This window comes from Carettochelys insculpta, chromosome 31 (genome assembly GCF_033958435.1).
Source record: "Carettochelys insculpta isolate YL-2023 chromosome 31, ASM3395843v1, whole genome shotgun sequence".
NCBI lineage: Eukaryota > Metazoa > Chordata > Testudines > Carettochelyidae > Carettochelys > Carettochelys insculpta.
The window spans coordinates 2,310,648-2,599,005 of NC_134167.1; the positions used below are offsets into that span (position 1 = coordinate 2,310,648).

The following is a 288,358-nucleotide window of genomic DNA, read 5'->3' on the forward strand; positions in this document are numbered from 1 at the left end:
CCACATCCTGGGCCAGAGGATTTTACAAGACAGCACCTGGTACAAATGCTGGGCACTGCTGATTCCTGATTCATGATCTGGAGTTCACCTTCCAATGTGGCCTAGTGAAGAGAACACTGGACTGGGACTGGGACACCTGGCTTCTATTCTGGGCTCTTCCACTGGCCTGCTGGGTAAGTTTGGACAAATGACTTCACTGCCATACCTCAGTTTCCTGCCTCTGTTTCCCCACCACTGAAATGACAATAATGGTTCTTTAGATTTACAGATGAATAGTCCTGTGTAAAGACTAGGTGCTGTGATTACTATTTTAAAGCAGTTCACTTGACTAAATATCAATGTATTCAAATGTGACAATGGCTATCACAGGTAGTAAATAGTGCTAATAGACTCATGAAAGACTCACTAACAAGGAAGATTATGTAGCACACACTGACCAGTGCATTACACAGAGAGAACAGGGCTTTCAGGTCCGTCTTTTCCCTTATATCATACAGCATTACCAGAGTATGGTTATTTCAAACAAGAATTTTTTTTAACTGTCCCCCCGTGATGCAGTAAATATAGCTATGAGTTAAAGGCACTACAAGGAGAGGAACAAGTAACATTTACATGCCCCCCTCAATTTTAAACACTTTAGTGAGAGTTGTTTGCTTTTGGTAGAGCAGTAGAGAAAAAAAATGTACTCCGTGAGGCAACTTTTTTCTATATACCCTATTGTGTAGCCCTGGGTGTGTGTGGTCCCCAAAAGAGGAGGCTGAGAGGGGACGTAATTTGTCAGACATGTAAAATGTTGCAAAGAGGGTCTTGAGGAATTGTTTACCATGCTCAGGAAGAGTAGAACATGGTGATATCAGCTCAGTTTGCAGCAAAGGTGGTTTAGGTAGATACGAGCTGATCCCTTCTAAGTAATAGGACTGGCGGGCACTGGAACAGGCAAGCTAGGGAATTTGTAGAACCCTGTCTGTGGAGGTTTTTGAGGTTGGACAAACACCTCTTGGGGATGGACTAGGGATATTTCATCCTGTCTCAGTGCTGGCGGCTGGACTAAGTTACCTCTTGAGGTCCCTCCAGCCCTGTGCTTCTGTCTCTCACTTGTACTTGGCTATGTGAGAACAGTCATTCTGGCTCAGGCCAGGCATCCCTCTTGTCCTGTGCTCTGGGCTTAGAGCTGCCAACAGCTAGGGTGCAAAGGGGGCATCTGTACCCAGGCCTGACAATTCAAAAGGGCCTGGGGCCCCTGCCCACCAGTGCTACTGCAGCAGTGGCGGTAGCCGGAGTCCTGGCCAGATAAGTAGCTGCCATTGCCCTGGGCAGCACACTCCAGACAGCCCTGAGGTTCGACGTACGTGCATGTGCCCACAAGTCTGGTGTTGAGGGCTGGCTGCTCCCGCCGAGCCCCTTCTAACTGGGCAAGTCTTTCAGCTCCCTGGGCTGGCTGCACTGAAAACCCTGACGCAATTATGGCCCCCAGCAGCATCAAACATCTATCCCCTGCAGCCACACCAGCTGACCCCTGCTGTAGACCATACTGAGCTGATCCAGCCACTAGCTCTTGCGGGGGTGGGTTAACTACAGTGACAGAAGAAACCCCTCCCAGAGCTGTAGTGTGTGTCTAACTCGAAGGCCTGACGCCAGAGGCACTGACCGCCGTCCTGGGCCAAGGTGTGGACGGGGCACTCTGGCTACGTCTACACGTGAAGCCAACATCGAAATAGGCTATTTCGATGAGTAACGTCTACACGTCCTCCAGGGCTGGCAACGTCGATGTTCAACTTCGACGTTGCGCGGCACCACATCGAAATAGGCGCTGCGAGGGTACGTCTACACGCCAAAGTAGCACACATCGAAATAAGGGTGCCAGGAACAGCTGCAGACAGGGTCACAGGGCGGACTCAACAGCAAGCCGCTCCCTTAAAGGGCCCCTCCCAGACACAGTTGCACTAAACAACACAAGATCCACAGAGCCGACAACTGGTTGCAGACCCTGTGCCTGCAGCATGGATCCCCAGCTGCCGCAGCAGCAGCCAGAAGCCCTGGGCTAAGGGCTGCTGCCCACGGTGACCATAGAGTCCCGCAGGGGCTGGAGAGAGAGCATCTCTCAACCCCCCAGCTGATGGCCGCCATGGAGGACCTGGCAATTTCGACGTTGCGGGACGCGGATCGTCTACACGGTCCCTACTTCGACGTTGAACGTCAAAGTAGGGCGCTATTCCGGTCCCCTCATGAGGTTAGCGACTTCGACGTCTTGCAGCCTAACGTCGAAGTTAACTTTGAAATAGCGCCCGACGCGTGTAGCCGCGACGGGCGCTATTTCGAAGTTAGTGCCGCTACTTCGAAGTAGCGTGCACGTGTAGACACAGCTTCTGTGTCCCTGGAAGGGATGTGGCCAAAAGCAGAAGTGGCAGCAGCCAGGAGCCCGTTTTGTCCTCCCTCGGCCCCTCCAGGCCTGCCTGCTGCAGCACTGCAGAAGAGTTTTAAGAGTACACAAAGCCTAGGAGTGGCCAGCCCCAGGGATTTCAGAGGAAAGTGCAATAAACCCTGCACGTGCTGTAAGCTCTTGAGAGGAAATGCAGGGTAATAACTACTTGGCCCGAGCTGTCCTTAACTGTTGATGCTGCTGCATGGCTACCAGCTAATTACATTGGAATCACAAGCTTAGTTGAAAGAAGGCAGTCTCCCTACCTTTCACTGACACATACTGAGGTATTTGAAGCAACTTCTTGTCTCTGGAGAAGTATTCCCAAGGCTACTGCATTAGTCAGAAATGCTGTGAGTGCTGGCTAGGTCTCCACTGTCCTTTAGAACATAAGGGTTTGACTCAAATAGCCGTTTCACGCACAAATGTACACACCCCATTTTTTACTGAGGGGGAGTCGCTGTTCAAAGCAAGTAAATCGTAATACATGGGATTCTGTTCAAGCTAAAGATTTCCTGCCTCATGCTACTGGTGGTAGCACCTGTGCTCCTCTGTCACAAAGCAGGGACTGCCTGAGCATGGTGCAGCTGGCATTTCCTGCCTCAGTTTCCCTCACCCATATTAGGTCTTTCTACCCTGGTTTGTGTAGGAGATGGAGCTTTGCCGCTCAGCCATCTGCCAACTGTGACTCTTTCTGGGACAGCGAAAAGTCACAGAGGGGTAGCTGTGTTAGTCTGAAATTTAAAAACAACAAGCAGTCCTGTGGCACCTTAGAGTCTAACAAATGTATTAGGTCCTGAGCTTTCCTGAGTAAAACCTACTTCCTCAGATGAGCTGGAGTGGAAATACAGGATCGGGGGTATATTATGGACATTACCATAGTACAGATAATAGATTTTAAAGTTTGAAGAAACCATTATGATCACTTGGTCTGATCTCATGCAGAGCCTGAGATTTCACCTGGTGATTCTGGAATCGGGTCTGTAATTCCAGTTGAGCTGGAGCATATTTAGAGATGAGTTCAAGTGTCAGGCATTTTAGGGTGTGGAAAAGATGAACAAACAGGGAAGCAGCCTCCAGAGGTATTTCCCTGCCTGTGCCAGCCTGCCCCACAGCTGAGCCAGGGACATGTTTCTTCACATTGGCTGCTGGGAATGCGGGGGCACTGGCATGAGGCATCAGGTGATCTGTCCTGATGCAGCAGGTTCCTGTACTGTGCAGCACTGATTAAAAAGAAACAGAGGGCTGGAGGCTAATTAAGGCTCCCATGGCTCTGAATCACACGTGTCTCTCACTGAATTGGGTGAAGCAGCTCTCCAAAGAAAAGGGTTGTATGCAGCCTACTCTGCTGGGGCAGACTGGGTTAGAAAGCAGCACCCTGAGCACTAAAAGAACAGGCTTGTATTGCATGCACTAAAGAAATAAATCCTCTAACCAGAACCCGCTGTGGATTAGAGGGTAGACATAAGAAACACACTGAATACAGACATCATAAGCTGTACTTATAAAGAAGTGCAGTGTTCTTCTTAGCCCTACAAGAAGGGATGGGCAACCTTGAATAGTGTGTGGGCTGCAGGACTGGGCCTCAGCAGCTCACTGGTTTCCATCTGTGTCCCCCTCTCATTCACTGGGGCACCAGAGCCCAGCACTTCCTACTTCTCCCTGTCCCTCCCAGCACTTTTGCAGTAGTCAGCCCCCCTGATTTGTGCTCCATTTCCCCCCCGCCCCACAGAGTTGGAATGCTGCAAACAGCTGATATGCAGCATTCCAGCCATAGGAGGGAGCGGGAGAGGTGTGAATGGAGCAGTGATCAGGTGGTTCACGTGCTCCAAAAGGGCTGGGAGGAAGGGGAGGAGTAGGAAGTGTGGGGCTCTGGTGCACAAGAGCCACGTGGGAAAGGGGACTTGGTCATGCTGTTGGTATGTAAATCAGGTGTTCCTGCTGCTGGTTGCTGAATTGGGCTCTGGTTTCCACAATGCCTGTCTCCATAGCTGCGTCTACACGTGCACGCTACTTCGAAGTAGCGGCACTAACTTCGAAATAGCGCCCGTCGCGGCTACACGCGTTGGGCGCTATTTCGAAGTTAACTTCGACGTTAGGCGGCGAGACGTCGAAGTCGCTAACCTCATGAGGGGATCGGAATAGCGCCCTACTTTGACGTTCAATGTCAAAGTAGGGACCGTGTAGACGATCCGCGTCCCGCAACGTCGAAATTGTGGGGTCCTCCATGGCAGCCATCAGCTGGGGGGTTGAGAGACGCTGTCTCTCCAGCCCGTGCGGGGCTCTATGGTCACCGTGTGCAGCAGCCCTTAGCCCAGGGCTTCTGGCTGCTGCTGCTGCAGCGGGGGATCCATGCTGCAGGCACAGGGTCTGCAACTCGTTGTCAGCTCTGTGTATCTTGTGCTGTTTAGTGCAAGTGTGTCTGGGAGGGGCCCTTTAAGGGAGCGGCTTGCTGTTGAGTCCGCCCTGTGACCCTGTCTGCAGCTGTGCCTGGCACCCTTATTTCGATGTGTGCTACAGTGGCGTGTAGACGTTCCCTCGCTGCGCCTATTTCGATGTGGTGCCGCGCAATGTCGAAGTTGAACATCGACGTTGCCAGCCCTGGAGGACGTGTAGACATTATTCATCGAAATAGCCTATTTCGATGTCGCCACATCGAAATAGGCTACTTCGATGTAGGTTTCACGTGTAGACGTAGCCCATGTGTGGTATTGTGTGCAGTTGCTGCATAGGGTTTAAACCAAACTGACATCAGTGTGAGCCCACTGCATGAGGGGGTTAAAAAACTCCTCATCTTCAGCCGCAGAACCGATACTCCCAAAAAGGAGAGCTGATGGAAAACACAGGAGGCCAAAATAGCCAAAGGTGCATTGCCCAGACTGGAAAGGCTTTGAAGACAGATGAAACAGGAGTTCATCAGATACCCTCCCCAACCCAAGGGATGTTCATTTCACAGACTGGGGGCCCTGGACTGGATAGCTCTGTCCTTAGCCCAACTCCCTTAGAACTATGGCTGGCGAGTAAGTTTACATGGCAGACTGTAACCCACTAAGGATGGATGCAAGGAAAGAAGGTTGCAGAAATGTCTGGGAAATGGATTACTCAATATTCCATTGGTTAAAATGATTTGGCTTATTAGCAGCCAGTGTATGTTATGATGAAGTGGCTGTTCATGCTGTACCAAGGAGACACACTTTGCAGTGCCTCCATGTCTGGAGCAGCTGAGAGCTTGCCAGGAGCAGCGATCTCATCAGTGTGCCTGCAGCCACTTAAGGCCTGCTGGCGTTTGTTTAAAAGGCCTCTCTGCAGGGAGGGCAGGAGTGAAGAGGTGCACTGGGTGAGAGCTGAGGCTTTCAAGCAAGCCAAGGTACTGTGGTAGTGCAGGATGGACCTGCCAGGTACCAGAGGAAAGGTACTGGGAGGGATAGCTTGGGGAGGTGGCCCAGGGCGTAACATGGAACACTGGGAGTAGGGGAAGCCCTGTCTGTTGCTGATGTCTTAGGACCCCGTGGAACTCTGGTGTAGAGGGTGAGCAGGGGGTTCCCCCAAATCCCCTGCCCCACACACCACAGCAGCATCTTCCCCCTGAGAGGGGGACAGCAGGACTATGGAGCATTTTTACCCCAAACTGAACTAGCCGATGATGAGGATGGCTCAGTCGGCTGCGACCTGGCCTCTGGCAAAGGGAAAAAGGCTGTGTGGCAAATGCCATCTGCCAGAAGTGCAGGACCTTGGGGCAGAGCCTGAGCTTGGCCACGCTATCTATAAAATAGGGAGAGTGATCCGAGTGCTGAGGCTGAATGCTGAGATCTTCCACTGGAAACCAGTGCACATTTGTGTCACCATTCAGGAAAGCAGGGCTGTGTTCTCAACACATCATTAGATTCTATAATGAGGGTAATAATCTAGTGTTGAGAACCTTAACTTGCTGATTATCAGTGCCTAGATTCTACCAGGAGCACTGCTGTATCAATGTGCAGTAGCAGCTCGCTCTCCTGCTATTGACCTCAGGATGCTACAGTGAGTGATGGAACAGAACAGCTTTGCATCATGGTCCACTGCTCTGGTACCTAATGAGGCCTGAAGCTGGTATATCTGCATCTCTTAGTTTTGCATGAGGACAATACCTTCAGTTTTGAAGCCAAAGCTATTAGGTGTGGGTGTTTTTTAATTTTTATATCATACTTAACACTTCCACATGTCATTACAGGAATGTAAGTCCAGAAGAAAACCTGGTCGGGGCTTTTAAAGTGATCTGTATAAATAATAGTCTTCAGAAAGGTATACAAGTAGCAAGAGAGCTCAAGACATGTACGGCCTTAGTGATGCTGAATTAGCTAGAATAGTATTCCATAAACCTCCTATTTCTGACAGTTGCAGCAGTTATAAATCAGATTTAATAGTTTCAATGGTGATTTTTTTTTACAGTAGAGCCTACCAAGGATTGGAACCCTTTTGTGGTAGGTGCTGCACAAATATTGGAAGAAATTCAGGGTCTAAAATCTAGGTTGCTTGACTAGATGCAGCAGGTGAATAAGACAAACACATTGGTGCATGTTGGAGAAGGGCAGGACAACAGGCTGTCATTTTTGAAGGAGTCTAAGGTAGTGGGGCACTCAAATCCCATGATAACTCAGCTTTTGGGACTATCTGCACAGGGAAATTGCCCAGAATAGCTATTGCATGATAAGATGTTCTGGAATCGCTCTTGATGTAGAAATATTTCTCTGGAATAAGAGTGTCTTTTTCCTGATTTGGCTTAATCGGAAAAAGGCAGCCTTATTCTAGAATAAGAGTTTGCACGGGGGAGGCTATTCCAGAGTGGTTTATTCTGCAGTAGCTATTCTAGTCAATTTCTCTTTATAGACATGCCCTTTATGCTAGCAAAATGGACAATATTACTCACTCTTTGCGTACTGGTTATCACTATACTGTAGTCATCACAGGACTTAAAGAAGGATAAAGAAGTGGCTTTACATTATTTGGTTGTAGGATTTTGCTAGCAGTGAGAGGAAAAGCACTGAGAATTTAATCTGTCCATGTGCCCAGGTCATTAGCAGACTATGGGCTGAATTCAGTAGTGTTGGTGCAAGATAATTGAGAAAACAGGTGTAAAAGAGGCAAAGTAACTTATCTGGCACCAATTTCACAGGAAGGGCTTGCACAGAGTACAATTGTATTATAGTTTAGCCACACATCCACCTTATGGAAAGTTTATTCTTTGCCATAGTGTTACTGGAGTACAGTTCTGCACCCCCATACTTGCAGGATAAATCACTGCCCAGAGCTCGCCTTTGCTAATGTCCTGTAAGGCAGCCCAGGTTTAGATCATGCAGGATGTCTTGTAGCAAATGCAGTCCCCCCCACCCCACACACATCTGTTTTCTGCAACCTTTCCTACTTGGAGTAATGCTGAGCATAGCAATTGCCACTCACTGTCCTCCAACATGACCAAATATAAGGCATTGCCTTGATGTAATATTGCTGCTATTTTGCAACCATCTTGCACCTTTCACCAGGGACTATTAGATCATATTACTGGTGTGCAATAGCCCCATTTCACAGAGGGGGTGGGGAAACTGAGGCATGGAATGATTGTAAGCCAGCCCAGGTTACACCGCAATTCAGTGGTGAAGCCAGGAATAGAACCCAGGTGTCCTGATCACCTGTCCCACACTCTAACCACCAACAGCAATTCTTTGTGCCTGTATAGGAGCAGTTTATCCATCCCATCAATGTTGTAACCTAGTCACTTTCACCTTGAAAATGACATTACAGTGTGTGATCCAATGGCACTTTACTTTCAGTGCAGAGCCTTGTTCCTTGTAAGAAAGGGTTGATACAAATAATCTTGGCTTTCAAGCACTTCTTGTGTCTGCCAATAAGAAGTGCCAAAGGATATTTTCTAAAATCAACAAGGCAAGGATGACATTTAATACATAGCTACTGCTTGAGAATGTCACCATTTGACTGTAAAATTTATAGCAAGTCACAGTCAAAGGGTGCAGCTCAAAGTGCTTCCAGCATGTGGTTGCTGACTAACGGTGGTGCTAATACGCTGCATGGATTGCAAAGCCTGCTGTAAGTTGCCGTTGCTTTCAGTTTGCTGCTGTTTTCATGGTTATGGTATTTGGCTTCCCAGTGCAGTATACAGCTTCTGTGCATCTGTGTTCTCAACTGGCCCTCTACTCGCTGTTCACCCTCCCGTAATTGCATCTGATCCCTGAAAATAACACATGAACGGGTGCAAACTTAGAAGAAAGAGGATAGAAAAAGCTAGGAAAAAAGATTTTTGTCTCCTCTCTTCACTACACAGACATTGCCAGCACAGGGGAGGGCAGCGAAATCTCACTCAATGAACTTATAACAGAAACAGGAATCTCAGCTGGCCTTCCACCTGCTGTTCCCTGTGTTTTTAGGGGTCAAAGCATGAAGAAAGAGCAAAGCACTGGGGAGCATTGTGGGTTACATACGGGACAACTCTGGAGGATAATACGTTAGATTTTTTTAAGATGTGGTGCTTCTACCCTGGTCTTTAATTGAACTCTTGAATTCGAGCTTGACACTACACCCATCAGGTACCAACGACATTATTATATTAGTGCTGCCTAAATTGAGCTCATGGTATTTACAGTGAAGACAGTCACATGGTAATATCGAGCTAACTGCTTTAAATTCGAATTTATCTCATAGTGTAGATGCAGCCTAAGTACAAAAGCCAAGGGCAAGTCAAGCACTGTAGCCATCAATGATGCCAGACAAAATAACATTTAAGGCAAAAAGGCTTTTGGTCGGTTAGTCCTGCATGGTGAACCCAAAGGCTAAGCAAACAAACTGTCTTCCCAAAAGGGGTCCTCGTTACTTGAGGAGCAGAAAAGGTTTTGGTTGATTTTATCATTCAGGCATTGCCTCACATTTCCCTGATGTGTAGTAGTCTGGCAAATAAAACTCTGATGGGGAGAGAGCCTACGGAAACCTGATACAGCTCACCGGATGTTTGCACGTCCTTCCTTGCCAGGGGAATGATACTGCTGGAGTCTACATTTGGAGAGATGGGTGACTGGGAGAGATCAAAAGTTAGTCATGGCTTTTATCTGATTTTCATCCTTTGAGCACAGGTCTCAACTTCATGTTAACATGATATGTTAACAGTAACAAGTCATTAAATACCATCGGTGTCCTTTCCTGTATGCACCACACAAGTACAAAGTGATTCAGTTTACTTATGGATTAAACCCCTGCAAAGCTGTTTCCTTTATATGAAACCACTTAATTGCAAGCAGCCTGATTTATTATTAAAGAAGTCATTCATTATATTTTATGTGGTACTTTGAACGTGGTGGCCACAAGGTGGTACCATTGCACAGACAAATGGTGCATGCAAGTCCTTGGTGATAATTACTATGCAAGATGTAAATTTCAGATTGAAGTATATTAGCCAGCTCAGCTGGATGGGGGCGGGGTGGGGTGGGGCGGAGGAAGAACAGGACAGCAGAAGTTGAATAGTTTATAATACAGCTAGCCAAGGGTGTTAAATCACTTGTGTAAAGGAAGTAACATGAAGTACTCTTTAAAATGTTGTTTCCTTTTATTTAATTGCAAGTATATCCTCCTTACACAAACCTCCTGAGGCTGTTTGTGTAGTAATTCATTAGTGCTGAGTTGTGCAGAAGGCACAGGGCTGGGAATCAGGAGATGAGGGATCAGTTGCTGGCTCTGCCACAGACTCTGAGTGGGTCTTTGGGCAAGTCACCTAATTTCTACAGCCCTCAATCCCAATACGTAAAATGGGATTATCTGATATTCCCTTCTCCAGCCCCTTGTCTCAACAAAAAGACCTCACCCACTAAATAGACGTCTTTTGTGCTTAGGACACTTGGCACAATGGGGTGCCTGTGTCAGTTGTGGTGTTTGTGCATTGCTGTCATCGCTTTGAAATCCTCATTGGGAGGATGCTATAATGTTACAAAGCTTTACGGGTCCTTGGTAAATAGAGCAAGGGCTACACAATGAGGAAGTTGGGGGGGAAGTCATTGGAGTCCTGTGGAAGCACAGGGGTTCACCAGCATGGATACCGTACTATGATTGTTGTTAGATTTAACCTGGCCTCCCTCAAACACCTGCACCCTTCCTTCCATGCCCTTTGATGGCAACTGGTGTGGAGGTTTCCAGGGGAGACACCAGCTCCATGCCCTCCACCTGCTCTGTCCCCATCCACATCCTTCCTCTGGATGGATGCACTGCACACCTTATGGTGAGTGTGGGAGAGGTCCTGCCCTCCTCCCGGAGTGGTGGAGCCCGAGAGCATCCTGAGCTAGGGATTCCTCTTTAAAACTCACTCAGGCCATGAAATCACCTGAACTCTTTAAATCGAGATGGGATGTCTTTGCCTAAAAGAGATACTCTACCACAACCAGAAACGTGGTGCTTTGTGAAGGAACTGTTGAGTGAGATTCTAGTTAGGCACAGAATCACAACAAACTATCAATTGCTTCATTTTGGTCTTATACGTGACAAAACTAGGTGTAACTTCTTTGTTAAATGTTAAGACCTGTGAACTATTTTCCTCATTATGCAGGGTGAGCCTCTCTAGTCTGGCATCCTCTGGACCTGACTGGTGCTGGATGAGAGAATTTGCCTGACCACAGGAGGTCAATATTGTCTAGCAGCATTACCAGCATTTCCACTGCTTACTGGGCTCTTAGAAGACATTTAGGGGGTAAATTACAGCTATATAACAGCACAGAACACAGAGAGCCAGAACTGGTGGCTGGAAACCAATTATCTGGGACCACGGGAAACTTGGCCACAACCGTGATAAGTGGTCATCCAGCTAACTAAACTCATGCTGGATTATGGACGTTGCCGGATGAGAGTGTTACGGATTAGAGAGGTTCCCCCTGTTAAAATAAAGTACAGAAATGGAAACGTTTGACTCTGAAATAACACTGTGCTATTACATAAAATGACACTTCTCAACATTGGAAAAGTTTTTTCCTAGTGGCAAGTCAAATGTATATAATTTTGTATGTTATAAATGTGCATGAGTTCATGTGTACTGTATGCATAATGAAAGTATCGTCGACGTGTGTAAAGATTCAAAGACCAGAACTTGTGAGTCCTGGTTCCCACTTCCATGCTCTGTTAGCAGACAGTGCTGCCTCCCCGCTCATCTATGTCCCCAAGCCTCAAATTGGTGCCTGTGTGGTGCCTGCTATGTAACATACCTCGTGTACGCAAAGCTTTTCTGAGGTGAGAGCCATCGACGTTTGATGAGTTCTCAGTTGGACGTGGCCAATAGAGCTAATGATCATGAGGTGTGTGAACAGGGGAGTGGTGAGTAGGAGTAGGGAGGTTATTTTCCCTCTCTGTCTGGCACTGGTGCAACTGCTGCTGGAATCCTGTGTCCACTTCTGGTGCCAACAAGTCAGAAGGATATGGATAACTGGAGAAACGACAAGAAGTCCTGTGGCACCCACAGCGTGTCTGTGCCCATGAAAGCTTATGCTCCAAAATATTTGTTAGTCTATAAGGTGCCACAGGACTTCCTGTTATTTTTGAAGATACAGACTAACTCAGCTACCTCTCTGATACTGATAATTGGAGCGGGGTCAGAGAAGAGCCACATGAATCCTGCCTGGATTAAAAAACATGCCTTTTCAGGTTAGACTCAAGGAGCTCAATCTATTTAGCATCACAAAGAGAAGGTTAAGGGGTAACTTGATTGCAGTCTATAAGTAGCCCTATGGGGAGCAAATATTTAATACATGTGTCTTCAATTTGGCAGAGGAAGATAGAACCAGTTTGTATGTCTGGAAGTTAAAGACAGACACATTCAGAATGGAGATATTGTGTAAACTTGTAATGGGGAGAGTAATTAATCAGAGGGAGAATTTACCAAGGGTTGTGGTCAGAGGCACTGACTCCATGCTTGCCGTGGGGCTGGAGCACCCCTGGGGAAGAATTACTGGGTGCTGAACAACCTAGCAGCCAAGTTCCTGCTTCTGCTGTCTGGGGGTGCTGAGAACCATTGAAGCAAACTGCAAACTGTGTATATAATGAAAACCATGTCAAGCCAGGGGGTGCTACAGGCTCCCCTCTCGACTTCCAGCACCTTTGCCTGCTGTGCCACTCGTGTGCTGGCAGCTTTGCTGACCTACCCCTCTCCCCTCCCCCAGCACTTGTGGAGTGCCACAAACAGCTCATTCATGGCATTCAGGAAGCTCTGGGTGGGAGGCAGAGGTATGGGGATGGGGACGTGCTGGAGGGAGGAGGCAGTTCAGAGGCTTGGGGGAATAGATGGAGTGAGGGTGGGACCTGGCAGGCTGAGCACCACCGACTTCCCCCTCCCGCTCGGTGCCTGTAGTTGTGGTGGGTTCTGCGTTCCTGACAATTCTTAAATCCATATTGGACATTCTTTGGAGGGACCTGCTATAGGAATTACTGGGAACCCATTCTAGCTCCTGCATTACACAGGAGGTCAGGCTGAGTGCAATATTGGTATGTTCCTGCCTGGCCCTGGAATCTGTGACAAAGGGAGATGCAATTATGATCCATTCAGAGCAAGACACCCTTCACCTTTCCACTCAAATATTGGTTCAACATGATCATTTTGATTTACCGCAGTGTGCAATGATCACTGTGAAATAGCAATAGAACATGGTGGATTCCAGCTCTGACGCTACCGTAAAAATAACAACCATGCAGGTTGTGAGTTAATGCCACCATGTCGCTTCCCAGCCCAGCCCCGTGGTTCTGCAGTTTGTGGGATGTGTGCTTTGGTGGCTGGGAGCTAACATTTCTTACTTGGTTACTCGGGATTACGTATTAACACCCAATGGCAGGAGTACCTGAAATACAGATCTCCTCCCCTCAATCTGTTTGTAGGTCACTGAGTTACAATACACTTTCTCGCAGCTTGTCACAGTAGGGCCAGGAAATTACTGAGTGGACAGTGACCCTGGCAGTGGAGGAGCTGATGGGCTGGCTTTTGCAGGGGGCCAAGAGCCAAAAGGAAGCCTGAGGCGGTTTGAGGTCTATGAAAGCCTTTTTATTGTCCATTAGCTCTGTCGCTGTGAAGGTGCTGCATATTACAAAAGGGGAAGAAGCAGCCACCATGAACCATCTGGTGAAATGTGCCTCCCCTCAGGCTGAGAGCGTGTGGCTGCTGAAAAGCACTGGTTAGTGAGGGCCCTGCCCAGCTTCCTTTATATGCAGCCGAGCCAAGGCTGCTCAGCACAGCCCACTGCATAGGTGCCACCTAAAAGAGGCCTTGACTCAGGCCAAGCCTGTCCTGCTGGTTGGTGGTCTCAAAGATGTACCTGGCTTGCCATCTCTGGGAGCAAATCTAACCTGGCAGCAGAGCCCTGAGGGCTTGATCCCTCTCCCTTGGACATCAATGTTAGGAGCTCACCAGTGACTTCAATGGGAGTAGGACAGTGCCCTGGCTGACCAAGCATTGTTAGCTATCCTGGATTCGGCAGTATCCAGGACTGACAGCCACTGGGGAATTAGGTACCCAAATGCCACTGAAATTCACTGGGAGTCCTCAGCTTGCAAAGACTTACACACCTGCGCTGTGACTATTCCTACTGCAGTCAGTTCAGCTTGAGGCAGGGACAGGCTTTTGGTTCTGTTTGTACAGCTCCTAGCACAATGGGGTCCTGATCAGTGTTGCCTGTAAGCTGAGCACTTGGGCAGCCACACATGGAGATTCAGATGCTACCAAGCTGTGCTTGCCCACACCTGGTAACATGTGTTTCTGTTGGTGGTGCACATCCATGCATGCCTTGGTGCACATATTTATTCTGCCCAAGGAGGGAAAAAGGTGTAGGGTACACTGGTCCTGGGCCTTGACGCTAGGATAGTGCAGCGAATAACACAGTTCAGAAAGTTAGGCACAGGCATACACCTTTGCAGGATTGGGGCCTGGGTATCTAATTCCCTTTGGCTCCTTTGCAAACCCCAGCCTAATAAGGCAGAAATCCAATTAGCTTCCCTCAAATTAAGCATTCTAATAGCCCTATATAAACTAAAACAAATTGTTTTATGCAGCTTTCTTGATGCATCTTATTTTCACATAATTGTAGGGAGGAACTGGGAAGTGTCTTTTCCATTCAAGAAAAGCTTTTGTTTTTGCATAGGCACTTACAGCCTCCTACTGATTGTGTGGGAGTTGTAACATAGGAACTGCCAGGTTGGATCAGACTTGTGGTTTGCCTTGTCCTATATTCTGTCTCCGACTGTGGTGACCACCAGGGAAAGCTATTAGAATGCTCACAATAGGGAGATACAGGATAATCTCCCCCAGCCCACAAACTAGGTATCTTCTTAAACCCTGTTTTTTTTTTTAATCTGTATTATGGTAGCACCCAAAAGTCTGATCATGAACTCAGGACTGCATGATGTTAGGTGCTGTATGAACACTGAGGAAAAAAAGACAATGGTCTTTATTATCTAAATCCCCAATGATGTTTTCCAGATCTGAAAAAGTTGGTGTGCCTCATGAAAGCTCATCACCTCATACATTATTTTGTTAGCCTTTAAAGTGCTACATGACTGGTTTTTTGTTTTGTAAATCCCCAGTGGTTAGAAATTGGTATAAACCCTGAAACACAAGGCTTAATCTTCCAATGTGGGTTAACATTAATAGTTGTAACTCTGAGTATACTTGCGATCCATATGAATGTCCAGTATAGTTAAGATGTTGCACAGGTGTGTTGGAAAAAATCAGTTACGCAATGGGCTAGGTCCTCAGCTAGAGGAAACTGGTATGGCTTCACTGACTTGACACAATGTGCACCAGCTGGAGATTTTGCTGGTGAATGTATTTGTGTGGCTCAGGAAGGTTTTTAGGTTGACACAAGGCTGATGTGTATTGCAGAAAGAATAATGGTCCAGTAGAATGAAGATGTTTCTGTAGGTAATCCAAATGAGTGGTCAGTATCCTCTGCAACAGATTTGCTACACGGCCTTTCTCTGCCTCGATTTCCCTACTGTCAAATTGGAAATGGCCTTGTAGTGGTGTGATGAGAACAAGTTAGTTAATGTTTATGTAGTATTCAGTGACACACAGAGAAGCCAATATAGGAATACATTAAAAATAAGCAAGTCAATGTTACCATTACATTTCATATTGAGACATCCATAACACAACACGAGTGTGATCCAAATCTCACTGAAGTCAATGAGAGTCTTGCCAGTGACGTCATGGGCTTTGAATCAAGTGGCATAGCTACCCATAAATCTCTCTCCCTCTCTCTTTCTTTTGCACTGAATTTTTGGATCCGACCTAAGGATGAAAGTTTGAGCCAGGGTCTACTCATCCAAGTGAGACAAGAGTAAAAATAAGTATATGGACACATTTTCTGACTTGAAAAGACTCTAGCACGTACATTCCTGAATGGGAACACAACCTTAGAACCTCAAGTTTTTTTACAGGTGGCTAGTGCTCGGTGAAGCCTGAAGTCCAGGTTAATTACAAATCAAATAGCTCTAATAAATGCAACAAAATGTGCATTTTTTGCCTAGGCACAGTATACAGCTACCAACAAATTTACATCTATAGGTCTGTGAAATAACCACCATATAACATCCCAATATTAATTAGTTTATACAGGCATTGTTTTTGCTCTCTGGTCACTTGTGGAATTCCTAGACTTTTTTAGACTGTGCTATGTGGAGTTCCACTGTAAAGCTAGAAACAGAGAGAAATTTTATTTTTTCTTAAAGAAAAGTGTCCATGCCGAAAAACAAAACCTAAGGGTCCTGTTTCGCAAAGTACTTAAGCATGTGCTTAACTTTAAGTAGGTGAGTTTTCTCATCCCTTCAATGGTATAGCAAGGGAAGCATGTGCATTGCTGAATTGGGAAACAGAAATAATTCAGACAGGAATTATCCTACAATAGCTCCTGATCCTACAATATTTAATCACATGCTTCCACATGTAAGTTGTTCTATTATCTTCATCAAATATAATCACCTTAAGCATCAAAACAAAAAGCAGTCAAGTAGCACTTTAAAGACTAGCAAAATAGTTTATTAGGTGAGCTTTCGTGGGACAGACCCACTTCTTCAGACCAAGAAGTGGGTCTGTCCCACGAAAGCTCACCTAATAAACTATTTTGCTAGTCTTTAAAGTGCTACTTGACTGCTTTTTGTTTTGATGGTGTATAGACTAGCACGGCTTACTCTCTGTTACTATTCACCTTAAGCATGTGCATAAAAGTGTGTTTGAAGGATTAGGGCCATAGGAAGCATTTTGGCCTATTACAGATGCTACGAATTGTATGTATTATTGCAGAATGAACCCAATTCTGCCCTCAGGGATGTCTGCACAGATTCATTTGGTGCAAACTTATATCTGACAGAAAAAACTGGATATGTCTGTGTTCAGTGTGGGTGAATTAAAAGGACTGACACATTTGCCTTTCGTGATTTGCAAAGTTTTTCAAATATCTTCATATAATGATACATTGAAAATGATATTGATATGACCTAACAGCCTTCTGTCAACTGGAAAAATAAGAAGATTGGACACACATGTACACCCACCTAAAACATTTTTCCTGAATGTGCTTGTTGCTTCAAGGTTCCATGTGGTTAGAAAAACAAACTCCAGCAATGAGACTCTTCAAACCTGCGTTATAAAATAAAGTAGAGCATACACTCCCTATGGTAAAATAGTATTTGCTAATGTGTTCCAAAAGCCACGCTAGGCAAAGGCAGTAAAAAATTGAATATAAAACCTAGCAGATGTGGGTTGTTCTATGTGTGTTTTTTTTTTTTTTGCACGGCGTAGTTTTTTAAAAAAGGCACCTCCTTATTGGGATGTATGGGAAACGCAAAAGAAATTCCGAGGGATACAGACTTTCTCTATTTGGGGGGCGGGGGGGGTGATTTAAAGTATAAAGTTTTACCTGCTGGCTCAATTTGTAAGTTTCCAAACAGCCCCTCCGATCGTTGCCTATAAGTGTGCAAGCTGCAGTGATCAGCGGGTTCTTTGACACAGACACACACGTTTTAAAAGCAATGGTGGCTGTGGATGTGCCGGCAGTAAACAGTGCGTGTGTGGTAGGAGAGTGGGAGGGACGAGCGCTCAAGATTGCTGTCGCTCGCAAGCCGTGCCTCTGGTTACGTGCAGAGGTGTGCGGGAGAAGTCAATGGTTTCAGCCTTCGGTGGCGGGGCTGCCCGCGGTCACAGGACGGGCCTTTGGGGAAAGGCGGACAAGGGCTGGCTTAGGACGAGCCTGGGCGAAAGCGTTGGGTGCAGCTGTCCCGCTCGGTGCGCGGGACCCTCGCAGCCCGGCCGCTGCACACGCGCGCCGCGTGTTTGGGGGCCGCCGCCCTGGCCTGGAGGCCAGGAGCGGACGGACGGAGCCCTACACTCAGCCCCCGCGTCGCGGCACCTGCCCGCGACTCCCCGGGCCGCCTCCGCCTCGCCCCAGCCCTGCGCGACGGGCGCGGCTCCCTGCCCTCTGGGGCCGGAGCGCGGCGAAGCCCCCTTCCCAGGCACGAGCCGGCTGTCGCGATATGGGGGGGGGGCGACAAGCCCTGCGACTTTCCCTGGCAGCCGCCTTGCTGGGAGCGGCGCCGGGCCGGCCTGCAGCCGGCGCGTTTCTCTGCAAACCGGGGCGGAAAGGTACCCCCGGGGCGGCCCGGCCAGCGCAGCCCAGGCGCGCCCTCGGCGGGTCCGGCTCCGTGGGGAGGCCAGAGCCGCTTCGAAGCGCGCTGGGCGCCGCCGCAGCTGTAGGGCCCCGCGGTCTCAGACGTGTCAGGGCCCGGCTCGTGCTGGCCGGGCTGGGAGCCGCCGCCGCAGAGTCACCCCACGTCCCCCTGCGGCTCGGGGGGCCCCGTCCGGCGCCTCGGCTGCCCGCGGCTCCCCTGCGCGCCGGGGCGGGCTCCCTTCCCCGCTGGGGCTGGGGCTGGGGCTGGGGCTGGGGGCGCGCCACTCGCAGCCAGAAGCGGCCCGGCGAGCCCCTCGGTTCCCCACGCGCGTTTATCCTTGGGAGGGAGCAAACGAAACGTTTCCTCGCCTGCCGCCGGCTTCCAGGCACGCGCGGCCCTGCCCTGCCCTGGGCCTTTCCGCGCCGGCTGCGCTCGGCCGCATTCGAGGCACGCGCCCTGTTCACACGCGTCTGAAGCCGGAGTCGCTCCGGATGAGGCGCAGGGCGCCGCTGGCTGATGTGGGCTGGACCCAGCCCCGCCCCGGAGAATCGGACAACCCCGCCGGCCTCCGAGCGAGCAGACGGAGCCACACTGGAGCGGGCCCTTTTCTGCGGGGCGGGGGCCGGGTTCGCTCACAGCCCGGCGCAGCCCTGCCGGGAAGGGCGGCCGGGCTGGTGGCTGGGCCGCTTGCCCGTGTTGCCCCGGGCCCGAAGCTGGCAGCCGTGCGGCAGAGGATGACCGGCGTCGCTGCTCTCGGCCCCGCTCTGGGCCCCGCCGCCCCGGGGCCTGCGGCACGCGCGCCCCTGTTGTGCCCAGACCGGGCGCGCTGCCCGAATCCCTCAGCGGCTCGGGCCCTTCGATGCGAGCCGCCCGCGGCAGGCGCAGGGACCGGCGTGCGCCCCGCAGCCGGAGCGCCTCCCCGCCCCCCGCGGGGCTCTCACCTGGGCCTGGCGGTCAATGACCCGCGGGGGTCGGCGGCTCAGCGCTGGCAACGCGGAGTCCCGCGGCCCCTCGAAGGCTGGCGGCGGGATCGCGGCTGAGCCTTGGCGGCTACAGCTCAGCTCCCGGCTGCGTCCCGGGGTCAGCGGGCGAGCCGGGCTCTGCGCACCTGGCGCGGCTGCCCCCCTTCCCTCGGGGGCGGCGGGAACGGCCTCCCTCGCCTCAGCGCCCACGCAGCCTTGCGCGCGGCACGGGCATCCACGCGGGAAGCGAGTGCTCCGCGCTCCCCCGCCTGAGACCCGCCACACGCGCGCACAGCAGAGGCCCCCGCAGGCCAGGCTGCTGGTTGCCCGGGGCCCGCCGGGCAGGGCACAACCTTCCTTTTGCCGCAGCGCCACCCACCCCACCCGGAGCCGGGAAAGAGGCGAGGTGCGGCAAACGCGCGCGGGCTGCGGCCGGGCACCGCACCCGTGCGGGCCATAACTGAGGGCCGGTCTTCGCCCCACGCGCGCTGGTGTCAGCGCGTGGAAAGCTGCGCCCGCCCGCGGGGCTTGGCAGGCAGTTCTTGCACAGCCGCCACCGGACGCTGACGGGGGCGCTCGCACGGCCGCTCCCCGCCGGCCTGCTGTGACCGCGGTGTCAGTTCCCCCAGCCCGGAGGCGGGTCCCAGGGGGCTCCCTCGGCAGCCGGGCGCTGCTCCCTGAACCCCCGAGCAGCCGAGTCCCTCAGCCGGCAGGCGGGCTCGCGCCCGGCCTCTGGGACCCCGTCTGCGCGCCGCTGTGCGAGCGGGCGGAGGGCGGCCGCACGCGCAGGCCGGGCTGCGAGGAGCCAGAGGAGAAGCGCCTCGCCGGGACGCCGGGCCAAGGCGGCAGGGCGGGCGTCGGTGCGTGCGCGGCTTGGGGCTCGGGCGCGCGCTCTGCCCCGCGGCCGGCCGGGCTGCGGGGAGGCTCCAGGGGGCGCTTCAGGCGCTCCGGCGCTCGCGTGTGTGACCAAAGTCCGCGGCCGGAGTGAGCGGCTCCCGGAGCCGCCTCAAAGGAGCCGCCGCCGTGCGCTGGGCGGTCACCCCAGCGCAGCGCGGCGCGGGGCGGGGAGCGGCTCCCCCGCCCCGCGGCCCCAGGCCTTGGCTGGGCAGCCCGGAGCACAGCTCAGGGTGCGGCGGCTCCCTAATTGTCCGCAACCCTCCAATCGGGTGAGTCTATGCAAATCGAGCCCCTAATATGGCCACGTGCCCCGCCCCCTTCCTAGTATGTTTTCTCCCGGTGCCGTAACCCATTGATGGTGACTAGCCTGGGAAGTGGCCGGGCTCCCCTCGTGGCGCGTGTCGTCAGCCTCCCGCCTCTGTCCCGCTCCCGTCCGCCTTCGGATCAGGCAGCGACCCGCGCGCGGCCGAACAGGTGAACCGGCCCGCGGCGCTGGGCTCCGGCCTCTGCAGGATGACAGCCCCGGGCGCGCCCGCGTGAGCGCCTGGCTGTCCTCGGCGAAGGGTCCGTGCGGACGGCGCCGGGAGCCGCCTCGCCTTTCCCGGCCCGAGAAGTTGCTTCCCGGCGGAACTTTTCCACGGCTGCGTTGGTGCGCGCCCGGCTGCAGGGCGGCGGCGGCTCTCGCCCAGCTCCGGCACCGCGGCCGGCCGGACTAGGCGCCCTCAATGTTTGGCATCCAAGACACTCTAGGCAGAGGCCCGATCCTGAAGGAGAAGTCGCTGGCGCCCGAGATGGAGTCGGTCCGGTCCTGGGTGCGCAACGTGGGGGTGGTGGATGCCAACGTAGCCGCGCAAAGGTAAGCGCAGAGCGGGCGGCTTCCCCGGGAACCCCCCTCCGCCTGCGGGCGGGCGGGCGGGCGGGCTGGGGAGATGCTCGCGGGCGCAGCCGGGCCACGCCGCAGAGGGAGGCGGGTGGCCGCCCCGAGACGGGGCTTTCCGAACGGCCCACCCGTCCTCCGCGGGCAAACTCTTCCCGGCCGCCGGTCCGCTACGGCGGGGCCCGCGGGAGCAGGCGGAAAGCGGCCCGGCCTGGCCTCCAGGAGCCTCCGCTCCGCTCCGCTCCCGGCGCCGGGCCGGGCAGCACCGCAAACGTGCCCTGGCTTCCGCGGGCCCGGACTCCGCAGGGCGGGCGCGCGCGCCCCTGCTCCCCTCTCCCCCGCTGGCGGGGAGCGCGAGGGCCCGAGAGGGAAGTTGAGGACAAAGCCGGGGGCGGCGGGGACATGGGCTGTGCACGCACCGGCCCGGGAGCGGCCGGACAACCGCCACGGGCCTCCCCTGAGCGGCGGCCGAGGGACCTCGGGGGAGGAATGAAAGGCCCGGGCAGGACTGGGGGAAACGAAGGTAGCTCGGGGGTGGCGAGAGGTAAGCGGGTCACACGAGCCGGGAGCTCGGGGTCCGCCCCGGGAGGGACAGCGCGAGTCGTCCTCGGGCTCTCGTGCACGGTCCGCGGTCACGGGTGGTCGAAGCGGGCGGCGGAGCGGGAGAGGACGGCGGCTTTGTGCAGCGCTGCGGGTGGCGGCGGGCCAAGGTCGGAGCTGCTCCCGGAGGGGCTCTCGGCGGGACACGCTCTGCGGCGTCCCGGCTGCGGCGCGCGGCGGGACACCGGCTCGGCTGCAGGCGAGCCCCGCGGCGCCGGAGCCCGGGGAGCGGGACGGGGCAGGAACCGGGAGAGCGCGGCCAGCGGGGTCCCCGCGCCTTCGGGAGGGAGCGAGCGCAGGCCAGCGAGGCGGGCGCGCCCTCTGCTCCCGGCGGCGCAGACCCGCACCTCCGGAGCAAGGGGCGGAGGGCCCTTGGGCTGGGCGAACGGACACGTGAACTCGCCGGACAGTCACCGGCCGAGCCGCGAGCGGTCCCCGCGCACCGCCCCAACGCGAGCGCGCGGGAGGAGGAGAGGGGCCGCGGGGCTGGCGGAAGGTCCCCCGCGTTTTGGAGGGACTGGCCCCGGCGCCGTCGGTTTGGGAGCCTGCGGGCTGCGGAGCGGGAACCCGGCCGGGAGGGGACAGCGGTAGCGGCGGCGACGGGCTTTGCCGCCCCTCTCCCAAGTGGGAATCCTGCGGCCGCAGGGGGCCAGCGCGCGCCGCTTCCCGGGACAGCGAGGTGCCGCCTGGAGCCGGGCAGTCCCTGTGCCCTGCGCTCCTGGTCACCGCTCCCCTCCCGCCCCGTCCCGCCCCGCCCCGTCCCTTGTGTCTCCCGCAGCGGCGTGGCCTTGTCCAGAGCCCACTTCGAGAAGCAGCCGCCCTCCAACCTGCGGAAGTCCAACTTCTTCCACTTCGTGCTGGCGCTGTACGACCGGCAGGGGCAGCCGGTGGAGATCGAGCGCACCGCCTTCGTGGACTTCGTAGAGAACGACAAAGTAAGGCCCGGCCCTCCGCCCGCTGTCACTCGCGAGGCTGCTTCCTTTGCGCCACGCGGGGCGGCTCCACACGTGGCCGTGGGCGCGCCCGGCCCGGCCCGGCTTCTCCCACTCGCGGGGCAACGGCCGGGGCCGGGAGCGGCCCTGGGAGCCCTCGGCCTCTCCTGCCTGACGGCCCCGGCGGCCGCTGCTCTGTCCCGCGCGCAGCGGTGCGGAGAGAGCCGCCACCCGCGCGCGGAGCCCCGCGGCGAGCGGGGAGGTGGCTGCCCCGGGTCCGTGCACCCCGCGCCGCCGCCGCCGGGACGCACCTTCTCGCCCCCCGCGGCGCGGCGGGACGGGCTGTGGCACGAGCTCGTGTCTCTCTTCCAGGAGCAAGGCAACGAGAAGACCAACAACGGCACGCACTACAAGCTGCAGCTGCTCTACAGCAACGGTAAGGCGCGGGCGGGGCGCCGGCAGCCCGGGGGAAGCCTGCGCCCTTGCCGAGTTCGCGGCGGCACAGCGCACGGAGTGCCCTTGGACGGCCGCGCTCCGGGGCGAGCCTGGATCGGAGCCCAGCGGGGAGAGAGGTCGGGGACACAACCCCTGTAACGGCCGGATTTCCTCTCCCGCTTCTCTCTCCAGGGGTCCGAACCGAACAGGATCTCTTCGTGCGGCTCATCGACTCAGTGACTAAACAGGTGAGCGCAGCTCGGCTTTGCCTGGACCGTCCCCCTCCTGCGTGTGCCTGAGGCGGGCGTTTGGAAAACGCTTCTTTCCCCTCCCCGGTGGCCCAGGACCCGATCGGTGAAGTGACACATGGCGGGCTACATTCCCGTTGCCTGGCTTGTGCGAAAGGACTCGGGGGTGGGCGTAGCAAGCCAGAATTTGTGGTGCTTTTCCGAGCCCCGCGTATTACCCGAAACAAACCCCGGTGCCCCTCTGCATACTAACGTCCCTCGTTTTCATAGCCCATCACTTACGAAGGACAGAACAAGAATCCAGAAATGTGCAGAGTTCTGCTTACTCACGAAGTCATGTGCAGGTAAGACCATTTTTTATGGGGGCACAGGAGGTCTTCGGTTAATAGCCGTAAGCCTGTTTCCCTGGAGTGGTAGATAGGACCAGTTTGGTTTTGTGCCAGGGAGTCTCTTCCAGAAGAAGAATTTCTCTTTGTGTGGGTACAATGTTTGATTTGGGTCAGACACTGCCTTATTTAATTCTGCGCATTTGGGAACCCTGCCTAATAAGTGAACTGCTCTGTTTTTCTTCTGTTTTGCACTGGGTCTGAGATGACAAAATGAAAAGGCCCATAACTCCCAACTTTGTATGTCTTTAAGCTTTCCCAGTTTGCCTTTCTAAAAGAATTATTATCAATTTCCAGAGGAAAATTAGAAAGAGTTCCTGATTTATTTTTTCCAGGTTACATACAGTACTTTAACATTATCGATTAACATAATTTATGCCCTTTAATTCTGTCCCCAAAATCCGTCTTTGAAATATTTTTTGTAACAAGCAAAATGTATGGCACTTCCACCTTTTAGTAAAATAGACAAAAAAAATAAAGATGTTAAAATGATATTTCGAAGCATAAAATACAGCTGAAGATGTTTTTAATAACATTTGTGTATATGTTTCTGTACATGTGTTTTATGGACGGACATCTTGCTTCCAAGTAAATTGATTATTTTTCTGCCCACATAATTAATGTTTTTTGATACATCTAATAGTGCAAACAATCAGGGTCCTTGTATGAAAGTGTATTAAATTGTGCACAGAAGCGTCTTTTATCAAATGGAAGGTAAACCCAACTTTGACCTTTATTAAACACATTGGTTATTTATTTTAGTTTTGTTTTAAAAAAAAGTTCTCAGATGGAATGTTGCTTGTTTTAAACATTAAGAAATTTAAGTATTGCCTTTTAAATGGATGATATAGTAACAGTAATTTAATAGGATAGAATTTGTGCGGGGGAAATATGAATGTTCCTACCCAAGGTAATGGAATAAACGTTGTACCTGGCAAACTGCAATGATGGTAAAGTATGCAAATAGGGTTGTGCGTGTTTGAACATACATGCACAATTTACCTTTATGTGTCACCCTCACGCACTGAGTAACCAAATCCTGTTACTTCTGAACGCTGAAAATATTACTCGCATAGACATGTGCTTGTATGCATGAAAGGCAATTTGCCTGTTGTGTCTCTGTATAACATGTCATTTATGCCGTGTATATATTAAAGAAGAGTGTAGGGGGAGCATATTACTTTTGGGTTTCTCTAAAACTTACATATTTATTTTAATATCTCCCTGTTTGTCCAAGGCTTGACTTATCCATACTTGGATAATCACCGCAGAAGCAGTTATTATCTGGTTTTCTGTGCACTAGGGTCTCTCTCTGTAAGGAAATGACAGCTAGTGTCATCCATTTCTTTTTTCACTTGCGCTGGATGGAGAGCAGATCTATATGAAGAGTGTTTTTATTTTGTTTTTGACCCCACTCTCCTTTCTTAAAAAGAAAGCGGAGCAATCTTTCCCCTGACTATAATCAACATTTTAAAAGTATTCAATAAACTCTCTCATAAGCCTTTGAACCCTGGGCTTTCGTTGATGCCTGTACTGTAAATATATTCCATGCTTGATCTGAGGTAATGTTCTACAAATGTAAACCATTATTCAGTTTGTACTAAACTCCTGTTTGATAGATTAGCCAAGGAAGAATTACAATTCAGGGCTGTCCTTTCCATGTCATGCACAGATTAGTGAACCAAATCAAAAGCTCTCTGTAACCTAATCGAGACATTAGATTTTAAATGTCTTGTTCACTGATACTTTTAAAACAGGATGCTGCTTATTTTGAGAGGACTTTACACCATCATTTTGAATAATAGCAGGGGAATGAATCCAACTCTAGTTAAACTTGACATTTTTTAAACACAATAATCAAATCATCCTCACTCTCTGCTGCTTAAGTGCGGCATCAATTTTTAAAGCCCCTACTTGAGTTTGCATTAGTAACAGCATATAAAAAATTAATGTACTGTGTGCATTCTGAGGTCCAAATTGATGCCTATTATGTGGGGTTTTTTTTTTATAATTATAGGGTCTGTTTTCTTTTTTTCTGTCTTTCTTTCTTTTTTCTTTTTGGTTAGCTACAGGTAAATACCCTTTTGATCCTTTGATTTGATTTGTCATATAAAATCACTCAGATATTCAGGCTGTATACAGACAAGCGCATCCAAAACCCCCTGCATCTTCTAGTCAGACGGTGACAGATGTATCCTTAGCAGGAAAGTTGTCTAAATATTGATGTGGATGCAACAATCTGTCATATCAATTGAAAGTTTAAAATCTCAACTCCCCTTCCCCCCAATAATTAATGCATTCAGTTAGAGCTTTTTGTTTGTTTGTTTATTACTGTTCTGAAGGTTTTAGCGTAGGTTTTATGCAGTTGAGCTTTTACAGTGTAATGGGAACTGCCCATATGGGGTAGAGGTGATCTTAAATATACAGTAGCATTTTCTCTGAATGATAGGAAATGGAATAAGTCTTTGTCATCATCTTGTTCTACCAATTAACAACTAAGAGAAAACTAGTTGTTATGCTGCTGCCAGCAGCCGACGATGCCCTCAATGCTCAGAGGGTTAAAAGGTATTATAATTTGAACAGAAGTAGTCTCCGGGCCTACAGCTGGCTAATAACAGAGTTGTATTGAGTGCAAGCAAGCCCCACAGCTGTGACTTTCGCCACAAGGCTCAGACTAGACAGGAGCTCTAATCAGCTGGGCCAGGCGGCCACTGGGGCCTGTGTCTTTATCGGCCAGATGGTGTGAATTTAGACACTTTTGTTATGCAATTGCAGGGAGGAGTTGGGGAGAAGAAAACAAAACAAAGGCCACCATGCTGTGAGCTTATTTGAGTTTGAAATTAGAGACAGATTTTTTTTTTTTTAAAGTTGAGAGCTGAATTTTAAAACCATTTTAGTCCGGCTGGCAGGGAGGGGATGCAAAAGCCTTTCTTTGATATGGGGCCCTATCTAGTTTCTAGGGTTGGCTTTGTTGATCTTATTGCTGCTTTGTCACCAGAACACTTCATATTGCATAATTCCCTGCAACCTGTGTGGATCTGTTAGAGAGCTCGAAGCACAGTAGGAATTTATTTTCGTGCCCGTAAGAAGTCTTAAGCCCTGATCCTACAACTTTATGCAAGTGAGCAATTACATGGGGACCAATGGAATGATGCGTGGTTTTGTAAAATTACTCAGGTGCTTAAATATTAGCAGGATCAGGATCTTATTGTCCCCTGAAACCAACATTATGGACACCATAATGTAGTCAATGAGATTTCTACCACTGATTTATTTGGGAGCAGCGTCAGCCCAGGAAAGAACAAGTTTTTATATAATTCGTTTGGAAGATTGTCAGTATGTAAATACTACAGTGATAGAAGGTCCCTTGAAATACTTTGGATAGGGGGAATTGAAGAGTCAAGATGGACTTTATCTGAAATTCTTGATGGGCATATCCTCAAAGGTTGGGAATAATTTGATCCACAACTAAACTTGTTACCTTGTGCAAAGGTGTGATGCTTTCAGTGTAAACTATTTCATGGGTTCTGGGACTCAGAAAGTAGTAAGTTGAAAGGAAATAGGTTAGTCATCTGAAAAAGACATGCTGCATTAGAGGCAAACAAGGAGAAAATGAGTAGTCAGAGAGGTGGCCATGTTAGTCTGTATCGTCACGAAATAAAAAAGCAGTCATGTAGCACTTTAAAGACTAACAAAATAATTTATTGAATGAATATTCGCAAAGTGCATGGCCCTCTGCAGGGCAAAGGCACATTTTTAGTAATATATAATGCTTGAAAGCTCACAAATGTGATAACAAAGTTTGCAAACTAAGTCGAACAATGAGATGGGTTTTACCAGGAAGCAGTTGTCTTGCCTGCCAAATCCATGTCATATAATCTAAACAGCTCTACTATCTGATGACGTGGAAGCATGTGTGGACAAGGAGATTTGGTATAGGCGCTATTGCTTTTCAGTTGAGTGTTGTTGTGATGTTCTAATCCATAGTGCCTGTGGTTAGATGATCTGTAGGAGTTACATGACCACACAATATCTTGTTAGTATTATTGCAAAGAAAGGAAATAACTGAACTTCAATCTTGTTTCAGTCAGCAATAAAAAACGTACATCAGTGTAAAGCTTTCAAAAAATCTGATCTAAGATTTTTTGTTCAGTACTAGCAAGCTGCATGATATATGAAAAACCAGTAAGAGGTTTGCTCCTGATTTCATTTCCAGTTGGTCCTAATATTTGCAGCTTTAAAATAGAAGTCAACCATTCACTCTTCTGAATGAGGGTGTTCTGTGTGTGATTTTTTTTAAGAATAGAAAATCTGAAATCTTTTATTTTCTTACAAAAGTGAGGAACTCTGTAGAAATGACCCTCAGTCAGTGAGTGTTGTGAAAGGTGCGCTCAAAAACAAGTTGGAAATGGGAGTGAGTGGGGGCAGAGTGTGACGGTAGTTGTAAATGACCATAGCTTCACTTAAATCAATGGAGCTATGACAATTTGTGCCAAATAAGTTCCTACCCTTTATTTTAAAAGTAATGGACTCCCTGGGTAACTGTGGGATTGAGGTAAAGGAACGCAAAAAGGGTCGAAATAGTTCCCATTAGAACTGTTAATGAGAGAGATCTGCCTGTTGTATCCCGCCTTGCTGGGCTGTGTATACTCTCAAGGCCATGCTGTTTCTCTTACGCTACAACTTGCTGATCAAATGTTCAATAGCATTCATAGAGTTTTATGTCCGTATTTATATTTCAAGCATTTTGTATCTGAATGTTATTGGCTTCAGGAGAGTTAATCCTTCATATTGTGTTGCCTTGGACTCATTCATGCATTTTTATCTGTTTTTCCTCTGGTCAGAGTAATTCCCTGCGGAAAGCAGCTGAATTCAGGCTAACTAGGAATTTTGAAAATGCGTTCAGCCCCCTCAAAACCGCTGCACATAAAACTCAACAGGCTGGGCCAAGTCCAGCTCTCGGCTACGTTAACAAAAACCCAAGTGCCTTTGCGAAAAGATGCTGGGACTAGCTGCTTGGCTTCGTGCTGCTGGCATAATGGCAAGCGGAAGCCGACCCTTGGGCTGTGGGGACAGAAGGGAATTTTGGTACTGTACGCTTAGAAGTCAAGCAGTTCTGGTGATAAATGTTGTGTCCCTCAGCTGGGTTCCTGGTTATGTCAAATGGAACAGTTTGATTTACCACAGCATCAGGTTTCTCTTAATAGGTCGAAGGGGCTTGCACGTTGCTCCTATGAGATGTTTTTATAATGTAGAGATGGCAAATTCTCCACTCAACCCCCACCTCCTCCGCAAATGTGTCAAGTTCTCAGGTTCTCAGCTGGCATAAATCAGTCTGGCTCCATTGAAATCAGTGGAGCTGCACTGGTGTGTGTCAGCTAAGGATCCTGCCTGCCCTTTGTTTTCAGACAGAATGGGCATGTACAAAGGTCCTGATCTGGTGCTGAGTGTCCCATCTACACTGATGACAATTACAGAGTGTTCTGTTACTTCCCAGAGTCAAACAGCTGCTCTCTTGTACCATATACGTGTGAGCATTTCTAGTGTGCGTGTGTTTATTTTAAATCGGGTCCCTATGCAGTACTTTAATTGTTCTTTTCCTTTGGGGCAAGGACCTAGTTATATTGAAAAGCCCTGGACACACGCATTGCACTGAACATCTAACAGAGAACTTGTATGTTGGTCAGCTGGGTCCAGATTGTATTGTATGTTTATCAGAGAGAGGCTGAGGTTGGCAGACAGTTTCTGTGTAATCACATTGTTGGCCACAGTGTATAAACTTTATATTACATTCCCATTTGTTGATATATGTGGAATAAATGGTCAATCAGTTATTACAGAGACCAATATAGTAGTAGGTTGCTTTTAACCATGGTTTGTCATCAGCTATGCTGCCTTCTACTGGTGGGCTTATAAGCACCTATAACCCTCGCTGGTCATGTCTATTACATGCTTACTACATCTGTTAAACATTTATAAACAGAGCCTTACTATAAAGTGTGACTATATTGCTTTTCCTCTTGGCTGAGATTTTCAAAAGAGACTCAGGGGAGCCAAGCATAGAAATCCCATTGGCATTAAATGGAGCTGGGCACCACTCTGAGAAACCCCCATCCCCTTTGAAAATTTCAGTTAGCATTTTGTGGATGCCACTGACACCCCCATAAAACTTTCAGTTCATCATTTGCGCAAGGCTTAGAGTTGATGGCTTTGCTGTTAGCATTCACAGTAATACTCTCCTTTTGGTTCCTTCCCTCTCCAGCCGGTGTTGTGAAAAGAAAAGTTGTGGCAACAGAAATGAGACTCCCTCGGATCCTGTGATCATTGACAGGTAGGAGATTACGCTCTCTCTTCCACACCACCCAACAAACCAAACCATACCACTGGCTTCGCCTGGAGACAGGCAAGGCTCATTCTTGACAGCTGTCGGCCTCTGCTGTGCTTTGATGTCAGTGCTATACAATCCTAAAGTGCTAGCTGAAGAAATGGTTATTTTGAGCAAGGCTGGGCTTCCCTTGGTGGAATTTCTTATTTTAATGCTGTCCTACATACACCAATTTAAAGCTGACCGAGTATCCTGTGCACGGTAAGTCTATTCACGTGGGATGGGATCCAGCTGGATCACTGGAATAGATAAAGTTTCAAGTAACCTGGCAGCTTCATTAAAATTCCAGAACAAAATAATGATGTTGCAGTTGCGGCTTTTTTGGGAAACACATTATCCAGGTTTTAAATGCATGGTTTTGGAATTACCATAAATCTTATGCAAAACATCAATTTCACATATTTCTTGGCCTTCTGTTTCTCAGTGGGAAGTGTTATGAGTATATATTCAGTGAAAATGTAAGGAGGCAAATTCAAAACTGATAGAAAGGACTTTGGGTTTTTTTTTTGTATTGCACTGTGTGCAATTAGCTTGGTGAATTCATTGTCAAGATATTGAAGCCAAGATCTTAGTAGGATATAAAAGGAGATATAAAAACATGCAACATAATTTTAGTAAATACACAAAAATACACAGCTGAGGGCTTTACATAGAGAGATCTTAAGCCCTCTTGCTTCAAGGCAAATGCTTCTCTTCAGATAAAAGTGTTCAGGAGGAAATGTCCCGGGGACAGGTTATTCTTAGCTACCTATTGCAATGTTTTTTGTGGCAGTGGCTGTAGATAGAGATAAAAAACTGGAGTAAATTGACCATGAGTCCAATTTCTTTGTTCCTCTGTTATGCCTGTACTCAGAGCATCTAACATAACATTATGAGGATAGATTGGTGCTTTTTTTGTGCTGCTACTTGCCGGTGCCTAGTTTGAATAAGTATATCTAATTCCCTTTCCTCAGATTTTTCTACTCAATTTGACCCTTTACAGAGGGTCTGAGTTAGCTGTTTTTTCCCTTTGCCTTTATCGTTGCTTGTTCAGATTGTGACTGAGATCAAAGAGGGACATACCAAAGAACCACAGCATTCTGGGTAGAAAAAGGAAGAGCTGGAGAGGCCCTTTTGCGCTTGTGTGCACTATTTCTAGCCCATATTTCTCCGATCTGATGTCTGGTTTGAGTCCATATCTGTGAATTTTCCAACCTCAGTCCTGCATTTCTTGAGTTTTGCCCATTGCAGCTGAGGAGACAAGGTGCATGGAATGAGGAGTCAGAAGAGTTGGGTCCTGTTCCTGGTTCTTCCCCACACTCAGTGTGTGATTGGGACAAGTAACTTTCCCTCTCTGCAGCTGTTTTCCAGCTGTAAAACCGGAATTGTGCTGCTTTGCAGGACTTTGAGATCAGCAAATGCACAAGGCTAAGTAAAGCAAACTTCTTTGGGACGTTAACTGGTTAATCTGCAAGCATTAGGCTTACCAGTATATTTACCAGTTAAGCAGCCCTGGCCAGTTAACTCCGGTGGTGGTCAGCCATGCTTGGCTGCAACAGCCAGGGCCATGGCAAGGCTAGTGGGCTAGGCAGCGGGACCTAGATTAAAATGGTTAACCAGTTAAGCTCTCTTGTTTAACCAGTTAACTGTTTTTCTTAAGCCAGGCTTTGTAATACTTTATTTCCAAGGGATCTTTAAACACAGTAAGGCTACGTCTACACGTGAAGCCTACATCGAAGTAGCTTATTTCGATGTAGCAACATCGAAATAGGCTATTTCGATGAATAACGTCTACACGTCCTCCAGGGCTGGCAACGTCGATGTTCAACTTCGACGTTGCGCAGCACCACATCGAAATAGGCGCTGCAAGGGAACGCCTACACACCAAAGTAGCACACATCGAAATAAGGGTGCCAGGCACAGCTGCAGACAGGGTCACAGGGCGGACTCAACAGCAAGCCGCTCCCTTAAAGGGCCCCTCCCAGACACAGTTGCACTAAACAACACAAGATCCAGAGAGCTGACAACTGGTTGCAGACCCTGTGCCTGCAGCATGGATCCCCAGCTGCCGCAGCAGCAGCCAGAAGCCCTGGGCTAAGGTCTGCTGCACACGGTGACCATAGAGCCCCGCAGGGGCTGGAGAGAGAGCGTCTCTCAACCCCTCAGCTGATGGCCGCCATGGCGGACCCCGCTATTTTGAAGTTGTGGGACGCGCAATGACTACACGGTCCCTACTTCGACGTTGAACGTCGAAGTAGGGCGCTATCCCCATCTCCTGATGAGGATAGCGACTTCGACGTCTCGCCGCCTAACGTCGAAGTTAACTTCGAAATAGCGCCCGACGCGTGTAGCCGTGACGGGCGCTATTTTGAAGGTAGTGCCGCTACTTCAAAGTAGCGTGCACGTGTAGACACGGCTTAAGTGTCACAAAAACTTTTCATCAGTCATCTTCACTGGTGAGAATTCTTTCACATTTATGACCACACTGGCCTGAACTGGGGCAAAGAGGATCCTTGCCAGAATACGCTAACTGTTTCATAGGAAGCTTCACGAAAAAAAAAAGGGCAGAAGCTGTCCTGTAGCACCTCTAAGACTTACAATGTTATTTATTTATCAATGAGGTTTGTGGGCAAGACGTGAGTCATGCCCACAAAAGCCCATTATCTAATAAATAAAATTGTTTGTCTTTAAGTTGCTCCTGGACTGCTTGTGGTGGGTTTTTTGTTCTGTTTTTTTCTGAAGCTAGAGACTAACGGAGCTACCCCTCACATGAAGCTTGTTCTTCTCTCTAGCAACCATGCAGGAGACTTCTGCCAAACAGACACACATGAGGGGGAATTGATGCATTACTTAGTTGGAACAGCCTGTGTGTACACTTGTCTTTAAAGGTTGTCCTCCAGAGCGGAGGTAGACTCATGTAGGTGGAATATGCCCTGCCACTGGGAAGCGGTGCGGTCTAGCAAGTAGAGTACTGGACTGGGAGTCTGGAAACCCGACTGTTTCCCCACATCTGCCACTAACCTGGGGTATGACCCTGGACAAATTGCTCACTGCTTTGGCATCTGTTTTCACCCCCACCTTTTGTCTCTTTTGTCCATGTGGATGATGAGCTCACCAGGTCAAGAGCAGTTTTAGTTGAAGTGATACTATAAAGTGACTAGAATTAATCCTGCCTGTGGATAAATGGAATTTAATTTTCCAGAATCTGGCAATCTAGCACCTTTCTCAAGCAGCAAAAGCCCTTTTAGGCTTTTTAAACCAAACAAAACTATAGTGAGTGAACGATCACCCCAAATGCTTGTATGTTAGAGAGTCAGCATGTATTCCTGGAATCGGCTGAGATGCTGGCTTCTACTTATTTTAGGGGATTTCACGTTGCTTGTTGGTAAAAAGCAAAATGCAACAGCTAGCCATTCAAGACCAGGTGAAATATCAAGCCTGAAAAACAAGGCACATTCCTCCAGTCCTACATGCCCCAGGGTATTGTAACATTGTGTGGATGTGTATTTGAAAAGAGAGGTTTCTTAAATGGTTATTGTAAATAATGATTTGTTGGTTTAATGTTGGCTTCCTCTGTGTGTGTGTGTGTGTGTGTGTGTGTGTTTGCACATGTGCATGTATTTACTTTAAAACTGTTCTCATAGATGGCTCTACGACAGGTCGAAGCAATATGTAAATATGGAGGTTGCCGTATTACAATGTATCGACTGTGTTGGAGTGAAACATTTATTGGGACAGTCAGTATCACTTACTTGGAGAAACAATGAGAAATCCTGTGGCACCTTGTAGGCTAACAGATTTTGTGGAGCATAAACTTTTGTGCATCAGATGCATGCATGTAGTGGGTCTTTGCCCATTAAAGCTTATGCTCCAAAAAATCTGTTGGTCTATAAGGTGCCGCAGGACTTCTTGTTGTTTTAGTGGATACAGACAAACATGGCTACCCCCTCTGAGGGCAACTGAAGCTCTGGATTGTAAGGAAAGTAGCAAAAGTTCCATCTGCACTTAAAAAAACAAAACAAAACCCTGCAGGCATGATGATGGCACTCTTGGCTGTCAGCAGAGTACCCTCACCTCTGCTCTCTTCCACAGGGCAGATAGGGCTGATTAGTGCTTTCACAGGGCCCCACAAATGTTCTGACATCTATTTGTCATGCAGTTCTGGGGCACTGGTGAGATGTGGTTTCATCCAGTCTGCACTGTGCTACTGAACCACACCAGGGGCTCATCGTGTCATCTGGGGGTTTTCCCAGGAAGCCGAGCAGTGAAGTGGGAGCAGGCTGCCAACCTCCCAAAGGCTGTTCAGGAATTCCCAGCTACTGTAATTGAGTCCTCTGGCACAGGTAACTGATGCCGCGTAGGTGGCCCTTGAGTTGGCAGACTTGAACTGAGTGACTGAGGGGTGTGTGCAGAATCCCTTTCTTTTCATGGGAGATATTGTTAGTCTTGTCTTGAGCGAGGACTGTAGGGTCAGGCCTGGAAGCAGAATGGAAAGGGAGGCAGCTTGATGTTCAGCTGACCAGTGTCCTGGTCCTGAACGAATCAGTGAGAGAAGTGATAGGCACCAAGAGCCTTCCTTCTAGAAGGCAAGGAAATCCAATGTCACCAAGGGACTGATTGGACCGAATAGGATGCACTAGTCCTCCTTTCCCCCCTCATTCCATTCATATGCATTGGGGCTGCTGCTGCTGCTAGGGCTTATGAAAAAAATGTAATTGGTACATAGCGTGGCCCATCTGCATTGCAATTCCTACCCTGATAGGGGAGTGGATTTTAAGATGACTAAAACCAGGTTCCATCTTGCAGCATGGAAGGGACCGAAGGATGCAGCATCACAGCGAAAGGTGCAGTGAGGTCTGGGAAGAAGCCAAGCACTTTTTAGCCTTGTCAGTTTGTTGCCTATATTCACAGTGCATCCACAATGCAAGACGTTGTGGTGTGCTTTGGTTTCAAGTAGCTTCCCCAAGACATTGCGGTAGTTAGTGTAGTGAGAAGTAGTGGAGTGAAGACTGAGAGCCTGATAAAATTTATAGGATACTGCTTTGAGAGTTCTTGGACCAGAGTCTATTGCCATGCTGATGCAGGTTCTGACCTTCCATCTGACAACACGTTCATCTGACCGTGCACTCGGATTCAGCCAAGCGGCTGAAATCCTGGCCCAGATCTTCAGTTGGCATAAATCCTTGGGACTCCTTTGGAATTCAGCCAGTTTAAAGTAGCTGGGAGCTGGTGCCCCTGGTGTTTGAGTAGAGTATTTTAGAATGTTACAACCCATCCCCTTTCATTAGTTTCTGCTTGCACTGTGGCCTGGCGCGTTGACTATTCCACCCATATAGTGCTCTGCAATGACAGTGTGGTGACTTCTGCTGCTGCTGAATTGTGGGTAACTTGTGTTTATGTTTGAGTAAAGCGAAATAGTTCAGTGGGAAAAGTAACATCAGGCAGCCCTGACCTAATCCAGAAATCCTCGTGATGGGGGTGGGGGAATTCTGCTGTACCCTTTGCTTTGGGGTGGCCATTTAGTTCCTAAGGACCTTGTCGTTAGTTTCCCCCAGTCTTGGAAAATCATGTGGTTTTTTTTTTAATATGAATTGGAGCATGACTGTTGCCTTGCTTGCATTCACCATCCAGCCATCTCCCTGGGTAGCGATCTGTAGGTTACCTAATAGGTCCACTCCCTTCCAAGTGAACGCTGAGGCAGAATCCCCCTAAAGACTCATTCTAACCTCAGCAGTAGAAATTGCTTGCTCAGCAAAACGCTGCAGGGCTGTTGCGGTTTTCGGGGCAGGCAGGTGTGCAGAGCTGTTATTGGCAGGCAGACTCTCTCTGTCCCTCCCAGCGCTTCCCCTAACTCATAGCTCTGTGTGTTTACTCTTCAGCACTCGGATAACATTGCCAGCAGGATGTTGGTTGGGCTGTGCCCTCCCTCTGGTGGAAAATTTAGTTGTCTGGCAGGATTTGATTTAATTGTTGGGTGTCTGTTTCTTGGTGCCTGGAATATGGTGCAGAAGGGGATGTCTTTCAGAATAAAACTGGTACATTTCCCCTCCGAGTTCTTTACCCTCTTGGTGGGCCAGAGTCTGATCTCCTTCACTTTGGTCCCAGTTTGAAGACACTGCCTTGAATTGGATGAAAGCACAACAGATTTTCACCAGTGTAACTGAGATCACAATCTGACCCATAGCTATCAGTAATGCAAAACATGCACTGTACTTGTAAGGAAGAATTTTGCCACCCTAATTCCTGCAGTACAACTGTCTCAGCCTTGTATGTGCGGAAAGGGCCAGCTCTCCAAGTGGTGCAAGCCAATATAACTCCACTGGTTTCACAGTATTCATATTTCAGCATGTTCGTGATTTAATGCTCCACCTCAACACCTTCCAGAATGGTTCCTGAATGGCTGTAGCCTCTGTTGTATCATCCCTCCTGCTTTATTTTTGAGCGGTAATCTAGGATGTTGGTAGTGTTATGAGCTCTGTGAAATTATCGTGTTCAGCCAAAGCCAAGGTGGAGCCTTACCCCTGGCTGAAAAGGCCCATAGTCTGGTTGAAGTATTTTGGCATCCTCTGGAATTTAGGGTGTTGTATGAGAGATGAGGATTTTCTTATATGCTAAAAGAAATGCAGGATGACAGGAAAATAGTGCTGGAATTCTTGAGGCAGATCTTTGGAAAATTAAAAAGCCTTCATCTTGCAATAACAACAAGAAGTCCCGTGACACCTTACAGACTAACAGATATTTTGGAGCATAAGCTTTCATGTGCAAAGACCCACTTTGTCAGATCTGGAAGATCCTGAAAAATGATAACTGATAAAAAAGACGATGAGAATTTAACAGAAAGAACAAAAGCAGGAAATAAAAGTTGACAAATCAGCTACATAGGACAGAGGGAGTTGAGAGAGAGGGGGAAGAAAATTACTTACTGCAAATGTCTATTAAGTTAAGTGGGCTGCCTAGGATTCCTACTTAAAATATCAAAGGTGGGGAAGCTGTCCTTGTAATATGTAAGATAATTGATAGCTTTGTTGAGTCCGAGGTGAAAAAGATCAAACCTAAGAATGAACTCCAATTCAGATGTCTCCCTTTGTAATCTGGTGTTAACGTCTCCTTGTTTTAGAATGCACACTTCCAAATTTTGGATGCTATGACCCGCTAGACTGAAATGCTCACTGACAGGTTTATGTGTATTCAGATTCCTAATGTCTGATTTGTGTCCATTCATTCTTTGGCAAAGTGATTGCCCAGTTAGTCTAATATACATAGCAGAGGAGCATTGCTGGCCCATGATGGCAAATATCACATTGGTAGAAGTGCAGGAATATGAGCCCCTGATCGTGTAACTGACATGGTTAGGTCCAGTAATGGTGTCTCCAGTGTAAATATGTGGACAGAGTTGGCAATGGGGTTTGTTGCAATGAACAGTTCCAGGATTAGTATTTCTGTGGTGTGGTGTGTGGTTGCTACTGAGAATTTTCCTGAGGTTAAGCGGTTGTCTGTAGGATAGCATGGGTCTGTTACCCAGGGCCTGTGAGAGTGCAGCATCATGTTCCAATATAGACTGTAGATTGTCAACAATGCGCAGGAGGGGTTTGAGTTGGGGGCTACAGGTGATGGCGAGTGGTGTTCTGTTATTAACTTTCTTGACAATATCTAGAAGTAGTTGGTTTCTGGGTATTTGTCTGGTCCTGCCAATCTGTTTTTTATTTCTCCCGGTGGGTAATTAAGTTTTACGAGTTCCTGGTAGAGATCTTGAAGTTTTTGGTCTCTGTTGGTAGGACTGGTACAGATGTGGTTGTATCTAAGAGCATGACTACACAGCTACCTCTCTGAGAATATTTATGGCTATTAGTGAGCCTAGTTATTTTTCAGTGCCTGGAGTACAACTGAAAGGGAAAATCAGACTTGTAGATAAAGCACTGGGCTGGGACTCTGATCTGGGTTCTCTCCATTGCTCTGCCACAGATTCCCAGTGGGGCAATTGGCTCAGATCTGCCCTACCGAATAGAGATGATAACCCTTTCTTTCTCCCATATCCTCTCTGCCATGTTGATTTTAGACCTTGGGACTGTCCCTTGCTATATGTACTGGGTTGTACAGCACCTGGCACGACAAGGCCCTGATCTCACTCGCATACCCTCTCTGTGGGCTGAAATCCACTTGTTACCTTGTACTTACACTGGGGCCTTGCTGTCTCCCTGTGGGGAGTAGAGCAGTCTCAGTCCATTTCTGGCTTTGGGCTCAGCACAGGGGCTTTGAGCTCCAGCAGCAGAGAGGTTCTGGGTTCAGTTTCCATTGTAGAAGTGGGGATTGCTCTGGAAGAAGCCTCAGGCACGTAGGGGCTTGGTGCTGAAGCAGTGATCATCCCACGGCTAAAAGAGAGGCACAGAATAGGAGGGAGCTGGGGGTGGGGAATATTATCTTGCTTTAATGATTCACTGAACAACTGCAAATGAATGAAGCAGGTCCTTGGATGAGGCCAATGGAGCAATGGCAGCTCCTAGCGGCTGAGTATGTGGCATTGTCATTTCAGGGGGCGGGGCACCACAGGATTGGTCCACCGACACGCGCTGCAGACATTTAGTCATTTGGCAGGCTGGTAACTGCCCCCGCAAACCCCAGCACTTGTTAGCTTCTCTGCAGAAAAGCCAAAGAGACCAAACTACATTCTTTCATGCGAGGGCAGCCATCACTTCTCAGCAGGGACAGGCCAGGGGGCAGGGAGTTTGCCCCACTGCTGCCCAGGGCATATTTGCATGGCAAAAGGGAGGGCTGTCTGGCACATTTCACAACCTCCCAAAGTCATTTTGGGCAAGCCAGTTGGTGCCAACTCCTCTGACTGTGCCATTGCAGTGTGCGTGTAGCACGTTGATGGGCTGGCTTTGCTGTGCCAGTGCAGGAGTGGGGTTGCATTACGCATGTCTTGCTGCAGCCCAGGCGACAGCTGTGATTTATACACGGGCTTTTTACCTTATACGCTCAGCTGGCAGAAGCATGCATAGTGCTCTGGTGTCCGTGAGCGTGCCTACTCCTATAGCGAACTAGCCACATTAGTCTGAAAATATATTTATTTTTCAAGCCAACTAGCTACACTCACACGGCCAAACAGTCACATGTGGCTAGTGTCTTGCACACCACAGGCTTAGTGGCTCAAAATAGCTGGGCCTTTACTTTGAATTTCCGTTTGCTGCTCGTAATGCTGTCTGTTGTTATTCCTGCTATGTGAAGCAGGAATAGACGGGGAGGGTGCAGTATTGTCTAGTGGCTCGAGTGCAGCAGCAAGGGATGGAAAACCTGAATCCAATTCCCGGTTATGCTACACACGAGTTCTGTAACCTTAGTCAAGGCTGTGCCTCAGTTTCCCCTTTGTGTGATGTGGTGGTGAGTACCCCTGTGTGTGAAGTGCTTTGAGATCCTGGGGTGTAAGTTTTTGTATTGTCATTCACCACTTTGAGCAGCAATTCTCAATGCTTTAGTAGATCGGGAGTTGTTCTGTGTGGGCCTCATTTAATTCTATTCATTCCCCACTGCGTGTGAAGCTGCCAGGGTGATGGAAAGGACTCTCTGAAGCTGTTGCGGCTGCTGAGGGAAGTTAGGAGAGCAAAGCGGACACAGCTCTCTGCTGCTCCCCACAGTCCCCCTCCAGCAATCTTCCTCACCCTCCGAAGCCTGCAGTGATCTCGCCACTTGTCCGAGGCAGGCAAAGTTTTTGTTTGCTGCAAAACCCAGCGCTCCTGCAAAGAGCTGCTGTTGTGCCATCTGTCTCTTGATGAATTTTTTAGTAGCGTGAATATTTGTGAGAAGGCAGTAAGTTAGAAAGCACAGGTCTGGCCATGTGACAAGTGGCTTACTAGTCCCTTAACAAAATTAAAAAACAAACCCCCCCAAACCCAGCCCAGTTTTTGGAAGAGGACCGTTTTAGAATCCCAACTCTTTGAAGTGAAGAGCAGCAGACTAATCACTTAGGTGGGGCTGGAAGCAAACAGGCTGCTGGTTTCTGGGTCTCACTTAATCACTTCGTCCATGGACTTGCCAGGCAGCTGACTCAAAAGGTGCATGAGGTTCTCCTGGAATGCACGTGCCAGAGATGAAAGAAGGGGTGGCCCAGAGGTCAGGGTGCGAGCTGGAGATGCTGGCAAGGCGAATTCACTTCCCTGCTCCTTGTGAGTTCTTCCATGCATCCTTTCCCCAGCTGTACGGTGGGGCTAAGAGCACTGCCCTGCCTCGCAGGGATGTGGTGGTGATGATAAATATACTCAGGGCTCTGAGGTGCAGGGACACTAGAGAGATAGGAGCCAGGTCGGCCACAAATGCCCGGAAAGTTGGGGGAAGCCACCGGTGCCTGAAGCATGCCCCTCCCCTGCCATGCCGCACCTCTTCCCCGAGACCCTGCCTTCGCTGCACCCCTTTCCCAAGGTTACATCCCTCCCTCTCTTGCTTGCCCTCAAGGCAGGTAAAGAGTTGAAGGTCCTAGCACTCCCACTGTTTAAAGTGATGGATCGTGGCCCTCTGATCCCCCTGCCCCCACAATTCTGGCACCCCTGAATTGAGTCATACTAGTACCTAGCTCGAAGGAGAAAGGCTGCACTCTTAGCCTGATGCTGCCCTGATGTAGCAATTTTTGAGTGGGGCGAGGGAAAGGAAGCAGGAGGAGGAGGGGGAGGTCGGTCCAGGATTGTTTCTGGGGGTGGTTTTAGCAAAACACAATGGCTAAGAGCCTCTACTGGTGTAAATGCCGAAAGCTCCATTGAATTCAGCTACTGGAGGCCCTGGCCCAGAATTGCAGGCTGGCAACAGCTGGATGTCTGCGCTAAACTTTATTTCTTCCTAAAAACTTCCCATCAGTGCTGACAACTGTTGCTGCCAGTAGGAAAGCTCAAGAAAATAACTGCAATGAAACCAAGTCCCAAAGGACTTTGGCAACTGTGCGGTCTGATAAGAGCCAGTGATGCTGGAGCACAGTTCGGACAGCCAGCATGGATGGAGTCCAGCTTGGTTAGGCTCCCCATGCTCTAGCCCAGATAAAATGCATTGCTGCCTGGTTGACACATGTCAGCATCCTGATTGACCAGCTCAAAGTCTGATCATGCTTCAGCACATTGAGTGAAATCCTGGCCACGCTGATGAGTCAAGGGGCGCGTTAACATCGACTCACCTGGGCCGGCAAGGATTTGCCAGGTCTAAGCACCAATACCAGCATAAGCATCAAGTAAAGGGGTCAGATGTCCTGGGAGCAGTAAATGCTTTAATATCCGGCAGCCCCGGGACCGGGAGGTCACTGGATATTTAGATATTCTGAATAATAGAGAAGTAGACCTAGCAACTGAAGAAAAACAAGAATAGATATTAAGAAACAAAAATGTATGCAGAGTACTTTATTTACCAACAACATTTGTACTGTGCATTGTAAACTTAGACTGTATTTATTGGTATTTACTTTCTCTATCCTGTGCTTATGGAAAACATAACTAAAATTTATTTATGCTTAAAATGCTGGTTATTCGAGAGTTTGAGATGATAGAATGCTGGATCGGAAAGAGTTTACTTGTCATAGGGTGTCTTAAGGGGACAAAAGAGAAGGGCTGAGGGATATGACACTGTGGCTACGTCTACACGTGAAGCCAACATCGAAATAGCTTATTTCGATGTAGCAACATCAAAATAGGCTATTTCGATGAATAACGTCTACACGTCCTCCAGGGCTGGCAACGTCGATGTTCAACTTCGACGTTGCGCGGCACCACATCGAAATAGGCGCTGCGAGGGTACATCTACACGCCAAAGTAGCACACATCGAAATAAGGGTGCCAGGCACAGCTGCAGACAGGGTCACAGGGCGGACTCAACAGCAAGCCGCTCCCTTAAAGGGCCCCTCCCAGACACAGTTGCACTAAACAACACAAGATACACAGAGCCGACAACTGGTTGCAGACCCTGTGCCTGCAGCATGGATCCCCAGCTGCCGCAGCAGCAGCCAGAAGCCCTGGGCTAAGGTCTGCTGCACACGGTGACCATAGAGCCCCGCAGGGGCTGGAGAGAGAACATCTCTCAACCCCCCAGCTGATGGCCGCCATGGAGGACCCGGCAATTTCGACGTTGCAGGACGCGGATCGTCTACACGGTCCCTACTTCGACGTTGAACGTCGAAGTAGGGCGCTATTCCGCTCCCCTCATGAGGTTAGCGACTTCGACGTCTCGCCGCCTAACATCGAAGTTAACTTCGAAATAGCACCCGACGCGTGTAGCCGCGACGGGCGCTATTTCGAAGTTAGTGCCGCTACTTCGAAGTAGCGTGCACGTGTAGACACAGCTTGTGAGTAGTTGTTAGAACCAGGAAGTTTAAGTGTTTGGGGGGAATGTAGGGGGGCATGTGTGTGGAGGGAATAAGAAGAAGCATTTGATGGTGCTAGTATGTGTGGAACAAATGATTTTCCCATTAGGGTGCAGACATCTGAGTTTGTAACACACTAGGGAAGTGTGGTGTGCATTCCCCTTTCTGGGCGATCCTGCTAGGGCAGCAGTGTGCTATGACTCCTGGTGAATGGATTTATTAGCATAAGAACTATCATATGGGTCAGACCAAAGGTCCATCTAGCCCAGTATCCTCTCTTCTGATGGTGACTAATTCCAGATACTCCAGAGGAATGAACAGAACATGAGATCATCGTGATCCCTCCCCTGTCACCCATTCCCAGCTTCTGGCAGAGGCTAGGGACACCATTCTTATCCATCCTGGCTCATAGCCATTGGCGGCCCTGTCCTCCATGAATTTATCTAGCTCTTTTTTGAACCCTGTTAAAGTCCTGGTCTTCACAACATCCTGTGGTGAGGAGTTCCACAGGTTGACTGTGCATTGTGTGAAGAAATACTTCCTTTTGTTTGTTTTAAACCTGCTGCCTATTCTTTTCATTTGGTGACCCCCCAGTTCTTGTATGCTGAGAACAAGTAAATAACTTTTCCTTGTTTACTTTCTCCACACCAGTCATACTTTTATAGACCTCTACTATGTCCACCTTAGGGCCCCCTTTTCTGAGCTGAAAAGTCCCAGTCTTTTCAATCTCTCCTCATATGACAGATGTTCTAAACCCCTCACCGTTTTTGTTGCCCTTTTCTGTTTCCAGTGCCAAGATACCTTTTTTTGAGGTGAGACGACCACATTTGCATGCAGCAGTCAAGAGATGGGGATACCATGAATTGATATGGAGGCAATAAGAAATTCTCTGTCTTATTTTCTGTCCTGTTTTTAGTTATGTTCTCTCAAACGGTAGAGATCTGCACTTTTGGTGAGGATGGGTCTCAGATTCTTATTCTGCCAGCTGACCCTGTGGGCACCTTGTTACATGTGCATATTTGACCTGGGTGCAGTTCTCATAGGGAAGCCACGCAGGACAGTCTTGTGGGTGGGTGGAAGGGTTGAATCTCCCTGCCCCATACATGCACAGACTGAAATGGGAAAGGCGTTTCCCATGAGCCAAAATTTGCTGTGTGCAGGGGAAAAGGGCATCTGTTATCTGCGTACTGGTTTAATAATTCAGACCCACAGATGGGTCAGTAATCAAATCTGCATGGTCTTCACCTGTGCTTTGCCAACAAATATCCAACTCCTTGGCCTCACCCACACTGAAGGGCTGGGAGTTCAATAACAGTGGTGTGAGCAGAGGCATGCTAGACACAAGTCCCTGGTCTGACCCTGGTGTACAGTCCCTGTGCATGTACCTGACCTTAAATGCTTCCTACCCCTTGGCACCTGCTCACCCTCCTACTTTATGCTCCGTCTAGACCTGGTTTTATGGGCTTCTCACCTCTTCTTTCGCAAGCTTGTTTTTCATGATGGTCTCCTGATTTCCCCTTGCACCTTTTTATTTCTCGTTCCTTTCCTTGCTTGCTCCTACCACACTTTCAATTTCTCCTTTCCTGGTGGCCTCACATGTAATCCCCATCTTCCCCACATCCCCAGTTCCTGCCTTGGCAGGCTAAGTTGCTTCATTCCTCTGGTATCTCATTCCCAAAGGCTTCCCATCTGACAAGTGGTGTCTATTTCCTCTGTTTTCCAGAAGACTCTCATTGATAGACTTTGAATCAGTCTCTAATTCCATATACTGGAACTTGCTCTGAGCACTGCAGTACACGAGTGCACCAGAAGCTGCAGTGTATTTCTCCTCAGTATCCCTGTGAGGCAGAGAAGTGCTCTCATACCCAACCCGCAGAGAGGAAACTGGAGAACAAAGAGACTAAACCCTAAATCTTTGAAAACATTTAGGCTCCTAACATAAATTGGTTTCAGGAACTGGGCCTAAGTGACTTGCCCAAGGTCACATAGGACGTCTGTGGCAGAGAATGGTCTCTCACGTTCCAGGGCAATGCTCTACCTACTTGCCCATCTTTCCTCTTTCATATTCAACTGACATTTCTGTTTATGTTTGCAGTGTGGTTGCTGCTACGTTGGGCTCAGGATATGAGAGAGTCAAGGTGAGGGAGCTTATGTTTTTATAGGGATGAAAGAGACAGTGTTTCACTCTTACGTAAATCTCTAGCAGTGGAAGCTTGGCGGTTGGTCTCTTTCACCTGTAGAAGCTGGTGCAATAAAAGAAAATACTTCACCTTCCTTCTCTCTCTCATTTCTATTATATATTTCTCCTATTTCATTTGCAACTGTAACACATTTCTCTCTTCCAGCTCCCCATCCACTGCCTCCATTAACTTCCTTCCCAGTTAAAGAACCTGTCACATATTTCTCTGTGGGCGTTCCATTTAGGACTCCATGTTTGGTGGTTTTCACTTGGAGCGGCGTCCATCGAGCTTGTAAATTGTATTGGATCAGTGAGCCTATAATGAGGCTTCTGAGTCCAAACAGTGCAAGTCTGCTGGGATTTTATTGTTCATAAAGCTTCTTCCCTGGAGAGTGATAGAGTCATTAGGTGTGTGCTGTGTTTAATATTTGGTCATGACAGGAAGCAATAATTTTCTTTCTTTACTGTGGCTCCTGAGTAGTTTTTAAGTAGTTGGCTTATTTGAGTCATAGTGACTGTGAACCAATTAGGCAAAATAGGGCTGCTGTTCTCAGTATGGATTTGTATTTCTCCTATAAATGCGATTAAAGAAAAATGTGGCAACTTGTCACCATGTTATGGCTTTTAATCATGGCTTTGGCCCTCTCGTGAACTCCTTAGATCTATAGCACCCGATGGGAGGTGGGAAAAGCTGTTTCTGCCAGACAATGGTACATCTCTTACTGGAGTGATTGGCTATTTATGGCTTCAGAACAATCAGAGTTGCTCTCTGTGCACCATAAACCTCATCACTTACAAGTCCAATCCTGCCCTGGGTGAAACTGACTTCGGTGGGAGCAGGCTCCAGCTTATGTCTAAGTATTTTTTCCGCAGAGAAGTTGGTGTAAATCATTTCAGCCAAAGTGATGAATGATTTGGGAGCCCCAAATTACAGCCCCACCTGGAAACATCTTAAAAGGGCCTAATTTTCTGGGCTCTGATATTTAGGACTGCAACGGGCTGAATTATGGGAGGGATTTGTTGTCTTTTTGGACAAAAAGCTTTCCTCTGGGGTAAAGTTTTCTGGGTGTTGCCTGAAAAAACAGAAGCCAAGAATCATAAAATGTTCAGGTTTTTTGTTTGTTTTTGATCAAAAACCACTTACATGGGAATTTGGAGACAGCAATTTTTTTTTCAGCATTTCCTGTGGTGATTGTTTTTCAACCAGCATTTTCTGAAAACAAAGCCCTCTTGAAGTGGGTCTCAAACTGGGAATTCAGTTATTCTCAGTTATTGTTCTCTCCCAGTTCTGGAATGCCAGGGGTAGCTACAGAAAGAGCCAATCTACTAATAAATATACATCTGTGCTGTAGAAAGGGTGGGTCAGATGGTGTGTGTGGGCTGAAATGCGCTCGCTCTCTGTTTTCTTCCCAATAGCAGCCTGACACACCCAGCGTGAAGAAAACAAATGTCTCTCTAGTTTCTTCTGCTTCCCGGTAGAAAGTTTCCTTTTGACCCCAGGAAGCAGAAACGTAAATCATATGTAAACACTCCCTCCGCTCTTCTGCTGTACTGAGGGCACAGAACTGGGGCAAGAGAGACCTATCCAGGGTGGCAGAGGGTAGGGGTGAGAATGCAGATGGACACCTGCCTGCTGCAGCCAGTGGGGCTCCATTGCCGCTCTGTAAGAAGTTATTCACAGGAAAGCCTAGAGACATCACACAAGGTGCTGCTGCTTCCTGGTGGTCAGCTGGCGGAACTCCAAGGAGTATGGAGTTATTTGTTTTAAGAGAGACCCTTCTCTCTTGGGGCTGGGGTGGGTGTGTGTTGGAGTACAGTGGGGTGTATGGCGGGAGACCTCCTTCAGCTGACTCAGGGCACCCTCCCTTGGATTGCTGCGTTTCAGCTGTTTTCCTAAGTTTCTCATTCTCCTCTCGATTCAGGTGTCTGTAGCAGACTGAAGATGCACGATGGCAGTATTCTTACACCAGGCGTTCCCTAGGGGCTGATTCAAAGCCTCTTGAAGTGGTGGAAAGACACAATGAAAAAGCCTTTAATGGGCTTTTGGATCAAGCTCCTAAAGGAGAGCAGGAATCAATAAACGTGCAGCAGCATCCGAACAAGCCTCTTTCCTAATGTGGGCAAAGAAGCAGATGTGGCTGGAAAGGATAGGGGATGTGGGGCATGGGAGTGTGTAAAGACAGGGCTGCAGTTTTGTGCTATTGTGATCAAATTAGAGCTATTGACAGCAAAGAGGATTTTGGTCTTCCAGAAGCCTGGTCTTCAAAACGGAATTTACTATGTTTATAATTTTTAGCCGTCAACAGGAGGCCAGGGTGTTTGAGTGGATACGCCACTGGAATCAGGAGATGGGCTTTTTCTTGGCCCTGTTTTGCTCTGCTGTGTGATCTGAAGCAAGGCCTCTCTCCTCTCTGTGTTCCCACCTTCCCACCCACCCTTTGGCTGCCTTGCGTATTGAAACTAGAAGCCCTTTGAGGAAGAGGCTGTCTGACTAGCGCAATGGGGCCCCAATCTCGTAGTCACGAGGCATTGTTGTAATATGAATGGTGATAGCAAGTTGATGTGATGCTGACCACGAGTGGCTGGAGTAGACCAGGGCAATCTGGGATCAGCATCCTGTCAGCTAGTGAAGGGGCAACCCAGCTCCACTTCATGTTTAATTACAACTCGCGGGCCGGTTGCTGAATGTCACTTGTGCTTGTTAGCACTGCAATACAGCATATTGTTGGCCAACGTGACCTTTCATTCACAAGTCTGAGGGCCATCAGATTTCCTCCTGAAGATGAGGCGCATCACCTGAGGGGGACTGGGTTAACCATAGAAGTTTTGCAGCTTCAGCCATGGAGCTCATCAGAACTTCAGACTTCTACGGCCTGGAGAGGTTAGTGATTGAAATGTTGCCAGCGCAGTCACCTATGGACTGTTGAGCATTTCTCCCTCAGCTCAGTTTTTGGCATGATGGCTGCCAACTCTGTGCTGCAATCAACAAGATTTTTCTCCCTGTCTTAAAAATATCTCATTGGAAATTTGGATGCCCAGCAAAACAAAACAATGTTATCAATTACCATGAACCCTTTCAGAGCCCAAGCTCTGCTGCCTGGCGGGGGAGTTTCTCTTTTGACACCTTTTTCCTTTTTGTTGTTGCCGCTCCTCCAAACAACTAGCCCACTTAAGCCACAGGATGGGCCCACAGTAGCATCTGCATCTTGTGCTTTCTGCTCTTACTGCTGACTGCAACTGTGGCGCTGTATTTTCAGCCTGGTTGTAGGTATCTGTTTGCTTCATGTTAGTCAGTTCACTTTCGTTCCAGGGGGAAGTTTTCTATCCATATATTTTTTCCTCTGGAGCCTGGCTCTTTGGTGCTTTGTATGAGAGGCTTGTAGGAGAGAGGAAAGAAGTAATTGTCTTGCTCTTTTGGGTGCATACCCAAGAGCTGCATCGCAAAACCACAACAGTGCAAAGCGTATTTGCATTAACCAATCGCACGCACACACACATGCATGCACACTTTTCAAAATGCCAACCTCAGGAGGACATTGCTGAGTGGTTTTCAAGAGGTGGCATAAAGAGGGTAATTACAATGGAGTCTTAAGGAATTGGAAGCCAATGCCAAGTTAATCAGCCACCAGCTAATCTTGTATGAAGAATTTGGACTTGCTGCAGTGTACATTGGTGCCAGATCCAAATTGGATTTAATTATTTTTTAAGGGACATAATTATACACTCAGATAATACATTGATACATGCCATTCATCTAGGCCCTGATTCAGCAAAGTGTATATGCACCTGCTTAATTTCCAGCAACTTCAGTGGAACATAAGCAAGTGCTTAAATGCTTTGCTGGAGCTCTGTTGTTTTCTGTTGTCTCAAGGATAAGATGTTTGAACTGGGAGTTATGAGATCAGGACTCAGCCTCTGCTTTTAGCTCAGACTTTCAGTGTGACTTCAAGCCGGTCACTTAATCATGCTCTTCCATAGTTTCACCATCTCTAAAATAGCAATCACAAGACTTCCTTTCTCCCAGTGTTTGTCTGTCTTGTCTATTTACTAATATCTTGGGATCCCAACTATGGGGCGGAGGGGGGCTCCAGACCCTAGTGTAAGATAAACAGATCCCAGATAGATGGCTTAGACTCAAAAAGGTGACCCTTTTATTTGAACTAATAACTTTAAGATTTCAAAAAAAAAAAAGTTGCTATGGGGTATTTTGTTTGGGTTTAACAGACATTCCCTTGCAGAGAATGTGCAGCATGATCAAAAGAATATGCAAGGCCAGAGATGCAGATGAATGGACGGCAGATTTATTTTCACTAATCAGACACCAGTGCAAAAAGTAAACAGACAGCACATTGCAGACAGAAATTAATTCAGTTTGGTAAAAGTTCCTGGCTGCAGGAACCTGCCTACCTGTATCAAGATATAGAATCTGCAGTGTTGCCAAACACAAGTGCTAAAGTATCATGAGTCCAGAGGTTCCAAAATTTATGAGATAGGTTTGAAAATAATATTTTATCAATCTGGGTTTCTTTTTGTTTAGGGTTCACAATTTCCAAGCTTGCCCCCCTAACTACGGGGTGCTGTGGGGGTGGGGATTTGTCCCAGGCACTGCCCCCCTCAGGATGGCCCTGTTGAAGTCAGTTGTATTTAAACTGAAGCTGCCTGTTATAGGACCTTTTTCCTGAATTACAGACTTCAACAGAACCATATCTGTGTGTTTATCACCTTTGGGACTGTATTCTCCAAGCACATTTGCACTGGTGTAGAGCAATGTTCTGTTTGAGGCTGACCAAATATCTGAGCGGAGAAATGCCTGAGATGGCTGCTGAAAAATGTTCTGTGCCTGGTCAGTTGAAACCCTCCAGTTAAAAAGAGGGGTAGAAAAATATATAATGTTGTGTCAGTGTCACTTGTTGACAGTGAGCCTCAAGCTCCTTTGGGACATTCTTGTTAAAGAGAGGGTGGAGGGAAGTGCTTTATCTTAAGCATTTCCCAGCCTTCCTCTAAGACATCTGGCTCTCTCATCTTCTAGCTCGACTTCTTGCCTTCAGAAATATCACTGTCAGTTTTTGACTATTTAGCCAAGCAACACAAACAGACTGGTGGTCCTGCATGATAACTTGTCTCAACCGTGGTTGTCTTTCGGAAGCAGTGACCTTAGCCGTTACAGTGGTGTCAGGTTTGACATTGTTTCTTTGTGTTCCTCTTGCCATCCACCCACTGTGGTTTTGTGAGCAAAAACTGAAACCTCCTTCAGATAAATTTGGCAAATGTGCTGCACTTACACTGCCAGCATTTCCAGACTGGTGTTGGATGGTGTTCCGTGTCAGTGGGTATCTCCACTTGACAAAACCAAGAGCAAGAACAGCTCTGGCTGGGGCTGGTGCAGAGAATGGATAGAATGGTTTCACAGAATTGTAAGATGGAAGGGAACTTGAGAGAGTCCAGTTTCCCTGTAAGCTGAGCACTTGGATGGCCACCGAATAGATCAGCAGAGCACCCATAGCTGGCAGCGTGAGTGTTTGCCTGGGGTGCACCTCCACACATGCCTTGGTGCATATAAACATTTATTCTGCCCATGGGTAGAAAAAATGAGAGGGAGCATGCTGGGATCCCCAAACCCCTTTGAATTGCTGGGGCCTAGGACAATTGCCCCTTTTCCCCTCTTGTTGTTAGGCCTGCTCACGACATTGACTGAGAGAGCCATGCACTCCCTCTGCATCCAGTCAAAGAACTGCAACAGTTCAGTTAGCACACCCGGCATGCTGTAGGTATGCAGCGCAGTTAGCAAAACTACCCTCTTGGGAGACTGGTTTGGTTATGACAGTCTTGCGACCCATGGAGATGAAGGAGGGCCACTCCCTGCACTAGCCTAGGCTGCCATCGCTGGCCCATTTTAAATCTTTATTTTCAGTTTTGTTTTACTTTGCCAGACTTTAACCATTTGGCCTGAACATTTCCAAGCTGAGTATCTGCCTCACACTGAATTCTCTTCGGAAATTATCAGCTGAAGCGAACGTTACCATTTCTGAGAATGTATGTAGCCATTTAAAAAAATATGTATTTTTCACCCAGTTTAATGCTCCATCCGTTTTTCAGGATGCTTCGGCCGCCCCTTGCCTATTAGAGTGCAGTCTGAACAGAGGAGCTAAACCGAAAGTCACCGGAGAGACAAGCTGGTTAAGTGCTGACCTTTCCCCTCTGGAAGACACAGATCTGAACTTGAGAAATTAACGTTGCCTGTCTGCCTGTGCCCCTGCTGTTTCTAGCCCATCTTGCAAACATTACATGTAAGCTTGCTGAATGGAGTGTGACTGGCAGTCACCTCCTCCAGGAGAGGAGGCCCCAAGGTGGAAGGCGTGCAGATAATGAATTGCTGTCTTTATCCCAGGAGAGGGCTAGCTGCAATGCAGTTCCCACTCTCCTCTGCCTGGCCCACCTTGCACCAGACCCTGTGGACACAAAAAGAGCCTCAGTTTTCAGGGTCATAAATCTAAGTTTTCAGCTTCCTTTTTTCTGGTTGCCAAGATCCATGTAAAACATTTCATCTTCCCCTGAAGTAGAATCTCTTCCCTTCTGAGTTACTTGGCCTGGGCAAGCAGTGTCCTCCCTGGGGGTACTTAGACTGACCCTGGAGCCATGTACTTACAGGATCTTCTGCTCTCTGATGAGCAGGACTCCATGGGTGTTTGTTGTCTGACTTGGCACCTATGTGCTGTATCCAGTGTTATCTTTTCAATGGGTAGAGTAGAGGAACAGGGGCTGGGTTGATCACCTTCAGGTTTTGGCTCTGAGCCCTCTGGGGCAAATTGCTAAGCTTTGCAGCATGGGATTTCCAAGAGTATTGAAGTGGTTTAGGAGCCCAAGTCCCAGGAGAGTCATGGACTCTCTGCCATTGATTATATGCGATATGGGCACCATTCTCAGCTTCACCGGTGGGGGACTGACAAGGACTACAAGAGCCTCATCTGGAGAGTGCTATCATGGCAGTGAAATACACCTTCGCAGAGTCAATGGCCGTGTCTACACTGGCCAAAAACTTCGAAATGGCCATGCAAATGGCCATTTTGAAGTTTACTAATGAAGCACTGAAATACATATTCAGCACCTCATTAGCATGAGGGCGGCCGCGGCACTTTGAAATCGACGTGGCTCACCGCTGCGCGGCTTGTCCAGATGGAGCTCCTTTTCGAAAGGACTCCACCTACTTTGAAGTCCCCTTATTCCTATGAGCAGATGGGAATAAGGGGACTTCGAAGTAGCCAGGGTCCTTTCGAAAAGGAGCCCCGTCGGGACGAGCCGTGCGGCGGTGAGGCGCGTCAATTTCAAAGTGCTGCGGCCGCCCGCATGCTAATGAGGCGCTGAATATGCATTTCAGCGCTTCATTAGTAAACTTCGAAATGGCAATTTACATGGCCATTTTGAAGTTTTTGGCTAGTGTAGACATAGCCAATGTGTCACACATAATTAGAATCTGATTCCCATTTAAACCCAGGCTGTGTACTGCTCTGATAAAAGGGCTGCAAAGTACCACTGAATTTGCCATTTTAAGACCCCTCTACACTCGAACAGCATGTAAATGAGAAGCAGCCCTTTAATCTTTGCTTACATTCTTTCTCTTTATTCTTTGTCTATTTAGATTGTCAGCTGTTAGAGGCAGGGACTTTTTCTTATTGTGTCTGTGCCATTGCCCATCATAATGGGGCCATGGTCTGAGTTGCAGTCTCTATGTGCTGCAGTGATGCAAATAATAATTTCAAATAGCAACTATTAATTGCTACCACCTGTAGAGAATTACACATTCATTAACTGAACTGGATTGAAGAACTTGGTTCTTATTCTTTTCTTTGTGTTTGCACCAAAGCTTACGTGTCATTTATAAACTTATCCCTAGAACAAGCTAAATAACCATTTAATTTTTAATTGTTTTACCAACTTCTCAAAACAAACAAACAAACAAAAAACAGCTCTATCATTTCTTGAAAATCCTGTAAAAATTCCAGCAAAAGTTTTCATTGAAACTTTTTGGTGGAGAGATTCTAGGAGAAATAGAGGATTTTTTAATTGAAAAAAAAAGTCTCCTCAAACTCAGGATAAGGAAAATTCCATTTCAGTTTCAAATTAAATTCTAAAGACTACTCCAGTCCCATATGGATATTGCACCATTACTAAAAATAATGTTTGCTGTGAATGAGTTTGTGAGCAGTTCCCACTGATGGCAGGGCAGCCTAGGCCGCCTTGCCAGGGCCTAGAGCCCAGGGTGTGGGTCTTCAGCACCACCTGAGAGGCTAATGAATAAGTTTGGGGGGTGGCCCCAAGCATCTAGTTTCCCCTCTAGTGGAAGAGGGGTTCCTTCCCTCATGCTTGGATCCTGAGGTTCTGCCCTCCAGTGGGCAGTAGCTCAGGCCTGCTGCCCTAGAGCCAGCTCCTGCCTCTTAGCTGGTCAGCTGCAAACTGGGCTGTTTTCCCTCCCTTTATACTCCTCCAGGCCTGACACTGGCTGCAGGTGAACTGGGGTGGGGCTGATTGGGCTAACAGGCCCTGTTTAATCTCTGCCCTGCCTGGCCTCCCTCTCACACTCTTAGGCCGTGTCTACACTAGCCCCAAACGTCGAAATGGCCATGCAAATGGGCATTTCAAAGTTTACTAATGAAGCGCTGAAATGCATATTCAGCGCTTCATTAGCAGGAGGGCAGTTGCAGCACTTTGAAATTGACGTGGCTTGTCGCCACGCAGCTCGTCCCAACGGGGCTCCTTTTCGAAAGAACCCCACCTACTTCAAACTCCCCTTATTCCCATCTGCTCATGGGAATAAGGGGACTTCAAAGTAGGTGGGGTCCTTTTGAAAAGGAGCCCCGTTGGGACGAGCCGCGTCAATTTCGAAGTGCCGCGGCCGCACTCATGCTAATGAAGTGCTGAATACGCATTTCAGCGCTTCATGAGTAAACTTCGAAATGGCCCTTTGCATGGCCATTTCGACGTTTGGGGCTAGTGTAGACGTAGCCTTACAGAGTTATTAGAGCCTTGTGCCTTTTCATCTGTAGTTCTAATCCAGTGATTATCAAGTGGGAACTGAAATATATGATGATTTTTGGGGGTGTGTCTCCACTGCATAAGGGGAGAAGACTCCCAGCCCAGGTTGACAGACTTTGGCACATTAGGGCTAGCCCTAATAGCATAAGATAGTTAGAGCTTGTTTTGGTGTTACAGCTTGGGTGGAGCTTCATTTTCCCACTCCTCCCCTGGTCTTGCTCCCACATGCTATGTAGACTCATATACCCATAAGGATCTATGGGAAAGATCTGTTTTTTGGGGTTTTTTTTGTTTGTTTTTTGTTTTTAATACGATTCATCTTAAACTCGTGCCTGGGAAACTTGGTTATGAATCAGGGCCATTGTGCTAGAAGCTGTACGAATAGAGAACAAAAAGACGGTGTCTTCCCCAGATTTTAGTCCATTATTGTTTTGGACCAGTGTCCACCACAAATGGCACTTGTTGGACACCTTGTCTTGCCAGCTGATCAAAACTGAATCGCAAGCCCTGCACAATCTTTTCCAACCTTCTCAGGATTCCTGTAGAGCAAAATTGAGGTACATTGGTGAGGTGGCTGCTGTCTTTACTGTAACCATTATATTGGATACATAGACAACTTCAGTCATTAGGATGGTCCATGTGCAACCTACTACCAGCGCTACATTAATCCCTCGCCCCTTCTCCCAGTGCTGCAAACATAATTGGTTTTGAAGTTTTTAAAGATGTGGACAAATTGGAGAAGGTCCAGAGAAGAGCAACAAAAATGATGAAAGGTCTAGAAAACATGACCTGTGAGGGAAGATTGAAAGAGCTGGGGTTGTTTAGTCTGGAAAAGAGAAGGCTGAGAGGGGACATCATGACACGTTTCAAGTGGCTTAAAGGTTGTTACAAGCAGGAGAGAAAAAAAAATCCTCCTTAATCTCTGATGATAGGACAAGAAGCAATGGGCTTAAATTGCAGCAAGGAAGGTTTAGGTTGGACATTAGGAAAAAATTCTCAACTGCCAGTGTGATTAAGCACTGGAAATATGTTCCCCAGGGAGGTTATGGAATCTCCATCACTGGAATTTTTTTATGAGCAGGTTAGATAAACACCTGTCAGGGATGGTCTAGATGGTGCTTGGTCCTGCTATGAGTGCAGGGGACTGGATTTGATGACCTCTCGAGGTTTCTTCCAGTTCTAGAATTGTATGATTCTGTCTCTCTTTCCCATTAAAGCTGTTTTCTGTCAGCATTCACTATTGTTTTCTCAGCCCACCCATCACAAAGCAGAGGGTCGCATCAACATGACCTTTCGCTGGTACAAGGAGGCTGCTAAATAATTCACATGGCCAACTTGATTTCAGGGGTCCACATTTGTTTTTTCCACTCTCCTAATCAGGATGCTCATTTAATTCTCTTCCAGCACCTGTTCAGCAATTAACACCCTACAATTTGCATCTTACCCTGACATTTGCTATCTTTCCAATTAGTTTTTATATCAGTATAATTAGGTAGGGTTATTACAGTGCATCAAGCAGAGTGGAGGATATTCCCAAGCCTTTAAGCTCTTTCCCAGATTTGTTTAGGGAAGCCACTAAGGGTAAATGGTTGATTAGGATCACTGTTTTTCTTCTTCATTCAGATCAGGAGAAAACTGTTTCCCCATGTGGCTCATGAAAGATCAGGGAAATATGTCAGTCTCTAAGAACTGATATTATGTAGTTCATGACTTTTTTGTGAATTTACAGAGGATTAGAAATACGGGCTGTACTGTGCGCCTCTCCCTCTGTCCTTAATGGGGAACAGTGCGTATGAGCTTTATAGGAAGTTGAGCAGATTTTTAAATGGTGCTTTCAGTTTTAAAAATAAATCTTGGAGGTAACTTTGATACAGCAGCACCTAAATGGAACAGTTAAGCCTGGGGTCTAGAGGGACAATACTTGTTTGTGTCCATAGAAATCACACGACTGTTAATGTCTTTACATTTAAATGGCATTGTGCAAATGCTGCCCGTCGGAACAGACAAGATGCATTTAAGTTATTAGCTTTTTGAGTTGGGGAATGTAGTGTATGTCCTGTGCCAAGCACACTGGAACCCCAGGCCTAACTGTGGCTTTCATTGATACTGTCGTGCAAATAATAAAGGATAGTGCATCTCACTGGTGGCACTGAGCTTCCTGTCTGTGCACCAAGCACCTTCTGACATCAGTGATATGGATCACAGAGGGTGATTCCCTCTGACCTTAATCCTCCTGCCCTGCATGGTGCCTTACTCCTCCTTCTGGATGAAATGGGATGATGAGCGAGCAGGTGGTTGGCTCTTATGCTTAGTATGAAATTACATCCCCCCCAGCCCAACTTGTTCTGTCATATATCTTAATGCACTAGGTGCACTCACAGGAGTTTGCCATTGGGAGGGGATATTGCTTATGACAAGATTGTGGTGTAGGAAACAGTGTGATGCACATCTTGCTGGATGGGAAGGAGAGATGTATAAAATCCAAGTCAGCTGGGTCTTCTTGTTACAATGAGTAGGGCTACCACATTCCTTGATTCTGCTGACTGGAAGAACCTGAGAGACGCACTGATATAGCCAGTATAAATAGCCATATTGTATAGCTGGTGTGGGCTGAATTAAGAGCAGTCTGTAGGACTAACATGATTCTATGTCCAAGCAAACCCGTCCTCTTATGTCGCCCTTGTAGTGTGGAGTATATCATGCACCTGCACCTGCTCTGTAGCTTAGCTTTAGCTCACGTCATGAATGGACTTCACCTCTCTTCAGTGTGTCTTTTCCATGGCATATGGGCTGCATGAGGTGGTTCAGAACGCGAAAGGGAACCGAGGCGAATCCCTGACAAAGTATTTCTGGATACTCCCAGTGCCCCATCGGAGACTCATTCAGGGCACCTATTATTCTGAAAAAACCAAACCAAGCCAAACTCAAAACAAAATGAGGTGGATTTTCAGACTCAAGCAGTCACTGGGGCTTTTTCAGGGTCAGATGCATGCTGTGCGTTTGAAGACCACGGCTATCATGGACCTGACAAACATCAAATCTGCAGAGGGACTCCCTGTGATGGACTATAAAGAAAGTTAAGAGGGTGGTGGAGGTAGAGATGTTTGGGGAAGCGAGCTGAAAAGCAGGCAATGGGAGGGGGAGCATGTAATGAAAGAGAAATATGAGCTCTAAATGGCGAGTGGAAGTTAAAGGGTCCAGAGTAAGGGAAGGGGACTAACTGGCTGGTTGGATTAGGGGACAGGGAAAGGAAAACCTATTACCAGCCAAACTTGATGAGATTCAGGGAAGCATCCAATCTCTCCTTTGCAGGATATGCCTGAACTAAGTCAGTATTTTCCCGTTATTGTTTCCTCTTAAGGGAGTATGCTCTAGTGATGTAAATCAGCATCAGGTCCTTCATGATTTTAGTCCTCTTGTGTATATATCATCCTCATGAACCCATTCCAGTCATTTGTTTATCGGGGGCTTTTATAGTGCTGTCAAAAATTTTCCATAGGACTTTTTTCAACAGAAGATTGGATTTTTGACAACATGAGAATGCATTCTTGGAAATCTTTTTTTTTTGAGGTGGGGAGGGAAGAGATGGAAGAATCTTAAACCCATACAATAAAAAGCTAATTCAAAGCACGTAAAATGTTTTGTTTTCCAGCCGAATATGTTGCGGCTTTTCAATGAAAAGAGTCTATTTGTAGCCTGGCCAGGGAAGGGAGGGAGATTTCAAACCTGTTCCAGTTTCTCCTTTTTGGCCTTTGTTTTTCATGAAAGCTGCCTGCAAATGTTTCTAAACCTACAAAAGGAGGATGGTAAGGTAAAGCAGGGCAACAGGGAGAAGTATTCCCTAGACTAGAGAGCTGCCCTTCTGTGCAGTCCAGGCCTGAGTTGCCAATAGACCATGGCCCTGGGCCTGAATCCCTGGAACTTGGGGAAATTTTGTGTATGGATATGAACTTCTGCAATTTGGGATTCATCTGTGCTTTCCCGCTTAGGGATCTGAAACATGGGTAACAATGAAGAGAAACAAATAATTTTCTGCTCCCAAATTTTGGCCTCCAAACAGTTTTCTAATCTTTTGGTGTTTGAAATAGTTGGGCTGGAATGCCCAGAGAGGCTGTGGAGGTGGGTAGGTGTGAGTTCTCGGTTGTTCAGTCCCCCCTACTGAAACAGCAATACAGTTTGTTATCCATCTTGTTACTTAATACAATAGTGCCTACAGGTCAGGTTGTCCTAATCATTGTATAGGCATAGAAGCTGGTCCAAAGCCCATTGTGATAAAAGGGAGTTGTTCCATGGACCTCGGTGGGCTTTGAATCTGACTGAGACTGAGAGAAGATTGCTCCCCGTAGAGGTTACATTCTAAACAGATAAGATCGACAGGGTGAGAGGGGAAATCAAGGCACAAAGAAAGGAAGTGATTTGCCCAAGTCCAGGGGCAGGACAGTGGAAGGTCTGGGACTATAACCTGGATTCCTAGACCAGCCCATTAGATCACAGTGGCCAGTAAGGGTGACCCTCACAGCCCTTCTGTTAGTCAGAGGGAGAGAGTATGGGGTTTCTCAGTGGTGGACTGGCATGTTTTCAGGGTGATGGATTTTTTTTTTTTAAATTTCCGCTGTTAACTGGGGCTTGGGGCTGTGCTTACTTATTGACATTCACTTTTTAACAGCTAAGTGCTTTACTTAACTACTTAGGCAAACGGGCTAGGAACTATTTTATAAATCAACTTAAATGGAGAGGCCAACATCAATGAAATTTCCAGTCCAGTTTTTCAGACTCCGTGTGCTCAGATAAGCATCTAACACTGAGCAAGGTGAGGCTGATTTCTGACTTTCACCTCTGTATCTAGTATGAAAATCTAGGGCCTATATACTGTGTAAGTGGGTAAAGGGGAGAGTAAACAAAGAGCTCAGCTGAGGAAGGTAACCGTACCCACTATTGTGCTGGATAAAGCCCTTATCCAATCATCTCGTCTGCCCTGAAATCTCTCACTTCATCTTTCCCCCTTAATAGATTTCACCTTGGAATGCAAACACACTTCTGCAGCTATTGAATAATCGAGTTAATACACTGCCCAGTTCTGCTAGGGCAGACAGAATGGTCCTGAACGTACATCAGGAATGACTTAGGGCATTAAAGGCTAGCAGCTCCGAACTGAATGACAACAAGCTGTTGGTACTGATCTAGGGAACTGGGGAGGGGGACAGAGGCAGACAGACAGGGGAAAGGTGCAACCTTCTGAAAGGATTAGATCTGCCTGTTGCTCTTTGCGGGCTGTTCTCAAATCCCCACACTCACTGCAAATCCAAGATTTTGCTGAAAACAACCAGGCTGAAGGGCCAAGATTTTCAAAAAGAAGAGTCTAAAGTGAGTCTCTCTAACTTCTGTTTCAATTGAGGCATTCAGAGCTGCCCACAAATGAAAAAGATGGGGAATTAAGACTCCAAGTCCAGTGGGTAGTTTTCCAAATCTCACCCATAGGTCCTCCCTCCCCACATCAGTTAAGTGGTGTGAAGTCAATGGAGGCTGTAGGGTGCTCAGCATTCCTGGATATTGGGCCATTTATAGCCTAAATATAGACTAACTTTTGAGGCAGACTTTTAGCGGGTGTGAATTTTTACAGCTCCATTGAAGTCAAAGGCCTGTGCAGGTTTATACCTGCTGAGAATGGTACCTGTTGTTGAAAATTTTATCCAAGGGTTTTAAGTCATCAACCATTGGAACAACAACCCAAGGCTCATGGTAGAGTCTCCATCTGTGGCGCTTCTTAAGTTGTGGTTGGATATGTTTTTAAAAGGACTTATGTTGGGGAACGACCTATGGCCGGCAACATAGAGGTATAGGACAGGAAGGGAGCTTAAGAAGTGTTCTAGTCTACTCCAGGGCCCTGCACCCCGGCAGGACTAAAGATAATCTGAACCATCACTGACCAGTGTTAGTCTAATCTGCTGTTAAAATTGCCAGTAACGGAAAGTTTTCCTTAGGTGGGGGCAGACCAGATGATTACAATGATCTTTCCTGGCCTTTGACTCTATGAATCCAGAAGATCAAAGTGTAACATTTTCAAAAGGAATCTAGGCCCCATTTCAAAAGTGACTTAGGGTACGTCTTCACTACCGGGAAGATTGATGCTGCCACGGTCGATCTTCTGGTGTTCGATTCAGTGTCCCTGGCGGGGCTGTGCTTAGTCGAACTTATAGGGCATCCCAGCCAGTGCCGGAACTCCTGCCCATCGTTGGGGAGGTGACTTCCCATAGTGGAGACAGAGTAAAACTCAGATTAAGGTGTGTCAACCCCAGCTACATAATTAACATGGGTGGAGTTGTGTATCTTTGTTTGACCTTCCCCTTTAGTCTAGACCTGGCCTTTGGCACTTGGGACATGGATTCCTGAGTTACTTATACTGATAAGATACAGAACAGTAGCTATCTTTTTTGTGGGCATTGAGAGAATTAAGTTAATACAATGGAGTAGGAAATGGAGGCAGAAGTAGGAAATGGAGGCAGAAGCCCAGCAGCAGAGTGGGGGCTATCCTGTTTATTGTGTCGAGTGCAGTATGTATGACTACCTACCCTGTGGGTGGGTGGAGTATGTGTGCGCTCGATGCAAGGAGCTCCTGGCCCTCAGAGACCGAGTGCGTGCTTTGGAGGCCAGGGTGGCTGAACTGGAGGAGCTAAGAAAGGCAGAGGTGTTTGTTGATGAGACTTTCCGGGACATAGTAGGGCTGTCCCACCTCCAATCTGACAGTCCTGATGCTGTTACGGAGGATGAAAGGCTCAGGGAAGGAGAGCAGTCAATGGGAGCAGAGGGAAACCATCCCATAGTTGGGACCCTCCTTCCAGAGGGTGCTGTTGTATCCTCTCATGCCGAGGATACTTCTCCGGGGGAGGGAGCGCCAGCTGTTAGGAAGAAGCAGGTTTTAGTAGCGGGGGATTCGATCATTAGAAATATAGATAGTTGGATTTGTGATGACCGGGAGAACCGTATGGTGACTTGCCTGCCTGGTGCAAAGGTTGCGGATCTCTCGAGGCATCTAGACAGACTTATGGGCAGTGCTGGGGAGGAGCCGGTGGTCGTGGTACATGTCGGTACCAATGACATAGGGAAGGGTAGAAGAGATGTTCTGGAGGCCAAATTTAGGTTACTAGGAAAGAGACTGAAATCCAGAACATCTATGGTGGCATTCTCTGAAATGCTTCCAGTTCCATGCGCAGGGCCAGATAGACAGGCAGAACTTCAGAGTCTCAATGTGTGGATGAGACGATGGTGTAGGGAAGAGGGGTTTAGATTTATTAGGAACTGGGGACACTTTTGGGGTAGGGGGAGCCTATACAGGAATGATGGGCTCCACCTAAATCAAGGTGGATCCAGACTGCTGGCATTAAACATTAAAAAGGTCGTAGAGCAGTTTTTAAACTAAGAGGTGGGGGAAAGCCGATTGGTGCGGGGGAGCACCTGGATCGGATGGAGACTTCTCTTACACGAGGCTCCATAGATAGGGATTCCCTAGAAGTTAGTCAGATAGGGAACGTGGGAAATAATATATGGGCAAGATCAGATGTGAAACAATCTCATATAAAAAAATCCAATGCGTCTGTGAAAGGCGGACATATAAATAGTGGTAGTTTTTTAACGTGCTTTTACACTAATGCTAGGAGTCTGTCTAATAAGATGGGTGAACTGGAGTACCTCATATCAAAGGAGGAAGTTGACATAATAGGCATCTCAGAAACATGGTGGAATGAGGACAATCAGTGGGACACTATCATACCGGGATATAAATTATATCGGAAAGACAGAACAGGTCGTGCGGGTGGCGGAGTGGTACTATATGTGAAGGATAATATAGAATCAAATGAAGTAAAAATCCTAAAGGAATCAAAATGTTCCATAGAATCATTATGGATAACAATTCATTCCTCTAATATGAATATGGCATTAGGAATATATTACCGACCACCTAACCAGGACAGTGATAGTGATGCTGAAATGTTAAGGGAGATTAGAGAGGCTATCAAAATAAAAAACACAGTAATAATAGGAGATTTCAGTTATCCCCATATTGACTGGGTGCATGTCACCTCAGGACGGGATTCAGAGATTAAATTTCTTGATGCCTTAAATGACTGCTTCTTGGAGCAGCTAGTACAGGAACCCACAAGGGGAGAGTCACTTCTCGATCTAGTCTTGACTGGAACGCAGGATCTGGTCCAAGAGGTAACTGTTACTGGACCGCTTGGAAATAGTGACCACAATATAATAACTTTTAATATTCCTGTGTTGGGAAGAACACCGCAGCGGTCAAACACTCTGGCATTTAATTTCAAAAAGGGGAATTACACTAAAATGAGGAAGCTAGTTAAACAGAAACTAAAAGGTAGAGTAATTAAACTAAAATCCCTGGAAGCTGCATGGAAACTGTTTAAAGACACCATACTAGAGGCCCAACTTAAATGTATACCCCAAATAAAAAAACACGGTAAGAGACCTAACAAAGAACCACCATGGCTAAACAGCCATGTTAAAAAGGCAGTGAGAGAGAAAAGGGCAGCTTTTAAAAAGTGGAAGTCAAATCCTAGTGAGGAAAATAGAAAGGAACATAAACACTCCCAAATTAAGTGTCATAATGTAGTAAGAAAAGCCAAAAAAGATTTTGAGGAACAGCTAGCCAAAAATTCAAAAAACGATAGTAAAATGTTTTTTAAATACATTAGAAACAGGAAGCCCGCTAAAAAAGCAGTGGGGCCCTTGGACGATAAAGATATAAAAGGAGCGATCGAGGAAGACAGTGCCATTGCGGAGCGATTAAATGATTTCTTTGCTTCAGTCTTCACGGCTGAGGATGTTACAGAGGTTCCTAAATTTGAGCCAGCCTTTTTAGGTGACAAATCTGAGGAACTCACTCAGATTGAAGTGACATTAGAGGAGGTTTTGGAGTTAATTGATAAGCTGTATAGTAACAAGTCTCCAGGACCAGACGGCATTCACCCAAGGGTTCTGAAAGAACTCAAATGTGAAATTGCGGAGTTATTAACAGTGGTTTGTAACCTATCCTTTAAATCCACTTTGGTACCAAATGACTGGAAGACGGCCAATATAACACCAATATTTAAAAAAGGCTCTAGAGGAGACCCTGGCAATTATAGACCGATAAGTTTAACATCAGTACCAGGCAAATTAGTAGAAACACTAGTAAAGAATAAAATTGCAAGGCACGTAGAAGAGCACGAATTGTTGGGCAAAAGTCAGCATGGTTTCTGCAGAGGGAAGTCATGTCTAACTAATCTATTAGAATTCTTTGAAGGGGTTAATAAACATGTGGACAAGGGGCACCCAGTGGACATAATATACCTAGATTTCCAGAAAGCCTTTGACATGGTCCCACACCAAAGGCTTTTATGTAAATTAGGTGGTCATGGGATAGGAGGAAAGATCCTTTCATGGATCGGGAATTGGTTAAAAGACAGAAAACAAAGGGTGGGAATAAATGGTAAATTTTCACAATGGAGGAGGGTAACTAGTGGTGTTCCCCAGGGGTCAGTCCTGGGACCGATCCCGTTCAACTTGTTCGTCAATGATCTAGAAAATGAGGTAAGCAGTGAAGTGGCCAAGTTTGCAGATGACACCAAGTTGGTCAGGACAGTCAAAACCAAAAGGGATTGTGAAGAACTACAAAAAGATCTCAGCAAACTGAGTGATTGGGCAGCAAAATGGCAAATGAAATTTAATGTGGGTAAGTGTAAGGTAATGCATGTTGGAAAAAATAACCCAAATTACACGTACTACATGATGGGGTCAAATTTAGCTACGACAGATCAGGAAAGGGATCTTGGAGTTATAGTGGATAGTTCTCTGAAGACATCCACGCAGTGTGCAGCGGCAGTTAGTAAGGCAAATAGGATGTTAGGAATTATTAAAAAAGGGATCGATAATAAGACAAAAGATATCATACTTCCCCTATATAAAACTATGGTACGCCCACATCTTGAGTACTGCGTGCAGATGTGGTCTCCTCACCTCAAAAAAGATATATTGGCATTAGAAAAGGTTCAGAAAAGGGCAACTAAGATGATTAGGGGCTTGGAACGGGTCCCATATGGGGAGAGGCTAGAGAGACTGGGACTTTTCAGTTTGGAAAAGAGGCGATTGAGGGGCGATATGATAGAGGTATATAAAATCATGAATGGTGTGGAGAAAGTGAATATAGAAAAATTATTTACCTTTTCCCATAATACAAGAACTAGGGGACACCAAATGAAATTGATGGGTAGTAGGTTCAAAACTAATAAAAGGAAATTTTTCTTCACACAGCGCACAGTCAACCTGTGGAACTCCTTGCCCAAGGAGGCTGTGAAGGCCAGGACTCTATTAGGGTTTAAAAAAGAGCTTGATAAATTTTTGCAGGTTAGGTCCATAAATGGCTATTAGCCAGGGATAAAGTATGGTGCCCCTAGCCTTCAGAACAAGGGCAAGAGATGGATGGCAGGAGATAAATCACTTGATCATTGTCTTCTGTTCTCCTTCTCTGGGGCACCTGGCATTGGCCACCGTCGGCAGATGGGATGCTGGGCTGGATGGACCTTTGGTCTGACCCAGTATGGCCATTCTTATGTTCTTCTTATGTTATGTACAAAGCCTTTTGCACCAAGAGCTAAGCAGAGCATTAGGCATCTACTGTTAATATGCTGCTTACAATGTCTCTTTGCATCCTTATTTCTTCGGCTAGTCTGTCAATTGAATCAGATTTATAAAAAGTTAAGTCTTTTCCATCTGTTAGGTCATCTCATGTGTTTCCAGGCCCAGCTAAGGAATCTTATTGTATTTATTAATATTTTTCCTGCTGTAACTTAGTGTATTGTTTCCCTCAAGGCAGGTAGCCAACATGAATGGGAGTTACATTGACAAGCATGGGGAAAAATTAGAGCCTGCGTGGTGTCTAAGGGAATGTAAAGCGAAAGAAACTAATCAAGCAGATGAATAATACTGCTAACAATGTTTACTAAATTTCAGGTACAGCATGCTGGTCGGGGTAACTGCTCCAGCACTTTACGTGAAAGCCAGCCTGCTGAATGAGGAACGGAAATTGAATATTCCTCCTAAACACGTGTGCGTGCACACACAAACTGCCATTAATAAGAGCTTTTTATTTCCTGAATGCCTAAAAATAGGAGCACAGAGTATATGCAAGCAAGATTTGTAAATCTGATGGCTAATAACCACGCAGCCAACTGTATTAAATTTCCTAGGGTTTCTGGTTTCCAAGCCCTGGTGGAGCTTTGTTAGTTGCATTAATAGGAATAAAAGCGCCTCCTTATTTTTGGTTTTAATCCAAAGTAACCAGCCTGACCATTTCTTTAAACGTTGGCTTCTCAACACGTTATTAAACCCAACTCGTGTAAATCTCTGCAAATTCCTCTTTAATCTTTGAAAGCAAATTTTTGGAGAAATGGTTAAAGCTGCCCCCTTTACTTTTAAGTTAAAACCGGAATCAAAATCCCTCAGGCTATGTAGCATCAGCACACTGTGTAATGTGCTCTTGGAGTTTTTTCCCCACCTTTTAAATCATTGCCAATGAACGAAGTGATTCCAAGATACAAACAGCATTTGCTGTTGTTTGGAAATCAATTAATTTATGAGATGAAATGTCATGCAAAATATTTGGAAATTTTGGAGACGCTGGAGCTAAATTCAGTCGGCACCAGAATTAGCTTTTGTGCTTGTCTGATTTTTTTCCCAGGGATTCTCTGGTGAAATATATGCCTGTGGTTTTTGGGGTGGGGTGGGGTGGTGTTTTGCTTCTTATAACAGGTGACCCATTTGATTAATATGCTACTGTGTTTTGTTCAAAGAGGTGGGGAGGAGACCAAGAGATCTATGTGGTTGCATTTTAACACCTTCTCTGTTAAGCAGGAGGCCAGCTCAGGGTGCTAAATTCCTGTCTGTGGCTGTCTGTGAAATAAATCTGTGTGTTGTGTAGTCCCAAGCTGTCAGCAATGGTTTGTGCTGATGGACTCTGAAAGAGGTTTCCTCTCGCTCTGTGGAACAGTCAGCAGCCGCTAGGGAGCTGTCTTTAGCTCATATTTCAGAGTTAGCTCATTAGACCAATAACAGCAGACACCTTCTTATTTCTTTTAAAAGAAAAAAAGGGGATGCGTGGAAAAAATGTGTGCAAAGGCAGATTATTGATATAGAAAGTTATGGCCAGACAATAATATTCTATTTCCTCTTGCCTTCTGTAATGGCCTAGTGAATTGTACAAGCACGGCTCTTTCACTGAGTCATGCTTTCCCATTTAGTTTTTCTTTCTATTTTCTTTTCTTCCTGTGCTCTGTCTTAATGGTGAATTCATTTAGAATTGCCAAGTTCTGTGTCTCTTTGTGGAACAGAGATTTGGTCTTTTCCATCTTGATCCCTTGCTCATAGGGGAGCCCTAGCTGAGTCTGTGTTTGAGGCTGAATATTCCACACCTCTCTCATTTCCATTTCCCATTCTCTCTGACCACTTCACCCCTGCTCTTCCCCGCCTCTCATTTCCCAGCTGCACAATGCCAGTAATAATCTGTGTTGGTTCTCAGCAGCCTTCTTGTGACTCATGAAATGGTGCCCGTAAGAAATGCTGGGCTTTTTTGTGTCACTCCCTAAAGCTGCTATTTGGTCTCTCCTTCACCAGTTCACTTGACCAGTCATTCTACTTACCTAGGTTCCTACTGTCCTCTCTTACCCTCTGCTGTTGGCACTGGGGAGGTCACAGGGATATGAATATCTTTTATGAAAGTGGGTCTGGGGAAATGTTACATTTTAATTTAGATCCAAGCGCAATAAAAATCTGTTTTGTGGGCTGGGATACTGATCCATTTCTCTGGCTAAGTAAGGCAATTATGGCCCCTGGTGGAGCGGAAAAAATATGGCATAAACAGAGGACAGAGAGCGAGGAGTATGTGTCCTAGTGCTGATAGTGGTATAAAGTCACTGTATCTATATCAGGGATATGTTAACAGGAATGTTGTAAGCCAGACACAAGAAGTAGTTCTTCTGTTCTACTTCGTACTGATTAGGCCTTGCCTGGGTTACTGTGTCCAGTGCTGGGTGCCACATTTCAGGAAGGATGTGGACAAATTTGAAAAAGTCCTGAGAAGAGTGATAAAAATGATTGAAGGTCTAGACAACGTGACTGCGAGGGAAGATTGAAAACGTTGGGATTTTAAGTCTGGAAAAGAGAAGGCTGAGAGGGGAACGATAACAGCTTTCAGGTACCTAAAAGGTGGTTACAAGGAGGAAACACAAACATTGTTCTTAAGCTCCAAAGATAGGACAAGAAGCAATGGGCTTAAATTGCAGCAGCTATGTCTACACTTAAAATTGATCATCAAACCTTCTGTTGTTCATGGGTGCTTAACATCCCCCATGTCCCCTGAATGACAACAATTTTGCCACGACAAATGCAGGTATGAGCACTGCTCTGTTGGCAGAAGCAACCTCCTGCAGACAAAACACAAACTGCTTGTAGAGGCTAGGAGCGTCTTGTCAGCAAAGAGCCGACAAACAGCATTCATACGCATCGACTTGTAGCAAGAGCGCGGTGTCGACTCAGCCTGGTTGTCGCTAAAAGCTGCAAAGTGTAGACCTCCCCAGAGAGAGAGCAACTGTGTCTGTCTGTCTCTCAGTCTAAGGGCTTTTTACCTTGAACTGGGGGTAAGACTGTTTGAGGTATCCCTGCCCTGAACAAGGTGTGCCTTAGTTTCCTCATTTTTAAAATGGGGGATGTGATAGACTTCCTTTCTAAAGTGGTTTGAGATCTATGAATGAAAAGCGTGGCATAAGAGTGAAGTACTAGGGTTGTATTATTATTACCAGGCTTTCCCCACATCATCTTGTAGTAGTTTCTTAGTAATGGCAAATCAGAAAAGCCGGTAGAAATAATGTGCTCTTGTAGACAGGTATGGGACTGAGTATCAGGTGATCTTGGTTCTAATATCTACTCTGCCGCTAACTTGTTATGCAACCTTGGGCAAGTCACTTCATCACTTTGTACCTCAGTTTCCCCTCTCATACTTTGTCGGTCCTGCCAAGTTAGACGATAAGCTTTCCTGGGCAGCACCTAATGCAATGAGACTGCAATAATGTGAAGAACAATAGGCGGGACAAGTCAGTAACCTCTTCCCAAATATTATATTTCACCTGGTAAGCCCTCTTCCTGGAGGGGAATCACCGCTGATTGGCATAGTGGGGGCAACTGGGTGCATTAATTGTGGGCACCAGTGGTTAGTTGGTACTTAGATCCCTTTAGATCTTTTTAGTAACAGACAACAAACAAGAGATTCCTATTTGGAGATGTCTGGCCAGAAGTACTGGCAACCTGTGTATTAATTAAACAGCTGATAAACTTTCCTGTGGTTCATTTTCCCTGCAATAAAGCACTAAAGATATCAAGCTGAGAAAATTTCTGAGCATTGTGGCAGCGTGGAATTACAATGGCCACAATCACGTTGAGCTCTAAATTAAGAGCATTATTATTATTATTATTATTATTATTATTATTTTAAATCTCATGGTTTGAAATCTGGAAGGGAAGATTAGATGATAACTTTTGTACCAACAACTTCATTGTGCCAAATTTTAATGAAGGATTAAGTTCTTCAGTAGGTCCGGTGCTTAAACACATGCTAAACTTTAGGCATATGTTTAATTCTATGTGAATTCTGTAAGGTGTTTAGCTGTTTTGTATTCTTAATATGCAACTTCACTATGTGTAATGAATGTCTTAGGTTATTGAGGTGGGGTAGACAATCAGACTCTTAAAATTTTTGTATGTGCATCGTTAACTGCTAGAGAAATGTAAGGTCCTGGTGGAGTTATTTTGGCCTAGAGAACAGATAATTGTCATCACAAGCTGCCCCAATATGCATTTACATAATAGACACCTTGTGGGCCGCTTGGGTAAATACAGAATTCTAAAACCAACATGAATGTGTATTGAATTGACAGACTGGAAAAATGCTGAAGAAAATACACCCTATCCGTATATAGATTTACCTGAGCGCGTGAGTTTTGCAAGATAATTAGTGTATTTCCCCTAGAATTACAACCAGGGGTGAATGTAACTTAGCATTTCTTACAGGTACTGTTCTATTGCAGCTGGGGCCCTGCCAGTTGTTTAAATTGTCAGAGCTCAGCCAGCTCTTGCTGGAGCTATGTGCCAGGGCACCCTGACCTTCTCCGCTTATTACAACTGCTTCCTTTTTCTTTTTCAAAGGACTACAACTCCTGCAAATCAAGATCCCAGTTCTGGTCAGCCTTGGATGTGGGTTAAGCCCATCTCTAGCTAACGGAGATGGCTTTGCCAACTTCTGTGATTTCATAGCCAGCATGTTTTTCTTCAAGTCCCAGCTCCCTGGGTCACGTACTTGCCTGAGAGTCCTAGAGTTCATGATTTTTTTTTAAATAAATATATTTTCAGCCCTCACGTTTGCTCAGAAAACTTTGAAAATGGGAACCATCGAGACTCACAAGCAGGAAGGCAAACAAAAAGAACCCAAATTTTATTATTTTAAAAAACCTCATTATTTTTACCCAGCTTTGTTATTTGGGGGTGGGGGGTTGGGATCCTCATTTACAGCTTCTGGTACTGCAGTGGTTTCTCTTTTTTGTGCAAGTAGCGTTTATGAATTTGGTTTCTGCATCTAGAAGCTATAGTTGAGGTTTACAAGGGCAGCGATCATGGTTTGAGGGCTGGGCATTCATCCTATATGGTGAGACTGCAAAGGTTAGGATTATTTAGTCTTGAAAAGAGGAGGAGCAGAGATTCCCTGTAGCAGAACCACGAAGCTGAAGTGCTCCCTTGAAGTTAATACAAGATGTGGGGGGGTGGGGTGAGGGTGAAGGGAAGGGATACATTGGAGACATGAAGTACTCTTTTGAAAAGTGAGGCTCCCAGGAACATCTTCAGTCCATGAGTACTATGTACGAGGTGTCTGAGACAATACAGATAATCTGACCCCTGCAAACCTAGTTTTGGGTGGTACATTTAAAGAAGTGAAGCCTGTGGAATTGTCACAGGAGCTCCTAGATTGGTGCAGTAGCTGGACTTGGATAACGACAAATATTAGTGACTCTTCGACTGCGTGTTAAATAGGGGACTGAACCCCTGCAGGATACCCAGCAATCCCTTTCCTGACTCTGGAGTCTAGGTCAAGATTTGGACGATACCCTGTTTGATTGCCAAGGCTGCACAGCTGTTCCGAGAGCTTGACAGCCACAGAGAACCACAAGGTTTGTTTGTGTCCAGCAGCCTCAGTCAAAAATTCACTTGCTATCCTTACCCCACCTCCTGTCTCTGCTCTAGCCCAATGGAAATGTACCACTCATCACCTCAGAGATCAGGGAGGATGGATTTCACCCATGAAGAGTCTTGTGCAAATGCATTACGAGTGGGCTGTCATGGGTTCTTTGAAATCATGGCCATTTCTCTTCTCTTCAGGTTCTTGCACTCTGCCCATCACAAGGGTATCTGAGCCCCTCCCAGCATCACTTTAACGGATGCCACTAGCATCTGATGTGGGTTGTTGGCCACTTCCAATGCCAGGAGGCTAGACCAGCCGTCTGGTCTGATATGGCAAATCCAGCGACCCTAGCAGAAGTTGCTTGACAGTAGGCTGTGTGTTAGGCACTGATTGTACCAGTGATTCTGGCAGTGCCTGGAAGAGGCACCAGTGGTACCGTACTAGGCTAAGCCTCTGTAACATGTGCTGTAATTGCCTTGGCTGGATATTTGCCCTCAGCCACTTCCTCCCTTTGTCTTTCACAGTTCTCCCAACAGTACCCAGCTTCAAACCTGCATTCCTCTGTGGCCACAGCAGTCTGCATTGCATGTGAGCTCTCACCACAGAGGTGCCAGGCTGGACATTCCTCGTCTGATTTTCTGCTGTACGAGGCCCAGATTTCTCCAGTGCAGTTTTGTTGTGCCTCCTCTGAGGTTGGCGGAGAATAAAATAAGACCACGCAGGCAAACTGCAGCTTCTTTTGGCATTTCAGTTCTGTTTCTGTCAAATGACATTTCAAGAGCTGCAGCCTAGTAACATCCTTTCTCTCCAAGGAGCCAAGTTTCTTCTGAGAGAGCTATAGGGAAATGCAGCAGCCGCAGTGACAACAAAAGTGGAACCAGACTCCTTCAGACCTGGGTGTTCTCTGAAGAGTGGAGGCTGTCATAATTTACACACCTTGCCTAATTTGGAGCACATGTCTCAGCTACCTCAGACTTTCAGTAGGCACACTGCTGTCTTCCTCTCAGTGGGCCTGCTGTGCATTTGTCAGCAACGCTCGGAACAGTGACAAAGTAGTTCATCAATATTTTTTTAACCAATATCTTAGAAGCAGCCAGGATCTTGTGTGTGCAGTTCCTTTGCCTATTGAGAAGGCTGCGTGCTCTGCAGCAAAAGAGAGAAATACAGGCAGTAGCTTTAGTCCTTTGGGCAGCTGCTGTGCTTTGGCACTGTAACTGGCTGTGTTGAATCAAGAAATATGAAAAATTTCCACCTTCTCTAAGGATTCTGCAGTAGCCAAGCCACCGCAATTGTGTCTGCTTTCAGAACCTATGCAGGGGCAGGTCAGCTCCGTGTGAAGATGGGAGACCTCCATGTCACAAACCCTGGTGCTAAAGAAAGTAGTCACTGATATTTCAATAAGTAGCACCTTTTCTCTGTATTGGTAGTGAGCCCTAGCATAGCACTGGAGTTGCTGTGCAGCGGCTCTCTGAGATGCAAACTCAGACCATTTGCCCCTAAGGCTCCTGTTGTCTTCTTTGTCAGTGGGAAGGATTGTCTCGTGTTGACGAAATACTGATTTAGGTCACCTAATCTGCCAGTATGAATCTACTTGCAGTTTAAACTAACACACTCATTATTCTTTGTGTCTTCTTGTGGTCTGCTCTGAAACTCTTTTACCCAAGGAGTGATTACAGATACTTGGTGGGTGAAGTGCTTTACAGCCAAGAGTAAACCATGAGTATCCATGTTAACCCACTGTCCCATATAGTGACACCTACACCACCTACACAGAAAGGATGGATCTTCTCTACAGCCTTAGTTGAGAGCCAGTGGGCTGTGAGCCCAAACTGTAGAAGCTCCTGCACTAAGCTCCAGAGGTTCCCAGTTTGAGCCTGTTGCAGATGCACATTAGTGTTCCCACTAATTTTTAGCATTCATGGGTGGAATAAATTTTGCTCTGTGCACTGAAGTATGTGCAGATGTGCTCCACTGGTAAGAAACACGCTGCCAGCTGTGGCGTGCTGCTCAACAGCTGGGTGACACTGGAATCTCTTCTGGACCATAGCCGACCACCCAGCTTTCTGGAAGCATTTGTCCACACCAGTGATGGTTTGCTCCATGCTTGGCGGTGTTGGTAATGAAGGGTGGGACTCTCAAAAGGCCTTAAGTGACTTAGGAGTACAAGTCCCAATCCCACTCCAAATCTTTAAGTTGCTTTGGGCTCCTTCTGAGTGATTTTATTTCATGTGTTCTTTCCCTGAGCTCATCACCCTGGAGTCTGAGGGCGGAGTCAGACCGTGTCATTCTAAAATAATTTTTGTCTTCACTTTTCCAAGCAACTGTGTAATTCCCACTCATGTCAGTGGGAGTCCTGGAGCAGATTAGAAACTGGCTACCTTCAGAAAGTGGGAATAGAATGGGTTCAGAAATGAGAGGAGGCAATTCTCCCGTGAGAAGAAGTTGAAATGATTGAGAATGAAATCCTGGGCCCATTGAAGTCCATGGCAAAACTCCTATTGGATTCCCACAGGGCCAGGATTTTATCTTGAGTGTGTTAGATTGGGGGCAGGGGTATGGTGGAGGTATATATAATAATAATAAATGGCATAAAAATGAGAAATGATTTCCTACTGTGCAAGTACCTTCAAGGAAATTGAAAGATGCAAAAACTGCGCGAAGGAAATTCTTCTCTATATGATGCATATTTAACCAGGGGAACTCATTGCCACAAAATATTGCTCACGCCAGAAGGCCAGCAGGGATTTTTTAAAAAGGGATTTAAACATGGAAAATAAGATTCCCAAGTACATTAGGTGGTTAAATGTTTTACAAGGGTTATAAACAGTCATACGTCAGGTCCGAATGCTAATTGGCGGGAGTGAGGTAAAAACTTCCCCTTGTGGCATGGGAGTCCCAGCTAGTTCAGGCAAGACTTCCTGTGCTGTCAATAGGGGAAATACCTAGAACTTCCCATTATCAGGCAGGTTACTGGACAAGAGGGGAGGCTTCCATTGATATGACAATTGGACACTTCCTCTTTTATGGAAATTGCAAAACAAAACCCAATATTCATTGCCAGCATTTCAGAGGAACTGCAATGTCTTTAGTTAACCATCACAATGAAATGCCTTTAGGTAACCATTACAATTTTTCAAAAATCTGATTAAAGCTGACTTTGTGTTTTTTGTTTTTATCACTTGTTTGCATGTGCATAAACAAGAACACCTCCCCCCCACATTTTCATACTGGGGAGTCAGTTGCATGGGTGTGGTTCTCTTCCAATCCTCATCTTCTGTGATTCTGTGACTACAGTACTGCCCTGGTATGGCAAAGCTTGTGATCAAGGTCCCTGTGAGTTTGCAGAGCTGTTGAATAAGTGTCTCCTTAGTGGTAGGCTAGGAGAACAAACGCAAAAGAAAAGAAAACCAACATGCAGCTGTGAACCTTACACATGCCACCTTGTTTCAATAGTGAAGTGTGACATGGTTTACAAGGTTTATTCCATCCTCAGTCTCCATTTGCGGCATTGATCTGAGAGCATGCTGAGGCATGTGCCAAGTCCTGTGGCCTGATTGTCACTTAGGAAATGTTGACCCACTAGAAATTCACAGGGCAATAAAATAGTGAATTCCACAGTTTTCATATGTTTTTTGTGTGTTTCTTGTCAGTCTTCAATTTTCTGCCTCTTGGCAGGACTGTTTATGGATGTAGCTGTGTCACCTCCAGTCCCTAGGGCTGGGAGGATGTAGCAGTAGACTGTGGGAAGTTGCCCCTCTCACAGGTGATCTGGGATGCAAAGTCTGTGTGCGATTCTGGCTCTGCTTACCTACTGCCCTATTGGGACAATCACACAAAAGATCCAATAACAAGAGGTTATGTACTTCCTCTGGCTATCTGAAGGACATGTTTGCCTGCCCATCCTCAAAACTATTTTCTTGACAGAAGACCATATCAGTCTTTCCAGAGAGCTTCCCTTCCCTTCATGAGTTCTGCATATCCTCTTCAGCTTTCCACCAGCAGTGGGTTTGTATTTAATGAGTTGTCTCCAAACTCCTCCAAATAGATTTCCTTCAGTTCCCCATCAGACTGGATAAATGTGAGAAATGGGCTGGTCTGCATGAAATACATTGCACCTGTGTTAAGAAATCAATTTTAAAAATATCTGGTAATCCACCAATGTCAGTGAAATCTAAATAAGTGAAGCTTAAACTAACTGAAGGTCCTTGATGCCAGGCTTGTGCTAGTAGGACTGGATCAATTTGAAATTAATTCACTCGTTCTTTTGCAACTTGCCTAATGAGAACATGCCCAAAGGCATTTTGTTCGTCCAAAGGAAGAGAACAACTCAAGTGCTACGCTTGCATTTAATGTGTTACGAAGTACAAAGCCACCCACACTCTTCTCCTAACAAGAGATCAATCTTTTGTGCAGTGCCAGGTATGGCTCTTAATTGCCCTATTGTAATGTGTTATCTCTGCACTAATAGTTTGAGTTATTTCTTTGTTAACCTTTACACAGCCAATAACAAATTAAACATCATTATCTGAATTTAAAATAGGCTGTAAATCTCCAGGCCCTGGTAATACCCGGGCACTTCCAATCAGGGAGCAATAAAATGACATTTAATGATGCTCTGAAAACACAATGTAGGAAATGCTATAAGCACCAGAGAAGAAAACCGGGCAGTTATGAATTATCCATTGCAAAGAGGAGTTTATAGATTCATTTGAAACCAAAAATCATTTATAACTTGGTAAAAGAGCAGGGGAAACAAGCTGGAAAGCAGTAGTTTGTGTGTTCAGGGCAGGTCACATGGCTTTTCTGTGTACAGCACCTGGCACGATGAGGTGCTGGTGTATGGGAAAGGCTAGTAGGTGGTCTAGTAAGGCAAATACTGTATAATAAGTATGTAGCACTAGTGGGTAGGGAGAAAGAAAGAGCTCACAAAGTTTTCATGGAGATCATCCCCATTTTGTTACAGGTGCTCCCTCTCCCTGTGGAGATTTGCTTTCCTGTGAAGTCCAGTAACATGGTTATGTTTCCATGTATGAATCAGCAGGGCCAGGTCTTGAGCTGATGTAAGCTGACAGGGCGTCATTGACTGCAGTGGAGTCTTGGAAACTTCCATTAGCGTGTCTTTGTCTAGTCTAGTGGACCTCCTTTCAAGGGATTTTGATTCCGAACTGTACTTACGTTGGACACAAATTTGCTATCCTTTTGGTTTTATTACTGAAAATTTACATCGGAAATTTAGAATCCTGGCACAGGGGTTATAGAAAGAGTTAAGTTTGCTGAAGGAAGGGACCCTATGTCATTTTATATTTCCAGGATAATTAATTATTTTTTATGCCTCTCGATCTGTGTTTTTTGTGTCCCATAGCTGGTCTTAGCATACACCTATAGCTCGTGTGGATGGGAAAGGACCATGTCTGTACACAAATAGAAGGCGACCTAAGTCTTTGAGCAATGTTCTCCAACACAGCCTTGGCCAGAGCTTTGGAAAAGTTGGCTTACTTTAAATATTTTGTGCTTTTCCACTTCCTGCTGGCACAGGGAACCGATGCACAAAACAACTAACCCCAAACCCAGAAGTTTTGGTGGACCTAGGTGATCAGATTTGAGATTGGTTAAGAACCTGAACCTTTTGAAATATGACCATTAGTTTGTGGATCAATATCAATATCTAATTTTTTTTTCCATCTGAGGGTGGAATAAATTTTATTATGTGAACCACCAATAGAAACATATGCTGCTGGCTCTGGGCACTCTGCTAATCAGCTGGGCAGCACCTGAATCTCTCTTGAGCAGCTGCCCAAGCACTCAACTTACAGGGAAGACTGATCAGTACACATCCCTGTGTAGCGCTATGCACTGCTCCCGCGCCAATTTCTTTTCCTCTTCTCCAGCTCCTCCCACCTCCAGATTTGTGAAAATGAAAATCTTAAAACAGCAAGAGGAAGTAGTGTGGAGGACAGGGGCTAGGCAGGGCTCCTGGGTTCTGCCACAGGCCAGGAGTTCGTCTGGTGATCAGAACAGGTGGCTGGGAGTCAGGACTTTGGAGCTCTGTCACTGGACCTACCTAGACTGTGATCTGTTGATTCAGATTTTTACTGTTCTTGAGCCCCAGAGCTGCCACTGATTAATGTTTACAGCTCCGTGCCTCAGTTTCCGTCTATGTAAAATGGGGGCCATATGTGGAGCAAATCTTACTTATTGTACAAGGGATTATATTAAATTTTAATAAACATTCTGTGAAGTCCTTTGAAGGTGGAGAGTGGATAGTAAATAGCAACTTCTAATCAGCTGGTTAGGGAAATAATCTCACTTCGTATCCATTGATAAATCTAGACTTTAACTGCAAATGTAGGCACAAGCCATGCTGTTTTGTTCTGACTATGAGGGCTTTTGGAGCCAGGATTCAGGTTCAGGCTGAAGTCCTTCAATTTATTTAATTTTGCTGCTCCATTATGTACCTTGTTTCTGTTATCGCCTGTTTGGCAGGCATTCCATGGGTGTAATTCCCTTATGTGTAGGTGGAGATCAGAGAAGCCAAGAAAAGTAAGCTTATGAGGTTCAGCATTCTCTCTCATTCAATCTTGTAATATATAGAAGCTTTTGGGACAACTCGGGGGAAGTTTTACACTGGAGCATGATGCTGGTTACCTCAGTTTTGTAAGCCAAGATTTGCTCATTTTCAAATCAAATATAGCTGACTAGATTTAGTATCTCTTGTCGGTTTGTCATATAGTTCTTTACTAGAGGTTGAACCTCTCTAATCCGGCACTCTCTCGCCTGGCAACATCCATAATCCACCATGATTTTAGTAGACGGATAACCACTTATCACTGGTGTGGCCAAGTTTCCTGTGGTTCCATAAAATTTGTCCCCAGCCACCAGTCCTGGCTTTCAGTGTTCTGTGCTTTAATTTAGCTATTTAGCTTTAATTTACCCCTAAATGTTTTCTAACAGCACAGTAAGCAGTGGAAATGTTGGTAATATGCTAGACAATATTGACCTCCATTGGTCCAGCAAATTCTCTCGTTTGGCACCAGTCAGATCCCAAGGGTGCTGGATTAGAGAGGTTCAGCCTGTAACTGTGTCCTTACAACCAATTTTTCCTTTATTTGTGAGAATTTACGAGTACTTCAGCAGGGTCTTACGCACATCTGTGCATTATACATCATGTAGTACAACAGTAATCATTCAAATACAGCATCTCTGTGATTGAAGAGCATTCACAAGGTTTGTGCACATAAAACCTTGGAGAGGCAAGTGCAGATGCCTATGTCTGGCAGACGTAACTTCCACCTACTTTACTCATGTTACTGAGGATATTAACAACCTTCTTGTACTGCTGCTGGCTGTGAGCTTTCTCAGTGAATAAACCTGTCTTTGTGTATATCCTACACACTATAAGTATATACATGAGACTCTGTGTAATCTATGGAGATTAAAGCCCAAGTGTGAGATGTTAGAGACCTCTTTTGTCACCCAGCTCTGACCCACTTTGTGACCTTTGGCAAGGCCCTTTGCCTCTTCACATGTCACTTTTCCTAGCTGTGAAAAGGGGCTTATATCCCGCAGGTGGCGGGGAGACTGACTTCACTACTGTTCTTAATGTACACTGAGGCTTTTGGATGGAAGGGGCAGTGCAAGGAGGAAGAATGATCTGCCAGGCCAGAGTAACATATAGGCAAGGGAGGCTCTTGTGGGGGGTAACAGAATCAGTGTGGATTTGCCTATGAGCTGAAAGAACTTCACTCTCCTGAGATCATAGCATTGCAGCCTGGTGCACGGCGTCACACCACCATTCCAATCTGGCCCAGACAGCTCTCCATCATGATGAAGGGTGGCCAGGCCAAATTGCACTAGGCTGGCGGCCCTGGACACTAACAACACCCACTCAGGTGAGTGTCATTCACATGTAAACGTGCACCAGTGCATGGGAGCGCAGAGATTGTCCTACCCACCACTCAGACTCTGCCATTCCCCAGAGAGCCCAGGAAAGAGAATGGGTGACTGCTTTCTCCAGCAAGGCAGGGCCCCTAAAGGGTATGTTTGCCTCTGGCCCAGTGATGGGTTAACCTGGCTCTGATTACACAGGTCCACATTGTAAGTGTTGGCTCTAGATCAGACATTGCAATCCTTTTGGCATTCAGACCGGATGGTAGCACAGTTGGTAAGGGAGAGAGGTAGTGTCCCCCTCTGTGTCTGAGAACAACTCCACCAGCAGTGCTAATAACTTGGCATGTGCAGTTACACATACTGAAAACGGGGTTTTTTATTCCGGTGAACATCGTGGAAGACCTCGAGCGCTGGACGTAGAATAGAAGCGCCCATAGAAAGTGGGAGCAGATGCATTAAAACTGCAACAGCATCTTTGGGGTCAGTCTTGAGATGACAAGGGCCCAGCAACCTTTCCTTAACACTCAAGCTGATTGGAGGTTAAGGGTTAACCTACATTTGGTTAAATCGCGGGGGTTGTATTGTGTGTGCTCTGCACGAGTGGCTCTCCTTCACTTCAGTGGGCCACAGCATCCTGCAGCCCCCACAGCTGTCCTCGCTCCCCCATATGCCTGTTGCATAGTGCAGCACCGGAGCCCCACAGCTGCCTGCTCCTCTAAGGTGCAATCCAGGGACCCTAACTGAGAATGTTCTAGGTGCTGTATGTGCCCCAGTAGTCCTTGCTCCCAAAGAGCTTTTCATCTAAATAACCAATACACACAAAAGAAGGATTATTACCCCCATTTTACGGATGAGCGTCTGACATACAAGGAGGATGAAGTGACTTGGTCAAAGTTATGCTTGGGAGTCTGTTGCAGAGCTGGGAACCAAACTCTGATCTCATGAATTCTAGTGTGGTGTCTTGACTGCGCTACACCACTTTTTCTCTCCTAACTCACCAGCAGTGCTAGCAATAGTAGAACCTGTAGTTTAGACACAGTTTAGGTGTTTGTTACAACCACGTCATCATCTATATCTTTGGAGACTTGTGCATGCTATGGCTTCCCTGCTTGCTGCCTGTGATACAGATGTGCTGGAGATGGATCACAAGAGAAGTTTTTTACCAGGGTGAGCACGCAGAAATAGAGGCTGAATCCTGCATCCCTCCCTCCATGCATTCCAAAATTAGGAGCCAGAAGCGGCCATGGCTGGGACACTTCCAGGGTGAGTGTGTCTGTACTGGTCACTTGCTAAATTCTGAGTGTGTGAAAAATGTCCTTGCAGGTGTATGAAATATGTAAAGAGGAGGAAAGCCCCAAAAGGATTTTTTTTTGCATATCACAAGAGGACTGCAGTGGTTAAGCCCTTTTCCTTTTGTGTTTTTGTAAAAAGGGAATGCTGTGAAATAGATCTAATGTTATTAAGGTTCCCAGAGTGCCCTTTTGTAAGCAGGTTGTTAGCCCTGGGGACCAGCCAGATCCCAGTTTAGGAACTGGGTCAGTTCATTTTGCCTACCTAAAATTCCTGATGGGTTACAGCTGTCCCTCATGTCCTGTACTAAGCAGTTGTTTTAAATTTGCTGATGAAAGCTGTTCTTCCCTAGCAGCGGCTGCATTTCAGAGGTAGCTAACGAGCTAGGCCTTTGTACTGGTTTGCCCACATGCCTGCTCTTTCCCTGGAGTCCTCTAGGATGAAACCTGCAATAGCAGTGGGAGTGACTATAAGTTGCCATGTTCCTACTGCATTTAAAAGATCTTCAGTACAGTGTGCACTGAGATTGGGCGTGTGGTTGTGGGTAAAATCAGGCCAGGTGCTATGAGGAGCTGGTTAGCAAAGCTGCAATGGTTCTGCTCAAACCACAAGAGAAGAACCTTTAGGTGTTTGCTCCCGGAGGCACTTGTTCCTGAGTTGTGCTACTACAAAGTCACTGCATGTGGCTGTAAGTCTGTGCTGGATTGTTCCTCTGGAGTGGATTTTGTTACTAAAAATAAGCTTGGTTAGCTTTTTAACATCTTTTATTGCAACCTAAACTGGAAACAAGTCAAATTTACAACAGATCTTTGTTTCTGGGTTGAGGTCTTGTTTATCTAATTTGATCATAGAGAACTTTGTGTCAGAGCTGGGAGTGCCAAATCCTGAATATAGCTGCTTCTAATGAAAATACTTTGTGTACTGATCATGTATAGCTTTTGGGAGTGAGGGAATGATCCAGGGACCTCTCAGTCCTGGCCCAGAGATGTTTCCTGAACAGCAGCCTCAGAATGAGGTTTGGTTTGTAGTTTAAAAGACATTTTATTTATCTGTTTTGACTTCCAGGGACTTTGGAAAGTTTGTGATGGATGCACATATCTGAGGTGGAGTATGGGCATCATTACAGAAGTCAAAGGTTCTTGGTCTAGAAATTGACACACTTGACCCAGTTTCTTGCTGCCTTGGACCTTGAGTGTGATGCAAGGTCCCCTGGGGGACTGTGCAGTGGGTTTGAAGCTGAGTCTTCAGCCCCTGCTTCCCATGAGGTGTATAATTCGATATTTATAGCTTCTCTTTCCAACAAGGTCTATGGCACCTCTGGGACCCATTCGGTAAAGAATGCTGATTCCCTTTATGAATTTTTGATGGGCGAGGAGGATCATTGGAGGCTGCACAGGGAGCTTGTGAAACATTTTCTTTTTAGCAACCTTGTGAGCAGCCCATTTGATTGCATTTCCTGGATAAAGCTGTCTGAGCCTTGCCTCTCCTCCCCTGCCCTGTTCTGTTGTGCAAAGCAACTTCCCCCTTCCACTAACGCTCCAAGATTTATGCTGCTGCCCACCACCAAAAATTGCAATGCTCATAAAACAAGGTGATCTCTGTGAGCAAGGACTAAACCAACCCTCTTTGTTTTGCCTTCATTTGGTTTTCTGTGGGGGTGGCTCTCCTGGGAGTGGGAGAGTCTGGCTGTATCTCAGTGCAGAGGAGGGAAACAAGGCTCCTGCTTTCAGTTAGTATGTGTGAGTCCCATGTGGGGCTCTATATTTCCCTCTCCCCACACCCAGCTGCTCCTTTAGGAGGTAACATTTTCACTTAATGACAAGAGGGTCTAACCACAGCTTCCTTCCTGGAGCATCTTTTGTTTTCAGTGTGGTCTCAGCAGGGTCTAGTAAGAGAGAAACTCCTTTTTCAGCCCTTTCACTGCTCTGCCATTTGAAACTGACTTCTGCTGTTGGCTGTTTGTTTGTTTTTCTTTTGTTTGCCATTTTGGATGGCTCATGGGCTCTTCTGTCATTGAGAGATGAACCGTTCAGTTTAAAGCTGTGCAGCCAAGAACATTAGCCAGCAACTAAAAAGGACAAGTACCTAAGCTTTTGTCTTTAAGAAAGTCTGGGGTAGGTGAAGTGCCCACTGAGCCTGAGAAAAGTGGGTTTTGTAATATTTTCATTTTAAGAAGAGGGGACATGGTATAGAGAGAGGTGTTAGAGAGGCTATTAAGGGGCACTGTTGTCTGGGCTGGGAACTGGGAGACATTGGTTTTATTGCTAGCTCTGCTACTGACCTGCCGTGAGACCTTGGCCAAATTATCGCCTCTGTTTTCCCTCCCATTATTTGTCTGCTGTATCTATTTAGATTTTCAGCAAAAGGAATGTTTCAATAAATGCCTCAAAGAGTTCTGAAGTCTTGGGTGGGTCTTTCAGCTTCTAGTGCAATGCAAATAATACTAGTACTGAACACCTCATTCAGAGCTCTATAGCGTCAGTGGAAAGACTCCTCTTGCCTCACATGGGATAAAAATCTTGCAAGATTTTTATCCCAACTAGTATGCTTCAGGGCACAAGTCAACCATTGACTTTCCAGAGCTACAAAGAAACCACCTCTCTAAGAAGGTGGTTGCCTAATTGTCCACTATAGGTCTTCTTGCATCTTCCAATGAAACATCTGGTATCTCTGTCTCCTGTGTCCCTGACATCGAGATACTAGTCTAGGTCAGCTGGTCTGAGTCAGGATAGCGATTCCCTGTGTGTATTTTAAAGTTGCTCGTTGCCTGTTTTAATCTTACTTAAACTTTAATTTAATATTAATTAAATCCAGCTCTAGCAGGAGGCCAGTTTTAAGTCTGAGCCATCAAGCAGGTCTGTTGTTGCCTTATGGGGATTGCATTTGAGTCTAACCAGCCACAAAAATCTGATCGCCTTCTACCTCCAGAGGCAAAAGAGGCATTTTCAGCTGGAACCGTGCTGCCTCGAAGGTGATTTGAAATGACACTGTCCCTTAAGAGGAAAAAGCACAAGGCGTGAGAAACTGGATCACCCTTTCAGTCTGGGGTGATACGTGCAGTATGGAGTTGTAACGTCTACTTCCTGACTACAGGAATCATTCTGTCGCAGCACAAACCGTTGGGTTCACCATCTTCTAATGCTCAGAGGCAATATTTCTCCTACTCAAACTAGAAGACTGAAAAAATGGCTCTCCCCGCTCCCCCCCCCACCCCACCATTCAGGAAGCCTGTTATAGCATTAATATTTGGTTACATGGAATTGCCAAAAATAGCTTGGGCATATTGTCAGAGATTCCTCTATTCAAAGCCCTTTAATAAAGTCTCCTTATACATATTTTTAGAAGTACGCTGAACAATTGGAATCCAAAGACTTTAGGATGCTACTTTTCTTTCCAGCATGGACTAGTTTTAACTTAGATTCAGGGTGGGAATCTCAAAAGGGAATTAGGAAACAAATTTTCCTGAAAAGTCTGTGGGAGTTAGGAGCTTAATTTTCTTAGGTTGAGATTTTCAAAACCACCTACGTGACTTTTAACTAAGGACTTGTCTACCCTGAAATGTTAGGTCAACCAAGCTATGTCACTCAGAAGTGTGAAAAATCCACACTCTGAGAGATAGCTAAGATGTCCTAGCCTTGGTGTAGACAGTGCTGACAGAAGAATTCCTCCATGGGTCTGGGGAGGGGGTTAATACAGTGATGGGAAACCCCTTGTGTTGCTGGAGTGACTGTCCGCACTGAAGCGATACAGGTGCAACTCTGCCTTCATAGTGTTTCAAGTATCTAGGGCAATAATTGCAGTGGTGAGCCCTAAGAGATGTACTTAGTGACCCCATTATGTGTGTAGTGGTTCTGTGAAGTAGAGCTAGGCAAATTTCTTCAACTGTGTTTTTGTAATCGAAAGAAGCCTTTCCCCCCAAATTATTTTTTACTTTGTTCAAAAATTCCCTTTCTAACCAAAGCCCTAGGAAAGAACAGTGTTTGAAAAAGACAAGTAAATAAAATTAAAATTAAAAATGCCTGGAAGTATTTCCAATTTCCCAACCAGCCCTAACATAAAACATGTTGAAGAGGCTCGCTTTGAGCACTATTCTACCTTCCTTGCTTATTGTGATTACTACCTTTTCTTCCTTCTCACTTACTGCCCAGAAATATGAAGTCTGCACCATTCCCAAACCTCCTTCAGTCATTGCTCTATTTGTCCTGTCCTCTTAGCTCTGCTTGCCAAGGCATTAGTTATCTTGCACTTGGATTGCTCCAGCCTTCTTTCCTCAGAATTCTCTTCTATCTCTAGTCTGACTAATCCAAAAATATTTCTCCAGAATAATTTTCCTCTGTTGCCCATTCCAGCTCAGAGACATATGTTGCTGGCTTCTTGTCATCCTCCTCACAGAGTTGAAACTACTCTTTTTTCACACTGGCTGTTTGGCTTCTACCATATTTTTTCCTCCATCTCATGATTCCTATTTGCTCTGTTCAAAACCATTTTTGACCTCTTCCAGTATTATCCCAACCTTCTTGAGGTTCCCACACTCTCAGCCACTTTGCTGACACAAGGAGAACTCTGTTGTGGGCTCCTACAAAATTTCCTTGAAGCTCACACCTGTTCTTTAATGATCTTTTCGCTCATGGAAGTGGTGTATGGGTCAAATTTTTTTTCCAAAACTGTAGCTCATGCCTTTGGATAGCAAATCCTTTAAGCAACCTGATTGGTGTGACACACAACCGTGCATGCTTTTACAATCCTACATATACAGTGCTTTGTTAACAATTGGGAAAAGGCTTCAAAATCCTGAGATGGAAGGTCTTTAGAAGTGCAAAATGCCTGTATGCAATTCTGACAATCGTGGAAAATCTCTCCACTGAAATGAAAGCAGGCAAACACTGAAAGTGTTTGTAAACTCCCCCTTGCATTAAAACTAAGCTATTAAGAATACTTAAATAAAGTAATCACCACAATGAAGTAAAGTCAACTACTTAAAATGTAAATTCCCCACCATAATAAAATTCGGATAGGAGATTACAAAACATTGTTGGACCATCCCACCACAATAAAAGTAGAGCAGACTCTACAGACTGCACAGTAACCTGTACCATCATAATGGAAGCAAACATTCTACAGAAACCCTTTTTCCACATAATAGAAGTAAATTAGCCAGGCAAATACCAGAGGCACCTTCCAGCAGAGTCCCTGATCTAGTCTGAGTATCCTGGAACATCTCCATTCCCACCGGCCATCTTGCTGAGGCTCTGTCAGTTGCTTAGGCAGAGAGCCAGCTCTCTAGCAGTCAAAAACAGAAGTGCTGTGTGCTTCTGCTTGAAACAATGACTGCTTTTCCTTGGGTGTCTCCGAAATTTTATTTTCATTCTCTTGCAACACTCACAGAGTTCTGACTGTAGTTTGAGGCAGTGGGGGTTTTCTCTGGCTTGCCTGTCTGTCTCCTGATCTAACTGCACTCTCTCAGAGAGGGGGAAAGATCAGTGCATGCGTAACATTCACTCTACTTTTCCACCGTGTGTCAAGAGTTCCGTGACAGACACCTCTGATGGGCTCTGGGGCTGAGACCAACCTGCCCACCAGCCTGTGACGAGTGACTTTCTTCTGGACAGGGTTCATGGTGCTTTACCTACCATTTCAGAGTGACAAGGGGTCACTTTTATTTTTGTGAAGTGACAGTAAAAGGGATGGACAAGTGTGCGTGGGGAGTGGGGTAGGGGGCTGAGATTAACTCTTTGTTGTTTTCTTCGAGTGATGCTAAGAGTATCACATTCTCTCCCTCATCCTCTTGGCTCCCCAAAATGTAGTGCATGGAATGGGTGCCGCAAAAGCGGAGCTACTCAAAGAAGGTATGAACTTGAAAGCTTTCTAAGGGATTTGGATGCCCACTTGCTGTTAGAAATGGATGCAAACTGAGCACTGAAGATGGTGGCCAACCTCCCATCAGCTTCAACATGAACAGGATTGGACCCTATTATCTTGGAGTCAAGCTTTGGGACCCATATACAATTTCCATTGGCTTCGGTGGGGGTGGGGAGTGGGAGGAATCACAGGAATGGGAACTAGTCTTTCAGGGTAGGAAGCCATGCAAGACTTCATGCACCACTTAAGCCTTTGGCATGGGACCAAGTAGTACACAGAGCTTTCTGCATTGGGCTGGATTTCAGTGGTGTATCTGAGGGCAAGTTTAGTCCATGAGACTTTGCTCCATAGTCCATAACCCTGGTAGACATGGCAGCTAAATTGAGGGTACAGTTTTGCAGAGGGCTTTGTTGATTCTGAATTTCTTCCCTTTTCTGAAACATTGTATATTGTCTGCTGCTGAAGATTAGATATCATTCTTATGGGGCCAACCATCTGACACAGTTTGCGAGAGAAATATGTGGATGGTTGTGTAGCTAAAGCAAAGCATCAAGATTCAGCAGACCTGGTTTCAGTTCTCAGCTCTGCTGCAGACTTGTGGTGTAACCTTGAGTTAGTCACTTTGCTTCTCTGTTCTCAATTTGTGACATGGATTGTCATGAAGCCAAATTAACTAGTGGCAGAGTTGTGGATGCTAGTGAAGTGGGGAAGGTTTGTAGATAAGTAGGTTTAAAAAGCTGTATTGCAATATTGTACTGAGGAGGTTTTTTGAATGAACTAGAAAAAGTAGGAAATAATTAAAAAATGCACTTGATAGATTCTAAACTGATTGAAAAATGGATCTGCAGTTCATATAAATTTGTGAATACTTGGTTTTAAAGCCAATAATGCAGCCAGAAAGCTCAGATTTGTCTTTCCTTGCTGGGGTGATATTTTATGAGGGTTCATGCGTTTTGTGTGTGTTTTTATTTTAACCAATTTCTAACCTGCCTCAACTCCCAATAAACTAAAATCTCAACAAATACTGTATGTGGTTATCAGTCAGTTACAGACTCTGGGTTATTTGGTTTGACCCTAACTTTGGAAATGCTTTTCTTTCTGCATTTCCTCATCAGATCTTGGCCAGATAACAGCCGAGACCTGGGAACACGAGATTTTAATGTGAAAGAATAAGTACCCAGAGACTAAAGCCTGTCACTAGTGTCCATCTGGAACCACTTAGCACACAGAAAATTCACTATAAGCTGCAATTTGAGTTAACACTGGAGTTTAAAAGGTGGCACACACAATGAAATCCTCTTAATGTCTCAACAGTCAAATGTTGAGAAGCGCATCTCATTAACCCTATCTGGAGCAAAGCCCAAACCCCTTATTTGATACCATCAAGCAATTTTAGGGAATTTTAGTCTCTGTACTTTGCCCTGAGATGTCCATTCATAAAAATATTTACTCACAACAGCTGAAAAGAATTTAAAGGCCCGATTTCAACCCCTTGGCCACCAGTGAGCGTGACTCTTGTTGGCTTTGGTTGGAGTTACAGCTGCTGAAAATAGAGTTCCAAATTTTTAACAAGGACACTTCCCAGTTGAGGTTAGTTAATTTTCATGGAAACGGGTGAGCTCTCTTTTTTTTTTTTTTTTTTTTTTTGCAGTATACAAGGAATGGGACTGTTATCTGTTGAACAGATATGTAGGAGAGAAACAGAGGAAATCATATCCGAGTGTTACCAGTCTTTGGTTAAAATATACCATAGTTTTGGCAGCTAGCTCCTTCTTTATATCATTTTCCTAAGGCTTTTGCCCAGAATATTAGGGGTTCTTCTAAAGATGTTGAATAGCCATTCAGCTTTTATAGGGGCTGCAGACTGCAGTAGAAGTCACAAAACTTAGCAGCTGAACAGCGTTTAATAGCTGACTATGGTGGAGATTGCCAAATTGGCTATGTTATAGGGATTTCAATAATAAAGTGGGAGAAGAACATGGAAAAAAATGACTATCATTCTAAAAAACTACATGCAAAGATGATTTAACAGTTTTTAACCACATCCTATTCCTCCAAAAATGTTTTTAATTTATTTCCATAAAATACATGGTGTATGACAGTTTATTCTGTGGGAAATATTTTTAGATAAGAAATGAACATGGGAAAACAGCTACATGATAGAAATGTATTTCACTGGCAAAATTGGATTATGAAACTCATAAAGATTAACATAGCAGTGTAAATCTAACCAGAGCTGTTCATCTTCTGGGTTTTAATTTTTAACTTTTTATTGGCCGTGGTGTGAGTTCTGAACTAATATAACCATCAATTAGTATTGCTTTAACAAATTTTCCTGTACTCAAGTTTTTAAAAAAAAAAACTGCCTCGTTGCCCTTTTTTCGATGCCAGTTTTTAGTTTTGAAGAATAGCTTTGATGCTGAGTATTGGAGAAGTGATTTCCTTAAATTCTACGGGAGCTACGTTTATCCTAACCACAAAGCTTCAGTTTAATATTTCCGTAAAGATAAGGACATCCACATGCTGTCCACTCCAGTTCTCAGCCAGATATTTTTCTTTAAAAGTTTACAGTTCAAACAGCTTAAAGAACAAAACTAGATGGAAATGAGTAGTGTTATGTATTTAGTAATAATAGGGTAGGGTCTGAGGGTGTTCGAGTGCTATGAATTCACAAGTATAAGTGTGGGAGTGTGGATACACCAATTCTGCTGTGGATTCTTAGTTATAGTACTATACTAACTGATATAAAATAGTCCGAAAATAGGATGTGTATTTGTCTAAATTCGGATTGCTTTTGTAACAGGTATTTTTCAAGTAGAGTGACTAACTTAGCTACTTTTAGTTCGATATAAGTGATGAAAACATGTGAAATTATAATCATTATTGCTAAGTGTCAGAGAGGTAGCCGTGTTAGTCTGTAGCTTCAAGAACAACAAAAAGTCCTGTGGCACCTTATAGACTAACAGACATTCTGGAGCATAAGCTTTCGTGGGAAAAGACCCACTTCATCAGATGCATGAGTTGGGGGTGGGGACGGGTGGTTTCAGAGGGGTATTTAAAGAACGGGGTCCCAGTAAAAGGGAGGGCCAGAGCTGACAAGGTCTATTCAGCAAGGTGGAAATTATTAATAGCATTTATTGTATGTCTTGCACTAGTCGTTTGGAGTATTGACCCCTTTTTGCTAGACGTTATACAGACATGGTGTAAAAAGAGCGTCCCTGCCTCAAAGAGGCTGTCAATTTTGTATGTCAGGAAACTGAAGCAAATTTTGAAACTGTATCCAAGATTAGTTTATAGATGCTAAAAGCTTAGATTACAGTTATGTTTAATTGGAAATTGACGCAAACTTTTATCTCTTGATGAGTGATGGGGGACCCAGTTTAAAAGACCTAAAATGCTGAATTATTGGCGCAATCTAATATACCTAATTAATCTGCTTCTGGCTTTCTATTTTAAAGAGGTACTGGCTAGTTCTCTACTCCTGTCAGCTAGTAACAAGGGGGGAGGAGCAGCCAGTAGCTTGATTGTTCTGGGTGAACTATCAGCAGTCCATTGGGAATACTGGTACTTTGACCTCCCTGACCCTCAAAGTGCTGAGTGTGGAAAATGTGGAGTCTCTGTGGACCTCAGTATGCACAAGATGTCAGAAAAATGCAGTTCTTGGAAAATTGTACCTGTAAGAAACCGGTTGTGCTAACATTACAAGTTTTCATTCTCTCTTGTCTCCAGTGTATGTTTTCTTGTTTTCCTCCTTGGCTAAGGACTATGCTTTTGTTGCATTAGGGTGTAATCACTTGGTCTGAGAGTACAAAAGGTGTGATGAAAGATGCTAAGAAACACAGTTACATTGTAAGTCACATTCTGTCTCCAATTTGCATCCTGGTTCTAGGATCTCCTTTATAAACACCCAGTTCACATTTAGCCAGAATTTCTGCTGAACTTGAGTGAACTCTCCACAGCTCCGTTTGGAATGAAGGGTCAAACCGTATTTCAGTTTTGATATTAGGGTGTTTCCTTGGCAACGTTTTTCCATCTGGACACAAACAAGGCTCTGGATCACACACTTGGTTGTCTGATTTCCAAAATATTATTTAGTGTCGTACGCACAGCTCAGAAAGAAGATGTACAATAACAAGTATGATCACAGGCAGGCTCTTTGTGACTGATTTTTGTGGTAAACATTTATAAGCTTTTCCAGTTTATATGTCAGCATCCAGAGATGTACACAATGAACATAAAACCAGAATTATGGATTAAACTTCCTGTCGGATTTGTTTGGTGGGCCCACTAAATTTGTCTATGAGATTAGAAGGATATTTTCATTTTAAAGCTTACCTGATGTGTGTCTGCCTTGTTTTTTTTACACACATTTAATTTATCACAGAGCATGTGCACTAGTAATCAAGCATTCAAGGTTCTCTTTCTGCCTACTTGTTCTAGATCATGAGCAAGTTGCTTCAGTTCCACATACCTCAGTCACTCCATCTGTAAAGTGGGGATAACGTAGCTTATTGGGACATAGAGCACTGATATAATTTTTTGTAAAGAAAACAAAATACGAGTGCAAAATAGTAGTATTATGTATGTATACAGTGCCTAACACAATAGGGCACTGTTCTCAGCTGGGATTTTTAGATGCTACTATAGTCTATTGTAATACAAATAATTATTGCCAAGGAACTAATTATCATTGGTATGACTGAGACATGAGTGATTTTTAAAAATGTCTGAGCCTATAAAGTGCCATCTTTTACATATATCAACATTAACTAATTATATGTTTGTAAAAATAACCAAGACAATTAGAATACGTGCGTGTGTTGTGGGCGAGGAGGGAGGCCTTGTTATTTTATCGTCATTTTCCCTTGAATTTTCATTACGTGATATCTGTATGTAAGTGTCACACTGGCTCCAAAGTAGCTATTTCCACAGAATGCATTAAAAAAAAAAAAGAAAAGAAATTGGGCCTTATTCTCACTTACACCACTCTACTTGTATAACTTAGAATTATTCATACCTTTACATGGACAAAGTAGTGCAAAAGAGTCTTAGTATAAGGAAGAATCAGGCCCATTGTGTTTAATTAGAAGGATTACGCTGTCTATATGCACCGCCCAACCAGAAATTCACATGTAAATAGATATGTAAATGTTTTGGGATTTTCCCTCCGCTTGAAACCACTGCCCCCCACCCCGCAATAAACAAAGTGCCTTACTTCATATTTACCTGAGAGACCATACCACTCCATTGTTGGTTTTCTGGGCTGGCAGGTAAATAATGAACACTTTGCGGAACCACCTAATTATGTCATTACCCTAGATATAGGGATGGTCTCTTGAGTAAATTATGTGTTTCATGAACGTGGTAAAAATTAAATACAGCTACATATAAATAACAGAAGAGGGGAAAGGGGCTGTCTTCATTTATATATTTATTTATTTATTTGGTTATTTATTTGTTTTCTCTCCTGTAAATGGATTATATCCTAGAGGTGCAAAGTTCTGGAAGACATTTTTCATAATGCAGACCATTCTGCTGTTTGCCTTTATTTTCATAAGAGCCAGAGTTTTGTGAGTAGCAGGCGTGACTGTGAATTTCCCGTTTTTTGTCAGCTTAAGCCAGACACTTAAACTAATTTGAAAGTATTTTTCTCTATTTAATTTTTTTTTTGGTGGCAGCAGAACTGTTGTGAAGAATTGAAAAAAGATTTCACACCGACGTTTGGCCCAAACAATGTTGAAAGTCAAAGATATGTTTTAAAGTTTCTTGCACCAAAATAGAGTTGAAAAATACTGTTTTGCCCCCAGAAAAAAGAGACAAGTTAAAATAAATAAAACCTTTGTCCCCAGTTTTGACTTTGCAAATATACTTTGAAAAATCCAGATGTATGATTAAGATCAATGACTCAGAAAACAGTAAATAATTTAGCAGACATGCTATAGAAAAGTGTGTATCTGTTTATCAATCGTTGGACTTATAGAGCCAGTAACAAGTGGAAGATGTAGAGACTTTTTTTTTTTGTTCATGAACCTCAAGTAAATATGATGTATGTCACTCTATTAATTAGTGAGCAAAATACCAGCCAACATTTGCCTGCAATAATTTCTGTCGTAAACTATTCCTGGGCCCTCATACCATATCATTCAGAGCTCATAAATCAGAATCCAGAGTGTGTTGCTTATATCTTGCCCCAGGATGGTTTCTGCCTGGAAACTTGTGTTTGTGTGCACATCCTCTTCCAACTTTACAAGGACTGACTGAATCAAGCCCAGAATTCTCAGCTTCTGACACTACAGACATTGTTACCTTCTGATGGCAGCTCATTGGTTAGGTGAAGTGTGGTTTTTGGGCCTCCATGCCACATGCCAGTGACTGCATCGATTAAAAGTGTCAAGCTGGTAGTTTGCACATGTGTTCCAAGAACAGAATGGGCCCTTCCACCACCAGAAATTGTCCTTGCAGATGAGGGGTTGAGGACAGCTGGTGGTTGAAAAGCTTGTCTAGATTCCATCCAGGGCTGTAAAAGTTTTGTGAACACAGAGAGACGTCTGGCGGTTTGGTTGAGAGTTGGAAAACCTGGGTTCAGTTCCCTGCCCTGCCCCTAATTTCTCTGGAATTTAGCACCTAATTCTTCTGAGGCCCAAAGATGGAGATAGGGGCCTACTGGGGTGTTCAAAATCATCTGCACAGATGAGGTGCTCAAGTACTTTTGGAAAATTTAATCCATACTCCCTCTGCGACTCAGTTTCCCTTGTCCAGTGGGAATGGGAGCACTGCCCTTTCTCAGAGGCAGTGGAGCAGACAGCTGCTGCAGGCCCTGAGGGAAGTTGGGAGAGGGACCTGGCTCTGTGCCGTGGAAGAGGCATGGCCTAGGGCAGTTAGCCTTTGGTGCTGCCCGGACTATGGTGCTGGGCATTCCCCCCAGCCACGTGCAGTGGCTGCTGCAGCTGTGACAACTGTTCCCTTTGGCCCCCTCCCGCATCGGTGGGCCTGCTGAGAGGGGTTTTGTGAGGAGAAAGCCATTGGAGGGTTGTGAGGAGCTTTTGATTGCAACCTGAGAGGCGAGCTCTGAAATGGTCAGTGGGATTTTTACAACGAGATCAGAGCTGAGCCACTGCTCAGTTCTCTGAGGTAGCTACAACCTGCAAAGGTGATATTCTTCAGGGTGGCAGCCACTGCTTCCTTCTGCCTTTGTCCCGCATGCAGCACTAAGGGATGCTAGCCCCTCAGTGGGGGATCCTGGGGCTACAACCATACAAATAATGCATAACAATCTCACCACGCTTCAGTTTCATTCTGACTACCACCATCCCAAGAATAAATACACTTCAGTGATGTTTGCGGCACTGGGTCTCCTCCATCAGAGGGCCAGACCTTGGACAAACTCGCGCAAGAGCAGCTCTGCTTGCTGTGGGATATTTTATTAGGGGAAGGGAAAGCAAACCTCTAGGTTGGCAAGTCTGCGGAGAGCTTAATTAAACTGATTTGTTATTGCCTAAAATACGCCCACACCTGCTTCTCTGGTGCTTTGAGAGGTTCCAGTCCCCAGGGACCAGGGAGGGTGGGGGAGGGACAGGAGAGTAGCTGCTGTTTGTTTTGTTTCAGCCGCGTCTACCTGCCTTGAGCTTGTTCCCCTGAATCTGAATCTTTGCAAGGTGGTTTAAAAAAAATGTAGGATGGTTTAATTTACTAAAGAGCTGGATGGGACTTTGAAAGCTTCTAAATAATTTTTCATTGCGCAGGTTTGGAAAAGGAACTGTTTTTATTTTGCTCCAAAATGCTGTAGGACATTTTCATGGACCATGTGTGCAGGGGTTGGATTTTTCTTCATTTCTGGGGGCATTTCTTCTCCTTTCTTTCTCTCTTGGTTTTCCTTTACTCCCCTCTTTTTTCCTCTTTTGCCAGTGGGGAAGGAGGCAGGGATGGGGAGGAAAAGGAGATCGAAAATGTAAAACTGATACATTTTCTGACTTTTTGGATAAATGCAGAAGTTTGAGGGAGGAAACAAATTTCTTTGGCAAAAAAGCAAATTGGTTTATTTAAAAATATTTCGCAGAATGGAATTTTGAAATATTTTTGTTGGGAAACTTCAAAACAACCTTATAAAAATGCTGCTTTCTGGTAATGTTGAAACATTATCATATTTCATACCAATGATAAAATATAAAAAGAATATGTAAAAATGTAAATTAAATGAAATGAGAACATCAAAACAAATCATTTCATACATTTTCCATCCAAAAATGTTGTTCAAATCAATGTTTTCCTGCTAAATGTTTCAATGAAGACCAAATACATTTTTGGATGGAAAAAATTCTACGGTAATTTTCTGACTAGCACCAGGTGATGGCCCAGTTCAAGAGGCAGAGGATCTGATTCACAGGTGCCCTGGTATCTTCTGTAGTTTGCAAACATTCAAGCCAGGTGTAAAATTCTCCCCATCTGCTGTGATTAGCATCTTTACACCTACTCTTCTCACATATAAACAACTAAGCAAGGTCCAGGGTGGGTCGGGTGAGTGAGCTGATATGTTAGTGAAGCCACCTAATGATGCAGGATCCTGGAGCACCTGTGAGACAGGAATAACTGAAAAGCCTTGTGTATATATATCTCTGTGCACAAATTTGGACCCCGGTATGTTATCTGATTGCACCCAGATGAATGCATGACAGATCAAGAAGCTTATGGGTTTCTAGATTTCATACAAGGGCCCAAACATTAATTACTAATTACCACACCTGGGGCTTCACTGTGAGCTCCACTGTGAGTTGCCTAGAGCACCTGTCCAGGGGGAAAAGAGGATATTAAGCACTTTTATTCTGACCAGCTCTCTGCCTTGTGGCTCACATTGTTGGGGGAGAGGAGTTGCTACTCCCTTTTTGTCTTGCATGGGCGGGTGGGTTGGATGTGGAGTGAGCATAGTGGAGGTTTAGCTTCCCCTGGCTGACTGGCACTAAGAGGGAGGTGCGCTGCATCAGGAAAAGTCTTTGCACAGGTTAGGTCCCTGGTGGAACAAGAGGGAAGCAGGAACTAGACTGAGCCACAGTTGGGTCCCTGCACCTTTTCATGGCCTTTCTTAGCACAGATTACAAGATGCCAGTCTAGCTTGCATCAGTAGTCCCTTGGACTTGAACTGCTAGTCACTGTGAACCCCTTAGCATAAAATAGCAAGTGTGTGCAAGATGGTGCCCTTAGACGTTCAAACACGAACCGGGTGAAGGCTTACTCTGAGAAGCTGTCCCCTTAAAATCACTGGGACTATTAACGTGTTGAGGCCTGTGTGTGGTACAAAGACTTTTCAGGATTAGGGCCTGGAGTAATGCTGTTTCAGTTCTGCACTTCCCCTTTAAGGCAAACAGTACTGTTACTTTGGGGAGGGTGAGATTCTGGAGAAAAAAAACCCTTTCATAAAGAATACATTGTGTTCTCCCATTGCCCTCCCGCCTCCAAGTCTCAGCTGCAGATTCCCAGGCTCCACTCTTCCTCTCCGTCCTCAGCAATGATTTGATAAATATGTTTAAAAAATCACTTTTTCCTTTTGCTTTCCACCCAGCTGCAGGCTCCCACCCCAGTGTATGTGAGCATGCACGCGTGCTGCAGTGACATACAGTCGATGGTAGGCCTGATTTCACCAATGCTTAAGTATGTCATGATTTTTTCATGAGCTCCCTTAGCATTATTTCTGCACAAATCTACGCGGGAGGCTACGGACCCTTAGCTTCAAGAGCTCTAAGGACAATCCATATGTTGGAGAACTGCAGGCTCACAACTTTAAAGCATGGTACTGTTCTACCGCCACCAGGTACTGTGCAGAATACACTATAAAACTGCGGGGACCTCCCTCCTCCAAAATATTCTCTCTAGTGAGTCTTGCTCAAAGCCATACAAAGAGTATTGAATTCCTTCCTGATGCTTACAGCTAAGAATATGAGGTTTCAATGCAATTTCTGTGACGGTGCTGGCCTACTGTGTTTACGTAGCATTGTCTCGAGCCTGGATGTCTATAGGAGATAATAGCATTTCTACTTCCGAGAGCTAACAGCGAAGGACTTCATTTTCAGAGGTGCTGAGCTACTGTAATTTACTTTAACTCACTGACTGCTGCAGAAGCTTAGTATCTATGAACCCCTGGCAAACCTTCCACTAACGGAAGTCACAGAGCCACTGTTTTACAGAAAACAAAGGTTCTACGTTTTCTTCTGTTCTGCTCCATGTCTATGTGGCAGGGGACAATTTTTCATTTTTCATCTGAGCAAGTGGGTCTTACCCACAAAAGCTTATGACCTAATAATTGTGTTATTCTCTAAAGTGCCACAGGACTGCTTGTTGTAGGGGACAATGGTGCCTGTACGATGCAGCCTCAGAGTCACAGTATGTAGTTGCTGTTTGTAGTGTTAGCAGCCACAGGGGCTTATTGAAATTGGGAACTCTCCATGCTAGGCCATGTACAAAATACATAATGAGAGCCAGAGCCATTGAATCTAACTTGGTGATAGGCAACTGGTGTCATGCAGGCTGCATGCAGCCCTTTTGGGTTCTATGTGTGGCACACGAGTCATTTTGTTTACTGTTGTCCGTGTACAGGGTTGCCAGATTCCACTAGTTTCCATCTGCTTAGTTTTTTTTCCTGTCGGTATTACTGAAGTAACATGCATGTAAAGCACGGGCACCGGAAGTGAGGTTCATGCTAATTGCTCACACCACTGATGTGGAAAGCCATGCGCTCCTTCTGTATCCAGCCAAAGTGTTGCTACAGGTTAATTGGCAAAGCCTGCAAATTCTAGTTAAGATATTCAAGCGAAGCTCGCACAACTGTCCTCTCTCAGGAGTCCCTGTTGGTAACAACAGTCTTTCAGCCCGTTGAGATAAAGTAGGTGCTAGCCTAGGTTTTCGTTTCCTGCTGTAACTGGACAAGACAAAGACAGATGGGAAAACTGAGGCACAGAACGATGACATGGCTTTCCCAAAGTGTCACAGCAGCTAGTGGTAGTGATTGGGAATAAAAGCCATAGATGTGTAATGTAGCACTATGTATATCAGAGCTGCTCCTGTTGCCTTATTGGTGCAACGACGTATAGCAAAGCCATTAAAGGACATGAATTGAAGTGAAGTAATGTAAGACAAGATCTGTCAGCAAGGGCTTTAATGTTGCTTAACAAAATATGTTACAGTAAATCTTTATAGACTGTATAAGTATGTTGAGTTCCAACAAAGTAAACCAAAGTAAACATTTCTCTTATGGGAAATTAAATTCCGTGTGGTTTGGGCAGAGCTATGATTAATTCAGAGGCAAGGAAAATATAATAAAGTTATTGACTGTATTTGAGAAACAATTTAATGTCAGCAAAAGAAAAAAAAGCAAAACACCAAATCTTATGAGGGTGACGAAAGGAAAGTGGCATATCTGATCTTCATTTATAAATTAGATCCTTGCTACTCTAGGAGTCATTTGGATCAGTTATTGATCCTGAGTCCGCTCTAATATAAGCAAAAAAACCCTAATGTATGCTGAAGTAGTGCAGCTGTGAATGGTTGTGTGTGTCTTTTAGTCCGCAACCATCATCAACAGGAACAGGGAGCACACTAAGGGCTTTGGACTGAGGCCTCGACCAGAGTGCATGGTTTCATAATGCTCATTTTAACTTGAAATGATTTTTAATATTCTACATATGGTTTCATGGTTTTAAGCCTCCTCACTGGGAATGAACAAGGCTGTGGTATTACGATGAATAGTGGATCAAGTCCAGGAACACCCACTTGCTTCCCTACATATCAAACATGTGGTGTTTGCATTAAATATGGACATCTCTCTGGGGATTTGAGTTGTCCTATCTAATCCAGTCCGATTTTATTCCCTCAGCCTGGATTGAGTAGGATACATTGTTCCCATACATTCTTCTTTTAATTAAATGCAGTAGATATGTCATAACAATGAAATATTCCAGGTCTGTTTTTATATCGGTGGCCATTTTCTCCTTGACTTCCATTTGACTTCTTGGAAAGAAAGTTCGAATTAAATACAACCTTGGATTAGTTGATAGGCTCTGTGCGTGCTGCCGGAACAGTGCAAAAATAATCTAATTTTTTAAAAAAATTGTCTACATAAAACTAGATTGTAGTGTTACAGGAACACTATTCCTCTGAGAAGTTCAGACCCACCAACTCACTCAGCATCCAAATTACCTGCATGTTTTTTCTTCCAATGGTTATTTTTTAAAGCAATTGCATTGAATATTTTCCTCTTGGTTGTTATATCTGTGGTCCCTATAGGCATTAGCACTGTGGCCACTAACGTAACTTGTTTGTTAATTTGCTGGAATGATTTGGTAATTGTTCCAATTGATATAAAGAGCCATCATAAAAACTGTCTCTGAATATATGCCAGGAGATTATCTGGGTCTGAAAACTGATCTCCTATTAGAACTACCCTGTTCAATTAATAATTTTAAAATTCTGGATTACAGCTAGCAATCCACAAGAGGTTAAACTGGAGCCTTATTATAAAGGGGACTACAAGTAAACATTATTAATTATAAAAATTGCTTAAATTAGGGTTTTTTTCCACACCTGCTTCTTTCTTAATTAGCTAGTAGTCCGCACACTTCAGTCAGTTGAACTCTTTAGTATTTATTCAAGCATACTTGACATTAACATACTGTTTGATGTTTGATATCCGGAGTTTTTAATTTAACCACATGACAACAAATGATATTTATGAAATATCAGTGAGCTGGAAAAATATCCCGTGTTGCATTTGTGTGCTGTAGTGAGCTGAAAGCTGTTTCCTCTCTGAGGTTTAGAAAGAGCTTAAATGCACTAAGGAAACATGAATCTGAAGAAGTGGGTCTTACCCATGAAAGCTCATTACCTAATAAATAAATTTGTTGCTTTTTAAGGTGCCACAGGGCTGCTTGTTTTTTGTGAGGCTACAAATTAATACGGCTACCCCTCTGAGACTAAGGGAACATATCTTTCTTAGAGTGAAAACTGGGGAACAAAAATTTTCACAGACACAAAGCTACCAAGAGATATTCAAACAGACTTGCTATATGAACAGGGAAGGGTAAAAACTCAGAATCACTTAAAAATTATGTCCCCAGTTAGGATGTACTTGCAAAATGGAATTCATGTTAATGAGTAGGTCATTGACAGACTACTAGGCATCTATTATCTGATTTTTTTTTTTTTTTATTCCGATCATGTTGACATAGCCATCTTCAAATAGGACAACATAATACAAACCAGGAACCCTTTCATTCATGCTTGCAGTGTCCACAGAGGGGAGATACAGTGCGGAGCTGTGGTCCAAGCTGCTATTCACACCCCCACAATCCAAATGGTGGGACAGTAGGTGGACGTGGCCATGATATTTGTGTTTGCCTTTTTATAAGAAGATCCTTAGCAACTCACAAATGTGCAGCCAAAGCTCACAACACTTGGTTTACTGTTTATGCAATGGTAGTCCCTACAGGCCCCAGCAGAGATTAAGGCTGTGTTGTGCTCGGCACTGTACATATACATAACAGGCCTGTCCATGCCGAAAAAAACGTGCACTTTAAGTAGACGAGACAAATGAAGGGTGGCTGGGGTAGGAAGTGCCTCAGAGAAGTAGCTTGCAAACACTCATGCAGAAGTCAAATACCACAGTCACCTGCCTGCTCTGGCAGGAACAGCACCTGGTTCTCCTGACCCCTTCTGTGGTGCCTTAGTCATGAAACCACTCTTCCTTATGAGAGTGAGAGTAACATTATTATGCCCATTTGAAAGATGGGGAAACTGAGGCATAAACTGAAGCCACCTAATGACTTTCCCAAGGCCCCATTTTGAGTCCATTGCAAACCAAGGAAGCTGGTCTCTCAGCCTGTCCATGAGACTTGTTAACTTCTTGATAAACCGAATTTCTTTGTCTCTGAGTTAATTATTGTTAGATATATTGTTTCAATGCCAGTTGGACCTGAATGATGTTTTTGAGAAACTGTGTTGTAGTAACTTGCTAGTGTATTGGCAGAATCTTTATGCTTATTGTTTTGGCCTTTTTATCCCATGGTGTACCAGGCTTAGGGAAAGAGGATTGGTTTTGTGGTAAAGACTCACAAAACTAGGTGTCAAAGTATCTGTGTAACTTCTTGGCTCTTCCACAGACACTTTGTGTGGCCTTGGACAAGCTACTTTGCCTTTCTGTGCCTCAATTTACTCCTTTGTTAAAAATTAAACCCAGCTTCCTTCCCTCTTAGAGGTATGAGGCTTGTGTTAATCCACAGTTGTAAAATGTGTTGAGCTCCTCACATAAATGGGGCTGTATTTATTATTAATCTATGAGGAGTTACTGTATTTTGATTTCTTCCTATTCCATTGGTCTATAACAGTTACTGGAGCTCTGAAACATGTATCTACCCTGCCATGGTACCTATCTGACCATACACACAGAAGTGTCTTGGTAACGTACAGGTTCTGGCTAATGGAACGGCTTGTTGCAAGGGATTTATGTTGAAGGATGTTGGCTAGTGTCCAGAAAGACGCCAGTTTACATATGATCCTGATCAGTGTCTGTAATTCATTTTAACTTGGGTCGTATAGATATATATTTGTTCACACCACCAAACCATTGTTCTGGATTCACATCACCTGCCTTGGCCACTTAAATGCTGGCAGGCAGTGAAGGGTGAAGGCCAAAAAAAAAAAAAAACCAAAAAAAACGGTGTTCACACCAAAGTGCTTGAAAGACCATATGCACTGAGTGCTTCTGAAATGCAGTTGCTTTGGGGGTGGGGTGATAGCTGTCAGATTCAGGGCAAGCTCCAGACCTAGGGAGAGGCAGGGGGCTTTTCAGTTGGGATGCAGGGACAATAGTCATGCTTTAAACTGACTGGTCCATGGAATCTTTCATTGCCCCAGAGAGAAGGATGTTGCTGAAGGAACGCTATTTCCTGTGACTTTCAGCAGGCACAAGGTAAACAAATCCCAGGCTGACAAGGCTGCTTGTAGGTTTCCTATGTGTTAGCTGCCTAAGAGTAACACAAGGGGGAGATGAGGATTTAATTTCAGAACTGGGCAATATTTTTCAATTGAAACTATTTTTTCCTGGCAAAAATGCCAATGAACCAAAACATCCATTATTTGTCTGACTGTTTACCTCAACTGGCAGACATGTCAATGCTAAAACTGTCTTATTTCACTAGGATTTTATCTCCTGTTAATTTCCACATTGAGTAACACAAAGGTAAGAACACACCTTTTTTCGTAGTGTCCTTTGTGCCAAAGAAAATCTCACCAAGAAGTAAAACTGAACTCAGTTCATTGATCTCGTAAGGACAAAGGGCCAGAATGCCTCAGAGCTGCCTGAGTTCCAACATAGAATGTTGACCAGTAGGTGGAGAGTGGGTGATTGTCACAGGGTTTGACTCAGATCTCTGGGCTGTGCCGTTAATGTTGGAAACATCATGGGGGAGAAGCACTGAGATGAGAGCAGCAGATGTCAGAGAACACAAAATGGAATAGTGGTGCACAGTTACTCGCTGCTAGACCCAACTCATGGGAGAAGAACAATAGAGTGGGTCAGAAAATCGAAAAAAAAAAAGGCAAACATTTGAAAATACCTTTCTTAGGAAGTTTGCAAAGAGCCGATTGAACTTTCAGGAAATGCGTTCTGGAAGTTTTCATTTTTTTTCCTCAGTCTTTTCGTCCCCCATCACTCCCAACTCCCATTTTTTCCTGTTCTGCCAGTGAATGGATGAAAAGAAGCGGATGGCCAGATTGGAGTAAACTGCATGTTTTTTTTTCCATTAAGGTGGGGAGATGAAAACACTGAAAAATGTTTGTGACATTTTCATTGTTGTAAAGAAACCAGCTTTCCACCCCCCTCCCCGCAACCATTTTGATTTGAACGTTTTCAGTTCCCTCTAAAGATCAAGGATTTGGAAGGGGAAGAAAGGACAGGTCTTCCCAGGAATTTGGAGGAAGACTCTGTTCCAGGATGTGGAGGTTGGAGTGGAGGGATGGGTTTGTCCAGAGATCCACGGATTTGTTTTCGTGACAGAGGAATTTTGATGGATCTTTCATGTACAGCAGGTTTTATTCACTCCGTTTGTACTGCAGTGGCCAAAATCAGGAATTGAAGCTTCTGCCAACAAGCAGCATCACTGGCAACAACAGAAGTTACGCTAATGTCTTCCTGTCTTAGAGTCTGAGTTAGGTTTTGGATGGAAACAAATGTTGAATCCTGTTTTATCAGGACTGCTTTTGCACCTAGCTGGCTTCCAGAAACAATACATTTGGGGACAGATCCAGGAACACGCTTCATATAAACATCCACTTTGAAACACTTCTCTTTCACATAATGCAGAATTAGCCTGCGGAACTCCTTGCCACATGATATCATACAGATCAAGAGTTTATCAGAATTCACAAGAGGATTTGGCATTCATGTGAGTGAGATGAGTATCTAGAGTTGTTAGAATACATATTTATTTAATGCTTGGGCAAGCACTTTTTTCCCCCCAGGGTTTAAGCCAACAACTACAGATAACTTTCAAAGACAGCATACTGGACTAGAGGGACCCAAATCATTGCCTGAGCAGGGAATTTAGGCTTAGCTTCTTGGCTCCTCTCCTGTACAAAGGCAAACATCCTGAAAGCGGTAATGTGCCAGAGGGAGAGGAATTTCTCTCCACTGCTTGGTGCAATCCAAAAGGTCAGTGGTGAAGAGCAGAGTAAAGGATGTTGGTGTCCAGACCTGCTCCTAAACTCTCCTTGCAAGGGCTCGGTTTTCATCCCCTCACATGCTGCAATAGTGTGCTCCAAGGTATATGCTCAGCATGGGTGAGGGTTGTCCCATGCATGTGACCCAGAACCCACTGACGTGCGTTACGGTCTGTCCTCGGAATTCAGTGAGCTTTGACTCTGGATTAGGTTGTGTTACAATGCCAAGGAGGTCCCATTGTGTTGGGCATTATACAGACACAGAACAAGACAGCGCTTGTCTGGGTGAGCTTGCAGTCTAAACAGATAAGAGGGGAAACGCACACATGCACGCTGGGCAAGTAACTTGCCAAGGTCCCATGGCAGAGTGGTGGCAGCAGCAGCACGACAAATGGAACCCGGCTCTCCCAAACCACAGTCAAATCCACTAGACCAGTGGTGGGAAGCCCCCGGTTTCTCAGGGCTCTGTGTGTAACCCACAAGACACTTTGTTTACCATTGCCCATGTGTTTAGGTGTTTTTTTGCTGGTATTACTAAAGTGTCCCTCACTTAAAGCAACGGCACGTGAAGTGAAGTGCGGTCTGACTGCCCACAGTATGAACGGTGAGAACTGTGTGCTCCCCCTGCAGCAACTCTAAGTTCTGCTGCAGTTCAGTCGACCCATGCTGCAAATTCTAGGTACTAAAAACTGCCCTATCCCAGGAGACTGGCCTGGTTATTGACACTCTTGTAGCCCACTGAGATGAAGGAGAGCCACTCATGCAGTCCACTCACTAACCTACATTGTGCATTGCTTCACTGGTCCAGGTCGTCTTTAAGTATCCTGTCTCAAATATCTCAAGATCCCAGATCTGGATTCAGAACCATGACTGGAGCCCAAGTCTCCTGAATTACAGCCTAATGCCCTATCCACTGGACACCGTTGCCCTCACAAAAAATCTAGAGTTTGCCTTGTTTTCTGCCCCAGCACAAGACCTGTTGTCTGAGTGTGGCCAGCAGAATTGTTTAGTAGTGGATCATTTGTTGCCTTTTGGAGGGGTGCATGAAAGACAGATGCACGATGGTACATTAGCCAATAGGGCATGCAGCCAGGCTGCCAGTAATGTGGAGACAGCCTGCAAAATTGTGACGGACCCCGTGGCTTTGTTGTTGCTGCTGCTGTTGTGATTTCCAGTTGCGTAAACAAATGGAAGGGAGATGTGGCTCCCTTTGAAGTATGTGCAACATGTGTGTGTCATAAAACCTTACAAGGAGGCACATTTCCTTTGACACTTTGAGATGTGACATCATTGCTAGCTGAGCCAGGAACAGGAGAACGTGTTGGAGCACATAACAAACCCACTCAGATTTCATGGGACTGAAATTTCGTCTTGGACACAGGCCCTTTTTTAAAGCAGCTTCAGTGAGAGAACATAGCGTCTGAGTCTGACCAATGGATTAAGACAAATCAGGATGGTGATTTAGCAACCAGACTTGTGTAGGGCTAAGCACCTTCTGTCCTCCACCCCACTCACCTGAAGTGTAATGGGAGGTGCTAACTTTGAGCATCTTCCATATTAGGCAGGCCCTCCAAGAGCCATCTGAAGGAGACAATTGTGCGATACCACACCCAGAGGATAGCAGCAATATAGGAATCCTGGACCATAGACCCAAACCAGCAGTTCTTTGCTACACAAGCTAAAGGAGTGACATGTCTGGCAGGAGTAGTAGGCTCTTATGTACTCTGCTGACCAGGTGGATACAATATATACTACAGTCCCTAAACCTGGGGTCCTGAGTTGTGGGAGGAGGAGAAGAGGGCTAGATTATATAAAAGGAGAGAGCAGGGCTGATGGTGTTATGGTTAAAGCACTGGACTGACACTCAGGAGGTCTGGATTCAAGTCTCAGCTTTGTCACAGCCCTTGAGCAACTTACTTAGTCTCCCGGTGCTTGATTTACCCATCTGTAAAATGGAGCTGGTTCTGACTGCTGCCATGGGTTGGGGTGGAAGGCCCAGCCAGGGAAGGCAAGCTCCTGCCCTCACTTCTGTCCAAGGCCCTACCCTACCACAACCTTCTCCCATCCCTGTGGAGCTGGGCCCCAGCTCTGACCATCCCCAGGCTCCTGGGTATCTTCCCTCCCAGCGGGTAGTGTGTCCTCACCTGTCCTGGCCAGCGAGAGACCTGGGCAGCTGCTCTGTGGCCCGATCCTTCCCAGACACCCCGCAGTCCTAGCCCTCCCAGGCAGCCAGTGAGCGTTGGCAGTTTTGGGAAGGCAGTGCCTTCCCTTGCTTGTGCTACCCACCAGCTGTGCCTGTTGCATAGGCCTGCGAAGAGGATAAAGCTTTGAGTGACTGTGAGGAGCCCTGTGGCTTAGGAGGAGAGGGTTTGTGAGCCTTTGGTGCAGGAAAGCTGGAAGCAGTCGTGCAGGAGAAGCACAGGGAGGGTGCTGGCTTGGACCAGAGGGAAAGGTGACTAGAAACAAGCCGAACCGGAAGAACGGAGCCATGGGGAGATGTGGGCCTGGAAGAAGAGCTAATGAGCAGTGAAGGGCACTCCAATGCCTCTGCAATCCAGTGAATCTGTGACCCGTGGAAAACGTTCTTTAGCTTTTCATGCCACAGTTGACTTAGGCCCAGGTCTGGACTTATCTTGAGTCAGTATTTGGTCCTTTAAACTGGCCGACTGATATCTTTTTGATCCATAGCACTGACTCACTGGCTGTAAGGGCATCAAAGTCTGCTCTGTGGTCCTCGGTTTACAATTTATTTTACAGGTCAGGTATAAGTATTTTTCCCATGTCCAAAAAAAAAAAAAGTGGGAGAGAAATTTGCAAAGCGCAAGTATAGAGTTCAGAGAGAGAGGGTGGGAGAAATTTTTAAAAAGCGCTCCAGGACGTGAAAGCTCAGAACGTTTCTTCACTCCTGGTATTTACAGCTATGGTTGAAATTGGAAGGCGCCTTGGCATGGGGTTTTACCTTTATGAAGCATATCTGTTTATTGTGCCACTAAAAAGATGTTTTAAGGCCTCCATCCATCTATCAGTTTATTCCAAAGTAGGAAGGGAGCCAGATCAACAGACCTATGTAAACAAGGCACCCCAGACGTTCTTCCCTGCATTTTCTTTATTTTATTTTTTTTATAAAGAGGCTACTTCAGATTCTGCAGAAGTAATAATAAAACCAGACCTAGTGGGTCACCATATGTGGACAGGAGTTCTCTTGGGTCTTAAGACATACACTTAAAGAGTGAAACAAAGAAAAGGAAAAAAGCAGTAATATTGGCAACTGTTGTTAGGTAGTATAAACAATAGCCAGCCATTGGCTTGGAGCAGAGGATCAAGTTCCAATAGCACTCAATAGGGAGCCTTCCTTAAAAAATTAGAAGAAGCTGGGTTGGAGCTGGTCCATGCTGAGAATGGCAGAAGAAGCAAAAACAAGAGTAAACGAATGGAAATTAAGCAGCAGGAAATGGGGATTTGGCACAAGGTCGGAATTTGAGACTGCAGAGAGGTGTCAGTGATAAGGGTTGGATAGAGTTTCTGGCCAAAAACAGAAAGAAAGAATGCAGATGTGTTCATTGAATAAAGTGCAGATGTAGAAAGTGAAAGGGTGGGGGTGGGGAGACAGAGAAGGGAGATTTAAAAAAAGCCTAGAGAAAATCCAGGGTGAATAATCATGAGTGTAGGTGGGTTTATGGTTATAATTTTTTAAATTATTTTGTTGTGGATCTGGATGAAATTACAGATTTGGGTCTCATTCAGATTTTTGCAATTTGCAGAGCTCGTGTGTTTGTCTTTGCCTTGTTCCTTTTGCCTTGCTCATGTCTACTCTGCCGAATGTGGACTGAGCAATATTCTGCAGCTAGGTACTGGGGAGGTTCAGGGATTGGCTTGTTTTATCAGCTGTCGGCGTCTCTTTCAGGAGTGGAGCGATGTTATTTTGTGTTATTTGGGCTTCTGAAGCTCAGTAAAGGGACTTGGATACAGTGGTCATGTCTGCACAGACTAACTGAATAGCTTTAATTTTTTCCTAGCCTAATGTGGGTGTAGTTACAGTGGAGTAATCTAAGACACATATGACACCCAACATTTTATCAGTTGCCCCTCACAATCTTGAATACGTTTATCTTTACAACATTTCTTCTAATGTTCTGTTATCAGCATTTTACAGAGACAGGAAGGGTTCATCTGCTACACAGCAAACACCCCGGATGCTATTGGGCCCTGGTCCTGTATTTTGGTGCTTGCAATGCCCCATTGACTTTCATAAGACTCCACATAGGTGCAAGAATCAACCCATGGGGAACATGTAGCAGGGTTGGGGCATTAACTAAAGCCAGGGACAAGGAGTGCTGGTTGCTGATATTGTGAGGAGATATGCTCATACACATACATGCACTTACACATTTGTTTTCTTACAAGAGGACCTGTCACTGGAGCATTTTGAGGCAAGTTGCATGCTCTAAGCCTCACAGCGTTCCTCTGAGTCATTTAAGTATTATCATCGTACCTTTTGGACAGATGGGGAGATCAAGGCATGGAGTGTTGACCAAGGTGACAGTGACTCAGTGGCAGTCAGAAAACTTAGCAAGATTCAAAGAGGAGTAAGTGCATATATAAGTTTCAGGTTACTTAGAGTTGTTACAATAAATACTGGGAAAAATTAAATAGGATGCTAACCTAATATTTCAAGGCTTAAGCAAATTTTGCTTTGGGGTTAGGACAAGATATCCTGGCAGGACATACGACATAACTATGGGCTTTAGTACTTTGCTCTGAAAGCAGCTGGTGTTGGGTGCTGCCAGAGCCCTCATGCTGGACTAGAAGAACCTGATACAGAGTTAAGTGTTCCATGTTCTGTGTGCATTATGAGGCATGGTTGAGGGCATAAACTAACCACTGAGCTCCTGGGGGTGAGTAGAAGTTTCCCCTCTGGGCAGGTTTTACCACAAGTGTCCACAAAGGGGTTTCTAAGACCTTTTTCCGTAGCGTTTGGAACTGGCCATTGTTGCAGACAGGATGCTGGCTGGCTCTGGGCTGGCAATTCCTGTCTTCCTGATGGCCAGTGCCTTCCATTAGCCACTACACACCATCCCCTTGTTTTGCAAAATTGTTTTATGTATTTTATCAGTAATGGTGAAATCATTCCAAGCTTTCTCATTTATGTTACAGTGGAAATGGCTGAGGCGGTACATCGCAAAGGCCGTTTCTTGTTCCTGAATAACAACAGGATGGAACTGTTTGAGAACCATAAAAATAAAGTCAGCGTGGTTCACTGACGTCATAGCAGGGAAGACTTTGTTGTCTTTTCAGAGCATAGATTTCTGGCTCTGATCACTGCCAGGAATGAATAAACTTTCGAACGGTGTATTTCAGCAGGGCATTCCAAGGAATCTGCAACCAGATTTGCAACAGAGCTCACATCTCACTTAGGAACCACAGTGAAGTCCTCCAGCATGTTGTGGGCTAGAGAGAGATTTTCAAAGGCGAGGCACATGTGCTGCTCTCACGAAGCGCCCTTGGAGATGTGAGCACTTAGTACTTGTGGAAGTTGGGTTTCTCAGGGCTACTTCTCCACTTGCCCTTCGGAGCTCCAAGGGATTCAGGAAAGCACTTCATTTCAGTGCCGAAGCTAAGCACATGCTGAAGTGCTTTCCTGAACTGGCCATTCAATCTGGGGAGCAGCAGCATTGCTGAGGTCTTTGTATGATCTGCCCACTGAGGTTTTGTCATGAAAGATAGAGCAGTAAAGAAGTGCACCTTTTATTATGTTGCATACAGAGAAACCAAACAGGAGCCATTAGTAGCTAGGTCCTTGTTTGGTGGTTTTGTATGATTCATGGGGTATGTTTTGTCTGTTTAAAACAGGAAATAGGCACAAAATATTAAGTGATATCCAGGTATTAAAATATCCTGAGTCTAAAATACACACCTCAAATGCAGAAAACCATTACCGGTTGAACTCTATTAAGAACTTGGGATTTTTTTTCTCAGCTGTTGTTTTACCCTAAACTGTTGCCTATCACTTCTTTGTGTTTCAGAATTTTTTGTTGTTTTAAATGAAATCCATATTGATTTCTTGCATGATTGTCTAGTTTAGCATTTGCCTCTGTTTGTTACTCCTGCAACTTCCCTTCCCCTGAAAAAAAAATTAGCAATCCGTGCACCTGTCCCTGAATGAATGCATCTTACATAACATACTATGGAGATGCTGGGCATCTGCTGCATTGTGATATGTTGAAGTCCCTGCGAGTTCAAGTGCACTCAACACCTTGCAGGATCTGGCACTATGAGCCTAATGTTGTAGCCATCCATTTTGACTGTATTTTCTGGAAGTTGTGTTTGCTCTCAGATTACAAGGCTGGTGTGGAGCAAGTGAATAAGGAAGAGTTATTTAATCCTTCGCATAACACAGGGAATGTGGCGGGGGGTCACCAAAAAAAATGAATAGCTAGTGGTTTAAACCAGAAGATGGCAGGTTTAAAACGAATAAAAGGAAATATGTTTTCATGCAGTGCACAATCAACCGGTGGAGCTCCCTGCCAGAGTATATTGTGATGGCCAAGACGATAAAGGGGTTCAAAAAAGAGCTAGAGAAATTCATGGAAGTTAGGTCCATCAGTGCCTGTGGCGTCCCTAGCCTCTGTTTATCAGACACTGTGAATGGGAATGTCTGCTCTGTTCACACCTCTGGGGTACCTGGCATTGGCCACTTTTGGAAGATGGGACACTGGGCTAGATTAACTTTTCGTCTGACCCAGTGTGGCCATTCTTATGTTGATCAGACTCTTGGTAATCTGGGCTGAGTTTCTTCGCTCCAGCACATACCAGAGGGGTTGCCAAGTTAGTCTGTATCTTCAAAAACAATAAGAAGTCCTGTGGCACTTTATAGACTAACAGATATTTTGGAGCATAAGCTTTTGTGGGCAAAGACCCACTGAGCTCCTGCCCATGGGATTGGGATTTTTAAAGGCATCTGAGGGAATTTAGGATCTATATCCTACTTAAAGTCAGTTGGAGCTGAGTGTCTATTTTACTGATTTGTATGTTTATTTCAGCATTCATATTGCATAGTGTCCGATAGCTTCAGTTAGGGGCCAGAACCCCATAACTGAGGGCTGCGCAAAAGATAAACGAAAGCATCTGTGCCCCTCACACTTCAAAATCTACCTTCTTTAGCCACCTTTGCAAATCCCAGTTTTAGAGATGTAAGGTGCTGGTTGAGGTGTCTCAGTCCCCTACCAGATAAGCTCCTGGATGATAATAAATAAATAAAGCAGCCAAGTCAATTGCAGTTGTAGGAGGCACTGAGACTGGTCAATAAAAGGATTGTGGTGAGTCCCTTCTTTTAAAATAGCACATGGCCACTCTGAGTTTTTTTCCACCTCTCCATTCCTGCTTTATTTGTCTCCCTTTTATGGGGTCTCTTAGGTAGAGATGCTACTTACAAGCCTAAACCGCTGTAAAATGACCAGTGCAACCGCTCTGTAAATGTGTAGCAGATGCAGGATGGTGAGAGAGGCACACAGACAACCTTGTCAGCACGTTGGAGGCTTGGCTAGCTGTGATTGCTACAGGCTCTTCACCTCACTGCTGCAGCGGTTGCTTCCAGGACTATCTAAAGTAGGGTTCAGCAATTCTTGTTCTCATGCCACAGATGCAAACTAGGGCTCTATCTACACTAGAGAAATTGATACCCAATCCCCTAGGGCATGTGAGTTGCCCTGATCTAAAACATGGTTTGCACTGGTGGAGCTACTAAATCAGTTGAATGATGAAATAAAGGCTCAGTGCTATAAACCCTGCATTACATCCCACTGCTTAAGACACTGAAGATCTTGCATAGCTTTAAGTGTGTCCGTGAATTCATGGGGCTTCAGTCCATTCTGAGCAGTTCGCTGAACATGGCTGATGTAGGCACAGAGTGTCTTAATCATAGGACATGCAGTAACTTTGGAGCATAAACATTATAACTAGTCTCTAATGGATACAGGATGCACGTTTGTTTTGGAGGTACTGTAACAGTTTCTAGCTGTCATGTTAAGAAGTCAAATATGTAAATGCTGTCTTCTTTTTTGTCCCCCCCCCACCATTCATCTTCACCACTTTTTTCCTTCTCTTCCTTGTTCTTGCTTTTTCAAACACCCTTCCCTTTTTATTTTCTGGTTATCGCCTCCGTCCTTCCAAGTTTCCTCCCCATTGTTCCCCAGCTCTTCTTGTTTGCTTCACTTCTCCCTCCCTGGGCGCCTTTGCTTGGGGTAGCTGAGCACCGTTATGTAACTAACAAGACCTGTTTTCACTTTTCTGCTCCCTGCTAGGAACAGAGCAGCAAAGTGAAACTGACAGGTGTTAACAGCTGATTTACAGTGCCATTAGAGGAAGTCATTTGCAGCATACAAGTTTTACCAGTCCCACAAAACCCAAGAACTGGGATACGTATTATTCAGTGCCATGTATTGGCACCTTATCTGTTAACTATTTACAAACATACAGATACAGAACTCTTCTGTAACAGAGATCTTAGAAAACTTGATTGCTTCTTCAGTGCCTGAAGCAGAGTGGGCTGCAGTTAGAAGGGGATTCTATTAGAAGGAAGTACAGATGGCGAAACTTTGTGAACTTTAGCTCCCTCTCGTTAGCCTTTTGTGCATACAGTGCAGTTGTTTTTACAATAGTCTCATTAGCATGATTTGGTTATTTACTTCAACCTTCAGGAAATATACTGCTAAAGGGTAGGGTTCCTTCTCTGAACCCTCCCGCCCAATGCAAAGTTTGGAGGAATCTGTTCTGGATGGTTTGTATATAAAGCATAAGGCAGCATGGTCTCAAGGTTTAAAGCACGGAACTGGGAGACAATAGACTTGGGCGCCAGTTCCAGTTCTGCCATGGATGTGAACTTTGGATACAGTCACTTCACTTTTCTGTGCCTCAAACTCCTCTTGTGTAATATGGGAATTATCGTGGTCCACCTCTGAACCTGACACAGAGATTTATGGCTGATCTGTGGCTTCATGGAAATACAGAGTAGAGGTGTCAGCAAATGTTGATTTTTTTTTGGGGGGGGGCAGTGTGGTGAGGGGTGAAGGAAAGAGTCCAACATTTAAATCTTTTCTAGCCTAAATATTTTCAGCTGTTTCAGGGATAAAAAAAAATAAGGCTTTCGGGTAAAAAAGAACCCCAACTTTCTTTTTTTAGTCAAAACCCCAAATTTTCATCAAATTTTAATTGGAAATTTTTGATCAGCCCAGGTGCAATGTATTGTAATTACATACAAATATGGGCCCGGCCCTCCAAATATTCATGCACTGTCTAACTTGAAATATTTGAGCAGTCAAGGTTAGGCACCTATGTGTGTATGTGCAAGATCATCACCTAAAGACACCAAGAAATATGCCTAAATTGAGGAGACAATTTATGGGCATAGTCAGACAGTTGACTTCGTTCATGGAGGCTGTCAGTCTCTAGGACTGTCAGTTCAGTGCCTCCCACCAGTTCTATTCATGTATGCATGTTTGCGTGTGCGTTAATATATTGAATGGTATTTTGTTTGTGTGTGTGTATATATACAGGTTTACTTGTGGGGTTTTAGTAGATGTTTTGTAGAGTGCAATCTGCTCTCAGTTGTGTATAGACTTACATGATTAATTTTCAACACATGAAGAATCCTATTTGGTTCAGTGAGAACTAGTTACATGCAGTTAACCATGTGCAAATCTTGGCAGGATTGGGTTCCTATTTTAGTATTTTCATGTTTTGGGCTCATTATTTTAAGAAGTTTAAATAAAAAGCGCCAAAATTAACTATGTCCTGTTGTGGTGAGAACCATAATTAAAAAAAAAAACATATGAAATGGAAGTGTACTTTTAATTTGCAGAGCTAGTTTAAAACAAGCAAGATGGCTTGGGGAAATTTGGTGAACTGAGATTGTTGAATGCCAGATCTCACCACTGAGCCTCTATTGGAAGGGTTGTCTGGTTTTGCGTAGCTGTTCCTTTCACCCACTGTTGAACCACTGGCAAGTCATCTGCCACTTTGTGCCTCAGTTTCTCCATCTGTGACATGGAGCAAGTACTTGCCTACCTGGCAGGGGAGTTGTGATGGTTTCCAAAGGGCTTTGACAGGTGCTGTGTATGCATGCAGTCCTGTTACTAATAATATACAACTGCAGCCTGTGATCACTGTCTTGGGCTCATTTCATCTTGGAAGCACTCCACAAGTGTCACACACATTCAGCCCTGTGGAGATGCAGCCTGTCCAGGGAGTGAGACAGCTTTTGGGTTCACAACAGCTATCTGATAGCATTCAGAAGATGGCAAAAAGGTGTCTTTGAAACAATAGCAGACCCTTACACTTGCTGCCCCCTGAATATTTGATATCCATGCGGTGCAGACAGAAATCTCATTTTAAAGACCCACACAATCAACTGCATGGCATGTGCTTTGTTTGCCTTGTAAGGATGGGTGACTGGACTTGAATTGGAAGTTTAGGGAACATGATTGCAGTTTAACTGGGCTATCATGAACTTTGTAATACGGGCGACTGCTGAGTTGCACATCCTCAGGCCATTATTAGGGGGCATCTCTGTGATTCTCAATTGTTGATTGTGCTTTAGATCCTCCTGGAACCTCTTCCCAATTACCATTAGTGGGTTCTACCTTAAATAAGAACCATGCTCAGTAATTTGTGGTACTGATCCAAACCCTAAGGCAGCAAATGATCAGCTATTATATTTAGGGGCAGGTTCCACACTGTGCCTCTTGGTAATCCCCCCATAGCACTTGATGCTATCTCCCCCTGCCACCCCACTTCACCCAAGCTCCAGCTCCTTTTGTATCCCCACTGCTCTGCTGGAAGGCAGGGCTGGTTCCATTAGCCATTACACTACTCCCCATCAGGAGAACTCTCCCTGGCCCATATGGCTCTTTTACAGGCTCTGTATGCTACCCAAGCAGCACACAGGGGGCAGATTTGTCCTCTTAGTTTCTCAAGGGCAGCATCACCACCTTCTAGAAGCATCCAGCTTACAAAGAAAGTTCACTGGCAAGTGAGGAGACCTTTGTGGAGGAGTGAAGTGCCCTGATCTATGATGATCTATTCGTGCGGGGCTATGCCTGTTCCAGGGACTGCAAGGTTATCGCATTGATCCACTGCTGTTTCCACCCCTGAAAGCCAAGCTGTGCTTTCAAAGACTCGTGCAGTTCCTGCATTTGTGTGCCCACAGAGCCAAATATGACATGTGAGAAGTAAATCCATCTGAGTGTTTTATGTGGCCCTTGTCACTGCTAAATTCGAGTATTTGTGATGTTTTCCATGCAACTTTTCCCCCACACTCCTTGCTTTAGTGGATGCTTTATTTCCACAGTTGTTCTAGCTCAGTTATGTGTATGACATTGCCCTTAACAATTAGTTTGTATAACAAAGTGCAACAGCTCTTTAACTGACATTGAATGCAGTGCAGCTCCATTAACAATCGAGCAGAATCAGGAGTTCCATGCTGGGAATGTTAGAACTGAGGAAAATCTTAGTGACTTTCCCCCAAACTGAGCAAAGGTTTTTTGGTTTGGAGGTTTTGTTGCAGATTTGAAACTAGGACCAGGTTCATCGGTAGAATTGGGTGGACCTTATAACGTATGTAGGCTAATGTTGTTATAAAAGTATGTGCAAGTCACAGTATTGTCTAAAGAGGGGCTAAACCACAAACTGCAAATTGAGTTCCAGACTGAAAATTCATAGATCCAAGATTTCTTTTGAGCTCATCCCCAGTTTGGAAGCAGAATGAGGTGAAACCTAATTGTCTAGGATGACTTTTGTACTTGTGTGGTTTGTGTGAACACAAAATTCAAAAGGAAAACTCAGCGAGAATGCATAGCAGGTGGCTTAAAATGATTGTGTGGTGTGTGTGCACAAACCACAATAAAGTAAAACAGCTGCTACACACAGCTCTGCTTACGAGGAATCTCAGTCCAGCAAAAAATGCAAGGATCAGGCATACGTGATGAAATGGTTAGTCATAAAGTGTGCTCAAATGGCCTTAAGTAAGCATGATCCTTACATCAAACTTGGGATAATTATTCTTTGCAGCATCTGTGCATGATCCTTACACTTTTCCCTGTGTTTTGATGAAATGTGCAAATTGCAATTTTGGTTACAGAGAAAGTCTGCTTAAACTGAAGTTTTATATGCAAACAATTACTTCTGCCTAGAAATGTTCCAAACAGCTCTCTGGATGTTCATGCCTGTAGCAAGGAAGTACTATTTCATTTTATCACAAAACTGTAAATCCATAGCATCCTTCTGATTTTTAGCAGTTTGGCCAAATATTTTATTACTGCAATTGCAAAAGATTGTCTGACTGCATATCTGTGGTCCTTGATTACAAATATTTATATGTAATAAAGATTGAAAAAAAAACCCCCAAATGTACCTATGTTGTAATTTAAATAGGAAATAATTGTTTGCAAACCAGCTAATATGCAGCAAGAATAGATCAATGCAGTGTTACTGGAGAATAGCTTTGAACTTGCTAATATGGAGTAAGAACCCAGAATGAGGGGCTCAAAGAAATGTTAATAGTGCAGGAACTTATAAGGCCCTGATGGTCCCTTAGAATTTAAAGGAGAATGAGAGCCTTTCCATAGGCTTCTGACACTTACTGTTGCCTAGATATAATTTACTATTGAATTCCATTTCCCTGCTGTAGAATTCAATATGATAGCTCCAAAAATCCTATAAAAATCTCATTCCCCATTAAATTCTATAACTTTTTAGAGTAAATTTCTATAGAATCTCACATATTAAATTAGTGCAGAGCCACACTGGCTTATTCCCTGTTAAATTCTATGGGACTTTCCCACAAGAGAATTGTAGTATTAATTTATTCTGCTATAACCATCATTGCTTATTACATCAGTTTTACATGTCTGCATTAGCCATGTGAATCAGCTGACAATAGATTTTTAAAAACTGAGAGTCCATTGTGTGGAATCTTACAGACTAACAGATAATTTGGAGCATAGCCTTTCATGGGCAAAGACACGCTTTGTCGTCTTTGCCCACGAAAGCTTACACTCCTAATTATCTGTTAGTCTGTAAGGTGCCACAGGACTTCTTGTTGTATTTGAAGATACAGACTAACTCGGCTGCCTCTCTGATAATTGTGTGGAATGTTTGCAGCAAACTTAGGTTTAAAGGGAGAAATGTTCTCATCAGACAGATATGCTGGAGTTCAGGTGGATCAGTAAATATAGACAAAATAGCAGAGGTTCATGACTTTCATATTAGCTCCTTTGGACGCTCTCAAATACCAATTTAACAAAAATCAAAAGGAGCTCACTTTGTGAGTGACTGTCTAAGGTTCTTCCTTGGAATCAAACCTACTGTTATATTCACGTTTCTGTGACAATAAGGATGCTTTTCCCTTTAAAAAATAGCTGTCTTTTGTTTTTTCTTCCGTATCCATTCATTTCAATGAGGTGCTTATTAAGAGCTCTGTTTGTAAGCTAAAACTTGTTAGCTGTAACAGATTCATATGTATCTTAAAAATCTTGTATGAGGTTAAGATATTGCTCATCTCTATATGCGTTTTAAGCCAGTTGGAATTTTTAACAGCTGTTCAGCTTCATTGATTTTTTTTTTTTTTTTAAATTATTTTATTTTTCTGGTTTTTTTCTAATTTCAAAAGGAGAGAGGGAAAAATAACATGAACACAAAAGAGCACTTCTTACTAGGAAGGTGGAGAAAGGCACTGGAAAAAATAATACCTCAAGATGCATTGAAACATTTTAGGGAATTAGGGAATTCTGCTCTCCTGGAAAAAAAAAAAAAAAAAAAAAAAAAAAAAGGAAAGAAAATTAATATTAAAGACAAGCTGTGAGTTTCCATCTGGCCTTGCCGCTTTCGACTAACGCTTCCATGACGGAATTCATCTGTCCATCAACTGTCAAAAATTCTCCTGTCAGTAAGTCCCAGGGCACTCTTTCCAGCCCACCCCACTCAAAAATATTCTGAGCCACAAAGTATTCCGAATTCAGAATCTTTTATTTCTGTTCCTTTCAGATCTCTGCACTCAGTGATACAATAGTTGTTGAGATGGGGATGTTCCCCCTTCCCCTTTCCTTGTAATGTTGGGGTGCTATGGGAAAGAATGCAGGAAGGAGAGATTGGGGAGCGCTCAATCAACTGGAGATTAGATTCCCACCAAGATCCTCCTAAGTCTTTCTATTACAGCCTGACAACAGACAGCCCACATCTGTTTTAAAACATTGAGTGGTTGTGAAGTGTGAACTCCCCACTGTTTAATGTAACTACATGACTATTTAATGTACACAGTGGTAGAGCAACTTAGAATGCCAAACTGTTGTGACATGCCTGAAGGACATATATAAACATAATATACAGTGGTTTATTGTGACAAAGTGCATTTATACCACTAATAGAGGAGATCAGGGCTCTTGTTAGTGGAGTCAAAAGAACGTGTAATAACATTTACTGTGGGGCTTTTTATTGTAGGCGTAAGACAAATGTACATGACACTTATGTGCTTTAAAATTGCAGAGCATCTATTTAAAGTCAGAGTAAGTGTGACAAGCTGGGAGCCTCCTTAACATACAGAGCCCACGTAGTTATAAATGATATAGATACAAAGGAGGAGGAAAGGGGTTGAGAATTTAGATTGCATCTACTTACATGTTGAAAGGTCAGATCGGCACATGGTGTAAATCTGCATAACTTTACTCTGCTGTGCCAATCTCTGCCATCATAGGATCTGGCCTAGAGAATTTTCTAACGTCCCACATCCTCTGAGGTTGCAGGGGTTACACAGAACAAAACAATTTTTGTTATCTTTTACCTATATTTTTTTCTGACCCTACTGGAAACTAAGCTGTATTCAAAACAGCCGCCTTTAAGATGGTGGAGGGTAGGGGAAGAACATTAAATCTTTAAAAATACATTTGATTTCTGTGTTTTTCCTCCAAAAATGGTTGGTTACTTGTGGCTTCTGACACCTCATTAATCAAACGATCAGAATTCAGTATTTAACAGCGGCAAGACCAATTAACCTTTGCTAGCTACATAGCAGCCAAAAATAATTTCTAATTGTCAAACTGGAAGGAAAAAAATCCTCTGCTGTATATAAGAAAAGCAAAGTTTTTTCTGCTTTTGTTTTACAAGCATTTAATCAGAAAGGAATTTTAAAACATGCACTCATGTATTTCTTTTTCTGGACTAGAAAATTAATGGTGAAATCTGGATAGATGTTGATAGTTCAAAGATTTTAACTCTCTGCACAACTGTACAGTGCAAGCTTATGTGTACTTCTAAATGCTTGTGGGTGAAAGATAAGGTTCCTGCTACCTCTTCTGTAACTGAGTGTTCCTATTTTATAGAAAAACCCCTCTTACCGTGAGCATACTAAGAGGGGAAAAATCAGTTTGAGAAATTAAGAACAAACCATAGTTAGCTTTTCTAACAAGAAAAACTTGAATATCTTTCACTTATCTATCGTTCTTCAACTTAGTGCAACTAGTTTCGTAGATGCTAATACTCCTAATACTTTAGTTCAGTCATATTTATAGTAAGTGTCACTGTAATTTACACCAGCTGGGAACTTGGTCCTGGATACTTAATATTGACATTGGACTCATTTATTTTTGGCTTCATTTGTTGGTTCAAAAATCAAAACTGACTAGAAACTACCTTTGGAGTCGCTTTTCAGCAGATACTCCTTGCCCTTTTGGAATAATTCATTTTTATTTGGGAGTTATGCTTTGTTATCAACAAGAAAATTACAGCTTAAGGTACATACTTGGAATGAGACCTAGCTGATGTCACTTTGGGGCAGAGTATTATTTTAAAAATGCTTTTTAAGTGAAAAACAAATAAACCCAATCTGTTTTAAGATCTGAACTCATGGGGAACAGCAAGGATTGGAAAACAACAGAGCAAAGCTCTGCATGCAAGGATATACTTTATCAGATCATCAGCTGTTTACACTCTGTATTATTTCTGTTCCAAAGGGCATGAAGATACGTTTAATCCATTGTCTTGCAAATTGCACTGGTGGTTGTGAACAGGTTATAAACAGGGGGAAAGGACAAGTTCCGTTTGTGTGTACAGTCCATTTCGCAGTAGGGCCCTGATCCCTGACTGAAGACAACGAAAGCTACCACAGCATATGTATTTTGTTTGCCTTTTACATTGTTTTTTGAACCTTTACTCCAGAGGGTTTTCACCACGTTAGATTTTAAGCAGACGTAGGTAACGTGAATGAAGTCACCTTAAGATTCAGATTGTGCTTAATCTTAACAAATTTCTGTTCCTTTTGGGCCAGACTTTAAAAAATTTACATTCTTGCATCTGATGTGTAGAGATTTGTGGTGAAAGGAGAATTAAGCTCCTTCCGTGGCATAGCTCAAATACTGCTGCTTATTTGCAAATATTTTTCACAGGCTAATTGAATGTTTATTTTTTATTATTATTATAAATCTAAATGTCACAAGCCAGCATGGGCCAGTTCTTCTTTAGGTAGTATTTTAAATCCAGGGTCCATCTGTCAGAAAAGTCTTTTAATTAAAAAAAAAGTCATCTCCAACCTTACTTCAGAGACAAAGTGCATCATGAAATTGTACATCGGGGAGAACCTGTGAGGTTTTTTCCTCTAGTGTTGTTCAAGGTATTCTGAGCAGAGGAGGTCAAAAACATGGGCGCATATGCAAGAGCCGAACAAATAGCCTCCCTGATAGAGCTGGGTGACATGTGTCAACCCCGTCATCCAGGAACAAGAGAGGCAATGTGCCCAGACAAAGAAGAGGGTGGAATCTCAACACACAGGCAAAACCTGACCCACACGCAAGGGCTGGATGCAGCAGATGCCGTCCCTTATTGTTCTCTGACTCCCTCCCCGCCACCCCTGACAACAGCCACTGCCGCTGGCATTCCACCCTGACATCTGTTCAGCTTTATTGATGCGCTCCTGGAGGAATTCCCAGTGTAAACAGGGAATTCTCTACGGGAGCCCCATGTTGTAAAAGGGATGAGCTGCATAATGCAAAGATTTAACCACTATTTAAAGGTGTGACACTTGATTGAAAGTGACTATATTTCCCCCCTTCCCCTTTCCTGCCTTCCCCCACGACACTTAACTCTATTTGGCACAAATGATCTGTATTGGTTTGGTGGTTCTCTCCCCACTCCCCCCATTTTTCTTTTAGTGTAGCATCAGGATTACAGTTAATTGAGTTGGGTTGCCCCTTTTAAGGCATGCTTACGCCCACCCACTCTCGCAACCGGCTGGGACTCCCTGTGGGGAGTTTGCAACAAATCAGGACAGTGCAGTCCGATTGCATGGGAGCAGGCAGGAAATAGCGCTCTCCTGGCAAACTGACCTAGCACTGTATTTGGCTTGGTCCTAATCAATTCCAGCTGGACACCACAAGCATGGCTGTTCCTGGGTGGACTAGTTAGCAGGATCTGGCATCTCTTGGGCTGATCCAAAACCCATTGAAATTAATGGAAATCTTTCCCTTGATTTTTTTTTTTTTAAATGGGATCTGGACTTTTGGCAGTGAAGTGATCGAAATAGCATAAGCCTTGGCCATTGCTGTGTATTCCTGCCATTCAGGAGCTACCATGCAAAGACTACATCTTGCATTATTTTGCTTACCTGAGCCACTAGAAAAACCCAAGGAAATAGATCAACACCAATATATAAAAGGCAAACACTAGACTTGAACGCAGACCTTTCCATAGAAAATCCCTGCATGCAAAAGTCCTGTAGAATTTAATAGGAATGGAACCAACTTACTTCTTTAAAAATTGCTTTACAAAGGAGAGGGCCTGGTCATTGTAGCTCTAGCACACCGAAGCTGCAGTACATTGTCTAAGGTGGCCCCATCAGCTTTCCTCTACTCAATTCCTTCTGTGGCTTTTACTTTTTAAGCCAGCCTATGCAGTTTTATAGTGAGGATAAAATTTCTCATAATTTTCCATAGAACTTTGCTATTTGAAAAACAACAACACCACAAAGATACAGATTTAGGCTTTTTCATGTGATTGGGGAGCAGGAAGAGGTTACAAACATCCATGTGAGAGGAACAAGAGTTAGAATATAATAATCTCTCCTATACCCTACAATGTGCCACAGAAAAATTGGTCTATGTGTTGATATGGAGAACGCTGTCTGTGAATTTCTGTTTTTAAAGCTATAGATCATTACCAAACTAGTGTTATATTATGTTTATTGAATCTAGACTGATTAAAGTAATCCCGATTCTATATGGAACATTGTGAGTCTGCACTTTTTTTTAGATACAATACAAAATGCTGTGGGAGCGGTTAGGGGAAAATCTTATTTAAATAACCTGAGTTTTTATCAGATATTTTATAGACTTTCACAGGTGGTTGTGTCCCTGCTGTAGTTTTCTACTGGATGGTTTGAAAAAATAAAAGGGTTCAGTCTCTGTAAATTCCCCAATAGGGTTATGAGAATAATTTTTGTTAGAATCCCTTGGCTTAATTCCCATTAAATTCTGTAGGACTTTTCCATGAGGAAGAGGTAAATTAATAGCTAATCACAGGTCCTATCCTGTGAGGTGTTCAGCATTCTGCAGTTCCAGGAAAGGGAATGGGAGTTGAGGGGGCTTAGCAGCTAGGGAAATCAGTGTGTGAAAACTCATTGTTTGCATCAGATAGATTAGGGCTTGATCCAGCTTCCAGAAAGGTCAATGGAAGAAGGATCAGGTCCTTCGAGATCATTTTGTGGGGTTCCTCGGAAAAAGAAATGAGAAGCCTAATGAAGTTACAGTGATCACAAGAAGGTAGATTTGCTGATAGATGCAACAGTGACTCCAGTTAAAAGATTTTATTTTTCCCCCATGTTTACTTTTTCCCTTGCCCCCAGCAGCTGAAAAACACCAAGTCCCTATGTGTTGACGGATCGCCAGAGTCTTGGCCAAATCCCACTTTGCCTCCTGTGCATTTTAAAATAAAATGTGAAGTGAAGTTGCTCCTTGAATTCTCAGAAATGGCAGATCAAAAGTAAATTTACAATAGAAATCCAGCATCTCCTATGAAAGAAACACTTCAGTATTTCAATATATCTAGCCAAATCCGTGCCATGGGTTAAAGGGTTTCTAGTGAATATAGTGTTGTCAGAATGTACTTATTGAGAGTATCATCCTTACACATGGCTTTCTTTCATGGGATCTGTCTATATCTTTTGGGACTGGAAAAGAACTTCGCAAAAGCTGAGTGTCAGAGAGACTCGGTTCATGCTCTCATGGTCTGGTAATAGCAATAGATTAATAGACCTATAGCGTGTCTGTGCATAACTCTGTCTATAGCTTTGTGTGTGTATAGCCTGTCTGGAATGATTTCTGTGTTTCTCTGTGTGTACGATGTGTGTAGATACATTTATATCTAGGTCAAATAACAGTTGTTTTTATTAAGATCAGCTTTTATTATCAATTTGCTGATAGATTTAAGGAGTGTTCTAGGGGTTTTTTATTTTTGACTTTTTTGTAAAGTCCACATTTGAGCTTTTTCCTAATCAGGTCTCTCATTTTGCTAATATTCTAACGACTGTCAATTTACTTCACTGGTGCCATTTGTAGAATTTTCCAATTAGCAAGAAACCTGTTCCACCTTCTCCCATAATTACAGGGGACTCACTTCAGATCAGCTGTGGCCAGACAGCATAAGAAGTACTTGCCAAAATCTGCACCCTCTCCCCCATGTTCCTTTTTATTTTATTTTTTAACCTTTGCTTGAATTGGCATAGATTTAACATCTCTGTTTGTAGCAGGGAGCGCCCTCACTAGTGGCATGTGTCAAAATATCCAAACAATTCCGAATAAACACACCACCATGAAAACACAAATATGTACATACTGTTCTTTGATGTAGTGCATGGTGAACAATCAGTTGGACTGGGTGTGTGTATGCTCGCACACACGTAGAGATATCTGGCCATTAAGATCAGCTAAATGTTCAACACCTCCTTCTTTCGTATTTGTACAGTATGCTTTTTTTTTGTAGGAAACATTCACTGACCTTTTTTTTTTTTAACCACCACTTTCCCGAGTACTGAACAGTGCCAAGCGGCACAGCAAGGACAGTGTTGTTCTGATGTCTTTTGATATTACACAGCCTGATCAAAAGTGATCAATCCCTTTCGAAAAGCAGCTTAAACACCTGATAATGCCACTGTAACAATGGAGCAGCAATAACTATTATTGTTACGTGAAAAGAAAATATATTTAATAATAAGCTCATTGATTTTTAACAGCATCTCTGTGTTGCCTAATTGATGGGAAGTTGTATGTTTGTGTAGCCAACGGGGGTTATGAATTAAATATGGTCGTCATTCCTTGAGGGATGCATGTCAATGCAAGAAAGATGGAGGATCTACATCTCCCCCAAGCTAAACAATCCCCATGTCACAGACACAGGGAAGTCTGAGACACAGGGAGCGGGTGGTGGGGGGAATAAAAAACATCCATCACTGTTTATTAAGTGCTGCTACTTGAACGCAAGAGGGGTATTGAACTGGTTTTAAATTGGAAGGAATGTAGCTAGACAAAACCTCAATGGTAATGTTAGGTTGGTGACAAATTTTATTCTTTTGTCCACATTTATCAAAGTAGCAATTTGGAGTGATTTATTCATCATCTTGCACCCCCGCCCTGAGCCCCTGGTCTTTTTTAAAAAAGTACATGTTTATTCAGGGCCCTTTGGTAATAAAAGAAACTCTTCTGGTAACAGCTGCAGAGAACACGGGACTCTGGCTAAGATCAAATTATGTTTTTTCTTTTAAAAAAAAAAAACAAAAACAAGTGGTGAAGCTTTTCCAAAGTGGCTAGTGATTTTGGATGCATGGCTTGAGATTCCTGAAAGGGACCTAGTTTTCCAGCAGCTAGTGGTGAGCACTTTTCCAAAATTGGGGCCACTTACGTTGAGCTCCCAAAACCATGTGGGTTGATGTGGGCTTCTGAAAAATCTTGGCTGACATGTTCCTGGTACAGGCAATGGTTGAGAAATGATTTGTGACATGCACTATGTACCTTAAAGTAGGCCAGATTTTCAAAGCACTCTGCTCCCACTTGGGAGGGATGAGGTTTTGGTGAGTGTTGTATATTTCCAATCCAAGTTGCTTCAATAGGAGCATGAGGGCGTTTGAATATCAGGCCACCTAAGGAGTTGTGTGAAGGGGAGTCATTGGGTGCTGAACTTTAAGAAATCTGGTCTTTTCTTTTTGGCTTCAGCCAGGTTTTCCCACTGCAAACCTAGGAGTGCTGAATTTGAAACTGTTATTAGCCTGTAAGTAAGGTGGAGTTAATTAACCTCTTACACATATCATGCGTCTCCTTTCTTTGGGTTGGACAGAATGTATGAGTAATTTGTAAACCTCTTTCTCACACAGGTAAACCACCACACTGTAAGCAATCCAAGAATATTCTCATTTCCCCTCCAGAGCCTAGCTCAGCAATGGATGATGTTGTTACTGTGGGGTAGATTTTCAGTTGTCCTTTCCTTACTTTAGCATCATGAAACTCTAACTATCTCCATCACATCAGAAATGAGGCAGGTGAGGTAATATTTTTTATTAGACCAACTTCTGAGAGAAGCTTTCGAAGTTCACAGACTTGCAATCAGGTTTTGACCTGACTTGAAGAAAAGCTCTGTGGAGCTTGAAAAATGTGTCTTTTCCATATTTCTTCCACACACCAGAGTTACAAGATACTAGCTCTCTCTCCTTGTCTTGTCTTTATCGTGGGACCTACAGAGCTACAGCAAGACTGCAAACATCCATCATTATTGTCCACTGTAGCTTCAGGGTGTAGTTAAGGTAGCTCAAAGATTAAGGGCCTTATCTAAAAAGATTTTCACCGACTTCATTGGGCTTTAGAAATGATTGTACGTGAATATTGAAACTGAAGTAACCCATCACTCTGAGGCAGTCTGGGGCAGGGCAGGGCAGGGCTGAGGACCAAGCCACATTGGTGCAAAGCAATCTGGGAAGTTTTCACTGCCACAATTAGTACCGCGGCTATTCAATGGATGCATGGAAGACCTTGATCTCCAGCATTATTAACAAAACTCCTTTCACAAAGATGCAGAATCCCAGATTTCCACTTCATTCCCCTTTCTAAGCTCTAGTGCAACCCTTTCTGGGCCATGTCTACTGCAGAATATGGTTTATCGGACCATGATGTTTGGGTTTATTTTACTGAGATACCTCAGCTCACACGGAGGGACCAAAATTGACACACTATCTACAGTAATAAAACATTCAGCCTTACTTGGAAATATATGAAAAAGCAGAAAAGGAGCAGTTTAAAGACTAACAAAATAATTTATTAGGTGAGCTTTTGTGGCCCACTTCTTCAGACCATAGCCATAGCAGAACAGACTCAATATTTCAGGCATAGAGAACCAAAAATAGTAATCAAGGTTGACAAATCAGAAAAAAAAATGATCAAGGTGAGCAAATCAGAGAGTAGAGGGGTGGCGGGGGGAGGTCAAGAATTCGATTAAGCCAAGGGGCTCTTTTGCATACTTGGCTTAATCTAATTCTTGACTCCCTGCCCGCCTTCTGTCCCCTACTCTCTGATTTGCTCACCTTGATCATTTTTTTTCTGATTTGTCTACCTTGATAACTATTTTTGGTTCTCTGTGCCTTAAATATTGAGTCTGTTCTGGTCTGGCTATGGTCTGAAGAAGTGGGTCTGTCCCATGGAAGCTCACCACCTAATAAATTATTTTGTTAGTCTTTAAAGTGCTACTGGACTGCTTTTTTTACTTGAAACGTGAGAAATTCTATTGACTCAATTTTAAGCAAAGGTGGTATCATTTAAATGTGTAGTAGTGCTTGTAGGGTTGGACACTTACTATAAGCAAGCCTAAAACTTAGTACCACGAGCCATCTCATGTGAACCACTTTAAATCAAGTCTTGTGTCTGTTGCCTTTGCAGCACATGGACCCAAGCTCAGACCAGACATGCTGATCATTCAGAGTCAACAGGGGCCGAGTCAAGGAAGAAAGGTTTCTTGTAAAGGGGCAAGTTTAAAGGGGAAAGTGATAGAGAAATTACCAGACAGGAAATGGGTGATTTTAGGCTTTAGTAACCATCTTTAATCACTTTCTGCTTCTGATTTTAAGCACAATGCTGCAATGTGTGGGTTGCAAATGTTTCTGGGAGGATATTTGTAAAACAAACCCACCTCCTTGCAACTGGGGATGGGGGAAGAAATGGAACCATTTCAATTGGTCTTTGGGTTTTTAAGCTTTGGGACGTGGGATGTGTCTTCGCCAGTGTTTTACAGACCCTAACATGACAAGGCCCTGATCTGGATTCAGGTATTTGGGGGATGCTCCAATATAAATGATCATCAAATAGGTTGGAAGGCAATCTTAACATGCTTTGCCAAAACTCATGCTTATGGTTTTCGTACTCAAACACACACACGCACACAGAGCACACACATGTACCTACATCTGGTTCAGGAGTAAGTGTAGTCAAAATGAAAACATGACTTTTGATAGGCTCTTCAGCTGTTTTCTTTTCCCAAAATTCCTATTGGTTAATGACGTGTCCAAAGTAATTATTTAGACCAAATTAAACCATTCCTAAGAGTTAACCCTGGAATTCTATTAAAGCACTTTCCTAGCCTGTGCCACAACCCAGGTAGTTTAATTAAACTACAAAAGACTGTTCAAATACCCTGAAATGTCAAAGAAACATGGAGTTAAGATTGAAATTCTCGGTCTGTTGAATCTAGGCTTTCACGGTGTAAGACGGATTTGTCTTCCAGAGACCCTGTGAATGGCCTAGTACACAGCACAGAGTTTCTGCCTTCCTATTTCAAGTTTCCGGAATGACCTAGACAAATTGGAGGACTGGGCCAACAGAAATTTGATGAGGTACAACAAGGACAAGTGAAAAGTCCTGCACTGGGGACAGAAGAGTCCCAAGCACTGTTTCAGGCTGGGAAGTGACTGGCTAAGTAGCAGTGCAACAGAAAAGGACCTGGGGATTACAGTGGATGACAGGCTGCATATGAGTCAACAGTGTGCCCTTGTAGCCAAGAAGGCTAACAGCATATTGGGCTGCATTAGGAGAAGCATTTCCAGCGGATCTATAGAAGTTATTTTTCCCCTCTACTTAACACTGGTGAGACCACATCTGGAGTATTGTGTCCAATTCTGGGCCCCCCCAGTACAGAAAGAATGTGAACGCGTTGGTGAGGGTTCAACAGAGGGCAATGACAATGATTAGGAGCACGTGACCTGTGAGGAGAGGCTGAGAGGTTTGGGCTTATTTAGTTTGTGGAAGAGAAGACTGAGGGGCGATTTGATAGCAGCCTTCACTTTCTGAAAGAGGGCTCTAAAGAGGATGGAGAGAGACTGTTCTCAATGGTGACAGATGGCAGAACAAGCAGCAATGGTCTGAAGTTACAGACGGAGAGGTGCACATGGGATATTAGGAAAAACTATTTTACCAGGAGGGTGGTGAAGGACTGGGATGCATTACTGCGAGGGGTGGTGGAGTCTCTATCCCTGGAGGTTTTTAAGTCCTGGCTTGACAGAGTCGTGGCTGGGATGACTTAGTTCGGTTGATCCTGCTTTGGGCAGTGGGCTGGACGACCTCCTGAGATCCCTTCCAGTCCTTGAATTCTATGATAGGTTACAGACACTGCTAGCATGAGTCATCAGCAGAGTTGTCACCTGAGAGTTTTAGATCCACAGTGCTGAACAGTTAACTCTTCCAGCTGGTGGCCTTCGAAGGCTCTTCTCTTTCCAGTGAAGCAGCTCCTGGAGGGGATGTGTGAGCATCTTTGTTTTTTTTTTTTTTTTTTTTTTTTTTTAATAGATGACTAAGGAAGTTCTAGGTTAAAAAAGTGTTGAGTCTCAGTCCCAGCACAGAGTTTAGTTTTCTGGCCAGAGAAAGACTCCCAGGATGTATGTGAATTCAGAAAGAAGGTGGTCTGTTGTGATGGCTGGCCTGGAATGATCGCTTTTGTATTCAGACCACTCTAAAAGCTCATGCAGTCAATGAGAGTTAAAAATGCAACCCAGCCAAACAATTGACCAGACACTGCTCCCCTTTGTCAGGGGAGCACAAAGATATTGAGACATTTTTTAATGCAGTGGTTATTACCTGGACAGACTGTGCTGGCTTTGTTGGAGTTGTTCTGGTCTCCTATTGAAATCTATACTTTAGCACCCTCCACCCCTGCCACATTGTCACCCCTACCTTCTAAGAAGTGGATTTTGAACCCAATGGACCGTAACCACTCTGCAGCAGCTGAAACACAGTGCTTTGAGTTAATGCTTCATAACAGTTCCAGAGGAACCATTACAGGGGCTTGCATCAATTCATGGTCTGGAGCCATTAGGATTTTCAGATATTTTTGCATATTGAGAAGGAAAAAAAACTTTATGGAAAGTGAGAAAAAATACACAGTAGCTGATTTGCACGGGACCTGATCCTCAGCTGGCCTAAATCATCACAGCTTGATGGACATCAGTGCCATATCACACCAACTGAGGATATGGCTGCAATTATGTTAAAAACCAGAACTCCATAACTCTAAAGATCTTGGAGCATTCATGGATCCAAGGGCTTATTCTCTATGCAGCATTGTGCCAGTTTATGTTACAGTGTGATTTTAAAATCAATTTCAGCTAAACCAGTGGAAACGGCTCTGTGGAAGCTATTTTATTTCTATTAAACCAGGCTTACTTCACTTAAACTGAAATTGATTGGGAAAACATTTATTAAATTGAAATAAGATGCTGTTAAACTACAATAAGAATGTCAACACAGGGGATTGCAACTGTTTAACTAACCTGATTTAATAACGCTACTGCAAATTAGTATATAGATAAGGCCTGATTATCATATGTTCAGTCCTGTGTAGTCCTTCCATAAAACCAATGGAAATTTGGCCTGAGCAAAAGACTGCAGGATCATGACCAAGCTTTGGCATACATCTGGTGCCTAGTACTGTAGATTCCCAGTGTGTTTTTTAGATAGATAACTTGAATGTGCTGCAATTTACTGCACAGAGTATCTTTCAAGCAAGACCTTAAAAATGGATATCCAACTGCTCATGGTGCAAGTTAAATGTCTGGGTATAAGATCCTTGTCTAGCGTGTGCTGGTGTAGCTCCACTGAAATCTAGCCTAGGGATTTAGTGATGCATTGGATACAAATTGGCAGTTCTGATTTTGAATGTCATAGAATTTTGTCACTTTCCACCAGCTAAGAATCAGCTCCCACTCTAGGGCTCGTCTCAAAAGCCCTCTGGGTTTGCTCCAACATCCTTAGCTACGATATCCTCCTCTGACCCCATCTACCTTGTCTGCTAGATAGCTGCTTTATATCCCAGACTTGGTTGCATTTTAGTGGTGAATTATTCCCTGCTTTTGCAATCTTCTGGGATCAAATATGCTGCATGGATGTATGATACAAATAACAGGTTTTATGTATTTGTTGAAAAGAATTTCCTTGTGGAAACCTACCATGAAGTGAAACAACTAGTATTCCTGCTTTGATTTATCATAGCTAATTAGATGTGTGTGTGTGTGCTCACAGGTTAGAGTGCAAGGTATAACATATTATCAGATTTTACATATTAACTCCAACTTTCAGTCCATCCATACTGCACAGGGGCCATGTCTACACTAGCACAAATCTTCTAAATACCCATGCAAATGGCCATTTCAAAGATTACTAATGAGGTGCTGAAATGCATATTCAGTGCCTCATTAGCATGCCGCCATCTGTGGCCCTTCAAAACCATTGCGTTTCGCTGCCATGTGGCTTGTCCAGACGGAGGGTCCTTTTTTTTTTTTTTGAAGATTTGTGCTAGTGTAGACGTGGCCAGGTAGTGGATGAAGTGACACCATGTTGTTGCTGCCATTGATATTTCGGTAGCGTGTATCAGAGGGGTAGCCATGTTAGTCTGTGTCTTCAAAAACAAGGAGAAGTCCTCTGGCATCTTACAGACTAACAGATATATTGGAGGATGAGCTTTTCATGGGCAAAATTAGCTATGCATGTAGAGGTTCCAAGCAAGATCAGGGCACCCTTGTGCTAGATGCTGTACGTATCAAAGTACGATATGATCTCTTACCCGAAGAGCTTGCAGACTAAATATAGAAGATAGACATAGGGTGGTAAGAGAAGCCCAAGGAACTGAAGGGTTTTGCCCAAAGTAGATCAGTGGCAGACTTGGAAATAGAACTCTGGTCTCCTGATTCCGTGTCCATGCTGCTGGCTGCCCTAACATCACAAACTGGAGCACAGTTCAAAGCAAAATAAGCTTATAGAGCAAGTTTGAGCAAGTTTCATTTGGGAGCCTCAGAAAATCCTGTTGCAGCTCCATGAGCACAATAAACATGCATTTAAAAATGGGAAATAAGCATATTGTAACTTTTAGATTGCTCTTCTTTTTAATGGTTTCATACTTAGGCAAAAGAACCATAAATGTTTATAATAAAAACACACAGTGCAAACTCTTCTCAAGAGGAGTTCTATCCAATTCTAGTTCAAACCCTGTTCCCCAATCTGTCAGTTGGTATGCCATGTGTTCCAACAGGCTACATGTATTCATTCCCTTAACCTGCTGTGACATTGGCTTCTTAGTCTAATGTCTCATCATACAAGTTCTTTCTAATGACAATGCAACTCCCATTAGCTTCCCTTGATGTCTATTTGCTGTAACAGCTTCTAAATTATTTAAAATGCAAACATCTGGCTTAAATAAATGCAGAAAACATCCTGCAAATGTAGCATGTACTCCAAAACTTTGCTCCAAACTTTACCTTTAGATTTATGATTGGCCTACAATTTGGAAGAGGAAGGAGTGCCAAATTCATTGCATGCATTGACTACTCAATGCTCTAGGCATGTGGGGCTTAAAGTCTGAAAGTCAAGAACAGCCAAGAGAGGTTTTTTCTAATTTTATTTTTGCTAGGGAACAAATTGTGATAATGCAGAGGGGCAATAACATCTTATTTAAAGCCTTGAAACATGGAATATTTTAAATCAGTAAGATGAAAGAAAGCAGATGCAGGTGTATGTGTTTTATACAGTAGGTTGTGGATCTCCAAGAGGTAGAAAGGATTGGATTAAGCTGCTGCAAAGCCTTTCAAGGCAAGCAAACTAGACATTTTGCTCCAGAAATATGTCCAACTCTCACACTGCCAGGCCCTTGAATAGTCTAATATCTTGGCTTCTGCAACACAGGCTTATACACTGAGTTGTATCTGGCTCTATGATCTCAAATGGGGGAAGTCTATTAGGGGAGTCTGAGGTGAAAGAGGAATGCAGACCATAGTTGCTGCACTTGGAAACATCTGGAGCCCGCACACAGTCTCATTAGGCTAGCCATAAAGCTAAGCATTACTAAAGCTTTACCTTAATGAGGTTTTTAAAAAAAAAAGCCTCAACGACCACTTTAGGTTCTGACTGGGACCTTGGCGGCTATTAGCTGTGTAATGCTCCTTACAGGATAAAAAGAGCATTAACCACTGGGCTGTCTTGTGTGGCCAGTGGAAAGAAAGTTTGGCCAAAAAGGGTCTGGTCCCAGATTGTTCACATTCCTCAGCTTTCTGGAATTCTCATCAAAAGCTGTGTTCCAGGATTGGGCCCTTGGCCTTGAGAGGTGGAGACCCAGCAATCAGAAGCAAGGGTTTGGATCTGGTGTACTTCATGAGACTAGCCTGATGCACACAATAGGAGCGTCAGCTACTGATATGAATAAGTGGCAGGCTTAGAACCAGCACAAAGAAATGCCTCCTCCCACAGTTCGGAGTTTCCTGGGGGAAGCAGTCATGGTTCCCAACGTGGTGGCGAATAATCATACAACTGACCAAAGAAAAAAAGTTAAGTGCAGTGAATGCCAGGGTCAAATATGTACGGCTGCTGCAATGGTCACAAGAGGAGCAAACCAGTGGTTTCCCCGCCTACGCACCAGCCCCACAAAGCTACAGTCCTGCACCCATTGAGGTCAATAGCAGAGCTTCTGTTGGTTAAAGTGGCATAGAATCAGGCTCTAGACCAGTGTATTACACATACCTGCTAAAATGAGATTAATTGAACACTTTCAGGTATGAGTCGACCAGTCCAGGGGTCAGAAAGCCATTTCCTCCCCTCATTAACAGCCAAGTACAAGCAGCTAGTTACCGTCTATGTATCTAAATAGGAGAACAATTATTTCTTTAGCACTAGATATTATCTAGAGGAAGAATAGCTGACTTGCTGGGACCATAATCCTATAGCAAACTTTAAGACCAAGATATCAACACGGACTGGTGATTTTTTGAATGCATCAGTTTTGGGGTGCCCAATTTGACCCATCTTCAAGGGAGGTGCTTTTCAAAGGACAGGCACTCCGCACTGCCTGAAAATCCAGGCCCCATAAGATACCTCCAACTAGGCATTCTAACATCACAAGCCATTTCTGAAAATTTTGGCGTATGTCCTATGGATCTTTATAACATCGTTAGGCAGGACATATCCCTTGAAATCACTGATAGGCTGGAAACAAGCAAAATAAAATGTTCTTGAGCACCATCAGCATGTTGACTGAGCCAAACAAAGATGCAAAATTGAAGAAAGAGAAGAAAGTCTTTTTCACTCAAACTCTGGAAAAGCCTCTGAACTTCAGATGGTTTGTCCCAATCAGACTGCTGCCTTTTTTGACACCCGCCCATTGCCAAAGGAAAGAGTTCATGTGTGGTAGTGCCTTGCAGCAGGACCGGATTGGATCCCACTCAGCCTTCTGTCATAATAGCAGGAGCAGGTGGGAGTGGGATTAAGAATACTCTCATGCATGGTTTCAGTGTGTGATTTTATGAATGATTCTTCAAAAAGCTACTGTTTTGCCTGTGAAAATGCTGATATCTGGGCAAAAACATTAAAGCACAATGAAAGACAGCTTCAGAATATTTTTAGGCAGACCGAAAAAAAAAAATTAAGGCTGGACATTTTCTCTGAGTCCAAAGAGCCACAGATTTTGAGGGACACAGAAGAGATTTGAAATGCAATGCTAAACACTATCCTGGGCTTTATGCTACTTCTATGCCAGTAAAGATCGCGTCTACAGTCAGGGAACTGTGACATAGTAGGAAACCCAGAAAAATCAGTAATGGCCCAAGAGGTGGGGATGTTGAAATTTGTTCGTGGCCATGTTAGAACTGGAAAATATGCCAGGAAAGTCTCATTACTTTGCAACCAAAATGGACTCAAAGAAATATCAGTTGGCTTGAGAGTGGGCATTGGACTGGGCTGGTGCACTGAAGATCTGAGTTCTGTTTCTGACTCTGCCTTGAACTACCTGTGTGACTTGAGGCTAATGGCTCAGACCCAACTCAGGCCTAGTGTAACATTACTGGTATGAAAACCCAGGATTGGGTCCATGTTCCTGGTATTTGTTTTGGTTTGAAGTCCTTACCTATAATCTTTCTCACCCATTGAGACAGATGTGTCAAAGAGAAAGATTTCATATTTCTATTTATTTTCTATTTATATTCTATTTATTTTTGTATTCTATTTATTTTACTCTTCTTGAGTCCAAGAACACATTCAGTGACCGTGGAGAAGCTTAGTATATGGAGGCCATCTAAAATGAATATAGCAGAGGCTAGTTACAGGAACTGATCCTCTAGGGGCATGGTCTAGCTCCAAGGTGACGTGGGACAGTGTGTTGCTTTGATGCCCTCTCTCTGTCTGTCGGATGGCGAGGGTTCAGTGTGGGTGTGGGTGTAATTTAGAACTTGGGGATAACCTCTCTTCTCCTTAACTGATTTGGTCTTGATTTGGAGGCTAAATACAATCTGAGCATAGAAGGTTTGTGTATACACACATCTTCTCTGAGTGGGGAAGGGACTTGAGAAGTGCCAGACACCTTAGGCAAGGTTTGGAAAAGTGGCGAGTGATGTTGGGTGCCCATCTTGAGACACCAGCTCCTGCTGTCTGCACTGCTATTTTTAGGGCCCTCACGTGAGCCGCACTCCTCCAAGTCTGGGCTTGGAGGCTTGTTTCTGTGGGCTGTGTGGACATACTCAAAGTGGGCTGATGGATAGAATATGTGGAGCACCCGTTGTCTGGAACTCAGCCCCTTTTCTGCATCCTCAGTTGGTCGTTTTTCCGTGTCCTGGAGCCTCATGTCCCTTTCCTAACAAACGTAACTGTTGGTATGAGAGTGGTTGATACCAGTTATTTGTTCTTGTGTGCTTGGGGGTGGGGGAGACTACTGAAATCCACTCCCTTTCCCAAGTTCTCTGTTTGCTGATTCTAAATGTTTCAGTTACTTCTCTGAAAGGGAGTGCGTTTTCCCCAATCTCTTCTGTGTGTGTCACATCCTGAATTCCTGGTTCTGAGTGAGTTAAGGACAAAGTGAAAAGTAAATAAAGCCTTACGTGCTGACCCTGCATTGTTGTAAGCTTGCATGCTAAATATACCACAAAACTTTACCTATGCTCAGTCCACAGGTTTTCTTTTTTCATCTCTCCCCCTTTTCTGTGTAGTTAAATCACTTGTGGAGATCTCAATACCTGGTCTCCTTTATGCATTAGGGAGTCAGGAATTGATACTGTGCCACATTACTGAGTGATATAATTGCACGTTTTTTGGAACACTTTAACGCAATTGTTTGTTGGAGACTGAGCTCTTCAGCATTAAAGCGAAACCCTTCATTTTAATCATTACTGAATGGATCCAGTACTAATGACACTTAATCGTTTCACTAGAATGATCTCCGTTGGTTTTGGCAGCTGAAATGAAAACAATTCCAAATACCATCAAAGGAGCTTACCCTCACGCAGCATGTACAGGGACAGTGTTTTGATATACAAGGGCATGTTAATATCATATCTCCTAATGCTACATACGGTTCTGTAATCCTTTCTCGTCTCAGTCTATGATCTCAGAAGGTAGAAGCCTAAGGAAGAGAATGTAGAGACAAAGAGCACATCAGGCTCTGCCCCTGAAAATAACGGCCTAAATGTTTGCTTCATCTGTATACCTATATTAATCCTGACTTCTCTGTATCTTGTCCGCTCATTTGAATTTGTATGCAACATCAAACATACCTTTTCACATATGTTCTTTCCAGATTTTTTTTAACAGTTACTTAGCAGTTTATAGAAGGAAGTGAATGATCTCATCAAGCTGCTTAGAAATTAAAAAAAAATCTGTGCTTATTAATTATGCAGGATTAGTCTAATTATAATTCAGCAAATTAATTAGCGACAGAAGGTGTTCTGAAACATTGGAGTACATTTGCATGTTAAATGGAGAGGCTAGTCTGTAATATATGTAAATTTATGCATGGCTTCATAGTTTAATTTAAAAATTTGCAGCTGCATATGGTATGGGAGCAGGTGAAAAGTCAGTTTTAGTTTAATGATGCTAACAAACATTGGATGCTGTCCTGTCTTAGGGAAGGAATGCACCCTTATCTGCCAATCTATAAATCTGTCATAGGAATATAAAGTTACACCAATGATCACAAGGTCACCATTGAGTAGACCCATAAGGACAATAGGTGTAAAACTACAAACTGAATAGACCTTGGAGGAGAATGGGGAAAAACATATATGGATCCAAGGTGCTTGGGTGTCAGTCTGCTTCCTTAGCAAATGAATGCTTATTTATTCTCCACAACAACACTTTAGGGACATGCAATGCGCTTGACTTCATAGATGAGCGAGAGCCTTCGTCTGAGTGATATCCACGCTGGCAGTTGTAAAATAGGTGTCTAACCTTGATTCTATCTCCCAACATTCATGCCTGCCCAATGTTCCCATCTCTTGGAGTCCTGGGAAGGTTATTACCAAGTGCTGAATGAATGGCAGGATAGAGTGTTTTTTATGCTACGTCCGCTACCATCTGGCAGCAAGAGTAAAAACCAGTGGACCAATCAGCAGCAAAAAGACTCTTGGTGTAATTGGTGTTCACAGTTCAGCCTAGCATGGATTGTTTGTGTGAAGTCTCCCTAGGTAAAGTCACTGGGTTACATGGGTGTCGTATAACTTGATTTTGCATTTTCTAAGCAATAGTCTGTGCACGGGAGAAAATGAATGGCGACCAAATTCTGCTCTTGTTTATACCTCATGCACATCTTTTTGTAGCTAATGAGGTTTGCAAAAATATAACTAGGAGACAGCACTCCAAACAGCTGTACAAGTGTAGCTAGCTACCAGGGTAAAACACCGCAGATGAAGGCCTGGGTGTTACCAAGCATTTAGAGCACTTTAGGCATTGACATTGGTGTAACTGATCTTGTGTAGTACAAGGTGTGGATGTCATGGAGAAGAATTCAGTGTGGTGTCTGAAATCCTGCTCAGAGTTACAGAAATTGCGCTGCTGATTATCCTTTGTGAGGAAGTGGTGAAGGCACAGAAAAGGGTTTGAAAGACACTCATGTAATGCACAGCTTGAGTACAAAGTTGTTGTATGACCTTGGGCAAGTCACTTGAATCTCTGTGTGCCTCAATTCCCCATCTGTAAAATGGGAATAATAATCCTCCCTCCTTCCTTTGTCTGCTTTGTCTCTTTGGACTGTGCATTCTTTTATGATGAGATTACCTAGCATGGTTGGCACCTATAGGTACTATTGTACAACAAATAATAATATTTTAACCTCCCTTTCCAACAAGCTGCCAGCCCAATCCCATTTTTATTGACTTCCTGGGTACTAATTTCTGATTATGTTAATTCATTTGGTTTTGAGCCAAATGGTGTAAATAATCGGGCTCTTACGCTATCTGTAAGATCTCAGCCATTGTTGGGTAAGTTACTGGAAAGTTTTAGAGCAGAAGAAAAACCCAAAGGAAAAAGGGAAACTGCTAATATTGCAAAAAGCCCTCGAAAGGCTTTTTGGGAGAACAATTGCAATTACAAACACGCTGTTAGTTTTGTTGCGTTTCATTTTCAATTCGAGCCCATAGAGTTCAATTATTATTTTCATTAACGGTGTCAGATTTTCATCAGAGTGCAAAAACCAAGGAGGTTTTCCTTGGAGAGTCCCTCTCCTAGCGAGTGTTGCCATGCCAGAGACCTGCACGCGGCTCGGCGAAGCGCCTGTGTGAGTCAAAGGCAAAGATCACTCAGACCGTCCCAATTTCTTGAAGATGAGATTGTTTTGCAAGACATTACAAGTGATTTGTTTAGCAAATGGGCAAGAATGGGAGCCCAGCGTTTATAGGTCTGTGGTGGTCTTCTGGCAGTGGAACATAATCTATTTCAGAGAGAACATTCACATCTAAAGCAAATGGTGTGCAAAGTACATGTTAATAAACACAGCATTTACTGATATGTTTGAGTGACACCTTGCAGCTATATATTTGCTGATTGTTAGTTTGGAACTTAAATGAGCTCCTACAGCCCCCTCCAGGCACTGGTCAGCAAGTAATGTTGTGGTTTACTCCGGAGAGAGGCGGGTCGTGTGAGGAGGAGTAGGTTTGTGCATATGGAATTGCACTGCAATGTATTCAGTTTCCAGGGCTCCACGCACTCTTTGGATAAAACACATAGCCTCTCTGTAAGGTGGGGGTATCTTTGGGGATCTGTGCTGCAAGACTAAGGGACAAGGAGGGATTTGGAGGAGGGAGCTGTAACTCTGCGGCAGAGAGGCGGTGGCTCTGTCAGTTGTGATTGGCATTGAGAGAATCATGAAACCAGAAGGAAACAAAGGCGGCCCTGAGGAGAGGTGAGTGGAGCCAAATGAAAGCAGGGTGTTAGGGAATGGAAGAGCTTCAGATCTGGGAAGAAGGGCTCTGAGGCCTGAGCTGAGATCAGCCTAGCTACGTCGGTCGGGGGGGTGAATGTGGTGTAGCTGACCTCACCACCAGGATAGACCCTGTGTGTGTGTGTGTTGGGTGTGGGGGAGGAGAGGATATATTTATTACAGTGACAGCAAACCCCCTTCCCTCTGTCCTCCAGAGCCAAAATTGCTGTGGTGTGGATGTGCCCTTTGTCTAAAATGGGGAAATGTGTAGACGAATCTGGGATTCAAGAGTGTGGAGGATGGTTCCCACGTGTGTGAGATCAGAGCCTCTGGGACCCACGCAGTATCTCCTGCAGAGCGGGCTCCCTCTGATGTCACCAGGAGCCCTGCACTCAGCCCTTGCTCAGACTCTATGCCAATGACGTAGGGCTGGTGGAGAGCAGAAGTGGAGCTGCAGTTTGTTGCCCCTGTCAGTGGGGCTGACGGCCACCGGGGCCCTGCTCTGCTTCCCTGCCAGGGGTGAGGCACTGGGGCTCCCCTTCCTTCCCTTCCTCCCTCAGAGCTGGAGCGCAAGGGCCCCTATGAAACACCAGGCCTTGTGCGACTGCCTGTGTCCCCCTGCTCACTCCCCGCCACCATGCCACGCCTGGCCCTGGCAACAAAAGCACCGTGGCTTGGAGCAGTAGATTTTTGTCTGATGTGAGTGACATGCCCCCAGTTGCCCAAAGGAAGGGTGGGGGGACTGGAGAATGAAACTGCAACATACATGCTTTGGAAAATCTCTGTTATGCAGCTGAGGTCTCTGCTGCCCATGCAAAAACAGAGGCATGGTCCAGTACTCTGAGCACAGATCTGGGACCCAGACCCACGTGGCTTCTATTCCCTACTACACCAACAGCGGATCCTGCAATAAATTTGGGCAAGCTATTCAGCCTACATGAGTAGGTCGCCGCAGCTGTAAACCAGGGGTAGCAGCTAGTGCACTGGAATGCTGTGAAGAGAAATTCACTGATGTTTGTGCACTATTATGCAAATGCTAAGGGATATTAGTGTAGTGCCTTTCGGTACTTACACCAGTATAGTGCACGTATAGTTACTGTTGTAGAGTGTCTCATCTCCTATTGCCTGTAAGTGCTGAAAAAGTGGGTGATCTTCTGACTGACTCCCTAATAATGCTGACACTGAGCAGAATGACTCCAGCAAGTCATGTGTAGATTATACAGAAAATACTGATTTTGAGATATACCTCATAATGGTGATATCCGATAAGTGCAATTAACCTATTTTAAGTTCCTTCTTAAAACGTGCAAGACCTTAATCCATCCCAAAGCAGGACATGCAGAATAAATCCTTTGTCCTTTGTGTTGTAACGTGGGGTAAGGTTATGTGGCACGCTGATCTCAGATCCTGCTGTTCCAAGACACACATGGGTGACTTAAGAGATGGTTGAGACCGTGTACTCAGAATTTCCTTGCGTTGGTGAAGCTGGAGTTAAGCCCTTTATGTTATGATACGTCTGATGTGGTTCTCACTGTGTTTAATATTCAGATAATTGCTTTAGAATCAGGCTATTCAAAACAGCAGCAAACTTTTTCTTTTAACTTTATTCTCTGACTTTTGGGTAAGACTTCAATTTCTGGAAGCAGTCAGTCACCCTCTCACTATCTCCAGTTACATGATGGCATCACCGGGTTTGCTGACTAACATAAAGTAGGCACATTCTCTTGCGAGAAAGTTAGTGCAGCTGAGTCCGAGTTCCACTGCAAGCCAAATAAACTCAGTTTGTCTCTGTGTTTGCTTTACAAGTGCTTTCTTTTTCTTTTTTAATGCCCAAGAGAGCCACTTACAAGGATGAAATCACATATGTGGAGTTCTCATGATGCTTCACCTCTGAAACAGCTGCACTCTTTCAATCAGGCTGTAAAATGGAGAGTGGCACCAGGACTGAGAGACCAGAGTTCTAGTCTCATCTCTTCAGCAGACTTGCCATGGGGTAGGGAGCAATATGCATGCACGCGCACACAGGCACGCGCGCACACACACCTCAGAACTGGAAGGGGCCTCTGGAGGTCATCGAGTCCAGTCCCCTGCCCTCTTGGCAGGACCAAGCAGCAGCCCTTTTGTTGGTTTGTTTGTTTTTTAATCTGTTTGCCCGAGATCCCTTATGTCCCTCTCAAGGATTGACCTCACAACCCTGGGTATAGCAGGCCAATGCTCAAACCACTTCCTTTCCCCCTTCTGAGTCCCACTTTTCTCATCTGTAAAGCGGTGGTGCCCCCCCATCTTGGCTGCACCTCAAAAGGGTGGCAGTAACAGCAGCTTTATAAAACACTTTGGAAGCCCCAGGATGGGGCAATAAAAACATGACATGTCCCTACTCTGTTCTGTGGCACCAACTGGAAAGACTAACAAGTCCCAAATCTTGTGGAGCTTTATAACTGATTTAAAAAAATATAAATGTCCTTTAGCTACCTGTGGGATTGCTCTTTGGTACCTCAATCCAGTAGCCACTGAGTCATGTCAAGGCTGCTACGAATACACGTGGGCTTTCAATCAGACTCTTCTCCATCACCGGACATGAGCGGCGGGAGATGTAGGAAGGATAAATGTCCACTCCTACACACACTGCCATCACTGCCATGTTGCGTAGAGTCATTGCCATTGAAACATGAGCACGTGCCCTGGTAGGATTAGGCGGGTGAGTAATGGAACAGACCTGTCAGACTGAGTCTCACCCTTGGCAAACATCAGAGAGGAGCAACAGAGGCAAGAATTCTCCCTGCTTAATGTGTCTGCTGGATAGGGTCCTAAATACAAGGAGATAGCAAAGTATTTGGGACCTGAAACTTAAAGGGGAATGGGGGCAGGGACATTGTTTTTAAATGCCAGGGAAACTTAGAATGTGGCCTCTCTCCATGAATCAGAATCCTGTTGAAGTCATTGTGAGTCTTTGGATCAGGCACCAGTGTTACCCTCTGCATGTGTGTCTGCAGTCAGGTCTGGTTTCCAGTCATCCCCAGAGTGCTCCATAATTCTGCTGCACCTCTTTCTCACACTCATTGCTGCGACCCCCCCTGACCTTTTTGCTCTGCCTTCTGTCCCTGCCTCTTTTGCTCCCTCTCCCAATGGCATCTCTTCCCTCCATGTCTTCTCGTGCATGTCTGAATGGCCTCTCAAGTTAATCATTGCCGATGATCACAGCTCAATGTCGGGATGGCGGTCGGTTTCTAGTGGAATGCTCCAAGGTTCAGTTCTGGGTCCTGTTCTGTTCAACACATTTTTCAGTGACCTGGATGAGGGGTTGGATTGCACCCTCAGCAAGTTTGCAGATGACACTAAGCTGGGGGGAAAGGTAGATACGCTGGAGGGTAAGAATATAGGACTTGGACATATTGAAAGACTGGGCTGCAAGAAATCTGATGAGGTTCAATAAGGACAAGTGCAGAGTCCTGCACTTGGGCCGGAAGAATCCCAAGCACTGTTACAGGCTGGGGTCCAAATGTCTCAGTAGTAGTTTTGCAGAAAAGGACCTGGGAGTTGTAGTGGACGAGAAGCTGGACATGAGTCAATAGTGTGCTGTTGTAGCCAAGAAGGCTAATGGCATATGAGGTTGCATCAAGACGAGCGTTGCCAGTAGATCCAGAGAAGTGATTACTCCTCTTTATTTGGCTTTGATGAGGCCGCATCTGGAGTACTGTGTCCAGTTCTGGGTTCCCAATTATAGGATGGATGTGGATACACTGGAGAGGGTCTAGCGGAGGGTGACCGAAATAATTAGGGGGCTGGAGCATATGACCTATGAAGAAAGGTTGAGGGAATTGGGACTGTTTAGTCTGCAGAAGAGAAGACTGAGGGGGGACTTGATAACAGCCTTCAACTTACTGAAGGGAGGTTGCAAAGAGGCTGTAGATAGGCTGTTCACAGTGGTCACGGATGGCAGAACACGGAACAATGGTCTCAAGTTGCGGTTGGGAAGGTCCAGGTTAAACATTAGGAAAAACTTTTTCACTAGGAGGGTGGTGAAGCATTGGAATGGTCTACCCAGGGAAGTAGTGGAGTCTCCATCCATGGAGGTCATAGAATCATAGAACAATAGAGCTGGAAGAGACCTAAAAAAGCCATTGAGTCCAGCTCCCTGCTCTAAGCAGGACCAAACCCATCAGATCAGCCCAGCCAGGGGTTTGTTGAGGCAAGACTTAAACACCTTGAGACAGCCCTGGCTCGGCTGATCTGAGGGGTTTGGCCCTGCTTAGAGCAGGGGGCTGGACTCAATGGCTTTTTTAGGTCTCTTCCAGCTCTATCGTTCTATGATTGCTAAGTGCCCTCTCTGCTTCCACTGGCTGCTAAGGTCCTGCCTGGTCCTCAGTGCCCCAAGCTGTAACATCTAGATGTTACAGTCCTTTATTTCCTCGGCTGTATTACTTGGGCCATTAAGCTGTAGGCTGGCGAGGTTGTGTGTCCTCTGAGATTAATGGCAGCTGATGGAGATCAGCACCTCAGAGGGTCAGAACTTCAGCTGAGAAGCATTTTGTAGAGGGGAGCTGATTTCACTGGAGTTTTTAAAGTAGTTACATTTCTCAGTAGTATTACACTAATGCTATAGCATCCAATAGTCCATAGTGGCTACTGCTTCAGAACTGGTTAGACATGACTATAATGACTACTGATATAATGACTAGCTACATTAGTCTGAAAATATGTTTATTGTTCAAGCCAGCTAGCCACACTTCACTGGCCAAACAGCCACATGTGGCTAGTGGCTAGCATGCTGGACACCACTGGTTCATGCTTGGATGAGCCAGCCCTTTAAAATCTGTATATATCTCTACCTCCATTCACTAAGGAGAAGCCTCTGCTCTCAGTTACAGCTGTGAAATGGAGGGATAGGCAGATTAATACATTCTAAGGCCAGATGGGTCCTGGCCTCTTCCTTTTATAGCACAGGCTATTAAGTGACTTGCCCAAGTCACACAATATGTCTGTGGCCAGCCTGAGAACAGAAACTGAGTCTCCGGACTGCTAGTCCAATGCCCTGTCAGTAGACCAGTCTTTGTTTCTGCATGCGGAGCCTCATAGAGGTACAACTCTTTACCAATAATTGGTGAGAGCAGAAACAGATTTTTGGTAGTTTGTGCAGGGTCTTCCAATCTCTGCTTGTGAATAGAAGAACAATATGAAGAGGAACCAAAAAGATTTTAAAAAAATGGTGGCCCAAAACTTCTCTTAATTACCCGCATTAAAATACCCAAGTGTCCTGTAGCTCTGATAGATATTTAGTGGAAGTCATTTCAAGTTAGCTTGCCTGTTCCTCAGTGCCTCAAATGTTGTTCTACAGTACGAGTGAGTCATATCTCTCACTTCTTGGCTGGAAATTGAATAGTCTGCTAAACCCATAGCTAGCATGGAGGAACAAAGCCCAGCTAAGAAATAAGGTCAGTTTTTTATTTTTATGCATGTGTGGGCTAAGTGCAAAAAGTTGCTAAAAGTTCTAATTTAAAAAAAATTAATAAAGCCCCCTCTGTAATTCTCCTGTTACCCCTAAATCAACTTCAGTCCAAGGGACACCTTGCCTCCTCTTTGTTTCCCCCACCAGAAAAGTCCATTTTTATTGTAATACCTCAATAAATATTAATGCCTTTCCCAGATGCAACCATTTAAAATATATATGTATATATATAATGACAGGCTGAGTACTTTATACGGGTGCCCAGTTGCAGTTAAAATGGATTGGAAAATATCTGAAAGGAGAGAATGAGTGACCTGATTCAACTGTAGGAAAGACGAAAATTCCTCTGTGCATGTGTATAAATAAGTCTAAAACTGCAGGGGAAACATTAAGCACATGAGTAGCTCCACTGGGCTCTAATGAAAATAAAAATGCCATAAGCCACCATGTAGACAATGGCAGATGGATACAAGAATGCTAAAGCATCAAAGCCCAGGCCAAGATTTGCAAGAGTGACACTAATGATTTTGGGGCCCCAGGTTCTGACACTTTAAAGGAGCCTGATTTTCACAGGGTGGGGGCTCAGCACTTCTGGAAAGTGAGGCCCCTTTAAAATGTCTTGGGTTGGGGATTAACTGTTATTGGGTATCTTGGGGCAAATCCCCGAAGCCTCAGTGTACTGGGGTGTTGAGTGGGCTGCATCTCAAAGAGATGAAGGAGACAGGAGGGCTCCTGACAACTTGAAGGCAGGGACAAGGCCTGAGGAGCAGTGAATGGTCATGGTTTAGGTCGACAGATGGTGGCTCAGACTTCAGTGGAGTTTTGCAGATTGACACCGGGTGAGGATCTGGTGCCAAACATTTTGGATTTGGTTCCCTTCCTAGTTTATAGGAGGCTCTGCTTGGGTTGAATGTGTGTGGATCATGGCGCTCTGTGAGCTGAGCACTTGAGCGACCACCCAGGAGAGATGGAGATGCCGCCCAGCTGATGAGCAGAGCACCCGCACCTGGCAGCGTGTGTTTCTGTTGGCGGTGCACATCTGCACTTCCCTTGCTGTACATAAACAATATTTACTCCTCACAGGGACAGAAAAAAAAATTAGAGGGAACGCTGAGGTGGAGCTAGGGGAAGAGAAATGGGACAAAAATTGAAGGTGGAAATCATTTTCCTGATTAATTTAACACTTGTTTTGGTCTGCATGTTACCCACTAACTGGTCACACTTCTCAAGATTTTGTTTGCAATTTCTCTCTGAATAGTTAGTTCATGGTTTGTTGGCTGACGGTTTCGTACGTTTGTTTGGGGTAGTTGCTTGTTTGGTTCACATGGCATTATTTGTTTTCCCTACTTGGGTGACCTAAGCTTCCTAAACAGGAAGGGTCCCTTTAGCTATCTGCAGCTTATCTGAGAGCATTTGTAATGGTCTGAATGCAACAAAAACATGTTTGGAAGTGAGAGCATTTCTGGCTTGAACTCGCAAAGTATCCCATGCACTATTCTGCACAACGGTTTCCCTTGCTGGAAACAGGGTTGCTAATACAATTTTTCTCACCGAAAGAATCAGATTGATGAATCTCACCCAAAGGAATCAGCAGGACTTATTTGCAAGAATATTAGTGAATATGTTTTTGCTGCATTCACTCAGCTCTGCTGGTAAGACATGAAGTTTTGTATGATTTTTGGTTCTATGTACAGTCAAGTGACTAGGGCTCTGTTCATAGAAGTTGCCCTCTGATAACAGAGCATTGATCCATCTTTCACTGCTGAACTTGAATACCAAAGTGGAAAGAGACTGCAGTATGGTCACTGTGCTTTTACCTTTATCTACATTGCACAAAGAACCAAGAAGGATCTACATTTGTAAGCAGGGGGAAAGCTAGCAGCAAATGATGGGGATGAAATAATAGTTTTCCTGTGTTAAGTGTATAAGAAAAAGGGTCAGAAAAGGTTCATCCTGGTTTAAAAATAATGGAAACATTTAGCGCAATGGATCCCCATGGGAGGGTTCTTTTGCTGGGGATCCATGTTTCTGGCCTCTTTTTTTATTTTGGAGGGGGCGAATTGCAGTTTTTCTGAGACGCACACAAAGAAATCAGATTTTTAAGTACAATTTTGTGTGTGTGGGGGGAGTGAGTGTTTGAGAGGTGTAAAGAAAGTAAGGTGAGAAAGCAAAGTTGATTTCTGGTTTATTATTATTATTATTATTATTATTATTATTATTATTTTGTTGTTGGTAAACCCTGGAAAATATACATCTTTCTCCTTTAAAGTTCTAATTCAAGGCATGAATGTGTGAGTTCTGAAGGGACTTTGGGACTGCGGTAAAAAATCGTTGTCATAGTAACAGAAAGGGAAATAGGCCTAGCTCACCTGGGACTTTAACTTACTGCAAAAGCTGATTTTTTTTTTTTTAAGAAAAGCACTCAGCACACGAAAATGAAATAAAATAAATAAATAAATAAATAGTTCACTGTATATACCATGCCAAGTCTTAAACTAGTTAAAGTCTCTTTCCGATACTAATACTTCCTCCCTCCCTCCTTCTCATAAGTCTACACAAATTTTCTTGCCCCAGTTAAGCCTATTTTGTTCTCCGAATATAAATGTGGTGGTAGAACAGAATCACAGAAGTTGTTCACATCCACAATGGAGGACATGTTAAATATTTCTTGTGTGTGTTACACCGGGATTGTGATACCCTGGGGGGGGGGTATTTTTTTATCCAAAAAGTGCAAATGTTTGCAAACCATTGCTAGCCCCTTACGCTCCTGAAATTCACGAGTCTTATCAGTGCAGACGTTATTAGACAGATGGATTCGCTTATTCACATGGAAGAGTTTTCATACTCTAGGGCCTGTTGAGAAACAGCTCTCTAGTGATAGGATGTCAAGATTGTGCAAAATCCAAGCAATGTGGTTCATAAATGTTTGGCAATTTCTGCACAGAATGTTGGAGAAGCAGCTTACAAGAATTGCAAAGCATGAGGGATCAGTATATTGGATAGAAAAAAAACTCTGATATGTACACAACCTCATATGTATAGCTACTCTAAATCGTCACCTATATTCTTCATTAGCTCTGCTATATTCCCTTGTCTTCTGTTTTTGCAACCCTCTCTCATACTGTTATGTAAGAGAATAATTTGGACTGTCAACAGTTCTGTTTACTTTTAATAAAAACTTAGTAACTAAAAGGGCACTGTTCACATGTAACCTGGTTTTTTTGTTTTGTTTTGTTTTGGGGGGGTTGGTTTTTCTGTTTTTGTTTTTTGTTTTTGGTTATTGTTTTGTTTATTTTAATGAGCACAAAGTAGCTTCAATCCTTTTACCTGCCCTGGAATTGCCCTGCCCATTTTTGTGATTCTTGTAATAGCATTATCCTTTGATATTGGTGCACAAAAGCAGCAAGCAGCTGACACAAGAAATAAGGGAAACTAGTTAAATGCAAAGGGCAGTCCAATCCCCAGTGCAAGGACGTTATTAAAAACAGAATGCTGGATTCTTAGTGGATAGAAAGTGATGCAACTTTATGGAGCGAGGCTGACTTGCATCAATTAAAGGACAAGCCCAAAAGTGATATTTAATTTCCTATTTCATTTACAATCACATTAGATATCAATTATAAATGACAATTACAGAGAGAAATGGGATTTATTTTTAACTAACTTGGACAATTTTTTTATATTCATGTACATCACTATAATGCACCAGCTTATTAATGCAAAGCAGGTAAATAACACTAGATGCTAGTTTCTTGTTAACAGAAGTGACCTGATCCTCTCTCTTTGCAGATTCTTCTTGAAATTTTTCCTCAAGTGCAATCAGAATTGTTTGAAAACAGCAGGGAACCCCAGAGACATGAGACGTTTCCAGGTAAGTGTGAGGAGACTCGACATTAAGTAAGTTGTCTGCTTTCCTTTCTTTCCTTTTTTCACTGATATTGCTCATAATAAACAAGGTGACAGTAAATGATATACCCCTTCAGATATTGTTAAAGATTTTCTTCATTTGCTGCATTTAAGCCTTTTTTCCTCCCACTTCCCTGAATCCCCAAGGGGGGGCAATGTATTGTACCAACCAGTGGTGGATATTTGATTTGACACCCTCGAGCAAAGCACTCACACCCACAGCAGGGATCGTGTTTGTGATACTTAGATGCCTCAGAATTTTTCAAAGTAGCTCTGTACATGGTACACAAGCAAGCCCCCCTCTTATTCCCCACTCCCCCTTGCTTTTTAACTCTTGCCTACCCTCCCTTTCTGCCTCTTTAAAAACAGCAGCCAAAAGAGTCATGGTCACTTTAAGATCTCGCACAGCAAAGCAACAAGACCCATGGGACAATGGCCCAGCTGCTTTGCAGAGAAATCTGCCACTGGTTTCATCATAGCTGTCGCTGATGTATTGAGAATACCAGCTAATAAAAACACCGAGGGAGGTGAAGTGTGTCAGGTTGCAAACGCTGGTGAGGAGAAAGCAGACAGTCTCTCCTCTCTCACCCCTAATCTTTTGAGCGACTAGATTTCATAAATAAATGTTGCACCTGTAACTCACCCCCTCACAGAAATTAAAACCATTTCTAAGGCTCCCAGGCAAGACCTCAGAGCACTTTTCGTGGTTAGAAAAGTGACATTCTAGAGGTCACTGGAGAAATGTGATCTGAAAAAATGCCTCCTCAGCGTACCACGTGCAGAGAGACAGTGTGGTCTAGCCATGAGGTTATTTAATTACAAGTCAGGAGAGCCCGATTCTGTGCCCAGCTCTGCGAGTGACCCTCTGTGTGACTCTGAGCAAGTCAGTCCACATTTCTGTGCCTCAGCTTTGCCCCGTGGGTGGGCATAATGCAACTCAGTGACCTCTTTGCACCTGGTGACTCCAATTCAGGAAAGTCCTTAGGCACGTGCTCAAGTAACAGGTAGTCCTGTGGCACCTTTGAGACTAACAACTTTATTAGGTCACGAGCTTTCCTGGGTAAAACCCACTTCATGCTCAAGTGTTTTTCTGAATTGGGCCCTTTGAGCACTAAGGATGCAAAGGACTATCTAAGTAAGGGAAGCTAATGTTTACTATTGATATTGCCATTACATTGGTTCCTTTCATCATCTGTTCTGTTGGCAGAGACAGAGGATCAGCTTGGTAGGGAAAGCTTAATTGGCTGGCGAGAGGCAGGACTTAAAGTTATGAGAACTGGATTTTATTGTTGACTCTGCCACAGACTTCCTGTGTACTCCTTTGAGCAAAGTGTGCCTCAGTTTCCCCATTTGTAAAACGGAGACCATGTTTCAGTTTTAGGAGGCTTAGTTTATTGACTTTAGGATCTAGCTATTGCAGCAGTGAGCTTAAAGCAATGTCTAACATACACAGAAAGCCAGTATGGGATGGTTACTCCAGAGGGTGGTTGGTACTGCCATAAGTACAGGGAATGGGACTGTACTTGATGACCTCTTGAGGTTCCTTTCAGATATATGGTCCCGTGGGTGGGAGAGAATGAGCCGGACTCTCTCTGACTCGTGTGTCAACAAAAACGTTTTGAGCCAAGCTGCTGTGCTGTAGACTCTTTGCAGGGACGACATGGTCTAGTTGGGAAAGCTGACCCTGTCTGCAGGAGCAAAGATAGGACTGCAAGACCTGCATTCGTGGGCCAGACTCCTAGCTGGGCATTTCACCTGCTGTGTAGCCTCGGCCAGGTCCCAGTAACTGTTCTGGGCCTCAGTCTCCCCATTGATACAATATGAATTAAACATGCCTTCTTATAAGACATGTTGTAGGATTAGTTAAGGGTTCACTCCTGCAGTTCTTACATGAATAATTGTATTGATGTATTGGGGGTGCTTGTATGAGTAAGGACTGCAGGACTGGATGCTCGGTGTGTGTGAAGTGCTGTAAAGATGAAGGGGCAAGTAGAAAAGAATGGGAATTGCTAGTTACCAAGCATTTTAAAAATCCAGACACTAGTGTAGGCACCTCAAATGAAAGTGGCTGGGTTCTGAACTCCTGGACAAACAGAATCATAGAAGACAAGTGTTGGAAGAGACCTCAGGAGGTCATCCCGTCCAACCCCCCTGCTCAAAGCAGGGCCAACCCCAACTAAATGAGTAATATGGCATGCAGGGAGCCACATAAGTACTAACTGTTCCCACTGCTGATGTACAATGGCTGTCATCATGAAAGACTTCATGAGCCAAAACTTATCGCTATGGCTCGCTGAAAGTTTTTCATGAAAATATTTTTTGGACAGGAAATGGCTTTGTTTGACAAAATAGAAATTTTCACAAAAAGGATTATTGTCGCAAATGTTCAGATGGTCATTGAAAAACTAAACATTTGGGCTGCTGGAAACTAACACAGCAAAAGTTTTTGAGTTGCAAACCGCAGAAATATCACAGAAAAATGTAAAAACCAAAACAACCCTCACTCCCCAGACAGCTGTTTGTTTTTGTTGAATTTTTAGTGTGGTGTATGTGTGTGTGGGGAGGAGCAAGGGGAGAATAGTTCCAAATAGTAAACAGACCAGTTTTAAGTGCCAACCCAAGGGGTTCAAATAATCCACAGTTATTTCCTAGTTTAAATTTAGGGAATGCTGCTGCTGCTGCTATCTTGGATGCAACACTCTGTTAACTGTCAGTGAATGAACCTTGACTTCTTAATGGCAAGCTCCATCAGCAAAAGAACACGGATTGTTGTTTTGATCTCAGATGTTGCCTGCCAAGATGCCAAAAAAAAAAAAAAATCTGAGACAAGAAGAAAAATCATCTCCTGACTCATAAAGGGGAGCCAGCAAGTAAGGAGTCTGATCAAGAGAGAATGATTTTGGAATAGAGTGAAACTAAATTGTAGGGGACTGTCTTTTTGTTCTCCAGTTTGTGCTGGCCTTAGAACAAGTGGGTGGCGGTGTGCAGTAGCTAGGGCTGGTAGACACTACTGCAATAAAACATAGAAAAAATATGAAAAAGGAGTTGGGGAGGGGTAACCTTATTAGTCTGTTATAGCAAAAACCATGAGGAGTCCTGTGAAACCTTAAAGACTGTCAAATTTATTTGGGCATCAGCTTTCGTGGGTAAAATCCACTTCGTCATATGCATCTGACAAAGTAGGTTCCAGCCCACACACACTAATGCCCAAAAAAATGTGTTGGTTTTAAGGTGCCACAGGACTTGTCATTATTTTTGCTGAGAGAGACTAACATGGCTACTCTTCTGAAACTTGTAAATAAATAATGATATTGGCTAGAGGATGCCCCAAAGTGAAATGCTGGCCCCAAGAACACCTGAACTTTAGAGATGGTCAGATCTAATTGGTTTTTTGCCATATGTCCCATCTCTACAGTCCAGGGATGTCCATGCCCTGTTCTGTGGAAGAGTTTAGATCTCTAGCCAGCTTTTCTGTCCGAGGTCAATCTTTAGCCATCAGTCTTATTCACAGTTTGACTCTCTGGCATCTCTTGACTCTGATGTGCTGATGTTTTAGAGCCTGAATGAATTAAATTTCCAGTTGAACATGGAACAAGCAGACTGAAATCAGCCTTCATCATCTGCATGGTTACCAATGGAATGCCAGGAGCCTATCTGCCTCACATGCCTCTCACACATCCCTCTCCATTGTTTTTGAACTGTGCATCAAAATCAGTAGCTTAATGGAGAAGAAAACTAGCTGGGATGGGTTCCTTCCTCTTCTGGATTTCATACCTTGCTCCCCGAAAACTGAAGCCAAATGAAATTATCTGGCTTTGTTTCTTAGCACTGATTTAAACACACTGTGCTCTCTCGATTCATTGCGGTTCAAGTCCTTGGACTTTCACTTCAGCCTTGAGGGTTAAACCCAAAACTATGTGAGATTCACTCACTGCCCCTAGGTTTCTCTAATTCTGTCTCAAAACTATGATGCTAGCATGACTTTGATACAAAAGAATGGCATCATCTTATTTATTTCAGACACAGCAGGATCTTAGTCCAGATTTACTTTGAAATGCCTGTCTAGGTTCATGAGATTTCAGGTGATCTACAGCTTAGCTCTCAGTTCATAACAGAGCCTGAAATTTAGGGGAGTTCAAGGACAAGGGACATTTTGTGAATAGCTAAATCTCGCTGTGAATAAGTTCCATGCAGGGGAGTAAAGACAGAAAATGAGTGTGGGAAATGATTGTCTCATGAGCAGTGTGGTAGGTAAGGTGCAAAGAGTACTTGGATGGGAATTCTCATCTTCTAGCTCCACCGAGTTCTTTTAATTTGTGCAAACACCTGTTTTATCTGCCTTGGCATCAGACAGACACTGCCGGCACGCCTACGTGGTGTCAAAAGTTTAAACATGCGAGTCATTCCAAAACACTGGTTGTTCTCTCGCACGCCAAACACATGTTCATTTTAATTCCACTTGGTAAGCTTTACATCAACAAAGGTAGGAACGTGACAGGTTTTTTTTATTAGGTTAGAAAGGACAGCTGTCAATCCTAGAAATGCGAGACCATCATAATTGCATAAAGCAGAGACTGACTTCTTGGCAAACATAGGAAACAAAGCTATGTTATTGATTTTCATGATTTAATTCATTAGTTTTCATCTTTGGACTAGACCGAAAGAATTTCAGTGGGCTTCCTTAATAAATCTTAGTAGAGCTTTTTAGTATTATTCAAGCACTAATAATGTGAAAACTTTACTTACATAAGTAAATTGCCTTCAGTGGTGTCATTCATGTAACGCACCTTTTTTGAATCTCTGCTAGGTGGGGGCCTTATTTGTTTACTTCTAGTGTGGTAGCGCCTGCCAACCTCCATGCAGGGACTGGAGACCCAGTTTACTAAACACCGTAAACACGAAGAACAAAAGCTCTAGTCCCCTGCCCTGCACCAACATGGTTGTGATTTGACTTGATTTTATCACTTCAAATTGAACTGGTTTCGTCGCAAGTGACTTTGTATGAATTTGGGGTGCATTGTAAAGCACAAAGCACACTCAGGCTTTGATGTTAACACACAAATGTACATGGTGGAGCCATTGCACTGTATGATATGTTTTAGTGAATTTTTCAAGAGTCTGGCTTACTCATAACTTGGAAGAGTCTCAAGGTAATGGTTATGATTAGAGATGAGTGTGAACCACAGAGTTTGGGCTTCAGTTGCATCACGACCAAAGTTTAAGGGTGTTGGGATCCAGGGCATTGGCTCTGTCTTGTTTAAAGGAATGGCATGAGCTGTAGCTATTAATTAGCAGTGCTACATTAGACTTCTTTTTTTTTTAAAAAAAAAAAAGTTTTTTTAATTTATATTGCACCTGTTTAAAAAAAAAAAGAAAAACAAACAGGTTAAATTAACACTGAATTGTAAATTTAATGCATCTCCAGATGCCTACAGAGTGTTGGGATTTTTTCAGGGGGAGGTTTTTTGTTTCTTGTTTTTTAAGAATAGTTCTTTAGTTTTGAAAGTAACACCAGATGGTTTGTGATCTCATCAACTGTTTGAAATGTGCTTTGTGGCTGAGCAGGAGCTTCAAAGACACAATGAAAATCACTTAACTTATGGCCTTTTTGACCAATACTGGAGTCAGTGGTATACTGTTGAGAAAAACCATCTATTCAAAAGTGAACTGGTTTGTGATTATTTTATCTTAATGTTTTTTTCACACACACACCCTTTTCTTTCATACAATCAAATGGCTAGAGAAAGTAATGGAAATCAGGACTCCTGGGTTCTGTTTCTTAACTCTTCCCTTGACTTGGTATTCTCACTTACTCAAGATCAAAACACTAGTAGGTTCTTTTATTCATATGCAAATTAGGTGTAATAATCTTTCCTGGTGATGTTGTGAGATTTAATCATTGCTTGTACAGTGCTTGGCAATACTTGGCTGAGGCTTTTGAGGTGAGACTTGGACTATTTACAACACCAGAATTCTGCAAAGAGAATGTCATCTGATTGGAGGAGATGCTCAGACTGTGTGTCAGGGTTGGGTGGGGATGGGGACTTTCGGAGTTAGACTGAGGGCCTTCAGAGTGAAAAAGATAAACCACTACAGTTTATGCAGAAGAGGCAAGGCTCTGTAACTGTGGTGGTAACAGATTCACATCTTCTGTGGACTGTAACACGGACTCACCAGAGAGTTGTGGCAAAGTAGTTGAAACTTTGTCATAAACTACAACCCCAGCTATTTTTATAACAACAGTGATGCACTCTATGATGGTCATTTATATCGCTTACTCTCCTTAAGTATTTGAATTCACTTGCTGTATGTGCTAAAACTTGTGCAGTCTTTAGGTTTGGGTAACATTTTGCCCAGAATACAGTGTCTGGCAAAATATTGGCCTCACGTATTTTATAGCGCACTCAACTCATTGCTATATTTATTAATGAATATATTTATCATCAATGGAGCTCGGCCAGTTTACACTTGCTGAGAATCTGGCCTTGTTTTTTAATATTGGCAATTAGCATTCACCTGTACTGGAAATCTGAGCGTAACACCATTGTATCCATCATCACAATATTCTCAGAGGGCAATTCCCCCAAGAACAGCACAAAAAACATGATGCACTCCACTCCATTTAATGAGGACTTCTCCCAGGGAACTCAATTGAAGTCCAATGATACTTAATGGTAATGACCGCTGTGTAATGGGGGACCATAATTCTGTTGAGTTGCGATGAGACACGTCAGCTAAAAGGCTTCATCTGTGATGTTGCACTAAAGCAATGGCCCCCTGTTGTCTGAGAATACTCTGTCCTGCAGGGATGCCCTGATGGTGCTGTGGGATATGCTCAGTTGTGGTTCGAGAAGTAGATGGGCAGGAAAGTATTAGCTATAACCACAGACTTGCTTGGAACTATTTGTAGAGACAAAAGAGAGAAGAGCCAGTGTCTACTCGCTGCGTGCGTGAGAAACCGTGACGTACACCCTAACGAGCTTTCGCCTTCTCGGTGGCCCAGAGGAGCCAGAGAGCAGGGAAAACCCCCAGGGTATAGCCCTAGGGACAGTCCTTCCTGATCCCAAATTGGCTCAGCTCATCCTTGAGCATATGAGAAAACCTCACCTTGTCTGAGAATTAATCGACAAATTCTAATTTACTACAACCCCTGGGCATGCCAGGGCCCTTGAAATGTGGTCTGTGCAGCTCGTCCTCTGTGCCTTCATTGTAGGACCCGGGTCTGAATGTGGAACGCCCACTCCTGCTGTTTGGTGCAAAGGGAAGTTGCTGGCATTTTTTTAATTACTGTTAATCCCATCCCTAATTCAACTATACAGAAAACACAGTACGATAAGAATTTTGTTAGTCTTTAAAGTGCTGCTTGACTTCTTTTTTGTTTTGATAGTATATGGACTAGCCTGGCTTTCTCTCTGTTACTCTGATAAGGATGTAATCCTGAAGTCCCCATCTAATCAAAACTCCCATTGGCCTCAGTGGGAATCTTACCTAAGTGAAGATGGCAGTTTGAGGCCATAGATGTCTCGTCCATGGTGTACCTTCAACCCAGATGGAAAACAATAATAATACTAATAAAAATCCACACAGTAGTCATTCTTCTGGAAAAACAAAAACTCACATGGTACCATGACTGCACCATTAGAAGGGTTTTGTTTTGTTAGAACACAGGCTAACACAGCCACCCCTCTGTTGTTGTTAAAAGGGAAAGTGCACCAGGAATTTAATATTGTTTCCAAACGTCAAGTGGCACAAAGTATTTGTTCCTCACTTGGAACGGTCACAGGAATTGCTGATGTAGAAACCCTTTCCACAGTGATAAGATTTGTTGCAGGCGTGTAAATGTAGGTGTGCTCTGTGTGTGTGTGTGTGTGTGTGCATATGAAAATGTGTCTCTAGGGATACAAAAGCAATATATATTGTACTTAAACAACACTACGTGCATTTATATGGATGTATAAAATTTGGAGTGGAGCAAGTGTGTGTGTTGGGGTGGGGAGACAGATGTATTGTGCATATGAAGGAGAGATCACTACATATCTATGGTACTTTTTTCATCTGCAGACCTTAAAGCACTTTTCAAGATTAGCTAGTTTTCCCCACAACACATATTCTTGATAGGTGAGAAATCCTCCTTTCTTGCCAGCCCTGGGTACATTGAAATATACACCCTGCTGACAAGAGGAATCAGCAAGGACCCTCCGTTGCCAATGTCCAGCTGCTAGTGTCCAAGGTCCAAATCTTCCAACTGATAATCAAAGCTGTTTAGACAGATCTTTGCTATCAGAAGGGGGATGGCAGAAGAGGTGGCCTACTGCTCAGTTAGCTAGGTAAAGATCTGTAAATAACAACCAGCATTTTGAATTGTGTTGGCAAGCACAGAGGAGGCCAGTGCAGCATGCAGAGCCCAGGTTTAATGTGTCAGACCTGGATAGCATGTCTATTCTGTGCAGTAGCTGAACCCTCCACTTGGTCTTCAAGCAGTGTGCATTCCAGGACTCCAGCTGGGAAACGAGACTAGCACAGCGCGGTAGTGAATGCAGGTTTCGAATGTTGGAAGGAATACCTAACTAATATCTGAGACCAGTAAAGAGGAACCCTCCAGACGAGCAAAGAAAATCTTAACAACTACTGAAAATCCCACTTACAAGGCCACACATAGCTCTCCATTGTTCTTCCTGAAGCCTAGCTTCAGCTCTGCAGAACATCTCACGGTCTGTGAATGTGTTGCCTGTTCCTTTTTTATTCTCAGTGCTTGGGTCACTGCAGTCCCCATTTTTGTCTAAAAGTACAGTTTGGGGAACTGGATGGCTCAAAGAACAGGAATGCAGAATGTTTTGTTTCTATGTAACCAGTCAAAAGTAAACCCAGGTTAGCCCTAGGGAATGCCTGGGAAAATAATGCCTAGGGAAATAATGTGTCATACTCAGTGGCTCTGTCTACACTAGTGGGTTTTGTCGACAAAACCCACAGAGCTTCTGGATTTGCAAGGTGGTCTGTTGACAGTAAATCGACAGAAAGCAGCACTTTTGTCAACAGTCATATGTCGTTCCCCACTGAGGCATAATGCCTCTGTTGACGGAGATCTGGACATTCCAGGGGGCCCTCTGTCGACAGAGGGGGCTTCCAGGACGCCAGACAGATCTGTCTGCTATGCTTCCAGTTGGCTGTTTTGTCGAGAGAGTGGCCGGCAGGCTAACCACTTTCTATTGACAGAGCAAATTGCTCTTGCGATTCACTTGTCAGTTTGCATGCGATCTGTCTACGGAAGTTCTGTTGGAAGATACCTTCCAACAAAAATTTCTGTTGACTCATTGCTGTAATCTAGATATAGCCAGTGTGATTCCCATAAGCAAGAGTCTGTTAAAGCTACAGGCTGCGTCTACACTAGCACCTTCTTTTAGAAAGGGACATGGTAATGAGCAAGGTCAGAAGATGCTAATGAGGCGCTGCCATGAATATGCAGTGCCTCATTAGGATAACGGCGACTGCAGCAATTCGAAAGTGCCACTTGCGAATTGCGCGCTGCCTGTATAGAGGGGGGTCCTTTCGAGAGGACCCCCCACTCTTCGAAAGCCCCTATTCCTATTTGGTTTTAGGAATAAGGAGCTTTCGAAAACTGGGGTGTCCTTTCGAAAGGACCCTGTCTTCAGAGGCGGCGTATGATTTGAAAGCAGCACTTTCGAATTGCCGCAGCTGCCATTATGCTAATGAGGTGCTGCATATTCATGGCAGCACCTCATTAGCATCTTTCAACCTCGCTCATTACCATGCCCCTTTTGAAAAGAAGGGGCTAGTGTAGACATAGCCACAATGTTTGGCACCAATTGGTCATTCAGTGGAGCCATTATAAATTGAATGCTCACAGTGACCAAATCTCACCCGTAGAGGTGGTCTTATCAGGAATCAGACACATAGGCACAGGACTCATGGAGGTAACTTGTCTTTGCTGTGGATAAATTTGAGAACTTAAATCTCCAGGGAAGTCTGGGCAGCACCTTTCACCAGCCCTCAGTGCACATAAAGCAAACAAAACTTGCCATGTTTTACGATCTTGGGAGAACAAGTGGTATTGATGGATATGCATTCAGAAGGGCATCGGCAAAAACGCCTATAAATGGTTAACAAGGTAATGGTAAGAAATGTTGACCTTGATTTGTTTAGCTAAGATGTAAAGATTTTTGAAGGTCAAAGGTGTCCTTGTGTAGTGTTTTGGAGTCTAACTGTGTCTGACCCTCTAACATTAAGCTGCTGTGGCCTGTAGTTTGAAGAGTGAAGCAAACCAGGGGGAAAGAGAGAAGGGGGAGAGAACAGGAAATGGAGTGAGGTGTTTCAGGAAGTTGTCAGGAGCTGACTGATTGATTCCAGATGGAAAGGGTCACCCTTCATGACCCAGGAAATACTCACTGGGGGAAAGCAGTTGTTGGCTTGTGAAAAGGGAGGGCCTGGGAGTTAGAGGCTATGGTGGAATGCACGTTCTGCTTCCTTTTATTCTCAAAACATTGAGTTTTAATCTTCAGCATAAAACAATTTGATTGTCCTTACTCAGCAAGGAGGGTGGGGGTGGTGAGTGGAGCTCTGTCTGGTGTTCCAGTAACTTTACCTCCATAATCTGAAACACCCTTGCTCTATAACACAGTTATAAAAGTGAACCAGAAGAATCATAGTGAAGAAGACTTAAGCTCTTTTTTGCGGAATTGCAGTAATGCCAAGAGAGAAGCCCAAGCCGAAACCAAGCTTCAAACTCTGAGACTTGGGCCCATCCTGAGGGTGGCTTTATTTATTTACTCCAGGCTCCAGCCCATGAGGAGGCAATCTCTTTGCCCCCCAGTGGTGAGCCTGAGAGGTGACAAAACAAAGTCACACATGTGAGGAGTCTTACAGGAATGTCAGTCATCTCTGCCCACCATAGAATTTGAGGGGGCTCAAGACTGTGACTTCTCTCTGGAAGTTATCACTTGTGTTTCAGGGGTCAGTAGTACATTGTAAATGTAATGCAGTGACGTGTATGCTCTGACTTTTTTGGGTGTAATGCAAGTGCACACCTGTGATGTGCATGATTAAATTTAGGTATATTAGTATATTTGTACATATATTTGTTTTAGTATAGTATCAATAATGTCTGTGTGTGTGTGTGCGCGTGTGCGCACGCACATATGAATCATTCTGTGTGAATACATAACATTGTGTGTGTGTGTGTGTATTTGTACATTATATATAATATGTGTGTGTTTGCATGTGTGTATCTATATGGGGTATGCTTTTGATTTACATTTGGTTGCAATTTAAAATCTTGTCGTAAATATTTCAGACACTGGAATGATTCAGGTCTATTCCCCCGTTGCCTTAGTGTGGTCTGTGCTGGCCAGTGAAAGATTAAAATTTATTTCCATTGTTTAATGGAAAATAATGAAGTGCATCTGACTGGGTTCAGCTATGTCATGCGGGAAATGTTCACTTTGGAACGGAGTCTCACTCCACCCCAATGTGCAATGATGAAATCAGTTGGCACGCACAAAAGCAACACATTTTGTGACAGGAATGCATGAGAAGTACAAATGTACAGTATGACAAGAGCCTTTTGGAATGAATTAACCTAGTTGTAAAAAGGAGCGAGCGAGCGAGTGAGCATTCTATAAACCAGCAAAATTCTACAGGAAGGCAGGGTTTCCCTGCTGTGTGCTGAATACAGTTTATCAACAATTAAAGCCTGCAGTTCTCTGACTTAAAGCATGACAATTACGTCTTTGAAAAGTCATACACACACTCAGGGCCAGATCCTTAACATAAAGCTGCAAGTGAAGATGATTCTGTTGAAGCCAGGGTAGTCCAGCTAAGGCTCTGGACTTCAAATTTTTAATGAGATGCATGTTCTTCAAACTTATTAAAATGAAGGATTTCAATTTTTTTTAAATATATGTTGCTAAAAGACACATGTCTCTGGGTTTAATAGATTTCTAGCTTAGGACATTTTGTTTTAAAGAGAGATCTCAATGAGGCTCTCTCACTAATACAATTACTTCCTCTGGGAGTTTATTTGTGTCCTATTAGAACCCAGCAAGATTGGACAAAAAGGGCAAAGTTTTCAAAATCAGTGATTTTTGACAGCCACGGTTTTTGTGTACCCAATCTCAGACACCTTACCAGCGCCTGAACTGCAGAAAGTACTGAGTGCCTATTGACTGAAAATCAGGCCCTCCTACCCATTGCAGTTAATGAAAGTTTCTGCTTAGCTCAGTGGATAGAGAGCTAGGTTTTAGGAGCAGATGGCTGTAGGTTTGATTTCCTATGATGCACGTCTGTGCGTATAGCAGATGGTTGTGCTTCTATATGTACATAGCAGAGGGCACATTATTCTGGTGCACTGCAGTCTGCCCTCATTGTATGTACAGACCTCTATGGGACACTGCATCGCACAAAACTAAACCTAAGACTCTCTCTACTCAGTGGTTCATTATGTCATGTACATTGAAAACAGCAGATGGCCCTTTGGATGCCACATGAAATGGAATGAAGGCACAGGATAGAAGCTGAGAACACTCCCCCAGCAGTGGGAAATAAACAATTCTATTTTACAAATAGAACATGATTTTAATACAGAATAATAATAAATACATCAACAGCTGAATACTGAAACAAATAATTTACCTGCCTTTTCCCCTAGGTTGTGTTATCAACAACAGTGAATGTTGATGGACATGTACTGGCAGTGTCTGACAACATGTTTGTTCACAACAACTCTAAGCATGGACGGAGAGCAAGGAGACTTGACCCTTCAGAAGGTAGGGAACTTTGTCTGGAATATGGCATGACAGTGAAAACAAACACATGCTCTGTACTTCAGTTTGTTGGTGGGCGTGGTGGGAGTGGCAGAACCTCGGGGCTCTACAGAGGGAAGGGGAACCCAAAAGCCTCTATAATATGCAGAGTCTGATCCTTCTATCTCTAAGAGATTGACTCCACACATCTACTAATGAGTTAGTTTGTACAGTGCTGTGAAGATGAAAAGCCTCTGTAAAAACGTTAACAATTAGCTAAGACTTTCAGATTTATTGCTCAGCTGGCCTAGATGTGGTTTCAGGCAAATTAAGCAACATGACATCTTACTTAAACAGAAACATTACAGTGCAAGATGTGTATGAAATAGCGTCAGTGGTTCCCTTAAACAAACTGTGTGCAAAGTATAACAATGCGCAGAAGGAAACTGACACTAATTGATTTTAGTTTGTTTGGCTAAGCAGAAATTGCTGTCATCTATAGACGAGTTCTTGGGGTATATTAAAGCAATTACCAATACCTGTATCTGTTCAGCTTCAAAGTGGATAAACCCCTCCTTGCTCTGTGCCTGCCCCTTTCAAAAACTCCACTTCTTCAATACAGCACCACTTAAACTAATGTAAAAATCCTATCAGTGTCTCTCCCTCTTCTCCAATCTCCCTGCAGCCTGTGAAAGTGAGAAGCATTTGTGATGGTAGTAGAAGAGACAAGCAAGGCTATTATTTCATTACAGTGTTTTGTTGCCCCCTTTTAAAATGTGCCCTGTATCAACCTCAAGGAGAATTAATGAACTGGAAGAAAATGATTGAATCAGTAAAGAATTCGGAGTGGTGTTAATTCCCCCCCAGCGGGCAGTGAAATGGTAGAAGGAAAATCCCAGGATTCCAAGCCTAGGAAGCCATCCAGTTTTTCCTTGACTGATTGGATGTGATTGACTGGCTGTTCAAAGGAGTCTCATGTTTTTGGAGCCCTGCCAAAGTTCCCTTCCACCTCTGACCCTGTCAACATTGGGAATGGAGTGATGGATTGACTTTGGTTATGGCCTGGAAACCATATTGGGTTCCTGATGGGATGTATAGTCCAGAGGCGTTGAACATATGGAAAGGAGCAGAAAAAAATCTATTCCATAAAGTCATAAAAATTATTAGAAATTGTCTCCTGGCAGAAACTGGAGAAAACACAAGATATTTCCCTATCTCTATCCCATTGATAAACACAGTAAATTGTAACACATCCCTCCTACAGCCTGCTATTTTCGCCCTTCTGTTGTGAGTGTATGCTAATGAGTGTTTTTGAAACAGCCTTTGCACAATCACTTATGCTTTTCAGTTTTACACCCCTTACAGTTGGCCTATTAGGCTTTAATGACACAGTGTTAAGTGCCACTGATGAATAGGTGAGTAATTGATTTTAGAAAGACAGAGAACAAAATTATTTTATTTTACGTGTGGCTCCTTGGACTGGTAAGCCGCCTTCATGGGTGAATAAATGGAGGGTACGTGTTTTAGTTGTGGCAGCAATGAGATACGAAGCAGCAATGCAGCTGCAGTAATACAACCTCCCCCTCGACTGGACAGGCAAAGCTATAATCAGCACCAGTGCAATTTGTTTGCACAAATAATAAGTGTTGCTTAGCCGTTCCAAGGGTTTAATTGGACTCTGACCTACACAACAATCTAGGCTCCAAAACCAGTTGCAAGAAAACTAACCTACCCCTCTGTTATCCCTTTTTTGTTTAGCCACACCATGCATCAAAGCTATTAGCCCAAGTGAAGGCTGGACTACAGGAGGAGCAATGGTGATTATCATAGGAGACAATTTCTTCGATGGCTTACAAGTTGTATTTGGGACCATGCTTGTATGGAGTGAGGTAAGCAAAAGTAACTTGCTGTTGCGTAGCGGAAAATAGATAGTGCTGGTGTAGAGAAGGCACAGGGGAACTGCTACTCACCCATTCTGATAATAATACAAGAACTAGGTAGGGGCTGGTCCATGAAACTGAAAGACATCTGGTGACTTTAAAACTGCCCAAACAAATGCTATTTCACCCCACACTTGGTTAGGCTGTGGAACACTTTGCCACCAGATACTGTTGCATCCATAAACTTTTAGCAGAGTGCAAAAAAGGACTTGCTGCTACTATGGAAGGATGTCCAGTGTCAGAAAAAGGAGTAAAAGAGGTTGCCGGCCACTGGAAAGGAAACAAACCTTCATGTTTCAGGGCATAAATCCAGAATTAACGAATGGGGCCCAGGCAGAAACTTCCCCTGTAGGCAATTTATCCTGTAAGTTGCCTGCAGCAGGATTTCTTGTGCCTGTTTCTGAAGCAGCTAGTGTGTCACGTGGTTGGCTAGCCAGTCAGGCAAGTCCTAGGAAGTAGTAAACAATTGCATTTGCTCAAGAAATACCTTCAGGGGCCAATGGGTGAAAGTCTGCCATCCTGTATCTGATACACTTCTCTCTCATTATTTCCCAGCTGATCACGCCTCACGCCATTCGTGTCCAGACCCCCCCTCGTCACATTCCCGGGGTAGTCGAAGTCACACTATCGTACAAATCCAAACAGTTCTGCAAAGGAGCCCCTGGCAGGTTTATTTACACTGGTAGGTGGATGGGATTTATTGGGGTGGTCTGGAACCTGAGTGTCTCTTACTCTCTGTGATATTGATTACTCTTTTTACAAATATTTGCCAACTGCCCCTTGAAAACTGTTCTGCTCTTTGGAGCATTTGGAATTTCAAGGAGATAGCATCATTATTGCATAGAGATTTTAAGGGAATATTGCTGCACATGTTGATATGTTTTGCAGACTAAAGCTCATGCTGATTATAGCTTGGCTCTCTGTCTAGGTATATTAAGTGTACGGTAAGTTGATAGCATGGCTCTGAATACCAGAAGATGTTTTATTTATAACAGTTTGCTTTACATTTATCTCTCACTGGGGGTGACCTCTTGTTTTCAGGATGCCTCCAAGGATAGCCATAATGCCTTATGTCTAAAGAAGCCAATGAGCTGAGTACAAAATAAATTTTGATGGCTTTTTTATTTCTGAATGGATATTATCAACTTGTTTAGTGCCCCATTCATCTCTGTCAGCAGGGGAGATTTTGTGTGTGTGTGTGTGCGTGTGTGCGTGCGCGTGCGTGCATTCATACTCTTGAATGCACACACGCACACACACAATCTGTAGCAATAGAAAGAAAAACCAAAGCAACTAAAGAAGAATTTTCATTTGTTGTCAGCATACCCATTAAGGTTTTACCTCCTCATGCATGTGGCTGGAAAGTGGAAGGATGTTTTAGAAGATTTTCTTTGAATGATAGCACTTTAGTAGTAACATTTTATTTAAGACGGCTGAGAATTTTATCAATTATTTTAGTTTTTTTTTTGAAGTTATTACTAATAAACATTTCTTGTATATCAAATTTTGGACAAAATTTCCAGCAAAATCATTCAATTCTCAACGCAGAGAAACCCCAGAAATTTTTCATTAATAATTTTTCTGAGTTTGACCACTTGCAGAGCCAGTCAACATAGTTCAATAGTGTAATGGGATCAGTTTCAATGAAATGTGGATGTTTTTATAAATGTGTGAAATATATGATTTTTAAAAAACAGTTACTTTCATTTTAACTTCTAATGTGCTTTTACAAGCTTTTGTGATTTATTATTTAAGTTGCTTTTTTTTTTTTATTTCTAAAATTGCAGCAGGTAGAGAAATCCTGTCTAGGAGCAGGACCCCATTGTGTTAGGGGTGCTGTGCAGACAAAAACCAAAACAATCCTTGGCTCAGTCAGTTTACATTCTAGGGTCCCTATCTAAAGCCCACTGAAGTTAATGGAAAGAATCTCAGTGACTTTGGAGTGGGGTTCAGATGATGAGGGCTTGATTCTGATCTTGCCCCCAGAATAGGCTCACTAAAATGTAAGGATTTGTGCTGGATTTATACCTGTGTTTGTGAGGTAAGAGTCTAGCCATAATTTCTTGTAAGCAAATTCCCATCAAAGAGACTACTTTGAGTTACCTATCTCTGTGCAAGGATAAATGTGAGCCTTCAGTAAATTGAGCACAACTTCTTTAACTAGCAGATAGCTAAATGAAAACCAAGTGACTGTGATCTCCAACTGACATGAAAACGTAATTGTATTGTACAGAAACTAGACTGAAAAAATCATAAGGGATCCAGTCCTAGCAGCCCTTATGCAAATAAGTTTTTTCATTGATTTTACTGACCAATGGGCTCCAAGACCAGGGCTGGTTTTGGTATGAAATTTACATGGGGCAGGTGTGTTAATTCATGAGCATATCATGAGTCAGAGACTGAAAATTTAAGTTCTTCTATGGTACTTCCTGCTCACTTAGGCCTTGCTCCGACAAAGAGAGAAAGGCCATGCGTACCAGAAAAATCCATTGAATTGGGCTGCTCATATGATTGTGCGTTTGCAGGATCAGGGCCTTAACGGTGGAGACATGCATGAAACAGACCCATGTGTTTCTGTTACGGGGAAATTACGTCCTTTTTGGTAGATCTGTGTTTTATGTGCTGGGCTTGTCTGTGCCATTTATAGAGGCGTGAAGTCAAACTGTAACACAGCTCTCTGACATGTTAATTAGTGTATTTACCAAAGAGGACATGAAGATGTACATGACAAATAGCAGAAGAGAGAGAGGATAATATAATCTGCCTATTTTGCTCTTGTTATCGGTGCAGAGATATCTGTTTAGATTCAGTGAGGAATGAGTGGGTGCTTGCTGCCATATGTTACAAAATAGCACATTAACAGAAGATGCAGAGGTACATACGCTGGTGTAAAATCAGACAACTTTTCAGTCTGTCTATCTAGGCTTGTAGTTCTCCCATCATCTTAGGCAAAATGATAAACACGGCCATTAAATATAGGTTCACCCGGTCTAATCAATTCCCCCAGCTCATTGCCGCTGATAATAGCAGCAAAAACAACTTCCAAGCTATGAAAATAACATGTTTATTTCTCTCTCTCCATGGCTGTGATATCAGGAGTCTGTTTTGATCATGCTATGAAGAAATGCAAAGGCTCTTTTTGTCTCCACAGAGCTTTGTGAACGTTATCTACTTCTTGAGTGCAGGATGGCAGCCAACGGGTACATGCAACAGTAGTGAGCATAGGGAAATTTAGCCAAACCCTGGGAAGCCTCTCTCATGGAGAGTAAAATAGATAGAAATTATTTAACTATTTCTTTGGTTTTCTTGATAAGGATTGTCTGTATCTGCTCAAATTTGTGTTGGGGGAGATGGGAGGAAATATTTGTCCACGAGAGACTTCTCTATTAAATCGCGGTCTACACTACGAAGAGGAAAACTCTGTCTTTATGTTCAACTCCCATCAAGCAGTATTCCTAAGAAACAAATAGGCTATAGCACCATCCCCAGAAGATTAAAAATCTGAGCCAAAAGTGCCAAACAGAATGTGATTCTGATCCTATTTGGGACTTTTAAGTTCTACCTAATAATAATAATAATAATAATAATGGGGAGATCTACATCTACTTCACTCTTTAAAGTGGCCTCTCCATTTCCATGAGAACTGGGTATCTAAATGTTTTTAAAAATCTGTGGGTTGATGTTTATAGAGGACTGTGTGATCCTCAGGTCAAAGGTGTTAAGTGTCATGTGTCATTAGAACCACAGAATAATTGGCTAAAAGCAGATCATCAGCTTAATTAGACACTGCTCAGTCCTGCCACAAGTGCAGAGAACTAGATGAGAAGACCTCTTGAGGTCCCTTCCAGGCCTGTGATTCTATAGTGAGGATGATTTATATTTTCATGTTACACACCAACCTAGAGACCCCACTGAACTCAGGGTTTCATTGTGCCAAGCTTTGTGCACAGACATGGTAAGAGATGGGCTGTACCCTGAAGAATTGGCAATTGAAACATCTGGGAAATTTTACTCCAATTTTACAGCTGCGAAATTGGAATGTAGGGAGATTAAGCAATTTGCCCAGGGTCACTCAGGGAGTCTGTGGCAAGTCTGGAACTTGAACCCAGGTGTCCTGAGACCCTGCCCAAAGTTTTAACCACATCACCATCCAGCTCTAGTATAAAAAGGCAGAGACAGAAAAATTATTTTACAGTACATGATTCCTCCTGATTAGGGTAAAGCTTTCAATATTTAATGTACAGTGAAACAGTAATGTCACATTAAGCCTGATGAAGTTTTAGTTTTTTAATAAAACAGCAGCACTGACAAGTTGGAGGAGAGAGTGATATGAACAGTTAAGTGTAAGAATCAGAGAGAAATCGCGAGGGTAAGTCTAAATGCAACAGTGGTGCTGTTAGAGGAGTGCATAACCGCCCTGTAATGTGTACTCACAACAGGCTACTAGGAGAGTGGAAATGCTGACAGACCCTCCATGGCTAGCACAGCACACTCTGAAGGGCTGTCACTCAGGGCCCTGCAATTAGCCATTGGACTCCTCTCAGCACCCACGTTTGATGTGTGGGCTTTACCATAAGGGTCCCTTTATGGAGAACTCCTGAGCATTTAATGGGATTTAGGCGTCTATGGAGAAGTCCTGGCAAAGCTACTGAAATTGGTAGCTGTTTTTATGGAGTTTCTCAAATTCCACAAGGCTGTTCTAAACCGTGGCTGTGTAATCGCATAACATTTTCTATTATAGATAAAGTGAGAGGGAGAAGTAAAAAAACGGGTCTCTGCTTTTAATTAATGACAACGTAAAATGTTGCCCTGGGGACAAAACGTGGATGTGTAATAGCTTGAAGCCTAAGAGGTGAAAGTGGTGAGTAACAATTACATACCCACAGGCCCACTGGTGGGGGCAGGGGGAGAAAGGGGGTAAGTCCCCCGGGGCCCAAAGTTTCCAGGGGGTATGGAGCTCTGGCCAGTGCCACTGATACTTCAGCAGTGGTGGAGGCTGGAGTGCTGGGCACCTTTGAAGTGATGTTGCAGCACCACTTGACAGGTCTGTGAAGAGCTTGTGGGGAGGGAGGGGAGATAGAAGGACAGCACCATGGTCCTGGCCGTGCCAAGGGCTGACTGCCCTAAGGCCCAGAGGAAGACATTTGTTCTTCTTGGCAAGTTGCCTGAGATTCTGCCTGTAACAAGATTCAAGCCCAAATCCTTGACTTTCATGGAGCACTGTTAATTTGCATCAGGTGTGGATCTGGCTCACTGTAAGCTCTGGAATCTTTGACTTGACCCCATCTCTGCTTGGAGTTTGATGGAGGGAAACTAACCTTGAAAACAGTGTTGCCGAGAGTCTTTGCCCGTAGCTTTTCACTGTGTTCAGAAATGGTCAATGGGGTGAATAGTCTGATCGATGCAATAAAAGCTCATATTGGACAAAAACCTGTCGGTAATAGTCCAGGTTTATTTGCTCGTGCCTCAGCGCAGGGGGCTGGGCTTTGGTGACTTATCGAGGTTCCTTCCAGCCCTACATTTCTATGAGCCATGGATACAGTGCGGTTCCAAGGGATTGCCTTGGTTTGGGAGATATGCCAGCTGCACGCTGTAGAAACACAGGTATGGGGGATTTTTTTTAAGGTTTGCAAATTGGAACTGAGAATGCCTTGGTCTCCTCCGCTGCGAAGCTGTACTTACAGGGATGGGGCTGGACACTAAATGTGGAAAGGGCATGTGGCTTGGTTAGGGGCAGTTGCTGTCCTGCCTCAGCCTGTGAACGGAGGGCACATGTCAGAAAGGGGCTTTGGAATAGCTGTGGGACCTTAGAGGGGAGTCATAAATTCAAGAGGCTGGGGGAAAAGGAAAACAGTCGTGCTCTTTTAAGCTCCACCCACGAGTCACCACTAACAGTAGATTGTGCAGAGATCAACAGATGCTTGATGGGCTCAGGTCACTCAGCTTGCCTGGGGGTGGGGTCGGAACACCCCTACTGGCTCTGCTGGGCTCCTAGTACTTGGTTTCCTTCAGTCAGACCTGGCCTAGTGTGCTTCTTGAGCTTGGTTCTCCTTTGTAGGAGTTTTTCAGCCACCCAGCTGGGCACTTCTAAATTCCTTGGACTGGCCTCTTCGTGACAGGAAGGGAGGGAAATAAGTGGTATCCAGCACCCCCTCTAGTTTTTTCCACCCATGTGCAGATTTTTTTCCATCCAGCTGTGGAATAATTGTGTGCACTGAGGCATGTGCAAAAGTGCACCACCCTTAGAACCAAAAACCTGCCCATGGGAGCTCTTTCCTGAGTGGCTGCACAAGTGCACAGCTCACAGGGAACACTGATGACGTCTCCTGAAACCATTCACTGGTGGAGTCAGACTGATTTGTCAGTCACAGTAGATTGTGCATGTCATCCTCCCTCTCCTATCCTAGTTACACAATTTGAGTGGGCCATGAAGTAACAATGCTGCTGTCCTTTGGCTATCATTGGGTATTTGAGCTGGCTTTCACTCAGAAGAGTTGGGCAAAGCTACTGTTTCAGATTCTGCAAATGCAGACAGCTGGCACCGCATCAGTTCCAGGAGTCCGAGCTCATGCTTTTGAGGCTACTTCAAACAACTGTTCAGTGAGAGACATAGGGTTTGACTGCCTGTGAAATTGTTCCTGATTATCTACAAATGTGGATACTCTTATTGCAAAATTAGAGTAATCCAAAATGGACTATGCTAAACTGAGACAAGTCACTTGTATTCTGGATTGCAAGTGTGCACAAGGTGGGCAACTGGAGAATAGCAATTCTGAGACATTTCCAAGTGTAGACAAGCCCTTACTTGTACTTGAAATGAAAGCTTATTCTAGAGCCGAAGAGGCAGCACAAGAGAGGTACTGGTACGATATACCAGCTGAATCCAGGCCCTTGCATAAAAGCATTACAGAGGGCTTCTGTGCATTTAGACCTAGCTGTGTTATTGACTGTAAATGTTCTGTTATCAAACCAGTTATATCAGAGTGATGTGAATAGCTTAGGAAACAATTTGCTTTGCTAACTAGCTTTAAACTCTTTCTTTACCCCATTACCTGATGTTAAAATACAACTTTTTTCTCTGTCCTGGAAAAGTCAATAGATGTTTAGAGTGTGAAACTTGGCTGAGGTGGTCTGCCAGAGTGGTTTACCACAACCACAGTGACCTGAAACAGGAAGATTTCCTAAGACCTACAGGCTGTGTCTACATGGCTGTGTCTACACTAGCCAAAAACTTCGAAATGGCCATGCAAGTGGCCATTTCGAAGTTTACTAATGAAGCACTGAAATACATATTCAGCGCCTCATTAGCATGCGGGCAGCCACGGCACTTCGAAGTAGGCGGGGTCCTTTCAAAAAGGAGCCCCATATGGACGAGCCGCGTCAATTTTGAAGTGCCGTGGCCGCCCGCATGCTAATGAGGCGCTGAATATGTATTTCAGTGCTTCATTAGTAAACTTCGAAATGGCCATTTTGAAGTCTTTGGCTAGTGTAGACATAGCCCATGTGACCCTTCCTTTCAAAAGGAGCATGTTAATGAGCAGGTTTGAAATATGCTAATAACGAACTGCAAGGAATATGCGGATCCTCATTAGCATAATGGCAGCTGCAGTGATTCAGAAGTGCGGCTTTTCGAATCACGCGTCACCCATGGAGATGGAACCTTCCAAAAGGACCCCCTGCCAGTTTTCAAAAGCTCTTCTTCCTATCTGGTGATAGGAAGGTATCTGGTGATAGGACGACGGGCTTTCGAAAACTGGGGGGGTCCTTTCAGAAGGTCCTGTCTCAATGGGCAGTGCACGATTCGAAAAGCCGCACATTCGAATCACTGTGGCCGCCATTATGCTAATGAGGTGCTGCATATTCATTGCAGTGCCATATTAGCATCTTTTGAACCCGCTCATTAACATGTCCCTTTCGAAAGTAAGGGGCATGTGTAGACATAGCCACAGTGAAAATGGTCAAAAGTGACTCATGGTTCTGGATGTTGTCATTTTTAGATACCCGGTTCGAGACACCAGAAAAGCTCAATGTTCTTCCTCGGAAAATCACAACCTCTTAAGTTTTCTCCCACCATGCACCCCCAAATACTAGTCAATTTTCAAAATCTTGGCCTATAATCTTTTGGTGTGAGTACTTCCATCCACCTATCCATCCAACCCACCTGCAGATCCCATAGTATTTTTATGGGTGGGGTGGCAACCTTGATGTCAAATTTCAACTAAGGAACTGAACCTAGATCTGTTCACACATCCTGCAGCCTTGTTTTGGTGTGTTTTCCTCAGAGGTGGTTGTGTTTCATTGGTGAGTAAAGTGAGTAAAATTGCTGAATTGTTCTTAGAACAGTCTTATATGGTCTAGGACAGCAGTTTGCCAACTGGGGGTCAGGACCCCCTTTGAATGGGGCTTCAACAGCTTTTTTAGACTTGCTAGGACCAGAAACCTAAGCCCTGGTGCTCAGGATCCAAGACAAAACCTGAGGGCTTCAGCTCTGGCTGGCAGGGCACAGGTTGTAGGCCCCATTGAGCTTCAGCTTTGGCCCTCCTGCCCAGATGGGTGAGGTTCAGGCTTTGCCTCCTCCCACTGGGGCAGTGTGGCTCAGGCAGAGTCATGCTTTGGTCGCCCTCTTGGGGTTGTGAAGTAATTTTTGTTGCCAGAAGGGGGTTGCAGAGCAATGAAGTTTGAGGAGCCCTGACGTAGGAACTTTCAGAGCATAATACATAGCTATACATATGCCAATAACTTGGAAAAATATCAATAATGGGTAGTGGTCTATTCTTTTCCTTGAGCAATACATTTGGATGTTCCTCATTAGACAAACATGTTTATATTTAAAACCCATATGCATTTTACATCTCTTTTGCTTAGTCCAAGATACATAACCTAAACTAGTAGATTTGTAAGCAAGACGAGAGATGGCATATAATGATGCATAGGTCCTCCAGAGAATTGTCATGAATTCTCAAGATTGGCAAAAAAAAAAAAATCCCCCTTTCTCAAATGGGATTTAGATTCTGTGGCAGTTGAAATGTGTATTATTAAACTCCTTAAGCAAACCTGAATGGTTCCCAGTGGAGAGCGAAGACATTCTAAGTATAGCCAAGACTAAATTCTCTGGTCTGGCTTTTCTCTACTCAATTCCCTCTTGATTAGCTCCTTTAATATTTAAACTTCATGCCATAATTATTTAATAAAAAGTAAATATACAATGGATCTCAGCGGGGAATCTGACCTTTTACCTTCATGGTGTTGGATCCAGATTTTCAGTGTCTTTGTGTCTGTCTTTGGTATAAGTAATATTCTGTGTCACTTGATGGTTTCATTCTTCTAGTGTGTGAATCTCTGATTCTGAAAGGTGCTGGGTACTTTTGGGAAAGAAATTCAGTGCTGGATAGGACAGGACCCCTTCAGTGGTGCTCTTGGCACCACTTCTTTCAGGTGACCGTTTTCATGGGTGCAAGTGGCACAAGATGATGGAAGAAGCTGCCACCGACTGGGGATTCTGCCAGATGCGTCCAGGACATGTTAATCACATTGCTCATTGAATGGTACCAGGAATTTTTAGCAAATTGCTCCTCACTTGCTTGAGTCAATTTCTCATTGAAATTTCATCTCCACCCACAAGTGGCTTCTTCAAAAGCTGGATTGTTAATTTTGTTAGTAAACTCTATGTCTGAGGACAGCCTGAGCACTCAGAGATTAAGAGAAGTCAGAGATGGTTTCCACTATAACTTTTAAATGTGGGCAACATAGCTGAATTTTGGATCATTGGGTTTGGAGCAAGTAGCATTTGGATAATGAAGACTACATAAAAGGTAAATTCCCCACACAAGAGAGATCTTCTCGTATGCTTCAATTTCCAAAGTAGCAAATAATTTTGTGGAGTTCATTTTTTAGCCTAAAGATGAGAGAGTGTCTTAATAGTTCTCCATTACATCTTAAAATTGTTCACCAAAGTCCTGGTTGGTACCATTTTTATGAGCAGATTTCTACAAGCAGTAAATATTTGAAGCTGGAGTGGTTTAAGTTGAGCTGTTCTGAATTTTGTGGCCACACATGATTGTGGGTGTTTTTTCCTGTTGTTGTTAGAAAGTGCCCACTCACTAAAATGGAAACTCATTGTTTGAAATTTTGATCTTATGCTTCAAATTTGTTTAAAAAAAGACTTTGTAATTGTCAAAAAAAATGTCCTGTTTTGACTTTTTTTTAAAAAAAGACCATGTTAGTCAAGTGTTTCATTTTGATGTCAAACTTTTTTAAAAATAACTATTTTAAAAACGTGCTTTTCAGTGATGAAAAAGACTGACCTCTGAAAATGTTTTGGCTTTCAAAAATGTTGATTTTTCAGGACAGGAAAATGCCTCAAAAATCTCAAAGCTCTCAGAAGATGAGAAAATTGGTTCACAAACCCCTCTAATTTCAAGTACACAAGTTGTATTTTTTTCTGTTCCCTGATTGTGATGAATTAGGTCTCATCCAATCAGGTTACCATTGTGAACACTCAGATGCTTTGTAGCTAGTTTGCAACTTCCACTTAACATTTTCTGTTTGTGTGAACAATCCTGCTTGAATGCATTTGCTAGAAAGTTTTCAGAAAATGAAAGGAATAAAAGTGTGAAGACATGAATTCACCTCTTTGGTGTATATTGGAATAAAATGTTTAGTCATGCTGTCTGCTCCCAGCACTAAGTTTTGGCCAAAAAGATATAATTTTAACTCTTTCTTACACTACTAATTAAAGTGACACTGCAGGATTGTTCTTAAGCACCATGTGGTTTCCTAGGTAAATAACAACAGAACTACTCCCCATCATCTTGATTCAATTAGCAGAGTGGACAGTTGAGAGGCAGGAGACCAAATCAATAGCATTCCTATGCCTCAGTTTCCCCCCATGGTAAAATGAGGACCATGGTTGAAAAAAAGATCCTTACGTGTAAGGTGCGCTAGTAATCTTGTTTTGTAATTTAAGACTTAATTACTATGGGGCTTCTTAATTGTGGCCAGTTTGTCATTAAGATACTTATGTGAAGGACACTTCGGGGTTTGGAGTTCTAATCAGATAATTTTTCCTCTGATGTCAGTGGGCTTTGCATCAGGTTCTTGCAGAATACACTTCATGGGGTTTTTTGGGGTGAGGGCCTGGGCAGAAGTGAAACAGCAATTGCCTAAGGCTCACTTCACTCATCTCTGGCTGCTCTTCTTTTTCAGCTTTAAATGAACCTACTATAGATTATGGTTTCCAGAGACTGCAGAAGGTCATCCCAAGGCATCCTGGTGACCCAGAGAGACTAGCCAAGGTAAGAGATTTGCTGGCATATCACTGGCTGTGTCTACACTACCTCCCTTCTTTGGAGGGAGGATGGTAAGTAGGGTGTTGGGAATTTAATTAATGAAGTACTGTACTGCATATGCAGCACTTCATTAAGCAAATTCCCCGCCCCACCCCCCATGGCAACTCCGAAGTTTTAAACTTTGAAGTGCCGGCTCACGTCTAGCCGCGGCTCACCTACCGGTAATTTGAAGTGCTGGGGTAGGTACTTCTAAGTTCCTTTACTCCTCAAAATTTTGCAGCACAGTACTTCATTAATAAATTCCCAACACCCTACTTACCATCCTCCCTTCAAAGTAGAGAGGTAGTGTAGACAAGTCCACTAAGTCTTGTAAATGCAGATTTCATTTGTTTCTAAAATATTAAGGGAACAGAATTTATATCTTTACTCTTAATGGTACTCATTTCTCCCTGTTGGACTGATTGCTGCTGAGTCCCAACCAGAACCTCCCATGCAAAAACTGCCACTTTCTTTTCTGCTGGTGTGTAAGTAAGAGCTAATCATTGCAGCCTATGTCTTGGAGACAGTCTCTTTTGTTGCCTGTGTGAGAAGCAGTTCCATAGCCAGGAACCCCCTATGGATTTTATAGAGACCCATGAGATGCAGGGATCTATCAGCAGTTTGAGAGGTGGTCTATCATCAGAGTCACAGCAGGAAAGCATTAAGGTTGCGTACGCCGAAGCTGCAGGGAATCAGATACATTTTAATGTATCCAGACTTGTGTGTGTGCAGCACCTAGGACATTGGGATTCTGGTCCATGACTGGGACTCCTAGGCACTACTACCATAACAATCATAGTAATAGCCAGACTTGACCCTTCCATTGCAGAAGCCAAGCCTAATTTCTGATTATATTTAAAAGTATTATTTTTATATAATTTTCCTGATGCAAGAACATATGTTTGTTTGTTTGTTTTTTTTAAAACCCATTATCTCCAGAGAGAATAAAAAATAGCTAACAGAAATGCTGAAGAAGACTTTGAGGAATCTTAATGGTTTATTACAATTTCTGAGGGGAAAAGTGTGTTTGTAATTTAAAGAGTAAAGGCAGAACATTCAAAAGTGCCTCAGTAAAGAATGCAAGTCCCAGATAAAGTCATGGGACACAGGCTCCTAATCTATTAAGGGGCTTTTGAAAACCCTGTCTTAAGTCTGATCATAATCAATGTGCCAAAGAAAAATTTCAGGACTATGGAGAGCTCCTAGACTGATGGGTGGGACATGTACCAGTTAATGTATAGAACTGATCGATCTCACATCACTAAAGACTTTCCAAAGTAACAGGTGATACTGGGTGCCCAAATGTAGCCTTCTGAAAGGGGCCTGATTTTTCAAGGCATGGGCAGGCAACAATTTTTTGAAAAAGAGAGACCCTTTCGAAGGGTATGAAGTTGCTCCCCCCAGCCCCACAGGAACACCAGACACTTCAAAAAAATCTTGTCCCTGGTTTTTCTTTCAGAACAACAAAGCAGGGCAGTGAATCATCCTTTCCGGTGGGGGGGGCAGGGCAAGGGAGAGCTGAACATTCGCTGTTTTATGCATCTCCTCCTCCTCTAGGAGATGCTGTTGAAAAGAGCTGCTGACCTTGTGGAAGCACTGTATGGAACGCCACACAATAACCAGGTCAGGGCAGATACTCTTTGGGGGCGGGGGGCGTGGACTCTTCTCAAGGTTTCCTAAAAGCTTCCTGAGCTGAAATTGACTGTAGGCTGCTGCTGTCCTATAGGATATTATTCTGAAGCGAGCCGCAGACATAGCAGAAGCGCTGTACAGCGTCCCAAGAAATCCCGGCCAGATCCCTGCTTTGTCTAGCTCTCCAGCTCATAGCAGCATGATGGGAATCAACTCCTATGGCAGCCAGTTAGGAGTCACCATCTCAGAGTCAACACAGGGGAACAACCAAGGTAATGTCTGTTGTAGTGTTAGCACAAAGTGTGAAATGCTACCCTGAAATGTAATTGTGAAAATAGTATTGGAGGTGTCAGTTTCTGTTTTGGTCTCTCATCTTTTGGGTTAGCTCCATTTAAAAGTATAGACACATGGGCTACTTAACAGGTCATCAAGACCAATTCCCTGTGCTCACGGCAGGACTAAGCACCATCTATATCATCCTTGTTTGATATTTATCCAACCTGCTCTTGTCCCTGGTTGTGGAATCTCCAGTGATGGAGATTCCACAACCACCCTAGGCAATTTATTGCAGTAACCAACCATCTTGACAGCTTGAAAAATTTTCGTCATGTCCAATCTAAACTTTCTTGCTGCAGTTTAGAAAGGTAGTTTCTTTCTAACTCCTGGTTCCTCGGCACTAGAAGTTTTGCAATTGGAATTTAAGTAACAACTCTTCTGGTGACCTAGGATACAGAATAGAATCTAGCTCACTCTCTTGTGGAGCTGTGTGCCTGCAGTAAATCATACAAAAACCCTTATTTTTTGCACCACGCAGGCAACTCAGAGCTAGAGAGGGGCAGGAATATGGTTCTCCATCTGGCAGGAAATTCCACAGGTTAGATTTTTTTTTCCATTCTGTTTTGGACCAAAAAAAAAAAACTTTGAAGTTTTCTGACCAATAAATTTTAAAATTTTGTTTTGGCTAATTTTTAGTCTGATTGTGATCTCTTTATGCTTTCAAAACTGCTTTTTATAGAAAAACTATTTTTAAAACCTGATGAAACTGAAATATGTTTAATTTTTTAGAATGAAAATTGTTGAAATTTGTTTGCTTTTTGAAATGTTGAAAACAGCACTTTTCACTGAGAAACTTTTGACAAAAAAAATTCTGGCCCATTTTTCCCAGAATTTGAGTTAGGTTTAAAGGCTTAAGTCACTTTTGAAAATGGGACTTCAGCTTTTGAATTTCATAGAACTCATTAGAACCGAGGCATATTTGAAATTTTTATCCACAGTCTCTTCTCTGGCGAAGTTAAGGCTGAATTCCAATTTCCATTCTCCTTCACATCTTTCAGTCATATCCATGCCCCCAGAATACACCAAGAAAGCAAATGCACATATCTCCATTGAAGGGAGAGGCTGAGTATTTTTAAAAGTTAATTGTTTGCCAAATCCCATGTGTTTACTATTGCTGTTTTCCTTGTTAAATGTGTGAACCTTAATGTACCATTGTTACTAATGCATGCTATAAAATACATGCAACACAGCAGACCTAACATCATGGGAGCAATTTAAACTTTTGGAATGTCCTGACTGGAATGCTTGATTTCTCAGTTTGACACCGGAATTCTGTAATGCACAGTCAGGGTAGTCTGAATGCACTATTAGTCAGACACAATGTCCTGGGAGGTGAGATTCATGTCATCTGGACTTCTATTCAGGTATATCCTGCCAAATGTATTTAGAAATGTAATTTTACACAGGTTGGCAGTAAGGGCTCAGAACTGATTTAACCTGGATATCATGAAGTATCATTAATCCCTATAGTGTAATACACAGATAAGAATGTAATAGTCCATGCTGATTTCTAATTCCTTTATTAATTTATCAGGAGTAACTCACCTATGTGAATACACTGATTTCTAGATGGTAACAAAATTTTATTACGTTAGTGCTGAATGAAGTTTCTTTACTGAAAATAAACTGGAACCTGAAATGAAAATTATGAAAAAAAAATGTTGTTTTGAGCTTACTGCGCTCCTCTTTTCTCCACTTATTTGTGAGCATTGAAATTATGTTTGATGGGGGTGCAGGGGAAGGACCAAAATCTGCTCCTACAGTATTTTCAGCCATTGCCCCTACCGATCAAATTGTGCTAATTCTTTCTATCTCATGTCGCCAGTCTTTTCTCTCTCAGAGTGAAACAGGAAGTGGAGGGTATATTCAAAGTTGATTGTATAAGTGGCTGCATGAATGTCTGTAGTTTTCCATTACTAATACATTTTGGTACTTTATTTTTAACTGGTAATCCATTAACTATTTGGAAAGTAAAACCACCACCCACAAGTTGAAGCAAAACTCAGATAAATTACGAAACCATTAAAAGATGAGCTCACTTATCTTTTTCATATCTTAGATTCCATGTTCAAGTTTTAAATAATCACATGTGATTAGGACAATACACACACAGCTTCAAAAATGCAAATTCCTTTTAGTGTTAAAGACTAGCTATGGCCCCACTACATCAATGAAAAGTGAAGTCTTTTGTTGAATCCAGATCTGAAGCAATTTCAAAAGCTTTCTTTTAGACAGGAAAATTAGAGAAAAGAAAAGTTTCAGGCCATATACAATGACTCACTGTGAAATATTTAATTTTTTTTTAAGGTTACATTCGTAATACAAGCAGCATCTCCCCTCGAGGTTACTCTTCCAGTTCAACACCTCAGCAATCTAATTATAGCACCTCCAGTAACAGCATGAATGGTTACAGCAATGTCCCAATGTCTAACCTGGGAGTTCCCAGCTCACCCGGATTCATTAATGGCTCTCCAACAGGCTCTCCCTATGGAAGTAAGTGTCCAACTGACTTTTCAGTTTTTTTTTAATCTTTTTCTTAAGCCATACGTGGATCAAACTTTGCACTTGGTGTCTTTCAGCTGAGGATCTCAAAGCCTTTTACAAACCTTTACATCTGTCTGTCAAGAGTTTAATCTCTCATTATATTCATCCTAGCCCAGATCTGACCCTTGTGCTTGTGGGCTCAGCAGAATCCAAAAGCCCCCTTATAAATGTCTCGTAGGATGCAATAAAAAAGGATCACTTTTGTCAATTAGGATTTTTATCCTTGGTCCATAACAAGAGGGTTGTTTAAGACACCTGGTGTAATTTTTGTTCGCTGGGTTAGGTTTTTGAAGTCATTTTTTATGAGACCCTCTCGGTGTTTCTTCTGGGACTTTGAAAGGCGCCTCTGGGTATTATTCATACAAACCACATTAAATAGTAACAGAGAGGGAGCTGTGCTAGTCTATATACTATCAAAACAAAAAAGCAGTCCAGTAGCACTTTAAAGACTAACAAAATAATTTATTAGGTGAGCTTTCATGGGACAGACCCACTTCGTCAGACCATAGCCAGACCAGAACAGACTCAATATTTAATGTCTATGCCTTATATATTGAGTCTGTTCTGGTCTGGCTATGGTCTGACGAAGTGGGTCTGTCCCATGAAAGCTCACCTAATAAATTATTTTGTTAGTCTTTAAAGTGCTACTGGACTGCTTTGTTGTTTTGAAACCACATTAAGGATATGTCTTCACTGCAGGGTGTAATTGCAGTTCATCGTAATATATCCAGGCTTTAATAGGAATAGCTCCTCCCCTAGCCCCGGTCACTATGAAAAAATAATGAATCAACCCCAGGGGGCCAATCAGCAGAGTGAAAAATAACCAAAGCCGAGCACCATGGCAGTATAGTGCACAGAAGTGCACAGTTCCACAGCTTCATTGCTTGAATGCCCACATGAGCTTGGATACGTTTCCTTAAGCTGCATTCACGCCTTGTCACTGCAGTATAGATGTACTGTAAAGTAGATTGGAGTTAAACACAGGATGCCTTTGGGCAACTCTGAAAAGGCAAGACTTCAGTTCCAAGAGTTGAATGGGCTGTGAAAGCTAAATTACCCTTCTTGTCCCGAGCAATGGTCCCTACAAGCTGTTTGTTTGAGCAGCTTTCCAGCTCAGTGGCAGAGCACCCATTGTGGTCAGCCAGTTTCTCCTACTGGTGGTGCACATCACAAAATTTATTCTGCACAGGAAAGGAAAAAAAGAGAGTGGGAACTCGAGTCGCTAAGTTTTTTTTTTAACCCCAAATAGGAGTGGGGCACCATGGCTGGTGGCATTTATATTAACATTGCCATGGTCTATCTGCTCAGTAATAACCATCAATCTATAAAATGAGGACTTAAGGCTCTGGGTCTGTCAAGCCAGTGCTACATTTATTTTTTTGAGGGGGGAATCAATCACACAGGACGGCCCGAGCCTGAGCCTAGAACTGTATTATTCCAGACAATTGGCACAGAGCTATGTCTTTACGTCCCTAATAGAACTGGGGTAAAGTCCTATTTAACTTAACAACACTTAATGGTTAACTGGTTAACCCATTAGTTTAACTGATTAAATGGAAGGCTGTGTGAATGGGTGTGCATGTTGACCTGGCTGAGCCAGCGTGGCTTGCCCACATGACATGGCCTGGTGGGTTGGGCTGCTACAGCCCCTACTAGTAAGGGCAAGGCTTATGGCTCAACTTTAACATCCCTAATTTCTGTGTGAGGGGCTGCACAACTTGGAACTAATAACTGACTGTGCTAATATACAAGTGCAAGAGTTGGGCGCATCTTGTACATAAAATAGCCCTGTGGTTAAAAATTAAAAAATGAGCCTGTGCTTAAGTGTTTTCAGTTTCAAATGGAATTGGGCATTGTTTCAGACAAAAGGTACACAGTTTCATTAAAATGGCGTTTGAATTACTCAAGTGAGCTCTGTCTTCATCCCCAGAAAATAAAACTTGCATCCTCTATTGTTTTTGTGCTGGTAGAATTTCAAAATGGCCAAGCAGCTGTTTTTCACATTTTTTACGTACAGCCCTCACTTCCTGGCTGCGCTCTCTGTGCCAAGTTTGAGCTCAGGGGGAGAGAGATTTTTATGGCTGAATTATAAACCCCTGACAATAGGGGTTTATAATGAAATGCTGACAGCCCCCTTAACTTAAGCTAACGTTCTCTTTGCTAAGAAGAATAATGTGGGGTAAATTCCAGCTGTGAATTTGTGAGCAGGGCCTTATGTGAAGCAAAGAAAGAGGGTGTTTGCTTCATTTTGAGCTTGGCCAAGCTGCAGTTCCACTAGTCTCATCACATAATCCATGCTGAAGTACTTGTGAAAGATACATTTAAAGTCACCTACTCTCCTCAAACACAAGAAATGAATAGCGTAAGCAGTAATGGAGACTGATTTCCTTCAGGGCTTCATTTTAATCTTGAGCTCTGAATGTGTGACAAAGGGAAAAGGGAGTGGTCTTGTGGGGGGGGAGGTCAGACCCCCACTTCTGGCTCTGCTACTGACTTTCCCTGTCACTTCCCATCTCTGTGCGTCTGTTTCCCCATCTGTAAAAAAGCAAGACCATCTCTTCCCCTGCATACTGATAGAGTGATGCGTACATGAACTTTGAGCACCCTGCCTGAGTGTGGCTCTTCAACTGCAAAGTAGTTTTACTTTTATTAAAATCTAGAATGTCATCCCTTGTGCTATGCCCTGTTTCATGCAGGTCAGACTAGACGAACATGCTGGCCCTGAAATCTTTGACTCAGCCCCATTTTTTAGATTCTTGAAAACAAATCATTGCTCTAACACTGCTGGGAGGTCTAAAAACATTACATGCAACCTTCAGATGGATACAGGGCCTTCTCCCTACGTAGTTAAAGGGAAGTTTTGACAGTGACCTCACTGGGATTGGGCCCAATGCTATTTTTTGTGACAGGTATTTTAGCCTAGTACTGTGTTTAAGTCTGAATTCTTTGGGTACAGTCCAGCTGCAGTTTGTTATCCCCTTGCCTCATGGTCTCACCTACATCTCAGCAAAGCAACAGCCTCATTGTGCATATTATTTATTTCTTGCAGGCAACCAGGCAGCTGTTGCACAGTTAACATAAGGTTGCCTGGCTTTTTGAAAGGGAAGAGGTGGTGCTAGCCCTATTAGAGGATTTTCAAATAAAATATTTTCAGATGTATTTTTGCCCTCTTTCTCCAGGTGGGGAAAAAGACTAAAAGCCTAAATGTGTTTTACTTCGAGTTTAAACTTTTGATTGAAAATTTCCCATTTTGGGAAGAGGGTACTGTTACCATTATTTGACCAGTCCTAAATCCCTCCCAGCTCCAAATCTAGCGGTAAATCATTTCTTGTTCCCTACAGCCCTGTGCAGATACTTGTTTCTTACAGCACATTAGTAAAGGAGCATTTTCCGCTGTAGCACTTTCATATTAACAGTTCTGGGTTTTCATTCTGCCATTTTTCAGCTGTTCCCTGAAAACAGTATTCCCCAAGCTTATATTCAATTTAACCTTAGAAAAACTGTATTTAAAGCACTCTGGGCTTGTATTTGCATGAAAGCAATAATATTCAATAAGTGCATTGCTTTAGATTTGATGTTCAGCTGAGCGTGTTTAGATAGTCTTTGATAAGAACAACTTATTGGTTGTATTTTTATACACACATAACAGAGTTAAGGTAGGAAAACAACGTGTAACTGGTTCAAACCATTTCCCTTTGCTGCATATCAATTCCGCTGCTGAAGAGGATCACTCTTTTTTATTCTGCAGTAATGTCTTCAAGCCCGACCGTTGGCTCTTCCAGCACTACTTCCATCCTTCCATTCTCCTCCTCAGTCTTTCCTGCTGTCAAACAGAAGAGTGCCTTTGCTCCCGTCATCAGACCCCAAGGGTCTCCCTCCCCTGCCTGCTCAAGCGGCAATGGAAATGGGTTTAGAGGTAAGTAATGTATGATTGATTTTCAGCCTGCCCCTGTGCAGCAGACCCCCGGTCTGTAAGTGTAGCAAAGAATGCAAGGGCTGTGGCAATCTTGGGACCAGTGTGTTTCAGGCACCTGTGCAGAATCACAGCAGTTCAGGGTTGGACTTGTGTTGTTTATCTACAAAAAGATACAGAATTTAGCTGTTGTGTTTTCATTTTGCGGCAGCAAGCTCTTCTGTGTTGAGAGAGCTGCACTATGTTTTCCCTACGTGGGTGGGAAAGGGAGCTACCTCACAGTGCATCTTCAATGGCTGCATTTTGAATGTATTTTTAAATTAGGTGAAGGGTACCTCCCCCTACACCACCAATCCTTTTTTTTGTCCTACCTAGTACATGAGATAGAGCCAAGTATTGGACCAGATGCTCAGCTGCTGTAAAGCAGCACCATAGATGTCTAGAAAGCGAGCTTAATTTTAGCAGAGCTCTGTTTGATTTGTACCAAGTGAGGATCTGGCTCAAAAGCTTTATCTATGCTACCACTTACATCAGCACATCGCAGGGCCTGAATATTCCACACCTCTGAGCTATGTCATTCACCATGTGCACAGCTGTGCCCGTGTAGCACAGTAAGGGTAGAGATACCCTACATTGTATTTAAATACCAGCTCCTTGAAAAGAAAGGCTTCTACCTGGCTTTCAGGGACTTTTAAAATATATATAAAAGATCTGCCCAGCGAGCTAATCCCCAGCTCTGTGGGAACCAGTCACTTTCTTGAATCTTGCTGCAGCATTTAGGCTCATAGAGGGAATTGAGCCTTACAGCCTTCTTAAAGGTGATCTGCAAACCAAATGTGAGCACTGAGATAAGAATGTAAAGCTGTCCTAAATTCAGCAGGCTGTAGGGGAGGCATGAGGCACACAAATACACTTTAACTCGTCATTAAAAAATATGATAGGGCCTGTGATGTGATCTGGCTTCGTCAGGGCTCATTAGAGACACCCTTGATAACACAACTGGGACTTCAGCCCTGCCAGGAGCCAGGGGTAATTCCAAAATGAGCCATACTAAACACACCTGTTGGGTGTATTATTAATCCCCACCTGAGCCAGGGAGTGCACACAAATCTCCTTTTATACAATAATCAGATTCCATCTGTACATCAGACCAAAAATAGTTATATTTTTGAAAGGTAATTTGTAAAAGTGTGCTATAGCTGTTTGAAATCTCTCAGGTAAGTAGTGTTTTTTTTGTTTGTTTGTTTGTTTTTTAAACACAGGTCCATATGAAGCTAGTTACTTTCAGTGAGATTTCCAGAGTGCACTCTGTGTCTTCAGAAAAATACAGTTCCTGAAGAGGGAGAAAAGAATAGAAAGGAAGTGCTTCCTTCCCAATCTGTTTAAAAGGGGGTGAAAAAAAATGGAAGTAATTATCTGAACTATAGGTAAATTAAGCTTTGTCTACATTGTTGTACCCACTTAAAATGAGTGCAAGGATGTTCTTAAACCTGTCTGCTGCATATCAATTTGAATCACTCATGTTAATTTAGCAATATCTACATCAGTTTTTAAACAGAAGCAAGGCTTCTCTACACAAGAAAGTTGCACTGGTTTAACTTAGGAGGTGCATTTAAACTGATCTAGTTAAATTGGTGCAAACCCTTATGTAGAGATTTTTCCATTACACTCTTGCCTATTGAGAACTGGTTCAATATAAACAAGAATAAAAAAAACACACATTTGTGGAAGTTTTAGCAAAATCTGTTTAAAAAGCAGTAGGGCTTGTCTCCACGACAGTGCAGGGCAGAGCACAGTGGGGGTGTGTGTGAATTATAGATTGTGCCAGCATGTAGAACTAAAAGGTGTTCCTTAGAAACAGGACCACACAAGCCCTTCAGCAAGCTGACCCAAATTGTGTAGAGATAAGGCCTCATTTTAGCAAGTTCCTAACATGTTGTAAGCTACTCAAAACTGTGATTGATCCACTCTTTAGGTGAGTCTACACAACCTAAAACAAAGTACACAATACAAATCAACCAACCTCACATGGAAACCCCACTTGGCATCTATATTAGGTTCTGATGTTGTGCAACTTGTTTAAGCTAGTGGGGGTCACCCTCAGGCTGCCTCAAAGCACCTAATTCAGTTTTCACAACACTTTTTTCCCAGTTTGAACAATCTCTTTTTATGGAAACCTCGGGCACACTCGACATTGAAGTTCCATTTTTAATCGTTAAATCAATCACTAATTTAACAGGTTATCTCCTTCCACAACTCACGTTGCTCAATGTCTAACATACTTATTCCATTGAGTAACCCTTCCTCAGCAGAATATTACTAGAATGTGTAACCAGATATTCTGTGTGTTGAAACTCTCACTGTGGGCATTTCCCTGCCCTATTTGTATAGGTCCGAATGTGGATACAATTATAGCACTAAAAGCCACAAATTGTTCATTTCCTTGCCACACAATAACAACTCTCCAGTACAACTAGGTCTGTGCCATGATACTGCTTCAGTTAAAGCAGGTCAACTTTTACATTTAGGCATGCCCTCACTATACATACAATAGGTCCCTACAAGCAGTACTATCATCGAAAAGCATTTTTTTCAGCAAAAGGATAAAAAAGCTAACGCTCACATTTGCCATCATCCAGGAATGACAAGTTAATTGCTTACACCTTGGACCCTTAGATCTGGTCCAGACAGTTTTTGTATCAGTTTAACCCTGGCAGTTAGGGATGGGACTCACTCTCTGTTTTTTTAAACAAATTACATAAAAGCGATAAAGCTTTTTGTGTGGATGGAGTATTATACAGGAGCTTGTCTACCTCTCTCTCTCTACTACACCTAAATTTATACTTTACTGGTTTTCCATCACTACAGTGAAAGTAGCCCTCAGAGGATACAGGGTATGCTGCAAGGTCAGGGCATTGCAGTGGAGATTTCCAATGCCCATTTAAGACGCCTCATTGGGATGCTCCTGATGACCTTTTGAGACTATTGAAACTGTAAGCTTGTTAATTGGGAAATTAGACTGTGTAGCTGGATTCTTTCCAAAACACAATTTCTCCAGAGGCAGGGTCCCTTTGTCAACATTTCTGTAGGCCTGGCCTGGACTAGGATAAACAGTATCTTTCTAAAACTACATTAGCGAAAGGTCATTTCTACACATGCCCAATTTTCAGGAAGACGAAGGGGGCCTCCTTCCAGAAGATTCCCCCAGGGGCTGCGCTTCTGCGTGCTGTTTTGGAGTCCCGAAGAGCTTCTTCCAGACTCCAAATCATGTGACCTTGAGGTGCCAGGAATTTACATCCATGCCTCATTAGCATGCCACTTTTGGAGAAGGTGGCATGTGTAGAAACAGCCAAAATGTTTAATGCATTTGAAAACCTTAGTGTAGATAGAGCAAGTTGGACACTAAGATGTAGTAGCTAGTGGATGTGAACTCAACACGGTTTAAAAAAATATTTGCATTTTATGGTAGCATGGCCATGCTCTGAGTAGAGCCTGCTCCACTCACTGCTATTTGTAATCAATGGTTTCCTTTCTATCAGCCATTTCAGTGGATTTTGCATCGGGGAAATGAAATGTATACCCTACTGCTGAAAGCACAGGCCAGAGAGTCTGATGTAGCTTCCAAATAATTTGCATCCTATCAGGTTCCCATCTGTAAAATTGGGATAATACTTGTGTCTGTCATAAGGCTTTCTGAGAGTTAATTCAGGGCTTGTCTACACAAGAGTTGTTCCTGATTAATTGTCTGTGTGCATGTTCTTATCCCAGAATTAGAGTGTCCATATCAGACAGACATAAATCAGGAATAGTTATTGTGCTTTGACTACACACTCATCCTACTTGCAATTAACTTCTCAGTGGAGACAAAGCTTGTATTTGTAAAGCACCTATTACTGCAGTGCCATCCTGCCTCCCAGACTCCAGACTTTAGTCCTTCCACTGGATTTTATACCAGTGTTAGTAATGGTTGGAAATAGTTACCAAAATCCCTTTATGTGAATAAACCCTTTGCAATCCTCCAATGGAAACTGCCAGGAGAGGGCAAAATATTGTTTTATAAAGCAGATGTTGAAAGCAGGCTGCACCTTAAGGCATAAGGGTAGACAGCAATCCCACATGCCTCTTGGCACTCAGCATTGTGTCGTACAACACACCCAAGCCATGCGTGGATCCTCTCAGATAACTCCACCATGTGTTCCTGCTTACGTCTTTCCATCTGCTATACATTCCCATTATATAACAGAACATGATGGAGGGAAACAAGCAGCAATCCATACTGAACACGATCCAATTCTATATGCACTCCAAATTGATAGCAGGCGAATCTGCTCCAAACAACTGCATGCGGCTTTCATGTCATATGTCCGGCCTGCTTAAAAGCGGCATAGGGAAGATATAATGTGACATGACATAAGATGGCATGATGCATACTTGTGCCTAATCATCTCATCATAGATGTAAGGCTGCTCATAGGAAAGGAAGCAAATTGGAAACCGCTGGAACACAGGCTGCCCACATCTATTGGCCAGCACAGGACATTTCAATAGGAAAAAAAACCCCACAAGGACTGGCAGGCAACCGTCAGAGGGTCAGTTGTTCAGTTAACCCACAGGACCCTAGCCACTCCAAGGGGCATTAGAGTCTTGCCTAAGCTTTGGAATAGCCCCAAGTCAGTCATCATCGGCATAGCTACAGAGAGTCCCTGAAGACACAGAAGGGCTTTCAAGGGTGATACCCTTTGGCATTGACATCACCTTCAAGAGGAAGTGACTTGTTTAGAGTTGCAGAGCTGGAAGCAACTCATTTCCCCTGATCCCAGTCCACTGCCCCTTCCTTTGCAAGGCTTGCATGGTGGGGGTGTCCATGTGTGATGCAGCTACACAGCACTTTGATTACACAGCATCTAAGCACAAGGGCGAGCTGGTAGAGGCCTCTAGACACTACCATGTCAGACACATCAACAGTACATCTCTGGCTGACTGAGCACAGACAATGCCTTAAGCAGGTTACCTGCCAAGGATGTTTTTAAATTGCTTTCTATTTATTTCTCATTTCAGTCTGGCTAAACCTCAGAAGGAAAGATTTTTGGCAAACGGGCACTTTCTGCTACATGTTCTAAGGGGCAGTAAGAATTTTTCTCCAGCTTTTTGGTTGTAGAGATAAGTATTGGGAATGATCACACTTCAGAATCCAGGGGATCTTAACAAAGGTGTCTTTCCTCTCCAAGACTGTTTAGTGTTTGCAGTGATTCAACAGGCATTGGCTTAGACCTAAAAGGTTTAGGCCATCTGAATAGAAAGATTCTTTTATTTTCAGTTTTGGGGATGTCAGTGTCACTAGTTCCCCAGGTTTCCTCCAATCATCCAGGAGAGACAAAAACTTCCATTTCTAATGCGAAATATAAACAGGCTTAGCTATTTTTAATTGAAAAAAATAATCTTTCAGGCCTTGTTCATCATGCAGTAAACTCTTTCATGTCTGGCATTCTATCACCTGGAACTCTCAAATACCTGGCATTTTAATGACAAGTACATTTTAGTTATGTTTTCCATAAGCACAGTATAGCGAAAGTAAATACAAATAAATACAGCAAATGCAGTTTACAGAGTATCAATACTACTGCTGTTGGTAAGTAAAGAACTCTGCATATATTTGTTTGTTTATTAATACCTACTCTTGTTTTGAGTGTTATGCATTGCTAGGTACACCTCTCTATTATCCAGAATATTTGACTTTCCAGCAACCTCCTGGTCCCGGGGCTGCTGTATATGTAAGAGTTTACTGTACACCCTAAAGAGGAGAATGGCCAGAAGGGCCAAGTGTCTGGCTTTTTATTGACATGCCTCTGTAAGCGAGTTGCCACACACCAATCAGGAGAGGTGCTAACAGCAAGAAAGCTGAAGCAGTACTGGCTAGATGCACAACCACAAGCCCACCTGAAGCCTGGCTGCAGACTCAGATGGTGGCTAGACCCTGCTGCTGCGGCTTCGCTTCTGTCTTTATCAGCACGAGGTCAGATGTGCTGCACTCACACCTCCCAGCTGCTGTGTGGACATTCCCTAAAAGACTGGTCAGTTTCCTAGGGCTGGAGGATGCACTTTGCAGGAAGAAAGGGGCAACTTCAATGGCATGTGGGGGGTTCAGAGGCAAAAGCTTGTCTTTACAAGGCCTAAACTTCCCCCACATTGCCTAAGCATGTCAGGGGAATGGCAGGTGCCAAGACAGCTAGCTTTAGTGTGGAATCCCGACTGACTGCAAAAAAGACAGAGAAGGAAGGAGGGTTGCTGCCCTGGGGCCTAGAGATTTAAATGGTCATGGGGCTTCCAGTTGCCCCTGCTGCTGCAGTAGCAATGGCAGCAGCTGGAGCCCTAGGCCCTTTAAATTGCAGCCAGAACCCCACACAGTGTGGTCCAGGAGACAGTGAGGGCTGGCTGCGGGAGACTAGCCCCCCCTATCTCTCCCAAAGGACCCCAAAGCTGAGCCCCCTCCAACTTTCCCAGGATCCTGGTGAGGCTGTTGCCAGCCTTACAAGAAGCAGAGACCTAATCTACACACACTGTTGCATTGGATTAAACAGATGCAAGTTCTTGTGTGGACACTTTTAAATAGTGTTTAGTATAAGGTCATTCCTAACTGATTTAGGATTATTGCACTTCTGCTTTTCTTTAACGGTAATAAGAGCATCCCTGCAGCCTTTTGTACTAATTTATCACACCTTTATTAATCTGGTGTAGCTTTCCACGTAGACTAAGCCAATTAACTTATTTCTTCTTCTTCCTCCTCCTCCTGTAGGCCTCTAGGGGGTTGTCTAGTCTAGGAAAACATGGGGCAATTCAAAACACCACGTTGCATGTAGGCTAGACAAAGGCAGTGCTGTTTACAACTGTGTTAGCTGGTCGTGGTAAGATCTTCAGGGAGGACACCATCCCCCTAATTTAGAGCTAATCAAAAATTACTATCAAAATCACTCTCATGGAAAATTTCAGCCTTATTTAAATAGAAGAAATACTACCCCAAAACCTGCATGCTTTAGTAATTTTTTTCCATTTGAAAATGCCATTGCAGAGGTGATGGAGGGACATGAGGCCCTATGAACTACATCTCTCATATTGTACCACAGTGGCTCCGTTGGCAGGGAGACTGTGCATTGTAATCCATAATGCTTTCCTACCTTAACCTCTGCATTCTAATGCCAAGTAGAGAGCGGCAGCTGGTGTAACTCATGGGTGTTCAGTGTGGTCCCGTTTGCCTATGCTCACCTCTTGATTAATTGCTGCAGGCTGCCTTGTGTAACTAAAGGAGGGAGAGAATTAAATGGCCCAATCGTTTTTGTAAAATAGAATAAAAAAAACAAATAAACCCACATTTCAGTTTAATACAAACAACTTCATGGTTTTAACACTGAGACTTAAACTTAGCATTTGCCATCCATCATCCCATCCGTATTCCTGGCAGCCAGAGCAAGCTCTCTGTTTTTATACTGAAACCCATTAGCGAGGCCATAGCTGATCAAGTGCAGGCTTTTTGTGCTACATTCATCCATGGAGGCCCTGTGGAATGGACTCTGGACTCTGCCAATAGACAGAAAATTGCTGTCCCCACCAACTTAAGTGTGTGTGAGCATGGTGGAAATAAAATTTCTCTATCTGTAAGTTCCCACACATGTGCAGAAGTTAATGCTGTGTTTGGCTAGAAGGCAGTGCCACTTCTGATACATGCTGGACAAAAGAAAAGTCAATAGGGCCAATCTTGCATTACCCATAGTCTAATCAATATTGTGTCCTTCCACCATAGCACATTCTCCACTTAGCCTCCAGCACTACTGACAAATGCTTGAACCACTTGCCCGGTTGGGACTTAAAAGGACCAACCCAGCCTCTCTCAAGCATACAATAAAAGTTGAGTGGGATTTGTTACAGCAGAGGATTAGGAGCTGCATTCCACCTCTAGAACACAACAACAGTTGATTTTCTTTTGCATAGTTTGAAGGTGTTTTGACAAGGTACAAATGGAAAATCTGAAAAAGTAAAACCCTAGTCTGTAATTCAGTGGTAAGAGGAGGAAAAATATATTATTTGGTTGTGATGAAAAACTGGAAAAATCTTACACAAATACAAAAACCCTGGCCCTTGTCTTTGGAAAAAAAAGTTTTGAATGAAAAATATCAGCTAGATTTATTCAGAGACAATGTACCTGAATTTGAGAGATGCTGCAGCTCCCGTGGACATTAGCTGAAAGTGGGGGTTGCTCACAAAAACAGGGTAAAACCTTCTTACCACTTGAATTCTCACTCTTCCTTAGACTAGTTACTACTGTAGCTTACCATTCTGAAAGCTGCCTGCTTTTGAAACGGAAGCCACCTTCCCCTCACGTGCAAAATGGAAAACGTAACTGATGATGCATAGCTACTTATTCCAGACAAATTTAAGTGCAATTGAAAAAAAATCAGTTCCTTTTGCTTTTCAATGAGTAGGCCAGATGCATTTTAATTTGACTTACAGGTTTGACTTATTGTCCGAAAATGGCTATTGCACTATCTCCAGATGTATTTAATCCCAATTAGCGAGAGCTTTGAAAAATATCAACCCTCATCATATTTCTGTGACAGCTTTTGTTGATTCATGGCTAAGATGCAAAAGAACATATCCGCAAACCTGGGATTTAAATTGCCAACAATTTTAAGTGAAAGACGAGGCTTTTGCTCGAGGGAAACAAACATTAACTAGGTGAATAGTAACAGAGAGGGAACCATGCTAGTCTGTATACTATCAAAACAAAAAAGTAGTCAAGTAAAGACTGACAATATAATTTATTAGGTGAGCTTTCGTGGGACAGACCCACTTCTTCAGACCATATGCTCTATGCCTTAAATGTTGAGTCTGTTCTGGTATGGCTATGGTCTGAAGAAGTGGGTCTGTCCCACGAAAGCTCCCCTAATAAATTATTTTGTTAATCCTTAAAGTGCTACTTGACTGCTTTTTTGTTTTGATATTAACTAGGTGGTCGTAGAGGGGAGATATCTAAGAACCTGTTAGACCTTAGTTAGCATGTGGTCAAAAAGTTACCATGGTAACTGCAAAAAAGCTGTGGAGAGGGGCGTAAAGAGAACTGTTTCATATCTAACTAAAAGTAAATGTCTATATTACATTCAAAAATTAGGTTGGAAGAAAACAATCAAGCACCCAACAATTCAGAAGTGCCAGACTTAAAGCCGCTTGGCAACCTGCCCAGGTCCCCAACCTGTCCTCTATCCATCTGGCCTAACCAACAGCACCATGTGTCTCAAACACCCCCTTCTCCTCTCCCATACATGCTCCAGCTTTTGTCCCCTCTGCTTCCAGTTTTCATTGGTAGTGAGTACTGATAATGCTCATTGAGTTAATTGAGTGCTTAGCATTTCTGAAACAGCAGGCCCATCCCATAGCTCTCTGTATACATGGCCACACACACTTACTCGTCCCTAACTTGATATGCCTGGCTGGCCACATAAAAATCACCATTTTTTTTAAAAATCTGGTTGCTGCATATGAGTTAGTAACCTGAGTGCTTGAGCTGCCACCCAGGAACGATTCAAAATGTTGCCCAGCTGATGGCCCACCATTGGCAGCATGTGTTCCTACTGCGGATGCACTTCAATAGTGCATGTTACAAAATGTATTCCACACATCTGAGGGAACATTGATGTGGGTGCATTAATACAGCACCCTGCCTCTTTAAAATTCTTCCTAACCGGCTCAGGATTCCATGAGTAGCGAGGAGCTCTTTTCCCTGCAAGGCAGGAAGAAATTTAAAGGGGGTCATTGCAGTGTAGTGTCTTTTTAATGAAAAACACTGAAGGAGCCTATCACCATAGCATCTGGGTGTAATCTGTGTTTGATTCACAGAGAGAGGTAAAATTCTCCAGCCCTGTGACAATTTTAATCAAGTGTTTCAGTTGATAATTGCAAGCTGTCACGTCTAATACAATCTCCCTCCAAGAATAAACCCCCCTCTGAGATAATGACTGTGCTTTCTGTATTCCCAACTCATCAGGGAGTGTCCTGCATTGAACCACCTTTATTGAAAAGTTACATCGATTCAATATATAGTAATACAGGCAAAAATAATTACAGCTTCGCCAGCAGTGTAAGACCTTAATCCAAACCTCGCAAACATTCAATAACAAGTGGTACAGGCTGGGAAATAGGCTTTTGATAGCACAGCCCCAAAGGGAAGGGGAAGCGGGTGGGGGCAAAGGGGAGAGCAGCAGATCCACGCTGTGTACATGAGCAGTGGAAAGAAGTGGGGGAGAGTTAGAAAATATTCTTAAATTTACTCACTCCTGTCACGGGGACAGCTTGAGCTGCCACATTCAGAGAAAACATTGGAGGTGAGTAGAGCCCTACCCAGCACTAGGAGAATAGTGTTTAATTGGTATTCCTGCTGTTTTTATTTGGAAAAATATTAGTGCAGCCGTCTGGCATGTACATCCTTTTTAAAAATTAAAACAATGAATGTTGTCAACCTATCCATGCTGACAACACTCCTGTCTTAAATAGAATCCAGGGTCTGGTTCACACCCAAAGTTGCAGCAGTTTAACTAAAGGTCCAATTTAAACTGATTAAACTGTCGAAGCTTTGTCTACAGCTACTTGGCTATTAGTTTAATCAGTGCAACTTGTGTGCGCCAACATGCCCCAGCTCTGGTTTTTTCTATAGCCGAAGAAGAGAAGGAACTTGTTAAGTCACAGGGATGCCCCCCTGTCTGGAGTCTGCTTCAAGCTGTGGCACAAGCCATCCATTGGCAGCCCATAGAAAAAGGATCATGCCACCTTTTTGGGGTGGGAAACACTTCAGCTCGTCACTTCACTTTAGTGGTTTGGTCTCCTGTCCTCTATCAACACCTGCATGTTAGTAAATTGCTTGTAAAATTGTTACATGAAAAATGCTACACAATTCCAGCAGACACAAGGAGGATGCACCAACTTTTGGATCCGCATGTCCTACCGATTCCATCTGTGGTATACCACCTCTACTGCACTCAGTGCCCAATATCAGGAACATGGGTGAAACCAGACAGACAAGCTTAACACTCCTGTGAACTCAAACTGAAAAATGATGAAGGCACAAAACCCTATTGCTCAAAGGTGAACACTTCACAAAATGATTACTCCCTTGTGACCTTGCCACCCACATCAATCTGCACTCCCCGCTGCCACGTACACGCAAAAAGCCGCCTGGAAATTTAAATTCATAACTTTCTTCAAACCATTATTTCTAGTGTCTTGGAAAGACACTGGCTTTATGGCTTTTGACAACATTCCACAACCCACCATCCCCTTCTCCCACCACAGAGGTGTTACCAGGCCATTTTACTCTGACTACTCTCAGAGCGCGTGTTAATTGCTTATGCCAAATGAACTCTTCCACCCTGGATCTAGCTGGGACATGCTGAGGGATGACATACACTGGAAACTTACAGCTACATTGCTCAAGGGTTTGAAAATTTCAGGGACCTGAGCATTCTAAGTCAGTCAACTTAATGCCCCAGCACATGCAGTACGAGGACAAGCATTTGTAGCCCACCTAACTACCAGAGGTGACAGGCAGGGGCTGCACAGGAGCCACATGCACCCCCAGCATTGCCCCGTCACTTGCACTCATGTGCCATTTCCGGAGAGGGCAGGGGCAGTCCTGAGCCTTCCCCAGAGCAATGCCACCTGAGAGCAGCATGGGGGTGGGCCACAGGAAACACTCGACTGCCCCAAACTCACTGGATGTGGTATGTCTTCTGCAGGAAGAGGAAGGCAGGGACAGGGCCTGGGCAGGGAGGGGCATGTGAACAGCGCCACCCCTTCCCTGAGTCTCCATAGCCATTGCCTCTGCTACCTGTCCCCTCTCAGGGAGGTGGATAACCTTCGCAGCCAGAAGAGCCCGTCCCATGGGGGTAAGTAGAGCCTGCACTTAAGTGCTGTGCTGCCTTGTGTTTCAAATGCAGACAAGCCCTGAAGCACTACAATGGTGCAGTTGTAGCACCACGGTAGTGGCCTAAGTGTAGACATATCCAGAGTACCTGTCCTAGATCTGATGACAAATTCTGCGTAGCTAGAAAGCTTGTCTCTTGCAACAACAGGAATTGGCCCAGTAAGATATTACCTCCCCCATCTTGGCCGTCTAATATCCTGGGACCAAGATGGCTACACCAGGCCTGCAAATATGGATTTTTTTTTTTTTTTTTTTTTTAAGAAAGGCATTTCACTCTGCATGGACAATTAATCCAGACTGCTGGGCTTCACTCTCTTTCTGGGTCTGTGGCCTCAGATTGCAGGGTAGCTTTATTCCTCATCAGCATTTCTGAATACAAAAACATATATTTACACATCATGCTAAATGATGCCAATGGTGGGCCAATATCCATCTGCCTAAAATCAACATAACTCAAGAAAAGCAAGTGGTGTTACACAGCTCAGGAGCTAACTGTATGCCTGCAGTTTGTTTTAACACAAACTAAGGGTGAAATTTAAGGCTCTGCCAAGACAGGGCTTTAAGTACATGAATAATCACACCGATTTCATTGGGCATAAATCTTTGTAGGATTAAGGCTTTATACTGCAACAAGGCCCCTTGGAAAACATGACCCACTCGCTTTTGTTTTAAATATATATAAACGAAGCAAATTTACCCAGCAATACCTTTGGGAACAATACCAATTCCTGGCAGCCTAAACTGCTCCAGTTGTCAGGAAAGATACAGCTGCAATTAAAGCCAGTGAAAGTGACTAGTAAATAATTTACATGTGTCCAGTCTTCTGGGAACATGCCTGGTAACTACAGTGATACAAACAAAGCGGGTAAACCAAGTGGAAGAGAGGCTAGTGACTGATTCTTACTGTAACAACGTGAGTAAAATCCAGTTCTGGTCATTCTCAGATAATTTGGGAATTGCAAACCTTGGCCCAGATCCTGCAAGCACCTTAGGGGCCCAGCTCCAATGTTACTGCTAACTATTTCTGCAAGTGAGCCATTTGCTGGGAGCAGTGGAGAAGGGGAATGGAGGCCCCAAGAGGAGTTTTGACACTTCTTCCCACCTGCAAAGGAGAAGCGGTAGACATTACATTAACTCTACTAAGGACATAGCCTAAATGTATAAACCAGAGGCAAAGTGAAATAAGTCAATATCAAATACACAATTCTAGCTACGGCATTTGCGTAGCTAGAATCGATGTATTGGAATCAATTTATTTCCCTAGTACAGACCTAGCCTCTGTACTGGGCCAGATGATACTTGCTCCTCTTTTCTAGCTGCCAACTGGCACTAAAAGAAGCTGAAGTGTCAGTGAGGGCTTGAGGGTCTGGTGCATCTCAGTCCCTCCTCATCTTTGCCTATGGCACTAATAGTCTTGGCTGCTGCAGGATGTAATGCTTTGGTTTAATTTCAGTGGTTCTGTTTAGCATACGAATATTGGCGGCTTGAGTCAGGCAAGATGACTCTGGCTGTCTGACTACGACCAGCTTGCCTAGTATTACTTTTCCGCAGATCATTGCCATGGAGATATTTGAGCACATGTGGGGTAGGAAGCAGCTCACGTGTCTATTTCTCTATTTAGGCATGGTTCTATATTCTGCATTCAGAAAATAGAGCCGCCAAAGTTTCAACCTTGTCAATCTTCATTTACAGCCATGACCGGTCTTGTCGTTCCCCCGATGTAAAAGAAGAGGACATTTTGCTTTTTTGGGGGTTTTTTCCATTTTTCTTTTACAGCACAAAACTACTTATTGTGATGGACCACTAAAAAGGAAAACGAAAGCACTACGAGCTCTTTTTTTTTTGGGGGGGGGGGGGGGACCCACGCCCGGAAATAAAAGGAACTGTTACAAATCGGACAAAATCTGAATCTTTTACTTGTTCCATGTTTCTTCTGGAACCATGTCAACTCCTAAAACATGGCAAACAAAGAGTCAGCCAGCCAAGAGCCAGGATGGACATCAATTGACATGATGGGGTCAGAAATGCAAGGCCTTTTTGTGATGGACATGAAACCTCCCTAATGTTTGTAAAATATTAAAAGGAAAAATTGGCAAATGATTCAAGCTTAATATTTTGGATACTATTTGTTTTACTTTGTAGGGGAAAAAGTTGAAGTTTCTATTTTATATGGAGCCTTTCAGATACCAGTTTAGTTTATGCAGAAAAAACAACCAACAAAACAGGGTACCAGCATGGAAGACTTTCTAGGACAAATTGACATGAATGATGGAACTTTGGTGTATGTGTGTGTTTACTTATAGTTTAACCTCTTTAAAAATGTAAGATGTTTTACAATTATTTAAATAAACTTGTAACTTATTGTATGTAGAGGTAGCAATGGAAACCATTTTTGGACTTTTTCCTCCTGTTGTACAATGAAGAAAAAACGATGCAAAAATTTAACAAGTTTCAGAGCCGTACTATTATTGCTGCCATTGCTCTTCACTTCTCTCCCTCACCCTCCATTGAACCATGTGCAAGGGTGTACAGGGTTCTTCGAGATTTTATACACACTACAACATGGATAGAAATCAGTAGTTAATGTAACAATTTTATCCACATCTTTTGCTTCGCTTAAGCTTATCAGGTACTGGGATAAGGCAGTCCGTTTCAAAGACCCTAGTGGTAAATGGATGGACTTTAAGTGTTTGAGCAAATCAGGTTTTCATGTGATGAGTGTATTTTTCCAAATTTTCATCTTTGAACAGGAGAGGGATTGGAGAGGCTCTCCACCTGCTAGTTTTCCAGGAAGTTATGGCAGACTTAGCAAATACAATTACATTTTATACTAAGGGTGAATTCATTGAGGATTAGATAACAACAACAATTAATAATCCCACCTAACTCTGACACAGCACCTTTCATCAGTAAATCATAAAATGCTTCAAATCTTTAGTGTGTTTAATAACCGATACATTTGAGTACATATTAATTCAACTGGTGTCCAATGATGTAGGTTATTTATACTATCTTACACTGGTGGTCTTATAACTACAGCTACTTGTAATCAAACAATGCTTAGTACTTTTAATGAAAAGCACAAAGTTGTTTGGTTCTGAAATTCAAGGAACAAAAAACAACCCTTTGTTTGTTTCCCATTTTCTGTTTCAAAACCAAAAAAAGAAGAAAGGAAGCCTGATGGGAGGGGGAAAACTCACAAATACAAATGCCATTTGTTTGGCTTCCTGATGAAGTGCCATTCTTCACAGAAAATTTTTCAACCCACTCTAGGCCTCCGTAACACATGCTACTTACGGTTGTATTATTCTTATAACATTAATAATTTAACTATTTATAAATTCATCCCTAAAATAAAGCAGCACCCAAAGTTTGATTTGCCCATTTGTCAAGATGAGTCATTGTGTTTGATGGGTGAATAAATTATTAGCTTATTTGGTAATCATTTAACATGATAGCAGGTGACTGAGTCAACTCTGGACTCCAGGCGATAGTCATTCATGACACTTTGGCCATGCTGAGCTAATGTGTATTTCTGTTTTGGGAGTGGATTAGTAATAAGCTATAAAGCCTCAAATCTAGCTCAGGTTATTAGTGGTTGAAAGCTACTGTATGTTCTGACTTCATAGATCTTAGTCTAGTCTCTAGTGGGCAGACGTTTTCATCTCAAGAACCATGATGGTAGGACCATATCGTTACAGACACCTGGGTAATTTCACTCATGTAAATAATTCCACAGGAGTCAATGGGACAGATTAGTTATGGCCCCGATCCTGCACTGCACTGGACCAGATCTGATCTACTTTGCAGCTTCATCTTTATGGAGTATAGTGCAGGACCAGGGTCTATGTGAGAAAATTTACTGAATGTGCCTAAGTGTTTGCAGGTTCTGGCTCTCAATTAGCACCCAGCTTGGCAGAAAGGCCAAATAAACTCAAGTGATCCCTGTGGGACAGAACTGGGAAGCAGAGGAAGGAAAGCTTGTGCTGATGCTGAGCACACTGTGGCTGTTTGATAGATGATTAGTTAGGCGCTTTTTCACTGGCAGAAAATCCACTTTGAAAATGTTTTTATTTTCCGTGCCCAGATTTAAAGAGCAGTGTAACTGGCAATTAAGTGCACCCTCCAGGGGTGGGTCTACATGAGTCCCTTCCTTTCGAAAGGGGCATGTTAATGAGCGGGTTCGAAAGATACTAATGAGGCACTGCAATGACTATGCAGCACCTCATGAGCACAATGGTGACCGCAGCAATTCGAAAGCCCTTCTTCCTATCTGGTGTTATGAAGAAGGGCTTTCGAAAACTGGGGGAGGGGTCCTTTTGGAAGGTCTCGTCTCCACGGGCGGTGCGCAATTCAAAAAGCTGCACTTTCGAATCACCGCAGCTGCCATTATGCTAATGAGGCGCTGCATATTCATTGCAGTGCCTCATTAGCATCTTTCGAACCCACTCATTAACATGCCCCTTTCGAAAGGAAGGGCTCATGTAGACACAGGGCAGGAAAGACTATGTTGGGAATATGAGGTCTCAAGAAGCAGAGTCCTGAATATGCAGTTAATCAAAGTCTTGTATTTGGACTAGATGTAGTTTCTGAATTCCACAAAAGGTAAAATAAGATTACTTACCACAAACTGTGGCTATGAGAATTAATGCCTCTGCAGATCCTTTGTGCACCCGTAGCAGCATCCGGGAGTGCATGGGTGACTTCATGAAACCAAATGATCTGCAGGACGAGGGTGAAAGGGCCGTATGTGGTAAGGAGTCTTGAGTGAAAGCTTGGACTATTGTATATTTACTTCTTGCCCCTCAGTCTGACATGCAGGGTGACTGTTCTCTAGTACAAATAAGCTAACCATTTAATATACTCAGAGATATCAATATCATAATGAGATTAGAAAGTTACAAATTGATGTTGGAGGCTCCCTTGAGTACACAGAGAATTTACATTGAGGGCCATAAGGGCCAAGGGTCAAGGCGCCCAGTGAATCAGGCCCTACCTTGCCAAGAGATGTATGAAACTCACCGGGAGTATTTTTTCACCCCTCATTGTCCACGTGTCATTCAGGGCCTCTCCCATAAATGGGGAAGTGTCATTTTTCCATTTGGTATGACTAAGGTAGTCCATTTGCGCCATGAAGCACACAGAGAGGCATGCCCCTGTTTTCACTGCTTAATGATTCTCACTGGTTACCTTCAAATATTGTAATTGTCCTTCTCCAAAGACGACTGCAGCAGTCTTAAAACTTGTGTGCACAAAGAAAACCCTGGATATGAATTTCTGGACAGTAGCTGCTTGCTAGTTAGAGCTATTGAAATATTTTTGTTTAAAAAGAAAGTATCAAAGTTTCTGTTCAAAACTTTCCATTGGAAACCTTTCATGAAAATATTAGCTTGATAATTTTTCAAACATACTTTTTTGATGAGTCATATTAGACATATTGAAAAAAAATCCTGCCAGATTTGAAAATGGAAAATAAATTCTCAGTAAGATCTGAGAAAAAGAAAATTAAACCATTTTAAACAAATATTTCTGAACTTTTCAAAATTCCTGTGGCATTTTAAAAAGGTATTTTGATTAACTAGTCACATTCTCCACTTGGAAAGTCAGGAATCCAATTTAGACCTAATGGAAACCTCCCAACAATACTCTCTCAAGTACCATGAGAAAGAAAAATATGAATGTAGCTGCCCACACAGTGAACAAAAAGGACGTGTCAACTTGATTTGAGCAGACTAAAAGCAATGAAAGTAACATAGCAATCATTTAGAATATGAATTTTCTCGTCCATGGAACGCATCTTGTTCAATTTGTTGGCAGCTATATGTAGAAAAACATCTGTAAATAAAAAAAACCCAGGAATCCTTGATCACAAAACAAAGACTTTGGCAGTGGAAAAAAAAAAATGTGTAAATTTGTGTGTAAGGACTTTTTTTTAAAAAAAGGAATAAACTAATCAGTCCTTTTCTTTGTGATCGCTGTTTAAGAATTCTCTACCAAGTTTCCTTTTCTTGACACTAGAAAGACAAGTGTTGCAATAGATAGTTACAAATTTTATCATAACTTTGAAAGAGTATGTTTTATTTCATTATTTATCTTGTTATAGCATCGTTATTCTCCCTATTTCTTTGCACATTTTCAATATGCATGGTTTTTAAAGACCGTTCTCTCCCGTTTGTAAAATAATTTCTCCCAATTGTATAGTTCATTTATTTTGTATTTTTTGCTTTGTCAGTTATATACGGTATGAAGTTGCTATGCACAGAGCTTTTTGTAAAAAATAGCTTTTTTGTTTACTGTTTTTAATGGTCCTACTTATTGAAGAATATCTTGTTTGTAAAATGAATACGTCTACTTCAGTTTTAAACTTTAAATTATCCTAACAAAAAAAATAAAATTTTTGTACTGTAAAAAGAATGGTCTGGAAACTTCTAAAGGTCAAATAGCCTTTATTGTGTATATCTTCTTGTCTTGGTGGCTCTATCTAGGTACTTCTATGGAAGTAAAATGCTAATTTTGAACAGCATTTGTAATTTACTATTACAACAGGTTACCAAAGAATGTGGGAAATCTACCATCACATGAAACCTTTAGATCAAGACTAGACTTTTTTTTAATCTAAACAGAAAGCTTCAACCCCAAGTTGTTGGGCTAAACTCAGTAGTCTTTGGCAGACCAAACACATGATCATGACTACTTCTAGCCTTCATATTTATTGATGTGGTTTTAAAAAATGGGATTTTATTTCCTTTTATTGGGGAGAAAGGAGTCAAACTTCAAATTATTCAAATATTTAACTAAAGCTAGGCACCTACAAATGAAAACTCATTTCCAAGTGGAAAAAAACCTCATTTTTCAATCTTCATCTCCTTCAGTCATTCATTCAGAGAGCAGAAACAATAGCTATGAGACATTGTTAACAAACCTCACAACCCAAACAGTCAAATTGAAGAACCCATCAACTTGTCTGGAGTGGACCCACACCAGCTGAGAATCTGGCCCAGACTATTTAAGATTAGGCTGCACACTTTTTATTTTATAGGCTGCTGCAATTTTACATCAAGCAAAGACTTCCATGGATATAATTACACATTTAGTTTGAAAGGGAATCCTCATCTACAACAGTGACCTAATTTTCATATGCGAGAAGGGAGAGCTCATTGTGGTGGTATGAAAAGCCCTGAGATTTGTTACGCTGTGCCACCAATTTGTAACCACTTTGGAGAAATTTTGATTTACAAGTAAACGTGTACTTGTGATATGAGCCCTAAAGCAAATTCCAAACAAAATAGAGGGAGAAATACAAAGCAGCCTTACAGGTAGTCAGCTTTAGAAAATGACTTCAGTGTCTTATACACACACCCACAGATAAATGTGTGTTGTGGTAAACTAACATGGCCATACAATAGAGGGTATGTGTGTTCATGCTGTATTATAAAGCCCAGTCTACACTAGAAAATAAGCTGTTCCATGATCCTGGTTTGGTTTTTGTTGTTTCTTAAAGTGGCTCAAAACGACATAGAATTGTAACAAGCTTGCCTGCCCTTGAAAACAGAATCAACAAGCACTTTCTTGACTGCAAAAGGCAAAATTGGCTTCACAAACCAGCTATCAAGAGCAGCGAAGACAGATTCCTCTTCCTACCACGCGCTCACCACACCTTAGCCGACAATCTTCCCTCACCATATGCCCTTCTGGAGTCCACCACAAAGGGCACCAGACCAAAGGAGTTGCACCCAGTCAGATGACTTGTGGCCATGGACAGTCACTTAAGGCATTGGCCTTTCCCCACCATCATCTAAATCTATCTTATTCCAAGTCCTTCTGTTTTCCAATTCCCTTTACCACCACACCTCTCACCCAACTCGGTGGTATATTTAGCAGTGATACCCTATGCCCTTCAAATCCCTGATTAAGGTCTGCTGAGTGTGTCCCCTAAATTCATTTTGTTCATTACACATTCTTGCTGGGATTTTCAAAAGGTGCCTCATGAAGCTAGTTGTGCAACAGAGACTCCTAATTCCTTTAGCCTCTTGAAAATTCAAACCTTATTCCTGACCCCTGTTCTATTAGACTTTGCCTCATAGCGCTTAACATTTAGCTCACATTCAATGTTAAACCAAAGCCTTGGAACACATGGGCCGCCTGACAAAAAACTGGCCAGTCATATTGCTTTCTCAGTGCATTCCTTCTCTCCCATCCTTCATCTGCATTGTGTGTTAAGCTCTTTGCTCTGGAGAACTGCCTGTAGGATGGCATAGGGCTGGGGCTAGGTGTGTAACTTTTCCCTCAGCTTAAACAGGGACAAGATTGACCATCCTTTGACTAAACACAGAACTCCCTCCTGTTTCCTGCTGGTGGACATACTGGTGAATGTCAGAGTTCTTAGCATCTTGGAAAATATGAGTTCTCTGTCACCACTAGAGTGACCTTTTGCCAGGTTTTCAAATCCAGCAATAGGCTGCTGTTCTCTACAGATCATCATTCAGGGGAACTAGCAGTGTTTTACAAATGCACTAATCACTGCTGAAGGAAACATGATTTAATGGGTAGGCTTCCTGAATTCCACTCCAGCACCCCTGAGTTCTATCCGCCACTCTGCTGCTGGCCTGCTGTGGGACCTTGCACAAGTCACTTCAGGGCCTCTCTGCCCTTCCACCCTTTGTCTGTCTTATCTATTTAGGCTGTAAGATCCTCAAGGCACTGTCTGTCTTTCATTATGCACCTGTATGACATCCAGTACAGCAAGATCCTAGTCTCAGGTGTTGCCTCTGGGTGAAACTGAGGCCTACACAGACATTAAGGGTCTGGCCCACATTGGTTACAAGGGACAGTGGCAAGAAGACAACCAGGAGTCCTGACTGAAAGTCCTCTGCTCCAAACTCTGGCCAGCCCTCTCAGCTGACTGATATTTGATCCGTGGTAAATAAGATGGAATCCTACTTCAAAAGTGAACTCAGGATTTATGCCATTTTTGTGTTTTATACAGTGCCAATCACTCTGACACTTCACCAATGATTATAATTGGAATGTCCAAGGACGTGCAAGAGAGATTGTTGAGAACTGTTGGCTACTACTTGTCCTGTGACTGGAAGGGCAGGATATTGCGCTGTATGTTGTTCATCTGTGAAATACCCCAGACAGGACAGACCCTGTGTAAAACTAACATATCAACCACTGACCAGCCACAACAATCCCCCCAAACCACCACCTCCTTACAGGTTGTGTTTAGGCAGTGGTTTTGTCAGAACTTGAATTCCACTTTAACACACGGTGAAACAGTAGCCTTTTTTTTCAGCCACTTACGCAGGGCAACTAGGGAATTGACAGAGCAGTTAAAATATTTATCTCAATGACAATGCGCAGCTGCTGAGGTGCCAAGATCTGAGGCTTTAATCACACCAGGTTACACAAGTAGGAATGTCTCATTAACTCTGCTTGCGGGACTGGATTAAACAGACAGCTGGCGGCCATACAAGAGGGTGCAGACAGAGCAGCCATGAAACATAGACAATGTCTAGTAAACATCAACATCGACAAGGGGAAGTGGGTAACCCTACACTTCCTCTCCCGAAATAGACTGCCCCAAACTACTGTCCCATGGAGGCAATCCAAAGAGGGTGTCTATCTTATCAGGTTGCTTGGTTTCCGCTGTGCTTTTGCTAAACTATCCTTCGCAATAAAGCTCAGCCCCATGCATAAACACAAAACCCAGAAAGACTCATTGCCCAGATCAGTCAGGGGCCATGGTCTGTTCCTTTTCTGATGTCAGCATATGGTTTGGCAGAGCTGCTTCATTATTTCCATTCAATGTACTTATAAACCTGTTATTATTTTTATACTACAGTAAACGTAGGTAGATTCTTACTTTTATGAATATGACCAATGATCAATACAGGCCTGCCTGGACATGAGAAGCTGGATTGTTTTTGGATGTTGTTCCAACTTAACCAATACATTGCACATGATCTACAGCTGTGGGACAGAATCATGCAGCTATTGAGATTATGAGGTGGGAAGAAAATGTATAGCAACAAGATTAGCTAAAGTAGGAAGTAGTATTCCCTGTAAGCTGAGCACTAGGCTGGCCGCCCAGCAAAGATTTGGGTGACACCCATCTGATTGACAGAATGCTCAGAGCTGGAAGCCTGTGTTTCTATTGCTGGCGCACATCCACACATGCCTCTGACTTGCAACAAAATTTCTTCCACTCAGGGATGGAAAAAAAAATAGAGGGAACACTCATCGGAAGAGTGCCAAAAAGGTGATTGCTGGCAAAAGTCAAAACCCACAAAAGAGTGCGATGAAGTCAGTAACATTCTAAAGGGTGAAGAGAGGTGGGAACTTCAGAGAGCCAAAGATCCAAACACCTCAGAATTAAAACTTTAAGAACAAAGCTATTTTCCTTGATAACTGAGCAACACATATGGCAAAAATTATACTGATTGTGCTGGAATGAAATTAAAAAACGTGCACCCGAAAGACACTGGCATTGGCACCGATCCAATGCCACTAAAGTCAATCATAGAGCAGAAGAAGTGGAAGGGACCTCAAGGGGTCATCAAGTCCAGCCCTCTGCCCTCACAGCAGGACCGAACACTGTCTAGATCAGGATTTCCCAAACTGTATATAATTGGAACCTGGGTTTTTTCAGTACCTTTTTCTTGCGGCCCAAAAATATAATTGCGTATAAAAAAAGGAAAAATAAATACATTTTCACTGTTTATTATTTATTCACAATAATAATAGTACCTAGTGATAATCTGTATATTTTGTAAGGACTGGTATTTTTTTTCTTCCCCCAAGGACTAGTACTGGGCCGCAGACCACACTCTGGGAAACACTGATCTAGATCATCCCTGTTAGATATTTATCTTACCTTTTCCTAAATATTTCCAATGATGGAGATTCTACAACCACCCTATTTTCTTAAAACTAACTCTAGGCAATTTATTCTAGTACTGAACCTCCCTGACAGTTCGGAATTTTTTCTTAACGTCCAACCTAAATCTCCCTTGCTGCAATTTAAGCCCACTGCTCCTTGTCCTATCATCAGAGACTAAAGAGACCATTTGTTTCTCCCTCCTCCTTGTAACACCTTTTTAGGTACTTGAATGCTGCTATTGTCCACTCTCAGACTTCCCTTTTCCAAATTAAACAAACACAGTCCTTTTACTCTTCTCTCATCGGTCATATTTGCTAGAACATTAATCATTCTAGTTGCTCTTCAATGGACCCACTCCAATTTCTCCACATCTTTCCTAAAATGTGGTGCCCAGAACTGGACACAGTATTACAACTGAGGCCTAACTGGTGCAGAAGAATTACTTGTCTACTGGACCACAGATGTTGCCAAACCAGAGATTCCCTGTTTTGGGACACAGAACCTATATCTCACTTGGTTGTAGAGAAAAGTTTGAAAACATGAGTGAAGTGAATGTTAAAGTTTCAAAACTCAGAAGGCAAATACATTTTTTTTAAAGATCTTATGATGTTAAGCCAATCTAATGGTTTTTGCAGATGTTTCTGTAACTTGTGGTTTTTTTTATGGATAGGATTGTTAATCCTAACCAACTCCTTTTATGTCAGGGACAGGTGATTTAAATTTATCTGGTCTCTATCCTTTGACCTGTCCAGTTTGGGTGACCCTTCCAGGAGCTTTAGCTCCCACTAAAATAGCTCTCCAGGTCATTGAAACACACAAGCTACTTCTCCGCAATAAGGAATGGACCTTGGGGTGGAAAAAGCCTTAGACAGCATTGATAGAGACACTTTGTAGAAACAGCTGCAATATTGTGGCATCCCATCCACAATTATTAACCTGATCCATTCAACGTACGAACGCTCAATGTGTCAAGTTGTTCACAATGGTGTCTTGACAGAATCCTTCAGCATACTTTCAGGAGTGCAATAAGGGTGCCAATTGTCACCTTTCCTGCTCTTGATCACAGTAGACTGAATTATGAGCAAGACAACAGATGGCCATCAGCAGGGCCTTCAGTGGACACTTTTCAAACAGCTAGAGGACATTGATTTTGCTGACAATGTTGCCTTCCTTTCACACCAATATGAAAGCATAGAAGAAAAGGTCACAATGCTCGACAAAACTGCCTCAATGACTGGACTCAGCATTAACAAGGGAAAGACCAAAGACAATGAGGATCATCAAGTCCAACAACAACATCACACCTGCAGGGGATGACCTGGAAGGTGTGGAGCAGTTCACCTACTTGGGGAGTATTATGGGCGTAGATGGAGGAATAGACAAGGATATCAATGGATAGGGAAAGCAACAGCTGCATTCAAGACTCTTTGTCCCAGGTGGAGTACACAAATAATATCTGTGAAGATGAAACTTCAGATCTTCAATACAAATGTGAAGAAGAGTGTGCTCTTGGATGGATGTGAGACCTGGCATCCTCAAAAAAGTCTTCAAATCACAAGCTATAGACATTTATAAACAGATGCCTGAGATACCTCCTTTGCATCAAATGGTGAGACTTTGTCACAAATGGGGAACTTTGGAACAGAGCAGGCCAAGAACCACTTGTCATTCAAATCAAGAGAAGAAAGTGGGGATAGCTAGGCCACACTCTCAAAAAACCATCATCCAGTATAGTCTGTCAAGCACTCAAATGGAACCTGCAAGGAAAACACAAAAGAGGGAGACCTCAGACAATGTGGAAAAGATCTACTGAGACTGAAGGACAACTAGTGTACTCCTGGACTCAGTGGCTGTGTCTACACTTGCATTCTTCTTTCAAAAGAAGTATGCAAATGAGGGAAATTGCATATCTGGCACCTCATTTGCATATTCTTATTTCACAATAGTGCCTTTCGAAAGAAAACCAGTGTACACACTGCTTTTTCGAAAGTAAACTCCATCTTTGAAAAGGAAGAAGGATTCACTTTTGGAAGAGCAGTGTCTACACTGGTTTTCTTCTGTCGAAAGAAGCTATTTCGAAATAATATGCAAATGAAGTGCCAGATATGCAAATCAGCACCTCATTTGCATTTGTTTTCCCTCATTTGCATACCTCTTTCAAAAGAAGAATGCAAGTGTAGACACAGCCCGCTAGAAGATTTGACTCAAGACAGAGTGCAGTGGAGAAAACTTGTAGATGACCTGTGCTCCACTCAGAGGCCGTTAGCATAATGTAACGTGATTTGGAGTCTGAAAGACCATTCTTCTGGACTCCAAAACACTGTGTAGAAGCACGGCCCCAGGGGAGCTTCTGGAAGGAAGTCCTTCTTCCGGACTCCAAATCACATGATGGTATACTAATGAGGCACGGGGAATTTGCATCTGTGCCTCATTAGCATATTTCGGGCTGTGTATTACCATGCCACTTTTGAAGAAAGTGGCCTGTGTAGAAACAGCCAGAGTGCAAGGGTTTAAGAGGAATAATTTTCTGAGGCTTCATTCGTGATATTTTGAAAACAAGCCAGGCCCATATTCTAAAGAAATATTTCCAACAAGTGACTAAACTGCCAAGTTAATAATGGACTGTGCAAGTCATCTTTAGAGGTTCTAGCCACACCTCATCTTTCTCAGGGCATTCGTGAGACTAGGGGGGCTAAGTGCAGACAACCTCTCACAAGCCACAGTTCTGCGTGATTCAGTGGCAGAAGGATCCAGTCTCAACACTTCATGGAAATATTAGGAACTGACTCAAATTTACCAGCAGGGTCCCTATGACGCTGCAATTGCTGCAGTCATTTCTTTGTCTTTAAAATGCCATATAATTGCTAATGTAATTAGTGATGTATACAGAGGGGGGCTCGTGCAATTACCAAGTCCTAAGATCAAGTAATTAATGTTCTGTCAACAAAACAGCAACTGTTTCATTAACAACTGTCTGGATCTGAAAATAGATCAGCCCACAATGTTACCTACTCGCCTGAATTCTTTAACACCCCCACTCTGCACCAGCAGCAAATTCAGATAAAAAGGACCCCAGCCATGATGGACGAGTGTGGGGAGAGGCACATCCCCAACTGGAATGCAGAGCTGCAGCACCTTCCAGCCAAACACACACCGTGACTTATTATGAGAGCTAGCATTGGTGAATTCTGGAATCTCCTTGAAGGTGCAGGACAGGTTCATGCCATTCCTGCAAGACTTCTTTCTCCTCCACCTCCCACTCGGGCAGCCTGGAGTTTACAGTTACAACTCTGGCTAATCACAAGCATTCACAAATATGGAGCCAGCCCCCAAGATATTACGAGATTGGCTTAAAGCCCATAAGTTTAAAAACAGGGTTGGATTCTTGTCATTTGTCTTCTGATTTATGAGACTTTATAGTACACGTGCTTCACATTGTTCTCCACAACTGCGAGTGCTAAAACTGACTTGCAATAAAAGGCAGCTGATGTTCTTATGCAATTTCTCAGTTCCAAGAGTTGGGGTGTGACGCAGTACACCCGAAGTTGAGAGACTTAAGCTGAAATCATTAACGAGATGGCAATACTGATTGGGAAGGTCTGTTCAGGCATTGGACGGAAAGGGTAACAGAATATCAAAAGTAAGCACACTAGTTACAGACCAGTGACTTCATGTTTCCCACCGTCAACAACCCCCTGAGCCTCCTCCCTTGTAAAATTAGGTTTCATTCAATTAAACAAAATTAGCTGCTGCCTCTCTGCCGCTGCCGCCTTTAAAAATGCCTCCCTCTCTCTCACTCTCAGCAATTGCCACATTCTGATCAAGGTTTTAACAGAAGAGTCTACCTTTGCCTATTCCCTTTTTGTTAAACGCAGCATCATGCCATAAGTAAAAGTGTTTCCAAAATGGCTGCTCTCCTCAGTGTTGCTGTTCAAGGCTGCTGGAGGAAGCCAGAGGGCCACTCTGTTGTTCCTACTGGGACTATACTAAATATTCTTGATTGCCACCTATTGGCACCTTATCTATTAGATGGCTATTTGCATATATGCAAAACACTGCTGTGACAGCTTTAAGACCACCTCCTCCATAATAAAAAAGGGTAGTGAAGGCCCTGATCCTGCAAAACATGTGTAATATTATGTCCCTCGCATATATTTAAGCGCATGCTCCAGTCTCATGCTGAAAGTCGAAATCCCCCTACACAAGATCTCCATGTGGTACGAATCCAGTATGCTTGTGATGTCGTCCTTCCACTACATTTGGACCTGTCAGAAACCATCTCAGGAGCTGGCCCTGCATCCCAAAACACTTTTTTGCAGAATCACATCACATGCTTGTACTGCAGTTAAATGATAATCAATAGCTGAGGGAGAGCGGAATTAGACAGAGGCCAGGGGATCCGAGAGGATTTCCGGTGAGATCTGAATCACAAACACACACAAAAAATCTCAAAAAATATACAATTTTTCCTTCCCCCCTGTGTATGTCATTTTATTACAGGATAATTAAAGAACACTTTAAAATTATGATTAATAGGCTCTTTAGCTTCAGAGAAACCAGATCTTTGATGCCAGTCACATTTAGTTGCTTTGCCACTGAGGAATACAAATAAATAGTGTATGTTCTTTTCTTTTGCTTATTAACAGTAAAGTTTTTGAATTGAGGTTTGAAACAGATAATCAACATCAGGGATCTCAATCCAAACCCCTCTGGATTTCAAGGAAGGGAGAATTTCCAGAGCCCACCTGGATTTTGGGGGTTTTGGTTCTTGGTGAGATCCAAAGCCAAAAAGGATTTATTATCCTATCAGCAATTGGATTGTCAGTTAAACTTCTCCTCACCTTACTTTATATTAAATGTAGCTATCTACCTCAGTTCAAAGGGTTTGTAAGTGGTACTTTAAAAACACAGGGTATTCATATGAAATGAGACAAATGGGGGTGGGGAAAGATGGTCAGACATTGAGGTGTGGTATGGATGGAGGAAATCATGATTTTTTTTTCGCTCTTCCTCTCACAAACAAAAAAATTAGGCAAGAAAATATACTGAAATGACAAAATTTATAAAATTTCAATCAACAAACAAAAAACATCTCATGGAAATTTCTCCATCCCCATTCATTTTCTTTTTTTCCAATATTTAAAATCTGATGTTTTCTACTCACACATTATGATGTCTTAGGATATTCTTGGAAAGATAGAGAAGACTTGTTCATTAGTAAGGGTGCTAGCCTGGGAAATCCAGGTTCAATCCCCTGCTTTGTCACAGAATTCCCATATTACCAGAAGCAAATCAGTTACCCTCAATAGAGCACCTAAGACACTAAGGGTTTGTCTACACTACCTCCCTACTTCGAAAGGAGGATGGTAAGTAGGGTGTTGCCAGTTTATTAATGAAGTGCTACACTGCATATGCAGCACTTTGAAGTTGCCGAGAAGGGGAATTTGCTTAACCAAGCGCTGCATATGCAGTGCAGCACTTGCACTTAATTAATAAATTGGCATCACCCTACTTACCATCCTCCCTTCGAAGTAGGGAGGTAGTGCAGACACAGCCTAACTGCAGTTATACTGTGAGACCACGGATGGGTTACTCTGGTCTGTTTAAAATGTCATTGTGTGTTGTGAGGTTTACTGCATTAAAGACTATGCGGTACCAAGATATATAACGATGTGGGCTATGTAAATTCTACAGCTGTGTAGATATCCTTGAAAAATTATTATATGACTATGAACAACAGTATTTCCCCCAAATATATTTTTAGAAATAGCTAACAACTTGCATTTTAAACATGTGGATATTCAAAATAAAACTATATATTTCCATTTAGTCAAAATACAATGGCTGTGGACATCTGCCCATCTCACTACTAGCTTCTGAAACGGAAACTGATTTGTTAGTGTCTGTTCTCTGAAAATAAGGCATGTTCTTTTTGAGAGGTATCATATGGGTGTGCAGAGACCCCAAAATCATTAGCAATTTGGGGGATTTTAAACTAGAGTTGCCTAATGGGAGAAAAGATTCCAAGTCACTTAAATGCAACCAAAACCACCAGCAAATCAAGAATTATCAGGGAATCCAGAAAACAGCTTCACTCAAAGGGTTGTAGTCAAGTGGGAGAATTTGCAAACAATCTCAAAGCAAGAAGCTCCACAGACATTCATATGGATATTTTTTTCTAGAGAGAAACGGGATCTTGCATGGAGTTCTTCATTAACAAAACAGCCAAAGAGGACTGATATTAACTTGAAAAAGCAGCCAACCTATTGCATGTCTCCATTTGTTGCATCATTCTGATCTTTCAAAGTACTGAGCAAATAAAATTATAATCTGAGTACATGGGTTGAAAATTGATTCTTGTATGCAAAATACTCCAGATTAGGACAAAACTCTCTCTTCCAAACACAGCAACTGTAGGCTATTCAGAGATTACAAATTACGGCCAGCAGAGAACTTTAGATCATCAAATCTGACCTAAGGAACTCCAGGAAGGATGGAGGCAGACAGCAATTAACGTGCACAGCAGACATTTTCAGAAAGGTGCCAGGGACAGCCCATAACACCCAGTCATAATCAGGTTCAACGGCCACTATGCCTTCAGCCACCACTTACCGAAGTCCTGCTTAAAGAGGAGAATACTTCTCCCAAGGTGTATAATTTAAGTGCCTCTGTGATCAGAGCAGAGTTCGTGTTTTCATGTAGCATTTAATTGGAAAGGGAAGTTGAAAGCTTCACTAGTTAATATTCTACTTTCCTAATGTTCATATCCCAGAAAGCAGCAGAGCATTGGTACAATAGGCATGCATACCCCATTCATACCTTGCAATGATGCCTGCAAAAAACAGAGGAACAAAATCTTGCCCTGCCTGCTCTCTAACAGGCGAACAAAAAACCCACAACAATTACCAGTGTGCATAGAAGTACAGTTGTATGTGTGCCATGGCTATTGTTCACCCTGAAATTACTTCTGTACAATCAGAGTACAAGGCACTGTACAATATATAGCCTGTGTCAGTTGCATGTTTTATGCCAGGTTGGCAATGGGTGCAGCTGAAATATTCAACAGTTCAATTTAGATTTCTTTAGGTGTGCACATGCCTGCTCTATGGAGTATCTCACATTTCTGAGATTATTCTGGTTTATGGCTGTAGAGGTAAATGCCAAGGAAATAGCTCATTATCTAAATCCAGGCAGTTTTTCCATCTTGTCAGTTGCATGTGTGCAACTCCCATTGACTTCAGTTGTTGTTTTTCTTCCTCCCAGCAGGGACAGGAGAAAACCTTGAATATACAAAGCCTATTTTTTACATAGTTATCTCTAGTTAGATTGTTATGGCAAGTCTGCTGTTCCCCACAACAGTTCTAACAATGGGTATTTACACCCTATGATTAGAGGTCACATCATACTTAATTTGCTTAATCAACTAGTCCTACTAGTGATAGGTGCCCCATTCTCCCCTCTCCAACTCCTCCTGGATTCTATTTGTCTACTCCATCATCTGAGGAAGAGGTCTCACCCATAAAAGCTCATGACCTTATAAATGTGCTTGTCTGTAAGGTGCTACAGGACTGCTTGTTATTTGTGAAGCTAGAGACTAACATGGCTACCCCTCAAACTATTTAGGATCAGAGGTATGACTTCAGCTCAAGTAGGCATACTTGCACTAGTATGATTAAAAATAGTAGGGTAGATGCAGTATTCGGCATAGTCTGTACAAGCCCACCTGGAAACCTAGGTACCTAATAGTGATGCTGAAGCCCATAGCACTGCATCTACAACTGCTGTCTTTACCATGTTAGCCTGGGTATGTCTATCTGAGCAGCAATCAAACCTCTCATTGCAGGTGAGGACATACTCCACAAATGAAACCACTCAAGGCTGAGGTTGGGGTAAGAAACTAGTCCAACTAATCTGCACATCCCCTGTGTTTGAATCTAAGACATGTGGAATGCATACCTTGGATTCTGCCAATGCTGGGTTAATCAGTCCCTGTCTTAGACACTTCTCAAGTTCCCATACCCCATGGCAGCCCCAGTTCCAGAGCTGAAGATCTCTTCTATAACCTGTTGGGCCCATGTTCCCAGTTATTTTTTTCTCTTCTCCACTCATCTCTTCCTCCCTCACCCATAACTAGCCATCTGAGTTACCCTGTTTCTATACTTTAGTCTTTAATGTATTTATCCTCACAACAACAGAGGGGGAACTGAGAGGGACTAAATCACTTGCCCAAGATCATAGAGAAAGTATGTGGCAGAGTAGGAATTTGAACACAAGTCCCTCCAGTCTTAAGATAGAAATGGAATCTTATTGATTCACTGAGAAATGTGCCTTCCAGGAGAAAAAATGTGGATTGCACAGTTTGATTTAAACACTTTATGCTTTTGTGTGAAAGGGGGCATTGACAACTAACCAATATTTTCAGCTTTGGTTCATTATTTGCCAGTCTTTTCCCTCATGAATCCTGCCTTCTCAGATATTTGTAGCATGTGTTGCACATATATGCAGATTAAAATTAGGGACACTTTTGGATGAAAGGGAAGCGGGAGGAAAAGAAACCAAGTTTAATACTCTACAGCAGTAGCTGAATTCTCCTGGGCATAGAACATTGTTCAGGTAGACACATCTGGTGAAATGCATCACATCAAATTAGTACCAAGGGTATTGAGACTCTAAGACGACCAGCAGACAATTCCCCTTCTAATGTACTGCTTTTTAAATTGCCAAAGAAACTTGAATCCCAAATCTCATGTGAAATGAGTGATACTAACATGCCTGCTCAACTACGGAAAGTGCAGATCAAAGATGCAGTGTCCAAATTGGCTTTGCAAACAAAGCAGCCCGGGAAGCCCCAAGGGAACGTGGTGCTAATTTTATCAGATCTCCTTGACTTTTTCATCCAAACAGTTTGCCATTGAAAAAAAACAATCTGGAGAAGGCATTTCTTGGTGGCAGTCAGAAGCCTGTTCGTAAGTCATACTCACTTCCTTTTAAGCATATTCTTTGTGGGTTACCTAATAGTCTTAATCTATTTTAAATGAAAAATAAGACAGACTTACACTCAAATCTATATACACCGCACCCCCTGCTACACACATACACCCTGCCATGAATATTTCAATACAAGTCAGGCTTTCAGATCAATACAAGCAACTCTCAAGCTCTATCGATTTTCAGAGGTTCAACTCACCAGGGTGATAAAATATTTCTCAAGTTATGAAACCTGAGTTAAAGAGCTTTTGCTGATACTTCAGCATTTACTAGCCACACATCTTGCTATCTCTAGATTTATGACTTAGCAATAAGTCTTGGAAAGGTGGGCAATATCACCCTATAGGGCCCACTTTGGGTCAGAAAGAGAGACCTATGTGATAGGTCAGCCTTTAAGGTCCTTGAACTCCAGTTTTATGAGGCATCTGCCCCATAAACTTGAAATTCCTGTTTCTAAAAGTCATTCATTAGTCGGTTGATGCAGCTCCCTTTCAACATATCCTTTACACTATCTAAAACAAAGGGACACCAAACAAATCAATTCCCTACTGAGGAAAGGAGATTAATCCTCTCCATAGGGAAAAAGTAGTATGCATTCGTATGTGTTGGATTTCAGGATTTTTATGTTGTTTCAGTTACCAGCATCATGATCCTAATCTATTTATCATAACAACTTTGTTTCTCTGCAGATTGCACCAGTTCAACAAAGAACAATTAGTGTTCTTTATTAGACATATTACATAGCACCAAGAAGCATCAGTCCATGACTCCATTGTGTTAGGTGCTGAACAAACAGAACAAAAAATACAGCCCTCAGCCCTTACTCTAAGCAATTGCCACAATCCTCTAGATTCTGTGGATTTTAGATCCAATATTAAAAAATACCTCCTATTTAAGAAAAAAACCCACAATGTTCAGGTTGGATGTTGGCTCCCAACCCTCCCCCCTCAAAAAACCCCTACCTGTTTGGAGACAGTAGGGCTCTGTCTGTGTGTGATCTCTTGGACTGGCAGTCAGATGACCCACCTCTACCACTGAACTGCTGTGGGACTTTGAGCAAGTCATTTAATCTGTCTGGGCCTCAGTTTCCCTTTCTGTCTTGTCTATTTAGGCTGTAAGCTCAGTGGAGAAGAAACCATTTCTTATTACATTTATACAGTGCCAACTATGATGGAGCCATTGGAATACAAACTAAAAACAACCATCATGGCTGTTAAAACTCCCCTTGGCTTCTTGGAAAATCTCAGCCAGCAACACATTTTAAAATAAGTACAGTTCAAATACTACATTTTGAAATTTGCAAATAAAAAGCGTCTCCTTTAATTAGGAGAATATAAGAAGGGAAAAATCATTTCAACTTCTTAAAAATTATACCTGGGTTGAAAGGTTAGTGGAGGCAAATCAACACAAACATTACATTTTACTCAGTTTTCATATTGGTTTTGAACCTCGCTAATAACTCTGCCTTTAATACACCCCTTAAACACCTTGACGCACTTTATAAAAGGTGGCTGCTTATTATCCTTTGAAAACACATAGGAATATAAGGGAGAGGGCGGTGAACTGACTTGACCATAGTAGTTGCATGAGTCAGTAGCAGGTCTCTTGGCTCCCTGTCATAGCCTTGAAACCTGTTCCCTCCATTTTCAAGTAGCTCCTATATTCATGAGAATTAAGATTCATTTTCCATCAATTACTATTAAAGATCCTGGTCCAAGAAGAACCTTATTAGGCACCAATAAATCCTTCAGCTCTTAATGACACACAAGTGAGGTTCCTTTTCTGCAGCTTAACAACAAACACTACATATTGGCTACATTCAAATGTATCAGACATTTTTGGATGTTATACAAACTGTGTTCATTTAATTTTAATGGGAAATAAAGATGAAATCACAGAGCTGGATGTTAAAGGATATGGAAGATACACTAATTGCTGGCTTTTACCCAAGGGTAGTATTCCTTTAATCCCTAATTCCTTTTATGGCAGTTGAAGAACTAACTCTTAACACACAAATGGTAAAATGCTGCTGTGATTTGGAAGACTGAAGTCGACTCATGGTACAGGGATTCTCGTCCCGGCTCTGTCAGTGACCTCAATAAAGCCATGCCATCTTAAACCAGATGAGAGTCTAACCATAAACACTCAATTCTGCCCTAAGAACATGAGAACAGCCAGACTGGGATAGACCAGTGTCCCGTCTTCCAACAGTGGCCAGTGCCAGGTGCCTCTGAGGGGGAATGAGCAAAACAAGTGTAATCATCAAGTGATCCATCATCTATGTCCCATTTGCAGCCCTGACAAACAGGTTAGGGACACCATTCCTACTCATTCTCTAATAGCCATTCATGGACCTATACCCCCATGAATGTTTCTAGTTCTTTTTTGAACCTTGTTCAAGTCCTAGTCTCCAGCCCCTTCAATAATTTTGAATACTTCCATTCCACCACAAAGGCCTCTTTCCCCAGGGGAAACATCTCACTCTCTCAAGACCTTCCTCCATTACAAACCCTGGAAAAGCCCTGGGTTCAGAACTCTGCTGTACGCGTCCTCCTAAAAAACAAAAGTTTTGCTCCGCAGGAGTGGGAACCATGGTCTTGATGTCTGGCTGAAGCAGTTTAACAATAAGATTGCTCCTTTGATTTGTCTCCTCTACCTCTTATGCTTTGTGCTAAGCTGGTTTGTATTTTTGTTCCTACTGCAGTGAAACATTAGGATGATGGCTTGAAGGATTTGTCTACAATAAACCCCAAATCCCATTCCTGATCAGTATGCCCTACAGCTCTCCATTTAACACACACTCCCAGTTTTGGTGTATTGCCCCCAGACTTACTGCTTTACATTTGTCTGCATTAACACTACATTTTCCATTTGCTGGACAAAGGGAGCTGAAATCTTCTAAACACAGTGGCATATCCTACTTTTGCAAGATCCACACACGTTAGCTTATAACACACTCAGACCACAATTTTCAAGGACAGAAGTCTGAGGAGCATTTTCAAAGTTAATATGTCTGGTGGTAAAATTTTCAAGAGCACACAGTGGTACAGGAGCCTAAATCCTATGGACTTTGAGTCTGAAGTCACTTAAGACTTGTTTACACAGCGCACCGCAGCGATCCTCTGTGGTCGAGAGACTTGAGCAAATACTGCTGTGATGTGGAGTGGACTTTTACATTGCAGTTCAGGGCTGGAGCTCAGGCTCTGAGTCCCACCTATCTCCTGAGGCTTGAGAGCCAGAGCCCCAAAGCCAGCTGCAGTGCCTATGTGCTATTTTTGGCACAGTATGGTGAGACAAAGTCTGCTGCCCCTGACAGGGAGGCTGGCTAAGCAGGATGCATTCAGGTACTCCTGTATAGAGCAGCAGGCACACACCCCTTTGGAAAGCCAGGTCACTTGCTTAGGAGCCTAAATGTCAATGTAGTAGCCTTGCTTCAGGCTCCTACTCCAAATCCTTCTCCAGTATATGAAGAGAAAGTGAGCCAGAGCCTGAATAAGAGTTGCAAGGTGTGGGAGCAGCCTGACTTCCCACGCCTGGAAGGGGTGGGGCTGGAGGCAGCTAATCCCCTGTCTTGACCAGCGGGTGGCATGCCCTCCCCCAGCCTTCAGAGACAGGTGGAGCAATTTAAAGGGCCCAGGGCTGGCCCTGCCTGAGGCAATGCCCCCTTCCCACACCCCCACTGGTAGGCCCGGGGAAGCCAGTGTTCATAGCCAGCTTCTTTTTCTCTGATTGAAACATTATTTTTTATTAGGGTTAATTGTGCTCCAATAGCCTCAAGAGCCCTCAGCTTGCCTCAGGCCCATTGTGCTGGGCACTGTATAGGTGCCCAGTAAAAGATTGTCCCTGCTTCAAAATAGTCACTAGACAAGAGACACAAAAGTCAGGAAGGGAAACTGAGGTACCAAGAGGTAGAGCCTGAGGTCAAGAAGCATGATCAGTGGCAGAGCTCATCCCACAGCAAAGGACAATCTCGGTCTAAATTCACAAGATAAAGGGGGTCAGATTCCTCCACCACTGCTATTTTACAGATAGGCAGACCCTTAGTTCCCGACATTGCACAAATGACCTACAGCTGTCCAAGGCTAGCTAGCTCACTGGGCTTGGGGGCCTTAAAATAGCATTATAGACATCTGGGCATGGACTGAAGCCCAGGTGCCCTCAGGGGTCTCACAGCCCTGACTCCAGCCCAGTCCAAACATCTGCACTCCAGTTTTATAGCCCCAAAGCCCAAGCCCCATGAGCCTGACTTAGCTGACCCAGACCAGCTGTGGAGCTGTGCATCTTTCATCAAGAGTAGACATCCTCTACAAAACAGATATATTAAGGACTTGCTCTTGCAATTTGATCCAGACAGGAGGATCATTCAGTTACCTGGGCAGAGGCCCAATGAAATCCACCGAGCTGCAAGAAAATGAAGTGGTGCATACTGGCAGACCCACGTGCAAGCTCTAGCCCCAAGCGGTTTCTCCACGATCACCAGGGTTGTCCATGGCAATCCTGAGAAACAAATCCGTATCTTGAGTCCCACTCCCATGCATTAAACCATGTTTGTTATTCTTCTTTCCCCCCATTAACACACTTTAAAGCATGCAAGTCAGATTCACTCCCGCTGCATCCCTTTAAACCAAGTCTATGTTTTATCCCCATCAGCGGTCAAGAAGCCTCATTTTCCACCTCATCTAAAAACAGATTTAAAATGGACTCAGTGGCACAGCACAATGAAAGAAACAGCAGCTCCGTGGTTGCCTCCCAGTTCACCACTTTGAAAGTTTACTCTGCGTACAAAGCTATCCAATCCAGATGCATTACCTCCCACAGCAGCAATACTTTGAAGAACTCCAAGTTAGTTAAAACTTCCCTCAAAAACCCAAGATGGCCATCTCTAATCAAATTACACTTTCCAAGCTGTTCACTCCCCAAATCCCAACAACTAGTTTCTAATATTTTTCCCACACCGGGTGTTAAACTATAATTGCTTGCTGTATTTTTTGCCCTTTTTGAATAATGCGTGTTAGATTTGCCTCTTTATAGTCCTCTGGTAGGTGACCTGTCATTATAAAACTTCTTTTAAAAAAATCAATTATCACTTCACAATTTTCTCTCCTTTATTCCCTTTAATGACCATGAATGCACCCTCTCCAGATCAGATACTTGACTGGCCTTGGAGCAGTAAACCGATGCTCAATAATTTCTATAGCCACTTCCATGCAAACACCTTTTGCATACATGATAAACAGGCCAAATCCTGAGCTGGTGTAAATTGGCTTTGTTGGCTTTAATAGAACAATGCCAGTTCACTCCAGCTGTGGATTTATCCCAGAATGCCTGTCTATTAGCAGTTCTCCATCTACTACCCACTTCAGTAAACGCAAACCAAACGTCCATGGGACTCATCGTGGCTGTGTCTACACTAGCTCTAAACTTCACCCATGCAAATGGCCATTTCGAAGTTTACTAATGAAGCACTGAAATACATATTCAGCATCTCATTAGACTGCTGGCAGCCGTGGCACTTCGAAATTGACATGGCTCATCGCCACACAGCTCGTCCAGATGGGGCTCCTTTTCGAAAGGACCCTGGCAACTTTGAAATCCCCTTATTCCTATCTGCCGCATCACTTTCGAAGGGCCACAGCTACCGACATTCTAATGAGGCACTGAATATGTATTTCAGCGCTTCATTAGTAAACTTCGAAATGGCCATTTGCATGGCCATTTCAAAGTTTTAGGCTAGTGTAGACGTAGCCCATATATTTAATATCAGGGTTGGGTTTAAGTACTTCCCTCATTTGGGACCTCAGTTTGTACAGCCAAGGCCTGCTATGCAGAAGTACAGAAGGTAGCACTTATGAGTGCTCAGCACTTCTGAAAATCAGGCCCTGTGCAAATAGAATCATCAGGATTCTCAAATGAGCACTCGTATCTCAAGGTTCTCCTCCTGAGAAGGAGACAGGAACCACATCTGCCCATCAGAATGAAGGACAAGAATATTTGCTTACACGAGCAAATCACCTAACCTTATATTTGCAGGCTCTTCTCCTCACCAGACTGATGATCTGCAGAGTGCCTTATTGTTTGGGGTCTTGGGTTTAGACTTTGAAAAGCCATTTAGTCCATCCTAAATGACAGGGTCATAATTCAAAATGATCTGGATAAATTGGAGAAATGGTCTGAGGTAAACAGGATGAAGTTTAATAAGGACAAATGTAAAGTGCTTCACTTGGGAAGGAACAATCAGTTTCACACATACAGAATGGGGAGAGACTGTCTAGGAATGACTTCAGCAGAAAGGGATGTAGGGGTTATCATGGACCACAAGCTAAATATGAGTCAACAGTGTGATGCTGTTGCAAAAAAAGCAAACATGATTCTGGGATGCATTAACAGGTTTGTTGCGAACGAGACACGAGAAGACATTCTTCCGCTCTACTCTGCACGGGTTAGGCCTCAGCTGGAGTATTGTGTCCAGTTCTGGGCACCACAGTTCAAGAACGATGTGGAGAAATTAGAGAGGGTCCAGAAAAGAGCGACAAGAATGATTAAAGGTCTAGAGAAAGTGACCTATGAAGAAAGGCTGAAAAAATTGGGCTTGTTTAGTTTGGAAAAGAGAAGATTAAGGGGTGACATGATAGTGGTTTTCAGGTATCTAAAAGGGTTTAATAAGGAGGAGGGAGAAAACTTGTTCTTTTTGGCCTCTGAGGATAGAACAAGAGGCAATGGGCTTAAACTGCAGCAAGGGAGGTTTAGGTTGGACATTAGGAAAAAGTTCCTAACTGTCAGGGTGGTCAAACACTGGAATAAATTGCCAGGGGAGGTTGTGGAATCTCCATCGCTGGAGATATTTAAGAACAGGTTAGACAGATGTCTGTCAGGGATGGTTTAGACAGTACTTGGTCCTGCCATTAGGGCAGGGGGCTGGACTTGATGGCCTCTCGAGGTCCCTTCCAGTCCTAGTATTCTATGATTCTATGATTCTTTGCACTCACAGCCAGACTAAGAATATCTAGACCATCCTTGAACGATCTTTGTCTAAACTATGTTCAAAAAATCTCCAGTGATAGAAATTCCATAACCTCCCTAGCAGTATTGCCAGAATAAATATTGTTATGCACACCTGGCATATGTGGATGTGCAACACCAGAAGAAACACCAGCTGCCCCTGTGGATTGTCTGCTAATTTGCTGGGTGGCATCTGAATCTCACTGTGATGGCTGCCCAACTGCTCATCTTACAGCGAACACTGCCTAGGCAATTTATTCCTGTGCTTCACCATTCTATTAGGAAGTTTTTTCCTAATGTCCATCCTAATCCTTCCTTGTGGCAATTTAAGCCCATTGTTTGTCCTGTCATCAGAATACAAGAAAAAAAAATTCTCTTTCTCCCTCCTCCCTGATACAATCTTTTATGTGCTTGAGAACAGGTATGTCACCTCTTCATCCGCTCTTTGAAAGTACTTTGTTTAGTCTGGAAATCTCCCCTTACAAGGCCATGTTTTCTAGACCTTTATTTTTGTTGTTCTCTGAATTTTCTCCAATTTGTTCACATCTTTCCTGAAACATGGTACCCAGAACTGGACACCGGACTCCAACTAAGGCCTAATCAGTGCAGGAATAGAGTGGAAGAATGACTTCTCACGTCCTGCATACACGACTCCATGCTCTGAGCTAGAGATGTGATTCCCAGCTCAAAGAGACATACTTGTGCTCTCATCCCATTACTACACTATAAAGAGTGTTGTCATGGTGACATGGGTATTTGGACGGAGGAAGGAGACCCAAGCTGTCCCTAGTGCACTACTGTCAGAGACACTAAGTACATATTTGGGGCAGTTAGCCCACCAGCATGATGACTTTCTGTTATTATCTCACTGGCTCAATTAGTGTTAGTGTAACTAGAGGTCTTTGGGAGCTGGAAATCAACCCAAGTTCAAAGTGAGAAATACCATTAGACTCCTGTACCACTTAGAAGCTTTGGAGAATTTTACTGCTGATTGAAAATTACTAATGTCTCTTGACTTACACTTTGACCGGGAGCTCTTCAGGGCAAGGACAGTATTCTTGTTCTGTGCTTGTAGAGCACCTTGCACAATGGGGTTGTGGTCTGTAGAGGCTATGATAATGGAAATTAATGTCATCTCTGAATGCAATACTGGAGAGCTCTTTGTAACACTATTTACTGTCATCTCTCTATTCTCAAACACCAAACTGTGATATTGTCCTGTTCTTTTCCTAATTGGGGATGGTTGCTTTTTACAAAGTCCAAAATGGTATGTCCAAACAGCCCTACCTTTGTCATACCACAAACACCAGACAGTACAAGCACAGACTCACATCCTTTACTGTAAGGAATAGGACTGGACTAATGTTCTCATGCAAAGACACCAAGTCTCAAAGCAAGAGAGAGAGAGAAGCATGTGCAATATTCAGAAGTGCTGCTCAAACTCCTGGAGTAGATTGGCCCCATGACCTTCTGCAACTATCTTTAATACGCAGTGTTATGTGATTCCTAATGGCACTTGTTTTGGAGCTGGCTGGGGCGGAGGTCAAGGTCTGGAATGTTGTCAGGGCTGCTGTTTACCGAGCTTAGACAATTAGATGATTGTCTAGACAATTGTGCTTTGTGAGGTGCGAAAAGCATGTAATCAACTCTTGGAGATGATATAAACAAGATATCCTCACCACCAAGTTTTTCTTCTTTGGCTTCCTCCCCAGTTTCACTGAAATCCATTAAGGTCTTCCTCTACATGCCCAATTGCCCTTCAATTGCTTTTCCTTGCCTCCGAACTTCTCGTGGCAGCAGAATATAATGAATGATGGTGGTAAGATCAAATCAGATATTTTTCATAACACATGAATGGGACTTAAGACAACTAAACCTATAGACTTTCCAGAAGAGTTAAGAGCCTAACTATTCTTTGTGCCTTTGGAGCAGAAAAAAAAAAACCTCACTCCCGCATCATCAACAATTCTTATTTTTTGGTAATTATAAGTAAATGAAGCCTGGCAGCAGTTTAGGGCAGGGAGTCAAGCACAAGGGAATCCAAGGCACATAGATCCTACCACCACACAAATACATAATCAAGATTGTTTCCCAATAAATAGCAGGAAAGTTCTTTTCCACTTGACAGTTGGTATTAAAACTTTCATGGTCTACAGAGTCTGTTTCCTTTGTTGGGACAGACAGACAGAGACAATCTCCTGGTGGTTAAGCTGTTTACAACTACTGATTTTCCATTCAGTGAGTGCCTGGTTCCTGTGTGAGACCCCAAGAAGGTCCTGGGAGACACTGAAAAATGTATGACAGGCTTTGTCTACACTATGGAATTGTAGCACCAGCATGTGCACACACACTGGTGTGACTATGTAGGCCCTGATGCAGCAAATCACTGAAATTGTGCCTAGATTTTCCTGAACTGCGACTTTGGAGTTTAAACAATGGGGGACAAATGCACTAACACAACAGAATTTTGGTCTGGGAAGACAAATAACCGCTGAAAAACAAGTTGAATTAATACAGTGAAAAAACCATCTGAATCTTATCTATAATACGGTTCCCAATGGTGCGAATTTGTGGGTCGGGTTCTCTAGAATATATGCAGATATATGCAGAAAATACGGAAGGCGTACTATTCCCTCACAATGATCAACCTGTCAGGGAACTGTGTCCCTCCTTTAAAAAAAAAAATCAATAAATACCTTGGGTTCTTTTTTCAACAAGAAATAAAAATGGGAAATGTTTATGTGAGTTCCTTCACATTCAAGAATGCACCTCGCCATCAAGTTTGCATTGTTTTCCTGAACTGCTTTTAAATATTATGTAAATGATAAACAGCTGATAAACCATTGGAACTAAAATAACAATGTGTCCAGTGGGGGAAAAAGCCAAAAAACCAAAAAACACAACAACTCAGTCTGGATTTCAGATGCCGCAGAGGTGGGGGATATTCAGATCCTGAGTTTTGTTTAGATTATTTTTTTAAAAGAGTAATTTGCAAAATTCAGCTGCAGGAATGCAATATCCCCCCTTTCCCTGACCCTAGTTTATCTGAACATGAAATTACTATAAAACAAGAATACCTTGCATTTTTATAATTCCTCTTGCCGGATAATGTTCAAACATCACTGCCCCAGTTAAGCAAAGCACTTAAGCACAGGCTTGAAGTCCTACTGACTTCAACAGAAATGAAGCACACACTTAAGCGTATTTTAGAATTCAACCACTAAAATTTACATGCCTGTAAAGGAGTTGTCTTCTTCCCATTTTTACAAACAAAGGAAACTGATGCCTGGAGAAGTTAAATCACTTAGATTTACTGTGTAATACTGGGTATGTCCAAAATAAATAAAGATGCACCAGAATCTAAAAATAGATTGCCAGCAGAATTGTATTAAAGAAAGGCTTCACATTCTCTTCCCTTTTGCTAAAGAACCAGAGTCACATGCATGAGCAGCTATCAGACTATCTGGGAAAGATGAGATCAACAAAGAGTGAATATAAGCAGCCTAGTAAATCAGCTTAGCTAGTAATTTTCTTGTCACAGAATGGACACCTTGTCCCAACATTGTTTGCAGTGGTGTTATAACCATGCTGGTCCCAGGATATCAGAGACCTGGGGGAACAAACCATATTTTTCATTAGTCCAACTTCTGTTGGTGGAAAATTCAAGCTTCTGAGCTTGCAAGGAGCTTTCTCGAGACCCGAAGAAGAGCTCTGTGTAATCTTGAAAGCTTGTCTCTTCCACGAACAGCAGTTGGTTTGGTGAAAGATATTACCTCCCCAACTTTGCCTACTTGGTCCCACTTAGTCTTGACAAATGAACAAAACTGTGCAAATGGGCACACGCCTACCACCCCCAAATCCTGCCTGTGTGTTCCCAGCAAGTTTGAACTGAAGAGCAACCAGGTTTGTTAGAATGTAAGCCTTTCCCAACTTTAGGGCCAGCAAGCAAACCACTCCCCAGAGTGACTCCTACAGCTATACAGAAATATTTTATAGAATGCTTTTAAAACCAAATTTGGAAAATGCAATATCTCGAGATCCTTCCTCCAGCTTCCTAACCAGGACACTGGAACGACCAAATAAGAGTGTGCCCCAAGAGACACTTTCCCAAACCAAACCCACCCACATGAAAAGGGAGCTGTTTTCCAGCCCTGAGCCATATAGAACAGGAATGATCAATAAAACTTGCAGTTCTGTGTTTCACTATCAAGTCTCACTGCTTTGAGATCCAAGGTGTTCGCTTGTAACTTCACAGAAAGCAGTGCATGGATTGAACATTAAGTGAGGACAAATTCCCTCTTACATCATCCACAGATTAACTGTATCCCAGTTAAGGGCACACCCAGAACATGTTACATTTACATTCCTTTAATAACCCTCAGGGGGAAAACTGGGAGTTTCAGATTTTTGTTTTAAATCAAACTTCATACACTGAGCTTGACTCATGATTTCTTTTAAAGAACTGAACAACTTCTGCTGAGCAAATCCAAGTCTGCATTTACTATTCTCCAATCTTTTAAGGCACCTCGTTTCACTCTAACTGCACTGTGATAGGGTAGTGATATATATAATATAGGGACATTTATAAAGGCTGTTAGTATCCAAATTATTAAATTTAGAGCTCCTGTTTGTGAGCCTGGGTGGATTCTTAAAGAAACATCACCAGTGTAATCATGCTAGGAACCATGGGTGGTTTCAAATTTGATTTAGTGCATTTTTTTTTTTTTTTGTAAGGGTCAGACACCTAGCAGAAACTCCTGGCTTGCATGAATTTAGATATTTCTTCTAAAACTGGGAAAGTATGTCCCACTTGAAACACATCTGTTCAAATATTCACTCTTGTCAAGACCTGCAGTACTCAACCCTGAGAGAGGCGGCCAGGGAAAACAATTTATATGCTTGGAAAGGCTTTTTGTGGGAAAATAAAGAATAAGGATGGAATTTTCAATGCATCCAAGTGACTTAGGAACCTTTCCTATGTTCTGAATCTATGATTCTCTAATTCTGACGAAGCACTTTAGTCAACAGATGTAAAGTGCTCAGATCCTGTGGTGATGGAGATCCTATATTTCCCTAGGAAGAACCTAAGTCAGTTGAGTGTTCTTAAAAATTATACACTAGGACTATTTATTAAGGATGGACCATATTTAGAAAATAAGAACAGCCATACTGGGTCAAACCAAAGGCCCATCTAGCCTAGTATCCTGCAAGTGGCTGCAGACTGGATTGACTGCCTGGACCCCAGCCACTCCTGCTACTCCTTATGGGCCCTGAGGATCAGCTTGAACACCAGCCCTGGCCTGCACCCTGAGTTTGGCTGAGGCAGGGAGATGTGCAAGCAGCTGGGGACTCGCCTGGACCACCTGGATCCCAGCTGGTCCTGGAAGCTCCTGAACTCCTGAGGGCCCAGCTGGATGCCCAGGTATGCCCCAAAAGGGCAGAACAGAAATATTTGGGTCCATCTAGCCTAGTATCCTGTCTTCTGACAGTAGCCATATGCCCCAGAGAGAATGAACTCATTAAGTAATCACTGAATGCTTCAGCCACTGTTGCTCATTCCCAGCTTCTGGCACACAGAGACCAAGGACACCCTCCTTCTCCATCCTGGCTTATAGCCATTGATGGACCTATCACGCACAAATTTTTCACAATGTCCTCTGGCAAGAAGTTCCACAGGTTGACAGAGTTGAGTGAAAAAATACTTCCTTTTGTTTTAAACCTGCTTCCTAATAATTTCACTTGGTGATCCCCTCATGTTTGAAGAGGAGCAAATAATAAAGGTTTACAAAAGGTATTTAGGCATGCAAAGTTCCCATAGGTACCTAGTAACATTTAGAAAAGTTAAGCACCCACATCCGATTGACTTCAATGGGAATTAGGCATCTAGATTCTTGGATAATCTCCAATAAACCTATACTTCAGGACACTATCTGGGGTAAAGACGGCAGTTCCCCCTCATGGCAGCTTCTGACACAATGTCACTTCAGGCGTCTGTCATTGCCTCCTCTGTAGTACCCAGTAATAGTAAATATCAAAATATATCAATCAGGCTATACATCGGATCAGATTTAGCATTTCCTATGTTCTGAAATGCATGGTTCTCTAGTTTTGATGCAGCCCTTAAGTCAGATGTGAAGCACTCATTCTGTGGTGATGGAGGCCCTATATTTCCTTAGACTTGTGGCTCTCTGCCTTGGCTGCAGTGCAGAGCTGTGCCATGACCTTTTCTGGTCTGAGGCAGAAGAAAGAGGTAGAGACCCCCTGAAGGCCTAGGAAAAGGTACAATAGGCCATGCCTTCCAGGAAGTCATTAACAGATAAAGGGAATGTGAAAAGGGGTAGAGACAGGTGCCAGCCTCCATAAATATACCCAGCAAGGTGTGCTTTGTATATCTCAAGTCTAGGAACCTGTCTTTGCTGGAGCAGCGAGTGCCACAAGTCAGTCTGGGTTTAGCACTGCAGGCTCCTGGAACACGAGACCAAAACAGGAACACCTTCTTTTTCTGTATTTTCAAAGTACCTAGCACTCAGGGTCCTTGGCACCAGGACTCATGGGAATTAAGTCAATACAAACAGACAGACAGAGACATCCAGAGAATCTGCAGGTACTTTGCTCTAACTAGTCTAGGTACTTGAGAACATTATGTCAGATTGCAACTAGCTCATTAACTCCTGTAGCACTCCTACAGATTTCTGTAGTGTGGACTACCGCTCAGTCCCTTCATACAATCTGACCACAAAGGGCAAGAGTGTTCTCCTCCTTTGCCCTTCTTGCCATCCCCTGTAGCTTTCCCTCATTGCTCTTCCCTCTCAACCTTCCTCCTCCTTTCTATCTTGCCTCTACCTCTTAATTTTTCCTCTCCCTCAGCTGTTCATTAACTCACTAACAGAAAAAATGTAAAGCACAAATGAACAAAGAGGATTTTAAGAAAAATCTGTGTAGTGGGACAGACCCACCCACTCAGAGACAGAGAAACCCCTGGAGGTGGGGGGGAGGCATTTTGGGCTGAACTTAATCCCTCCCCATCACCTGACAGGAAGTCAGGAGGCGGGGCTAGGACTATAAGAGCTGAGCCTGAGGGCTCAGTTTCAGCTCAGACTCCAAAGGACCAGAGAGCTACTCACTACTCTGTGCCTGGGCAGCAGAGGACCTGTAGGGCCATAGACTAGTCTGTACCTCCCAGACCCCAGCTGCTACAATATTACGCAGGGGGCCAACCTGACCCTGAAATGTGACTTCATCCCCAGCCTGCACCCTGTGTCTGGCTGGAATCTTAAGATCTGTAAGTGGCTGTAGGCTGGATTGACTGCCTGGACCTCAGGCAGTCCTGGCACTACTTACAGGCCCTGGGGACCAGCCTGAACACTGGCCCTGGTCTGCATCCTGCGTTTGGTTGAGGCAGGGAGACCTGCAAACACCTGGAGACTGGCCTGGACCACCTGGATCCTAGCTGGTCCTGGAACCCCCTGAACTTCTGAGGGCCCAGCTAGATGCCCAGGTATGCCCTGAAGGAAGAGAACAGAAATGGCCCAGGGGATAGTGAGGGCCGTTAAAGGGCCTTGTGTCAGTGTGTTGTGGACTAGGTCCCCACTGACCCTTACAGCAGACTTCTCTGCTGTGAACAGGGCCCTGGGCTGGGATGCAGTGGAGGGGTGGGCCTGTGTCCCTCCTTCCACACACCTGTTGGGTAGCAGTCTCCCCCTCTCTGCCAACAAAGGCAAAGTGCCTGCACAGTCCTGAACAAGGGGACACACTGTTTCCTAGGTTATACCTGGGCTTTCCTAAAATGCCTGCTGCCCACCCTAAACCAGGGCTTGGACTTTCTGAATTGTATTATTGCTGCCCTGCCCTGAATCAGGGTCTGGGCATGCTTTGGGTTTGCTACCCCACCGTGAATAAGAACTGGGCTCCTGAACTTATAGACTCATAACTGGGTTTATGAGCTCTCTGCCTTGACCTGACCTGGGGCTATTTCCCCATCATCTACCTGATGCAAGGCTGGGCTTCTGAACGGTTTCCTCCTGCCCACCTGCAGTAAGGCTAGGGTTAACACACTGACTCAGGGGTTTGCTTTTGTAGTTGCATACTTGGGTGGAGTGGCCATCCACTGAGCCAGAGGCAGAGGAACCCCTCTGGGAAGCCAGTGCAGCTACAGTCTATTACAAAGTCTAAGGCCCTTATGCCACTAGCTATGTAAATGAGCAGTAAGCATAAAGGAAAAGCAGACCCTGATTTTACAAATTCTACAGCCCTGTGTGACTCTTAGACTGCATTCAGTAATAAAATGATTAGTTTATAAAGTCCCATGCCTCTGATGTAGGCTAACTATTCAAATATCCTGGACAACAGAGAAATTATTCTTGGACCGCTATGAAACAAGACCATCCATCATTTTTTCCATACATGCGTCTCACCAAAATGCCCTTTTTTAAAGAAACAGTGGTTTGTTTGAAAATGTTGGGAACCAAGTAGATTCCATCAAGTGGTTTTGCCTTTTGCTTGTAAGAGTGATGGGCGGGGGGTGGGGAGAGGAAACTTAGCACAGAAATAACAGAAGTCACCCTAAAGAGAGTGTTTATTTTGCTAGGTGCACCAATTGGTTTGAAACCTGGCAAGTCTCTCTTGCAGGTCAATTAAACTTTTGTTCAGAAAAATCACACTGGAGACAAGAACCTAAGAATGCAAGGTATTAATTGCAACTTCCTAGCACCCAGGGAGGGGCAGTTCCAGCCAGACATGGGTAAGTGGTTTCAGAGTCTATAATTTTCCACATACATGGTCAAGTGGGAGGGAGAGGCAGTTACCACCAGATTCCAATAGTGTATCCTGTGCAACCAGGACAATCTGCAGCTAATGGGATTGATGGCCTTGTAGGCTGATCAGAGTCCTCCCCATAGAGTATCACATCAAATTCAAGTTCTTGATCCTTAATTTCTAGACACCTCCTGATCTGGACCTGGGACACCTCAAGTTACTTCACGTCAAAGATGAAAGCCAAAGTTGTCCATTCAGCTCCTTTGGTGCCGTGGAACTATCCACAAAAGGTAAAGTGTGTTTGTGAAGGAGACTGAGCTTTTGAAGGGTCTGGTCCAAGACCAGCATTTATTTCTGCAGGATATAAGGTCTACCCCAAACCTCACTTCCTTCTAGAACAAGCTCAAGGTACATTTCTTCAATCTGCCTTCACTAATGAATAGCCACAAAAATAATAAAAGAGGCACTGGATAGGGAAGTGGACTTGAACTGTGGAGATGTGAATTCTGCTCCTTCAGGTCTGCCACTGACCTAGTGAATGTGGGCAAGTTGCTATCTGCCTCTTCCCCTCCCCACCTTTGTCTTTGGAGTGTTAGCTCTGTGAGGTGGTGTATGTTTCACATGATGTGACTGTACAGCAGCCACAGCAATGCGATACTGATGACTGTTGGGGCTTTTCTGTTCTAGTGTAATATTTATTTTTAAAAATGCATACATATTCCACCAACTCTCCCACGAGAGAAGACAGACTGGGCCACACTGCAACTGATGCTAGCAATCCCACTTAAAGCACGTCCACACCATAGTGATATGCACCAAAGACGACCTTCTATTTTAGTCACAATTGGTGACCTAACAACTCTATCCTCAGCTGTAATTTTTCGAGTAGAGCCAATTCAAAAGCCTCTCCTTGTCAACAAAATGCTATTCACAAATCAGTGCCAAGGAGAGGTCTTTGTATCAAAACCCCAACTGAGACTTGGAGCAAATGGACCTAAAAGCCAGCCCTGTCCTTGGTGGTAGTTTCCCCTCTGAGCAGTAAACAAACAGAAAGGCTGAGAAGCTAAGCCAAGCTAATTTAGCCAGTTATTATTTGACTGAAAGGTGATACTGCACGTTTAAATGGTTTATCCCCTTCTTGTTAGTGGCATCATTCAATCAGGACTACTCAGCTTCCAAGTGAACGGATTGCAAGTGCCAAGGGAATTTACTCACTCAAACCAGGAAATGTGGGGTTTGTTAGTTCAAACAGCATCTGTAGGAAGCTGGTAAACAACAGCTGAGATGATGAAAGATCAAATCAACTCCTTGCTTTGAAGTAAAAGATATTAAAACCACGAGTGTAACAATTCTTATTTTAGCTCATCGCCCCCCTGCCTGCCGCGCCACCAGAACGTGGTGTGGTTGCTCTAAGCTGCACAATAAGCTATATAATAAAAATCCATAAAAATATCAACAAGGCACTTGAAAGTGCCATGGAAAAGCGACTGAGGCCTATTTCTGGTGATGCTGCCAATAAAGGTGATTAGTTGCTTTGTACTTGGAATGAAATCAAACATTTTTCTGGACTGAGGGTGACATTTTTATTCAGCTACGTTAATTTGAAAACCAAGACATGCTGTCACCTGGATCAGCATGTTACAAATATCTGGAGACAGACTTAGTAGTAGTATTTGTTGTACTGATGGCACATGGGGTGATTTACAAACATAGAAATGAAAGGATAATGTTTTCCAAAGCTGCTCATTAACTTTGGAGAATAACTAAAAACAATCACAGCATTAACTTGATATTTGCTGCTCTCACATTGTTCACTCTGATGGTATAACTCTCTCAACTCCTGTCTTTCCTGTCTAGATAACACTGACTCATAGTACTCCAACTCTATAACCATGTGCTGTCTTCTCTTAACGTTAGATTTCAAATTCTTTGGGAACAGAGATTGTCTTTTGTTCTGCGTCTGTACGCCCCCCAGCACAATAGAGGCCTAGTCTGTCTGCAACTCCTAGGTGCTAATGCAACACAAATGTCTAATACATAAGTCCCGTCACACCTACTGAATGTCATCTGTCTAAAGAGGATGCCATGCCTTCCCTTAACCCAGAAGCACAAACGAAGCTTGCATTATGTTAAAAACCGGCCTATGCTGTGGAGACCACGGTAGGGATGACTAAAACAGATGAAGGGGAAACTTAATACTCAGAGCTCTTCTCGGAAGATTCAGGGCCTTATCTTACATATCTGTGTTTCCAGTTCTTCAGCTCAGCCTCTCAATATTTTGCCAGTGAAGTTTTACAAAGCTTTTCCAATGACAGAGAAAGCAAAACAAAGGTTCTAGGGCCAAAGACAATGGTTTCAAGCTCTGGGAGAAATCCTATGTTAGGCCAGGTGCTCAGATGACATGGTGATGGGTTAGTGAGAGACCCTGAGGAGAATTTTAAGGCCAGCTTTTAGGCACTTTGATGAAATGGTCAATACTTTAAGAGAGCTTGGTACCCAGCAGCTTTTATTAAGAGCCTTTGGCTCATTAAGTTCATGCAAATATCCTGTGCCTTCATTTAGGGACCTAACTGGGATGTAAGCTGTTGACAATCTGGTCCCTGTTCATGGGTACAAAATACTTTTGAAAAGAGGGCCTTAAAATAATTTATCTTGTTAAAAAAACTGGCTCCATTCTAGCCAAAGCATGCTTACCTTGATCTCCTTCATCTCCTGCCACTTAACCAAGTACCCTCCCTTGCTCCCACCACATCAGATGGCACAAATGACCCTGCATGAGCTTAACCTCACTTACAGCACTGTTTTCATTTTTTCCTATAATGACACTCGCTTCCTGTGAGCCTCCTGGTCCTCTCCCCTTACTCCTGCCATTCTTTCCTTTGCACCCTTCTCCAGTGGTCCCCTCTTTGGAATCATCTCCCATTTCTCTACCTCTTAAGCACCCTAAACTCTTTCTTAAACCCCCACTTCTTTCAGGGTTTCTTCCTTCCCCTGAATCTCCTCACTGATAAGCAAGCCATTCTCCTTCAACTGCCACCCTGTCTTGTCTTCCCTCTTGATAAAAAGGAGGCTGCATTGTCCATTGCATAGGACAGCTAAAGAAAGTCACAAGGCCTGGGTTCCTGCTCTGCCGCTGACCGACTGTGTGACAAATAACTAACTTAATCTGAGCTTTTTGTCTGTAAAATGGGGATAATGCCATGTATCTTCCTTTGTAAATATTCTGAGATCCGTGGATGAAAAGTGCTAGATAAAAATGAAGCACCTGTAAATTGTATGCTCTCCAGTGGAAGGACCAAGTCTTGTTTATGTTTGCACAGTGCCGAGTAAAATTTGTTTTGCTGTGTAAATAACTTGTTTGCCATAAATTATTATTAACAATTGCCTCCTTCCTTTGTTTCTACAACCTTGATCTTTTTCAGTTGCTTGGGCCCACCATTAGATAATTACTAGTTCAGTAGGACCGCAACAACCAGCTGTAATTCTCCCTGCCAACATAGTCACTGTGTTTGGAGCTATCATGTATCCCATGCCAAAGAAAGCTACTATCAGCTAAACCCCTCCTAAACCTGTAGATTATGCTCTTTCGTTCCAATGAAACTGTTTGCAAGAGATATCTAAACACATATGGCAACGGAGTCAGTGTTGCCAGCGTACACATGGTAAGGAAAATGAAATAGTAGTTTGTCAACACATTTGCCTCACCACTGTATTTGAATGTCTTACTGATACGCTATAGAACTAGAAGATCTAACTGAAATGCTGTAGGCCAGTCGTTCACAGCCAAGGGCACATGTACTCCTGGGGTACTTAGAGGTCTTAGTGGAAGGAAGGGTGGGTAGGTACATCATTTAGATATTTGCCTGGTTTTAGAGCAGACCACAAAAAAAGCCCAGTGAAGTCAGTAAAAACAAACTCCACACAGAATGAAAAAGGAAGCAATTGTTCAGAAATAGTGTGGGTTGTGCTGCTTTTGTATTTTTACATCTGACTGACAAGCAAGCAATAATTAAGGGAGATGAAATATGGGGGTGCAAGAGAAAAAGCAGACTCCTGAGAGTCAGAAAAGGTTGAAACTCACTGCTTTGGGGTAAAGAGAATCTAGCACCTGAGATAAGCAGAGGTAGACGGATGTCTGTAATGGGCACCCTGCAGGCTGACTCCTGTGCACAATGGAAGACTCAGCACTTATTTATGCTTATAAAGTCCCATCCTCTGCCCCAGAGATTACAAAGCCAAGGATCCGAGAGATGAGGCGTCTCTGAGCTGAGAACAAGGCATACTCAGTTGAAGGGATAAAACTATGCAATCAAATCCCAATACTGGCACTCTAAGGTGCTAGGTGCATGATCTAGCAAGAAGTGGTCACTACTTTGAAGAGCTGATGGTGTGAGCAGACCAGACAAAGGATGAGAGAAAAGTACTATTTTTACTGATTGGAAACTGAGACACAGATTAAATGGCTTGCCCAAACTCTCACAGGCAGTCTGTGCCAGAGCCAGAAACTGAACACAAACCAGTCCTTTTCACCATCACTGATTCAATCAAATCTGACATAAAGGGTGCATTCGGTCCTGAGTGGAAGGGCCCAGCACACAGTGAGAGGCAAACTCCGGAAATAAATTAGTTACACTCCATAAAAGAACAAGTCAGAGGAAATGGTGTTTTATCTGATGTTGCAAAAAACAAGACTGGGAACTTGGGCTACGTCTACAGTAGCACAAACCATTTTGAAGATTGCTAATGAGGCGCTGAAATGCATATTCAGTGCCTCATTAGCATGCCGCCAGCCACAGCTCTTCAAAATTGCCACATTTCACTCCCGCAAGGCTTATCCAGATGGGGGTCCTTTTCAAAATGACCCTGGGGAACTTCGGAATCCCTTTATTCCTGTCAGCGGATAAGAATAAGGGGGTTTCAAAGTTCCCAGGGTCCTTTCAAAAAGGACCCCCATCCAGATGAGCTACATGGAAGCAAAACGCGGCAATTGTGAAGAGCTGCGGCCACCGGCATGCTAATGAGGTGCTGAATATGCATTTCAGTGCCTCATTGGTAATCTTCAAAATGGCCATTTCAAAGATTTGTGCTAGTGTAGACATGGCCTTAAAATTTATAATTTTGCTAGACACTAAAAATCCTACTTTTAGTGAAGACCCTGGATTAGAAGCTGGTTATAATGATCCGCAATGATCTCGTCTGCTCTTTTGTTCTATGGCTACAGGAGTGCTTAGGGGCTACTTCCCCTAGAATGGTCCCTTGGAATACATGTTAACCTACCTCTTCAACCTGGTATGTGGCTGTGACATGCTGAACACCTTTCCTAAACCTGATACTGCATTTACACTATGACATAAATTTGAATTTAAGGCAATTCAATTTTACCACGTGACTGTCTTATATTCTCAAGAACAACAAGAAGTCTTGTGGCACCTTACAGACTAACAGATGCATCTGATGAAGCGGGTCTTTGCCCACGAAAGCTTATGCCCCAAAATATCTGTTAGTCTCTAAGGTGCCACAGGACTTCTTGCCATTCTCGCTGGTACAGACTAATATGGCTACCTCTCTGATACTTGTCATAATATTGTCAGTACCTGCTGGGCATAATGTCAAGCTCGAATTCAAAAATTCAAAGTGGCCACCGTGGAAGTGCCACATCTTAAAACTGATTTTATTTGCCTCCAGAGGTGTCCCATATGTACCCGAGAATACCCCACAGTGCTCTGCTCTGGCCACTGCTTTCCAGGTGCACAGGAATTAGGTAACAGGGAGACCAGACATTTCAAACTGGGACCAGACAGCCTATGGCCATGGGGTCACTTCTGTATGAGAGCCTGAGAAACGTTTTTTTTTCTTTGCTATGAGCGCTGTGAGCTCATCTTCCTGTTACAAATCGCCCCAGCACAGAGTTCGTGGTTCTGTCTCTGTGGCTATGTCTACACTAGCATTACTCTTGTGAAAGAGGCATGCAAATGAAGAAAATCAATAAGGCACATGAGGTGCAGATTTACAAATCTGGCACCTCATCTGCATATTCTTTTGAAAGAAAACCAGCGCAGACACAGCTCTTTCAAAAAGAAACCCCATCTTTGAAGGAATCCTTTTTTATAGGAATAATCAAAAGAGCCATGCTTACACTGCTTTTCTTCTTGCAAAAGAATATGCAAATAAGGTACCAGATATGTAAATTTGCATCTCATTTGCATTTTCAATTTTCTTCATTTGCATGCCTCCTTCTAAACAGGAATACTAGTGTAGACACAGCCTATATTTGGTATTGCTTTTGTGTTGCCTGGTGCCAGGCGCTGCCCTGCTGTACCACGTGGCAACCAGGCTGTTGGGGGGTGGGGTTATGCTTGCACAAGAGGCCAAGAAACTTCTTCTCAGCAGTGCAGCCTGCCCCCTGCCCCAGGCACCAAGCCGTTAGGGTCTTTCCTGTGCTCAGCCACATCACGTCAGTAGCCCTTGACCCAATAAAAGGACGTGCCTGCCATTCAGTGCTAACCATGCTGCCAGGCAGCACCGTGTCCTGGCTCTCATGCAGTTAGTGGTCCAAGGGCAGAAGAGAATTTTGGGGGCTTGCAGCTGCCAGGGGAAGTCTCCCCCAGTGGCTAAGATACTCAGGGGGACTACTTCAACTGCCCCTCCGCCCTAAATATACAATCGGAGTCTTTCTGCTGCATGGGGGAATACAATAGGCCCACCACCAAAAATATTTTTGGGGCTTTTATCCTGCTGGGGGCAAGTCATGCCAGCGGCTAAGATATTCAGGGGCTTGCTGCTGCTGGGGAGGAAGTCTCCCTCCAGTGGCTAAGATATTCAGGGGGACTATGTCAACTGGCCCCGCCCCCGCCATGCCCCAGCAAGGAGCCGCAGGTCTTGGTGCTGCCAGGGGGAAGTCTCCTCCAGCGGCTAAGATATTCAGGGCAGTGGAACATTTCAACCAGCTCTGCAGCCCAAGATCCCACTCTCAGCCAAAAATATCTTCAGGGGCTTGCTGCCCATTGCAGACACCTGCTGCTTTTTGCAAAATCTCTGATATTTCAGTTATAAAATCTTTTTCCTACCCTTTCCTATCCTCTTTCTTCATGCTTTCACCACTCCCCCACAAAAACACAGGGAACAGTGGGTGCAGGGCCAGCTGAGATTCCTGATTCCATCGTAAATTCTGTGTATGAGATTTCACAGCCATCCCCCCGTTGGCAATGTCTGTAGTGAAGAGGGAAGACAAAAATCTTTTTTCTAGCCTTTTCTATCTTCTAAGTTTGCACCCCTTCATGCAGGTAAGAGAGGGTGGAGGGCCAGTTGAGAATACAGGCTGTCCCTGTGGTATTTTCAGGGATCAGATGCAATCAAGGGAGAGGGGGCAGTCAGCACATGGCCAGTTGAGAAGAGACACACATACTGATTTTTATGAAATCCTTGATAATTCAGTTACAGAAGAAAGAGATTTCTGTTAACTTTACCATCTCTGTGGATGCCCAACTTTTCCTTCCTTCTGACTGGAAAAGTGGACGTTTGCTTAGCACAGGAGGGGAATGAAGAAAATGCAACGTGGGAAGATGACGTCAAAGACCAGTGAGCATACCCACAATGCTACGGAGATGAGGGTACTGTGGCATAGGTTCTCACACTGCACTACTGCAACAGTCGATGTTTGCCAATTGAGTGCAGTAGCAATAAGTCGACTTTGTGAGGAGCACAGGGGGGTGTGAGGATATTCAAAATCAAATTTATTAATTCCAGAGTTACAAAAATGATATTAATAAATTTGATTTTATCTCAGACACAGCCTGAAGAAGAGCTGTGTTGCTTGAAAGCTTGTCTCTCTCATTCCCACAAGTGGGTCCAATAAAATTACTTCCCCCACACCAGGTCTCTCATTTTATCAAACAATTTCCCTTAATTTAAAAAGAAAATCAAACTATTTCCAAGTTTCATTTCTCAGGGCCTTAACCATGACAGCATGGGAGGAGATCCCCTGGAGAAACAAGTATACAACGGAACAATCTGTTGATCACCAAGATGGCAAACCAGTATCAAATGCGGTATATATACTCTTACTGAAACTTGCTATTCTTTCATTCACCACCACCACTACCTTCCCAAGGAAGGTATTTGCCTGAGTTAAGGGGCTACTAGTAATCCAATTAAAAAAAAATCCAGTTTTCATTTGACTCTTGTTGCACTGTATACCAGAGCTGCATGCTTTACAAGTCTACTTGAGAGAAATAAAAAGTAAAGCTTCCTGTACGTCTGCTCCAGTTCTCCGGTTATGAGGCAGAGAAAAATAGGTAATTGCTTCACAAAGAAATGTGAAAATAATTTTAGAACTCCCTGGCCCTTTATCAACAGGCATGCATGTGTCTTTTATCAGCTCAGAACTGCATATTGTCATAACATGTAAGGGTAATGATAAAGGGAGGGGTTATACTCCATGGTTGTGCCTTAACAGGCTTATATGCAGCCATTTGCAAAATTACTTTCTGAACCCCAGGTGAGAGAGGGGAGTAAGGGGTTCTAGAGCTTTTGTTTTGCTATGGGTAGTAAAGTAAAATATACATAATTGTTTACCCCCTCCCTCCCCCAAAGAAAAAAGCATTAAAAGCCACTCCAGGATTGAAGGAGGGGAGAGTTTAAGAGGTAAATTACAGTGGCCACAAATAAAGACGTGATATCATTTTATATGTACTGATGAATGTACTATACTAGGTGCCAATATCAATATGGCAACCAAAACACCCCATGTGGTATGTGAGAGAGAAAAGATACTTGTGCACATTACACATATTTCACTGAATCCACTGAAAGGGGATCGATAGGAAGGCTGTACTGTGTAAATTTCACCAAGTTTACCCAAGGGAAAAAAAAAAGACCAATTATGCATATTTCATTAAATTCAGGGGGTAAAAAAAGTTCCATGTGGTCTGATCTACACTTATCTTGCACCAGAATATGCAAATTCACACATTCTGTTATATTGGTGCCAGTCTATGCACATACACCAGTCCTGTGTATAACTATACATCAATAACAGAACGTGCTCCAGCAAGGGGTGGGCAAAATCAATAATATGCAATTAAAAACATTTCTTCTAAGTAGTAATAATATGTCTTTTCCTTTTGCAAAGCAGACAGCTGAATGCTCACACAGTATGTGCAAAAAAAATTAGCCCAGTCGGACATTCTCCTCCAACATTCACAAGCAAACACTGGAGCTCTCGGTATTGCTGGAGGGAAAAGAAAGCACTTACATAATATAATAAATTGCCAGAAGCAAATTTTAATTTTTTCCCTCCACCATGCCTGTTTGCTCTGCCTGTTGCATATGGCCAGTTCATTCCTTGCACTCTGATTAGGCTTGTATGGCAGTAGTTAAAACTCTCTCATATGGGACCACAGCACAACAGCTCTGCTAGTTAAAAGTAATGAGTCCTGGGCATGAACACTGCTTAGGGAATGATTTGGACCTTGATCCCATCTGCAGTTCCTTGAAGCCAGGCCACTGATTTCAACGGGTGTATGTTGGCACAGGTTTGTGCAATGGGGAGCTACTTATAGAAGTTGGCATTTTCAAAGGCCAGAGGGAAGTGTTACATCATCTAGTCTGCCATTCTGCATGACGCAGTCCGGAGAACTTCACCCACGTTCTCCAGTGAGCCCAATAACTTGTGTCTAGCTAAAGCATATCACATAAAACGCATCTGATCTCGATGGAATAAAAGCATTCATCTGAGAGATGGAGAATCTACCACTTCCCTTGGTTGTTTGTTCCAATGGATAAATCATCTTATTCTGGGGGTGAGGGGAATTAAAATTTCAAGTTTAAACTACAGTCCAATGAAGAGTTGCATCATAGATTCAGTGGAAGGGAGGTTGTGGGTGTGCGAGTGGATGGGGTTTTACTTTGACGTCTCTTTGTGCTCTGAATGTCACATTTTCACACCAGTAAGATTTTCAGATTTTCTTGTTTCTTTGCAAGTTGAAACAGAACTGAAAGGTAAAATAGGTGGGAATTGCTATGAGTAATATTTACAGTGTTTGATTGCGTGAGGATTAGAGTTAATAGGGATAAGATAAGAAGCACTATAATTTTAACCACCGTCCAGTTACGTACACGAATCAAAATAAAATAAAGAAGATTCAAAATAACACAATATTTTTTCAATGAGCAATGAATTATTCATTTCATATTTCCCAGTTTTCACAATGGAAACTTGGAACATGCCAGAGCTCTGGTTTCATCAGTCCTGTAGGCCATCTCAGACAGTGGCCAGCATAAGCTGCTCAGGGAAAAACAGCAACAGAATCGCCAAGATGTGCCTATATACCCTAATTAAGTTGACATGTGGTCTTATTACAGTAACCCTTTTCCTCATTGATTGTCATCTTTACTCACCATATTGTGTCTAAAATCAGAAAAGATGCAAAGACCATGAAAGCCACTGGAGGTCTTTCCATCCATTTTAATTGGCTTTGGATCATGCCCCCCTCCCTTTAAGTTTGTCAAAAACGTAGACAAACTGGTCAAAAGTTTTGTCAACATATTTTAAAAATAACTTTTCCACAGCAAAATTCTGATTGTTTTCAAACGGAAAATAAAAACACAAACAAAACCTTTATATTTTTAGTTTCAAGATATCTAAATGTTGAAAATATTCACAAAAACCCTTCAACAAAAAGATTAGCTTTCGGCAAAATGTCCAAAAAAATTCTCTAGCCAGCTTTAGCCAGTATATTTTTCACATAATCATGTACAATAAACCTTTTTATGGGACATTATAGAATAACCTGCCCACAAAAAAGTTTCTGTATAGCTCCCATTAGTTTATGTTTGGCGTATATGGAGATTCTATAGCTCTTCCAAACATGAGTCTATAGATTCATGTGATTCTATAGCTCTTCCAAACTTTAAGAGTTTCTTTTCATATTTTTACCTGTTTTAACTCAGGCTGTTCTCATTTTCCATATAAATGCCTTTTTTTTTTTTAATTTTTAAAACTCTTGGTCTCAGTAATACTTAGTGACAATGAGTTCCACAGGCTAATTGCTTTGCTTGAAAATTAGCAGATTTCAAAACACTGGCCAAAAAAATTAACTACAGGATCAACTTCATGGACACAACAAGATGCAGAAGTGCCCTAATTCCAAGCATTTCTCAGCAACCTATTGAACATGTTGCTTACCAGTGTAAAAAAAGGCAGAAAATTGCTTTATTAAACTGAAAAAAATTCAGCTGAGTCTGCAGATGTATCAGAAATTCCTTGCATCAAGACGACAGATTTGTTCCACAGGTATTTACCATGGGTCACAAGGCACATTGATGACTCAAGGGACGCTACAGTGAGATAGGGTAACATTTTCACACTAGCCTAGTCCTATTGACTTTTAAGCAAAGCACTGAATCCTACAGGTTTTCAAACATCTGATTCTGAAAGGAAAAAGCAATATAAAATTTCATGGAAATGCTAGGCCAAATGAATGATGGGAAAAAAGTGTGGCCACTCTCTCTACCCTGGGCAGTAAACCAACAAAAGGTTGATATTTTACAGCCTACCCACTGCACATGCCACCACTTATATACCATTTTGTACCAGCCAGATATTATGGTGCTGCCTGAAAGACTGCTGAGGCAGCAAACTAACGATTGGCTTGACCTGCAGTTCAATTTCCCAAGCATAATTTCCTCCAGCATAACACATCTAGACAATTAAATCACCTTGCATACGCTGAGTGTATTACAATAGGGGATCAAGGTCCCAACCGAGATCATGGCTACATTGTACTAGGAGCTGTACACACACTGTAAGACATCCCCTGCCTTGAAGGGCTCATAATCTACACAACAAGAGGAAAGGGCTGGCAAAAGAAGGCATTTTTAGAGTTATTACGCAGATACACAAAATTATTAATTCCCCAATCCAGTGCCCACTGAAGTCAGCGGAAGACTCCCACTCATAGCAAGAAGAATGGGAGCGGTTCTCAAGTGACTTGCCCAGGGTGACACAGGAGGTCTAGGGTTGAGCCAAGAATAGAACCCAGATCACCAGTCCAGTGCTGTAGCCACTAGATCACCCTTCCGTTTAATCTCCCCTTATTCTTTTTAAGGAGCACTTCTCCCCACCCCCATCTCCTGTTCTGCTCTTTGGTGGAAAGAGGAAGATGGCACTTTAACTTTCATAGCCGCGCTCTGTCAGTTCTTCCTGCCACTTGGGATGTGCTGTCGCTTCCATGGAAACAGAATCATGAATCTTTTCCCTGGCCTCCTTTATTTTATTTTTTATTTTAGTTTATTTCAGTTTTGTTTGTTTGTTGTTTTCAGGTGTGTGGGGGAAAGGGGGCAGTGCAGGACTCATGCTACAATTTAATGGAAAAAGCCTTTTGAATCTAAATTAGATTCTAAGGTATAGAAATGTACAATGTCCTCGCCTTTTTCAAAGCCTTCCTCTGTTCTGCATGGAACGCCTTTGACAGTGCTCGTCTCACCGTTCTGAGGGCATGAGGGTATTAAAATATTCACCACTGTATCTGTATGAACAAGTAAAATAAACTGGTTTGACAACAGGGAGATTCACGCACATGTACTGTGTCCGTCATGGTCGAGCAGAGATAGGACTCTGATGTAATGAACAGAGAGGGTTATTCTCTGCTGCAGCTGCTGGACCCAGACAGGGCTGTGTGGCTGACTTTGAGTTTCAGATTAACATGGCCTGTGCGTCTTGCAGTCATCACGTGAGGGTGGCCATCCTGGCTGACAATGGGGATTGAACTGGAGAGGATCACAAGTCTACAGCTTGGGCTAAAGATCAGGCTGTCTTCCTGGAGTGGGGAGAAGCAAAGACAGGCCTGGGGGAGACAAGAGGGTTACAACTACATGGGCTCTTAGATCCTGTACTGCATGAAGTAGTTTTAGAATGGCCTGTTGAGTATAGCAGGTCACATCACTTATGCACTGACGCTGACAATTCGCCATATATATAAAATGGTCCTGGTGTTCTGGGTTGTGACTTGCTGAGAGAGTTTGCTGTGAAGCAACTCAAGACTGAAAACACAAAACATGGGTAATTCCTTGCAGTGGACTGCAAAAGGAGCAGAACATTGAACCAATGAACATTGCTGCTCTGAATGCCTATTAATCTTACATCTAACTGCACCTATGATCTCCTGACTCCTCTGCACCGGAATTGCTCTTTTGGGGAATAGCAATACAGCGCCATCAGTGTTTATGCCTATCTTAGTATCAGTGCATAACTATTTAGGAATAGTCAGAGGAGAGAAAAAAGCATTCAAACAATGCTTGGTTATTGTCTGCCCTGCAACAAGTGAAGGGCAAGACTAGAACCTCGGATCTACTACCAAACCACAGGGAAACACTTTGGAGTGCACCGGATGGTTCACAGAGTTTGGGAATGGGAAAAGAAGCCTTTTACCCAGCTCTAGGTCATGTATTTAAATCCAGACCACATCAGTGAGAGGCAAAAGCTCTTACCATGTGATGATTGTTCAAGGACCTACATGAACTCAGCTGATGAGTTTCAATCCAGATCTTAGAGGACACAGAAAACCCACAAAGCACGCATGGTACCCTTCATGGCAATTCCTTCAGAGTCCTTCCTCCAAAGAGAGATCAAGTCAACGGATCACAGAGACAAAACCTTTCAGTCCCCGGAAGTGGGTTATTTTGTGGCTGGAAGGATGTGGAGCACTGCTACCCAGACTTCTTGTGTCAATCAAGACAAGAGAGTTTCAGTCTCCAGGGCTGTCAACCAGGTACTTCTCATAAGCAGGAGAAAATGATTTACTGTGCTCTCATATAGAGGAAAGATGGTCTGGAGGCTACGTGAGTGAATTAGGGCTCAGGAGAGCTGAGTTCTGTTCCTCTGCCTCTGTAATCAGCCTGGTTGGACCAGTCAGTTGATCTCTCCATGGCTCAGTGCCCATCTGTAACATAGGGATAGCAACCTTCTCTCTCTCATATGAGTTGTCTTCCTTGTCTATTTAAACTGCATGCTCAGTGTGAGTGACATTTTCCTGGGGTGTGACTTAAGAATTAAAAGTCTCCTGTACATAAATGACTTACATGCCTCAGTGTCACTGAAAGTCAATGGGACTTGGGGTCCTGAGGGCCTAAGTTGCTTTTTATAACAGGCATTAGGCTTGTGTATATCTACACTGCATGCTAACCCTAGGCTTGGACTCAGATCTAAGCCTAAGCACTTCTTTCCACACAAAATTGTCTGATCCGAGCCAACAAGCACTCAGGATCAGAGTGTTGAGCCCCGGGATGGATTCAAGCTCGAACCCCACTGCGTTGCTGCTCCAGGCCCTGTCACTCATCAGTGTCATGTCACAGACCAGATCAGAATGCCTGCACGGTGCAATGGGGTCTCACAGCCATTATGGCACCTATCAAGTCCAATGACTGTAAGCCTGGGTTTACAATGTAGCATGGAAGCTCAAGCATAGTTCACGAGCTTGGTTCGCACAGACCTAGGCCACGTAGACATACCCAAGGGACATATCTATATTTGCAGCTGAGGAGCGAGATTCCCAGCCAGGGAGGCAGGCACATGCTCGTTCACTGAAAGAGGTCCCGTGGACATCGTAGGCTCTTACAGAGACTCATGCTAGCCATCTGAACTCAAGCCCAACCAGTCGCCTAGGCTTGGATCAGATGGCTAGCCTGAGTATCTTCTGGAGACAGACCAGAGCATTACATGAACCCCAGTGGAAGATCTTCTCCCAGCTGAAGTGTAGACATACTCTTAAGGCTCCAAATTTCTCTTTCCTCTGTCTCTCTTTCTGTGTGATCATACAATAGCTAGTACAATGGTACTCTGATCTCAGGTGGGGTTTCTAGATATGACTGGAATACAAATAAACAACAGTCCCTGAAGAGATGGACACTCCATTTTCTTCTGAAGAGCAGCCTACAGTAATCTTCCCCAATGTGGCACGGTTTTGTTACCAACTGCATCCAGAGGTTGTATTTTGCTATGTGCCACTGAGGCAGAGCAAATTCCTCAGTCATGTCCTTACACCAACTTGCAACATACAAGAAATAATTCTGGCTGTAAAAGAAAATTCTCCCACTGTTATATCCGCAGCGCTAGTGCAATCCACAGAACCTGTGTTGGTTTCATGTATCATAACAGCCTCAGGGCAACTTTACTCTTTTTTTCTTTTCATTCCCATCTCCTTCTATATTTACGCCCTTCCTGCAAACAATTAATTATAAAGCTGTGCCTAAATTATAAATTACTAAACTTTTAAGGAGGAAAAGTATATTTTTGTTATTCCAAAAGGGTGATATGTCAGGATTGGAAAGAAGCAGCTGTTTTGGAAATGTTGCCTTTTTCTTTGTTCTGAATGCTATTTAAACATTGGCAGGGGGCCTCATTAAAGATGAATCAATGAATTAGTAAGTAGTGTTGTAGCCAGAAGAGACAGCATGTGCTCCTGTGGTGAAAACAGATTTACACAAAAGAAAGGAAGGGGAGAAAAAAATACCCCCAATCCCAATGTGTAACAAAGTCAATGTTTTACATTATTCTATCACAGCTGTGTTGCTTTGCACCAATCCGGGACAAGATCCATCAGCATTTCCAATATAAATTCATATTTGGGGATGGAGGTCAAAGCTCAGATGCAAAAATTTGCTCAGGGCTAAAATGTAATAAACAAGTTTTCAACCCCAGAGCAATTTAGTTTCCAAAATGTTATTAAGTGTGAAACAACAATAATTAGCAACCTAACATGTGAATCACAAAATGCCAAGATATAATACATCTCACTAAAACAAAGGCAGTTATCACGTCGGCTGTCACAACAGATAGAAGCATATATTAATGTTAGTGCAGCATATTCATTATTGACCTCAAAGGCTCTAGTGTCTCACCAACTGAAGTTGGCCCAATAAAAGGTATTACCTCACCCACCTTATCTTTCATATATCTTTTTCTAATATCTTGGGACCCACCCAGCTGTAACAACACTGCATTCAGCAGAAGTGTAAGGAAAGCAGAAAAGATCTAGCCAAGTATCCACAGATGGGTTTCAAAGAGTCCAGGGTCATTAGTGAACTTCGGATAAATAAAGAGCCAAGAGACGGGTCAAAACCAGAACTGTGTACCTGACTCTCAGATGAAAGAACACGCTGAAGACCATGGGGGTGAGTGACTGTACAGGATCAAGGTCTGATTCCGGAGATTCAGATATAAATAATATAGGACCTCAAAACCTAACTGTCTCCTGGATTCTGTAAAACCCCATGTCAGCCTCTCAGGTTCCTCTCTAAATAACAACAATCAGTATTAGCTCGTAGACATACACCTCACCGAGCAGGCTCTGCGTGCCTTTGCATAGACCTATGGCAAATCGAACATAAAACAAAGGTGCAAGTGACTAAAAAATTGAATTTGCTCTTTAAACCAATGCCAATGTTGCGGAGAATGAGGCCCTTGCATTGATCTAAAAAGCATGTGCAAGAACTTGGTCTTTGCAAAGCTATATTATTCATTTCCCTGATGAGGCTATTATTCTATCTATCTCATAAATACAGGCACGGAGATTTATCTGGTGTCCTTTCAAGATCTAAATGGAAAAGTAGATGATTCATTATTGGTATTACAGAAGCCTCTAGAAATCACAAGCAAGCTCAGGGCCTGTGCAATGCCTAACAATCACATAGTAAATACAGAGTTCCAGGCCCAAAGAGGACACAGGTTGGGAGAAAGGAGAAGAACTATTATTCAGATTTGCAAGTGTGGAACTGAGGCACAAAGAAATTAAATGACCTACTCAAGGTCAGTAAGGTAATCTGTGGCAGAGCTGAGAATTGAATACAGCTCTTTTGAGTACAATGTCTTAAAACAGAAAATCATCCTTCTTTTGATCCTTGAACCTTGCTGCAAACCTGCCACAAGAGCAGATGAGGAAGACAAGAGTTCTCGTGATTTCGAAGGACTTTGGAACAAGCCCTTAAACACTTTTGATCATCATCAAATCTAATTTTGCTTCTGAGCCGAAGGTTTATTTTTGATCTCCCAGCATTAACAAATCTCAAGAAGAGCTTAATTTTCTTAAAAGCCATTAGGGGCCCGATTCTCAGTTCTGCCAAGGCCCCTTTGCAATATACCAGCAGTGTAAAGGGAAGAATTTCAACCCACTCTGAGGTTCCTTTCCATTGCCAGAGCAGTCCGAAGTGGTCTTGGTGTAGCTGAAAAATCTAGCACTCATTGTCTTGACCTATAGAAGAACTGGCTTCCGACCTTAGAATATCTGCTAAGACACTCAGTAGCTCTAGACACTGGTAGTTTAGTTTCAGTTATTGTTGACAGTAAAATATAAAACCACCTTATTATTGCAGCTGTGATGTGAGGCACTTTCTATTCAGCATCTTCTCCTTTCCTCTTCACACCAAAAAATAACCCTGAACCCTGCAGAAATTACATGGTATCTTACAGTGGGGAAACTGAGGCCAAAACCAGTCTGATGACCAACAGAGTCGTCATCACAGGGAGTCTGTGCAGATCTGGGAACCGAAGTCACATTTCCTGAGCCTGTGTGCCTTAAAGTTGGGAACATTATTCTGAGCTTTCTTCAGGCTGCCCACCCACCATCCCTGACCAACATCCAGGTTTAGTTCATATTGGAAATGAATGTTACTATTTCACAGCATGCATTGCTGCCTTGACTCCAGCTCCCCCACAGAGATCTGGATAGTTTCTGGTAACAATGGCATCCCTCCGAAAGGAGGAGTATTCACCAGCATTCCAACAATTAGCATGCCGTCCCAGTCAAAGGAGAAGCGTAAATGATTTTCAGTGGGATGAAAGACAACTTCTGAGATTGTGGTGTCATTTTAAGGGTGAAATGAAGGATATTAACTAGACTTTTTCTTAATTAATTTTATGTCCCTTGATTCCTTCTCAACCCCCATCTATTCAAGATTCGCTTTGATTTCCTAAGTGCTTTGGAAATGTGACCCAGATTCTCTCCAATGCAGTGATCTGCTCAGGCAGAGGGCCATCAGGCACCAAGATTTGCCTCCCTGATTCTCCTGATGCACCCAACACCAGTCCCAGCTCCACTGTCTCCATTCAAGTAGCCTTTATGCTGCTCTAACTTACTTCTGTTGGCAATGGGCCTCATGAGACTGTGTCCCGTACATCTGATTGCAGAATGTGCCCTTCCATCCCTTATACCTGCACGAGACACACATCTGGCATAGGAGCCAACTGTGCAAACTGAAAATTCCCCTACACTGAAGGAAATTCACAGCTGGATAGTCAGTTGTAACTTTGCACTGCCTGAGCCATGTGAAATGGCTGGAACAGGGGGAGAAAAATCACACCCCATTACTTTGGTTTCCTCCGTGCCTTGGCTAAACAGTAACTTTAAAAGTATCTCTAACAGAAGGGGCACGTTTTACTGCCCTTACAGGGTGTGCAACCCTACTCCGTGAAATCAGTGGACCTATATGCAGAACAAGGTACTGCAGAATGCAAGCAAAGGTAGCAAAATATAAAATATCCTACAGTAAATGATGCATTGGCCCAGATTTCCAAGGGCTAGGGTAAGTTCTCCATTAGTTGGAGTCTTTAAATCAAGAAGGGAGTCCTTTTTGAAAGGATATCCAGGAGGCGGAACCATTATCAGCCTCCATGCAGTAATCAATGGGTGTAATTCTATGCCCCAAATTAAGCAGGTCAGACTAGATAACCATACTGCTCTGGGTTTAAAAATCTATGAGCCAACATCATTTTAAATGAGGCACAGATGGAAAAACTGGGCAAGGACAGTACAACAAGAAGAAAAATAATGCAGGAATTAAATGCCAAAGGAATTCCAGGATTACAGCCCAGAGATGGTTAATGCTGAACTCATGTCTCATAAAAATCCAGCTTGCTCCTCTTCTAAAGAGACAAGGCTTCCATTCAAAATGTTTGTTTCATACCAATGCCGTATCTCTGGCTTTGCTGTACTTTCTCTGGGTAGGGTCATAAAAAAATATTGTACCTTAAAAAATGTACTTGAAACTATTGATTTCTGCTGTGCTAAAGCCCTTGACATGCTGGCGCGATGAAGATATTGCTCTGGACCCTGTGTGCCTCCTCATACTTCTCCTCTGCTTATAGGGGTCTCTAAGGAGGGTATTAAAGATATTGTAGTTCCCACTTTCCGACTCTGGGATATCAGCGAGATCCTCCTGTGTAAAGAATAATTATCAGCACTGCTGTTACCTCTAGTAAGTGTGTAATTACATGCTCTGTTTTGTGGGCTGTAGGCTGTGCAATTTTAAATTATATAATAATGTCAAATTCTCTCTCCATTTCCCCCCCACTTCCCTTAACAAATAATAATAATAATAATAATAATAATAATAATACAAAAAGGGAAAGAATCCTCTTCCCTGGCCAGGGTTCGCAGTTTGGATTGCATTTTGTTGTTGTTGGGCCCAGATTAAAAGGAATGATTTCAGCCACAGAAGTCAAAAGAACATAGAGGACAGGGAAGGTAAAATAAAAGCGAATGGAACAGAGGAGAGGAGAGGAAGAAGGAGCGAAAGATGGAGGGTAAAGGAACAAATAAAGAGACAAAAAACAGGGAATGAGAGTGGAGAGCGAGCATGGGAGAATGCTCCAGTCCAATCATCCAACAGAACTCGAACCGCATTTATGGGAGAGTTTAGCTTATAACAAAAGCCCAGTGCATACTGGAATCCTTTCCAAAAGAGAAAAAAATGAATGTCTCTCCCTGCCAGCCTCGGTGTGAGATTTCTCCACAAAAAGAAATCAGCGCTCGGCAAAGGAAATTAGCCTGACCATGATAAACAACATAGAGTGCAAAGCACATGTAATCAGTTCAAGAGATCAGATGTCAAAGTGTTCCCTCATCTGTCCCTTGATCGTCTCACCAATTAGCAATTACATATTCAAACAAGACTGCGGTATATGTGCCAAGGTGGCTAGCAGCTATTGTACATATTCTTGCTTGTGTATGCAGACAAAGACTCAAAACACCTATGTTGCCTACACATTGAGCCTGTTTAGAAAAAAGGCAGCAACAACCCCAACAACAAGTGACAAACCCCCATTTTCCGTGAGAAAGGCAGCCTCTCTCACCTGTCTTAGAAAGATTTGCTGACTTAAAACGTATTCATGGCCTGCGGACCAGATTCTCAGCTGGTGTAAATCAAAATGGTTTCTTTGGCCCCAGTGAAGCCATGCCAATTTACAGATGCTAGGGATCTGGATGGACCAGAGTACAGACATGTATTGAAATCCTGCCTCTTTCATATGACCTGTACCTGTTTTCATTTTTTTCCTACTGCTGCTGAAAATTGTAGGCATTCACACACTATTGGAAAGGCCTATAGAATTTAACACATGATGGAATCAACAAGGATCTATAGAAATTACTATGTAAACCTGTAGTAGTCACACAGAGAATTAAATCATTTATATAGGCTGTTAGATGGGGATGTGGGTGGAAACCATCCAGTAGAATTCAATGGCATTAAAAAAAGTTTTAAATTAAACTTGATCTGATCACCCAACCCCACCCCCAAATGATAGATAATTTATCACATACGATTAAATTTTACTTTTCTCCAGAATGGCAGATACCATTCCTGGCACCCATCCCACACTCCTTCCCCATGTGTAATCCCTATTCACAAAATCAGTTCTATTGCCTTCTTGGGCAAGCAAGGATTGCTCATGTGAATAAGATTTGTGCAAACAAGTTCTAAAGCTTGCAGGTACTTCAGCAGCCTGGCCAGTGTATTATAGTAACTCTTTCCATGCTAAGACAAGCAACAGCTTATAGTATTAACTTACGGCTCAGTCTGGAGAGATGAGTACCACCATTTGACTACAGAAAGCACTTCACCCCTCACTTGTTTGAAGTATTACTATTAAGTGCTTGTATTATTGAAACATTGAGGGGCTCCAGTTAAGATTAAAGGGACACAATCAGGTGCTGTGCAGGCACATAAAACGAAGCAGTTCCTGCCCTCATGATCTAGTAATCTGAAGAGACAGATAGCAGAGGAGAAACAGAGGCAAAGAGAGGTGAAAACTTGTCACTGGAAGAACAAGCCTCCCGACTCCCAAAACCAGCACCCTATCTACCAGGCCATACTGCCTCCAAGTCCTAAATTATGTGTGTACCAGCATATTAATATCACATTGTCTCAACTCACCAGTATCACAAGCATAGGAAGTACTGCCATTGTGAAATTTTATTTCCTTTGTCCCTGAATCATATTCTTCACACTACATGGGAAGGAGAGGAATATATTAACTGCCATGAGACGTATGACAAGTCCTGGCAGATTGGACACATAAGCTAGCATGGGTAACTCCAGTCAGATGTGTGTCTGACACAAAAAGTTGCGTGTTAGTCATACCATCACTTCCTATCTCCCCAACAGGTTTGCCGTACGTATTTTGCCTAGAGGTAAAACTACTGCCAAACCAAAACAGGTTATTAATAGATTTTGTTCCAAAGATACGCATGAAAGCTGTTAGAGAGGTGTTCTTTCTCCTCCTCTATAATGCTGTTTTTAAAGTGATACCTCTGCTTAAAGAGGGGAAAATACCATTATTAAAATATCCTCCAAAGCAACTTTCCACTTGAATGTCCATGTTAGCATGTGGCTGCATTTAAACTTCCTTCTCATTATCATTCAGTTTGGGAAGTGATCACCTGTATAAATATGCTAAAATGCTATTGTCTTGTAAGTGTAAATATACTCACACTGCAAATGATCTATAATCTACACATTACCTATAATTAATACATAGAAAGAAGGCAGCCTGAGTTGAGACAACCATGAAAAGAAGTCAATATCCTTCCTGAAATCCCATTGCAACCCACTAATGGTTATATTGTGCAGTGTGCTGAATATTGTATCATATTCCTCTCCTTAAATACTTAAGTGAACCTGTTGAAGTGTGGGGGAGGGATTTAAATGGGCACATAACAGTTCTAAAAAACCCTGTTTTTGTCATATAGGAACTATTAGAAAATGTCCTTTCCATAGGATATTTGTTCCATCCTGTAGCATGTAATGGAAAATAATACTCATGCAGTAGAACTCTATACATAATTTTAAAACAAACAAAAAATCTCATTTTATTTTCGATACTATAGGCTTTGAGAATCATATCAACAGGACTCTACAGAAGTTCAGAAAGATTTTTTCAATGTGTAATGGGCAACTCGAGAAAGTCAAAGGGAGTTGGAGATCTAAATAGCATTTGTAACTTGAAAAACTCTCCCTGCTAATTTCAATGGGACTAATACAGGTGCCTTTATGCTTTGTTGAACTGGGACCAGATTGCTCAGCAGTTTCCCCGATCAAGCCCTAAATGAACAGGATGAAGAAAATGCGACTCAGATATCCAAAATAGAATTAAGTCAACTGTGCAAAATTGCCATTCACATTTACTAACAGAGGGATGGTATTTTTGTGCCTGTCCTTCACTGACTCTTATGGGAAAAGTCACTAAATGAATAGGGATCTATAAGAATGCAATCTGGTATGAGGGCAACCTGTGGGCTCTGTGACATGGTGAATTGCCATAAAAGCCAATAGCTGTGACAGTAAATGCCCTAGAATGGAGTCAAAAAAAACAACAACAGAAAAATCTCAATCGTTTTGGGAAAGAAATAGCAAAGGGACAGACGGGGCAAATGACCTGTGACCAGTTGGTGAAAGGACAGCTCAGTGAGCGACACAGAGCGAGGATGCAGACATCGAGGAGTGCAGAAGGGTGCAGCTAGTCAACTTGCTGTATTTCGGTGATCACAGGAAGAAATGATGGTCTCCACTGACAGGGGAACTCAAGCTCACTGCCAGAGAGAAAGCCTCCGAGCCAGTTTCTCAGAGGAAGCTTGGCGAGAAGCTGACCTAGCCAGTAACCATGTTCCTTGGGGTGACAGACCTATCTACAGTTAGATAAGAGAAAAAACAGCTGGAGAGGGGATCAGCTATATCTGGAAATCCACGGACAAGAAAGAACAGACAGCCAGAAGCCTACAGTGGATGCAATTGGCTGAGCCATGGAAAGGGAATACAGGGGCAATTCTCCATGAACAGTGACATAGGGGTCTGGCAAAACTGCTGAGTTAAACAGATCTCAAATGAGCCAAATGGCTTTTCTCTGGCTCCCAAGAAGTTCCAGTAAAAGCCCGCTTATTCCAAGCAATGCTTCAGCACACCCAGGGCATTGTTAAACCTCTGGCATGGTCTGATTTTGTACCATTCATGGTATAAGCAGATCCCTTCACAATTAAGAGGGGATACATTTGGAACCAAAGCAATAATTCTTCATAGAATGAATGGCTCAGTGGTTAACGACAAGCCTAGAAGTGGGGGAAACCTCAGTTCAAGTCCCTGATTTGTCACAGGTTTTTCCATATGACCATAGGCAAGTCATTTAATTGTTCTGTGCCTCAGTTTCCCATATGTACAAAGGGGCCATATTTCCTCTTCTCACAGATGTGTTGTAAGCTGTTCAAATTCTATGTTAAGAGGAGCCATGTAAATATCAAAGATCAAAAGGAACTCTACGCTTCATGAAAAACAAAGCAATGCTAGTGATCGGATTTATTCAGGACCAAATCACATTTATAGCTCTTCAAAACTAAAGTAAGGGTGTCCAGATGTTAAGAGTCAGGATGAAAAATGATGTACACCAGGTAAATATGAATTTGGGACTGGATTTTGTAAAATTATCATTACACATACCTATTTCCCACCCTACCCCACTGAAACCTGACCAAAGCCAATTAAGGCAGGGACATTGCCTTTTTCTTTCTCTCTTTCAAACCACGTGTAGAGTACCATGCACATTTATACTGATGAGCCAATGTTATTCATGTTATTGTGATACCTAAAAAGTTCACCTCCCCAGCTCCAGGCACCTGTGATAATGTACAGGACTAGATGATTGAACAAGTGCATTATGGGTATTTCATCTTCCTGTGGAGCATCTGGTATTGAATGTTGCCAGAGGCAATGGACTTGCTGGGTCACTGGCCTAGTCCAACTTGGCAAATCCTGTGCTTTACCATATTGAACTGTCAGTGGTGAAGAGGTTTCAGCAAAGCAAAGAACAGATAAGATGGAGTTAATATAGTGTGAAACCATGCAACATTCTTGTTTTGCACCATGTAGCAGACACAGTGCAACATTTGCCTGAGAAGAGAGTGCAAATTAGAACAGATGTAAATCATAAATATAGCAAGCAATAGGCCTGGATACCAGAAGACACTAAGTGCCGAGAATTCCTATTCCCTTTCCAATAAAGAGTTACAGCATTCACATAAGAGCCCTGAAAATCCTGACAATAAAATAAAGCTAATGCATTGCAATGAATACCCAAACCATGCTCAGCCATAAGTTTAGAACCTTCCCTGTGCAGTAAAGAAGCTACTGTGTGCCACAGAAATGGAGAGAGCTATTAAAAGATGGAATAGCCTCCCACAGGATGTAGTTGAAACCCCATCATTGGAGTCACTTAAAAATAGACTGGGCAAAGCACTGGGAGAATATTCTGTTGGAACCAATCCTGCATTAGCAAGTGGATGAATTAATGGGTCCTGTCCATCTCTAGCTCCTATGCCTAGCAAAGGAAACAATGAAACAGGGAAATATTGTGGAAAATACTCACTTTTTTTTAGATGAGGCTTTTGTGATCTTTACAAACCATGGTCCCGATCCAGCTAACTTTTAAGCATGTGCTCTATTCCCCTCCGTAGCCTCACTGGACAGAGTGAGTGGGAGCTGAGCTCTGTGCCTGTCTCTGCCACTGACCCCATGGCTCTAACCCTCCAGGTCCTGTTATCGTCCAGTCTTTGTCCATACTTGTGGGGAATTCCTAAAAGGCCTGGCTAACTTCCTTAGGAGCAAAACAAAGCAAGCAGTTTTGTAGCACCTTAAAGACCAACATTGTTATTTATTAGGTGTTGAGCTTTCATGAGAATGACAAAATTCTTCAGACCTGGAGAATAACCCTCAGGAGCATTAGCAAATTCCAATAGTGTTCAAACTGAACACTACTGGGGTCAGGGCAGTGTTTATACAGTGCTTAGCACCAGGGGGCCTCGATCACAAAACAACTTTTATAAATTGCATTTTTGAATGTTCTAATTACAAAGCATGTAAAAAAGCAAATTTTCCCTCCACGGTTTGTGTTTTCCTGGATAAGTCACAAAGGTCTTGCTCCCTGTTCAATTCTGGATGCTCAGCACCTTTCAGGACCAGAATCTTAACCTCTCTAATGGACCCATGAATGTTAGTATAAACAATACCCTCCTCACTGGACTATCAGGAGGCTCATCTATTGTTTGCACTACTTCAAGATCCTTTGATGCAAGATGCCCTGTAAGCACTAGACCATACTCACTGGCTATGTCTACACTAGCCCCAAACTTCGAAATGGCCATGCAAATGTGTAGTGTAGACACGGCCAAGAAGTAATTTTTTTACCTCCTAAAATCTTCAGGTGACTTTTGTCATCTACTCTCTCCCTAGCCAGATATCAGGGTCAGGGATTTTAACCCCACAGCCTCACCCCAAACCTGCGTCAGTTTCATGTCTTCTTCTCTGACTCAGCATTCGCAACATGACAGCATTTGAGCTTTTGCTTTCCCCAAGATGGACCATAATTTAATTTCTTGATTACTCTAAAGGTTACCAGACCCTCTTTTGTGTTTTATTCTGTTGAAAGCAGGCAGGACTCCCCTGTTCAAGTTGTGGGCATATTTCAGATTTCAGCTGGATCTCCTTGCCAGGTTTTAATCAATAGCGAAAGCCTGATTCCTGAAGCCAAGGTAAGGCGCTGAAGGTAAGTGATCAGAACACTGCTCTGGTAATAAATCACTGGAGTCCAGGTCACAGGTTGGAGTGTGAATGCAGCGTTCGATAAAGAAACACATGCCACCTTTCAGCTCCACGCCGACCCCAGCTAATTGACCTCCTTGTGGTCCCACCATTAATCACTCTGGCACAAGGGGCAAGAGGCAGCTCCACTGCACAGACACACAGAAGGTGGGAGGCAGAAATAAAAGGTAAAAGGAAATCAGAGCCAATTCTTCATTAATTCATTCACTGGATTTTCTGCTTTGCTGGCAGCACTACTTTTCCAGGGAACTATCGAGACAAATGTAACTGGTCTGGCTGGTCTGTATTTGCTTAGCACTCAGGTGCCTAACACAACAAATAAAAGCAGATGTGAACAACTGCTTTGTATATGGAACCGAGCAAAGACACAGACAATTTCAATAAAGTTACACGGTCATTTGTGCTCATTGAGCCATCAGACCATCCATTCATAAAACTGCTCAACAGCTATTTGTAGCTGGATTCCACAGTGTCCTTCACTTCACGTCATCATTTATAAGGGAAAAAGGGGAGTGCGAAATATTGCGCGGTTGGAATGGAGGTATTGCATGCACCCTCTTTGAGCTATGGCAAATGACGCACCACAAGGTGTAGCTATAAAAGGAGACTCTGGCTGGCTGTTTGCCATTTCATATTTGATGGCAAAGAGCCAAATTCAACTCAAACTCAGTGCAGATAGTTTGCAGCTACGCATTTGTCTATGTATTCTACATACAATGGCACTGACAGAAGCATCTATGTGCTCGCCTGAATGCAGAGTACCACCAGTTTAACTTAAGGTTGGAATTTCAAACAACTGGTAAAAAAAGGGTAGGATAAAATTTTCAACAGCTCCTAAATCTTTTAGGACTCTAAATCCCATTGCTTAGAGAAACTTAGCAGGAGTCTATGCAGAAAAAAAAAAGCCTCAGTCATCTGGCGAGGGGTCAGGTTCAGGCTGGAGCCTGGGTTTGATACCTGGTAGGGGAGGGCAGGAATCTCAGAGCCCAGGACCCATCCTGAGTCCAAACATCCACACTGCTATTTTTAGCTCTGCAGCACGTGCCCAAATATGGTTGGGTAAGAATTTCTCCACTGGCCGAGCTACTGTCTCTCAGGAAGGTGGGAGAACAGCCTCTAAGCTAATGGGAGAATTGCTTCTGTCTGTGTTGGGGGTGTCTATACGGGAAAGGTACAGAGATGCAGATGTGACTCTGTAGCACTGAAAATGTTTTGAAAATGAGACTTGGGCACTTCTGAAAATATTGTCTGGCATCTTATTTCAGTTCAATCAGGTTTAGTTTAAATCCATTAGAAACAGGCCTAAGATAAACAAAACAAGCTGGAATGAGAAAGTGCAATAGTTCACCCAGGACTAAAACTTAGGTTGACCTAGATATATCATTCAGGGCCGTGAAAAATTTCATGCCATGGGTAACATAGGTAAGGTGTCCAAGCCCCCACCATAGATGCAAGTAGGTTGACAGATTCTTCCCTTGACCTAGCTACTGCCTCTCAAGGTGTAGATTTTTACAGTGATAGAAAAACCCCTTCCATTGCTGTAGGGTCTACGCTAAGGCAGGGCAGAGCTCCTTGTGCAGACATATCCTTCACCAGTGCAAATTTGTGTGGCAACAACAACAGCCCCGAGGCTGATACCTTCACAGTTACCTAAAAGAGTTTCAACACCCAATTCCCTTTCACGTGAATAGGAAGAAGGGGGCCTACATTTCCCCCAGAAGCTTTGCAAATCTCACCCATTTGAAACAGTAACAGTGCTCATCCAGAATGCTAAAAAGGGATCCCAACTTCCTAAAGCACAAGTTTGCAGGCCCTTTGCCAAGTGATTGACTTAGTGAGTTCAAGGGACACCTGAGCTGAGCAGGGACTCAGCACAAGGTGAGGTATACAGGAACAGGCTCAACATTATCACTACAACCAATGAACATGGTTTGTTTGTATTAGCATGACACCTAGGAGCTCAGCCCCAGACCTGGACCCCACAGTGCCTGGCACTGTACAAAACACAGGACAAAGACAGTCCCTGCCCCAAAGAGCATACAGTGTTTGAGGCTTCTCTTTCCCTTCAAGTACTGTACTGGATTTTGCCCTCAAGTTCAGCCATCTCAAAAGTATCATCATGACCATGGTAGAGATGTAAATAACCATAGCAGGAGCTTTAAGCAAAATGATCTTTAGGACCTGATTTCCAGAGCTCTTTAGCATCCCTTGTGCTGCTTATTCCAGAGCTCAGCACGCCTGAAAAGTCAAGACACCAAACTTCCATTTTTAGGGCATGCCCCAGGCTTTACTAAACTATATTCCTTTCTTTCCAGCTTCTTCTCCATTAATGTCAAGCAAATGCTTCCCTGCTAGCAATGTAAAGAAAGGACACTCCCCTTGGAGCTTGATACACAGAACCTATTAATAAGCAAATGGAACGAGCTGGCTCTTTGTTTAAGTCCTCAGACGCCAGAGTCGGAAGCATTTCCCTTCAGGGTCCCATCCATGCAGCTTCAGAGATTACTTATGCTATTGTCTTGAGTGAACTACCACCAACTCTCACATACCAATGACTTGCAGGCACTGATTTAAAAACCAAAGCTGAGATTTGGTTCGCATGACAATTGAGTCCAGGCACCCCACAGGGAGAACAGAAGGTTTGAACCCCCAAACAAGCAGTTAAAAATCAAGTGATTATAAACAGAGTTATTTGTACTGCAAAAGGATCTCAAGCATGGTCTTGTATGAAAGCTTGTAACACTGTGCTGAGGGTCATTAAGAGATAAGCTGGCAGATAGCATTTAGTAATTTATGAACACCGATCGCCATGCTCAGAAATTTTAGCCCACTGCACCGCAGGGCAGTGAGCTGTAAGGGAAATGCACTTGCCAATACCACTGTATATAGGAAAATATCTCCAGGTACCCCTCCATTGTTCAGGCCAAGCAAGAAAATAGAAGGACCACTAAAGTTAATGGGAAGACAGAGATACGCCTCCCAACAACAAGCAAACACTTTTTAAATTGAAGGGGTTTGTAATGAAAGGGTCCAGAAAGTGACCACCTCTAAGAAGGGAGCTGTCTAAGGAATGCCAATTTTCCCTTACAGTTAGGGGGCCCTCTGTGAAACTGTTTAAAGGCAATAGGTAACTTGTGTTAGGAAAGAGACTGTATCTAATGCATAAGTGCGAAGTAAGAGGTTCCAGCCTTATGCCTAACTAGTATGTTTGCTTTCCCCCCACTAGTTAATGTCTGAATCTGCTGTTTCTATTAAATAACCTTTGTGTTTATTTGTACCACCAGCAGGTCTCCACAGGGTAAATGGTTCAGAGTGTGCGTGTCAGAGGGAATGAGAATGAGTGGCTGGTTTCATGACTTCAGGGTTACAAACTGGAGGGGAAAATCTGAGCGTTTTGGGGAAAGGACTAGTAGCTAAAAGCTGGGGAACGTGGAATTGGGGGTGTGACTCAGCACTGGTAGGGTCCCTACAAGGACTAGTGAGGCCCATGGAAGCCAGGTAAGATCTTGTGCGTGTGGGCAGGCTACTGGTGTGAGTGATCTGAAGACTTGAAGGCATCCCGAGGTTCTTGGGCCAGCAGCTGTTCCCAAAACATCACAGTAGGAAACTTCCCTTCATCTCTGTGTCTACTGAGCACAACTTGGTGAGGCTTTGCAGGAGTGAAAAGAGTGCAGAGGCTTAACGGACATGACCCTGGCTGAAGATATCCGGGGAGAAGTTCAGGTCCTGCTCTCTAACAGGAAACCTGTCCCTTAAGTCTGTGCTCCTGCCTTGATAGTCTCATCTCCACGTGATTGTCTTTCGCAATGTATGGTGGTCTGAATCAGCTTTTAAACTCAGCTCTCCAAGATGGATCATCCAATGAATTTCTTATTCAATTTGCTTCAGCGATGGCAATTGGGCCCAATTCACTCATGCCCTGCAGTTCACACAGTCACTTCCATTCACGCAATGGCAGTGCAGAAAACTTCCTTTCTGGCATAGTAACATTTTGCATACGCTCTGCACAGATGGAAATGACGACGCCAGGGGCCTGGTCTGCTGATGACAACAGAAAGTCTCTCGTTGACTCCCGAGCCAGTAGGTCAGCCCCAAGGGACAGAATGTTGAAGAATTAAATTTCCTCCTGTCCCATTGGACTTTTCCTCCCCTGCTGTGCGAGTCCCTGTATTTTTACCCTTCCAACAAGCCAGGTAGGATATTAAGTTTCTAGAACAATACATTACAGAATTCAAATAAAACAGTTCTTGTTCCTCTGGGGTTAAATCTTTGGTGCTGTGCTGTACTGACTCCTGGCTTCATCTAGAAACAGAACTCTTTGTTCAACAGTTCGCAATCCTCGGCGCTCGTAGCAGCAGACACACACTGGCGGTGAAAGCATGCACTGCATTTCTGTCACTAACATGCCTGATGTTCTTCTCCACATAAAGGAGACTTCTTCCTTCTTCCTTCTTCTGCTTCCCCCTCCCAGCCAGCATGGAAAACCAAACTAAAAGGGACATTTTCCGATATGACAGGCCACGCAATGTTTTCTAGGTGCTCTCTCCAAGCCTCTATCCTAGCTCTTCCTGTAGCAGGCCTATTGAGTACTCAAATCAGCCTACATGACAATACCATCGGGCATGCCATGCGTTATAGAGTTAAATCATTTACCTGTCTTTCATATTGACACGCTTTCAAATTCATTCTCACCTCATAAGTGTTTCAGTGACACGCTGAATATATATCCGACTCCCTGGTGGACACTGGTCATTTTAATGCTGTGAACAACTTGTCACACCTTTCAGTTTCCTGCCACCTTGCTCCATTTGCTATTTCAACTGTATAAATTGGGGTGACCAGAGGATAACAATAAGCTTACATTTATATAACACTTTTCATCCCAAAGGATCCCTAAGCGCTTTGCAAATTTTACATATTGTTCTCCCCTCTACTTCTCTGGCTGAAACATGGTACTAACCAGTACTACACAAGCTGAGAACAGGATGCAGAGAACACCATATCCATTTCAAGTCACAAGGTGAAATTGTAGGTAAGCAGAATGTAACTAACTGAACTGGGATGTACCTGTGCCGAACACCTCTTGTTAGCAATGCTTTGTGATTTCTTTTTTTAATAAATCCCAAGTGTTATGTGCAATTTACTTCTCAAATTACAGCTTGATAATGCCCCATATTAGGACAAGGGCCATTACTAGAGACCGGCAGATATTGAAACTTACTTGTGAGTTTCAAATTTGTCAATTTGCTCTTAAACCTCCTGTATTGGCATGTCAGTCTGGAACAATTCCTCAGATTTGTAACCTAAAAACTCACGCCACTTTCTTGGGTTTGTGCCACATTTGAACAGAGTTATGTGCATGAATACTCCTGACAAGTACATCCACAGAACGTTAACAACTTCCCCCCAACTTATCCCACTAATCAAAATTAAGCACAATAGCTCAGATTTTGAATACTCTGGAAGCTCCTGTCAAACTGTAATAGAAAAATTATGGCAAAGAGTGAATAAGTTCCAGGAAATGTCCATTTGCTCAGATAGTCAACAAGGAAAAGGCGGGGCTAAGTTGGTTATTAGACAACTTTTGTCACTGAAGTACTTGGGTGCTCCCTTTGAGTAGTTCTATTGGCTACCCTAGGCTACAACCATGCCACCAGTCACTTTGCTATTTTTAGTGCACTAACTCAAGCAGAGATGATGCATGACTGTCTAACTTGATCAGTAACGCCCTCCCAGCTGCTGTGCAGACACAGTTACCCACATAACAGTTCCTTGTAAAATCATTGGAAGAATTTACTATATCTAGTTTGCATATCATTGTGGGCCAGGGGATTGGATGTAATGCTCTGGGGGAGAAGGTGACCACAGCCCTAAAGGGACTGGTTAAAGGGGGAAAGAAAGTGGACTGGGGAGAAGAAAGATGGGGTGATTAGGCAAGTTCAGTCAGGTTGTAACATTTCCAGAAATGTATCATCACTTGGACAGTCTCTCATAAACTGGTTCAAGTGGGATTCTCTAAAGACCAATTGATTCAGGGCCCTCTTTCTGAGCTAGCAAATGGATGAAATCATCAGCCCAAGGTGTGTGTATGTGGGTGGTAGGCAATCCCTAGAGAAGGCTTGGAAGGACTGGCACCTGCCAGAGGCAAAGGTTGGAGTTGCAATACACACATCTCCAGCCAAAGAGTGATGGCTGAGAGTCAGAAACCTAAAAGTGAGTGTCTTTGCTGGACCATGGGGACTGGGAGAACACAAGCCCGTTTGCCCTGAACTGTGACAAACATATCCTAAAAAGCAGCATTTTCTAACTCAATCCCCCACAATCCTAGTCTCTCCCATAAAACTTTCAAACTATTTCATATGTGAGAGGGTAAGGCTGAAGTTGGGAAAAGAATTGAGTGAGCGTTAATGATCTTTCTTCTCATTCCAGGCAAAAGAGTCAGCACTGTGAGGAGCTTCGTCTGCCCCCAAGAGCCATAGGGAAGGAAATGAGGGAGCTGTGCTGGATGTGCAGTCAATGGACACCAACAAGGAGAGGGCAACTGCCAACCCCTCCCCTCCATGAAGCCCAGCTTTACTGATTTATGTGGATTTGTGTACACACACACAGAGACACACACTCACTCGCTCTCCTTTGTCCATTACACTGGACATAAATTATTCAAAACAAACAGTCTTCATTCCCTCTCCTCACAGCAAACCTCACCTGTATGCAACTTTTGCATGTAGATGTTTGAAGGTCACCACCCTTATACTGTTTCTGGAGAGGTGGGCACTGGGTTGGTTCACAGCTCAGTCTTTCTCACAGAGACCATTCTACTGCCATGCCAGGTCCCTGTCTTTTAAATCAAGGGGAGCCTGTCTCAAGCAAGTATCTCTGAAGGCTGTGACTGAAGAGGACCTGAGACATTATAAAGAACATTTCCGCAGGTGTCTGGCTGTGTCATCCTGCCTCCAGGCTGAGGATGAAAAAGTTACTCACCTTGTTCTTTGAAATATGGGTCATCCACAGTAGGGACCAGTCCATCCCGGTGCCATCAATCAGAGATTTAATGTAGCAGTGTCCACAGGGGTCACACATGCCAGTAGGAGTTTCATGATGCTAATGGTGCTGTGAGAGGTACACGCATGACCTGAGACTTACTCTTCCTTCTCAACCATCCTTGGCTGTAGATGGACAGTGCTTTGCCATACCCTAGACCATTAGAGAAAACATAGAAAATCATAGTTAGCTTTGATATTTCCTTAGATGTAATTTTCGGTTCAGCGCTGAGCCTGTTCCGCATCTGGTCTAACAATCACTGTTTCTGGGGCCAGGAAGGAATTTTCCCCCCAGTCAGATTGGCAGAGACCCCAGGGGTTTATGCCATCCTCTTCAGAAGGGGCAGGGGACACTTGCTAATTTGAATGACAGTACTGTAAATGGTGGCATCTCTACATCAAAATCTTTAAACCAAGATTTGAGCACTTCAGTAACATAGCTAGAGGCGACGGGCTCACTACAGGAGAGAGGGAGAGAGATTCTGAGGTCTGCGCTGTGCAGATCAGCCTGGAGGATCATGACGGTCCCTTTCAGGCTTACAATCTAGGAGTATGACAGCTAACTGCAGCAGCATAGCAGGATGAGACAGGCTATCTGATGTCTTGAATCCCTGTCTTGGATTATGTTCCTGCTCTTGTGTTTCAAAGGGTACAGGTTGTGTGACATGTGGATTGTCTCATAAAATGCTCTGGACTATATATTTGTATACACACACTTGCCCAGGCTATTAGAAGTTGGGGCAATTTAGGTTGTGATTTTCTTGCAATGTTGTGTGTTTTTTGCAGGGAAAAGAAAAAAAAAAAACCAAAACACAAGTGGAAAACCAGTTCGGAATGAGGACAATTTTCAAATCACATTGCAACACATTTTACAGTTATGTCACATGAACACTCATCACACACAGGATTTGTAAATTGCCTTAGGCCACAGCTAGCTGAAAGGCATGATATGTACATGTCATCATCAACAGGAGTGGAAATCAACTTTTCTTTCCTTTCCTCATTCCAGACTCCCGCTCTCTATAATTTCAATGTGCTATCTTCCTAAGCACTGGGATACATAGATAGATTTTTTTTTTAAAAAAAGTCATTCATTTCAATGTCTATGGTCAGCCAAAACAGGAAGAGTAATGGCTGGTGACATGGCCCTTAAGAGGACCCAAGTTATTAGCTTAATGCATTGAGAGGCGTGATGCATTAAGACATTAAGAATCAAAACAATCACATTAATGCTTGACAGCATAAGTGGGAAACAAAAGATGAGAGATGAAATGTAAACCATATGGCTTAATAACTAATACCTCATTTAAGCATCTTTATTAAAACAACTCTGATAGGTTTGGTCTTAATAAACTTGTAAAATGTTGTCGCTATGTTCCTTTATTTCTCCCTCCCCCCGACCCCACACACACCCAAACAAAAAACTCAAAAAGCTCTGAATACTACTTTTCCTTTCAAAAAGTCCAAATTCTGTGTCAACCCAATTAAGCCTATGCAGTTATAATAAATGAGGCTTGTCAGTTACTCTCACTTGAGACTCACACTGTAGCTAATATTACTCAATAATGCAGATGTTTTCTGTCTCTTTTCCTTGGAAAAATACATTCAAATGAATTAATGATAAATTGAAATTAATCTGTAAAGGATATGCTACAGAGTGACACAGGGCAGCTTAAATGTCAAGTGGCAGAGATGCGTGTGAACAATGAAGTCCCCTAATAGTCTGATGTATTTTGGTAATTTATAAGTTGGTATGTTTCTAGATCCCACATGTTTCTCTTGCACTCTGCATAAAACTGTTAAAAACTCTTAACAAAAGCCACAGGCTGTTTCCCAGCTGACATAAATTGTTTTAGGTACATTGGCTTCAATGGAGCTATGGCAATTTACACCAGCTGAGAATTTGCCCCCCACAGGAGTGCTAAAGAGGCAAATTCAAGATAAGAATCAATTTGAAGAGGGTTGAAGGCTTCTTGAAGTTAATCAGAATGATCCTGGCTACCAGCTGGAGTCTCAGCTGGTGTGAGTGGCATCGTTCCAGTCACTTCAATGGAACTGTCTCTATCATGAGGCCCCATGATGGTTTTAGACATTATCCTCTCTACTGTTACCAATGTCACCTTTGGTTACTAACAGTGAATTAATTTTAAGAAATGAAATCTAACCATCAAATGCAGAGTTTTACTCTTTTTTTTCTTTTGAAATAAATTTGCTTCCTTCAATTCTTAAAATAATTTCCATATGGATTAGCTTTGGAATGATTACTTTTATATTTCCCTTCCTGTAGGATTTCCTTCTTTTTATGTAATGACTTTACAAATTGAAACTAACGCCAGCAAATCTGGAGCCAGATTACAAACATGCCAAAGCACAGGCAGCATTTGATTGCAGTGTGAGAGATGTCTCTGGTAAATGGATTTATCATCATTGGAGCCGAGACTGGAACCCTTGTGTCCCTGTCCTGGGAGATCTGCCCTAACCACAAGGCTATACAATCTCTCTCTCTGTCTGGTCCCACTGACTATTGCAGTGTTTCGTACTTAGCAGAACTGCTCCAATAGCATAGAGAGACCCACCCCAGAGCAGCCAAAAGCCTGGTAGAAATGGCATTCCTATGAAAGGAGGAGTCACTCTTTTCTCCAGAACAAAACAAAGCAGATGCCTAAAGGTGCTACAGGACTGCTTGCTTTGTTTTGTGAAGATACAGACTGACATGGCTAGTCCTCTGAGACTATTCTCCAGAACACGGATTCAAACTCTGTCTTCCACACCCCAGACGAGTGCTCCAAACCACCGGCTTATTATATACTTCATTGATCCAAATGAAAAAAAAAGTGGTTCACCAAAAACATAGAAACATTTCGGGTTATAGACAACCCAAAGCCATTGTATTAATTAGTTTATACAACATCACCAGAGCATCAAAAACCCAGTTATTTGCAGGTAATTAGAAACCTGGGGGATCAGTGGTAAGGGCCAGATTCTGATTTTAGCCAAGTTGATGTAAATTCAGAGTAATTCTGTTAGAGTTAACCATGTTAATCCAGACCTAAGAATGACTACAACCGGACGCACTACTATGCTCAGTGGAGTTCTGCCATTGGATCAAGCACCTGGCTCCTGGTGTGTTGTCTCATCTCAGGAGGTGATTGCAGTGTATGCAGACATGCCCATGCTAGCTGTAATCTAGGTAGCTTGTGTACCAATAGTAGTGAAGCTGCAGCAGTGCAGGCTTCAGCATGGCTTGCCCGTGACCCTGGGGGTAATTACTTAGGCAATTAGCCCATGCTCTGGCAATCTTGTTGCTACAGCTACTCAGGCTAGTGAGATCAATGCTAGCTCAGTTATGCCTACATCAGCTGCAATCACATCTCCAGTAGTAGCATGCACATGCCTCTGCCCTGCAGTTCTTCATAGCAGTGTGGGTGGTACAACCTAAAAAGCCCTCTTGTCCTGCTCCACCTTTCTCACATATAATGAAGAGCAAAAAGAGTTACAGGGCAAAGCAGCAATGAATTCCAATTCCAAACTTTTAAAAGAAAATGCAACGTAACCTCAGTTAGTTCACCTTATAAAAAGTAAAATCTTATTTCCTAATCTCATGTTTGGAAAATGTTGAGTAAAATGGTCAGTTTCCTGTTTTAAGAGGAGCCTCCACCTTTTGAGATCCACAGTAAGTAATAAATAGTTTCTCACCTACCTACTTTCTGAAGCAATTCAAAGCCCACCTGGGCTACTGAAGTGCCTGCTTACAATAGAGAATAGGGTAGGAGTTGAAGGATTTGACACTACCCCAAAGAGACACTTAATAAATAGTGTTCTCTTGGTATGATTGAAGCCAGCTGGTTGAAATGAAAGGGTGAAGAACTTGCCTCAGTAGAATGAAATAAAGATAAAGTCAGAATAAATTTGTCTCCCCCTTTTGCTTCTCTCCCCGCACCTCTCCTAACTGAGCAAACCTGTTTTTCATAACTTTTAAAGAGCAAATATCCAGGATTTCCTACCAAAAGAGTCAGCCAAATTTTAACTAATCCAAAAACCATGAAAGCCATTTGCATTTCTGCTGTCTCTCCATGAGCACAGCAATTCCAACTCTTCGACTGGCATTAAAAAGAAAAAAAAATGTGTAAGAGCAAGAGTTGCAGGAGTGACTAGTGACTTTAGACTCCTAACAAAAACCTACTTTTCACTTGCCCCGCAAAAATCAAGAGGTCTGAAATTGAGCACACAAAAATCTCTAGGCATGAACAAAATGCTTGGCCATAAATTGAAGCACCTGAAATCATTAGTCATTTTGGAAAATCCTGGTTCGAAATCATACATTGAAATAGGACTTTTCCCCAAAGGATCACAGAATGATTTATGAACATGTGCTACATCTACTGAAGGCATTGCTACATCTACCCTTGAAGTGCAGCTACCACTGGGGTGAAACAGCAGCTGCTCAACAGCGCATGGTCCTGCTATGCAGCTGCCTAAACTATTTTATGCTCTAGACTGTAGTATCCAAAGGAAAGTACAGGGGAGAATTAGGCAAGTAGAATGTTCTTACTTGGATCAGATTTTGCCCTGTAAAGCTGGTTGAATGCTTGCCTCTAGCAGAAGTTTCTGCAGGATCTTTAATGATGACAAGTGGCCATGCTCTTACAGGCACCAGTGGCAACTTGATCAGCACAGTACCAATGGAGACCAATTCCTGATGCCGTTCCTAATCCTGCAAAGACAAACACAGGAGTAGTATTATTCATGTACACCTCTTACAGCCAACAGGATCAGTCACAAGAATAAAGTTACCTGCATGTTTCAGTCTTTGCCAAGGTGCCTGCTCCCCCTGCCCCAGCCCCTCCACACACACACAGATTTCACTGCTTGGTCTCCCATCCAAAGACTGTCTGGGGATAACCCTGTTTAGTACTGGAGCACCTTGGGGGGTTTGGCTATGGTGAGGAGGGTGGTGGAACTATATCATGTAGGTTCAGATATCTGAAAACCAGGTCAGTAAAAGTGCATATGCAACAAGAACAAACTGACTCAAAACTTTTTTTTTAAAAACTGAGCACTTGAGGGACCAAGCAGCCATTAAGTTTCTTAATCAGAAGCTAAATATGTATAAAAAAGAGACAGCAAACAAGAGAAGCAAAAGAACAGTCCTAAAACCTATCGTACAATTAGAGAAATACAGCAAGCTAAGGTCAGAAGGATTTTCATTATATTAGGTTTGTGTCCAAGAGTGAAAGTGAGAAGGCAGCCTTCCAAAGAGGAATAGGGAGGCCAACAAGAAAAATAATATTCTTCGAAGCTTCAACACTCTGGAAACTCGTTTGTCATGAGACACATGATAACAGACTTGAAGAAATGCAGACACCGGCTGCAAAAATCATTAATTTTAGGGCTCTTGTTCAGCAATCATCAGAGGTAAAACAAGAATATTAATACATGCGGATGCTGTGAGCCACATCAGAGTTTTAATTATGCTGGTGTAAATCCAGAGTAACTCCATTGGAGACAATGGTGTTATTCCTCATTTACAAGAGTGCTAATAAGAGAGCTACCTATGGCTCTGGATTTGTCTGTATTAACTTTTGATTGAGCTATAGATCCATTAATACTTCAGATGAGGGACTGCCCCTCCTGTCAGGCAGCAGGTCGTTCTGGTGTTGGCATTTTCAGATTACAGGCTTACTTTCCATTCCTTTGATTTCAATGGAACTGCACTCATTCGCCCCTGCTGAAGATCTCACCCATCAAGTTTCAAAGAACTTGTCATTGTTTAAGCTATTGCTATTTTCAGACCCCTTTTTTGTTCTGGACATCTGCCAGCATTTCTTGCACCTTTCACTGAAGCACCTAGAATTGGCCTCTGTTAAAGACAAGAGAGTGGATTAGTTGGTGGTCCAGTGTGACAATCCCTGCTCTCACATTAGAGCTGCCTAGAAACAGAGCTATTCTGAAAATACCCCGGTTGTTGGCCCAGTGCCTTCTTGTGAAAACAAGGTGGGTTAATATAACTTCCACAGAATCACAGGTAAATATTTATCAGTAACCTATGTACCTTCTCACTAGATCCACAGGTAGGCTGCTGAGTCCTGCCCTGTGGGCTGCTGACCCAAGCTTCTAGAGCTAATGGTTCTTGGGTAGTTCCACTATGTGGACTGCCTGGAAGCCAGAGAGATGAGGGCTCCAGACTCCCAGGCCAGACATGCAGTCCCAGACCAGCTGGTTTCCCATGCAGCATGAAATGAAATATTTGTTTTATCTGAGATGTTCTCAAAAACACACCAGAATTTCAAACAGCTCTAAACTGGACATCTTTTCTGCGTAGCTTTTTTCAGAGTCGTCAGTGGCTTTCCAGCCTAGGGAACATGTGTCAGATTTTCAAACTTATTTAGGAGCATATAGGGATATAGATAGACACTTAGTGCAATCTTCAAAAGCACTCATCAGGATTAGGGGCCTACCATGCATAAGAGAGATGAGGAAGCCACACAATTTCAGCATGAGTTAGGCACCTAACGTGGTTGGCTGTTGTGTTGTTTTTTGCCCTAAAAGCATCTGTCTACCTGCATCTTTGAGGTCTTAAATGCTTTTGAAAATCTGGGCATGAGTAACTATCATGCATTCTACATGGGGCTTCTCCTGAAAGCCATTTGGAAACTGCAGCTACTGCAGACCTTTAGTGGAATCCTGAAATTATCACAAGCAAGCAGGTTCTGTCGCACTCAAAAGACACTGGGAACACTGGGAGCTAACTTTCAGAAAGCACATCAGCAACTCTCATCTGGCTTTCAGTGGGAAACGAGGGCCTAGTTGTCTTTGAAAATTTCACCCTGAAACTCCAGAAACACAAATCTCCACACACAGCATGCTGGCTCAGTACTTGCTCAATGAGAATGCCATCTCCTAAATATCCAACAGCTTCCCTTTACACTGTTTTCTTCAGAGATTTTAACATACAAGAATAGATTAAAAGTACCATTCCAAAAGAATCTAAGCCACTTAGGAGCCTAAATAGCCTTGATTTTAATGGGACTGAGGAGCCTAAGTGAGTTAGGTGCTTTTGAAAATAAGTCTGAAGATCTTTACTTACTAAGTTGTTGAATTTTGATCAGTAACAATGTCTATAAGATCAGTTAGGGCATGTCTACATGGGAAAGCTATGCTGAGATAAACTAAGATGAGAGTATAAACCTTTATAGTTACACTGATATAGTCCTCCAAGTGGATGCTCTTATTTTGGTGCACTAGTGCCTTTCTTCACGTTAGCTTAGGTTGCTTGGGAAGGAGTTGAACAAGACAAAACAAAACCCCACTGTTATACTGAAAGAGAATGCCGCAGAGAGGTTCTATCAGTTCAATTTACTTTTTAAAACAAAATCAAGAAAAGTCTTCCCCATGTAGATATGGATTTAATTTACAAGATTACATGAGAGGACATTCATCCCTAACCAGTGGGACCAACACAAAAAACTTATGCACCACTTACAACCTACTTAAGCACCATTTTGAGCAATTTTAGTGTATATTGAACTTGGGCTGGTCCTCTGAACAGGGATGAATTTTACCCAAGGCATTCAACAACTTATTTCTGAGATGCCTCATAAAAACTTTTACAAACTCCTCTCTCCCCCCAACACCAAAAACTACCATCCCACACACCTTATACATTATAGTTCTTAATTAGTATCTATTTTAAAATTGGGATCTAGGAATTTTTTGTGTTGAAAAAATTATTGTGTTGTCAGCATTTCTTTGTAGGAATATTATGGTCACTTAAATTCTCTGTCTTAAATAATCTGAAATTGGCCAGTTCAGGGGCAAAGGGGGAGACACAAATGCAATTAATTCACTTTCAGGGAAGAAGAAATAAGGAGAGATAAATAATTAAACAAATTTCTGCTCTGAGAAGGTACAGAGGTGGAGGCTGATTGAGTGGGTGCATGGATGCCAAAACTGGGCTGTTCTCCTGTAGGTAGGAATTCCCAGATGATTTCACAAGACAGACAGATATCATTACATTTCTGGCATTACAAGTTATATGATTTCATGTGACACTTCCATTTCTAACCCTGCCCATACAAACTCAACTTCTGCCAAGATACAGTACTTCTCCAGACTCTCTAACATTCTTCACAGGGCTATAAAACTAAGAGCATTTAAAAGAGGATGATGAGAGAACATCCACCATATTTTCATGGTCATAAATACTTGTCTCATAAACTGAAGTCTAAAGGAAGCATGGATTTGAATGTGGTTTATTGTACTGTTCAGACAATGTAAGACTTGTAGTCCCTCCCACCCTGTATAGAAACAAAAATCCTCTATTGGCCAACACGTTTAATTTTATAGTGTGCAATAGCGCATATTTATGTTTGCATAAAAACAGCCGTTCAAAAAGTGCTTCTTTTGTGTCACTCAGTTGCACTTAATGTTTTCAATAACCACAGTAATCACAATTTAAACTAAATAACTCACTTTTCATAAGTTTGTTGGTGTGTGTTCATAATTATACAGGGAACAAGCAATGATGTAGTTTCAGGTAAGAAAAAAACAGACACTAAATATGTTGTAAATAACATTCACTGAATTATTATTCAGATCGTCCAGATAAAGAGCAGCCAAAATTACACTAAGTGATTGCCACATGCTCCTATTTTAAAAGGCCACTATAAAGAATCCACAGAACAACCTGTACAAAATAAATAAAAGTCATACTAGGTCAAAGCAAAGATTCATCTAGCCCCATTTCCTGTCTTCTGACAGTGGCCACTGACAGATACCCCAAAGGAAATGAACAGAACAGGTCAAGTGATACATCCTGGGTTGCCCATGGACGCTAGGGTCACCATCCCTGGCCAATAACCATTGATGGACTTGCTCTCAACCAATTGAGCTAGCTCTTCTTTGAATCTTGTTAATGTCTTTTGTGGAAGTATAACATTGTATAAGTATAACGTTGTATAAGGGGACATGCTGGATACATTGTATATGAGAGGGCATGCCAAAACATGTTACAAAGTATCTGAGGGAGCACACGTAGGGACAGTTAGCTTTTGAATGGAGAAGCAATTAAGATGGAGCCAGCACGTCTAAGAAGCAGGCATCAGAATGGAAGGTGTGAAGGGCAATTAGTTAAGTTAACTGGAAGTTGTTAAAGGAGATTGTTAAGGGTGGCAGGTAATTGAAGATACGTGACTGGTCTCAGGGATCTCGAAGGGTGGTGACTAAAATCTTTTTCTTCTTTTGTCTGTAACTTCTCTGTAACTTGTTCTCCAAAAAAACTGTATAAATTAAGAGACACAAGCCCCACTCGGGGGGCTCACTTCTAAATGTATTAGCAGAGCGGCTTTGCTAATAAAACAGAGTGGTCTGATAAATTGTGAGTCTGAGTCAAACTTTGACAATTTGTCTTCACAACATCCTCTGGCAGGGAGTTACACAGGTTGACCATGTGTGGAAAAAATACAATTTTGTCAAGCCTTTAAATATCCTCCTAACTGATCAACTTGCTTCGCTAATAGTTTAGCGACAGATTCTTCCCCAGACTCCTTCAAGCAGCACCTTACAATACAACAGTACCACATATTTCAACAGAGCTACCGTGCTCTCAAATACTATAAGACATGAGAAATGATGGATGGATCAGACCCCGAATCAGGTGCTTGAGACAAGGGGCAAAATCCTGGCCTCACTGAGGTTAGTGGCAAACTCTCATTGACTTCAGTTGGGGCCAGAATTTTATCTAAGTTCCACCATCACTGCAGTAACTAACACTACTCACAGATAGATTGTGCCATTCAGCACAGCTCTAAACAAAAGGGGGCATTTAAGATGCGTGTGGATGGGTATCATTTACTTCCTTCTGTCGGCATGTAAAGCCAGGTTCTACTTAGATGATCAATAAGTTTTGGGGACAAGCATAATCTTTTTGTTCCAAGATGTTGCAGGACCTAGCACAAACTGACTCAGACCAAAGGACTGAAAGAGCTAAATGTGTACAGGTTAGGTAAGAAATGACTGGGTAGAAGAAACATTATAGTCTGTGAATAACTGAAGGGAGTAAACACCGAGGAGAGGAAGACGCGATACAGGGCACGACAAGGAACATAGCAATGAGTCCCTTAATTTCATCTTCTAAGTCATCCTACATTATCCCTATCTGGAAAAATTTCTTGACAATAAGTTCTGTTGTGTTGTCTAGATGTTTCTCAAAAGAAGTGAAAGGCTCATCACTTAGGACTTCTAAAGTTAGATCTCCATCCCTAACTCTTAGGATTTCTTTCGTTCAGCTACTGTAGCGCAGGAGAAAAAAAAAACACATGTGATTTGGTGATTTATGATGCTTTGAGCTTTGTTCCATATTAAGGACAGTCAGTTCTCATTTTATATTTGTTTTCTACATTAATAAATGGCACTTTACATAACCTTCGCTGATCTCACAAAGGCTTTTGACTTTGGCAGCAAAAGCAGACAACATGTGTCCTTAGAAAAGATTGGATACCCAGCCTCCACCCCAAACTCTTAAGTATGATTTGGTCTGCCATGAAAACCAATATAGCACAGTCCAAAAAGACAGCTCAGTCTCCGAGGCTTTCCAGATTCACGGTGGAGTTAAGCTAGGCTATATATTTGACCCAACTCTGTTTGGGATCTCCTCCTCTGAGCTACTGAAACAAGCCTTTGGTTCCTCAGCTGAGGGAATCTACTTGCACACAAGAGCTGATGAAAATCTGTTCAATCTGGCACGACACAGACCTAAAACCAAGCCTCAGAAGGCCTTATCCAATACCTCCTTTTGCTGATGATACAGCCATGACAACCAACACAGAAGACCATTTCCAAAACTACATGGACAATTTTTTTCAAAGCTAGCAGTAAAAGAAATAATAATATGATAAATAAGGTAACTCCTAGGCTCATACTCACGGACCTGGAACACATTGTGCTAGACTGTGTCCACTTGACCATTTACATGTCTGTGAAGTACCACATCTGCCAATAGTATGTAATCATTCTGTCCCCAAGCAGCCTTTCGCTGTCCCAAAAATTTACTTAAAATCTTCCCAGTAGATTAAGAGTGAGTTGGAAGATATTGTTAAAACGCGTTAATTTCAAATGGACTTTATTTTTAAATAGCTTCTAGCATATGGAGTACCACTTATCTAAAAACACTCAAGCTGAGGTTTTTCAAAGCCTCTAGGCAGAATTATGACACCAAATTCCCATCCATTTTAATAGAAATTGGGAATTCAAATTCCTTAGCCATTTTTGAAAAAATCTCAACCCTACATTTTAGGCCTGAAAGAACATCTCAGAAACCAAAAGTAACATGCTTGTAAATCACGTGTCGCCTCCTCTGATAGTCCATGTGGAAATAACACCCAAATAATGTGGTTACTCCTCGAGCCCAAGTGGTCTGGTGCTGAAAGTGTCTGGTCAAATCTTTTTGACGACTGGGTGTGAGGATGATTCACCACACATGTACTCTCAACATTGGGAATATCAACCCAGAGCCAAGGTTATAGTTTGCAACCTTCTTTATTATGAACTAACACTTGCCAAACATTTAATTTTCAAGTCCAAGCATCATCATATTATGCTAATGCAAAAGACAACCCACTCAACCTAAACAGTTTGCTTATTCATATTACTTATAAAAGTAAAAAAATACTTAGCTCTCTTCCTGCCCAGATTACAAAGAACTTTGTCAAGGTGAGGACCCACCCTCATGACTTTTATCTAGGGGGAAAGAGGCAGGAAGAAGGGACGAGTCATGGACTGTGTGTCCCCCAATGAGTCCACAGAAGAGCCAGGAATTAAAAACCTCGGTCTTTTGGATCCTAGACTAGATTCCTATTTATAGGCTTGACAGAAATCAATTTTTAAAATTATTTCTATGGACAATATTGATGCTTATTTTAAACATTTCCCCTCATTTCTAGAGATACAATATTTCATAGTCACAAGGAGGTTTGGAGGAGTTAGGCGCCAATTTGAATAAGTTAAAAGCTTTATTTATAAACCACTAAAAAAACCAACATCACCACCCTGTCAAAATATACAAAGTAAATATGCCCAATTCGAACTCTGGTAATTTTTTTAAGGCCTATTATAGGTTTGGCCTTCACAACATCCATGGCAAGAAGTTCCACACGTTGCTGTGTGCTGTATGACGTACTACCACCTTTTGTATTATCGCCTGCTGCCTATTAATTTCATTGGATTCTTGTGTTACGAGAAGGAGTAAATTACACTTCCTTATACAGTTTCTCAACATCACTATTTTCTAGACCTTTGTCATTCCTCCTCTTAGTCCTCTCTTTTCCAAGCCTATTAATCTCTCCTCAAGCAGAACTTTTTCCAAACCTTTTCCCACTTTGGCTGCATTTCTCTATACCTTTTCCAAGTTGATTTTCTTATTGGTTTGCCTGGTGCTCAGATTTCAGGTCACTTGTCAGGTTTGGGAACCTTAAGCCTCACGCACCCAGTGAGGCACGTGAACTGTGGCAGGACAATACGCTATTGGCTGGGGGCTGCCCAGCTTGAGGCGGACGGTGACTGTCCAGTGAGATGCAACGATCTCTCCCAACATCGGAGGCAACCCCTGGTGCTCGTTCTCTACGCCAATCGAGCAAGAGCTTATAACCGGTATCTGTTACCTCTCGTGTTGGTTCAACGCTGTTAGCGATGCTGGAGTACCTCTCCAGGCGTGAGCTTGGGCGATTATTGGGACCCTGGGCTGCCCAGACGCCAGTGTTCCCCTCTCAGCTTTAGTGATACAGTCCAAAGGAGAGGATAACCTCTACGTCTGGTACCAGCTCAGCTGCAGGAGTTGCCGGGTCAATGCCAGAAGTTGGCATATAACCGCCTTAGGACTCCCCTCTGGATTTTCTGTCAGGGTTTACTCCCTTAGCCTTGCTCCTTTCCAGGATAACCCACAAGGCAGTGGGGCATGGAGAACGTGGGTACGGTCCCACTACCTCTTGCACATCCCTGGCGCCACATGTCCCCAAAGCTCCCCATGACGACCTCCTCGCCTCCCCAGGACCCTCCTCCCCACCCCTCTGCCTCTCATCGGCTACCATCACCCCCAGATCCTCCCTCCCTGTCCCCTTTTCCCCCATCCACTCCCATGTCTCCCGACTGCACCACACTGCCCCCTATCAGTTCTCGGTGTCCCCAGGTCCCCCTTCCCCTGGCCTCTCCGCACCTGGCCACACTCTGCTGCAGCCCCACCTCCTCCAGGAAGGCACTGATCTCGCAGCCCAGCCGCACCCTGGGTCCCAGCCAAAGCTACCAGTCTTCATCTGGCTACAGCTGTCCCTGGAGCCCAACAGATCTGGTGCGGCCCATGCATGCAGGGAGCGCAGGACTGGGCCTGGAGGCCATGCAATCTGAGCCAGCACACCGCAAGCAGCTTCCGTGGGTGCTGCCATACTCACAGCCGTACCAGACTCCCCCAAGAAATCAACAAGAAAAGGAAACCATCAAAGCTTTAAGCTTGCTTGCTGGAATGTGTGGACCATGCTGACAGCGACACCCGAAAGACCACTGTCATTGATGAGGAACTGAAGAGGCTCCAAGTTGACATTGCTGCTCTGCAAGAGACATGTCTCGCAGATTTGGGATCTCTAAAGGAAAAGGACTACACCTTTTTCTGGCAGGATAAAGCCCAAGAAGAACCCAGGGAGCATGGTGTTGGCTTCGCCATCAGAAACACCCTTCTACAAATGGTGGAATTAGTCATGGGTGGATCAGAAAGACTCCTTCAGGTCATACTTAAACTCGCGCTGGTCCTGTCCACCTGATCAGCACTTATGCCCCAACCCTGTACGCTGCACCGGAAGTAAAAGACAAGTTTTATGACATCTTAGTGCTGCCATAGTGCAAATACCTGCTCGCGAACAACTGTACATTCTGGGTGACTTCAATGCGAGAGTTGGAGCCAAGCGTGACTCGTGGCCTTCCTGCTTAGGCCACTTCAGTGTGGGAAAAATGAATGAAAATGGTCAGCGCATTCTCAAACTTTGCACGTACCACAATCTGTGCATCACAAACACATTTTTCCAAACTAAGCCACAGCACAGAGTGTCATGGAGACACCCACGCTCAAAACACTGGCATCAACTAGACGTGGTCATCGCTAGACGTGATAACCTCAGAAACGTCCTTCTGACACGCAGCTATCATAGTGCTGACTGCAATACATATCGCTCGTTAGTTTGCTCCAAACTCAAGGTGATTCCCAAGAAGCTGCACTGCTCTAAACCAACTGGAAGGCCCCGCATTGATGCCAGAAAGATGGCTAACTCAGAGACAGCTGAAAAGTTCAGGGCGACCCTGGAGGAGAATCTGCGCAGCAACCCTGAGGGTGCTGATGTGACATCCAGATGGCAGCATAAGAGGGATACAATGTACAACACGGCCTTGTCGGTGTTTGGAAGAAGAGCTAGAAACACAAATGACTGGTTCGAAGCTAACTCTCATGAGATGATTCCAGCCATCGAAAAGAAGCGTGCTGCGCTCCTGGAGTACAAACTTTCGCCAAGACAGAATACCCTGCAAGCACTCAGAGCAGCCAGAAAAACAGTGCAGCAGATGGCCAGGTGCTGTGCCAACAACTACTGGCTTGAGCTATGCAGCAGCATCCAGACCAGTGCTGACTTTGGTAACCTCAGGGGAACGTACGAGAGCATCAAGAAGGCATTAGGACCCACCCATAACAAGATGGCACCTCCGAAATCCAAATCTGGTCAAGTCATCACTGACAAAGCCAAACAGATGGAGCTCTGGGTCGAGCACTACTCATGTGAGAACATTGTGGTCGACTCAGCCCTCGAACTCCTACCAGTAATGGATGAACTGGACCAGGAACCAACTGTGGATGAACTGAAGAAAGCCATTGACAACATTGCAGTAGGAAGGGCCCCAGGCCAGGATGGTATACCACCAGAGGTAATCAAGTGTGCCATAGACACCCTCCTGGAACAGCTACATGAGCTATTGTGCCTGTGCTGGAGAGAGGGAGAGGTTCCACAGGACATGCGTGATGCTAACATCATAACCTTGTATAAGAACAAAGGAGACAGAAGTGACTGCAACAATTACCGTGGAATCTCCCTCATAAGCATCACTGGTAAACTGTTCGCTCACGTCATCCTCGGCAGACTCCAGAAGATTGCTGAGAGGGTGTACCATGAATCACAGTGCGGATTCCATGCAGAGAGATCTACCGTCGACATGGTCTTCTCTCTGAGGCAGCTGCAGGAGAAATGCAGGGAGCAGAGGAAGCCACTCTTTATTGCCTTCATCGACCTAACCAAAGCCTTCGACTTGGTCAGCAGGGATGGACTGTTCAAACTGCTCCACAAGATAGGTTGTCTGCCACGGTTACTCAAGATGATCCAGTCTTTCCACGAAGACATGAGCGGAACCGTCCAAGAAGATGGCACGTTATCAGATGCTTTCAGCATCAGGAGCGGCGTCAAACAAGGAGGCGTCCTTGCTCCGACATTGTTCGGGATCTTCTTTGCACTCCTCCTTAAACATGCTTTTGGATCTTCAACAGAGGGCATCTTTTTGCACACAAGATCTGATGGGAAACTGTTTAGATTTAGCTTTCAGCCTTGCAAGATTAAGGTGCGGGAAGTCCTCATCAGAGAGATGCTGTTCGCAGATGATGCTGCTGTCGTGTCACACACAGAAGACCAGCTTCAGAAGCTGCTGGATTGGTTCTCCAAAGCGTGCAAGGACTTTGGGCTCTCCACCAGCCTAAAGAAGACACATGTACTTGCTCAGGACATTGCTGATTCTCAATCAATCAGCATTGACAACTATACGTTAGAGGTCGTCCATGAGTTCGTTTACCTCAGGTCCACCATTATTGACACACTGTCCTTGGAGACTGAGCTAAATAAGAGCATCGGTAAGGCAGCCACAACTCTGTCCAGACTCAGCAAGAGAGTGTGGAATAACAAGCAGCTGTACACTCACACCAAAATGCAAGTCTACAGAGCCTGCATCCTCAGCACCCTCCTTTACGGCAGCGAGACTTGGACCCTGTACGCCCGCCAGGAAAAGAGGCTGAACGTCTTCCACTTGCACTGCCTCAGGCGCATCCTTGGAATATCGTGGAAGGACAGAGTGTCCAACACTACCGTCCTTGAGCAAGCTGGAATCCCAACTATGCACACCCTCCTCAGGCAGCAGCAGCTCCGCTGGATTGGCAAAGTCCACAGGATGAATGAGGGAAGGATCCCAAAAGACATCCTGTATGGTGAGCTAGCCTCTGGCAAAAGGCCTCCCGGACGCCCCCAGCTGCGCAACAAAGATGTTTGCAAGAGAGACCTCAGGGAAGCAGACATCAAGCCAGACAGCTGGGAGGAGCTGGCAGACGATCACAGCAGATGGAGGCAGGAACTATACAAGGACCTTCAGAAGGGTGAGTTGAGGATCAGACAGCTAGCAAAGGAGAAGCGAGCCCACAGAAAGCACAACAAGGACCTGCCAGACACCCATTACATATGCAACAGATGCAGCAAGCACTGTCACTCTCGTGTGGGTCTCCACAGTCACAGCCGACGCTGCAAATGAGGAGGCCAAACGGAACTATGAAGGGCGCGTTCCATAGTCTACGTAGACTGAAGGATGCTACTACTTCCAAGTCAAATACATTTTTTGAGATGGGATACTCAGAACTGCACACAATATTCAAGATGTGGGTGTATTGTGGATTTACATAGTCACAAAACATTTCTTATTTTGTGATCTACTCCTTTCCTCATGGGTCCTAACAGCGTTTTTGACAACTGCTGTGAGTTGAATTATTGTTTTCAGAGAATTTTCCACAATGATCCTGATTCACTTTCTTGAGGCATAACAGTTCATTGAGATTCCATCATTTTGTACGGATAGTTGGGATTATGTTTTCCCGATGTGCATTAGTAAGTTTTATTTGCCATTTTTTTCTTCCACTAAGCAAGTTTAGTGAGATCCCTCTAAAACTCTGTGGACATACCTATCTTGAGTATCTTTGCCACCACACTGTTGACTGCTCTATAAAGATCACTGGACAGATCTCCGAGGAACACCACTCTTCACTTCTCTATGCTGAAAATTGACTAATTAATACTTACCCTTTGTTTCCAGTCTTGTAACCAGTTACTGATCCATGAGACAAGTCTCAGAGGGGTAGCTGTGTTAGTCTGTATCCACAAAAATCAGAAGTCCTATGGCATCTTATAGACTAACCGATATATGGGAGCATAATGAAGGGGGTCTTTGCCCACGAAAGCTCCATTGATGCATGAGAGGACCTTCCCACTTATTCCATGACTGCTTATTTTCCTTAAGAGCTTTTGGTGAGGGACCTCATCAAAGGCTTCCAGAAATGTTCAAGCATGCTGTATCATCCTGAGCCACACGTGTGTTGACCCCTTAAAAAATTCCAGTAGACTGATGAAGCATGATTTCCCTTCACCAAAAGCTGTGTTGATTCTTCCTCAACAGGTCATGTTTACCTACACATCTGATAATTTTGTTCTTTACCACACAGTTTCAATATGCCTGTGTTTGCCCCAGGACTTGTTCTGGTGCCTTTTCTAAAAATGTGTCTCACAGAAGCTATCCTCCAATCATCTGGTACAGAAGCTGATTTCAATGACAGGTTACATATTCCACTTCGTAGTTCAGCAATTTCATATGAGTTCCTTTAGAATTCGTGGGTGCACACCATCTGGTCTTGTTGATTTATAACCGTTTAATTTATCAATTTATTCCAAAACCACCTCTGTTGACACCTAAATCTGGGACAGTTCTGCAGATTTGTCATTGAAAAAGAATGGCTCCAGTGTAAGACTCTCCCTCAAATCCTTTGCAGTGAAGATGGATGCAGAGAATGTATTTAGCTTCTCCACAATGACCCATCTTCCTTGAGTGTTTCTTTAGTGCCTTGATTGTCTGGTGGCTATGCTGACTGGTTGGCAGGCTGCCTGCTTCTGATATAACTTAAAAAATTGCTGCTAATTTGAGCCTTTGGCTAGTTCCTCTTCAACTTTTTTTTGGGCCTGCCTAATTATAGTTTTACTCTTGACTTGACAGAGTTTAAGCTCCTATTTTCCTCAGTAGGATTTAACTTCCCATTTCTAAAGGCTGTCTTTTTGCCTCTAGCCACTAATTTTACTTTGTTGTTTAGCCATGGTGGCACTTTTGGGGTGCTCTCACTAAGTCAAGTCGCAGAGGGGTTTTCATCTTCAAAGTCTTTACAAACCTGCTCAGCTCACTGCTGCTTCAGGAAGATAATTACCGCGATGCAGGCAGTGTGGATTTGCATAAGTGAGAGCGGACTTTCAATCTAATTTTAGGCATCTGAACAGAAGGCAACAGTAGAGCTGGGAAGACGATTCCAGCTGAAACAAACCTCTAATGAAAAAGCAGGTGGAATGGGGTGGAATTCATAACATTTTTCCCTCCTGTTTTCTGACCTGCTCAGGGAAATCCATACAAAGTGACCTTAATCTCAGACCTTGAATTCCCAAGTGCAGACACTTCCACCACCTAAGCTGAAAGAGTAACTATTAGCTAGAAGTAGGTTGCTTTTCTCCTCTGTGTAGACTATACACTGGAAGGAGACAGATTAAACTTTACCAGTTTGTTACGCAAGGTCTACATATTAGATCTGGAGGTGGCTGGAAATGCCTCATCTCACCATATGGAAAACTTCAGTCAAAGTGTGTTCATGTGCACATGCACGCGTGTGGAATATGGTTCCATTGAATTTTTTAGAAGAATATTTTTACTTTGTCTAAAATCCTCAACATGGAAAACTTTTTGGTTTTCAATTTTCCAGCTAAAAGTCAAAATATTTCAACTAAATAGACATTTAGTTCAAAATCCAATTTTCTGTCCAAAAAGCATTCCCAAAGGTATCCACAAGGAAATATTTGCTCAGGCCCAATTATACTCTATGGTTGTGTCTACACTACAAAAATAATTTTGAATTTGCTCACTTTGAAGTAACAAACTTGGAAATTGAGCATCTACACACACCCTACTTTTAAGTTAAACTTCAAAATAGGGCACTAGTCCATTCCCAGGAATGTAGTACGGACTTCAAAGTTGGGCACCCTTAATTCAAAGTTAACTTTGGAGTAAGTAAGCTAGTTCCTGGGGCAGACACACCATACGAGTTGCAAACAGTGATGGGCAATCTGACCCACTTGAGGAAAAAGTGGTCTGTTAATCAGGGTAAGAAATTTATGTTTCCACAAAAACAACGAGGAGTCCTGTGGCATCTTATACACTAGCAGATTTTTGGAGCATAAGCTTTTGTGGACAAAGACCCATTTCATCGTTGTTTTTGCAAATCCAGACTAACGTGGTTACCCCTCTGAAACGTTTCCACAACAGCTGTCATTGCATTTTATACTTACAAATTATGTCTCTCAAAGAACACTTGCAAGATACTTTAAAAACAAGCAGACTGAACACACACACTGTGGTATGTTAAGAACTCTGTTAGAATAACAATCTATCACTTTATGGCCATGTCTACACTAGCCCCAAACTTCGAAATGGCCATGCAAATAGCCATTTCAAAGCTTACTAATGAAGCACTGAAATACACATTCAGCACCTCATGAGCATGTGGGCGGCCACGGTGCTTTGAAATTGAGGCAGCTCGCCCCCGCGCAGCTCGTTCAGACGGTGCTCCTTGACGAAAGGACCCCGGCTACTTCGAAGTCCCCTTATTCCTATGAGCAGATGGGAGTAAGGGGACTTCAAATTAGGCGGGGTCCTTTCAAAAAGAAGCTCCTTCTGAATGAGCCGTGCCAATTTTGAAGCACCGTGGCCGCCTGCATGCTCATGAGGCGCTGCATATGCATTTCAGCACTTCATTAGTAAACTTCAAAATGGCCATTTGCAAGGCCATTTTGAAGTTTGGGGCTAGTGTAGACACGGCCTATGAGTGTGTACCAAGGGGCTAGGCCTAGTATTTCTTGCAGGCCAAGGGGCTCAGTCAGGGTGACTTGTGCCTTGCTGCCTTGGGAGCAGCCTGCTTTTTCACTCTGTTTTGGTTACTGCATAATATTGTCCTGGATTCTGTGAATAAAAGCAGTGGCCATGTTGCTGCCTAACAATTTTTTTTTAAATGGAACTTTTCTGTGGCTGTGCTGTGAACTTCTCTCTCACTTCTGGTTTTTCCTTCTTTGGGAGCTCATGCCCCTTGGTGCCCAGCCAGCTACATTCCAATTCAAAGTGTTTTAAAGATGCTCAAAAAAAAAAAAAAAAGCCAAATGAGTATTTATAACTTCCTGACAGACTGGATACAACAAAGCTTTTATATAACTGAGAAACATCCCTGTCTCTCTTTCTCCAGACGATAAAACTTGGAACTCTTTAGGGACAGAGATCTTCCCCCGTATCCCAAATCAACGGCTGGCATCTGAAGGAACCTCTCTTTTAACAACACCATGTTGTCAGCATCTGTGCCTGTCAAACCACACTCACTCACTTCTCTTTTCCCCATCCACACGCCTCCTGTGGCCAGCGTCAGGCTTTGAGTCCCATTAGGGAGAGCTATTAGAACAGGCTTGATTTAGAAGATAATGGAAGGTACAGGAGGAAAGCCTTCCAAGTGGTAAGTTTAAGGAGCAGAACAAGCATGAATACTGGCAAAAGCTGTGGTAAGGCTGCCAAGAAACTCTATATGATGCAGGTGCAAATAGTTCTTTCTAAATTCAGGCTCATTAAAATATGTATTTTGCAAAGGGGATTAAATTAAAACATCTGGAAACTGGGGAAAGAGTGGAGAGGGAGAAGAACATAGTTTATGTGAGGGAGAGAATCTCTCTCTGTTTCCAGTTTGAACGCAGATTTGAAGGCCCCTGACTTCATCAGGATCCATAATTGTGGGAAAGTAACCTGAAGATGCCAAACAACAGGAAATTACCAGAAGAATCTGTCAGCACAATCAGCTGCTATTTTCATTGTTCTTTGGCAAATTTATACACAGTCGGGAACACCTGGGCTGGCACACGGCCCAGGTTTGACTAATTGCCAGGGGAGAGGAGCAGTCATTTGTCTTCAGTGGGGTTTCCTACGCTCGCTCCTCAAAACATGTGGTTTCACTTTTCCCCTCTCTCTGCAGGAAATGGCAGGACAGTGAAACGCAGAATAAATGAGTTCGATTCCAAGAGGTTGCCTCCTCAGAGGCCACTCCAAAAATAACTGTCTTGTGAAAGGCTGTTAATAACCAAGATTCTATATACTGTCTTCAGCAAACAACATTTCAAAGGCACACTGTTCCTTTTCTCCCCAGACCCTATGTATGTTAAAAATATGGTGAGGGGAAAGACAACGATAAAGGAAATAAAAGCTCCGTAATAAGAGTCCTCTGTATATTTCATGCAGGATTCACGTGCTCTTCAAATTGCCTTTCAAAATTCTCTTCACCTTGGGCAAACTGGAATTAAAGTGCAAAATGCTCTTTTTGCTTTTCACCATGATCATTTTAAGAAGGGCAAGTAAATTTGGTTACTGGGCTGGTAACATTTTCCTGATTGTCCGGGTGTTCGCTTTAAAAAAAAAAAAAAAAAAAAAAAAAAAAGGCATCTTTCCACTTTTTAAAAGCGTTTGAGCCAGATCCTCACCAGAACTAGACCATTCAGATTCTCACTGAGCTAGACCAGCTGAGGATCTGTCCCTATTGAGTTTTAGGGACCAATCCTGCCAACACTTACTAGAATGAAGAATCTGAGAAGACTCACAGTAAGAAGCTCTGCTCACAGTAAAATACGCATTTGCAAAATAATGCGGTTAGTTTCTACTCTTTCTATTTCAGGGATACTGGTGACTATTTGAAAGCAATACTTGATGCACATGTCTCAGATAAAGAAAATGCAATGGAACAAACCCTTCCCCAAATGAAATAGCTCTTACACCCATGTTCTGAAACATAGATTTTAAAAATATGCAACAGAGAACAGAAGAGACCCAGCAGTCACCTGCATTATAGCTTTATCTCTGCTGAGATGTTGGTTTTGACATTGTAGGACTGCACTTTTAAAGATTACCTCTTTACGAGAACCACCTGTCTAAAGCAACAGCTTTTTCCCTTAACTTCAGAACATATTTTTAAGTTTAACATACCACTACAAAAACTTGCCCCCCAATCCCCACTGATTCTTAACAATCCAGGCTGATACCCCCTACATGAAGCAAAAACATGTTTTAATATATTCCTCTGTCAGACTTACAGTGCTTGCTAATTTAATTGAATCATATTTTAACCTTTCAGATTGCGCAGTGTGTTTTATATTGAAGTACATATCTGCATTTGGTATATTTTCACCTGCATCTTGTCCAAATTTCACAGTGATATAGTGTCCTGCCACCATGACAATAAAGAATCAACTACGTAAAAAAAAAAAAAAAAAGGCATTTAAAACATAACAGTAGATGATCATTAGGTTGAGAGAAGGCACGAGGTCGGGGGGCTGGGTTTGCTTTGGTTTCAGTTATGGACTCCTTCCCACAGTAGAGCTGAATTGTAAGTCTAACTTGACCCATCATTTGCTTTCCCCAACGAAAGGTGAAGGATACCATGGAACATTTTACAATATGCAGCACATCCGTGATACCGCAGCACTGACAGAGTTCAGAATTGGCTTAATTTCGCTACCAGTGAGATGTTTTGACATGTTTATTTATTTAGTTTGTTTATTTTGACTAGCTCTGATTATAATTGGCAGCAATGAACAGAATTAACATTAGACAGTGTCTTAGACTTGTCGGTTACAATAATGCAAAAGGCACATGAAGACAAATCCTCTGAAGAAGTGACAGCAGAGTTCAGTTCAGCCACAGTCTGTATTTACTTCTGGTCGGGGATGGGGTGAGTAACCTTACCGTGCTGGGGTTAGATGACGATTTAGGGGCAAATTGCAAAGCTGTTATTGACTGCAAGTGGTGCAAAAACCAGGCCCCTTCTAGATACTGACAACAGAACCCTCTTTGAAACAAAGTTACTCACTACATGTAATGCTTGTAAGGCCTGATCCAAAATACAATGAAGTGAATGAGAGACTTAAATTATTCCGTTGGGTTTGGATCACGCTCTAGATCAATATGATAAATCAAATCTACACACACATAGTGAAGACCAGTCCTGCAATGTGCTGAGCACCATTAACTCCCATTCATGTTCAAGGAGTTGCCAAAGCTGCTCAGACCCCTCCCAAATTTGGCCATTTTTGACCCCAGGCAATTCGTTCAAGTTTGGGGAAGGAAGCAAGTCCAATTTTACCAATTTTGTGCCAATGCACCTTTCGAGTCAGTTAGGCTTTCAGTCTCCCTGGCACTTGTACCTACTGCCTGCATCCACAGCCCTCTGGAGAAATTAAATTGGTCTCACTGAAATAAAATTAGGGCAAAAAATAAATTCAAAAACCAGGTTCTGCAAGACAATTTTTTTTTAAACCACAAAGACCTCAATGTCTGACTCAAACACAGTTCAGAGCCTCAGTTCAAACCTGACAAAAAAGCAAGAAAATTCAGAGCCATAGCATCCCTCACACAGGCTATTCCACTGTGATATTGCAGCCCATATGTTCCACAGTATCACACTTCTCAGCGCCGCGTAGGTAAACGGCGACACTAACAAATCCCCTTCTGTGCATGTAGACAATGCAGCGTGTGGGTGATAAATCCAGGGCCCCAATCGGCTCACTTTATTTCCTATCCCTTGGCATGCTCTGCTTCAGTAGTGAACACCTAATTCCTGCAGTCTGTCATGCTTCTTGGATCCCAAGACCTGACCCCAGGCACCACAGCCAGAAAAGGCTTGAATAGCAAACTATCAGCCAGAGGGGTCGCTATGGAGTAACTCTAGACTCACCAGACCTGCCAGCCCCCTCCCAGAGGACACTCAGCCCCCATCAAGCCAAAAATCAAATACTGTGTCCACATTGCTCACAAGGCTCTGTAATGGGAAAGGGTCCAATGGCAAAATCCAAATTGGAGTGCAGATTTCCAGTTCCCCAGAGTTTGGGGCAAAGCTAAGAGGTGTAGGCGCTCAAAGTGTGAAATGCTGAATTAGATTTTAAACTGACCTTACCCACAACAACATAAACACTCAGACCTGGGATTACCGCCAATACAGTTTTGCTTTTATGAATAACGTTTTACCAGCTTGTAGAGAGGAAAGTGAAATGAAGTACCTTGGCCAAGAGTGTATGAGGTAGTGTCAGAATGTGGGAACAGAACCGAGGAATCCAGACACCTAGTCTTGTGCTTTTGACACATGACCAGCCTTGGCATTTTGCTAGCACTAGTCAATTTCTTTGGGCTAGCCCTGGCTAAGCTGGTATACATTCTACATGCAGTTGTTAGCAGCAGCCACAGTAAGCATGAAGGTGACATGTTGAGGCTCCATTGTATAAATGTGTGAGAGTCCCGGCCCCCAAAGAGCTCACAATCTAATTAGAGACAATAGACAAAGAGGGAGAAGGCAGTAAATCAGTGACCGAGTTTGATTATTATTAACCATATGTATACAGAGGCAGTTGTAGATCTACTCTCTCTGAGAAACATGTTATCTACAGTCTATCGCTAATTATCCACGAAGCACAAAGATGCTTTGCTCTTATTTGCAACAAAATATTTTCCCAGCGTGCAGTATGTCACATTATTATGTGTGAGCTTCTGCAAGGAGGCCATATGTGCTGCAATGCAGGGGGCCAAGTTAAGATTGTGGTGTGCACCAAGTAGAGCTTGGGGCTCACATTGCAGAACGGGTTCACTTTTGTTACCTTTGCTCACTTGCTCTGTTCTTTTAATTAATTGTTAAAAGGGCACCTGAAAATGCTTTCCCTCTGCCAAGCCTTGGATTCAGGTTCCAGGGTCTCACTTACAGTCATTGAAAATATCACTAACACCTAACCGAAAGCATGTAGGAGACCTGGGCTCCTTTACATGACCTTGCTATAGATGCCAATGTCGTCAGCAGTTGGAGGAGAAGGGAACAGAAAACAAAACAATAGCAGAGAAATTTGGAGAAAAAAGGAAAAAAAAAATCAGACCATGGGCCCAATCCTGCAAAACACAAGGCAGCCTCCCTGGGTTTATTGTAGAACATGCCCAGATCAGGTTCCACTTAAAGGATAAAGTGACAGTCAGTGTTGTGCTAAACTCTTGTTTATTTACACTGAATATCACACAAATGTTTAGCTTCTGAAACAAATTTTCATTTTAATTTTCCTCATAAAACTGGTCAGAATGATTCTACATTGACACAAGTCAGGTCAGGCTATCAGCTAGATAATATGCAATAATTTACTATATTAGCTATAACAAATGTGGTGCAAAATTTTGAGCCTTACATAGAATTCAGCTTCATGCTGACCCTTCTCATAGGGTGAATGGCACCCAAAACAGGAATTTCAAAGCTGATCTTTGACTCGAAAGTTCATATGTGGCCATTTGCACTGCTTTGTTTATTTCATATCAATCATCCAATCCAGGAAAAGAAACTACCACATCATTAATGTAACTCACCAAATTGCAAAGAGCTAGAACTCATGAAGTACTTAAACAAAACAGCAGAAATGTAGCACTTTAAAGACTAACAAAATGATTCATTTGGTGATGCGCTTTCGTGGGACATACCCACTTCATCAGATCAATAGCATTTCTAATACAGACATCCATAAGTACAGTGGCCCAAAAAAACCTGTTACTATTCATCATGAAGTGCCCGTAAACCATGAGAGTTATTTATTTATTTATTTATTTATTTTTGGAAAAAAAGGTTCAACTGACAAATATATCCAAAAATTCAGGGATCAAAATAATTAAATTTAAATGAAAAACTATTTGCCTCCAAGGATTGCTTTATCTTTGTTTTAATCCCCAGTGTACTCACTGCCAATGTTTATTTACAATAATAATAATAATAATAATAATAATAATAATGAAAGGTACATGTTTCGAAAACTGAGAGAATATTATTTTTTGACTTCAGAGTATATTTGGATTACATTTGATATTACAATAATTGTAACTACACTACAAATCCCATGTAATTACACTGTTGTCGTGCTCTTTGATCAGTTAATTACCACTCATTCCTATAGCTGGCAGGTTAATTGTATTACAGATCTATTTATTATCCCTTTGCTTTCATTTTTAGTACACGAGGTATTTGAACCTGGGTTCATTAACTACATTGTATTTCCACGCTTAATTTGCACTCAAATAGCTACATTAATTACATCATAATTACACAGATAAAAATGCATACCAACAGCATAACTACACTGTAACTACAGTGTACCTGCAACCACTGCATTTTAAAGAACAGTCATGTATTTAAGGCCGGTGAGTGATCAGTTACTTGAGTGTCATTGAGGAAGGAAACTTCTCTTTGGACATAGAAGCATGCAGCATGGGTAGTGAAGGTGAGGGTCCCCCCACCGAAACCTGCTAATATACCCAAAATGTCTCCTAGAAACCCCCCCCATACTGGGGTGAAAGCATGGCCCATTCAGTCCCCGGTCTTCAATAAGTGTCACTAGAGAGGTGATCTTCTGACATAGATGTGCATCTACTAGGAACCAAGTCGAGTCCCATTGACACATCTGACCTGGGCCAAGGACCTGCCATCAGCCAGCAACAACTATTGCACATTGTGGATGAAATTCTAACAAGTAGCTCGTAACTGGATATCCAACCTGAGATACACTAGAGCAGCCTGATTTTCAGCCAGTCGATTCTCAGCTCCTTCTGGAGGGAGATAAGATGCCCAAAATTCAAAAGCTTGGCCCATGGTCTTGGCTGAAACTTTATAAAACACCCAAAGCCCCTAAGCTACCTAGTGCCTTAGTTTTCATTAACTCCATTGTTGGATTGCAGTACAGCTTGCATTTAAATACACAACTAGTCGCTACCTGGTACCACTAGACAGGCCAAATCCTGTTCAGATTCTTTATTGTCTAGAAATCAATGGGTCTTCTCCTTTGAATAAGGTGAGCAGGTTTTGCCCTGGTGGTAAAGAATGAGCTCACCAGCTGTGCACGTTCTGTTTAAATATTCAGCCATTCTTTCAGAGGAAGATTCATCTGCCATGTCCCTTGGTGCTCTCCAGTCTAATTATTCAAGACTATTTTTCCCCCCTTCAGATGTCTATTGTTTTTAAAGTGACAGCACACAGCTCAGTCTAAATAATGAAATCCACAAGATAGGCTCAGTTGCAAATAATCACTGCATTAGACCACATTTGCGATTCCTGCCCTTTACTTGTGTAGAGCACTGGATGAGAGATAATGGTCTCAAGCTTACACTGAAGAATCATCTCACAGACAGCTTTTACTCTCTAGCGGACTGGGCTTGAGTTCCCCTGAAGACAATGACAGAGCATCGTGGAAAATACACGTCTGACCAATGGAGTTTTTGCTATGCTCTTGCAGGGGGAAACTACATGGGAATTGAAAGCATGACCTAAATGTACAGCACAACATGTAGCATCTATCATCCAAACATACATACAGTAAACTCTTTCATAGCTGGCATTCTGTTATCCAGAACTCTCAAATAATGGGCATTTTAACCATAATTACATGTTAGTTACAATTTCCGTAGGTTCAGTATAGGGAAAGTAAATACACATCAATACAGCAAATACAGTATAAGTTTACAGTGTATACTACTACTGTTGTTGGTAAATACTCTGCATACATTTTTGTTTGTTTCTTAATATCGTGTGTGTGTGTGTGTGTGTGTGTGTGTGTGTGTGTGTCTGTAAACCTCTTTTTGATCCAGAATATTTGAATATCCAGCGACCTCCCGTTCCCCGGGCCACCCAATATGAAAGAGTTGACTGTATGTGCTTTAAACAAAAAGATCAAACCATTATAAAATAATACCAGTTACTCAGCACCTTTCATCTGCAGATCTCAAAGCATTTCA

At 43.6% G+C, this 288,358-nt stretch overlaps 1 protein-coding gene across 1 annotated transcript; it reads left to right on the forward strand.

The window, feature by feature from the left end:
- The first annotated feature begins 20,258 nt into the window (after positions 1 to 20,258).
- Positions 20,259 to 198,219, forward strand: EBF2 (EBF transcription factor 2). Its single transcript, XM_074981653.1, has 16 exons — positions 20,259 to 20,800; positions 22,200 to 22,356; positions 22,726 to 22,789; positions 22,981 to 23,036; positions 23,307 to 23,380; positions 29,685 to 29,753; positions 145,291 to 145,372; positions 158,069 to 158,186; positions 159,921 to 160,051; positions 160,658 to 160,784; positions 171,308 to 171,396; positions 172,987 to 173,052; positions 173,156 to 173,333; positions 175,705 to 175,890; positions 179,690 to 179,857; positions 193,511 to 198,219. Exons 1-16 carry the CDS (start codon positions 20,670 to 20,672, stop codon positions 193,540 to 193,542), a joined length of 1,728 nt encoding a protein of 575 aa, XP_074837754.1. The 5' UTR covers positions 20,259 to 20,669; the 3' UTR covers positions 193,543 to 198,219.
- The last annotated feature ends 90,139 nt before the right edge of the window (positions 198,220 to 288,358 follow it).

Bases quoted from the DNA above. Each gene is read 5' to 3' on its own strand.
- EBF2 (XM_074981653.1), top strand. From the start codon at position 20,670: ATGTTTGGCATCCAAGACACTCTAGGCAGAGGCCCGATCCTGAAGGAG. The intron at 145,373-158,068 runs GTAAGTGTGAGG...CTTTTCCCCTAG, and splicing joins GAGACATGAGACGTTTCCAG to GTTGTGTTATCAACAACAGT. The intron at 179,858-193,510 runs GTAAGTAATGTA...CTTCATTTACAG, and splicing joins CAATGGAAATGGGTTTAGAG to CCATGACCGGTCTTGTCGTT.